The 241,303-nt window shown below is 42.9% G+C and overlaps 16 protein-coding genes and 1 long non-coding RNA gene across 32 annotated transcripts in view; 11 read left to right on the forward strand and 6 right to left on the reverse strand.

Moving 5' to 3' along the window:
- sp2 (sp2 transcription factor) overlaps positions 1–3,454 on the forward strand; it is a 12,458-nt gene extending 9,004 nt beyond the window's left edge. For all 3 annotated transcript variants that reach the window (XM_040146750.1, XM_040146751.1, XM_040146749.1), the window contains 3 exons: positions 717–894; positions 1,448–1,641; positions 3,097–3,454. In XM_040146750.1, coding sequence (XP_040002684.1) covers positions 717–894; positions 1,448–1,641; positions 3,097–3,197 — 473 coding nt within the window. In that variant the 3' untranslated portion in view covers positions 3,198–3,454. The remainder of the gene's footprint in view (positions 1–716; positions 895–1,447; positions 1,642–3,096) is intronic.
- Positions 3,455–8,065: 4,611 nt separating this feature from the next.
- On the forward strand, positions 8,066–27,766 carry abcc10 (ATP-binding cassette, sub-family C (CFTR/MRP), member 10). 2 transcript variants are annotated; one of them, XM_040145885.1, is made up of 22 exons: positions 8,066–8,120; positions 9,020–9,234; positions 10,044–11,415; positions 12,889–13,116; positions 14,030–14,186; positions 14,526–14,683; positions 14,923–15,002; positions 15,324–15,495; positions 16,133–16,231; positions 16,760–16,949; positions 17,769–17,846; positions 18,452–18,640; positions 19,051–19,189; positions 19,787–19,979; positions 20,899–21,242; positions 22,586–22,755; positions 22,837–22,997; positions 24,022–24,275; positions 25,373–25,518; positions 26,157–26,254; positions 27,101–27,213; positions 27,486–27,766. In XM_040145885.1, the coding sequence occupies exons 2-22, from the start codon at positions 9,059–9,061 to the stop codon at positions 27,619–27,621; spliced, it is 4,653 nt and encodes a 1,550-aa protein (XP_040001819.1). In that variant the 5' UTR covers positions 8,066–8,120; positions 9,020–9,058; the 3' UTR covers positions 27,622–27,766. The 2 variants fall into 2 exon arrangements, with proteins under 2 accessions (XP_040001819.1, XP_040001820.1); XM_040145886.1 differs by having other exon boundaries at positions 8,068–8,107.
- A 3,116-nt stretch (positions 27,767–30,882) lies between these two features.
- Positions 30,883–32,978, forward strand: LOC120800081. The gene is made up of 3 exons (XR_005708934.1): positions 30,883–30,950; positions 32,740–32,793; positions 32,916–32,978. It is a non-coding gene; the product is annotated as an uncharacterized LOC120800081 (long non-coding RNA).
- A 662-nt stretch (positions 32,979–33,640) lies between these two features.
- LOC120800309 (neuroblast differentiation-associated protein AHNAK-like) lies at positions 33,641–36,683 on the forward strand. Its single transcript, XM_040146325.1, has 3 exons — positions 33,641–33,736; positions 34,088–36,089; positions 36,673–36,683. Exons 1-3 carry the CDS (start codon positions 33,641–33,643, stop codon positions 36,681–36,683), a joined length of 2,109 nt encoding a protein of 702 aa, XP_040002259.1.
- Positions 36,684–42,166: 5,483 nt separating this feature from the next.
- mrpl4 (mitochondrial ribosomal protein L4) lies at positions 42,167–47,320 on the forward strand. Its single transcript, XM_040146819.1, has 9 exons — positions 42,167–42,214; positions 43,190–43,271; positions 43,529–43,700; positions 43,856–43,907; positions 44,332–44,449; positions 44,684–44,790; positions 46,387–46,496; positions 46,609–46,682; positions 47,148–47,320. The coding sequence occupies exons 1-9, from the start codon at positions 42,167–42,169 to the stop codon at positions 47,291–47,293; spliced, it is 909 nt and encodes a 302-aa protein (XP_040002753.1). The 3' UTR covers positions 47,294–47,320.
- Positions 47,321–47,350: 30 nt separating this feature from the next.
- Positions 47,351–56,932, reverse strand: si:dkey-23f9.4 (ESF1 homolog). Of its 2 annotated transcripts, XM_040146818.1 has the most exons (14): positions 56,760–56,932; positions 55,541–55,678; positions 55,163–55,285; positions 54,962–55,035; positions 53,808–54,031; positions 52,817–52,872; positions 51,705–51,856; positions 50,333–51,515; positions 49,104–49,270; positions 48,783–48,828; positions 48,627–48,681; positions 48,435–48,516; positions 48,098–48,124; positions 47,351–47,597 (listed from the first exon to the last, which is right to left on the reverse strand). In XM_040146818.1, exons 2-14 carry the CDS (start codon positions 55,638–55,640, stop codon positions 47,463–47,465), a joined length of 2,424 nt encoding a protein of 807 aa, XP_040002752.1. In that variant the 5' UTR covers positions 55,641–55,678; positions 56,760–56,932; the 3' UTR covers positions 47,351–47,462. The 2 variants fall into 2 exon arrangements, with proteins under 2 accessions (XP_040002752.1, XP_040002751.1); XM_040146817.1 differs by having other exon boundaries at positions 50,333–51,856.
- A 1,312-nt stretch (positions 56,933–58,244) lies between these two features.
- col9a1a (collagen, type IX, alpha 1a) lies at positions 58,245–79,055 on the forward strand. Its single transcript, XM_040146328.1, has 30 exons — positions 58,245–58,319; positions 59,323–59,397; positions 60,469–60,531; positions 62,236–62,297; positions 62,647–62,700; positions 62,989–63,024; positions 63,752–63,827; positions 65,123–65,176; positions 65,732–65,764; positions 66,402–66,458; positions 66,599–66,652; positions 66,746–66,799; positions 66,923–66,976; positions 67,269–67,322; positions 68,156–68,209; positions 68,682–68,735; positions 68,915–68,968; positions 69,069–69,113; positions 69,274–69,327; positions 69,531–69,622; positions 70,434–70,487; positions 72,347–72,418; positions 73,508–73,543; positions 73,638–73,707; positions 74,147–74,179; positions 74,718–74,864; positions 75,120–75,174; positions 75,980–76,168; positions 77,408–77,485; positions 78,766–79,055. Exons 1-30 carry the CDS (start codon positions 58,245–58,247, stop codon positions 78,969–78,971), a joined length of 2,094 nt encoding a protein of 697 aa, XP_040002262.1. The 3' UTR covers positions 78,972–79,055.
- Positions 79,056–83,145: 4,090 nt separating this feature from the next.
- Positions 83,146–90,871, reverse strand: ptp4a1 (protein tyrosine phosphatase 4A1). 4 transcript variants are annotated; one of them, XM_040146358.1, is made up of 6 exons: positions 90,758–90,871; positions 87,463–88,166; positions 87,001–87,093; positions 85,917–86,047; positions 85,018–85,092; positions 83,146–83,599 (listed from the first exon to the last, which is right to left on the reverse strand). In XM_040146358.1, exons 2-6 carry the CDS (start codon positions 87,565–87,567, stop codon positions 83,482–83,484), a joined length of 522 nt encoding a protein of 173 aa, XP_040002292.1. In that variant the 5' UTR covers positions 87,568–88,166; positions 90,758–90,871; the 3' UTR covers positions 83,146–83,481. The 4 variants fall into 4 exon arrangements, with proteins under 4 accessions (XP_040002292.1, XP_040002294.1, XP_040002291.1 ...); XM_040146360.1 differs by having other exon boundaries at positions 87,463–88,163; positions 90,758–90,866; XM_040146357.1 differs by having other exon boundaries at positions 90,744–90,857.
- A 4,353-nt stretch (positions 90,872–95,224) lies between these two features.
- Positions 95,225–99,189, forward strand: lgsn (lengsin, lens protein with glutamine synthetase domain). Its single transcript, XM_040146355.1, has 4 exons — positions 95,225–95,248; positions 95,499–96,198; positions 97,119–97,285; positions 97,996–99,189. The coding sequence occupies exons 1-4, from the start codon at positions 95,225–95,227 to the stop codon at positions 99,187–99,189; spliced, it is 2,085 nt and encodes a 694-aa protein (XP_040002289.1).
- A 2,766-nt stretch (positions 99,190–101,955) lies between these two features.
- On the reverse strand, positions 101,956–112,600 carry LOC120800312 (protein FAM83B-like). The gene is given in 6 exon segments (XM_040146329.1): positions 101,956–104,032; positions 104,516–104,640; positions 107,984–108,200; positions 111,828–111,931; positions 112,294–112,434; positions 112,436–112,600. Coding segments are annotated over 6 exon segments (2,829 nt in total).
- Positions 112,601–113,381: 781 nt separating this feature from the next.
- Positions 113,382–158,477, reverse strand: myom2a (myomesin 2a). Of its 6 annotated transcripts, XM_040145832.1 has the most exons (40): positions 158,370–158,477; positions 149,596–149,662; positions 147,098–147,226; positions 144,962–145,054; positions 144,106–144,241; positions 142,298–142,452; positions 140,979–141,071; positions 138,301–138,389; positions 138,171–138,209; positions 137,339–137,503; positions 136,965–137,126; positions 135,697–135,838; positions 134,321–134,520; positions 134,181–134,234; positions 132,203–132,330; positions 131,036–131,219; positions 130,104–130,121; positions 128,612–128,786; positions 128,177–128,298; positions 127,893–127,910; positions 127,272–127,459; positions 126,916–127,042; positions 125,738–125,916; positions 125,322–125,436; positions 124,196–124,355; positions 122,861–122,967; positions 122,683–122,727; positions 122,274–122,410; positions 121,286–121,430; positions 120,218–120,277; positions 119,680–119,747; positions 119,349–119,462; positions 118,446–118,533; positions 118,283–118,321; positions 117,597–117,702; positions 116,072–116,235; positions 115,807–115,843; positions 115,687–115,709; positions 115,261–115,316; positions 113,382–114,647 (listed from the first exon to the last, which is right to left on the reverse strand). In XM_040145832.1, the coding sequence occupies exons 3-40, from the start codon at positions 147,202–147,204 to the stop codon at positions 114,105–114,107; spliced, it is 4,581 nt and encodes a 1,526-aa protein (XP_040001766.1). In that variant the 5' UTR covers positions 147,205–147,226; positions 149,596–149,662; positions 158,370–158,477; the 3' UTR covers positions 113,382–114,104. The 6 variants fall into 6 exon arrangements, with proteins under 6 accessions (XP_040001766.1, XP_040001765.1, XP_040001767.1 ...); XM_040145831.1 differs by lacking the exons at positions 149,596–149,662; positions 158,370–158,477 and adding an exon at positions 148,210–148,297; XM_040145833.1 differs by lacking the exons at positions 149,596–149,662; positions 158,370–158,477 and adding an exon at positions 147,447–147,642.
- On the forward strand, positions 155,385–178,357 carry LOC120800055 (hexokinase-1-like). Its single transcript, XM_040145838.1, has 18 exons — positions 155,385–155,795; positions 158,358–158,520; positions 164,464–164,612; positions 165,793–165,912; positions 166,356–166,451; positions 166,717–166,816; positions 167,189–167,372; positions 167,857–168,012; positions 168,286–168,519; positions 169,483–169,787; positions 170,323–170,471; positions 170,822–170,941; positions 171,397–171,492; positions 173,277–173,376; positions 173,689–173,872; positions 174,149–174,304; positions 175,504–175,737; positions 177,128–178,357. The coding sequence occupies exons 1-18, from the start codon at positions 155,733–155,735 to the stop codon at positions 177,276–177,278; spliced, it is 2,760 nt and encodes a 919-aa protein (XP_040001772.1). The 5' UTR covers positions 155,385–155,732; the 3' UTR covers positions 177,279–178,357.
- Positions 178,358–180,132: 1,775 nt separating this feature from the next.
- Positions 180,133–191,340, forward strand: zbtb45 (zinc finger and BTB domain containing 45). Of its 2 annotated transcripts, XM_040145840.1 has the most exons (7): positions 180,133–180,275; positions 180,590–180,682; positions 181,844–183,191; positions 183,575–183,712; positions 186,530–186,670; positions 188,739–189,012; positions 190,401–191,340. In XM_040145840.1, exons 3-7 carry the CDS (start codon positions 182,127–182,129, stop codon positions 190,817–190,819), a joined length of 2,037 nt encoding a protein of 678 aa, XP_040001774.1. In that variant the 5' UTR covers positions 180,133–180,275; positions 180,590–180,682; positions 181,844–182,126; the 3' UTR covers positions 190,820–191,340. The 2 variants fall into 2 exon arrangements, with proteins under 2 accessions (XP_040001774.1, XP_040001773.1); XM_040145839.1 differs by lacking the exon at positions 180,133–180,275 and having other exon boundaries at positions 180,360–180,682.
- Positions 191,341–197,491: 6,151 nt separating this feature from the next.
- On the reverse strand, positions 197,492–203,317 carry dla (deltaA). Its single transcript, XM_040146324.1, has 11 exons — positions 203,249–203,317; positions 202,794–203,096; positions 202,454–202,514; positions 202,074–202,331; positions 200,999–201,059; positions 200,772–200,902; positions 199,856–200,025; positions 199,318–199,534; positions 198,386–199,166; positions 198,173–198,281; positions 197,492–198,064 (listed from the first exon to the last, which is right to left on the reverse strand). Exons 1-11 carry the CDS (start codon positions 203,315–203,317, stop codon positions 198,059–198,061), a joined length of 2,166 nt encoding a protein of 721 aa, XP_040002258.1. The 3' UTR covers positions 197,492–198,058.
- Positions 203,318–215,593: 12,276 nt separating this feature from the next.
- Positions 215,594–219,011, forward strand: LOC120800901 (rho-related GTP-binding protein RhoU-like). The gene is made up of 3 exons (XM_040147368.1): positions 215,594–216,095; positions 216,319–216,377; positions 218,212–219,011. Exons 1-3 carry the CDS (start codon positions 215,825–215,827, stop codon positions 218,698–218,700), a joined length of 819 nt encoding a protein of 272 aa, XP_040003302.1. The 5' UTR covers positions 215,594–215,824; the 3' UTR covers positions 218,701–219,011.
- Positions 219,012–221,972: 2,961 nt separating this feature from the next.
- On the reverse strand, positions 221,973–226,594 carry LOC120800893. Of its 2 annotated transcripts, none has more exons than XR_005709025.1 (3): positions 226,499–226,594; positions 222,301–222,554; positions 221,973–222,067 (listed from the first exon to the last, which is right to left on the reverse strand). XR_005709025.1 is itself a non-coding variant. In XM_040147351.1 (3 exons), the coding sequence occupies exons 1-3, from the start codon at positions 225,482–225,484 to the stop codon at positions 222,053–222,055; spliced, it is 324 nt and encodes a 107-aa protein (XP_040003285.1). In that variant the 5' UTR covers positions 225,485–225,514; the 3' UTR covers positions 221,973–222,052. The 2 variants fall into 2 exon arrangements, 1 of the variants encoding a protein (XP_040003285.1); XM_040147351.1 differs by lacking the exon at positions 226,499–226,594 and adding an exon at positions 225,430–225,514.
- Positions 226,595–226,743: 149 nt separating this feature from the next.
- On the forward strand, positions 226,744–235,199 carry arhgap19 (Rho GTPase activating protein 19). 2 transcript variants are annotated; one of them, XM_040144954.1, is made up of 12 exons: positions 226,744–226,813; positions 228,020–228,294; positions 229,193–229,273; positions 229,648–229,857; positions 230,486–230,712; positions 231,083–231,169; positions 231,367–231,432; positions 231,743–231,949; positions 232,110–232,217; positions 233,184–233,297; positions 233,552–233,653; positions 234,022–235,199. In XM_040144954.1, exons 1-12 carry the CDS (start codon positions 226,770–226,772, stop codon positions 234,076–234,078), a joined length of 1,578 nt encoding a protein of 525 aa, XP_040000888.1. In that variant the 5' UTR covers positions 226,744–226,769; the 3' UTR covers positions 234,079–235,199. The 2 variants fall into 2 exon arrangements, with proteins under 2 accessions (XP_040000888.1, XP_040000889.1); XM_040144955.1 differs by lacking the exons at positions 233,184–233,297; positions 233,552–233,653; positions 234,022–235,199 and adding an exon at positions 232,321–232,765.
- The last annotated feature ends 6,104 nt before the right edge of the window (positions 235,200–241,303 follow it).

Here is a 241,303-nt window from a genome sequence, read left to right on the forward strand (position 1 = left end):
TATAATATTGAATTATTGTCCAGCCCGAGGGAAAACTCAGCAAAAAATATCCACCTTGACAGTTAGATGATGTTTTTAAGATGGTTTGAGTTTTTATTTTTGAATGATTATTTAATAATACTACTGTGAAATAGCAGTATTTCTAGCAGTATTTCTTAGATTTTCATTTTCTTTCACAGTAAAAATAAAAAAATTCCACGGTTACACAATAACCAATAACACAATACCGCATGCAACAAGAAAAACACGACAAACGCAATATATACAATATGACCACACACCTAAAATAAAATACAAAACTTAGAAACACACTGACAAGCTCTGATATTATAAAACCAGTGCGTGTTTAGTACGTACTGAAGCCCTACTGCATCGACGATATCATAATAGCAGCGACTGTAAGGCCAACGTTTGTTTGTCAAGAGCCGGGTATTTAGGTGCATAGATCAACAACAGCCTGCACTTTGAAACATGGAAAAAACTGCAAATTCTTAATGAACTCCAGTTAGAGGCCCCATCTGTTTGGAATATATTGTCAACTCATTGCTTTCATGTGTGTATGTACTATGTTAATGTTACCGTTAATCATTAATTAGAATGTCTGTTGAATGTGACTTAGTCAGCTGGTAGTCTAATTAGATTTTTAGAGGAACTTGGCTGCTCTCGTAGGAGCCCTGCTGTGTCCCTCACAGTGCGTCTGCCTCTGTGTTCGTCAGGCCAGCAGCACCTAACGGTGCAGACGATGCAGGGCGGAGGGCTCCAGCTGGCAGCGTCGCAGGGGCAGCCGGCCATCCAGGTAGACCAGACCCTCACTCTGGAGCTGCCCGGCCAGCCGGGGGAGAAGAAGCGACGCATGGCCTGCACGTGCCCCAACTGCAAGGACGCAGACAAGAGGTGGGTGTGTGTCAAGACACGGACAAATAGGTGACAATGTTGTATTTTTACTTGCCCAGGTTTTCCTGGCTGTGGTGCCGCGTGAAACATTCAGTCAAGAGACAGTAACAGCTTTAGAACTGTAAGGCTATAAGAGAATAGTACCAACTGGAAATGGATTTCCTGGACAGATTTTCGAATCGCCGTTAAAATCTCAAATTACTTATTTGCCCTTTGGCATTATGAGAACTATGTGTCTTAAGTAAAAGCCTATTTGAGATTTCTCCTTCAGACTGAGTCATGTCATCGTTATCTGCTGTTAGCATTGACAGAAAAGACTGTGAACACAGATCGAATTCTTTGTAGATATGTACTTTGTAAATAAAGTTTCTGCTTGTGAAAAAGTTCAAAGGTTTCGTATAAGCAGAGCAATTTCTAACCTTTTAAAAATCCCTTTAAGCTTTAAAGACCATTTTGATGCTTAACCCAGAACTAAGAGAGGTTACATTTAATGCTCAGCTGGGCTCTGAAATCTGTATCTTACCAAATGTGTTCGTGTGTGGACACTCTGCAGGCCCGGGGAGGTGGGGAAGAGGAAGCACATCTGCCACGTCCCCGGCTGTGAGAAGACGTTCAGGAAAACGTCGCTGCTCAGAGCTCACGTCCGGCTGCACACCGGCGAGAGGCCCTTCGTCTGCAACTGGGTTTTCTGCGGGAAACGTTTCACGCGCAGCGACGAGCTGCAGCGGCATGCCAGGACGCACACAGGTGCCGTAGACACTATAACGCACGTAAACACACACACACACACGATTATAAAATCACCTGATGCTTCATTTCACAATGAGATAACTCCAAAACCACAGCAAAATTACAATTAAACGCGCACACGCGTAGTTATTTCAGTTAGTTATTATCAACCTATTAACAGTTGACAGTTGGGCAGCAATGCTTTATAAGGACTTTGTCGAACGGAAGAGCATCCTAGAAATATGAAAAAAGAAAAGGAAAATATGGCAAGTGATGTGAGTCAAAATGAGAGAGAACACATGATACTATAGGCAGAGAATATTATGAAGGATTGGTAAAGTAAGTAGTAAAGCCAGATCAGTAGTAAGAGCTCAAAGGACGTTGGCATCATGTCTGAATCTTTGCTCTGGCTGTGTTTTTTTTTTTTTTTTAAATATGAGCATGACTTTAAGTAGAGCGCCACAACATGGATGAAATCATAACGCTTCCAGTAGAGATATTTATCGGGATAAAAACCATCTTCACAAGTGTACAACAAAAACGTAAACTACAATTTTTTTGTACACTGTACTTAGAGCCTGGCGGAAAAATCGGCCTCGATTATCTTATTGAAAATACACTGGTGTCGGTGTATATGTCGGCAAATAATAAACAAGAAATTGTGGCAGAGAAATACCAAAGACGTGTTTGAGGTTTATTTTAAAGTAGTATCAGTATTATATCCACCAGAGAGCACAGAAGTTTATTTTACACGTTAACATGTCTCACTAAAAAGAGATCTCAGTTCCCAGTTTTTTTCACTCATGTTATGTTATATTATTATGTTTATATATGTTGTTGCTGGATTTTCTTTAAAACTGTCAACTATCAATCACGGCATTGGCCACAAAAATCGGTGTATCAGTCGGGCTACATTTTTAACGGTTTGATGAAAAGTAGAGAGAAAAAACATGATGCTTAACAAAAGACAAAAAGAGAGTTAGTGTGTGTGTGTGTGTGTGTGTGTGTGTGTGAGTGATTATACTCATAGTCCAGCAAGTACAAGAAGAGTTTCGATCCCAAAACGATTTAACATGCACTTTTGCAGTGAAGAAGGAATTTGATTGCACAATGGAAAAAACCCCACTAGAAGGATCTCAGCATTTTACTCCTGTAAGCTGCAGGAATAGAATTAAAAGAGTTTTATGATAGTTTTGAGTGTGTGAACTCCTCATGTACTTGCGTATTTGAAATTAATTTCTTTAAAGTGCTAAATTTTGTAAAATGGAAATGGTATGTTGGATGTCAACTGCAAGTAGGTAGGTGATAATATTGATTTATTGCCCAGTACTAAGCAAAAACTTCAATAAATATCTTTAGTTTTTGCAAGCAAACTGCATTGTGTTGCCCCGGGCCTGTCTGGAAGACTTTCCCCCATTAATTTGACGTCAGAATCATTAACCCCCCTCACCCTCTTTTTTGTTTGCCCCACAGGAGACAAGCGGTTTGAGTGCAGCCAGTGTCAGAAACGCTTCATGAGGAGCGACCACCTGACGAAGCATTATAAGACTCACATAAACACCAAGAACCTGTGAGCAGACTGTGTACCGAGGGTACACACAGACAAACTCTCAGAGACTAGAGACTGTGTTAGAGGAAGAAGGTGCAGAGGAGACGATACCAAGGGAGTGTCAGTGACTTATCCCATAATGGGAAATACTCCAAAAAGACAGTCCCTGCGTCTCCTCTCACTCCTCTAGGACACTGTGTAGCGTGGTGTACAAAGAAATCCTTCCTGGTGGACTTCAAAAATGATCCAGCAAATTTATTAATAATAGATTTTTTTCCTTTTTCTTTTTTTTTTCCTCTGGTCTGAGTGCAGGCCAGAACCAGTTCCAACTGAACGTGTAAGATGACGAGATGGCGAGGCTTCAGGTGCAGATGCTTAACTCTGCTTGCTTATTAACGAACTTCTCTCGGGGAAGGACGAACACAGAATTATTCAGACACCAACACCCAAGACCGCAGGACTCCAGTCACAGTTTGGTTTTTGTTTTTCTGCTTCCAAACCCTGCTTGGTTTTTTTTTTGTTTGTTGTGGAACACCGGGAGCTCCCAGAAATTGGCTGTCGAGAACCAAAAAAGGAAAAAAACAAAACTTAAACCATGTTTTGTAAATTTATCAGAACTTTTTTTTACCTTTGTTTTAAGTTATTTGTGTTTTTAGCAGGAGTGTCTGCTGATTTACCCAAAAAAGTTGGGACCATTAAAAAAAAAAAAAACAACTCCCCTTAGAAGACTTTTTAAAACCTTTAGAAGTTTACATTGGCTACTTTTAAAGTGCGTAAATGCATACTATTATACATAATATTGATGATGATAAAAAACTATAACATTTTTTCATACAATTGTTAGAAGTTGATTTACAGAGTAGGCATGTAGCAATCCTGACATAAAAAGAGAAAAAGAATAAATGAGACTTAAAGTTAAAAACAGGAGGCGTAAAATTTTACAGCAGAAATACAAATGGAGTATAAAAAGAACATTTTAACACATGTACAGCGTTGCTTTGAGGATACAAGTGAGCCTGGCCCGAGCTCTTCCAGTGAGGCAACACGAGACCTGGTGCCTCTGATGGCAAAGTCTAAGATACAGTCCAGTAGCCTCCACGGCCTCAGAGCCAAACGGCAACACTTCAGGATGATTTCAGACTTGGAAAGGGTTAAACGTGCAAACTTCGGGGCCGGAAGTCGCTGTGCCTTAAAACTTGTCGTTAACATTTTAAAATCAGCTTACGCACAAACACGCCACAAGCAAAGAGCGGCTGGAATCGGAGCAGTATAGTGACGTCTTGGTGAAGGCCGCACGTGCATTGATCTGAATGCGACAAAATGATGGTACGGAAGAAATTTCAAGGATAATAAATGTTACAGAATTTGTTTAAATTAACAGAAGCAGAACTGCACACCCCTCAAACACCTGTGGCAAAGTCTCAAATACTGTCTAGTGCCTGGTTGATTGAGTTTCTGTGGCTGGGACAGCATCATGGAGACAATGTCGGACAACTTAAGGAAAACTGAGGACATTTCATGAGGGGGCCTGAGTTTCCCCGTTTCTAATGGTTCTTCAAATAAATGTTCGCATCTTCCAAATCGACTTTATGATCAGGGATGATCTCACAGAGTGAGAATATATAATCGGGGAGTAATAGAGGACCAGGGATTACGTGCTGCGTTTCGAGCGTTCAACTCTCTGCAGCACATCTTCGTTTCCTGTGTAGTCAAGGGTGACAGGGCTGAGTTGATGCCCCTTACGCAAATCCAATAGTTTTTAAAAGTTTGGGAAATAATGTCTAAGGTTTCTTGAGTCCCCAGGTGCTAAGGATTTATTTCAGTGAAATATTATCACCCGCTCATAAACCTGCTCATACCCCTCTTTTTCCCCTTGAGATTCAAATCGGGTTGCCGCATAGATGGTTATCCGGCTCGGATACCACAACAGGTACGCTTACGTCTAGGGCTGGGTATCGGACTTCGATATTTTTAGGTACCGAAATGTTTCCATAGCACTGAGTATCGAAGATGTCAAGCGATGAGACTTGGCGCCAAACGTTTGGCCAGATTTCATACTCTCTACTTCTTCTTTAATCACACACATTAGTTCCTGACTTAAATCAAAGCGCTGCCAGTTTCAGACGGTGTTCTGAACCTAGCAGCGTTCTTAAAGTTCTTAGAATGGCTGCTTGTGTTACGACAACATTTATCGTTATTATCAACTTAACATCTTGTACTTCTTTTGTCAGCCGAAAAAGTTTTCTTCATCGTGGCGAATATCATAGAAAAAATACCTTTTATGCTTCTCAAAGAAAGATAAAAAAAAGAATTGAAAATTTTGGTACCTGTGCCGAGCGATACCCAGCCCTACTTACTCCTTGTGTACTTCTTAAAAAAAAAAAAGAGAGAGCGAGCAAAAAAATTCCAAGGTAACTGTGTTATTCTGCTTTACTCCGGCTATAGTTTTAATCTGGTGATTTGTAGCCTATGCATTGCTGTACATACGATCGGATTTCCAGTTGTTTTGTCTAACTCGACAATCACGTTACAGATGCAAAAAAAAAAAAAAAAAAGAAGAAAAAGAAAAGAAAAGCAAAGGAAAAAAAGCTTTCTCAGGCCTTGGATCAGTTACTTTGTACACGGATTTTTTCCAGCTATGTGATAGCTTTAATTCTGGATTTTCACTCGAGACGTTTTTGTTGATATACTGATGACCAGCATTAGGCTTCCTGTACAGTATTCACGCAAGTTACTTAAATACCATTTGCTTTACAGCAAACATACCGTCGCTTATATCGTTTTTGATATAATGAAGGTGTACTGACCTTCCACTAACAGGTCGTCAGTCAGTGTGAAGCCTGGATTTGTATGGGAGCTCCTTTTTATTTAAGAAATACACCGACCTATTATTAAAATAAGCTCTTTGGTCAAATTAGCTCGGTTCCATCGGACAGCAGGTAGTTCGAGTTCTCACTGTGGCATGTTTTAATACTGTGACATACATGTTTAATGGGTGGTGCAGCCTTGCTGGACGCTGTCCCAGCAACAACTACTTCTCTGTACACAACAGAGAAATTTGACCAAAAAGCTCAAGTCAAGTCAGATTTATTTTTTAAAGCACTTTGAACCAGTTGTGTGAGGTGCTTCACGGGCGCGGTAGACGATGTAAAGCTTAGGTGGCCAATATTTGGTGTATTTTTTTAAGAATGTGTCCGCAGAAATTTGATGCCGTTGGGATGGAAAGACGGAGCCTGCTCATATTTATGTTTGTATTTCATGTCTAAATATGTAAATAGAGTGTGTGTCTGGTAGACACAGTAAATGTAGGATATTACGAAACTAAAGTTAAGCTGCCTAGTGTTGTGGTTGGTGTGGCCAGCCCCGAAGGAAATGGACTTTGTACGGTGTGTAAGGAATAAAATATAATGTGACATTGTATAGATTCATTCCTGCTTTGTATATGACTTCTAGGTCTTTTTTCTATTGAATTAAAGATGCCTTAGATAGCTGCACCCAGTATTTAATGATGTTTTTTCTGTCTAATTCCAGGTAAAAACATTTGTAAAATTCCTTTTGTGTTTTTAACTTATGTTACATGCTAATGTCATGTGCACTGATTCAGAATCCCAGGTTCCAAAATTTGTAAATTTAATCTTGATTGTAATTAAATATAATAAGATTTTCCAAATTAAGACATTTCTTTTGCTTGGTTTCTGTGAGTTCAAGGCTTTCTCTCCAAGCCTCTATGTCATATAATGTTCTGCAGCCAATTTCTTCTGTATATCAGGAGAACCCAGAGAACCAGCAATTTGTTTTATAACATGTATAAAGGTGCTAAAACATAAAAGTTTGCTCCTTTTCTACAGTCACCCCTCAATAAAGAACTCAAACTACCTTTGCTTCTTTTATTTTCTGCGACACTCATTTCAGGATCAATTACAGATAGAAAAGTAGTTTAGTGATTGTATAATTAAGTTTTTTTTTTTTTTTTGTGCCATGTCTTTGGTCTGGCTTAGTTTGGTTTACTGAGAGCAGTTGAAATATATTTATAAATGCGACATATTGGGAGAAAAGCATATCGGTCCTTGTCAGGGATAGAATAGTAGGGTCCTGGGTTCATTTCCATCGTTGTCTGACCTTAAGATAAGACAGAAAATAGATATCACTTACTCTACCCAAAAAGTAATCGCACCATCGCATGCAAATATCATTAAACTAAGCAGCGAGGTATAGGGAACATAGTAATATCCGAAAAAGTAGTGCTTGAGTATATACTTTACATATTCTATGCTATATTTTAATGTCGAGTCTTCAAGATATTCGAGCTGATGAAAAACCATTTTCCCTCCAGTTCTGCTGTCACATCCTTTTGGGATAAATGATGACAGTTATTCATGAACAGGAACATAAGTTCTGCTTTTCAGTACAGTGACATTAACATTTAAAGGTTTTTAATGTTAACGATGTGGCAACAGTGTGATCACAGCCAAATTTAATACACTTTCCTTCAATACAAATTTTGAAGGTTTAATCCAAACCTTTCAGCTGTTGAAAATTACTTTAAGCCTTTCTTTGTAAGAGCTTGCGGACCCATGTATCCTTACTGTTTTTTGTTTTGTTTTTTTGCTTTTTTTTTTAAAAGACATCATTGATCCAAAACAAATTTTTGCACCATAATCAATATGCCAAGCATTGTAAATGGAAATGTACAGTTAATCTTTGAGAAAGGAAATACAAAAGAGAAAGGACGAAGACAATGAAGAAGAAATAAAAAGAAAGGAAATAAAAAAATAAATAAATGAATACAACAGTAAAAAACAGGCCGACTGATCAGATTAATTCTGAAAATTTTTGCGTTTTTATGAAACGTTTACACGGGACTTTTATTTTGAAAAGCTCGTTGCCTGCGTCATCAGGGATGGACAGGAGTGTTTGCGTTCGGCTGGTTGGGAGGTGATATTTAAAGGTTGCTTATCTTTGATTCAGCGCATAATTGGGTTTTATTTTGCACTGTTCTATCTCGTTGGTGGCTTTACTCACATAGTATTCGCGTTAGCATGGCGGTGCCGGTCAAACAGGCCGAACAGCTTGATATTTTGTCAGCTAAGCTAGTTTAGCTAGCCTTATTTGTTTACATTTGTGTTTGCAGCTGGTCACTTTCAGTCAGGAAACCCTCTAATGTCTGCAGAACGTGAACTTTTCTTGTCTCTCGTTTGCTGTATAACCGCTACACACATAAAAAGCTGGAAGATTTTATCACAGGTCCAACCAAAGAAGACGTGCAGGGAATCTCTTCGGTTTTACATTCTCCCTGTTTTTCTTTGTGTTTACTCCAGTGCATCACCTGATAGTTTCAGACACTTAACGTCTAACATAAAGTTGAATTTTTCAGAATGGGACAGAGCAGGGCTGGGTATCCTGTTTCAATACAGATGCCGATACATACTTCTATCGGTACTTTAGCTTTAGGAATATAATCATAACCAGCCGTGCAAGAACCTTGCCTGAATGAAATGAGTGAAACTAAGATGATCAAAGTTGTGGTTTATATCAGAAACTTGTCTGATTAAAGGAACAAGGAAAGAATCTGACCAAGAATTTGATGGCAAACTTTCAAACGTGATCTGTTTGATAATCAGTGCTAGAGATTCATTTCTTTTGGTGCTAAGGTTGAATTCTCAGCCTAAGGTTGACTTCAGCCTGGTGTTGTAGTTTCCTTCCTGGCAAACACACACGTCGGGGAGTTCGGGTTTGTTTTCATAATAATGGCTAGAAGAATAACCAGCATCTCTATTATCTCCCTCTAAAAGCCCTCTTATCCCTTGCAGTTAGTATTTCATGTCGGGTTGTTTTTTTGCTCTTCAGATATTTTTCTAGAATGAAAGCAGTCAAATAGGAGGAGGGATGAGTGAGTTTGGACCAGCGGATCTGGTCGCAGGCCTCTGTTATACAGACGAGGAGAATCCTTTCCCTCTGTGGCAGAATGGACACATCAGCCCCTGTTTCAACCAGCTCGTCCTCGGAGCCCTGCCTCATGCTGGGATGGCAGTTTTCAGTGCCTGCTACCTCGGCATGGCAAGGTAGGTCGTCATGCCTGTGAGCGAAACGCAGACTTCACTCCGATTCATTCGTGCATCGCAGAGGAATACAAATAATTCCCAGTAACACCAATCACATTTGCAGTTCATTCACAAAAATGAAAACTCCACTTGGTCGTAGTCTTGTATTATTGTATGTTTTACCGAGGTTGGTTGTAAACACCTGAACACGTCAGGTCTCACAATATCTGCCAGTATTTGCTACTGTAACTACTAGAGGACAAAGGAAAGCAGATGCAGACTAATACAGAACAAAAACATGCACAACAACTTTTTTTTTTTTTTTAAAGACTAAAAGTGATGAATTTGTAAAGACAAATATACATTTTCCATTGAAATGTTTTATTTTCATATATCCACATCATGTTTATCCATACATGTACAGTAGAATGGGATCAGGGACACAGAGTACTTATTTCCCATTAAAAAAGAGTGGGGAAGACACTTGAAATGCTAAGAAAAATCACAGAAAAGAACTTCTCTGACTGCAGTTCACATCTTCAGATCCACATAGAGAACCTTGGCTGGAGGATGAATATATAGAAGCTCATCACTTATCTTTTACATGCCCTTGAACAAGGCGCTTCACTCTCAATTGCGCCACCATAACGTATTTGTGGCCAAGTGCTGATACTCTATAGGAATTTAAAATGAGAAAGCTCACACATTAATGCCTGAATATGATGAAATTGAGCAGTGCTGAAAACTAGCGAATCAAATGTTCTCATGTAGATAAAGATTCTAAAATAATGTCTGTGTTTATGTTGAGTAATAACATCGCTGCTCCTCAGATGCAGCCTCCTCCAGACGTCTCCACCCTGTGGTTGGACACTCAGGCTGGTGTCAGCTCTGGTGGCTGCGCTGCTCTTCACTGCAGATGTCATCCTGGTGAGCGTCCTCCAGCAGGGGGACATGTACCTGGATCTTCTAACTGACAGCTGTGCCATCCTGGCCTGGCTGGTCCACTTCGGGGCCATAACAGTGCTCCAGAAAACTGCTTTCAGGAGAACTAGAGGACCTCCACTGCTGCTTCTGCTGGTTCTTCTGTCCGTCCCCAACCTTGTCATCACCTTGATGATTTACTGTGAAAATGAAGAATATTTAAACCTTACAGAACCTCTTAAACTGGCACGATTTGTCCTCGCCTCAGCCCGGACGCTCCCTCTCCTGGTTTACCTCCTGGCTTTTGCGTTTCCTTGCATCAGTGATGCTGGGTACACCTTGTATGTTAACGCTGTGGATGGATCCCCGCTCATCCCAGAGAGCACCCAGCCAGACACAGGTGAGATGGTGGCCGAGGACGGGAGTGGCTGCACCTCTCGACTCTTCTACCTTTGGTTGACTCCTCTCCTGAGACGAGGGCGGCAAGGGGAGCTGGGAAGACCAACTGACGTTTATCATCTTCCTCGGAAACTTCGGACTAGCGTGGTTTGTCGATACTTCCACCAGTGCTGGGAAGCCTGCCGCCGAGGGGCAGCAGTCAGTAGCGGGCAAGATCAGTGGCCAAGGCCGGTCAGCAGAAACCTCCTGAACGGCACCTGGAGCTCACACTACCTGGAGGAACCGCTGGAGCTGGAGGGGGATGTAGGACTGCTGAGGGTGCTGCACGTGGCGTTTGGGTCGCGTTATTACGTGCTTGGTGTGCTGAAGGTGGTGGTCAACATGCTGAGCTTTGCGGGTCCCCTGCTCCTCAGCACACTGGTGAACTTTATGGAGGAAGAAGGGGCCCCGGTTAGCAGAGGCGCCTGGTGCGCACTGGGGCTTTTTGCCACCACCCTTCTTTCCTCTGTTCTCCAAAACATCTTTGTCTTTGAGGTCTCCAAGGTGGCGCTGTCAGCACGCGCCGCTCTCGTGTCGGCCATATATGGCAAAGCCCTGCGGGTCAGCGGCAGCAGCCTGGCCCGCTTCGCCCTGGGAGAGGTGGTGAACTTAATGAGCACGGACACCGACCGCGTGGTCAACTTCTTCAACAGTTTCCACGAGCTGTGGAGCCTGCCCTTCCGGTTCTCTATCACCCTCTACTTGCTGTATCTGCAGGTGGGAGTGGCTTTCCTCGGAGGGCTGTGCGTGGCGCTGCTGCTGGTGCCGCTCAATAAGTTCCTCGCCTCCCGTATCCTTAGCAACAACAAACACATGCTCAGGTACAAGGACAGCCGTGTTAAGGTGAGACCAGTTGTTATTTATTTATTTATTTATTTATTGTACAAATGCTGTGGTAAGAAAATTGGGAGCGGTTGTGGAAACGCTGGTGATGCTGGTGGTAGCAGTGATAATATAATAATAATAATAATAATAATAATAATTGATCCCATTAGGGGGAATTCCTCCAATGCTGAAATTCCACGAGTAATATTGTTTAGAAATTACTGCATAACTGATCTTGTAAGTGGATTCTTTATAAAGCCTCCCATTCACCCAATTTCTCATTGGGAGTAATTAGGGGTTCAGATATATCATGTTATCACCAGGCCGATATTATCGGCTGATTGTGACTTATCCCAGATGAATCGATATCATCATATTCACACACACACACACACACACACACACACACACACACACACACACACACACACACACACACACACACACACACAAATACACAGATACTGTGCAAAAGTTTTAGGAATTAAAAGTAAAGATAGGATGCTTCCAAAAATAACTACATGAATAGTTTTTATGTATCAGTTTTTATGTATCACACAAAGTGCAATAAAAGTAAAAAACATAAATCAGATCAGTTTTTGCTGTGGCCCCCCTTTGCCTTTAAAACAGCACCAGTTCTCCTCGGTACACCTGGGCACAGTTTTTCAAAGTACTTGGCAGACAGGTTCTTCCAGCTTCTAAACATCTCAAGTGCCTACAACTTTTGCACAGTATAGTGTGTCTCATGATATTGAAAAAATAAATTGCAGTTCATTTGTGTTCTATAGGTTGCTTTTTTTTTTGTATTTCTGACCTTATGATTATTATTTTTTTTTTATTCAAGCTTAAAATATTTTTAATTAACTGTTTAAAATTCACTTTGATCTTAAATGTGGTGGTTTGATGCCGGCTGCGGGCCTGTGCTGCAGGTCATACCCCCTTTTTTATCCCCTTGTTTCTGGTCACCTGTTTACTATTGAATTAAGGCAAAAATGCTCAAGAAATACTAAAAATTACTAAATTTCAAGGATCTCTTCCAAAAATGTTTGTGTCAAGTGTAAAACGGGAATGTCCTCCTATATATCATTATTAGGATTTTAAACGCTCAAATGTTGATATGTTTCAGCCTTAAACAACCAAATTTAAGGTATCCTTGTGTTTGTTTTGTATTTCTTTAACAAAATCTGCCAATATATAATAATCAGATTTTTTAATACTCAAAAATATCAGCATTGACCCTAGTATCAGTTGGGCTCAATTGCACATACGCTTTCAGATTTTTCTTAAAGTAGTATCAGTGAATCGGAGTTTAAAACATGATGTCTGATCTAGCTTTAGAGTTACTAGAAGATTAATACGTCATGTTGTTTTTTTCCAGTGCAGGAATCCACTTGTTCTTATGCAGTATTTGCTGGTCCAGCACAGACCCAGGAAGACTGAGATAAGATTCAGATTATTCTCCTAAGGTTTTTTTTGACTTTTCTCTCCCAGCTCATGACAGAGATCCTCTTCGGCATTCGCGTCATTAAGTTCTACAACTGGGAGCCTCACTTTGCCCAGAGGGTCGCTGACTGTCGTAAACAGGAGCTGTCCCACCTCAAGGCCATCAAATACCTGGACGCCATGTGCGTGTACACCTGGGCTGCGCTGCCGGTGGTCATCTCCATCCTTACCTTCGTGACGTACGTGATGCTGGGACACCAGCTGACTGCAGCCAAGGTAGGGATGCCTGTTAACGCTGACCTGTGGGGAGTGTGCCGATGCACACACTGAGCTGTGTGGGGAATTTTTGGGGATTTTGTGATTCTCTAACAAAATCAGGGAGTCTGCGTGTGTGTGTGTGTGTGTGTGTGTGTGTGTGTGTGTTTTATTTATAACAACAACAGTAGTATAATGAAGGCTTAAAGTCTCAGTGCCACCAACATCTGTAGAAATAACTCTTCATTTTGACACGAGACAAAATAGGTTTAGTGACAGAATGACGCGTCTCCCATCCATCTTCTTCAACACGGGATAATGGGCAGGAACTAGTCAAGTTTTTATAGAACGAGAGCTTCCTGACATGAATCTGCACAACGGGGTGCCACTGTAGCTGAGGGGTTCAGACGCCGACCACAAACCACAGCGTCCCCAGGAAAGAGCGCCTCCAGGAGAAATTCAAACTTAATCAACCAATTTGAAGAATGGAATCTAAGATTGAGTGCTAGTACTAATGAGATACACTTTTTAGACTCTATATTATATTTACTTATTTTAGGTGTGTGGTCTCTTATGCTACAGGTTTTAAAAGATCAGTTCTCTTCTTTCCATTTTAATTCCCTTTCTCCTACTGGTGTGAAATCACCCGATGTGCAGCGTTTGGTTGGAATGAAAAGGTGAATACTGTCAACCCCCCCCCCCGGCATACAACTGCCATTTCTCTCTCAACACCCCGACAAACAACAAGTACTTTGAAAACATCAAACTTGGTCGGAAATTTATAATTGAAGAGGTTACCACTGAAAAGTTGTCTTAGAAAATCTCGTTCTTTTCCATGGATAAATGCAGCACATTTAAAGACTGAATATGTCGATCGTAGTACACGTGATGACTTTGTAAAGTTCCGATTCAGATTCTGTCTGCTGCCCTGTAGGTGTTCACCACGCTGTCTCTGGTGGGGATGTTGATCGTCCCGCTCAACTCTTTCCCCTGGGTCCTCAACGGCATCCTGGAGGCCAAAGTGTCTCTGGACCGGATCCAGCGCTTCTTCAAACTGACCAACCAGGATCTGCAGGCGCACTACGCCCTGGGTAGGTTTTTGTGTTTAACCAATGACAGAAAACAAGGAAATTGCAGGTTTTCTGAATGTTTAGAACAGGGTACTCATTAAAAAATTAGGTGCAAATATGAAACTTCACAACATTTTGGCCTTTTCTGCTCTCTTCATGTATTTCATGGAATCATTGTAGCTCTGCACGACCAAAGCTGCTGGATTAAAAGTTAATATTTGCAATAAAACTCACTGAATCCCGTTCAATTTCTTTACCAGACAGTAAAAATCAAACTAACTTCCCTTTCAAATGTTGCTAAATGTTGTTATATTTCACATGTCGTGTTCCACTGTGCTGAAACATAACGCGTCCGTTCAGTGTCTCCTGAAGACAGTCAGACATCGGTCCTGCTGAGCCAGGGGACATTTTCCTGGCAGAGGCCCGGCGGTCCTGAGCAGAACAAAGAGGGAGAAACTGAAACTGGAGCTGCCAATGGGAGTCTGCTGCTGCACAGTCTCAATCTACACATAACTAAGGTACAAGCCACCTGTTTCTTTTTTCTGTCATGCATTTTGCATCCTTCATAATTTATTCTAGACTGGTTTGACGCGACAGCTAAACCACTTGTGCTGAAGAAAACTTAAAATTTAAAGGGAAATTTAGCTCAGATTTCCTTTAGAATAAGAAAATACAGGCCCCTGTTTGAAATTGAATGATTTTATTGTGATAAGAAGTTTAAATAGAACAATTTCTATCATTTGCCTGTCTGGTTCAGGGCTCTCTGGTTGTTGTGGTTGGGAAGGTAGGCTGTGGAAAGAGTTCCTTACTGGCTGCACTCACAGGAGAACTCAACAGGTACACCACCTCTGAAACTTGACTCACAATATTCAGATTGCGTTTACTGTAAATTTAGTCAGTTACGATTGTTTTCACCTGCCATATTCCAACAGTAGATTTGATCAGTTACATGCGGAAGTTGAACTGCATCAGATGATATTTTTCATCCCAAATGAAGTGGGAACCAGACTTCCTAAAATCAACGCGTAAAGAATGCAACTCTTTAGAGCGCTGACACAAGGAGCCAGGGTTTCTTGCTTGATTTTGTGTTCAGAAGATATAAAAAAACTGGTTATTTGGAAGCCCTGAGGTCCATCAGTGATGTTCCTTTCTCTGCAGGCTGAGTGGAGTGGTCTATGTTGCAGAAAGAGAGGCCGGCTTCGGTCTGGCCTCTCAGGAGCCGTGGATCCAGCATGCATCAGTACGAGAGAACATCCTCTTTGGCAAAGACTATGATCCCACCTTCTACCAGGCCGTGATCGAGGCCTGTGCTCTCTCGGATGACCTCAATGTACGATAATTATGTCTCTTTATGTCTTTTCCTGTCTGTATGTCTATTACAGACAGTATCTCTATAATTACTGTGATTTTTTTTGATATTTTTGGTGGTTGACAGGGAAACAAATTTATGTTTCTCCTATGAGTGGAGGGCCCTGAAGATGGTGACAACACTAAATTGGTCGGTCCGACACTTTGGTCCAGAGGGAGATGTCTTTAACAACTCCTTTACTTCTTTTCTCTGTGAAATCTGAGTATTCTTGGTCCCCAGAGGATGATCTCTACTGATTATGTTGCCACCACAATCTTTTCTTCATGCCACCATTGAATCAGAATTTTCCCCTGATTTGTTCCACAATAAGGTGTGTAGGAAACTCATGAGCAGCGATTCCGTGAAATTTGGTGGTGATAGTCACTATCCCCAAAGGATGAATTCATTTCTTTTTGGACACGAAATGAGCTTTTTTTTTTTCGTGTGCTACTTATTTGAAAGCAAATTGATTCCATCCATCATTACATTGAGCCTGATATCATAGAAGCACATTTTTTTTGGAGCTTTTCAACTGTAAGCCACAGAGGACGGTGCTTTGCATGCAGTGTATGTGACTATTTAACATTTTTAATAAACTGGCTTTGAAATGCGTCTGCAGGTTTTGCCAAATGGTGACAAGACAGAAGTGGGAGAGAATGGAGTGACTCTGAGCGGGGGACAGAAGGCTCGGCTGGCCCTCGCCAGGGCTGTTTACATGGTCAGTCCCCTGCACAAACCAGCCATCTGCTTCAGGCTCAGAGAGACACGGGAGACATGTTTCCAAAGAAAGTGTTAGTCTGCAAGGACCAAGGATAAAACCGCCTCAGATTTTTACTTTAAAATGTATCCAAGCAATTGTTACTTGGTTCAAATATTTCTTATATATGTGTAGATAATCATTTACGTGTAGGAGTTATTGCAAAAAAACAAACACTGATTTAATTTTTTATGAAGTCAGGAAGGTAGTTTAAAGGTTCAGTGGACTATCCCATTGCTGGGGAAGTCACTGGTTTGATTCCCCACAGCATTAGCCATATGCACTGTCTGTGTAGGATGCTAAGTTTCCCTGAACAAGCCACTAACGAGCCACTAACCCAATGGCAAAGAGCAGGATATTGAACATCCCTCGTAACTTATAATACTTACATATAACAGAACCATAAAAATGCTGTTTGTAATCAGCTGGTCCATCATGTGACGCCAGTCTCCGTGTCGTTATATTTAATGCCTGACCTCACCGCTTCAGGACAAAGACATCTACCTCCTCGATGATCCGTTGGCAGCGGTCGATACAGACGTGGCTGAACACCTCATGCAGAAATGCATCACGGAACTCCTCCGGGGAAAGACCAGAATCCTTTGCACGCACCGAACAGAGTTTGTGGACAAGGCTGACGTGGTGGTCCTCATGGACAACGGAACAATAATCAAAACAGGTAAAAACAAAAAATTGGCTCAGACAGGTGGTACTGCCACAAGTAGCTGTCATCTGGTTTAGATGCTTTCACGAACTCTCTGTTTTAGAAATGTTGGTTTTGAACCATATGAAGTACTGACTTGTTTGGGTTTACCAGCAAAATCAGGACAAATATAGAGGACCACTCCAGACAGACAGACTATTCCACATTATACAATGTCCATTACGTCATAACATAATATCACATTATCTAGTATTCACTGGAGTATTTAGTTTAATCCCTGCAGGGTAAAAAATACGTTCCAAACTATTTCCTACAATGTCAGATTACAACAAGTTAAATAAGATATATTTTCTGTCAAGTGAAGTTTATCAGAACTAATTCAGATAATTTTGTAATCAGTGTAATGACTTATCACACTAATTAATGACTATAAAACCTGACATCAGCCTCTAGCAGCCCTTATGCAAAGGCAGGAAATCTGTGGGAGGGCTTCATGGCACAAAACAGGAATTGTTTGTACTTTGCAAATAATAACTTTTATTTACCGTATCCCGATTGTTTAGTTCCGGCTTACGCATTTAGCGTACTTCATTAGGAAGCATGCTGGCTGCAACCAAAAACAATGCTCAAGTGAGACTGACAACTGGGATGAAGCTCTCAAAGTTGACCAATGTTGTATTCTTTGTTAGAGCAACTGTAAATGGTGACTAGATACGTACAAGTTTCAAGGTTTTTATATTTTTTTCACATGCTGAGACTCCTTTTACAATATTTATTGATTAATTCCTTTTTTTTTAAAAATCCTAAATGCACTGTAATGTTGCCGTCAAACAGGTACATCAGCAGAAATCCTTCCTTTGGTAGAGGCAGCGCCGAAAAAAAGGAAGAATGACCAAAACACGAAAGAGAAAGGTAATGGTCGCTGCAAGTTATAACTGCCTGACTAGAAAGTAGAAATGTACCGATGCGGCTTTTGTACTTGATTTTTGGTCTGTTGGTCGGCCGGTCCGCTACTTTGGTCCAGTCTGAAATATCTCAACAACTGTTGGATGGAATGGCACAAAACTTTGTACAAACATTCATGGGTAAATATCTGACTTTTGTGATTCCCTTTTTTTTTTTCTTTTTTAGTCAAATGTCTCAACGCCTATTGGATTGATTTCTTTGAAATTTGGAACAGATAGCCACGTAATGACCTCCCTGAGTTTTTGTCCAGCATGCTGCTGATCGAACACCTTTACTGAACACAGCCGACTTTTACTTTTCATTTGGAATCTTGAATTAAAATAACTAAGACACGCTGCCTTCCCCTTCGTTATAGATATTTTAAATTTTTCATGGTTGTAAAAAAAATGAAAATCAATTCTCCTCACTTCACACATGTTGTATTACAGCGGGCCAATAAACTCTGAGCAAACTCATCTTTTTGCCTGATACTGACTGTTTATCCAATCTGGTTCTGCTGTAGAAAAGTCTGACAAACATTATTGTCACGGCCCTTCTCGGTTTTTCACCAGATGGCGCGGAGCAGGACGAGGATGAGCCGGGTTCAGCCCCTGGTCTGTGTGTGGACGATGATCCTGACCTGTTGGGGGCGGAGCAGAAGCAGGCGGGCGGGCTGGCGTGGAGCGTTTACCAGACCTACTGGGTCGCTGTGGGCGGAGCGCTGTCCTCCTGCGTCTTGGTGTCTCTGTTCCTCATGCAAGGTTGGGATCGACCGCTCGTCCCTTCAGCATGATCTGTGTTCACTGAATGACCCTCAGCAGATGCTTCTGGTCATCACACTCCAGCTGGAATATTGGGATTCTCATTTTCCTACTCAAATGGGAATCTGGAGGATAACTTTATTTCTTTAAAGGATTTTACACACACAGCAAGCCTTGGTACATCCACCTAATCAAAAGTCAAACGCTGAACAAAATAGTAAACAGAACAAACACAACGAACAGAAAGAAACAACATAAATCACATGATCACAAACATTATAAAGTGGATTAAAAATGCTTTTCTCCAATGACAACTTTATCAGTAGTTAATGCCTGAATTTCTTGTTTTACATCTACATTGTATTTCAATAACAAACCGCTGTCGTGTTTTGTGTTTTTGTGTGATTCAGCCTCTAAGAACGTTTCTGACTGGTGGCTGTCCCACTGGATCTCTGAGCTGAAAGCCAACGGCTCCACTGGGCTCAATGGTTCTCTTACAGGCGCATTCAGCTCACCTCACCTGCTGCTCTTCTCACCTGGAGGATTAATGTACGTTGAGCCATCCACAACATTTTGAATCGAACAAGAACAAATTAGGGTTTTGTGCAGGGGACGGTCAAGCTGGCAACCCAAATGAGCACCACAGTTTCTCACACACAGTAAAATTTATATCCAAACATATTTGGAAATGGTTCTTTCATTTCCTTTTGTTAGCAATTTGTAATTCAGCTATGGAATAGTTTCAGAATTTTTAATTGTTAGTGTACATTAGAATGTAATCATTCTTTTTAAAATGTATTTGTATAATACAATTTACAGTCATCAGGATGTGGTTTACAAAGATAGTTCAGATAAGGATGTGACCTACTGACTTAAAGTATTTGTCATCATCTGAAAAAAAAAAAAAAAAAATTGGTTTTCCGTCATCTGTAACAGTTTATAATTATCTTAAAATGCACTGTTAGGAAAATTACCATAGTTTAACAGCAGAAACATCCAAACTGTGTCTTTCCCTACTTTAAAAAAAGCCACTTGTTTGGTAAATGAATGAAGTAAAATCATCAGGTTTATTAACTGGACTTTTTCCTGTGTTTATGCAACCTGTTCACTGAAATCATAAGAAAATATTCACATCCACCCACCCAGGTCTCCCCTGCCACCTGTGCAAACGTTTCCTTCAAGCAACTTGAGCTCCGATATTAAGTTCTACCTGATGGTGTACGGCTCCATTGCCGCGGCCAACACCGTCTTCACGGCCCTCCGAGCCTTCCTCTTCGCCTACGGAGCCATCTGCGGCGCCACAGCCATCCACAACAGACTTCTGGATCGGGTCCTTAAGGTGCGTCATCCGAGCCTTGAGGCCCAGAGCAACTGTCAGGCTACCGGGGACGACAGTGTGAGCTGAGCGGAGCAGATTGAGTGTTTGCCTCGTTTGGCAGCGGTAGCTGAAGGTCCAGACTAGCTGATGGGAGGATGTTACTGAAACACACTTTCGTCTCAGCCTCAAACACCCTTGAATAGTATGAGCTCCAACTGCTCAGCTGGTCTGCTCAGTTCCTTAAAATACAACACTACTGATATTCTGGGCAGTTTTAAAGGTTATACTTACCAGAAATCTACTTTGTCTGTTGCTCCCAGTGATGACCTCCCAGAGAATACCACTACCTCTGAGGCTCTGTCGAACCTTTGAGCTCATTAGCGCATCATTATATGGTTCAGTTTCACTGATCTCATCAGCCTGGCTTCAAGCAGCAGGAGGCTTTTTTTTTTTTAGACTGCTGGATGTGTAAAGAGACAGCTTTCTACTGACACGTTAGCCCTAACAACATTACAAGGCCATAATATGTCAGTGTGTCTGTCAGCTTGTTGTGGAGTTCTTCTGCCAACCCCCAACACGGTCAAATTTCAGTTTTTACAGCTTCGGTTTTTCACTGAAAACCTCAGCCTGCTGCACTGAATGAATGAGACTGAACCGAAACAGTCAAGTTGCAGGCCAGAAAACCAAAACAAAGAGCTGGAAGTTGCTAAATTGCTCCATAGACTTAGGGGGGAACTAGTCGGGTGGTGATCCTCTGTCTGTTCATCACTACTAGCTACAACTTTTACATACATGTAGTCGCGTGAGTCATACATACATGTGGTCATCGTTAATATGAAAATGTTGATTACAGCAGCTTTATGATCAATTTCAAGAAAGATATTTGTCTCGCCTTTACGGCTCACCAAAATCAAAGCTTCCTGTTTGTGTGCCCCTTCAGGCCACAGTGACCTTCTTCGACACCACCCCTCTGGGTCGCGTACTTAACCGTTTTTCCTCAGACCTGTACAGTGTGGACGACAGCCTGCCGTTCATCCTGAACATCCTGCTGGCCAACATCTTCGGCCTGCTGGGCATGCTGGTGGTGATAAGCTACGGCCTCCCCTGGGTCCTAGTGCCCCTGCCGCCCCTGGCTCTGCTTTACCACCGCACGCAGCACTTCTACCGACACACCTCTCGGGAGCTGAAGCGCCTGTGCAGCCTCACCCTGTCGCCTGTCTACTCACACTTCTCCGAGACGCTGACCGGGCTGGGGACCATCCGGGCCAGCGGCAGCTCTGCCAGGTGAGCGACCACGAAACTGGCCTTTTTAGAGCCCGACCGATGCTGGATTATTGACCCAGATACTGACATCAATATTTGATAAAAATAATTGATAATGATGGATGGGCTGATATACATTTGTTCGTACATGAACACATAAGCCCTTCGGATCCCTGAAATGTGGTTAGTAAGGAAAAAATTGTGATACGAATATGTAGTGATTTGGACATTTTACAGTTGAAATATAAACTTCCTAGTTCTCTTTAATGATTGCATTTCTGTACTGCAATTTTGTTGTTACTTATTGGCTCTAATATACGCTGATTACAAAATATCTGCCATAGGTTGCCACTAATACTTATCCAGGCCAATTTAATGGTTGAGCTCCACGTCTTATTTTATGGATTTGAAGTTGTAGTATTTGCACAAAAGCTGAGAATTTTAACAGCATTTAAATTTGGGAAAATTTACCCAAATTCTTAGACTGGCATTATTCCTTATGACTAAACAATAGTAAATTTTGATTGTTTAGAGCATGGTTTACATTCATTATACAAAAAATGAAGATGGTAATGATTTGTTTAAAAAAAATGGTAGGATTAAAGGTTCTTATTCAAAGTTCATATTTTGTGTCCCTGCATGAATTGTTAATTGTTAGTTATTTCAAGTATTCATGTATTAAATTCCTCTCTTTTCTCCTCCTGTGAAAACTCAAAATATTTTTGGTCAAAGAAATACATAACTTTTATTCATTCAAATGTGATTTGGGTTTGACAAGCCAACTCCTTCCATGGTCAAAACTGCATGTGACCTCGTTAGCTCGGTTGTTTGTGTGTTTGGGTTTCAGTTGACAAAACTGTTTAAAAAAAACACTGCACTCTATCGCAAACAAAACGGTTTGGATGAAAAAAAAACAAAAAACAGCAAATTAACTAAAATCAGAACATCTGCACACTTTTTTCTGACAAAGTTCTATGTGACTGAAAACTTAGCTAAAAAATAGGATATCATTTGTTCCAAACATTTTTTTTTTTTTTATTCCCAAAAGTGGGGTGGTTTTGGTCTAAGTCGAAGGATTTCATTTATGGGTTGCTCCACTGCTTCCCGGTCCACCACTCGATCTTCTAATCTATGTGGTTCTCCCGAGACTCCATGCTGGCCAAGTCCTACCTGCTTTTAAAGGGGCCAAATCCATGAACAATTAGAACATAACTCTCCCAAAACTCTACCTTTCCCACATGGAACCTACCTTTCCCTCACGTTACAGAAGATATAGATGCTGAAACTGCCAATTTTCTTTCTGTCTTAAAAAAAAGTCACCTGTAGCTCCAAAAAACCACAGGGACTGCTTTCTGCTCTTCCAGGTTTGAGGAGGAGAGTGCTAAACGTCTGGAGCAGAACCAACGCTGCCTGTTCCTTAGCAATGCCGCCATGCAGTGGCTGGACATCCGCCTGCAGCTGATTGGAGTAGCTGTGGTGACGGGTCTCGGCGTGATCGCTGTCGTCCAGCACCAGTTTCAATCTGTTGATCCAGGTGAGACAAGAGCCGAGTTCGGTGGCTGTGCAGTGCGCACCAGTACAGCCAATGTCTAATTTGTTGTGTCGTCGCTGGCAGGTCTGGTGGGTCTGTCCCTGTCCTACGCTCTGTCCATCACAACCCTGCTGTCTGGGCTCATATTCAGCTTCACTCAGACTGAGATGCAGCTGGTGAGTGTGGAGCGAACCGAGGAATACTCCACCGGCCTGCCCACCGAGCCACAGCACCAGAACACGCAGGTCAGACCAACTGCTACGCTGCCACAAGCTGATACTGATACTACCACAACAGCCATCACAGAGGGGGTATTATCGAGAACATGGGTTGTCTGGAGCAGTGGTTCCCAACCCATCCAGCCTTAGGGTCCAGATTTTCCAGAGACATCAGACTACTGCGAGGGTACAGCGCTGACCACTGCGCTGCCCCTTCATTTTCATTTCACATACACACATGATGAAAAATAAAATAACAGCAATTCGACCAACATCAAAAACATTAAAACCAATGCAAGAGTAGCAAAACCGAATTTAGGGTTCTTCAGGCTACGAAAAACAATTTTTACCGGGTCACGTGTAAACAAGTAAGATTAAAAACAACAGGGGCAAAACAACAGATAATGACAAAAATAAATCGTTTATAATAAACCAGGCCAGTACTTCACTGCATTAAATGTTTTAGTTTTTCCTTTTTCTCCTCAGTTTAAATAAAATCAACTGAATAATATATTCTGTCATACTTGTGTTCAGCCTGATGTGGAGGGAGCTAGCTCCTCCTCCGTCTGCGCTAGCAGCACTGGAGACTGCAGAAAGTCCGTTTCGGTCAACAGACGTGCAAAGGGAGGCCCACATGACCAACAGGCCCGGCCCCGATAGGCTACTTGTAGTGAAAAGCTTGGTGCTGCAGTGTCGGTACTCAGTAGGAAGCTGAGAAATTCACAACGTTGGTGGGTCACGGTCCAACCCACCGATCTGTTCCACTAGTCTTTTGCGGTTATGTTATGTAGATGCATGACACTAATATTTACTGTTGTTGATCACATGAATGTTGTCTAAGTTTGGATATCAATGGGAATAAGAAAATTAGATCCCAATGCAGCATATAAAATTCAAGAAGTGAGGGTAGTTTGCCAGTTTTGTTTAACAATGTTAAGTTGTCAGAGGGTGAATTTTCCTCAGAAGCCCACTTTTCAGATGTATTTACGATGTCTGTAATAATGTTTCTCTTGTCACTGTTTCCACGTCACCCTGTCTGTTCCAACATCAGCTGCCCCCTTCGTGGCCCGAGCAGGGCTGGCTGGAGTTTCGCGGTGTGGTCTTGGCGTACAGGGACGGCCTCCCGAACGCCCTGGACGGGGTGAGCCTGGTGGTGCGACCTGGGGAGAAGGTGGGAATCGTGGGACGTACAGGGTCCGGCAAGTCCACCCTGTTCCTGGCCCTGTTCCGCATGGTGGAGCTCAACCGGGGTCAGATTCTCCTGGACGGGCTGGACATCAGCACGGTGGGCTTGGGTCAGCTCAGGTAGGCCGGAAGTGGTGGTGGGTTTGGGTGAGAATTAAATGACAAATTGCGAGTTAAAACGGATAAATCAACAAACTCTAAGAGATTCAGGGTTTCTAAAGCTCCAATGATAGATATTCTTATTCTGTTATTATTTCATAATCTAGCCACAAGCATATTGGCAAGAGGGGGGTTCACTTTTCTGTGTTACATCCCTAGATTTCCTCCATTTTCCTTTTTGTTTTTTTTTTTTTTTTGTAGGATTTTTCATGTGCACTTGTCCAGATTAGATTTTTCTGGCTTCTTTAGGGAAGCCCTTTGACTGTTTATGGGAACAATGGCTACAAAGTCACTCGGAGAGAGCATCTTACTTCCGCCAAGGCTGCACAGTCCTCTAAATTTTAATTGTTAAAGAATTGTTAAGAAATATTTACCCTGCATTTGGATCCAGATCTGAATGAAAATACATATGGAATATGTTTTGTTTCTGTTTTTTTTTTTTTTTTGGTTAAGTGAGAGCCATAGTTCATGAGAAAATAATGAAAAAGTTTTAAAAATGCCTCGAAAGTCCAGCAATCTTAAGAAATTCCTGGATCTTCACCAAAATCGAATCAGTTGTAACTTGACTGTTTCGCCAAAAAAAAGCACGAAAAAAAACACAACGTCCTCGGCCTTGGAGTTGAGATGACTTAAGTCTAAAGTTCAGTTTTAAAAGTCTTGAAAATGCAGACTCACACATACCGTCTGTTTTCAGTTATCCATGTATTTTAACTGAGAAACCGGCAAGGCTTGCAGACTGCAACATAAAACATAGTAAACATATCGAACACATTACAAAATACGTAAAGACAAGCTCACATAAAACTGTGAACACGAGAGACAGCATAGCGTGAAACCTTGAGTACATCTAGCCATGGATGATTACCCACGGTTGATACAAGATCAGCATTACCTACCAGTATCACAGTGTATGGAAAACTAAGCCCGATAATCGTACTTTTTCATACATTATCCATAGTTTAACTCAGACTTTGAGGATGCTGTTCAGTATAACGAAAGCATTCAATAACAAGGCAGAGTTTACGCTTTTGTGTGTGTGCTGGCGGCGCCCTCTGCAGGTCCAGGTTGGCCATCATTCCTCAGGACCCCTTCCTGTTCAGCGGGACCATCAGGGAGAATCTGGACCCGTGTGGGCGACACTCCGACCAGCAGCTGGTGGACGTTCTGGACCAGTGCCACCTCGGCTCTGTGGTCAACAGGATGGGTGAGAGCGACTTAGGGAGAGGGGTAATGAGAGAGGCATTAATAAAGTGAGACGATGGGATGGGCAGCGAATTAAGGACGAGCAGAAGAGCAGAGCGACGCTTTGTGAGCCAAGGTGTGTCTGTTCTGAGCGCAACCGCCTGAATCACCGGCCCTTTCATTAAAAGGTTCCCTCCACCCTTCACCATTCCTGTCTGGCCCCGTGACTGGCGACATGTGCAAAATGTTCCTCCTGGTTCAAAAGCCTTTATCTGCTACAGAGACATTGGTGGATTGATTGATTTCTCTTGGCCTTTATGTTCAGCGCTGTGGGATCTAGAGACCATCCCAGCACCCGTAACTTGATCCTGTGTAAATAAGATCAACTTATAGGCACAGTCCTCTTATCATCCTCATCTTCTTCTCCTCCGCCTCCTCTCTCGTGGTTTTTTTTTTTTTTTTGGCTTGGCAGTGGGAAAGTAATGAGGTGGATTGACAGGACGAGGCAGCACACAGAAAGATAAAAATGTCCACTGTGCTCTCTTTGCACTATTAAGATAAACATACAGTACTTGGCATGAATAAGAGATGATTATGGTGTTATATTCACATTAAGCCTTCCTATGTCATGCCTTGTGTGTGCGTGTGTGTGTGTTTAAGGTGGTCTGGATGCTGAGGTTGGAGAAAGAGGGAAATCCTTCTCTGTGGGACAGAGACAGCTGCTGTGTCTGGCCAGAGCTCTGCTGACCCAGGCCAAGGTGAGACCCCGGCTGTATCATTATGGACGCTGACCTATATCTAGTCAGTTACTGACATTGTGCCCGTCTGGGTGCAGCTCACCAGCCCACTCTCAGCAGATCAATGAATGTTCTAAGAATTATTTATCCTTGGTTATTATTTAAATGTATTTTTCATTTATTGTTTAGTTTTGTCCTGTACGTTTTTGGAATTTGGCTTCGTGGAGATTTTAAGCATTAGAACCCAAGGGCATAGCCACACCTTTTTTTTAGCACCCTGCCCCGTTTTTATGACGCCGCGCGACTTGACAATACTTGCCCGTTCAAAAGCAGTTAAACTGCGACAGTCGCCAAAACGTCTTCTGTGCTTGTTACGCTTCTGTTCCCCAGAAAAAAAATCGATGCAGCAGATGTGAACTTCTAAAGACAATTTTTAGTTCACCTCCAAGAGTCAACCCAAAATACACTAAAGCTGTGTGTTCCTCAACATTCCCCCTGTAAGGAAGTGTGTGTTTTTTAAATTTCAGTGTGTCCGTTAATTTACACATGCTGCTAAATCTTCTGCACGGCAGCACACGAGGGACTTCGGCCCACCAACAAAGCAAGGGTGGCGATAGCAACGAAGGCAACACATATGCTTCCCACCAATGCAGCTCAGTACGGTAGCCCAGCAATAAATGTTGCCTGTGTCCATCTCATATATTAAGGATTTTTGTTGTCTGAGTCTCTGACACAAAGTAAATTTAACACTGCAACTTTTTCCTTGAATCGGTGTCAGTTATTCCTACACTGCTGCAACCTCCTATGAACACGCTGAGCTCCGAACCGTAACACGGGAGCATAAGACGCTGTTCTTCCGTCTTGTAGGTCCTGTGTATTGATGAAGCCACAGCCAGCGTGGATCAGAAGACGGACAAGCTGCTGCAACTGACCATCAGAGAGAAGTTTCAGGACAAGACCGTCCTCACCATCGCCCACAGGTGAAAGGTTTTCTGATTCAAATGTCAGTTTTCAAATCCTGTCAAGAGATAGCAGTAAACAGTAAAAACACAGACTGACTTTACAGAATGAAGTTCTTATTTCATACTTTAGTCTTTTGAGGTCTTTTTTTTTTTTTTTTAAATCAGATATGTAATTTGGGAATGAAGCCCTTAATTTAAACTCTTGACTCATTCTTCATATTTACTGGATAATGTGGAAAAAGATCAATCTTTTTTTCCTTCTTTTTTTTGGTCTGCGTTCGTGTCCCCAGGATCAACACCATCATGGACTGCGACAGGGTGTTGGTGATGCACGGTGGGAAGGTGGCAGAGTTTGACAGCCCGGTTGCTCTCTGCCAGAGTGACCGCTCCATCTTCCACAGGCTGGTTGGTGGGAGGGGACAGTGAGATGACAGAGAGACACTGAAAGGAGGGAATTTTTCCAAAACCTGAAGATATATTTTTATACTTTACGCTGGAAAGGTTTGCTGGGAACTTGCTTCCTTTGTCAGTGCGTCCTGCTTCACACAAACATAGTTTAAAAAAACAAAAAGCGTTTGGTCATGGAAGGGTCAATGTTAATTTTTATAGGCTAATATTTTTTGATTTTATACTGACATTTAGTTTCTTTTAAATTTTTTTGATTTTTTGTTTTTATGCAAAAACAGGATTGTTTCCCCAGAATTTTGTATAAGAAATTAATTACAGTTAATAATCTGAAAGTCGCACACTCGTAACTCCAACGCAGTCGTATATTTCAACTTATAAGGATCGATGAATCTTCAAGTTGCCTTTTTCAACGAAAGCCTTCGTTTTCAGCGGAAAGTGCGATTTTCATAAGCTGAAATAAATGATTGTTTCGAAGCTGGCCTGTGAGCCAGCAGCTCAGTGTAGGGATCTCAGTGTGCTTTTCCCTTAGCTTTTCTTAGAGTGGAAATCTACACAAGGTGGGAGATATTTTTTTTCTCCCCTTAAACAGCATTTTCTGCCTGCCGGATTATGCTGCATTTGCAATACATATTGGCAACGTGAGATTTGGAGGATTTTTAATAATTTATTACTGGACGGAGGCAACTTCCGGCAGCACCTTCATATAACTCTATGCTCAACCAGTCTATTGTCATCCGTTCTTTTTAAACACATTGATTGTTTTTGTTGATTCAGTAGATTGTTTGGGGCCATTATGTCCTGCTGTGTCATAGGCTACTATAATTTTTCTATGGCGATTTAAGGCGACCAGTAGTTACACTCATCTTTGAGTACTTTGGAAATAACTTAAAATGTGAAAAGCAAGAAATATAAAAACGTCTTCCCTCTGTAAGGTGCTAGTAAATTTTGCTCCGCGTCAGGTTACATTGAAATCAAATGTAGACAGTCGTGGAACCCTCTCCACTAAATCCCAGACTGCGGAAAATAGTTTAGTTGAGTAGGCCATTATCTGGGACCCTCACAATCTGTTTTATACACTCTCTGGATTTGTAACTGCTCTTAAAAAGTGAATTTATGCAGAAAAAAAGTAAGGGCATACTGATAAATGAGATGCCACATGCCACTACAGGTTTTGCTGCATAAAGCAACATCAATCTGACGTAACCTTCTCACTCTAATTTGAAGGAGTGATCTTTATGTCAGTGATCTGTAATCTCAAACTGACTCCTTTTTAAAATGGGAGTTAATAATGGGTCACTTTGCAAACATCAGGTAATCGCTCTGTGTTAACTGTTATATGGTCAAATTCTCTTTAGTTTTTTTTTTTTTTCATTACGTGAAGTTTAGGATCCAGATCTATCTTTAATGAAGTGGTGTTGTTTATACTATTGCACGTTAAAATGATCTTCATCCATCCACCTGGAGCACCATGGGTTTAGGGCACAGTTACCTGACCCTAGATCTGTTATAGCTACCTCAGCTCTGAGGCCGGCCACTGAACATTGTTATAAAGGCAAACAACACTCATGGAGATCAGGCTGTATTTCATAGAAATAACGCCGTACATTATATTTTGGTGTTCCTCATGGGAGCTGTTTTGGTCCCCTGATTTTTAGTCGTAAAAAGCCGGGGTTCTTGGTTGATATCTTTAGTGAACATAATGTTAATTTCTGTAGCTATACTGATATACCAGTCTATATTTCTGTTGCTACAAATGATACGATGCCTGAAGCCACTCTGTCTATTTTTATGTAGGCAGTCCATAAATGCATCAATTATCGTTTCGTACAATTAAATTTAATAAGAGCCATTTATTATTATTAGAATATATTGTTATTTAAGAGCAGAGCCTGAGAGGTTATTGACGACTCTTGGGATCTGAATTGCTTGGTTTATTTTCTTACCTCAGTGTTATGTTTGTCAATTTAATTTTTTTTGTTACCTGTTATCAAAACTAAAATACAGCTTTTCTAAGTGTGGTAGTTTTTTTTTAATGTAGAATGTCAAAGTCAACAGTCCAAACCAAGAAAACAATTTAATTTACTGTAATATAAGACCCAGAAAAGCTGCAAAGTCTCACTTTTGAGAACCTGCAACATCAAATTTTTAGGCATCTTTGCTTGAAAGACGACTCATACAATTAATGGATGATCGAGAGAGTTAATTTAATCCACGATTTTTTGCAGCTCTAATATAAACTTTGAATTAAATTATTTCAATTTAAATATTGATTGAAAGAATTTTTTTTATTGTACTACTGGTGTTGCTACATGTGATGTTCTCATATTGAATAATTCAGTCATTGAATACACTAGACCTACTGTATGTGCAATGTGATGATACTGTATGTGATATATTTGACATATGCAGTAAAAATGTTTAATAAATTTGAAAGGATTTTCTTGTTTGTGTTTTTTTTTCTCTTTTTTTTTATCTTGTCAACAAAGTACTTTATAATTAAAGTCCAGGTTCTACTAAAACTATAACGAGTGCTTCATTGGTTATAAATATACCTGTTGTCATACCTGTTTTATTTCAGCAGGTTTTCCTAAGAATATTTTTGCACTTACGTGTTGTCAGAGCCCATCTGGAGCCACAGCCGTACCTGTCCTGGCAGGATTATATTACGATATATATTGTGTGAAAGCAACTGAACTCTTTTTTTCTTTCTATCCAGATTCACGCAGAAAGCAGTGTTTGTGATCAACAATAGCCTGTGAGTGACTCACTGTGCGAACGCCTGCCGCTCCCTTGGCTCGGGTCGGCATTTTTCTCATGTTAAAACGCTTTATCGCGTTGTCATGGGGAGTGTTTGCTTTATGATTTTTTTGCTCTGCCTTGGTTGTTGAAAGTCGAGGTTTCGACTCTAACGCTGGATTTAATTTATGTGTGTGTTTGTGTGTGCACGCAGCACACGCGTGTGTTGTGGGAACAGATGCGTTTACGTACGAGGAAAAGCGGGCCGGAGGTTCAAGTCGTGCTGTTGTCTGCTCATGTGTGTGTCTGTGTTTGTATGCACACGAGCCGCCAGCATGTGGTAGTCAAGGCGTGTTTGGCTGAGGGCGTGTGGTGTAATTGTATGTGCGTTTGTGCCTGACAGTTAGTGGAGACGGGACATTTAAGGTGGAACCTGTTCGCCTGCTTCGAGTCAGGTGTTGGTCCACCTGACTGGCACGCCCCTCCTCGGTCATAACCTGCAGAGCAAACAGCATGGACTGATTACTATGTGGTGAAACTCTACAGGACAACTTCAACAACACAGAAGCCAGATGTCGGCAAAAAAAAACACCTGCCTGATGGATCCTGAGGTCAGTTTCATTTCTGGGCTTCTTCTCAGCTGTGAGCTTCATTCTTTGTGGTGACAGTGGGCTGCATTCCGAGTTCCTGGTGCCATCATCCCAGGTAGTCTCTGTCAAGTCTCAGCCTCCATACTAACGGCCTTTGCTCCTTGTCATGCACTTTTATGGTACGGTTATTTTAATCAGCTCTTAGCACATCAAATTCAACCGGCCAGTGATATGCTTCTGTGGATGCATTCCAGTTTATGTGTGGTGCAAAATTAACTTTTTCTTTTGAAAAGAGTTACTTTTCCTTCCCACCCACACATGGTCCATTCTCTTCCTCCTGTTCCTCCACCCGTTGTTTCGATTTGATTTGACATTTGACCGAAGATTTTCACTTTCACAGCTTCAGGCAGGTGCACTCTGGCTCACCTGTAAAATGTTCAGTTTGTAAATTTCCAAGTAGTAAACCGGCTGCTTCCTTTTGCTCAGTTGTGTGTGTAAAATGAGCTAAATGCTAAATTCTGATTGATATATTTTGATTTGAGATATTTTGTATCACACACTAAACAGGGGGGGAGACACACGGTAGATTTATACAGTTCATTTAGGAAACCCATGATACAGAACAACCAGCTGTTTTTCAACATTAAAACTACATTATTTTTAAGTATAGAGGAACATTTTGCCAGTCCGTAGTTAGGGTTCAGTATCATCTTTGTTCTGTCTTTCCATACAAGTGTCATTCCTGAACGAATGATGAGTTAAAATTGACCCAAACCTGCTCCAGCTTGACATCTTAAATACCTGAAAACATATGTTTCTGAAAATGATTGCTCAATAATCTGACCTAAAAGGGATAAAAAATATTTTAACATTTTGAGTTTTTTAGTAAATGTCACATTGATATTGAGATAATTACTGTGATGATTATTGTAGTGTTAGTTTAGTCCTTACTGCCTGATCCCGCTCTGTATCTGTTGCTATCATGACACACTGATTATTGTGAGAATGGTGGATGAGTTGATTATTTTCATCCCGATTTTAACACTTTTAGTTTGATACGCGGAGTTGTAAAAGCAGCAGCTAGGTGGTGGTATTGAATAGAGCACAGTTTCATTCATCCAGCGCATCTTTTCAAACCATCTCCCATGATCTTGACAGGACAAACTGTGTCTGGATTCACTGGAGGTCTGCCAGTGTTGTACCAGCCACTCAATACCAGAGAGCAGCGGGTGTGGTTGATTTGACTTTGTGTGCTCACGAAAAGGAAACACCCAACAACAGAACACTTTTCGCAGTGCTCTCGATAAACCTGTTTGTTGTTTTTTTTTTTTTGCATTATGATCCAACAGCCCCAAGGCCATAACTCAAATTCCTCAGAGATGCACCTGCGGAGTTACCTGTGTATCACTCGTCTACCTAGACAGTAAAACTGATGCCCTCTTGCTTATAGTCTAGTCTAGTCTAGTTTTTTGTGCTACTTTTTTTCTGAGTCTTCAGTAAAATTCTTTTCTCTCAGGCAAGTGCTTATTTTAATGACTGAAAATGTCACTGAAACAACAAACTTCTTTCTAAGTCGTCTTTACCTCACTGGTTTAAACAGATTTAAGAAGTGAAACTATCGTATGACAAGAGCTCGTTGCTGGATTCTCCTGGTTCATCTGTGTCATTGAATGTCAACTTACGTTCCCGCGGTTTTGTTCTATAAGCTTTAACATGTTACAAATATACAGTACATGTTTAAAGAACTGCTGTATTTCATGTTCCCATAGTAGCTGCGTCTGTTTACTGAATATTTTATTTTCTTCTGTAGGTTTAGTCCACGGGGATTTTTCAGTGCCACTGTGACAGAAACACAAGGATCATGGTACCAAACACCAACATATTGTGTTATTTGAGTTATATTTCAGTCCCGTGTTGCTTTTTAAAGTTTTTGGTTTGGAGGAGTGCTTCTGTTGTAAACATTTTATGACATTTTTTTGCATGCAGCCGTATCACCGCAGAGGAAGGAGCCTCTCTGACGCCCTCACCCTGGAACGATCAGAAGAGGGGGGGCTGGTCATTTCCAGCATTAATGACAATGCCTCAACCAGTCAGGGTCTGAGGGAAGGTATGGCCCTTGACATGCTTATAGAATATGCTTTACAACTTCAAACAGGGAAGCCTTGTGCTCATTTTTGGCGTTTTTGTTTGTGTTTTTTGATTAGCGGTATTGGGCTTCATTAAACCGAAAGCTCTCTAATATTTCTCCTCCGCCGTTCATGTAAATGAAGTCGACAGAATTTTCAAAACACTTCTCAGTATTCAGTCCAATACTGTACCAACAGTCAATAACCTTGTCAATGCAATTGAAATGATAAGATTAATAAATGTGTTGTATATTACAATGCTGTTGTAATGGATTGCATATTTTCCTGATCACTCAGCGTGAATGCATATTCAACAGATTGTGGTTGAAATACAGAATACAGTAGTAGTTCTTTTCAAAAAATCCTTGAGTTTGTGGCAGGTGTAGGATCTAAGACTACCATTTAAATAGTACAATATGATGAGCACCTATGATAACATGGAAATGTTCTGGAACAAGCTATTGTTTTATGCAGACACTTGATTTTTTTTTTTTTTTTTTTTTTTTTTAAGGGGATGAAATTTTGGGCGCATCAATCAATTTTGATCAACTGTCAAAAGAGGAAGTGTTAAAAGTGCTGGAACTGATGGAGCCGTTTGATGACAAGGTCCAAGTCCTCACCCGGAGCAACCTGAGCAAGAGCCTTGGAAATCTGAACCAGTGTGCCAGGAGTCCCGAGATGGTGGGTGTTTTTACAGATACTATCCAGTCAAACTGAATTAATGGATTTTCTTATACCTTTATGCAACAGTGATCCACAACACAGCTCACAGTTGCTGAAGTGTTTTGATGTTCTGCTAAACGTTTTAATGTAGGTTCCTGCATTCTACCGTTTAGTTTTCCTGTAATTTAAAATGCAAGAATTCTGTTTTATAATGTTCAACAAAGGGCTTTGTTTTTCAATCTGCATTACATTGATTGTCATAGAAACAATGGTAAAACTGATCCCCAGCCCAACTGCTAGAGAACTAATACAAGAGACCCTGATATTATAGTTACATTCCAGTCACCAAGTTGTGTTTTATATTTCTAGATGCTGAAGGATTCCTACAGCAAACTCTACAATGACAAAATCAAGAAGTTTATGAGGGCTGATTTGCTCGGTGCTGAAGAGGGCTGTGAGAGCGGTGACAGCGGTGAGCCAACTGTAGCAGGCCCTTCCAAGGTCAGCCTAAAGCAAGACATGAGGTTGCCTCGCCTTGGAGTTGACTTTGGACTTCTGAAAACCAGGACTCTGAGCACAGATGTTAATGCTGATTCAGAATCTGATGATGCAACATTTTCGGCCAGAACAGCTGGAGAATTAACAGACGGCAGCAATTTGAACCTTCCACCGTTGGGACTCGGCTTGAGTGGGACTGCTCCAAGTGTAGCTCAGGTACCCAGACCTAAAATCGATGCTAGAAGTCCACAACTTAATGCTCCAGACTTTCATCTGTCTGGAACATTACCAGAGGGGCCAAATGTAAACAATACAGCTGGTGTACAACTGCCAAACACTGACATTCCATCAGTTGACTTGACAATGCCAAATCGTGAAAGACGTCATACTGGACTGGAAGGCAAAGGAACTTTTGGAACTCCAGAAATAGGAAGCCCAGATGGTAGTACCACTGAAATGGGAATAAAACTTAATGAGGGAAATATCAGTGGTCCATCCACTGGTGTTCCCAAAGTGGACATTGAAGGAACAAACAAAGAATTCAAAATGCCAAAATTCAAACTGCCTGACCTGGGCCTCTCTGGACCTACTTTTAGTGGTCCAGAATGTAAGATTGAGACACCAGATGTAGGAAGCCCAGATGTTCCTTCAGATAAACTCAATTTCAAGTATTCCAAGAAACTGAAAAGGCCAGATTTAAATGTGGATGATCTTTCCAGTTATGTAGAATCACCCAAGCTTAGGCTGTCTGGGAGATCCCCTGAGCTAGACCTAGAAATGCCAGGTGTTAATGTATCACAACTTGATCTAAATGGACCAGACACTGACATGCCTTCAGGTGAAGTCAAAGTGCCGCTTAAGAAACTAAAGATTGATCTTAAATCTCCAGATTTAGATGTGGATGCTCCATCTGGTAAACTCACTATGCCCAAATTTGGGTTGTCAGGCAAAGGTGAAGCTGATGTTGAATTGCCTAATCTAGGTCTCAAAACACCAAAGATAAAAGATGGGATTCACACACCTCATATAAGTCTACCCAAAGCTGACCTCAAAGGTCAATCTGGAAAATACAAGGTTCCTAAGTTTGCAATGCCCAAGTTTGATTTACCAGACATTCCAGTTCCAGATTTTAATGGAGACTTCAAGGGACCACATGTGCAGTTGGCTGCACCACATCTCAAAGCTGGAATTGCAGACCCAAATGTTGACTTAAATGTACCCTCGGCTGACTTGGGCATTGCAAGCCCATCTGGAAAACTCAAAATGCCAGGTTTTGGGTTATCTGGCCCTAAAGTTAAAGGACCTGAATATGAGTTAAAAAGTCCAGACATGGATATTTTTGCTCCCAAGTTTAAAGGTGGCATCAATTTGCCTGGTGGTGATCTCAAAGAGCCAAAGCTAGACCTCAATACCCCTGATTTGGGTATTAATATGCCTTCTGATAAATTGGACATTGATGCAGATGCTCCCACTGGAAAATTTAAATTGCCAAAATTTAAACTTTTTGGTACATTGCCAAAGAATAAAAATATGGATATCAATGCAGGGATGAAAACACCTGAACTAACTTTGAAATCCCCAAAGATAAAAGGCATAGATGCTCCTGACATGAGTGTACCAAACATGGATCTCAAAGCTCCGAAAGCTCCAAATTTAGACCTCCACACTCCAGATGTAAACATTGGTTCACCCAAAGGGAAATTCACAATGCCAAAGCTGAAAATACCCAGCTTAGACCTATCAGGTCCAAATGGAGCAAACATTGATGTAGATGCATCTCTAAACAGCCCAGATTTGAATTTGCCTGAGATGGACCTTAAAAAACCCAAACTAGATCTTTCTAGCCCAGATGTCAACTTACATATGCCCTCAGGTAAATTGAAAGGACCAGCATTGACAAAACCAAATGTTGACTTGAATGCTCCTGACATGCATATTGATGATCCCACAAGCAAATTTCAAATGCCCAAATTTAACCTCTCAGGCACATATCCAAAAGGACCAAATTTGGAGATAAACACTGATCTAAATTCACCAAATCTAAGTCTTAAATCTCCAAAGATAAAGGGTGGAATTGATGTCCCTGACTTACCAAACATGGACGTTAAAGCTTCCAAGTTACACGTGAACAATCCAGATGTCAACATTGGTTCACCCAAAGCAAAATTAAAGATGCCCAAATTAAAGATCCCTCAATTTAGTCTTCCAGGCCTAAAAGGACCTGAGATTGATGGAAATTTAGATGGTCCAGACATGGATATTAATGCACCCAATGTCACTCTCAAAGGTCCTAAAGCTGATTTAGAAATGCCAGATGTTGATATTGCTGGTCCATCAGGAAAATTCAAAAAACCAAACTTGAACCTGCCTGATTTGAGGCTTTCTGGTGCAAAGTTAGATGGCCATGAATTTGACTTTAAATCACCTGACCTAAATATCTCTGGTCCCAATCTCAGTGGTGGAATAAATCCACCAGACCTAAATATACCCAAGGCTGACCTCAAAAGCCCCAAGCTAGACCTCAGTACCCCAAATGTCAATTTAGACATGCCATCTGCCCGACTGAAAATGCCAGAGCTTCATGCTCCAGACTGGGATGTTAATGCTCCCTCAGGCAAATTGAAATGGCCAAAATTTAATCTTTCAGGTACACTGCCAAAAGGACCAAATATGGACATAAACACAGATCTGGATTCACCAGATTTGAGTCTCAGATCTCCAAAGATAAAGGGTGGAATTGACGGCCCAAACTTGCACTTACCAAACACGGACCTTAAAGCTCCCAAGTTAGACATGAACACTCCAGATGTCAACATTGGTTCACCCAAAGCAAAGCTGAAAATGCCAAAATTGAAAATGCCAAAATTTAGCCTCCCACACCTAAAAGGACCTGAAATGGACGGAAATTTAGATGGCCCAGATGTAGATATAAATGCACCCAATGTCAACCTCAGAGGTCCTAAAGCTGATTTAGATGTTGATATTGCTGGTCCATTCGGAAAATTCAAAAAGCCGAACTTGAACCTGCCTGATTTGGGGCTTTCTGGTCCAAAGTTAGGTGGCTCTAAATTGGACCTCAAATCACCTGACCTAGACATCTCTGGTCCTAATCTCAGTGGTGCAATAAATGCACCAGACATAAACATGCCCAAGGTTGATCTAAAAAGCCCCAAACTGGACCTCAATACCCCAAAGCTCAACTTAGACATGCCATCTGGTAAATTGAAAATGCCAACACTGGCAAAACCGAAGGCTGAGCTTAATGCTCCAGAATGGGATGTTGATACTCCATCAGGCAAATTGAAATGGCCTAAATTTAATCTTTCAGGCACATTGCCAAAGGGACCAAATATGGATGTAAACACAGATCTAAAATCACCAAAGATAAAGGGTGGAATTGATGCCCTTGACTTGGACTTACCAAATATGGACCTTAGAGCTCCCAAGTTAGACATGAACACTCCAGATGTCAACATTGGTTCACCCAAAGCAAAGCTGAAAATGCCAAAATTGAAAATGCCAAAATTTAGCCTCCCAAACCTAAAAGGACCTGAAATGGACGGAAATTTAGATGGCCCAGATGTAGATATAAATGCACCCAATGTCAACCTCAGAGGTCCTAAAGCTGACTTAGATGCTGATATTGCTGGTCCATTTGGAAAATTCAAAAAACCAAACTTGAATCTGCCTGATTTGGGGCTTTCTGGTCCAAAGTTAGGTGGCCCTAACTTGAACCTCAAATCACCTGACCTAGACATCTCTGGTCCTAATCTCAGTGGTGGAATAAATGCACCAGACATAAACATGCCCAAGGTTGACCTGAAGAGCCCCAAACTGGACCTCAATACCCCAAAGCTCAACTTAGACATGCCATCTGGTAAATTGAAAATGCCAACACTGGCAAAACCGAAGGCTGAGCTTCATGCTCCAAACTGGGATGTTGATGCTCCCTCAGGCAAATTGAAAATGCCTAAATTTAATCTTTCGGGTACTTTACCAAAAGGACCAAATATTGACATAAACACAGATCTGAATTCATCAGATTTGAATCTGAAAAGTCCAAAGATGAAGGGTGGAATTGATGCCCCTGTCTTGGACTTACCAAACATGGACCTTAAAGCTCCCAGGTTAGATGTGAACACTCCAGATGTCAACATCAGCTCACCCAAAGCAAAGTTGAAAATGCCCAAATTGAAAATGCCTAAAGTTAATCTACCAAGCCTACAAGGACCTGAGATTGATGGCAATTTAGATGGCCCAGACGTTGACATCAGTGCACCCAAGGTCAGCCTCAAAGGGTCCAAAACTGGCTTTCAAATGCCAGATGTTGATTTTGGTAGCCCATCTGGAAAAATTAAAAAGCCACATTTCCAAATGCCTGATGTGGGGTTTTCTGGTCCAAAGTTAGATGGCCCAAACTTTGACTTCAAGTCACCAGATCTTAATGCCAAGTTACCGAAAGGACCGAATTTGAACTTAAATTCAGACCTCAAAACTCCAGATTTGAATCTCAAAGCTCCAAAGATGAAAGGTGGAATCAATGCCCCCCAGTTGGGTTTATCAAATGTGGACCTGAAAGCTCCAAAGTTAGATATGAACACGTCGGATGTCAGCATTGGTTTACCTGATGAGAATTTCAAAAAGCCCAAAATCAAGATTCCAAAAGGCCCAAATGCTTATATAAATGCAGATTTACAGGGACCTGACCTGAATATCCCAAATGTAGACGTTAATGGTCCAAGAGGAAATTTAAAAATGCCAGGTTTAAATACACCAGACCTCAGTCTCTCTGGACCTAAGACAAGTCTCAAAGGTCCAGACGCTGACATGAATGTTCCGTCTGGAAACATCCAGGGTCCTCAGACTGATCTTGATTTGGCAGACAGAAAATTGAAACTCCCTTCCCTCAAGCTGCCTCAGTTTGGAATCCCAGATCTTAATAGGGCAGGGTCTGATATTGACTTTGGTGCATCTCTGAGACCAACAAATCTGGATATTTCTCCTCCAAATGCAAAACTGAATGTAAAACCACCCAAGTTGAAGGGGGATATCCCAGGTCCAAAGGTCAGTGCTCCAAACATGGACCTCAACGTGCCTAAAGTGGCAATGCCGAATCCAAAGCTGCATCTCAAATCTCCAGATCTTAGCATTGATGATCTTTCGCTAAATTTCAAAGGACCTTCCTATAGGAATCGCAGATCAGATATGACAGGTGTGAAAATGAATATGCCTGATCTGGATGTAGATGGAGATGTCAGATTTCATCACACTGATAGAAAGTCATCTAGGACCAAAGTAAGGTCCAGCTACCCTCTAGTGGATGCAGATTTTGGCCACCATATTGATTTCAACCGTTCAGATCTCAACATTGATGATTTCACAGGAAAGGATCACGTTCGTAGAGCCAGAGGTTCAAAACTGGACCTCCAGGCATCACGTAACCCTGGACAGGGGATCTCCCAGTCAGGTGTTAAGGTTGACATGAGGGACCCCAGACACAGCAGAAGAATCCCGGCTGGTGCCACTGATATATATTCAAAGCACCAGAGAACAATGCAGCCTGTCCCGACAGCTCGTTTGCCACATTTGTCTCAAGATTCAAGAATGAGAGAACCTGACAGTTCAGACGGATACTACGTCACTGTTTTTCCAACTCAGACGCAAAATCAAAACATGCCAAACCGTAAATATAACACACTTGGAGGGCTTGACTTTCGTCCAGGAAACATGGACCTTGAAGTTCCAGGTAAAACTGACCTTAAAGGGTCAACGTTCTTTTTCTCCAACCTCATATAGGTTTCAGATCACTCATGTTTCCACAAGCGGTATCAACTGTTTCTTCTAGTATGCTATTTGTATTGACTTTATTTATTGTGACTTAAGTTGTTGTATGTTGTTGTATGATTTATGAATTTTATGAAATGTGTCATTTAATTTTTTTTTCATATATAAAGTAACCTGTGCAGCTTTGTAATGATGCAAATGACGTTACAATGCAGCATTCTTGCACTTATTTCATATGTAAAACTTTTTCACATTTTTTTTTTTTACTGAATGTTTATCCTATACAATATTTGTTTTAAAAGTAGATTTTTGTGTATATAATAGTTAAACCTTCTGATTTTGTTATGACACCGAAAGGATCCAAAATATCCAAATTCTCTCTCTTCACTGCTCAGGTTGAAACTCAAGGAGGAAATTTGTAAATTTGAGGGACTTTCTGGGTGCAATTACAAGATTAAAGGAGGGAAGTTGTTTTGTTATATATTATCAACTGAATGTTAAAATATTCAAAGTTTTGTGTATTTTTCTATTATATTGTGCATCTGTTCTTTTGAAAAAACCCACTATATTTTATATTCATTGGGGATGTATATAGTTGAGTTTATTGAAGTGTTATAACCATTTTTGTTTTTGACATTTTTGAGCAATAACATAATAAAATAATAATGGAATTATTTCAGATTACTATAGTGTATATATTAAACTATACAAACTGATTTAGGCCATTTTAGAGTTGACCATGAAGAAATTAAAATTTGTCACAATGGACACATCATATTTCCTATTGTTGTTATATTGTACCAAATATGTTAAATAAAAAATAAAAAGAAGAAAAGCACAGTAAAATATTTAGATAATCTGTTTCATGACTTATATTATAGAGTTTTATTGAAAGGAAGAAAGTGTAGGAGTGGTTTTATCGGGTTTACATTTTATTTTAATCTGTAGGTTTATGTAGTTGAATACATTTAAAAAAGTATGATTAAATTTGCTCAGTCATACAAATATTGTGTTCAGTTTTCAAAAATAAGTAAAAAAAAAAAATATATATATATATATATACATATATATATATATATATATATATATATATATATATATATAACTAATCAAAAACATAAATCTGACAGCATTAAGCTTCCGCATTCAAATGGAGACAAGGATTCAGGTTCATGTGAAAAAGTGCCTAACATCTTTGTCGGTAAATGTTTTCTAATATCAATTAAAGACAAAGATGTTTCACTCTTTTTCACAAAAAAAAATTGTCAGCATTTATTATGTGAGACTGGTCTATTTCAGTGGAAGTGAAGTGGGACAGCCGCAGCAGTTTTCAGGACCAAGTAGGCATCATCATGGTTGCAGGCTCTTTAGTATGAAACCGGGCCCCCGCTGTTTTTTTGGCTTCTCTGCAGCCCAGTGAGGATGCCCAGGGAAACAAAAGGAGGGAGTGTCGCACTGGATGCGTTTTCACACAGACCGTGGACTGCGGAGTTCGTTACACTGGAATCACTTTGGGAAGGGATTTCCACGCAGCCGGTACGAACAGGAGGAACCGAGGCTGGATTACAAAACGGGGCAAAGTGGTCCCAGACTCTCAGGGGCCCCAGAAGCCCCAGACACACTCTACTCTATTTCTGTCTATCTGTGCTCTTGAAGGAGGGAAGTTGTTTCTTTTTCACTTCATGTGATCCCGGGTGAAAAAAACCTTTTCTGTGCGACCGCGGGACCGTTCTGTTCGCTTCACATGTTCCATTTAACCGGACCGAGCTACAACACTAAGCACTTCACTGACATTATTTACTTCAGTGTATTTGGTGTATATTACCAAAACTTTATATATATTATATATATATATAACATAAATAATGTGTATATATAAACACACACGTGTATATATATACATACATATATTTATACACATGTATATATAAAATACGTCGGGTTTTTTAAAGGGCCTCCGGGGCTTCCACCTCCTCCGACCACGGGGCGGCGCGTCGGTTCCGGCGTGACGTCAAAGACGCGCGCCAGCACGCCAGCGCGACCTTCCCCGCAGCGAACGGCGAGGGACGGGAAGCGGCAGACAGAAATTATAATTATCATGTCTGTTTGCGAATGATTTCACAGGAGACCCGGTGCGAGTGACCGTGGAAGACCAACCGGACCGAGATGCTTCGTTTCTCTCTGGTGGCTTGTGTCCGAGGAGCCGGTAGAAGGGTGAGTGACTTCAACGCCGCACGGGAACCTCACTCCGCTCGGCACGCGCGGTTCAACGTAAGGTCCGCTGCAATTGTGAGACCGTTGGTGAATATCCACAGTCACGGACGTCCATTTTCTCTTTAGCGCTTCAAAGTTCACACATATCTAATAATAACATATTAATATGAGACCTGGGTTCACAGAGCGCTTCGCAGGAAGATCTGCACACAAGAAGAGTCCCAATCAGACTTTGTGCTAGAAGCTGTAAAACGGAATCTTCAGAAACAGCTAACAGCAATAAGTCAAATAAATAAACTATCTGACCGTTTCTCATTACCGATTAATACGTCGATTCATTTCCAATAATCCATCAGACATTTATTCTTTATTTCCCGTGAATCACTTTTTTTTAGTTTTGTCAGGTAAAAGTGATATAAAAAGTTTTCTGATATTATAATTTAGTCTGTTAATTAACTGAAAGAAGAGGAGAGAAAAAACAAAACAATTTCCCAGAGCCCAGGGTGACATCATGGAATTAATAAAAATATCTTTAATTTACAAAGATGTTTAACAGAGAAAATCAATTCTTCACAATAAAGAAGCGGCTCAACCTTTGCCAGTTTTTCTTTGAAGAATGACTGAAATGATCAATTGATCATCAGAACGGGTGCAGATGAGTTTTCCGTCAAACTATAAACGGTTGTTGCTGCAACCTGAATCTTTTGTCTCCGGCTGTAGGAGCTTACGATGGATCCAAAGCGTCGCTGTCTTCAACAGCGTAAACTCTTATCACTTTCTCGTGACTTCAGCCGCTGCTTGGACATAACGTCGTCTCAATCACAGATGATCTGGATGCAGTTCTGTCAGCCAGGAGGTCAAATCCTTAACTGTGTACTTTAACCAAAGTGTGATGTGGAGTCGTCTCTAAGCAGCAGCTGGATGTTTTTAGTGTGCGTTTCCTTCCCACTAACTCCGGGGTTTTCTCCTCCTCAGCTTTCCTCGTCGTTCTCTGGTCAGAGCGCTCTACCTCCAAATCTACTGCTGCCTACCAACCTCGTGGATCCTGCCAGATTAAGTGAGCCTGAAGCTTGTGGCGTTTGGTGTTTGAAGTTCAGTATCAGATGTATTTGAAGTTACTCTACGTGATATTTTATACCAGTAATCGTCCAAAATGAGAAATAATGTGTTTTTTCCCCATTACATCGTTAAGGGACAAACGAAACTCCGTTCAGTGTTAACGGTTCCCACTTCAGGTGTCACAAACTGAAGTGAGACCGCTGAGACCACGACTAGGACGTCCCTCACTGAGCGGTCTCGTGTTTCCTCCTGCAGAGCGTCCTCCTCCTGCTGCAGACTGCTCCCTGCCCCTTCTGAGGAAGTGCGATGCCGTCGTTCCCGCTCACCTGAGCCCCGTCCGGACCTGGGTGGAGTCTCTGGAGAGGCAGGACAGCGAGCCGTTGGGCGTGGCCCAGCTCCACCCTGACGTCTTTGCGGCGCCTCCGAGGTAAAGCGCAGTCCGGCGTTTTTTTTTCACCTCGGTGTCGGGAGAGGATTGTTAGTTCTGCCCTTGAATCCAGTCACAAAGGGAAGGTCTGTGTGAGGTGGGAGACTTGTGTGAATCCCGGGTTCATCGCTTGCTTTGTGTTTCCCTCCCCTCAGGCTCGACATTCTCCACAACGTTGAAACGTGGCAGAGGAATTACAAAAGAATCGTAAGTCACAGATTTACGCCGAGATATTTGTCCTGCACGCTGTCGGGTGGCTCCATCTCGTATTTGACGTTGTGTTGTGAGATGCACTGTGGACACCTCCAGGCTTCAACTGTAACCAGATAAACACGAGTCTAAGCATTTATGTTTTAATATATTAGTCACCGCGTAGACTCTCACGTGTGTTCATTGTTTTGTTGATTTTAATGGCGAGACAAAGACACATTTCCTGCTGTAGTGGGACAATTAAGTTCGGTTATATTCTATCAAAACTCTTTTAAATGTGCATCAAGCTCGTAAAGTGATCAGACAGCTACAAAGACTTTTTTTTATGTTATCATTTATTAGTTTTATTTTCTAATCTTACAATGAAAAGCCGTATTTATGCATGAATTTCGCCTCACCAACCGTTGTCTCCATCTTTCAGAGCCACGCCAACACAAAGATCAGGTCAGAGGTCAGAGGTGGGGGCAGGAAGCCGTGGAGACAGAAAGGGAGCGGCAGAGCTCGTCACGGCAGCATCCGGTCGCCGATATGGAGAGGAGGTGACTGTTTTGATGGTTTTACTGTGAAATGTGGTTAAACCCGCGTGTTCCATTTGTCCGCTTCGTCTTTTTTAATATAAACGAAGCCAACGCCCCGGCTGCGTAGTCAGGATACAGCGCCGCCACCTTCCTCCCGAGTCGACCAGGTTCACCATCTTTCCTCAGTCGTGTGATCTGGAGAGATTCACGGGTTTGAAATCAGAGGAGGCCTGACAGGTGATGTCTCCCCCTCAGGTGGGGTGTCCCATGGACCCAGAGGGCCGACCAGCTACTACTACATGTTACCCATGAAAGTCCGAGTGCAAGGACTCAAAGTGGCGCTGAGCTCCAAGATGGCTCAGGTAACTGACACCTGTTAAACTCATTTAAACAATATCCTCAACCAAAGGAAAGCGTTTTGTGATGCACGTGTATTTTGGTTTTCAGTGCTAAAAATAGCCTTAACATGTACAGTCCAGAAAGTTACACACTTTTCTGTTCTTCAGGCTCTGAGCTTCAGTGAATGTAAAATAACAGACGTATACTAAAGTGAAGAGTCTCCGCTTTAATCCGAGCAGTTCAGTATAGAAAGAACGGTTTGGGAGATACAGTCCTTTAAACACACAGTGCCCAGAGTTAAGGGGGTCAAAAGTAATTGGACGGATAAAACATGAAGTGAAACAAAGTTATTATATTTAATATTTAGTGGCAAATCCTTTATGCCAGTGACGGTCTGAAGTCTCTGACCCACAGACATCAGCAGACTCTTTGTATCTTCCCTGGTGATCCATTGCTGCCTCCTGAGGCTCTCGCTGCTAGGGGTCTCTGCCTCTGGTCTGGTCTTCACCCAGTGGGACTGAGATCAGGCGACCGACTCGGCCGCTTCGAGGAAAAGCTCGCTGGTTGCTTTGGCTGCATGTTTAGGATCGTTGTCCTGCTGAATGATGAGACGTTGCTCGGTGAGTTCTCATGCATTTGGCTGAACCTGAGCGCAGGTTGCTCCTGTGAACCTCAGCATTCATCCTGCTGCTTCCATCGGCAGTAATAGATGCCAGTGTGCCGGTTCAGTTGGAGCCATACAAGCCTGAGCCATAAGAGAACCACCGCCGTGTTTGGTGGCTTTGGGTCCTGAGCTGCTCGTTTTTTCTCCTTCCTCTCCATCATTTTGACAGAGGTGGATTTTTGTTTCATCAGTCCATAGACCATGGTTCCAGAGCTCGACCGGTTTCTGTGAACTGCAGCCTGGCCTTTCCGTTTTTGCATCTTGTTGTGAATCCTCTGAGGTCGTGGTCATGAAGTCTCCTCTTGATCGTCTTTCTTCCCCGTGAAAAAGACTTGGGCTTCTCGGTCTAATGGCTTTTTTGCCAGTTTGTAGTTTCCCTAATCCATTATTTTATTTCAAATTGAATGTGAAGCTCAGAGCCAGAAGAACAGAAAGTGTGTACCTGTCCAATTACTTATGACCTGGACTGTTTTTCCAGTGTTTTGAGTCTTTTTCTCCAGTGTGAGGCACCGGAGGTTCAGCAACATTAAAAATGCACCGAACCAGAACCTTGTTAAGGAGATAAGGCAAAGATATCAATCTGTTTGCGTTTTAAAAATTGCTTTTTATATTCCAATTTTCATAGACCTGTTTTTAAAAATCATTTTGGCTTGCAACAGTTATTTTCATTATCGGTAATTTTACAGACTCAAAAATGTCAAAAAAAAAAAAAAATGCCCATCACAACTTCTCTGAGCTGAAGTTGATTCTTTCACATGGCTCATATTGTCCCACCATCAGTCCAGAACCCACAGGTGTTATATTTACTCTCTTATGATGAGGAAGAAGAACAAACCCTCTCATGTTAGAGGCTGGAGCCAGTGAATATGTGGATTAATTTTCCTCCAACAATTGTTCTTGTGTTTTTTTTTTTGTGTCGACCCCATTCTGAACCGAATGCTGCGTGTTTTTCCAGGACTACCTTCACATCGTGGACTCCCTGAACATCCCCACGCCGGACTCTCAGTACCTACTGGACCTCATCCGACACCGACACTGGGGAGAGTCTTTGCTAATAGTCGATGTGTGAGTATCATCAACCAGGGCTCCCGTGCATCTTAACAAACTGTTCATACAAAAAATGAGTTTTAACGTCTATGCTGGTTACGTGCAACCAAGTTGCTGTTGCTCTTTGCAGAGGTGAAGAGTTTCCTGAAAACATTCTCCAGGCCACAGCAAACTTAAAGACAGTGAACATCATTCCAGCCATTGGTGAGTTGGGATTCAGCATTGATGCATCTAAAGGTTTGGAAATGTTTCTAGTAGTAATGCAGCGGCGTCTTGTTTCACAGTAGGTTGATATTTCTTCACATTAAAAGCAATTTCCGAACCAATAAATGGCAGAAAAACCCCCCCCAAGAATTTCTATGTTTTAAATAAGATTGAACTGATTCCTTGGTGGAGAAAAAGACTTTAAATACATTTTAAAAAATTCCTGTCACTTTTCTTTTAATTACAAAACGCTGTGTGGCGCCGGGTTTACTGAATTCCATGGTAATTTTGCTAAACAAGTTAATGGTGGCAGGCATAAAGCCTGAATTAGCAAACGTCACCCTGAAGACGAGCGCTATTAAACATCTCTCTCTTGATCATTTCCTTAACTTTATACAAAACAGAGCTGCACCGGTTTTTTACCTCGTGTCAGCAGCAGATGTTTTTGTCTGTTTTCTCGGGCAGGTCTGAACGTCCACAGCATGCTGAAACACGAAGCCATCGTCCTCACTCTGGAAACGGTCAAGTTTCTGGAGGACAAGCTGCTCTGGCACGACCAGCGTTATACACCTCTGTACCCGTTTAAACTGCCCTACTCCGACTTCCCGTAGAAGCCTTGACGTTACCTGTAATATATTCACTCACTGCAGTGAGCCAGTTGTTTTCTTAATGTGTTTATTATGTTTAACAACAAATCATTAATAAATAATGCCAATGATAAAAATAAAAAATGCAGAGTTTTATTAAAAGTGTCTAAAAGGCATGTGGAGCGCAAAAGGCCTAAAATCGATAGCTGAATTTGTGAGGAAGGAGGCCGTTTGCTAAATCGTTCCTGATCTCCCAGCGAAGCGCCGAGCGTTTCTTCTCCGTTGGCACGATGTAGGTGTTGGGCACGTAAACTCTCCGAGGTTTGGGCTGCAACACAGAACAAACCAGGACTTCTCAACCGAAATGTGTACATGTCCGAAGGTTCTCGGTCCACAGTAGAGCTTGGAAGATAAAACTCTGGAAAACTGCGTAATTTTCACCACCACACCACAGTCTATGGACAGAGGTGTCAAAGGACTGCAGAGCTGAGACTCTCAACCGAGTCACTGTCTTATATTTGAGCAGTTGTGCTGCAAACAAGATGATCAGTTTTTGACTGTTAAATATTGCGTCTCAGTGTGGACAGAAAGCAAATACACAAGCATTCTGTCCACCTTAAAAAGAAGTGCGTCAGTGAGAATAAGGACTCTGAATTCTGATCTGCCGCCTAAATACACTAGGAAATGTTAGTGGCATCAAATGGCAGTGAGAGGCTTCAGCTGCGTGGAACAGTAAATACTTGGTCCACAGACAGGACAGCCTTCTCAAACGCAGCACTAACTAGATGACGCTGCAGCTTTACAGCGAATATTTGGGGAAATACTTACTGGTGGAGGCTGGTACGCAAGACGTTCCTGAAAACAAAGGGAAAACTCGTTAAAGGAAAACACAAAATCGTTGTGAAGCAACAACTAAAGCCACGTGTTACAGAGGCAGGACTTAGTAGAGAAACTTATACATTTTCTGGTACAAACTGACAAAGTGTTGGTGCAATGTGTTAGTGCCTCGTTCAGCCAAGAGTGAAAAGTTAAGATGTGTGAAGGATTAGAAGCTGGGTTGAACGTGACCCTGCGGGAGGAGCTTGAAGGAGGGAATATTCTTGAACTACACAAAAAAAAGGAAAGACAGAAAGCTCAGTCCTCTGTACGAGATACGTTTTCATACCTTAATCTCCCAGCGGAGAGCTTTCCGGTCCTTCTCTCCTGGAAGTTTGAACATTTCCCACAGCTGCTTATACTGGAAATACCTGCAGCGATGAGGAAACCGCAGGATCACACGAGTCCACTACCTGCAGACCGGCATGGCTCTGTTGGCAATGAGAAACCTTCGCAGAGGGTTTTGTTTTTGTAAACTTACTTGGCCACTGGGTCGGTCTTCTTTATGGTCGGCCGACTCATCACTGGCCGGATGACTGAAACAAAAACAAATTTCAGTCAAATTATAAACGGGTCTGTCCGGTGTCAGTACGAACACAACAACATGCGTCGGTGCATTAGGTGGGTGCTGACTTACAGGATTTGGGTTTGGGCCTGAGGTCCCCTTCACTTTGAGTTCGAGTCTGTCCGAAACGAAATGGGACAAATCATCATGTTCAAGGACATTTGATGGTCTTTCATTTCTGGATGCATTTTGATAAAAGGCAGTAAACAATCATAGCAGTAAAGAACGTGACACTTTTTCAATGATACCTGAAATAATCAGTGATATTAGATACGAGTTGCATTGATTAAAAATAAATAAATAAATAAAAAATTCAGTAAAACAAGTTCAGTATGTCAAACAGATGTGAAGAAGAGAAGCGTGAAGTAAAACCTGGGAGACTACATTACCCACCATGCCTCTGATGTAGGATTCAAACGCACTCAAAGAGATGCCGTCGGACTCGGAGCCGTGCGCGTCACTCTGGCCGGTTGCGTCTTCGTCCTCCGTCTCGGCGTCGTGTTGGGCGGACGCGGACAGGCGAAGCTCCGCCAGTCGTTCCTCCAGGCAGCTCGACGCATCTGCCGAGAGACAACATCACCGGCATTTTGCTGAATGTGTGGGCATGGCGGTCACCAGACAACGAAACCCATTCAGGTTCATTTGTTGGGATTTGTTTTTCCCCGCAGCTGGCAGGCGGACTCAGACCAGTACACAGTCACAAGACCGCCTCTGGCGTTTAGTCTGCTGCAGCATCTGTGACATCTGCTCCGTCTCTGTCGACAGCGAGAAGGAATCGGTTTTTCATGGCTACAACTGAGCGTAAATTACTCTTGATTATCAATCTTAGTCAGCTGGTCACATCCCGGTTTACTCAGCATCAACACTGACCTGAACGATTTCGGTTTCTCGATCAAACAGACTTGAAACATATATTTTTTCTCCCGGAAAATAAAATATGTTCATACAAATTCACTTAGGAGACACATCTTTGTACATGCTTAAACAACAGAAAATCCCACTGACCTCCAACAAGCTGTTGGCCAATAAATACGTTTTTATACAAACAGCCAATTATGTCTTGCCCCAAGAAAAGAGTAGCAACGTAACGACAGTTATTTCAGATTGAAAGGGATGTGAACCAATGATTAATCTTCAGTTTATTTCTGGTTCTTATTTGCTTGTTAGATTGAGAAAATAAAATTGAACAAGTTATTCAAATTCCCGTATAAGACTTTCACTTGGAGGAACGCAGCTGAAGGAGTCAATACTTTTAACTGCATCGCTTTCTTCGAATGACCAAATTTGAAACAGGTGAATGTCCCAAATGCTGCAGGGGCAGAACTAAACGATCATTACGAGTCGATGCTGTTCGAAATGACCCGAATCTGGGATTCCGTTTTACAAACAGCTGGAGTCTAAATTTTTCAGTTCTATCCAGTGGTTCATGCTCATGTTGGACAGTGACTTCCTGCCAGGAGGTAGGCGGGAAGTTTATTTTGAACTCGGATGTTATTCAGGACGAAGAAAGAACTTGAGCCTTTTAAACTACCTGATATCCTGACAACGACGCCGCCTCAAAGTCGAAGTTGAGAAATAAACAGCATAAATGTTGTTGCTCATAGAGACAGGAAACCATTTACCCTTCTTCCGCCTGAGGTTTCCTTCCCACTCCTCACACATCTTGTCGTACTTCATCCAGCTAAAGTCCGCTTTGGAGTCGATGAACTTTATGTCCTTGTTGCTTGAAGACTCGGCAAGATCTTCAGACTCCACTTTGTCCTCGGTCTGTTTCTCCACATTATTGCCCTCTTTAAGGTCTTGCACCTCCTCTTGAAGCTTTTCATACTGTGTTCCCTCTTCAGGATCACTCCCATGTTCCAAACGCGTCTCGTCCGCCAATAATCTGTCTTCGTTAGCAGCAATGTGGTGGCGGTGTTGTTGCTCTGATCTCTCATTAGTCACGTCTTTGTTTTCGGACTCTGCGTGTAGATCTTCAAATTTCTCGTCATAGGCCTGGTCTAGATCCTCTTCGGGTTCGTTGTCTTCTAAAACACTTACTGGGCGAGTCTCGTCGTAGTCTGGCTCACATGTGGATTCAAAGTCAAACCTGCCGAAGCTGCAAAGTGAACGATCGTCCCCTTCGTGGTCTGTCATCTCAGACAGGTCTGCTCGACTGTCTTGGTCAAACTCGGTTATGGTGTGGTCGTCTCTGTAGTCTCCTCCCTCCTGCTCCTCTGGTCTGTAGGTGCCATAGCCAGAGGTCATCAGACTCGGAGCTGGACTGCTAGAACTGCTGCTGCAGTTTTCTTCCTCCTCCTCATTACTTCCGTCTTCCAAACTTTTTCCAGTGAAGTTCCCCTGGGTGGTCAGCTCAGGTTTGTCCTTCTCTGAAGCCTCCTGGATAGAGTCTTCGGCCTCAGATATAGGATTAGAATCTTCCTCTTTAACCACTCGCTCAATCTTCTCCTCCTCCTCCTCTTCCTCCTCTTCCTCCTCATTACTTCCATCTTCCAAACTTTTTCCAGTGAAGTTCCCCTGGGTGGTCAGCTCAGGTTTGTCCTCCTCTGAAGCCTCCTGGATAGAGTCTTCGGCCTCAGATACAGGATTAGAATCTTCCTCTTTAACCACTCGCTCAATCTCCTCCTCCTCCTCCTCCTCCTCCTCTTCCTCCTCCTCATTACTTCCATCTTCCAAACTTTTTCCAGTGAAGTTCCCCTGGGTGGTCAGCTCAGGTTTGTCCTCCTCTGAAGCCTCCTGGATAGAGTCTTCGGCCTCATCTACAGGATTGGAATCTTCCTCTTTAACCACTCGCTCAATCTCCTCCTCCTCCTCCTCCTCCTCCTCCTCCTCCTCCTCCTCCTCCTCTTCCTCATTACTTCCATCTTCCAAACTTTTTCCAGTGAAGTTCCCCTGGGTGGTCAGCTCAGGTTTGTCCTCCTCTGAAGCCTCCTGGATAGAGTCTTCGGCCTCATCTACAGGATTGGAATCTTCCTCTTTAACCACTCGCTCAATCTCCTCCTCCTCCTCCTGATTTTCTCCCTCAGACCAAAAAGAGGAGTTGAGGGAATTCTTGTCATCGTCTCTCCCCTCGTCCCACTGAGTGTTGTACATTTTGTACATGGTGGCGACTTGCAATCTTGTTGAGGTGTGCGCCAGTGTGTGATCTGAGGAGGAAGTGGGTTTAAGGAAGGAGCTAAGAGGATTAAGTCGGTATCCAGGAGCCTCAACTGCTGTTTTACTACCAAAGCAGCACCTACTGCTGGTGACCAAAGGTAATACACCTCTGCTTTTTGTTATTTGTTCCTTTCATTTGATTCTATATCACTTGATCCCACAGTTTCATTCTATCCACGCCATTCCAGGGTATTATTTTGGCCTTTATTTCACAGTAGAGTGACAGGAACTTGACACGGGGATGTAGTGGCTGGACCGTATGAGTCACCAAACCACCAGAATAAATCAGTGTTTAGTTTTCTTGTGTTTCTGTTTTTTATGCCACTTGTTGCACAAAGAATTTCTTCTCGTAGTTAAGATCTGAAGTGAATTTTTCCACATGAAACTTTTTGTGAAACTTGTAACTTTGTGACCCAAAAGTGCATAATGACCTGTATGTTTTCAGCAAAATCCTCTAAAATGGATAGCAGTTAAAATTACCTTTACCTGTGACGGTAACTTATTTTTATAACAACAACATTTTTAGGTATTTAAAATGCGTATCTCTCTAACTGAAAAACATCGGGTCAGTATTGTATTTTAAATGTCTTCTTTAAACATTAAGTATTTTTTTTTTTTTTTAAATCAGGGTGCTTATCCTGATTTTAATTTTTTTGTTTTTTAAATTTATGTTATTTTACGTGAATTGACTCTTTATTTCTTTACCACTGGAATTGGTTTGACCTATTTTATTCTACTCCAGTTAATGTCTTTTGCTGCCTTGCAGTTCCCCATTTTGATCGGGCTTTATATTTTATTTTACAATTTGTTCATATTAATTTGGGGTTTTGAGAAGTGTTCTGGTAATAAAGATAGTTATTACTGTTACATACAAATATTAGAGAAAACAGTTAAAATAGATATTTACAGGATTTTGGAAGAATTTCTTCAAACAGTTGATTCTACATTACCTGAGTCTTCGCTGTAGACTGATTCATCGCAGACGAGAGACTGTCCTTTATGTTTCCTAAATGGAAAAGAAACATCACTGTCAATGTTACATTTACAGCAAAGACTGTCTGTGGGAAACAAATATTAAGTTGAATTACTTACTGTTTAATATTCAAATAAACAGAGGATTTAGGCTTTAGCCCCCCCCCCACACACTGATGACAAAATGGATCAATTATAAATTGTAGGTTATTTATTAAACAATCATACAAAAGAGCTTTTCAACACTGCAGTGTATTCCACATCACTATAAACTGAATACCTCTGAATGTATTTGCTGGTCAGAAGAAAAAAAATATGTTAAGACACAAGTTTGGGTTCTGTTTTTGATGAGGATTTATTTATTAATGACATTTTATAGACTATCAATTGACAGAAAATGTGACATATTATCAATGCTAAAAATGATAATTAGTTGCAGCCCAACTGTACACCAAAAAGCACCTTTATGCTTTAAGGTGTACATTAATTATTTTGTCCTGTACAAATTATCTGTGGGAATAATTTTTGGTGTGCACAAGATTTAAAAAAAAAAAAAAAAAATTTCCTCCAACTCAAAATTACAGATCCATGTTTTTAATGGAAAATATTGAATGTACTTGTGTTTGACAGAGGAGTCGTCTTCAAAACCAAATTAGATAGTTGAGCTACTTTTTTGTGACTATTGAATATTCACTTTATTTTAACTAATTTAGATCATTTTTTGCCCTCAGATGCATCCTTACACATCAGATGTTTTTAATGCTTTGTCTGGTGTTTTCTCAGCTTTTATATACACCACAACTGAGAGAAACACTCAGCTGTATTTTTCATAGCTGGAAAGACAAATAAAACTCTGGAACAACAAATGAATGGATGAATGGATGGACAGTCAGCAGGATGAATGGACACAGATTCATCCACAGTCTGGCCTCATACCTTTGTGTCTTTCAAAAAAAAAAAAAAAATTACCTGAGGACTTTCCTCGTGATGAAGCGTCTCCCCTGGGTGTCTGGGGAGGATGTGTAGCTGTCTGTGAGCGGCGGGTAGAGGGTGTCCTCAAGGTCCGACTCCACCTGCAGTCTGGTGGGGGCACCTAGAGGCAGCTGGAGCTTTGGTGCCACCGAGTGTTGAGCGTACGAGTCACAGTGTTCCTGCTGCCGCCCGTAGTCTCTGTTCTGACAGGTGGCGAGCACCTGTGTGTTAAATAATGCATATTTCTGCTCAATCATTACGTGCCTGACGCTATTGAAAAGTATGACTGTTTCCATTTTTGTTTGTCCAATCTAAATGTTCATCGTGTCTTGTCAATAAAACAAGTCTGCCGGTAAATGACACCGCACCAAACTTCACAGAACGATCCGGTATCTTCCGAAGTGATGCAGATGAAATTGTGGGAGCAATTTTCCTGTAGGTGACGCTTAAACAACGTCCTGCTTTATAAAACGCATTCTTTGAAAAACCTACGCAAAATGCTAAATTTTCAAATTGCCTTGTCGACTTCCTTACCAAATATCTAGACTAGAACCCGGTCTCTGTAGTGCTGCTTGGAGCTGGAAGGTGTTTCGAGTCTGACTATCATGTTTTTACATGCTTTTCCACAGCTCAATAAGATCGTAGTATATTCAAATTGTGAAAAATTTAAAGACAATCACTGCTTGTCCACAACCCTTCTACAGATGGACTTGTCCCTGAATACCAGCTGAATAGACTCTCCTTACTGTCATTCAGTTTGTGGACTGTGCTATCAGAGGAGACGGGACCCTGCAACTGCTGTATGCTAATGTTAAAGAGCCTGGTGATTGGCACATTAGTTTTTGCACATTTTTATATTTACTTATTGTGTATTTATTAATATTACTATTTTATAATAGTTTTTATTTATTTATTTTTAACTTATTCACTTCCTATTCCCTAACTGTGTGTTGTGCAATTGTAAAAAAGCCTTTTCCCTTACGGGGATCAATAAAATTTTCCTGATTCTGATTCTCTGCAATATAAAGAATCACTCATTTAAACTCTTTCTGATATCAAACACGGGTATTTAGTGCTGCCAAATCCTGGATGTGACGTCATGTTGTCTGAATTCGGGGATAAATCAGATGTTGTATGTGGTGAACACTTACCTGTCTCTCATCGCCTGCTTTGGATGCATGTAAGAAAAATCTTTCACCAGGGCCTTTAAAGTAGCACTGAGTAACTGTAAAGAAAAAAACCCAGAATTCACCAGTTTTCAGTGGAAGATCTTAAAATGTTACACTTAACTGTTTAGAGTTATAAAAATACAATGATTATCATCATCCCGCAGCGAGATAAGTGCTCCTGACCTTTTTCTTTGGTGTAGGCGGGAGGACTCTGTTTAGATGTGGCTGGATGAGTTTTGGTGGAGTTTATCTGGTCGGATGACGCGAGGGTTTCCAATGCTCCATGCCGAATCAGTTCACTGAGATCTGACATGACACAGAGACTGACTGTAATCCCTTAGGACAAGTCTGAACACGGAACTCATCAGTGTTACGTTTCTCCATGTCTTTAATGTTTTCCGGAGATGTAACTATTTCAGAGTTTAAAAAAACCTGACGATATATTGGTAAATATTCACTTTTTAAACATCAGAGCATAATATATTCATCTTGGTCCCAAACAAGCTACAAAACAATATAAGAACCCCAGAGGGAAGGAGGTAGGACATTTCAGAGTCTCACCTTGCTTGAATTCATGCAGCCTGTGTTTTGGTATGTTTTTGTAGCCCAGGATCGCCAGCTGTTCTTGAATTTCCTCTTCTGAGAAATCCAGACTGTCCATAATATTTCCAGCTCTAAGTGAAGGAGGTAGTGTAAAATCTATAGGAAAAATAAAAAAGATCCCAGTTGTAGGAAACACAATACAAACCACAGATACGAAGAAAAACAAGAGGGCTGATTTATGGAGTAAGATGAAGCATCATGAATGAAATTTGACCTTAGTCATCAACTTAGTTCTGTTGTATTTACTATACTAATATACAATTCATATAGTATGAATAGTCCACCTCATTAATATAAATGGGTTGGACAAAATATTAGAAACACCTCTTAGTATAAATTTCAACAGCACCACAAACTGTAGCCTCTAAAAAATAAACAAAGTTAAATCAACACTTCTCTTCAAAAACAAAACTCAGGACAAAGACTAAGCAATATAAGCTTTATTTAGGTAGTAGTTATTGCTGGGCTGTGGATTAGATTTGCAGTAGTTTTAACGAGGTGTACCTAATATACCGATGAATTAAAACAATCGATTTGGAGGAAACGTTTGTTAAAAGGCAAACTAGAGGAAATTTACATTGGTGCTATTAAGCCATTAATACAGAGCGAGAAAGTGCCGACACTTCATTCACTAAAGTGGGAACTGTCTAAAATGTGTCTAAATCAAACGAGTCTAATCTTTGCCCACCGAGGAAACGACCGCAGCTGTGGACCAGCAAGTTGCAGCGTATCTAAACGGAAAAGAAGGTTATATACGGTAGACTTCCTGAGCTTATGTTTCAGTTTTCAAAACTGGTATTTCATGGTAGTATTCTTCGATCAGTTGCATCATAATAAACCCGAACTGAGAACTGACAGCTTCGAGCTCAGATGCCATTTAAACAGAGTAAAACTGGCTGCTGCTGCTGCTTTGTGGCTTTTGTGTAAAATCGAGCCGAAATGACCAATAGACCATTAATATTTCGCAGAGCAGAAAAGTTGTGTTTGATCCTAGCGCAGTTCTTTCTAGTAGGTGCGCCAACTTTAAACTAACAGATTTTTGAATAGAGTTTGGCATCCTAGTCTCAATAACTGAGGTGGACGGGGGCGGGCTACTGCTAACAGTTAGCAGCCAAAAGGGCAGTAAACAAAAACAATGTTAGCTAATAACAGACTCTTTTTTTTTTTAATTTCTCACCTGCGCGAAGACCGATTATACCGAAACCATTATGCTAAAATGAACGGCCACGTTGACCAGAAGTAGTCGTGTTTAAGTTTCACGGGCACGGCACCAAGACAACGGCCGTTAACGAGCTTTAAAAACGACGCCTGGTGCGCTACACTTCCGGCCAGCTCTTCTTCGTGTTTGTGTTTTCTTTTTTTTTAAGTCTTTGACAAAGCGGTATATGCTGTCGCCACCTACCGGGAGTGTGGCATAAAAAGCAACCAGGCTACTTTCTCTCGGCGCCGGTCAAACGCCCAGTGGTCGGTTTATTGGGAACAACCGGCTGAAACGAATGCAGCCGAAGACGAGTGCCCGAACTGGGGGAAGCGTCTGACATTTCAGTAGAAAAATAAATAAATCAAAGAAGAAATGAAAAAAAACGGTTTGTGTAACTGAAACAGTTTTTCTTTATTTTTGTCTTATTCCTTCAAATCGTCTTGTGACCGCTTCACATGTATCCTCGGACCCTTTTGGGGGTTCTGACCCCCCCATGTCAGGAGCCGCTGACCTGTAGACTTCACATTCGGGTCTCAAGTTTTAATCTAGTGAAATCACAGAACAATGAAATAAATAAATACTTTTATTTATTTTATTTTTTTAAAGGACCCCTTCAGTCGGGCCTCGCACCGCCACGACCCGGGCCGATTATTCGGCCCATGCACTGGAAGGATGCGGTCGCGGCTAAGGAGGAAAACGCTCTTGAAAGGAAAGTGCCATTTACCGCGTCGGTCTTGGACTCGAAATGAAGGACCCGAGACTCATTTTGTCTCGGATTTATTGCCAAAAACCAAACAGACAAACAGCAGCTCAGTGAAGTCCTTCGCACTGAACAACTACAGCTCCCATGAGGCTCCCACTGCGGCGCCTTCATGGCCGTCTGCCCTGACGTCTCTTTTTCTACGGACCACCGACGGGATGCAGAGCGGGACTCTCGATGACTCTCACGGTGCCGCCGCCCGTGTTGTGTATCGTCACAACTTTAGTTGTCTTGTCTTTATTATCTCGACAGTTTCACTCCTAAAACCACAGAGCCCGGTCATGATAATTCAAGGAATAGCCTCATTTTTACTGTTCCACTTGAAATCCTCAACACTTTCCCCCTTTAAAGATTTAAAGTGCGAGAATTTGCAAAACACTGAGGTTCTCCGGTCTCTTCTGAAGAACGGTATGAAAAAACGTTTTGCTTCCACTGCACTTTAAGCTTTAAACTTCATTTCCTTCCAAACTAAAGGTAAGTACACCCCACCCTGTTCGAGCAGAGAGGCCCTCCTCCTCCTCCTCCTCCTCCTCCTCCCCCTCCTCCAGGCTGCGGAGCCTCAGCCTCTCACGAATTAATCGGTACTTTCTTACATCCTCCCCTTCCAGCAGGCGGTGGCGTCTTAGTCAGGGGGGAGACTGACAGGTGGACCGTCCGGGAAAAAAGGGACTTGTATCGTCTTCCGTGGCCCTGGGAAGACCATGGCTCTCTCCAGGATCTGTCGGGAGTCCGTGCTGGTGCTGTTGCTGCAGATCGTGCTGATTTGCTCCGCTCAGGTGAGAGATGGCTGCTCCTTCTTTTCCACTCCTTCATCTCCTGGAAAAGAAACTCACGGCTCAGTGGGGGGGTTTACAGAGACCTCATTGTACTTTATGGTGTTTTATTTCTTCTGAATCAATATTCTATAAACTACAATAAATAATAAACACATTTTGGGTGTTTATGTGATGCTTAAAAGTAATTAATGAATTATATCTTACCTAAATATTATTCTTAATCTCCTTCGGTATCATGTTTTTTATTCCTGGAGGCACTTTCATCGTATTTGTGTCGTTCATTAATGGGCAGATTTTACACGTTTTACCACATTATCCCTACAGGAACAAACCGTGTGTGTCGTCGCACCGAGATACCTGTACTTTTATGCATTTTATTTAAAATCTACTTGAACCTGTGTAACACTTTTTAGGGACTTAAATGTACTTTACATATTCTACGGTCTTGGTATCAGATTTTCTTTCACATAAGCTCTTTCTAAGCTTTTAACAAAGCTGCTATAGTTTGACATAAACGTTAGGGTAATTTATTTTCCATATTGTTATCGTTTGAGCCTTTAACAGAATCAGGATTCTGGCCATGTAAATGTTGAAACTGGGTGAAGTTCAAGTCAAAGTAATTATAAAGTTTTTTTTCAACAGAACCTATAAGTGTTTGGTCTCAAAAGCTTCATTACTTACCAGAGACTCATATTTTATCTAAACACTGGCCGTGACTCATGTCCGTTCATCCCTGTGTGCACACCTGGCACCAATAAGCACCAGACAGCAGCGGTAATCTGAACACATGCAGTTACTTAGGCGGCATAATGGGACAATAATGGGGAGCCAGGTTTAGTTTCGTGACCTTTGCCCCCTCGCATCACCCAAACAATGAGACTCTGTGTGAGCCGCCCTCCACGCCACTGGCGGCGGCAGCGGCAGCGGCAAGCACCAGACGACGTTTAGAGGTGAGATTCAGTTGAATAAAAGTGAAAACTGACTTTTGTGTTTTGCCCTACAGAGGGGCCCGGTCGGTCCCAGAGGGCCCGTGGGGCCGCCCGGAGCAGCCGGCGTGGCCGGTGTGGATGGCATTGATGTAAGTCGGGGTTTGGTCTCTTCTCAGTTTCAAATTTCAGTTTTCAGACGTGGGTCAAAGCCGCGGCTCAGCTTCGTTTCTGGGTTAATCGGCTCAGTGAAGGGTGAAAGCGGGTTTTTCATTGGTTTACGCTGCAGAGAGCCGAGCGGCAGATGTTTTAGCAACGAAGGCCCTTGGAAATGAAAAATGTGTATGAATGACTTCATCCTCACTATGTTCGCTTTTCGTGGTAGGAGGTGGTGTTACGCTTTCAAAATGACCTGCTACTCTCAGATTAACTGAAGAGTGAGGGAGAAAGGCTGCTCTCTTGCCCGATGCTGAGCATCTCTCACTATATAAGACTAGAGGGAGGCGATTTTTATGATTCAATGAAACTTAAAGATTAAATGCTATGGGCTGGAAAAAAATTCCACGACTCCTCCAAGTTCAGGAGAATTCTTCCAGAAACTCCATTCGACAAACTCATATATGTGTCGTGTTTACGTAGAAAAGAAATGTCTGTTTTTCTTAGTTCCTGTGAAAACAATAACAAGAAGAAAACCCAATGTTTTGGATTTTTTCCCATTTTATTTGTTCAGTTGGTTTCTTTTATTATGTATTCTGCATTTTCAAGCTTTCTTCACACCTCTGGTGTACTTAACCGTTTATTCTAAAAGTAGTTTAGCTTAAAAAACACGTTGAGGCCAGAAATACTGGAATAAGGCCAGAGAATACCCGCCGTGTGAGTGAGACTTTTTTATATTGTAGAATTTAACACATGCCAGGTTAGAAGAACCTCCAAACTCTTGGATAAATATACAAATGGACCCGATCTCAGTGTCCTCAGTGGCAGCTAACTCCCTGTGCAACAAGCAAATAGGAAAGAAAAAAAGAAAAGACAAAAAGAATCGATCTTTTCATCTTCATTTGTCTTCAGGGCGATAGAGGAGAAGACTCCACAGTGAACGGCGGACCAGTGAGTCGACTTTTAATTTCTCCCTTCACATGCACTGTGCGGTCTGATGGATGCTGACTTTGGGATTCATTAACGAAAGTCGACAGAGTTAATGAGAAGTGAACTTCTGCTTCCAGGGTCCTGACGGTGATAACGGCAGAGACGGAGTTCCTGGAGCTCCGGGCCTTCCAGGCGCAGATGTAAGTGGAACAACATGTTAACATAGTCGTGGGTAACCTCCGGCACAGACTGGCCGGCCTCGGTTTTCGCCGGCCAAGCCTGGCAGACGCATTTTTTACGGCTGGTGCAACAGGCTCGTCTCTTGTTGCAAAAGCTGTTTAAAGACCCTGTTGGGTTTTGAGTCCACCAGGTGCTTTAATCCAGTAGATGAGAGTCCTGCTGGTTAAACTACCCAGTAAGAGGATGTACTGAGTTTGTGTATGATCTGAGCCGGAGGACTCGGGATATTCAGATCTGCTGCTGTGTGTGAGCTGCTTGTCTTGGCCTACGCTGAGCAAATGTGTGGAGGAGAGAAAAAAAAACATTCCTTGAATAAACCAATCTGGCTATTTAGGGGAGAGTCTCAAGTAGCTTCCTGACAGAAACAGGGGTCTTTTTGTGTGGGACCGAGGGGAGTGCAGGGGGATCGGCTGCCCAGAGATGGCTGACAGGGGAGAACTGTATGCTGGGAAAGGCGACGCAGAATGGGCTCAGTGTGTTCGCTGTCTGCCGTGGTGATGGTGCTGGGAACAGAGGGGCAGATTCAGGGCTCCATGTGGACTGAAACGGAGACGAGGTTTAAAGCGCGCCAGAATTTCGTACCTGGTTTGCACAATCATACCTTGAGAAATCAAAGAACCGGCGGCGGGAAAACAAGTTTCTACTCCTACGGGAGAAGGGAGTAGATACGTGCACGAGAATCTGAGGAGGGATTTTCCTTCTCTGGGTTTCCACCTTTCGCTCTGAGACAGAAGTAAAATCTGCTCCTGTCACAGACTGAATGCCTGTCTGTTTCGATTCCCTTCTCCCGCTGATGCCTTTGACCACGTGGACAGCGGTCTGAGGGGTCATTTACAGAGGAGGCAACTGAGGGGAGGAGCCCAGGCCACGCCTTCCCTCCCATATCGTATCTGCAATGATTTTCCAAAGACGAACACAAGCAGAGAAAGTATGTGGAGGAAGTTTGACCCCTTTTGACAGAAGCGCCGACTCAAATGCTCAGAATCTGGAAATGATGGAGGAAACACAAGCACTGAGACTCTAAGACGTGTTGTAAAGAGACCGAAAGGTTCGCCAAACGTATTCAGAGGAAAGAGCGATCACATCGCAGTTTACAGACTTACCTCCCGGTTCCCACTGTACTTGCACGGGTCGTGCTGACGCACATAATTAGGAATTATTAAAAAACACGCCGGGTGTATTCACGCTCAGGTCTACCCGCAAATAAAGTAGAAACCTGCACGGGCCTAGAACTGCATCTGCTGGACATAGAGGATCGGCTTAGTCGGAGAGAGAAATCCTTTTCCTGAATTTCATGATAAAATTACATCTAAAATTAGCCAGGCACTAACTCAGCCAGGGCCTGAAGCTTTAGCGACAACGGAGCCCGCACCTGACCCGTCCAACTGAGGTCCGGCAGCAGAATCTGAAGAGACTGTCGGCTTGTCTACAACGTGCCTGGCCGTCTCATCCCCTCGCGGGTTTTGTTCCCCGGTGTTATCATAACCGACAGAAAAACCAAAGCCGAAACCATGGAAATACGACCCGAGTTGTGATTAACAGACGTTTTCCTTTAAATTGCCGATCTGACTTGAAATATACTATTAGTGTCCAACAAGCCGGGACAGGTTCAGTTTAATGGCGACCTCGTCAGTCCCCCTCTGTCCTCGTTGTTTGGTTGGCAGGTCGTCATTGCGTCATTTAACCCCGGTGTTCGGTTATTGGTAAATGCTGCCGTGCGGGCAGAGTGAGTTAAAGCACGTAACTCAACTTTGGCGTTCTTCAGCAAACACTAATCCTGCCCACATGATATCGCGCTCTCTCCGATACAGCAGACATTAAACGCTCTGTACGTACTTGATACGTACATGATATTATTATCGCATCAAAAAACTACACATCAATAACATTTGTTTCCGTATAGCGTATAAAATAACTTTATCAAAATCATTCACTTGAAAACAACAATTTTAACATATTTTTAATCAGTATTCTGTAGAAATAAAAAGTCTGTGGACCAGCTGAGCCTCATGATGTCGTGTGCTGTATTTAAAAAATGTGTTTTCGTGTAACGGGATTTTGTGTCGTCTTTGTAGGGACCTGTTGGACCTCCTGGGGATCCAGGCCCAGTGGGGCCACAGGGGTCAAAGGTAAGTTTATCATCTGTACATGTCAAAATTTTGGCGATTCTTACGCTCAAACATCTCGGTCGCCAAATTTTCTCCTTAGGCCAAATCTGGAGGGACAACTGAGAATGAAACACACTTCAATAAATCTTATTTCTGCTTTACAGAAGTAGATGTTATAGCAGCAGCATTTTTTTTTTTTTTTTTTGTACTTTTTCTAATACATTTCCCTGCACAGGACAGTAAAGATTTTTAAAAAGCCGATGTATGCTGATATTTCTGATGTCAGATCTCATTTCTTCTGATGTTCAGGGAGATCCTGGGGTACGAGGGCCTCCTGGGGAGCCGGTAAGTGCAGATAATGACCCTCATTCAACATTACCCTCGGCTGTTAAGAAAAGATTCATTGACCCCGGCGGTGCTGCCGTCACCGTGTCACTGCACATGCTGTTGCACGTCTGTCATGTCTCTCAACAATAAGCATAGTAGAAAACAGTGAGTTTAAGTCTAGATTCTGTACAGAACCGTGTAAGAGTTGGACGAACTTGTGCTGCTTAGGTGTCAAGGTAGCTCTGTTTAAAATTTTACAAATAATGGAACCTATTTTTATGAATTATAAACTGCTCAGTGAGCTAGTCTTTGTCGTACGGGTGTGCTCTCGGAGTTACAGGGATCAGCGCGTTTATCTGGAGAGCTGCAGCGTTACACCCGCAGTGATCGCTAGTTTTAACCGTCTAGTTCGGCTACTTTCTACACCAAGCAACAGCTCACAGTACAGTTTATTTTAACTGCCCCACACATATTACTTTATTCATTCCGTAGTTGAACTGGACTGAATGTACCCGTGACCGCAGTCAATTAAATACAGGAACAAGGCCGCAATAGTGTGCATTTAGCCCCGCCTTTACGCATCAGAGGAGACTTGACTGCATTTTCTTTATTGACCCGTACTGACCTCTGTTGATCAGTCAACCTCACCGTCAATCCATGATCTCTCTCTCTCACAGGGTGCGGGACCGGATGGGCTCGATGTGAGTACCTTCAATATCATGACCCATGCTCTATGTGTAATTAGATCTCAGCTCGGGGGGAAAGCACGGGAGGGCGAGCCGACAGGGATCACCGGTTCACGCTCAAATGCTGCTCGCAAGGTTGCGCGACGAGCCCGACCTCTGGCAGCTCACCGTGTTTCATGACAGCATGTGCTGCAGAGGCGAAGGGTGGCGCGAGGGAGACTCACAGCAAAAGGATGAAACCCGAATGTTCATCCGACGTGGAAGCGATAAACACGTCATCTCCCGCAGGTTTCGGTCTGGGCTGCATCATCAGTAAGGAATAACTGTCCTTGTTTAATAAAGCCCCACCTCCGCAGGGCACTTTGTCTCATTTTCAACCTTCCACCGTCTAGGGTGGATTAAATCCTGTCAACTGTATTATTTAGAATTCTCTAGGGAGATTAATGGAGCAGCATCAACAAAAGATTCGATAAAGCTCGATTTTTTTGGATTCAAGACTACATGACGAGTTGAATTTTTTTTTTTTTTTTTGCAGTGTAGCGCAGGATAAGTCACCCCATGCACGAAATTTCGCAAAATATTAATGAGCGTACATTAAAAAAATGCACACGGCTGCCTGTAAGACCGCAGCCATGTACAGAGCCATGGCTGCCACCTAGAGGTTACGTTTCTGGACAGCTAAACGACATGTAATCGCTGGCTGGATTATGTTCAGGGGCAATATAACTCCTGAATGAACGAAGCGCTGCATTTAACAACGGCGGCGTAGTCACCGGGAGGTGGTTGGGCTGCAGGGCGAGCGTGTAAAGTGGCGACTGTCACGTGGGAGAACCAAGCTCGCATCCACAATCTCGTCCGTGGTTCAGGAAACAACGGCTCTTGGGTTAAGGTTCGGGAAAGACGGTGGTTTTGGTTAGATGTACGTTGCCTGTGAACATTTTACTGATACGTTCGGTATCAACGCATTTGCGACTTGCCAGGTACGTGAATTAACAACACATCTTCATTATGTTTATAGAAGCTGAAGTCCGGTCGCCATTCCGTTGCCTACGGAACGTATTTGCTGTCGCACTTTAGTTTGTTTGTAAAAGTAATTGTGTGTGAATCTCAATTACATATTCACACGAAAGAGGGTTGTTTCACCGACCTCTTGTAGACACACCCACTGATGATGCCGGAGTGTACTGGCCACACCCCCAGTGCACTCCGGCATCAGCAAGGTGAGACTTCATGGTTTACAGATAAAGCTTTCATGGTTTTCCTTCTATCCGGTATCGTGGCATGTAAACTATTATTGCACAAACTGGACCCTTTTCCACGTATATCCCCTTTACAGATGTTGGTAGCATATGAGAAGAATGTGCATATTGCGTGGACGCTTTATTGCAGCAGACTGCTAACAGTTCAGGCGTGTTTTGTTTTTTTGACAGGGTATCCCTGGTACAGACGGGCTACCAGGCGAACTGGGCAAAGTTGGAGCCCCTGTGAGTATTACCTAACTTTTAAGTTTGTGTAAGGTTGAGAATCAAATTGATTTTTTGCCCTGAAAAATGAAAAAAAAAAAAAAAAAAAAAAATTGCATTAGTGCTGTTTGTCGTTGCATTAAGTTATAAGGTGCTTGTCCAGATGTTAATAAAAAATCGTTTACCGTTCACAGGGAGCGAGAGGCAAGAGAGGTCAAGTTGGTCCCCCCGGTGCTGCCGGGCCTCGGGTAGATATCACAGCTTCTGTCTCTACGTCTGTTAAACACGTTCAGGGAAAACTGATCATGGGTCAAGGGTCAAGGAGAAGTGTTTTATTTTCATGGGGTGCCAAGTGAGTGGGCCCACTTCTCTCAGAGAGGCGGGATGACACTGTGGGACATTAGATACGATAATGTAAAGGTGCGGGTGAAAGATTTCAGGGGCGTTTGAAAACAGTGTCACTGTCGACACAATAGGGGAAACATGTACTTTTAGAGTTTATGTGATAATGATTTACTGTGACCATTAATCTTGTGAAATGTGATCTGTACTGTTTGTTTGTTTTTTCCTCTCCAGGGACTTCCAGGCGTGTATCAGGGCGAGGACCTGGTAAGTTTGATCCCAAAGAAAATCAATTTACGATCGTTGACGGTCACAACAGGGGTTTTTCTGCGCATTTTAGCCCAAAGACTACAGATTTCATGCATCACCGTTGACCATTTTCCAAAACTGTGAGGTTGTAGGTCAGTACTTCATTCCCGGTATCCAGGCAGCCAGTCATTTTGAGCTCATGTCATTAAAAAAAAAAAGAAAGTCACTGTTGTTGTAGGAGTTAATTGTTCAGATTGGTGTGTTCAAGCGGCAGGAAGCTCCTACACCTCAACCCCGAGGACCTGCTGCCGCACTGCGACCGTTCTGAAGCAAGAATTTACTACAGCAAATATCATCCTTTCCGCAGCATCGTCATTTAAACTTTTTTGGGTTTTTTTTTTTTTTCGGTTAGTTTAATTTCGTTAACACCCGATTCTCTCAGCCTGCCATACTAAAAGTGAAACGAAGCTTGGATAATAAAAAACACCCACAAATGATCAGCAGTAAACAGCATAATTTACAGTAAACGGGCCGAAAACGTACAGTATATAAACAGATTTGTCTCTTCTTCTGCTCTTCCTTACCCTCGCTGTCAGTAGAGCCCCCTAGTGGCAGGGCTCTTCCATGACCTCAAATAGGCTGTTGTGTTTTTCAGTGTCCCAACTCCTGCCCCTCTGGTCTGAATGGACACTCTGGTCTCCCCGGCATGAAAGTGAGTTAACTTTTACTCCCGCTGGTTTTGTTTTCAGTCACTGACGGCGACTGAGGTGTAATTGTGAAATTATTTCACTTGCCCTTTTTTGTTAAACGCACTCTATAAGATCAATTCTAACGTTTTGTTCCCGCCTGTAGGGCCACAAAGGGGTCAAGGGTGAATCGGGTGAACCCGGAAGACAAGGACACAAGGTAACGTCGTGCTAAAGACCTGGTTTTTGATAGATGAAAAAACAGATTGCTAGATATCACGTCCTGACACAACCGGGTTACGTTCGCTTCCAGGGAGAGGAAGGTGATCAAGGACTGCTGGGAGAAGTCGGAGCTCAAGGACTACCAGTAAAATATTTCACCATTACCCTCTCAACTCACAGTCACCATGAAAAGTCTCCTTCGCACAGTCAAACATATTAACATCGGACATTTCTTGTCTCTCTTCCTCTGTCCGCTGAGTAATTTTAGGGCCCAGGTGGACCAAGAGGCCTCCCAGGAATAATGGGCTCCAAAGGGGACAGGGTAAGAGGTCACGAGGTCACACGTACTTCAGAGTTTCGTGGATTGGACTCATTAAACGATGTTAAAAAACATCCATCATGTTTGACCCCACAAGATAACTCGGCAACACCAGGAGATTTACTAGGAGGGCCTAAAGTTTGTACAACCTTCATGTTTTAGCACGGAAGAAATTAAGAGCTCAGCTCATTTTTTTTAGGTTCACCATGTAAATGACTGTCAAATTTTGTTTTAAAAAAAAAAAGGATGTTAAATCAATTTACTGACAACAACAACTTTCTGTTTCCCCAAACAGGGACCTCGTGGAAAGCCCGGTGACGGGGGCCCTCGGGGAATCCAGGGAGGCCCAGTGAGTAGCCATCTTATTATCACCTCTGCTGACGTCCCCTTGTTATTTAAACAAAATACTGATCGAGCTGAAACTGATAAAAAAAAAAAATCTTTTAGGGCGATCCGGGCCAAAGAGGAGCCATTGGTGAGACCGGGCCAAGTGGAGTGTCGGTAAGGTCTTAAACACAAATCAGACCCGCGGCTGTAAACACACATGCTAGTTCACATAACACTCTGCGGATTTTATTCCCAGTAATTCTTTGTGTCCTTACATCCTGTTTTCCACTGGGAAAAAAATTAACGTCCGAAAACATCAGTTAGGATTCATAAAAATGCTCTTTTCCATGTGACTTTATTGTCATTACATTCTGTTTGTTTGGCCTGTCGTCAGGGCCGTGGCCAAGATTTTAGAAGTATCAACCCCCCCCAGGTTAACCTCTCCTCAGCCCCCCCAAGCGATTTTTGAATAGGCCCTAAAAAGCACATATTTATTTAACTTTTCAAACATATTTTCTGCAACTTTTGTGTCCTTAAATGATGGTCCAAATGCTGATTCAAAGACAATTTCACTCCCAGGAATACCATTCTTGTGGAGTTCCCCTAAATTCCTTTCAATATTCTCAATATTGCTTTATTTAAATAAATTAATCTACTTTATTGAAGTTTTTCCATAAATGCTGACAAATTTACAGATATTGAGTGTAAAACTGTTTGAAATAAGAGTGTGTCACCTCTCAATTTGCATCTCTACTTGTGTTCATTTCCTGTGTTTTCCCTGCAGACCCCTTAATTCGACATGTTATCAATTTAACTTGTTGCCATTAAAGTCTGCCTTGCTTGTTTTCTTCGTAGGGGGATCGAGGCCCCCAAGGAATCAGAGGAGTGCCGGGGCCAAAGGGAGAGCCTGTGAGCGCTGCTTCATCTTGCTAAAGCCAGAGTCAATCAATCAGTCAATCAATGATATCCACCCTCCTACCCCACCTACTGTCTCACAGTTTTCTACTCAGCCAGACAGCCTCCTCCTTACACTATACCCTCCCAGCTTTTTATCCTCTCGCCTACATTCTAACTACAGACCTTAACTTTCTACGCAGCTACCCATCTACCTATCTACCTTTCTACCGCCACGTATCCAATCATGTCAATGGTGCTTATGTCATACCATATTCTATATTATATGCTGTCCCCCACCCCTTGTTTTTTCCTCTCCGGTCTATATGTAGTTATCAAAGAATATAGACTATATTTAAACAGATTTTTGTGCAAAATCCCTATCCAGACCATCCGTCCTCTTTCATCCAGAGCGGTGCTTTCATTTAATCATGTGTACGTAAGAAGCTTTGCGTTGCTCTCGACTTTTTCCATCTCTTGTCAATAGGGCCTACTGGGTCCAGACGGTCGTGAGGGAATACCTGGGCTGCCAGGATCCAAGGTAACCTACCACTGTCTTTTTTTTGTTTTTTTTACAACAGTGTGTTGAAGTAATTTTTGCTGCCAACAATTTTTTTTGCGACCTGAGCATTTGAGAAGTGTACTATTAGTTAGAAAGCCTGCGGTCTGAAAAGCCCTTAAAAGTGAACTTCCCGGTTTAATTGTTTCTGTTGTTTTTAGGGTCTTCCAGGGAAAAATGGGGCTCCAGGTGACGCTGGCCTACAAGGACTCCCTGTAAGTGACCTCCGACCCCCCGATTCGTCATTAACAGCTTCAAATTTGCCTTTTTTTTCGAGCTCAGATGTTGATGTTTGATACCACTTTCTTCATGTAGGGTTTGCCGGGCTCTTACGGCCAAAAAGGACACAGTGGTGCGAAGGTATGATCAAAACTTGTGTGATCATTCTATATAATATTGAATAACACCGTGAAAACAGTAGGATACTTCTACTACTACTGCTGAAAGCCACATCTGGACAGTAGTTTTTTTTTTTTAATCAACTCAATACTGTACTGTTTTTCTCCCCTTCTGTCCACAGGGTACCACAGGTGGACCAGGGGCTGTAGGTATGATGGGATATTCAGGGAAACAAGTAAGTTTGAAGCAAGTTGAAACACATTCCATCATTTTACAATAAGTTAAAGCCTCAGAGTGAGTAAATTTGTAAAAGCATATTTAAACTACCTGTCGAACGTCGACTTAGTCTGTGGTTTTTTAACTTGTTTAAGGTATTTTAAGTGTCGGGAAATCTCCTCAACTCATAATATAATCGCCCAACTTTCATTTGAAGTACAGGACAAAAACCGGCCTTCTGACGTCTTATTTGTTTCCAGGGAGAGCGTGGCGACAAGGGAGAGGTGGGACCTGTCGGACCCAGAGGAGGACCAGTGAGTCTCTGAGATCAGCTGCATCCACATTTCACTTAGAGCTGCAAGATACAGTTTTTCTCCCTGAAAAAGAAACTAATGTATGTTGTTGTTAGTTTTACTCGAAGTGAAACTGACTTGAGGATCATCAAGATCAGCCAGAGAGTGCACCCTTCGTCATAAACTCTAGTCTATATGTACAATCTGCTGCACAGTTCATCATTTCTGTCACGCTCTTTGGAGATTCCACAACACTAGCGCATCACCTGGTAACAAAGATCGATACCTCTGACCGTCCACAGGGGAATTCGGTTTGCAAAAACCTGCACAGAAAACACAGTGTCACTCATAAGTTAATAATTACCAGATAAAAGCCATAGAAAGGCGATAAACTGTCGCTCTAAATATAGCAAAACTGTTCAAGAAATTAATCACATTTATTTCTTGGATATTGTTATTACATTAGATTATTATATCAATTATTGCATATTAACTGCATCACAATGCAAAATACAACTTTGATAAAAAGGATTTAAGGTATATCATTACAGCTGACCGTTTTAAGAAGGATTTTTGAGAAAATCTTTATACCGTCACATTATTAGTGTTTCAGAGTGTCATACAAAACAACGAGTGTTAACTGTAACATTTATATATTTGCAATAAATTCACAGCCATCAGTCTGATCAGTGTAGTGAAGCAAACCGAAAGGTCAGAAAATAAAAAATATTGTGCGGCTCTGGATTTAAAATTTTTCTCTCCATTGCAATTTGATATATTCAGGCATTTCTATATGTTTTCTATCCAGATTCAGCCTTTTCTTTGTCTTTAGGGTGAACGAGGACATAGAGGGCCTGAAGGGCCTCCAGGATCACCAGGAGCCAGGGTAAGACCCGAGAGAAAGTCTGTCTAATATAAAGGATAAAATCTCACCCAACACAGACACAAAACAAAGACTGACACAGTGTCCGAGGAGGACATCGCCCAGGAAGCAGCTGTACAGGTGGAGGTGACAGCAGAGTTCGGTTTAGAGTTGGGTTTCTCTGAAGTATCTTCAGACTGCATTTGTTTTTGCTGCATTAAGGTACAGTGGGACAAAGATGAACTTCCCACAACAGCTGAAAACAGAGAGGATGCCTAGCGTGGCTCCCGGTAGAACAGAGTCAAAAAGTGTTCGTCGATTCTCAAAAATAATCTGTAGTGTTTGTTTTGATCCGTACAGAATAAGGTAAAGGTCAGACCAGGACTAGGAAGGATACATTTACTCGCTCAGAGTGGTGAAAAACATCTTGTCAGAATAAGCTGCAGGAGATAACTCCAAAGTTTGACCCTAATCTGGTGCACGGAAAAGTCTCAAGAACTTCTCAGAACGCGTGTGGCCCCAGTACAGAACCCTGCGATACTCCAAACATTTCTTATTCGTCTATTCACTGTAATGCCATTAATTCCAAATTGGTGTTACATATGTGACCTGTATGGACTGGAAATGGCTGGAAACACACACACACTAATTTTACATTCATGAATAATAATCCTTTGCGAGGGATATAAAAAATTTCCAACTTTACGTTGCACATGTAGAAATCAATCCTGTCACATCGTGGTGCAAGATAAACTGTTTTCTTATGCCTGCAAAAACAAGTGTCTGTCCTCTTTTAGTTTCATAAATATGGATGTAGTACATGACAGTTGCCACATGGCAGAAAAACAAGATGTGGATCCCGGACAAGATTAAGATGTGGTTAATTATCACTAAGTCCAGATAGTGGACAGTATTTGACTATCTGTCTACAACGTTTTGTGAGTTTTTCTGAGATCCCCTGCTGGCAGGTAAACAGACTGTCAGGGTAAAAAAAACATTGCTTTTTGATAGAACTACTCAAACCCAAGACGAAAACAACAGGATTTCGTTCATATTTATGTCCGAAAGACACGGAAGAAAAGGACACTACAGATGGATTGAGAAAAGCTGAACAATAAACCTTCTGATAAAGGGAAATTCAATCAGGCAGAAAATGTTTAAACTGTTGCAACCTTTGAAAAACGTAATAAGCTTCGAGATGGGACTGACTGGGGCAAAGTGCCAGCTGAACCTTTCTTTTCAGCTCAGGTCAAGTCTGTGGTGCTGCAAACCTCGACTCTATCAAACTAAAAGATCAGTGCCCTGAAATACAAAGCGAAGAGTCGGTGTTCGTAAATACTATCTCCTATCCGGAACGAGTTATTCAACACGAGGAAGGTATTATTCAACACTGAAGCCCTGTGCCGTGCTTTTATTAAAGAGTGGCAAGGTTTTATGAACTTCTGTCCTTGGAGTTAAGTCTCTAATCCACCGGTGAGCGGGCATGAATGGCCTCTTGTTACAGAAATCTGAAGACCCAAGGGGTTTTCTGCAGCTCAGGGGGGATTTGGGGCAGGAAAAGAAGCTGAGAAGCCCTGAAAGAGCCCTCTGTTCCCCAGGAATGCCTTCAACTGGTCAGCTCACTGTGCCCCACAAACAGTACCCACATATGCCCAGAAACATCTGAGAGGGGGTGGATGGTTAGGGGGGGGGGTCGTCGGGACCTTCCAGCCTCACCATTCAGATGATGTGACGCTGGAAATGTTTTTATTTTGTAGATGTGGTCAGGTTAAGGTGGGGGAGGGAGCTTCACACAGTTGATCGTGTGATTTGGAGTGTGCATGTGTGTGTGTACTCTGTGTATTTAACAGTTTATTTTTTTATGTGCCTGTGTGTTTATACAGGGAAGCAAAGGGGATCCGGGCCTTCCAGGACTTCCTGGCCCTGCTGGTTTTCGTGGCCAGAAAGGAGACAGGGTAAGAGATGCAAAGTGGCGCAAGTTAAAAGTGAAGCAACGTAAATGTTATAGAAAAATTCCAGGATAAGTCCAGTTGATTTCAACCGGGGTCTCGTTGACACAGCTTTGGCCATCCGCTCTAACACTGATAAAGACTTTGTACCCACTCAGTAAATTGCTGAGATCTGTGATCATCTCAACGTCGCTGCAACAAAATCAGTCAGGGCAAGAAACACAAGCAGTCGGCCGATCAGACAGGTTGTAAACAAGCCAGTCGTAAAACAGTTTATCCAGATTATCTAAACCACTGACGATAATAATCCCTCATTACAAAGGAAAAAGCCTACGGGCAAAGAGAGTTTAAAGCAAGGAAGGTGTTGTGTAAACTGTGACGGATGTTTACATTGTGGTTAATAATTTTACTGTTTGCCTTTTGTTTCTCTTCCAAACAAGTCTTGCTAGCTGGGGGGGGGTTATTTACAGCTTGCCTTCTTATCACGTCAAACATCGTATTAGCCGTGTCGCCGTGTTCCCAAAACGACAACAATGAGATCCGAGTTCTAACAAACCAGAATTATAGTATACTTAAAGAGTGATTAGGTGATAGATCAAGGGATTGGACTGATTCTACTTCAACTACTTCCTTTTCAAATATACTCTGGCTCAGGTCATAAACAGGCTTTTGAGTTATTTTTGCTGATTAGTACTGAATTTGGGTGGAGCCCTGCCGGGAGTTCACTGAGGTCTCCGAACCGCGCCAGTTGTACTTTGTCCCCTTGAAATAAGATGGAGCAGGGCCAGCGGAAGAGTTGCAAACCTGTCGGTTAAGTGCAGAGCTGAGAGGAAGTCTGATCAAGCTGCGGCGGCGTCCAGCGAATTTTAAATTTTGAAATTTGATTTTTAGACTCATTTCTGAAAGCGTAAGGTCAAAGTTCAGTCACGCTGAATGAGGCAAGATCAAATCTAGACAAGTTTATGGGAAAAATTCAAGGATCAGCAATATGTTCTATATGTAAACTATATTATTGATATGAGGACTGATGCTACAGATTTAGTTATTTTATACTAAGTAGTTTCAGATAATCAAAAACAATTATTCTGTTCTCAGGGTGCAGTCGGTGTTGATGGGCCTAAGGGAGACCAGGTATGGTTCACAAGTTTTAACTTTACATGTACACATCATGGATATGTCAAACGGGTGACAGAGCTTTGAGTTGGAGCACATTGATGGCCAAATAATCTGCCGTGCCTGCTTCCTTCCAGGGACCTTCAGGTGCTGAAGGGACACCAGGAGACAGAGGAGACTTGGTGAGTGATCAGCTACCGAAACACCCGACAGTGTTTTCAGCCAGGCAGCAGTTTCTCGACCGGTAACACGCTTAACAATACAAGGCTCGGCAACAAGTCAGCCCATCAGTAAGACACCGGGAGGACTCAGACTGTTCGCAGTCCTGGAGGGTCTGGAAGAGTCTGGGGAACGAGTTCTCAAAATTTGTCGTTGTGAGCAATGTTAACCTTTAGAAACAGAGTGATGGGGTTTATAAGGCAGTCAGACCCTGTCAATTATATTAAGCCGCTTTACGTTTTATTACGTATTAAGATAAGAGAAAAGTCTGGTACTACGAGATGAAAAATGTGTAGGAACAGTTTCTTTTTCACATTGCAAACGTTTACTCTGCAGCATCATTACCGTTTGTACAAACTTTGGACGCAGCTTTTAATTATTCATGTATCTTTTCCCTTCCAGGGTGACCAAGGAGAACTGGGAGAGAAAGGATCGGTACGTTCGCCTAAACAGAGCATCTTAACCATATCACAACACTTCAACCGACTGTATGTCTTGATTTCTGGCGCGTTCAAGTATGAAAGTCCTCAGCGTTTTCTGATGAAATTCCCCGTGTTGTTGACTTCCTGTAACTGTTGAGGGAGCGAAATCAGCTGCAGATACCGGGCACTTTGAGTTTTGCCGTCAAGAGCTAATGCTGCTTGATAAAGGTTCTGCAGTTAAGTGCTGCAAGTGAGGTGTGGACTTTATTCCAGCTTTGGCTAAAAGCAGCACAACAAAAGAACTTCATAACAACACCAAGTCCTGAACGACACGTTTTCCTTCTCGTTCATAATTCCAGCCGCCCTTTTACTGACAGCCCTTTAATCCACCTTTAAGAAAACATTTTCATATAAATAAATACTGACTTTGCTATGCCCCAGATCTCATGACGGGCTGACAAAAGATCAAAACACAACTTTAGATTTGGTTGACCAACGATTGCAAACCCCGCGCTGTCTACCTTGTGTGTACCTGCTGGTGTTGCTTGCAGACAGGCCCACCAGGAGACACGGGAAATAAAGGACCTGAGGGCGGCCGAGGACAGCAGGGGAAAGAGGGCAAGCTGGGCCAACCGGGACCTCGCGGCATGCAGGGCGACATGGGGGTACCAGGCCTCCCAGGAGCGCAGGGACCAGCGGTGAGACCTTTTATCTCAGATTTTCAATTGCTGGCGAAAAGACAGAAATTAATGTCAGTGCTCGAAATCATCCTTCAAAAGGGGGGATTTTGCCATAACTGAATAGAAATTACAGAATGTTATCTATGAGTGTTGAGCAATTAAATATATTTTCCTTGCTGAGCCAACACCTCAGGGCCGCATTGCATGTGATGTTTGCCCATAATATTGCCGAGAAGAACAAATGACTCATCACTGCCGACAATCCTTGTACAGGGAAAATCACCGACAGATACACACATCAAACAAGTCTGCATGAGGGTAATGCAAGGTAAGTGTTTGTCATCTTCGTAGTTTCAGTTTGCATTCTGTCGTTTTTACCCCCGGTAACAACACAACTGTTTGACCAAAAGGCTTCTTACCGTGTTTTCAATCATATGCCAAATTTTCTGCAAAGCAAGTCAGACGAGGGGGACACGAGTGAGCGAGACCATGTAAAGATTATAGCGTTTCAGGTGCTGGCAAGTGCGGCCTCCATTTCCATCCAAAAGGTTGTTTTCAGGAATATAAAAAGTAACTTACCCTTCAAGACTTCATTCTTAACCCAAGCCCTAGTGGCAGATGCAAAGCATTTTTGTCGGTGATTCCTTTAAAAGCATCTGTTTGCGCAAATAACAGAGCCGTAGCTGTAATCAGCAACGCGGCTAGATTCAGTTTTAGGTACTGTATGTGGCTGAGGTTTGGAGATATCTGCCTTTGGAAGGAAGTCTTGGTTATTCTGGATAATCCAACCATCTTGCTGCCATCAGTTTGCATAGAGACTATTTCTTTGGTAAAAAAGTAATTATAGTTTAGAGGTTTTAAAGTGGGAAAAATGGTAAATACTAAATGTTAAAACATAGTGTAATGGTAGCACAAGAAGAGTAGCAAAAAATGCAAAAGCTAAAATCAAAAACAATCTTTGACTTTGAGATTGGGCCAAAAAGGGAGATCTCGTGTGAAACCCTGTGATTGTTACACAAACTGGTTGCTGTGATCTAATAACTGATGTCCATCCAGCCATAATAGTCGTTCTGGACATGTGTATCATGTAACGACGAAAACACAAATCTAAACCATGTTCTCCTGCGTCACAGAGCAGCTGGCCCAGCTAGCAGCCAGCCTGAGCAGGCCTGAGTCGGGCATCGCCGGGCTGCCCGGTCCCCCCGGCCTGCCTGGACCTCCGGGCCCCTCCGGGGAGAACGGCTTCCCCGGACATACCGGATCACGAGGACTTCCCGGTCTGAAGGGTCCGCCTGGGCTAATGGGTCGCAAAGGGCCCAAAGGTGAGATCCTGATTAGCATTTCTACGACCATCAGGATCTGTGAGTGGAAAGGTTGTTGGACTGAATCCCGTCGCATGACCGGGAAACGAACAGGAAGAACGAAAGAGTAACCCTCTGCAGTCAGTGAGAATTTACTGTTAAAGTGCCCTTAGGATACGGTAAAACAATTATCAGCAACACAACTATAAAAAAATATGCGATGTTTGAGGTTCTGCCCACAGACTGCAGTAAAGATTTCCTGTCGATCACAGTCGAAATGCTACCAAACATGCTGATTTTTTTAGCCTCAATATCATCACAAGGGAACAACAGTTTTATAACATTTCTTCACCCAATCACACATTACAACAACTGAAATTTGTTATTGAGCCTCCAACTTCTCATTAAAAAAAAAAAAAAAGAAAGAGGTGTTTTATATTTTTCTAGAGAGAAGTTGACAGTTTTCCTATCTCCTTCCATACAGCATCCAGTCGTCGTTAGATGAACTGTAGCTTGAGAAACTTCAACACTGACCTCAGCCCTCATCTGTCGTGGTCTAATTGACGGCGTTAGAGCTGATGGCACCTGAATAATGAGGAGATGCGATTTAAATCCCAGGCACAGTGGATCCAGGGAAGCCGGGATCGTCATAGGAGACGGAAAAGTCTAGGAACGCATCGATCGGACCCGATAGCGATCTTCCTCAAGTCCTCTCAGTTTTATTTCTATAGCCCACAGCACGAATCACACATTCGCCTCAAGGTTGATGATAACAACTCCAGTGTGATATATGGATTGCAATTATTACGGAAAAGAGAGCACTGCTATTGGGATTCGTACTCGATTGCCCTGATTTGAGGAAGTGGAATTGGTACTGCGCGGGAAAAAAGTTGGGTTGGTCCATCCGTACAAAAAAAAAAAAAAGAGCACAGATTTGCAAATCCAATCTTGTGAAAGTCAAACGCCTGCATCTGTAGGCTCTGATCATCTTTACATGTTTACATGAACTAGCAGTCAAAGTTGCGAGAATTTCTCCGAGCCGAGCCGAGAGCTAAACAGTCCATGGTAAATCGTACGTATCGTCTACATCCCGTTCACTGATGCCGCAGTGACCCACTTCCCCCTCAGGGATCGGTCAAGTTCATCTTAATTTTGACGACGGAACGGATGAGGCGTGGACTCTGAGCCCGAACTTCGGTTAAAAATGGGATCTTTGATCACGTGTTTCCTCTCGGTGGTAATCCCGTTTCCTCTCTGCAGGTGACCAGGGGGACAGTGGCGACAGAGGACCCACAGCGAGAGGACCCAAAGGAGCGCCGGGTGCCCCCGGTCTACCAGGTAAATGACCAAGTGCGACTAAGATTTCTGACACTGGTGCATTTCAGTCAAGCGCTCAGCTTTATTCAGCGGATGGCTTTTCAGAGTGCACTCTACAGAACACATTAGATTTAAGAGTCAAATCAAGTAAAATGCAACATATTTAAAATAAAGGTCCCTTTTTCTGGTCTCTAATACAATTTCACGCAGCACGCTTGTGAATCAACCCCCGTTCGGTACATGAAGCGTTGTAGGGTTTTTTTGCACAGTGCGCAGTAAGTGATGCAGTTTTCATCTTGGACTTGAGTTGAATAAAGAGAAGAGGAACTGGACACTTGGCCATCCGAAGAGTTCTCCATTCAGAAAAACATCAACGTTTATTTGGAGTTGTGTGGGATGCTCTGTACGTTAGATTTTAATGGGGGCGTTATACTGTCTGAACCGCGTGATTAAAGATGAGGTAAATGAGTCCAGCCAGATGTGCAATGGCAGCCTTGGGTACTTGACAGTAGAGCCGGACTGATAAATCAGCATATCTCAGAAATAAAAGTGAACATGTCAGGCGATAAGTAACAATAGATGTCGGTACTGAAACGTCAAACGGATGCACGAGATATTTTAGTGGGACTGTCTGCATTGCGCAGTTTCTCCACCAGAGAGCACCGACAAGTTTGTCCGTGAAATGTCCTGCCGGGTGTGCGTCGACCCAGTCCGGTACTGGTGGGGCTCTACGCGTGCGCGGTTCAATATCAAGCCCAAAACGCATTTGTAACTGCAGCATTGTGCAAAAGGTCTTAGGCATTAAAAGCACAGTGAGGATGCTTTCAAAAATGACTCCGAGAAGAGTTTTTACTTGTCTGAAAACTTCATGCAAAGTGCAGTAAACGGAAAAAAACCCCAAATCAAACCAGCATTTGATGTGACCCCCCCCTTTGCCTTTAAAACAGCACCAGTTCTCTCAGCTTCTGGGAGAACCTGCCACAGTTCTTCTGTGGCTTTGGTCCGTCTCAGTGTCTCCTGTCTGTGATGCTGAGACCAGGGCTCTGTGGGGGCCAGACCACCTGCTGCAGGACTCCTTGGTCTTCTAGTCTCTGAAGGCAGCTCTTAATGACTCTGGCTGTGTGTACGAATCTGGGACGGATCAGATTTTGCAAAGGCCTATATGTCAGAAAAAAATCCACCATGGCCCCTTATAGACTCACGGGTTCAGTGTTGTGCTCAAGTTCACCCCAGCAGGGAAGACAACTTGTTTAGGAAAATCGATTTTTCACCTGTCGTGTTTTCTTTTACTCCGCTTTCAGGTGAACCGGGCCGACCGGCTTACGGCAAAGACGGCCGTGACGGAGAGAGGGGACCTCGCGGCGTTTCCGGAACTCCCGGCGTTCCTGGGCCTCCTGGCCCCGCCGGTCTGAACGGTTACTGTGAGTCGTCGCAGTGCGTCCTGCCAATGGTGGCGTCGCCGGTTTCAGCAAAGGACTCCGGCATGAAGGGCCCCAGTGAGATGTGAGGAGGGGCCAGAGCTGAGCCGGGGGAGAACTGAGAGACTGGAGGAGAAAGCAGAACTCCATGGAAGATTTGTCCATTCGGGTTTTGTCACTTGGTTTGTGTGTTTGTCTTTTTTTTTTTTTTTTTTTTGATTCGGTCAGCTCATTTGGAACTTGATTTTTTTTTACTCTCGAAGCCACCTTCGTGGTGATAAACCGACATGAAGTTGGACACTGAACAACACTCGTCAGCTTTTGAAACTCCTTTGCGTAAAAAGCTTCATTTTACCTCAATTTTGCCATCTCTGTACTGTAAAATTAAAAGGAGCAGTCCGTGTTTTTGAGAAATTAAAAAAACTCACTGTCTGTGTACAAACCAACCAGCCCCATTTCTATCCCAACAGCAACGAGGCGAGGCTCAAAAGTTTTTCTGTGTGTTTATGTAAATGTGTCAATACGCAAATTATACTGTTGGATAAGGTACATTTGTTTGTGAGTATCTTTGCTGTTTATCCACTTAAATCCCCACCTGTGCCTTGTCCTCTAAATGTAGGATATGTTTGATGATTTCTCTGTCATATGACGACTGCTGTTTTTGTGATTGGTGGGTGGCGATGTGTGAAGACCTCTCTGGCGGTTTTATATGACTTCTTATTTATTATATCCAGGTTCGACGTGACATCTTCAAGTTGTACAAAGGAGGAAATAAACACATTTTGATAACCTCTTGCATGTTTTGTATGGACGACTGCGGCCAAAAAAAAAACCCAACAGGACTGCGATTGAAAAAAAAAAAAAAAAAATCCAAATTGAGCCCGAATTACTATGATCAGCAGCTTAAAGATATTTACTCCTCCTAAACAAACCTGACAATCCTGGTGTGATGAAAGACAAGGTGTCGGCCGTGAAGACGCGGTTTCATCATTTGGACGGGGCCAATGCCAATATCCATGCTGTTAGACCGAAGCTATCATTAAACTTGACATGTTAGTTTATGTTTTCATGTTTGCTCTTTGTAAATATTTAGTATTTGGTCTGAAACTGTATTGGTTCCAGGGTGGAAAAGCCTCGTAAAAAGCCTTTAGACCGGAGGTTTCTTGAGTTAACAGCTCAGTCCAAAGGTGATCGGATCCAATTTCGCTTCCTTTAGCAAATTCCCTGCATTGTAAGATCTCACGTCCTGCCCACAATTCAATTGGTCTCAGTTCAATTTGATTTCTGTCTTCAAGGCTAAACTTTGACCCTACAATGAGCAGGTTGCGTCTGCTTGACGTGTTACACAAGTTCCAGGAGACACTCTTTTCCTCCTTGCTTGGCTCGAAAGCTGTTTGGAAGCTATACCAGGGCCTTTAAAGTTTCTCAGCGGTGTCGACTGTAGTCATTAGATTGCATTTCAATAAAATGAACCGTCAATCAATATTATTCATTGCATTGAGGTGTCTGGTCAATATTAAGGTTTTATTTACTAAAGGGGCAACAAGTATAGGCCTTTGATACACACCTTGTAGTGTTTATCGAAGTGCCTCGCTTGAGTTATTTGTGAATGACTGAATCTCTCCAATAAGTCCAACCGAACTTAATCCAACTGGGTTGAACCGGATCGAGTAGCTCATCCTGTCAGTTCCTACATGAGCAGAGGCAGCTCCGGACCTTTCAAACAGAAAGTCGTCTATTCAAAACATACATCAGGTACAAGTGCAATGGGCTGTATGTTCTAAAGTGATCACAAGGGGGCACATCCCAGGGCGGGAGCCGGACCGTTAGAGAAACTGAAAATAAGTTCAAATCAGTCGAAACGTCCTCCTGACAAATAAGAGCTCAGCACATTCGACAATTATTTTCTTCTCAATTTTGGCTTCATTTTTCAAGAAACCAAACATTTAAACTCAACCCCCTTTTTTCTTGTTTCTAACAAAAGAGGATTATTCGTTGAATAAAATCCAACACGGACGCTGAAAAACACCAAGTGGACCGTGCACCTCACACCACACAGCGCCTGGCTGTTCGTACCTGGCTTTTACAGTTGGTCCGACAACAGGACGCCGGGAAGCGGCCTTATGGGGTTTTTTTTTTCTTCTATTTCTAGTCGATCCTTCTGTGTTTAGGATCAAGTGACCGGCAGGACTTGAGACGCAACCCATCGGATGCTGAAGGGGTCATGGGCCGGGGTGGAAGAAGTGCCCGGGCGCCTTACTTGAGTGAAGGCGGCAACGTTGCGGTCTAGGAGCACCTTGTTAGTATTTACCAGTCAAAGTACTCGCGATGGAAGGTTGGCCCCCTGTGGAGCCTCCTGGAAGACCTTGTGCAGACAACAGTTTGCACACAAACTTACTATCGCGGTATTACCGTGTGCAGCATGTTCAACAAAGTCGTTTTTGGGACTTGAGGGACCATTAACAACTCGGCTATTCTCGTTGGCGCGTGATGGCGTCGCACGAATTCCCCGCGCAGGCTTTGCCACCGCTCCCAACCTGAGTAGGTCCAATCAGACAACACCTGAACGCACCCGCGTGGCCATTAATGCATGGCGATGCATCGCTTCTCCTAAGACGATCGTATGATTTGTACGTAAATTCAGAGCAACCGCCGCAGGTGGAGGAGTAAAAAGCAGAGCGTTTCCCTCTGAAACGCGGTGGATGAGAGGTATGCAGCGGCATGAAGCGGGTACACGCAAGTAAAGTGGAGGCAGCTCAAAAAAATTGTCAGAGGGAACAGTAACTGGGTAAAAACGCTTAGTTACTTTCCACCCGTGAGCACGGAGGTGAATGTTTGGCGTATAAAGAAAACGTGATTTCACGTGAGGTCACTCGGGTTTTTTCCTCAGGGACGGGAGTCAGTGGCCGCGTTGCACTAAGGGGAGCCAGATATCATGAGACTGGATTCACAAAGAGGAGTTAAGAAAAGTGGAAAATCTCTTCATCTGTTGCCACGGGGGAAAAAACAAGAGGACACCAGTGAGTTTATCCCACTGAAAAGAAGTTCAAACACTTCATGATAAGAAATCCAAATCAGAAATTATCTAATGTCTGTTCCATTGAAAATCCTGTCTCTTGATGTGGTTGTGACCGGTAGATTCATTTGCCTTCATCTTTTCAAAAATGAGCACAAAGCTTTTAGACGTTTCGCCTGCTTTCATTTTATGAAACGGGTGAGTTATTACTTCTTGAAATTGTGCGCGGACATTTAGAAAAAAAAGGACTTCGACCACTCGGCAAACTCCCTCGGCCTGATGAGATGCGGCTGGAAAGCCCCGGAAAAAAAAAAGCTGGCAAGTCGACTTCCGGCTTCTGTTCTCACCATCAGGAAGTAACTTCCATTCGGATATTGTTTAAAAATTATATAGAAACCGTGATAATATCGTTTCACAACCATTGAAAAAAAAAAAACCCACTCATCAATGTTTCCCTCTGTTGTTTTTCAGTGTATCATTTAATGTACTCTCACAAGTTGGTGAACAGGTACAACTTTGTCGCTCACGGTACTAAATCACACATCCATTGATAGTATAAATAGCCAACCTAATAATAATAGTACACATTTTCAAATACATAAAATCATCAAGTATCCAAGTCTTAAGTTACGGACATCAAATAAAAAGGCTTACAAAATATCGCAGACGTAGGAAGTCCAGTTTGAAGCAAAAAACAAAAAAAAATTAAAAATAAAAATAAAAGAAAATCACATTTTGGACATAATTAGTAAACAGAAGGTTTGATAGAGAAAAGAAAACAGTACGAGTTCCTAGACTTTCAACTGACAAATATTGCAACAATTAAGCATTTTATATTAAAAAATAGTTACTGAAAGGGCATAAGTGTGTGTAAGACTTCCTGCACAAGACAAAGGCAACTATTTCTTTTTTTTTTTTTTGTTTTGTTCCGAGTAGAAAAATGAAACACCTTTTTCCAAATGCCAGCGGGAGACGACTCCCCGCCTCGATTGCCTTTGTTCCACTTCGATTGTAAGGCATTTATGGATGAACCATCTGATTTCAAGGAAGGCAAACCTCTCTAGTCAGTCTTGAAACGGAACCCTAAATTTGAACCGGGGGACACAATTGCTCACAGGAAATCAAAAATGACTTTTTTTTTTTTTTTTTTTCTTCTTCTCAACACATTCTCAGGCAATGTAAACGCACTGGCCAATCAAGATCTTTGGGATGCGTTTGCAGAAAAACAATTAATCCAACATCTTACAATGATACACGACTCTGCGCTGCCCTTCGTTTTTTTTTTTCTTTTCTTTTTAATGGGCACATGGACAGGAAACACTTTGATCCTGGTTCACACAACTCTTGTTTTTCTTTTTTTCTTTTTTTTTTGACACTTGATTTTGAACCTGAAGAGGGAGGGGGAGGGTTTTTTGGGGGGGGGGGGCAGTTGAACTACCGTGCATGGTTTTCCAAAAAAAAATACTTCAACACAATGACTAAGAAAACAAGCCTGCCAGGTAATAAGCTAGCAAGGTTGAGTTGAACTTTTCTGTGTGTGTGTAGGGGGGGTGGGGGGGGTTGGCGTGGCTCAGGGTTTGGCTCTACTGGATGCAGCAGTTATTGCGATGGCCGTTGGAATCTTTGAAGCGCAGGCGCATCTTTGGACGATATTTCTCCAGGTAGAACAGCTGCTTGCTGTTGAACGCTCCTCGACGCTTCCTGAGGGAAATACCAGCAGATTCATTCAGCTCGTTTTAGTTGTTTGAATATTAAACATTTAAATCTTTAAAAGTTACGGAATAAGTCTTCATTCTCTCGGAGCACCAGCCGTGGCCGAGACCACGAAAGAAGGCAAGGCAAGTCACCAAAAAATGACGTTATCCACATTATCATTATGATTAGGCGCGGGTGATATGACAAACACTGTACCACGATATAAAGGTGTCTATGGTCAGCGATAACCTAGTATCCCTTTTTTCCTATTAAGTTTTTATTATTTGCAAAGCTGCAGAGAACATGCTGTTTATACCGTGACAGTTGTGCCTTTAGCACCTCTAGGTGCATCGGACCATTGTGTCCAGTGAGGCAGTTCAACGAGCAGGACAACTTTATGGCAATACTGGATTTTCTTTACATGATTTTTCAATGTGATAAAAGCACTCTGATCAGTCAGTTATCTTATTTGTGGAATTTGTCAAAAACACTCATTCCCGTACGGTTGTTTTATCCATGAACAATTTCTCAGTTTTTTACCCAGAAAATCAACTAATTAAAATTAACTGACATCACAATACCAAAGTATATTAGTGTTTATCCATATAACTCTCTCCTAATCATAATATGCAGCCATTTTAAATTCCACACTAAAACATGATCCTTTTTGACATTATTCTGGTAACTTTTCTATGAAGATCTCTCTAATGTTTCAGAGCAAACATGTCGGACCTGTAAACATTTCAGGCAGTGACTCATCATACGTTACGTTAACGCGCTCCCTCCACTCCTCCACCTGAATCACTCTTATCTCGCTACCTGACATCACAGCTATTTACAGGTATGACTCATCCCTCCGTGCGTCATGTTTCTGAGAGAATTACAGGTATGTGATTCATAAAAAAACAACCCCCCCCCAAAAATGGCCGATATAATGAGACAGTTTGTGCTTATCGCAGATCTACTGGTGTGTGTGTGTCATATATATAAAATAATAATATATATAATTAGACCCTGCTGTACATTAATGCCAAAGATACTGACTCCGTTACAAACTTTGACCCCCAGAAAGTACTGAGTTTATGTTGCAACTTTACAATGTCCCGCTCAGTACATGTCCTGGTCACAACAACCAAAATATAAAGGGATTCTTGTCAAAAATGTTTATGTGAAGGAAAAAAAAAGAAAAAAGGTCAGATTTTTTTCATATTCTTGAATATCAATATAAGCATGTGCCTTAAGAATCCAGTATCAGTCGGGCTCCATTCAAAATGCTGTTTCAGTGTAATGGCAAAAATCACCAGGAGGCAGCATCAGCTTTTCAAACAAAACATAACCTTCATCTTAGCAGACTTGCGTAACTGCACAAAAGGTTTTTTTTGTTTTTTTGTTTGTTTTTAAAAAAAATCATGATGTGAACTTACTGTCGAATGAACTGGACAGCATCTTCATACTTCATCCCACATTCTATCAAGGCGAGCGCGACCAGAACAGGAGCTCTGCAGGGAGGGAAACAGGGACATATTTTCTTATACCGCACTTCTTATTCAAAACCCGCTGTTTTCAGTTTGCTTTTGTCTGGTTTCATCTATGATCAGAAAAGTCTTCTAGTTATTGTGAGACAAAAAAAAAAAAAACCTTAAACATTTCACAACCTTCAAATTTGTGACTGTTAGTTTGTTAGTGTAAACAGAAAGCTGAATATATAAGGGGACAGCAGCAAATTCAGAGTTCAGGGGAGGGGATGTCCAGCTATTTTCGGAATCTCAGATCATATTCAAAGCAGGAAGGATGGAAACAACCTGTTTGGCAGGTTGTCGAAACTAAGAAAACACACACACACGGGAGAAAATGTGAGTGACGTTGTGATGTCTCGACTCTTGTACAGCAAAACATAAAAGAATAAAACCTTCAACCAAAACCAATATTCTTATCCAACTATCATTATCTAATTTTATATAATAACAAATCAAAATGAGACAGTTGTGACATTCTACTATTGACTGTAAGACAGTTCTTTCCACACCTTCACAGTGCAGAGAGCTCAGTTTCTAGTGCTGCAACTTTTTTTTGGAATAACAGAATATTTGTTTAGTCCTGTCAAAAACCAAAAATATTCAATTTACAATGATATAAAATCTGAAAAAAGAGCAAATCTCCCATTTTAGAAGCCGAACCCAGTGTATGTTTGACATTTTCGATATAAAACAATCAACTAATTGTTTCTGCAGCGGAGGACGTGCCAACTGACAGATCACGTGTCAGCCACTATCCCGTATGATAGAAACGTAATACTTCAATCTTTCTGACAGCGAGTGCTCACCTCCCCAGTCCTGCCACACAGTGGACCGCGATGCAGCAGCCGGGCTCCTCCCTGAACTTAAGCTTCAGCAGGTTCAGCCAATCATCCACGATCTGGTTGGAGGGAGGAGCTCCATCATCGAACGGCCAATCCTGGAGAGGGAGAAAGGAGGAAATAACGTCATCGGCCCAGTTTCTTAGAAACCAAAACAAAAGAAGTGTGAGGGCTGAGCCGGCTGCAGGGAAAGAAAAATGTTGTTGTAGGGGGATGGACGGTCGAAGGGGTTTTCTTTCTTCCTCATCAGTGTCTTCATTTGCCATTTTAAAGATGTTTTTCATAAAGTTTTATTTCATTTTTACACGCTCGGTAAAATTAGTCACATAGTTTATGCAAAACACCGTAGAGACACAAAACAATTGGTTCCTACGTCATTAAATGAATCCAACTACAAAATGGTGCGACGCTGCTGAAAAGCTACAAACTGCCAGATAATGAACGAATGAATGAATTAGTGCTGAGACGCTGAGTCAATTAATCGATTAGTCGATGGACAGAAAATACAGTTTTGTTGAGAGATGAAGAAAGAATGCCAAACATTTGGCGTTTTCCGCTTCTCAAACGTGAAGATTTCCTGCTTGTATCTGTTTCACATCGATGTAAATTGAACATGATTTGGTTTTAAAGTGTTGTTGGGACAAAACAAGCAATGTGAAGAATATTAAACAAACCACACGCTCACAGACATAATAAATGCATTGGGATCAGTTGTACTGATCCGTGGATAAAGCTTCTGGTTGTTTTGAAGCAATTAAGTGTCACATTGACTCACACAGACTCACTAAACCTAAGAATAAAGTCACCATGTTGACAACAGGGAAAAGTACAAGCTGTGAGTCATGATTTCACTTCTTCCGTTGTGTGTTTTATTTATGGAAAATTTTACATAACACTGTAAGAAAACAGCCTAACAACACTGGGATAAAACTGAGCACGCATGTCCGGGAGGGAAACCCACAGCTGGGGAGGGGGAGACAAAATAATTACATTTGCTTTGTTTAAATCCACTGAGCCTCAAAGTTCGTTAGTTTCGTATGTTTAAACTCACCAGGACCTGGATTCCCTCTTTCACCACCAGGGTGGCATCATAGGTGGCCTCACAAACTCTCACTACGGTGGTGACTCCATATTTCTTCAGCTCCTGCAGAAACACAGCCAGGAATTGGTGAGAGGAAGTAAGCAGACGTAAAACGCTAAAGCTACCTCAAACACAATGTGAGTGCACAAAGCTTCAGTTAAAAATACGCTCAACTGCTTTGACATTTTCTTCTGAGGTTGGTCGTTTTCTAGCTTCTATCATCCAACTGAAAAGCGGCCGTGAGTATTGTTTTATCTTCCTCTAACATGTTTTCAAAGCCCTTATATCACATTAGCGCTACTCAAAACATTTCCCAACCCATTATCTTTGTCCTTATGTGAACATACAGTTCCTAGAAACTACCTCAAATAGTATATTCCACTTCCATCTGACTGAATTAATGATCGTTTAACCAATGACACTGCAGCTCACCTCAATGAACTTGTTCAGGGTGGCGTTGGTGGGATTGTGGGTGATGAGGAACCTCATGTTTTTGTAGGTGATCTCCACAGGGGCCGGTCTGTTCATACGAGCCATTGTTACAATGTAAAAACAAAAAAACAAAAACAAAAAAAACCAAAACCTAAAAGTCTTTCACAGAGTAAAAACACTAATGTAAACACTTAGTTAAACCCGGAGGGAATGTCAAACACAAATGTCCAACGATCTTCCAGAAACCCAGAAACAAAAATCCTCCGTACTTCTTCGAGGTTGGTAAGGTTTAAAAAAGAAAATGAACGAAGGCGGCGACGGGCAAATGGGGAAATTTGAGGAGTTGGCGGCCGAAAAATGGCGGACAATCAGAAAAGTAACTCAAAGCCCTCTCCTTTGGAATAAAACAAAAGAAAAGGAAGAAAAAAACAAGGCTGGTTCCACCTTGATTCTGGCCAGGCGGAAGCCGACGAGGGCAGTGTGCAGCGGGTGGAGTTACCCCATCCAGGCCGAGTTGTCGCTGGTTCTGGGAGGCGTCCCGGTCCTGCCAACTTTCCGGGGTCCCTCCTGTGGCTCAAGTGCTTCGGATCGATGGCGAGTTTGGCTGTTCACTCGTCTGCATAGGCAGCGTGCTGAGCCTGGCAGTAGTCCCCACTGCCCTTCAGAAACTCCATAAATGTGTGACCCAGAACACCACAGAACTGCTGCAGGACACGGGGGGGGGCAAGACAAAAGAAGCAGCTTTTAAAAACACACACATTAAGGACACTGAGGGCTTCTGTTAACTTGTCGTGAGTTTAAAAATGCATCAAAGGCGCTCTATGCTTGGGTATGCTTTTTTTTTTTAAAAAGAAAAATTCGCCCTGAATCACGACAAAACAGGCTCTGGAGGCGCACTTTGCCTTTCAGGGCCCATTTTATTTCTTGTGTAGTTTGTTAGTCCCAAGTTTGATCACAGTAAAATTTGGTGATCTCCGACATTCCCGTTAATGTCAGGTTTCAGATTCCACAATATCCTTATTTTAGAACAAGCGCCGGCCATTTATCCTGAGAACCAACTAAGTTTCAATGTCGAAATTATTAGTTGAATTATCAGTTAGCTACTTAGCTGACTCACAGAAATATAAAATCATTCTGCTATTAAAAGTTAGAGGTGCGATATTTCATTCCCAATTTATTCATTATTGACCAATTATTTGGTCTGTCACGATTTCCCAAAGCCCATTTTACTAAGTTTTTCAAATTTTTCAAATTTCAGAATCTGGAATCAGTAAATTTTTGAGTTTTTTGCTTAAAATTTACTTCAGCGTAATCACAAATAATCTGCAGTTTGACTTACGTTGCTGATCTTCCAGAATTTTAAATCTTACTTTCAGAACAGGAGTAAAATGCCTCGTAACTGTTGACATTCCTCTATCGTCACACATTTGCATCACACACACCGTAGACTCCGGTGTAGTAACCTATGTGGAGTAATATCAGTTTGGTCCAACACTGGCCCTGATACTGATCCCGGACCCCTGGAGTCAAATATACCAAGGGATTCTTTCCAGAGCTGCCATTTGACACCAACTTTAAAAATAATAATACAAAAGGGAAACAATCATAGAGGAAAAATTCAGCCTAGCAGGTAACGTCTTTATGTGGTCTTAAGAGTTTCCGGCGGCTCCTCCTTCAACACACTGCCAGCACAAAAATCACAAAAACAACTTACATCAACTCCCACCACACTGAAAACAAGCTTGTGAAATTTCCCGTCTTTCAGTATGGCCCATTTCCTAACGCAAGACTTAAAGCCATACTTGTACTTATAAGGTAAGAGTTTCAGTTCACACCCAAGTGTTTCTGTGTGTGTCAGTCACTCTAAGAGACTGTGTGATCAACGTGTCGGGCGAGGCACTACCCACCGCCTGGCTGGGGCTGGGGATTCGTTCCCATACCGAGCAGGTGTGGGTGTGAGAACATTTCTGAGCAACTCATGCGCAGAAATGCGAGTTCATGATGCTTCACGGGAGGGCAGACGGGAACAAATATAAAAAAAGGGCCAAATAAAAAAGGAAAACCTACCTGCCTGCCTCAACGTTGCATACACATCACACCGCAGTACTCTTTAATGTCCCCACTAATGGCTGCCAGAGTACAACAGAGAGGATGTGTCATTTCTGACATCCTGGTCATATCTGCGAAAGCTGGAGTCACCGTGAGGCCTTGAGGGGAGCTTTAACATACCCTCTGTTACCACCATCACCACCATCACCACAAATCTGACTCACAACTGGTTTCACTACCATTTAGTTCCCGGCTGTTTTTGCCCTTTAAACCCCATAAGAAGTGTGTGATGCCTTGGGGCCCACTTTCTGCAACTGTCCCTCTGCAGCCTTTGCTCCAAAGACGAAAACCTAAGATGCTCAAGCACGCTTTGTTAATCCGGTATTTTCCGGCTGAAAAAAAGCATTTGGTAGGAAAAAGAAATTACACATTATATATATATATACATATATATATTACATTGTGGACAAAGGAGAGGGATTAAAAGATCAAGATGGAGGTGACAAAGAGAGATAAAGGAGGCATGAGGCACAGAAGTAGCCGTTTCTATGGCTGATATGTCATTGCTTTACATTACGGGGGCTGTAAAGTGCCCTTTGTGTGAGGGTAGACCGGGCGCCATCATATAACGTCGGAGGCCTATAGGCTCAGTCAGGAGCTGCGAGATGGACAAAACTACACGTTGCGTTCAGGTGACGAACACGACGCCTCGCCGAGGCGGCCGACGGCCGCTCTGCGTCGGAAATCGCTGGGTGGGGGGGGAAATGTCATTTACGCGTATATCCTTCGGGTTTGTTTCACATGAAAACACAAATAAACAAGTAACGGTAAAAAATTCGTCGGCTTTATCCGAGCGAAACTTCGACCGAGGGCGCCAGGACCAGCCCGCGGTGCTGCGCATCTGACAGCGGCTTCCCCTAACCGTGACGAACATCACGCTAACCCTTTAACCAACAGCGGGAGAAAGAACAAGACAAAAGAAAAAGCAAACAAACAAAGAAGAAGAAGAAGAAAAACCCGGACAAATACCAGTGCGGCCAGTTTGTGTTACAGCCGAGTGGGAGGCTAAATGCTCGGCGTCGGTATTAAACCGGGTTTTGTCCGGAGCAGGCCGTGATTTCGCCGAAAAACGTGAAGGCCAGCCGGTAACCACAACGTACTCATTTACCGCTACAACACAAGCCGGTGGGGAATAAGCACAAAATGGCAGCCACAGAAAACATGTCACTTACTGGGATATGCTTACTCATTGAAGATTGTAGCTTAATCATACAGCCGGTCCCCAGAAAAAGGTAAAATTATTAAACGGTTCTCCACCATACAGTCCGGTGCCTTTTCTCCGAGCGGAGCCGAAGTCTCCTGATCTGTTCGGACGACGCCGACAAGCAGAAAGAAAGGGGAATGTAACTTCCCGTCGATATTTTCAAAATAAAACACTCTGATTTGGTAGAGGCGATACCACTCCCTAAATGTGATATCTTTGGGTTTTGGACAGTGGGTTGGACAAAATTAGCGGTTCAAAGACTTCACTTTGGGCTCGGGGGTAATTGTGATGACCACTGACCAAACAACTAATCCATTAATTCAGAAAATAATCAACACATTAGTCGACAATCAAAATAATAGTATATATGGTTTTCTGTATATGGAACCAGAAGATGACTTGATTTATTTTTGATGTTTGATGGCCTACAAAATACCCCCCATTTGTAAGCTTTTAGTTGTGCAATGGGACGTTGTCCTAGATTTCTAAAAGCCCCGGTTTCCCAGGAAAAAAGACAAAAGAAAAATGAGCTCAGTCTCCTCAGTGGCAGCTGAATGATAACAATGATAAGAAGGAGAAGAAGACGTGGAGTTGATGAAAAGGAAGAAGTAGAATACCAGCGTTTATGAACACTTCTGGGACTGTTTTGAATATGCAAATGTCCAAATTCATTGCTCACTTTTTCAGATATCATTTCCAGGTCAACATCGTCTTACATCCGGGCCGATAGGCTGCTGAGCAAACTGCTGCATTACTACTAGAACACCCGCCAAGGGTCTGTCCGAACGGTTTTCCTCAGCCTACAGGGGAGTTCTCAGAATTTAAACGGGCACAGCTGATCCTTCAAGTGAAGTTCAAGCACAGAAATCACCACCAACAGGTGGCAAAGCTGGAATAACAAGGTGTCGCCATAACAGCAACCCGTTGAGACTATTTTCATCACCTTGACTCCTGCTGTAAAGCATTTACAGGTACTTTTAAGATGCAGTGAGAATGGAAAATACTTTGTGTGTCAGATATCGGAAATTTGAATTCTTAGCCACGATTTTTACACATGATCACTTTTATTCCTGTTCAGCTCGCAACAGTTATACTATGACATATCACGATACATTATATTCTCTACTTTAATTCTCAAAACGCTTTTTGAAAATCTTTGATTCCCTCCGTTTATTCTTGTCCCCGTCAGTGACACACCTTGTGGCACTATTTTGAAGAGCAACCCAGAAGATATCCGGCCCATCCGGGATGAAAGCGTCTCCGGCTTGACGGAGCTCCGGAAAACCCCACCCTGAAAATGTGAGGTGGTCTGCCCAGACATCTCTCTGCCTCCATGCTGCCCGGGTCAGGTGGTGACTGCCGAGGCCTGGCTGCTCCCTCACCTCCTGGAACCGCATGTGCACACCGGAAAAGAACCTCCATAATCATATTAATTATACAAGACATGACCTTATTTAAAAAAAAAAATCATGTATTTAGATTTTGAAGGTTCAGTTCACTCAGAAATAAAATAAAATATAATCAAATGAAAGGAAAAGTCTTTGTTACCCCTGGCCGTATCTTGCCATGCATGCATCCTGACAAGTTGCTGAGCTTTTGATGTCACTTCTCAAAGCGTTGAGCTACAAGAGTGGGCTATATATGGATCACATCTTCTGTCACAGCATCTGTAAGTTGATAGTGTGATGGTGATATAAATCACGGTACGGCACGTTTCATGGAGAAAAAAAAAAATCAAACGACAGACTGTTTACGGATAAAATAACTGAGCAGAAATGTCTCTTTTGGCGAATCTTTGCCGATTCAACACCTTACAAAAGAATCACATCGATCAAAAAGTCGTACAAAAATCCTTTTATTATCATTAAGCAGTTCCGTTCGTTGATCTGCCTACAATTGCCTCATACTGCCACAAGTGTTAAAAGGCGAGATACTACAGTGTAAAGATTATGGTCAAATCTACCGCAGAGATATAAAGACAGGTTTTGCATATTGTCTCACAGTATTTCTCATCATATCGACCAACCCTACTTTGAAGGCCAAAAGTAAAAATCTTTCAACCTCCAGTGCTGTAAGTAACCTATTAGCGGCAGTTATCTCAAAACCTCAGCAAATAAACCTCAAACTCTCTGCATAGATGGAAACCACATGGGGATTTTTCCTTTTTTTTTTCTTTTTTTACTCCAGATTCGGGTGAACCGAGCCGAAACATAACCTCAGCGGACATGTTTGGAATGTTTTCTGTTTAAGAACAGGTCGGCATCATTAACCAGCTCATTAAAGCTCGGCACATTGAACATTAAAGCGTGAGGCTGATCTCTGAGGTGCCCGAGTCCTAATTAGGTTCACTTCCCCAGACCATTTGATGTTTAATTCAATGTGTGTGCGCGCAATGCAAATGTAGAAGCGGTGTTAGGAGTATACTAGCAGTGGAGGTAGCAGCAGTAGTGGCCGTTGTAGTGGCAGGGGTAGGTTAAGAAATTTCAAGTAAAACTTAAACTTAAAACCTATATTTCTACCACTTTCTACTAAAGCATACTTTAGGGTTGTAAGTGGTAACTAATGGTTTTATGAATGGTTAATAAATCATTATCATTGTTTTGCTAATGGATAAACAATAAACCGTTAATAAGGACAACCTCTGGGTTGTGAAAATCCTTGAGTAACACTTCGCTTTTCAGGTCTGCAATTTCACATTCATTTTCTAATAGCTTGCAAGAAGTTTCCTGGAAATAGTGGAGTTAGGAAAATGTTGGGAAAATTTGGGAAGAAAAGAGACGGTGGTCCACTGGTACACGTTTACTAATTAATTTGGGTTAATTGCTAACGTAACGTCGGCCTTTAAGTCAGTACACAGCAGGTCAGCTGAAAATACGAACGTGTGTACGTCCGTCTAAGGACAAGCGTGAGCGAATAAGTAATGGATATTTTGATCCTTTTTTCCTCTATACACAGAACCAAACTTTATAGCTCTTTCCATGAAACTTCAGAGGGAATTCGAAAGGAGGATTTCCAGAAAAAAATCACTGGTGGCAATCCCATAATCTGGCGTTTATCCACTCTCAGCATGACTTGATCTGTCTTCTCATTCAGCTCTCTCATTCATCAGCACGAGCCCTTCGATTAAAAGTTCAACCATTTACCCTCTGCAAACAAGCTAAATCTATTTACTGGCATTTTATTTACAGCTCCAGTTCCGGTGGATTGTTGTGGTATTAATGACTCACTCAACATTTATAGCTGCAGCTCTGACGGCCCACCTACTCACTTTCTAAAAACCCATCGAGTTGTTCAGGCGTGAAGGTTAGTGGGTCATGACCTTTCTAGTTTAATGATAATGCATCAAAGAGCTTGATTAAAAAAAAGAAGGAAAAAAAAGCGAGTTGTTTCAGAGAAGGATAAAAACCAGCCAAATACTTTTTTCATAACACAAACCCCTAAATATTCCTTATTAATTGTTTATCATGATTCCATAAAGTGTTAATAAATGATTTAAATAAAACAAATACATTTATAATTTATTTACAACATCTAAACAATTGATTGAAAGATCATCCTTGACTTTGGAAGCAGTAGTTGACGAGGCAATCTCACCACAAGGTCCATTTAGTAGCTGTTTTGGAGCTTTCGACTGTATCACACCATCTTCATTAACAAATTGAGTTTGCTCTGTCGCTATGATATTTCAGACATTAGAATTTCCGTCTTTCTGAGTATTTTAAGGACTTATTGTCCCTGATGGAATCAGAAGTCTGACATAGAAAATCTCCTGAGGAACATAGTGTGGCATGATAGAAAGCTCCAGAAAAGCTACTCAACAACCCGTTGTGGTTTGGACTTTGTTTTGTCAGCCGAACCTTTATCACATATAACTTGTAAGGAAGTTGTACCAGCATATACTGTATCTGTGACGGACTGAGGCGTGTAGCAAGTGAAATTATGATGAAAAAATACCATTTTATTTCAGCTGATGTTGCCTGTAAACATTCATGTTTAGCTTCTTCTCTAAGAAACATTTAGTAGCTTGGAGAGTTATTTCACTCACTTTCACTGTTTGACGCATCAACAGCAGCAGCCATTGTCTGGTCCTGGTAGGTGTGTGTTTTTTATCTCTCTGGAATAAATACTTTTGCTCACATATCTTTCTGGAAGCACAAACAGAGCTGCTGAGCTCTGCAGTCTCACTTTGCAATGGCACAAAAGCGACTCTGAATTGTCCTCGCTGGCAGCCAATGAGCTCAAAGCAGCCGTGGCTCAGTGTCTACCAGCGGCCGGCCGGTGCCAGTTTCCAGCCGGACTCCCGTGGGTGTTGGGGGCCAAAAAGAATTTTCTAATCCGTCACCATTGTACCAATTGTCTATAAAAATTAATGTGCGAGTGAAGCTCTGTCTTCACATGAGGGCTATCAAATTTCCAAATCACTGTTAATGAAAGAGTACAAACAAAGAAATGAATGACTCTGAAGATTTCAAGGTAACAATTCCACATCTAACCTTTTGATTTGAATTTTGTTTCAGCACAAAACTTTGACTTTAAATACAGTTTTTCATGACTTTGCTCAATCGACTGGGTCTTGTATTTTATCTTTTAATGTCTTTGAATCTTCATTTTGATCAGTATTATCACAGATTTTTTTATTCCTTTACACTCTTTGGTAATTCTTTTCATACGCACTTGACCATCTCTTACCATTCTTGTGACAGACACATTGTGTATTTTCCAGGAGGGCGAGAGTAGAAGCAAAGACCAAATAGACGGCACAGGCATGAGCCTGGGCAACAGGAAGGGAGTGAGGGTCACTGGGAAATATGTGCCTCCTGTGGACTTGAGTGGCAGAGGAGGAGGTCCATCCATCGTCCACTCTCCCACCAGCGCCAACATACCACCAGAAACCCCCACTGTGATCTCCATTGGCCCTCTGCCTCACAGGCCCCCGGATCGAGTAGTGGATCCCAGGGTGAATGAACATTCTGTTGGGGAGGACTGGACCAGGGAGGCGTCGCCTCAAAAGAGGGTGTCCTACGGTGAGATGGGTGTCCCCAGGCAGACCATGGAGGAGCTGAAGACCATCCTGAGGGACAGTCCTCTGCTCAATATCCGGGGAAGAGATGATGGGAAGCCAGGAAGTCCTTATACGTACCTCCATGGGAGCAGCAGCAGGAATGGTAGAGATGTTAGTGGAAGGTCAGAGGGACGACAGGACGATGGAAACCCCAACAGGGTGCTCAGCACCTTCAAACCCCAGTCTGATGCTTCCAGAAGGGGGCCCAGGTCAAGAGAGAGCACATCTATTCAGCTGCCTTCCAGCATGGATTCATCCAGCTCATTCAGGTCTGATGCCAACACAAATAGGCAGCCGGGAGTCGGTACACACTCACATGCAAGCAGTGGCTCCTGGGAAGAGACTGGAGCTTCTCATACAGGTTGGTGAAGCTTTGGTTAAAAGACAAGATTATCCTTGATTGAAATTTCATCCCAAATCAAGAAATATCTTCTCTTACAAAGTCAAAATTTAGCAAATAAATGGACCTTTATCCCACTTCATAGATAGCCTAAGCTTTCTTTGATCAGGACAAACTATTAAAGGTCCTGTCTCTGTCTTTTGTCAAATCTCGCTTTAAAATTTTGCATTTGTCTCATATCTAGTTCCTGCTTTAACTGATGATGGATATTGATTTCTACAGCCATTTCTATTTGTGTTTTTTTTGTTTTGTTTTATTCGGACATTTAATATAATTAATTTGATTTAAAGCTGGCTTTGTAATGGTCTTTTACCTTCTACAAAACTGATAAATCAGTTAGTAACTTGATATTGATCTCCAGCAGAAGGGTCTACATCTTTTTTATTCCCAAAGAAACTGCTTAATCATTATTTCTAAAGTTGGAACGACTTGGAACAACAGTTTATCGCCTGTTTTGAGGTTCTTTTTCATTGGATTCAATTTTCTGTGCCCTCTGTTTTATAGCCCGACCGATCGATATTTGGGAGTTTAAAAAATAAGCTAAAAGTATATCGGCCAGTTCTAAGTTTTTTTGTTTTTGTTTTTTTTTTACATTAACACATAATCTTTGCATGGGGATTTTAAAAACATTTGTGGCCAAGATACATGGTCTAGTTCTACTCAGTATTAACTTGAAATCAAATGGGACTGGTTTTGGATTGGACTTTGGCTTGACTAAAGTGGACTTGACACCACTGGAGCTTTGAGTTTTAGAAATACTAAGGGGGAAAACATGGATTTGTGGATGTTTTTTGTGGGGAAGCTTAGTATGTGGAAAGCTTAGTATTTGAAATCAATGGTTGTCAAGTATTTTTGCAGATTTTTTAAACTGTTTTCCATAGATAACGGGAACGAGACGGTCGAGTTCGCTGGTAATCAGAGGTTCTTCGCAGCCATGGAGCAGATCAAGCAGCAGATTGCAAGAGAGAACATCAACTTTGTCCGCTTTGAGGCCACCGATCTCCATGGGGTGTCCAGGTCCAAGACAGTACCTGTTCGCTTCTTCCATGTATGGAACACTATCTATCTATCTATCTATCTATCTATTGATCAGAAATGTGTTTGAAAAGCCCAACATTTTGGGAAATATGCGTATTCGCATTGTGTTAGATGAGAGGATTGAAACCACTCTCCTGTCTCTGTGTTAAGTATGGAGCTGGGGACAGGAGGCGATTAGCCTAGCTAAGCACAAATACTAGAGGCATGCGAAAACAGCTAGCTAGCTAGTGGTTTGCAAATTTCAAAATGACACCTATCAACTCCTGTAATGCTCACTGACTGATTGTATCTCATTAATCTTATCCATACATAAAACCAGACAATTTTTCGTTTTACAGGGAGTTACATGCTGGAACTATTTCTCGGCTAACTACAACCATGAGCAGATAATTTGTGGATACTGAAATACTGGGTGAACGGATAAGCTTACTGCATAAATACAGTAGTAACAAGAAAAAGGAATAATTTTTACATAACTAAACAAAACAAGATATAAGATGATCTATTTTTGATTTTTAGTGAGACCCAGGCTAGCTGTTTCCCCTTACTTCCGGTTTTTACGCTAAGCGAGGCTAATCAACTCCAAACTCTTCCTCTGTACTGAACACAAAGACATGAGATTGATATCGATCTTCTCATCTAGATTTCATAAAGAAAGCAAATAAATGCATTTCCCAAAAGTGGTAGGATACTTCTTTAATGTAAATGTTGTATCCATAGGAGAAAGCCGTATATGGGGTTCCAATGCCAAGAAGTTACTTGGAGCTAACACTGAGTCCTAAGAGCAACGAAGTGGACCACGCCAATACTGCCAACTTCAGCAGCGATGTACTTTTAATACCAGACCTTACGACCTTCAGGGTCCTACCCTGGGCCGAGCAGACAGCCCGGGTCATCTGTGACCCCTGCACAGTGACAGGAAGCCCCCTTCGCACTTCACCACGCCTCATCGCCAAGCAGCTCCTTGGCCAGCTCCAAACCCTCGGATTCTCCCTGCACTCCTCCTTCACCTACGAATGTTGTGTCCTGGGAGCGCCAGACCGGATCGGACCAAAGACGCTCCTGTTCCCTGCTACCACACTGCTGAGCAACCATGACCTGCCTTTCTTCCAGCAGCTGGTGGACAGCATGTACTGCATGGGCGCAGACATAGACAGCATTTCTTCTGCCAGTGGGCCCGGCCAGATGGAGATCAATCTGAGGCCAGAGTTTGGGATTGCGGCGGCAGATAGCGCCTTCACCTTCCGCACTGGCATCAAAGAAATGGCTCGTAAACACAGCTACATCGCCAGCTTCTTCACTGACGATGGCCTGTACAATGCTGGGGTGCTCTCTCACAGCTTGTGGGATGCTAATGGGCGACGTAGCCTCTTCCATACTGGGGAGAAGACGGGCGAGCTGTCTGAGATGGGCAGGAAATGGCTGGCCGGGCTCCTGACCCACTCTGCTGCCCTGAGCTGCCTGATGTCGCCAGGCCTCGGCTGCCGGAGCCACATTGCCAAGACGATCAAAGACCCCAAACGGATGCTGTACGCCACCTGCGGCAGCAACGATAACAGTAGCTCATTCAACATCAAGTGTCATGGTGGGAGGGAGACGCACATTGACAACAAGCTGGGCTCAGCCATGGCCAACCCTTACATCGTACTGGCTGCTACAGTGGCCGCAGGACTGGACGGCATCAGACGAAACCTGAACGTTGAGAGCGGTCTGAACAAAGCCCCCACTCAGCAGAAGGAATTTGCCATTCCCGTGAAGCTCGATGATGCTCTGGAGGCACTGGGTGATGACCACGTCATTCGCAGCACCCTCGGAGAGCCGTTTGTTCAGTATTTCATCGCCATGAAAAAGTTTGAAATTGAGACCCAAGAACTGGATGATGAGAGGAACAAGTGCCTGGAGTATTTCATCTAGAAATCCCCATGGTTTCATTATATGGGAAACACAGCTCCCCCCTTGCCATATAAAAAAAAGCATAAGAATTAACTGCTTGAATATAAAAGATGCTAATTTTATATATTATGTTGATACCTTATTATTCTTACTATCATTATTATTATAAAGATTGTAGATATTTTTCAGAGTCATTTCAAAATAAAGGTATAAACACACCCTCAATGTGCAAAGTGGTGTTGTGCAATTTTGTTGTCGTGTGTACATATTCTTTATTACTTTGAAGAACAGTACTGTTGCAGCTGCTTCTTTCTGGATTAAGCATAACGGTTTATAAATGCTACATCCAACCAATATGATAAAAAAAAAGTAAGTGGCAATGCCCTGCACTGAGTAAGTACGCCGAGGAAGAAATCTAAAGTATGCTGCAATCCTAATCTTAAAAAGTTGTCTCTCTATTTTGAGTCCATTCAACAGTTTTGTTTTCTGGTGTGTAATTAACAAAACAACCTCTTGGGGCTGCTAATGTGGCTGCAGACTTTTATTCTTGTTTTCCTGTAGTTTGATAGAGATCTTTAATTTTGTCTTCTCTGAACTCAGTAGCGCACAGATTATCTAATGAACCTCCCATCTCTTCACAAAAAGGACAAGTGAAATTCTACATGTGATGAGTGCTTTTGGGAAACAGTAAGCCTTTGATTTTTAAGCTTTATTCACATTGTACTGTATGCTTATATATACAGTGTATATTTTGCATGTAAAAATGTAAATATGTTGGTGTTGGATTTAGTTTTGCAATCTAAATTAATACATTTGTCTATTTGTCATGAAAAATATTGTCAAAAAATTACAACAGTAAATGAAAGCTGAAAGTGTCATTTCACCCACTTTTAGTAAAAAAATAAAAATAAAAAAAATCAGGAAACTATCTCAACTCAAGGTCCACTTACTAGCTGTTCTGGAGCTTTCGATCATATCTTCTGATTTTCCTCAGAAGATAGAGCTTTTCCCATTCGTGCCAGAATTGTAGATGTTTATAAATCTCTATTTTTTTAGCACTTTAAGGACATAGATGAGAAGGCCTAAACGTACTCAGAAACACCATCATCAAAAACATCTACAATTACATGACAACTGGGAAAAACAATGTTTGCTGAGGAAGATCACAAGTTATGGTTGAAAGCTCCAACGCAGCTTCCAAATGGACACAGAGGTGAGATTGTTTTCGAAACAGGTTTCCAAAGTCAAGAATAAACTTCCACTCAATACAAAAAAAACAAACAAAAACAAAACATATACATCTTAATTTACCCCTGGTAAATTATGGTAATTATCCCTGCAGATAGTTTTAACATGGTAGTAGCAGTTGGCAATCGCATAGTAGTATCCATGCAGAGATATCTGTTCCTGTCAGTTCTGCTGCCATACCAATACAATGGAGGGGTATGGAATCATGCTAGTGCTTCTACCTGCATTGAAATATTACATTTAAATATTCAACAGCAGAATCCCTTTCCAGAAGTAATGTCCAAGTTACTCTGGACAATCAAAACAGTGATTCACTGTGATCAGTTTTCAAATGAACTACATGTATTTCTTCAGTGGAAATTAGTTCCGGTGAAAACAGGGATGTCTGTAGAGTCATCAAATTTGTTTCAAGGCTACGTGTCCCTTTCGGCAAAGTGGTTGTACCGTATGTTTTGTTGAATTAAATACCTGGATTTCGGTGCTTTAAAGCCATACGAATAGAGCATCTTCAGTGAGGACGGCTGAGCAACAAATGTCAAAATCATTAAGGCTAGGGAGGGAAAACGTATCACATGACTCCTTATCTGAAAAAATATATACTTTAAATTAGACAAGCAAAAACACATCAAAGGATAAGGCTGGTGATATCATATGTCATCATATGCCACGGTGCATACCGTGTGACCTCCTTTAAAACGGGTCAATAGGTTCCTTGAACAGCTGGGTGCTGTAGTTTTTACCAGACGTTACGCAGACAGGAGGAAGTAGTGCATTTGTTTGGGGCCTTTTCCAGTGGCGGATTAATACACATTCGAAAGGCCAGTGAGAATTTACAACAGCAGGGCGGTGTGTGTCGGCTTGAGTGAAAAAAAACAGGTACAGTGAGTATGTTCGTGGATAATGTCACCCACCGCAACGGTTTGGCCCAGCGATGTGTTTTTAATAGTTTTTGGACATCAGTGGAGCTTTCTGGCACAAAGGGATAGGCTTTGGATGCATAGACAATACTTGTTAGCGGGATACATTTATTGTTGGTTTTGGTCTCGTCATGGGATTTGTTGAGAATAAGAAAAATATAGAATATCACCAGACTTATACTTAAAATAAACTTTCAGAAAGAACAAACACATTCAACATAAATGTATTTTTAACAATCATTTTTTCAATTCAACTCACTTGATAAAATATTTTTCGGCGTCTAGAAGGACTTCTGTCACATTCACTCTGCTTTAACCTCATCAGTAAACGACTGGGATGGATTTATTTTAACTTCTGCCCTGCTACCCTGTAGCATCCCTTTCAGGGTAATAAAAAGACACACCCACACAGCTTGTGTTTTGGCATCAGTGATAAATATCTTCCCTGATAAGATCTTAGCGACATTATGAAAAACATCAAACGAAAAATATTGCACACTGCAGAGGTGATGACATACAGTGTGTGTGTCAGATCCAAAATAGATCAATGAACAATACAAGGTGTGTGCACTAACTTAGTCTTCATTCCTGAGCATGGCGTCCATCTACTCTTCCTGCATCTCTACTTATTCTTGCCTATGAGATTTCCTACCCGCTGCATGAATCGCCCCAGTTTGTTGTCCGTGCCACTTTGTGTCTGATGCATATGATAGCCAGAGTCATCCCTGTTCAGGGAAGAGCTTTTGTCTTTGTCTGAAGGATTCACGCTTGCCGTCCTCATCGATTTATCCAGAGGAATACTTTCGGTGCTAAGCAAATACTCGTATCGGCTGTAGGCTTTCTCTCGCCTGGTTTGAAAGACCGTGGGTCCCTCGTCGTCTGGAGTGCTCTTTGGGCTTCGATCCTGCTCTTCTGCAAGGTTTGTCTTTTTTTTGCTCGAACGGTGAGGAGATAATCTTGAGAATGCAGATTTATGCTTCTCAGTCTCTGTTGGATTACTGACAGAGTTCTGCGACCTGGAGATGCTTGGCGATTGACCTTTCTTAGTTGTTTGCTCTGCAGCAGATACCTGTGAAAGGTCTGCCCTGAGGGGTTGGTTTGATCCTGAGGGATTATGAGATCTCATTGACGCCTTTCTTTGGAGAGACTTCACCTCTTTTCTGGATGCTTTCTTTTCATCTGATGAAAACATCGCTTGTACTTTCATTCTCATGGAATTCTTCCTCTGAAGCGTTGGCTCCTCTTGCTGCTTTTCCGTATGACTACTCTTAGCTTCCACTGCATGCTGAGATACCGCAGATATGTTTAAAATCTTTGGAATACTTTTCACTTCGTTAGATGATTTTTTCCCTTCTTTTGGAGCAGCTGAGTCTAATCTGTCGGCCACCTTACATATTGAGCCCTGACTTCCTCTGGCTTGATCCTGAAATTGTGATTCTGCAGGTGAGCTAGATTTCACAGAGTTCTCCTTTGGAACAGCTATTTCGTCTTTGCAAATTTCCTCACATCTATTGTTGAGTGCAGCTGACTCTGAACTGTTGATGCGAGTATTTGAACCCTCTTTTTCTTCAGGGATCTCAATCAAAGACTCCATCGCTCTTGGGTGCTGGATACTGAGATTGCTGGAATGCAAATGAGAGAGCCTGAGCGATGGATCGCTCAATTTCATATCTAAGTCAGCAGCTGGTATTGTCCCGGAAAGAGGCTCATACCCGTCGTACGTCTGCTTGTCGCCTTCCTTGTCTGGCTCACTGAGTTTGTGGTTGGCTGATTCTACGTTACGACCATTTTGTGCATTTGAGTCTAACTCTGCCATGCTCTGCCTCATGTCTGGACCTCTCAATGAAGACATAAATTTAGGTCTTTCTAGAGGGGGATACATAGACCTCAAGGACTCTTGGCTTTGCCTGAGATTGGCATATTCCTGCAGACTGAGCCTCTTCTGCCTTATTTCCTCCATCCTGGACTTAATGTCCCTCGACCTGCTGTGAATCAGCTGTGACTGATGTTCATTTAAGCCCATGTGACTGCTAAATGGGGATATCATGGGGGATATCGCATCACACGACGTATCTAGAGGCATAGCGCTTTCATTAAGGTATGTGTCGATCTTCCACCTGTGGAGTGATGTTTCAGAATTGAACGGTATCATATTCTGGTCGGCACCATAGCGAGTGCGATGCCGAAGCTGCTGCTGAGACAACCTGTTTGTTAGCAGCAATTCGCTGCCCCCCCTAAGGTTCGAACCAGTCCTCTCGGGCGCAATGGGTACTCCAACATCGTTGGTCCCAATCCTCAGCCGAGTCATGGCAGATAACTTCTGCATTTCTCCGCCATAACTGTGTCCCCGCACCAGATACCCCATGTCAGGACAGTGAGACTGATGCAGCCTCTCTTGCATGCTCAGGCCCCTGGTTAGCATGGTGGCGTTATTAAACCTATCATCTTGAGCACTTCTCATGCCGTGCATCACTCTGGGTCTCATGTGAATTTGTTGAAGGAAAAGTTGGCTGGAGTTTGGGCTCTGCAAGGCTACAGGGTCTCTCAGGTATTTGACAGGCAGCCTGTCCCTGGACAGAACTGCAGGAACTGTGGAGCGAGCGTACAGTCTTCGAAACTCCTCGTCATAAGAGCAAACCAGCTGACCGGTGACCACCAAGACCATGCTGAGGTTGATCTTCTCATACGACCACGTATAGCTGAAAAAGAAAATGGAGGCACAGTCAACAGAAATCCAGGAGGGACGACGTGAGAGGTCAACCCGCCTAGATTTACCTTTCTAATTCATGAAATAGATTATATACATGAGCGTGGCCGTCAAGTCTTAGCGACAGGTGTGTATGACTAAATCTTCTCTCAACTGAGAAGAAAAAACAGAATTCCTGCTCAATCTTGGTAATAGAAATAGAGGTATGATGGTTTGGTCAAACCATTATCAAGAAAGATTTGTGAGATTTAGGTCCTGAATCTTACCTGGTAAAATGAGTTTGACCAAACCATGACCAAAAGTTTGCATGATTTCGGGTCAGTTTACTCATTTATTTTTTTTTTAATATGCCAGAACAATGAGAGGTACCAAATTCCTTAAAATTGAAACAGGGAAACCTGAGGTATCGTCTATGATGGCGGGACAAATAGGTCCCATATAGGACAAATAGGTAGACAGATTAGCACCGACTTACCTGTAAGTTCCATACAAAACTGTTCGGCAGTCTACCAGAATGAACTTCTGCTCCAAACCTCCGTGAAACTTCACCCCAGACTGACACTGGTACTGCTGTCCCTGAACTGTCCGAACACGAATGTTCTGATGGGGAAACAAATAAAGGGAGTCACAAACTTTGCTACTTCAGCCACGGAAAGGAAAAGAAAGAAAGTACATTTTTGTCATTTTTTTAAGTAGTGTAGTTCTTTGTACAAATCCTTTTCAAATCAGGAAATTTTGTCTTTACTTAAACCTACAATAAGTAAGATTTCTGGCAACTTGGGGGCAGCTGTGAACCCAACATTGTTGTTTATTTACACAGCAACTGTTTGCTAACTGTGTAGCTGTTCAGCAGTTATAGAGCTTTTTTGGTGTCTACCAACTCCTGAGGGAAATATCTGGCTATTTAGCTGCTTAATGCTCCGTTATGTTCACCAGCTTGTCGCTCATTTTTGTCTGACTACCATTTCATGCTTGGCAGGTAGCGTGCAGTCGGTTTTCAGAGCTTTTTAGCTGAAAACAGCGCTAAGCGAGCAGTGAGAGTAAACCAATACAGCAGCTTCTGACTGGAAAACCAAAGGAATGAGCTGAAAGACACTGAAAAGCTCCGTAGAGCCGAGAGGAACTGCAGCGGCAATGATGTGACTGACCAAACTTCGCCGTAATGGCTGAGACACAAGTCAAGCAAGTTTCATAAGTCTGCTGATTGATTTTTTATAACATAGAGAAATTAAAGAAGACCAATAACCGCTTGGAAGCGTGAGCAAAATATATCCAAAAATTTAAAACTCAGCTGAGATTCTCAGGTAAACTCTGCTGGGGCTACTTTGGTAGTACACCTTCAAGCATGTCATCAGAAACAAAAGCATTGCATCAGAAACTGGAATGTGAAACAGCCTGTCCAAAAAAACCAAAGTATGCACAGGAAATGTTTCGGCTGAATTACACGGAACTACACCAAATTAATTCAGCCGCACTTTTATTTGTTTGTGTTGGGCCGAGTTAAACAGGTTCGGTAGCTTTACGTTAGCGCGCCAGCCAGTGGATGTTAGCAGTGCCAGCGGAGTCGCTGTAGGGATGGTCTGCTGACCCATCATTCTACCTGTCCACTCAGTCCGGAGCGAAATATCTTAGCAACTATTGGACGGATTACAATGAAATCTGGCACAGACATCGATGATCCCCAGAAGACGAACACCCACTGATTTTGATAATCTCCTGACCTTTCATCTAGCGCCACCGGCAGATTAAAATTTGCACCTGTTTAACGGTTCAGTTATCCAAAGAGAATGCCTCTGAAACTAATGACTGAATTCAAAGCACAGCCTCAGCTGTAGGGATCTAAGACCAGCAAAACCGTCTCTCCACTCCCCATATATGATCCAATAACTGGTGTCATGACCATTACAGCCTCATGTGGCCACTAGTGTGGCTGTGAGCTTGTTCAGGTAACCCTTCTACGTCCAGTTCTGCCATTTTATTTCAACTTAAGTAGCTTTAAGGTTGGAACCATCATCTTGTTCCAAACTGTCTGATAGTATCACGTTTACGCCGCATCGGCTTGTGTCAGCTTTTTGTTGCAGCTGTATAACGTTTACAGTGAGTGAAATATTCAAACCTAAGTCTCCGTGGTTTTTCTTTTTATGGCTGGCAATGGAAATTTTCTGACGGCTCGTAGGTTACGTCGTACACGCATTGCAGCACAGTTTCACCTAAACAATTTGGTATCTGTGGAGGCTTCGAGATCTCCGCAAAATTTCTGCGGGTTTGAACGACGCTTGGCTGCACAGTGTGAGTTTGTGCGTAATGACCGACCGGTGGGTCAGTTAGATGTAAGTAGACAGAATTTCAAATGTAGACCAGTTGACCCCTCAACTTTATTTGGTTTATACTTCAACCTGTTTATCAACCTCCTTTTTTTGGTCATTTCTTTCCTCTAAAATATCCTCGTTTGAACTCTCTGTCCTCTTGTCCTTTTACTGCTACAGAGGAAAATAGCATATAACACGGTCTGTTCTGAAGAAAATCAAAAAGTATTTCCGTTTTAAATGAGATGCATTTTACTTTACTAGATTTGATTCACACATGGGGGTTTTTAAGTCAATTTAGGAAAGTAGCAAATTAGGAAATTTCCATTACTAGTAGCTTTAACACATACACACACTCTCACATAAGAGCACACACACCCTTGGTAACACTCGACAAGATCAGACCTGCGCGTCAGTTTTTATGAGGCTGGTGTTTTGATGTGGCTACTGGCTAAGCAGTTTGCAGAGAGATCACAAAGCCGTCACTGTGTTCGTTCTGGTGGATTCTTGTTTGGACTGTTGGAACATTGTCCTGATGCTGTTTAACAGGAAAAACCGAGCCACACCAACAGATCTGTCCAACTGCTGCCGCAGTTGTTTCGAATGATAATGGCAGGTAGAAATGCAGCAGGGAAATGCTGGTAAATGACAGAATTTCCACAAGGGTGCGGAGAAAATGTCAGACTTAATCCACTAAATGCTCCTGCAAATAGAAGAAAGGTCATGCCACAGGCAAAGCTTCTACTGGCAGGGGAACGCTTATGGAAAACTAATCTACAAACAGGACTGAGGGAGCAGAAAAAGGGGCAGATTTTTCATTCAAAATGCCAAAAACTGTCGGCGTGTTGTACTCCGCCTACTGCTGCTTGGTAGGGCCTGTCATTCACCCGACACGTCAGCGGCAGCGAGCTACCGTGCAAGGCGCTTGACGCGACCATCGGGAGCAATTAAATCAACCATTTCAGAGGATCAAGGTCATTTTTAGGGCTCATGTGAATCTCCACCTGTGCCAGTTTGGTGTCAGACTGTTGTTCACTACACCGATTTAATATATATATACTGTGTTTTCAACCAAAACTGGCCGGGATGCTTTCAACTCCTCCAAACTAAGTACGTTGGTCTTCCAATATTTTGCAAGATAACACGTTGACCTGAAATATAAACATGTCTGCTATGCATGAAAATCTAGGAACAGAAGGGGGTCCGGCGTTAAATCTGGGGCCATGACGGCGCAGATGCAGAAACACAGTATTAAAATAAAATTCAACGGTCTGGTGTTTTAGTTCCCAACCACTATTAGAGGAGGACTTTTGGAAAGTTGTAATTTTCTATCCTTAATAGCAGCTGTTCTTGTCCTGTCTGCTCAGTTGTGACAGGTAAAAAAGGGTGTGTTGTGTTGCTATTTGACAAGTTCAAATATGTGATTATTAAACGGATGAAGGCTTGAAGCGAGTTGATGTTTGGCTGATGGGAGTCTCTCGGCCTGAGATAACCGCCCTAACAGCAGCAAACCAAGCCCTCGGATCTACATGAGTTGTAGCGCATCGCATCCCTGTTCGTGCTCCGTCTTTGGTCTCAACACATTGCCGTTGCCGTACGTTCCCGGGCCCAGTTTCACAGTGCTGCGCATCTCTCACCTTGAAATCCTGGAGGTAGACGCCCACCCTGCGCAACATGGCGAGGAAGCTGCTGAAGTGGGAATCGTCCAGGAGGATGTAGACCGCCACCCCCCTCAGTGTCGCGCCGATGATCTCCTTAAAAATGTCGACATCAGTGAAGACGTCCATCGCTATGGCGATAACCTGGAGACACGTCAGACGAGTGGACACACTTTTAGCGGGAAGAACAATACGCCTCAGTCCCCGGAGATGAAAAAGATCTCAGCACGTCTGAGGAGTCAAAGATGGGACTTTTAAAGCTGTTTTAATGACAGGTCGAGAGTATTATACAAAAATGTAAATCAATAAGAATCTACAGTGGCTCTGCCTGATGTGACAAGCGGCAGAAATTCTTCGAATGGCCACGTGGAGCGGACGGGTGTGCGAACAAATGAACGAATCTGGATCTACGAGCTTCCTTGGAATCGTACCCAAAGTCAAAATATATGAGTTTCAACGTCTAAAACCAGATCCCGGGAGAGCGGCGGGGGGGCAGGTCGAGTCTCTGCAGCCACTCTCAGACCTTGTGCAGGTCACTCAGCACCTAGTTTAACCTGCGTTTTTTTTTGGAATACATCTCCCCAGCAGTTTAGAGGTCGCGCCTGTTTAGGCGTGAAACTCTAAGTAAAAAGCTAACCACAGATCAGTGGCCCTCGCCACAGTCACCATGGAGGTTTCTGAGATTCGTGTCGTGTAGTCCACTTGATAAACACGGGTTTGCAGAGGGAGTGGATCTGTGGAACAAGCAGAGTCCTCACCACATTTTTAGACATCTGGATTCTCCGTTTATTGTGTGTGTTTTACTTCAATCTGAAGTTTTAGGCTGCTTATACGAATGCTGCGTTGAATGTTTAGCCCATCCTGCTGCAACACGAGCTCACCGAGGCAAAGCGAAGCAATAGTGTCGCCTGCGCTGAGACAGGGGAGTCTTGATTTTGACCCCTTCTGGCCTGCCTGCTGATTTTTACGAGGTCCGTTATTAACGGGCCACATGGCAGCATGCGGTGTCAGGTAGACGTAAATTACAAGAGGAGTGGTTCTCTCCAGGAGGAGAAAGAAAAAAAAAAAATCTTGCCTGAAAGCAAAACTGATTTACTGGTACATGTCCTGACAACAGCCGTCAGACCGAGTTGGGCCTGTTTCGGTTACAACTACGCCGCTGTGTACAGATCCCGAAGGCGCCGAGCAGAGCGTATCAGGAGGCTCCACTGTGTGCATGTTCATCGGTCATCTGCCCGCGGTGGAGAGTCCATTTCCTGCGCACGCACACGCGGCGCTGTAATGTAGGACTGAGCGGTTCCAGCTCTGGAGACACTGAGCTGAACCACCTGTCCGTTTTTTCTGGCAGCTGCAAGACACTGATGTAACATCAGTAACAGCTGGATACGTTTCCCTCATTTTACTACGTTTTCCTCACAACACTGTTGTTGCACCTCGGCCTTTTTGTAATAGTTTCACCGTTCCATCTGAACGGTGTTTATATTGTACAAAAGGTTTATTCAGTGTTCGGTGGAAGTTACTGTAAAACTAAGGTAAAATTAGATTGAAATTAACTGGCTGTTGATGGCGGCCACTGATACTTCTCAAAGGGACAGAGATGCACAACATTAAAACCGGTTTTACTGTTGTGGCTGATCAGTGTAATTATTACCAATAGTTAACCATTTATTAAAAATGATCGTATTTTGTTTTATTCTTCCTCTTGTGGAATGTAACTAAGTATAAGTAAAAAACTGAGCTACTTCCATTTTAGTATTTTTTCCATTTTTAGTATTTCTGGGGCATATTTACGCTTTTATCACAGACAATGGAGAGATGACAGGAAACCAGGGCGAGAGAGACCCAACAGAGGTCCCTGGCTGGACCCGAACAGGGGACGTTGAAGATCATGGTCTGCTCCGTAACCCCCAAGCCCCCCTCTACAGTTATCTGACAGTTACCAGATGCTATTTACAGTCAAGGCCGGAAGTAGTTTTGTTCTTCAGGCTCTGAGCTTCAGCAACATTCAGTTTGTAATAACATGATAGAGACGTACACTCAGGTGCCAAGTCTCCGCTTTAATCTGAGCAGGTTTACATTAAAATAGAAAAGATAAAACCCTTAAAACACAGAGTCTGCTCAGGTTCAGCCAAATGCAGGAGAACTCACCGAGCAACGTCTCATCATTCAGCAGGACAACGATCCTAAACATGCGGCCAAAGCAACCAGCGAGCTTTTCCTCGAAGCGGCCGAGTCGGTCGCCTGATCTCAGTCCCACTGGGTGAAGACCAGACCAGAGGCAGAGAGACCCCCACAACGAGCGAGAGCCTCAGGAGGCAGCAATGGATCACCAGGGAAGATACAAAGAGTCTGCTGATGTCTGTGGGTCAGAGACTTCAGACCGTCACTGGCCGCAAAGGATTTGCCACTAAATATTAAATATAATGACTTTGTTTCACTTCATGTTTTATCCGTCCAATTACTTTTGACCCCCTTAACTCTGGGCACTGTGTGTTTAAAGGACTGTATCTCCCAAACCGTTCTTTCTATACTGAACTGCTCGGATTAAAGCGGAGACTCTGCACTTTAGCGTACGTCTCTGTTATTTTACATTCACTGAAGCTCAGAGCCTGAGGAACAGAAAAGTGTGTAACTGTCCAAATACTTGTGGTCTGGACTGTACTTTGCAAACTATGTGACCATTTCACAAAATATATGTATGTGTATATATATACACATATACATACACACGCACATATATATATATGTATGTATTTCAAAAATATATGTAAATATGCGTTGTTATAGAATGTTTGTACTTTGGAGACTTTAGTTACATTTTGCTCGTAGTACGTTCTTACTTCTACTTTAGTCCAATGTCGGATGCAAGCCTTTTACTTGTAATGGCCTATTTTTACAGTGTGGCCTTGCTACTCTTCCATAATCTGAACGCGTCTCCCATCACTTTGAGTGTGACGGCTAAAAGCCTACAACAGAGTCGCCAACATCTGGGTTTATCCGGCTGTTATCGGTTTTATTCCAGTGGGCGAGCCGGCGCAGGGCAGAGCGGAGGCCGCGCTCCGGCATGTGCCCACGTGTCTGCTCGCGAGCTCCACGGGCTGTCGCGTGAGGACCGGGGCAAACGAAGCGCATCTCTCCAGGCTCTGTGATGTGCTCCTGCATGTTTTATCTGACTGGAGCAGTCTTGTTCACAAATGTAATACGGCCAATTAAAGTTCCAGATCACATAGTTGTTTTGCCAGAAACTGCCGGGGAAATATTTAGGAACTCACTGAATGAAATCGTGAAATAGAGTATACATCTTAAACTGCAGGATGTAAACGCCCGATTCCCAGAAAAAAATCTGGAGGTGGCGACATCTTGTTCGTCCTGGGCGGAAGCTGCAGCCGCTGAAAAGGTGGTTTACCCTGCCGGAGTGGTTGGAGATGTTTCTGTGAAAGTTTCCTGCTACAGTAACTGACTGCATAACACAACATAAATGGTGTAGTCAGCTGTGTGTGTGTGTGTGTGTGTTAATGTATATTGTAGCCAAGCCCTACAGTCCACCGCGCGCTCAGAGAAATATGCAGTGATGCCTATTTTCCTCTGAGTAAAAGCAAAGCCGTTCATTGTGTGTCGGTGCTGTTGATAAACTGCTATTGTCCCTTGTCAATACGCAGCGATGCGCGTGCGTCCACCAAAGACAGGAGGGTGAACCCCTACACATTATCCGCACCTGACACTCCTTAGCTCAGGTTTTTTTTTTTTTTTTTTTTTTTTTTTTTTTGCTCTCTCACCTGCCTCGCCTCCTGCCTCTGCCTGCGCACCTACCCCCTCCCCTGACATGGTTGCCTGCCTGGGCTGCCTGGGCGGGTGAAACAGCAGGCTGATGCTGGTGTCCTCCGGCCCTCCCCGCCGGCGCCCAGCCCAGTTCCCAGTCCTCAGGTCCTCGTCTCCGTCCGGAAGTAGGTGGAGGTGGGGCTGGCTCCTGGGCGGGCACCCCCCTCCCCTCTGGTCTCCCTCTCCGCGGGGCTGCACTTTTTTTTTCCAAGATGAAGAAGATCTCCTCCTCTGACAGCAAGTGGCTGATCTGCTCGGCTCGGAGGAACTCCTCGTAGGCCTCTTTGCCCGGCTTTTCTTTTTTTTTTGCTTTTTTTTTTTTTTGGCGTTGGCGCTCTCTCTCTCCTCTGCCTCCTCTCCCCCTTTTGCCTTTATGTTTGACACCTCCTTTGCCTGGGCGGGTGCCTGGGTGGTGAAAACAGCTGGCTCTGGTGTCCATCCCCGCGGCAGCCCGGGCCAGGGCCAGCCACCTCCATTCCCCGTCCTCACTCTGTTGGGAGTAGAGGTGGAGGGTGGGCCCGCGCCTGGACCCGTCTCCCCTCCTTGCCTCTCTGGGGCGGCGGCAACTCTGCATTTTCCAAGATGAAGAAGATCTCCTCCTCTGACAGCAAGCAAGTGGCTGATCTGCTCGGCTCGGAGGAACTCCTCGTAGGCCTCTTTGCCCCCGCAGAGCAGGGCGTAAATGGCCAGGCGGTAGGATTCCTTGTAATGCGGCTGAACGTAAACCGGGATCTCCTCTTCTTTCAGTGAAGACAGGCAGGACAGATTGGACTCCATGGATGCCCCCGTCTCCCCTCTGAATCTCTGCGTGTCTCTCTAGGCTTTTCCTTCACCTTCAGCGTGACAGGTTGTGAAGCTGTTAAACATGCTGTTCAGACAACAAACCTTCCTCTGACGAAGCAGCAGGCACTGGAAATCTCATTGAGAGAGAAAAAGCGGTTTAGATATGTGCAGTAAAAAAAACGTGAAAACCCGTCCGTCAAGTGTGATTCACAAGTAGGTAAACAATGCGAGAGATGTGGTGACTCCTTCCATCAGCTGTCCTTGCACATTGTGTGACTGAAATGAACTGAATTCAGTGACAAAGTAAGTCATTAAACACTTACTTCATGACTGGTAAAAGAAACCTTGGTTTTCCTGTGCAACCAGAGCCCGGATCCTTTAGGAAACAGCGTAAAAAGCGCCAAGTCAAAACCCTCCAGTCAGCCTTGGTGCCTCTACTCTCTCCTGCAAGAACCAGCAGCACTAAGGCGTGGAGCTGAACTCTCTGTGCGAAAGAACAGCCCGTTGTACCTGCCCTGTTCACCCCGCCGACAGCTCACGCACTGTAACAGGCCACGCCCGCCTCGGCTCACCTGGAGCGCGGGAGCAGGAGCAGGTTTCTTTACCCGTTCGGCCTTCGCGCAGTCTCTCTGAGCCTGGAAACGAGACAATTTTTTTTTTGTTTTGTTGTTGTTCAGCACTGGGCTTTGTTCATTGCTGCTGCCTCCTGACATATCTGGTGTGAGGAGGGTGAGGCAGAGAAAGGATTACTCACAAAGACAACACAATGAGGTTGATAAGTAAAGTTTATTGCCATCACAAAGCACTGGGGGGGGGGCACAACATGTCGCAGACAGACAGACAGACAGACCTCTCTGTCACACAGAGACCAGAGCAGGAAGTGAGTATTTTTATTCACAGGATCGCTGACTCCTTTAGTGCCTCCAAACGATGAAAGCTACCTGGGACAAAAGTAACCTCAAGGATTCGGGTTTATAGCAACTTTGGTCTTATTTCCGTACCAGATATTTTCCATACCCTAATAAACCAGAATCACCATTTCACATCCACAAAAACTGAATACAGGCATTCCACTAACGTTGCATAGTGGAAGGTGCAGCTTTTACAACACTGAACATCAACATCGACCCTGGCCTTTTTTTATTTCTTAGTTTTCTGCTTTTTCCCACCTGTGTCAAAGCACAGTGACCAGTTGAACGACATGAAGCAACTGGAAAGGACATCTATGTTAGTGGCCACTGTAAAAGTCCCTCTTTTGTGGGGTTGTCCTACGTGCAGTGTGCCACTAGTTCTCGGAAAGTGACACAAAAAACCCGCAAGAACTGGTTAGCAGCCCGTTCTCTGAAAGTCGTAGTCCAGAGTGTTCAGCGGGGCACAAACTGGGACTTTTAACAGTGACAACGTCTAAAGAAGGATTTCTTAAAATGGTTTCACGCTCATGCTAAAAATCAGTGTTGCTGACAGCAAGTGTTTCCCCCTCAGACATCGCCACCGCCGTCTACTTCCTCGGTGGGGTCGGAGACTTCATGAATCTGGGTGGGGTCGGTGACTTGATGCCGCGAGATGGGGTCGGGGATTTCGGGGTCGGGGACTTTGGGGTTGGGGACTTCGGGGTTGGGGTTGGAGACTTTGGGACCGGGGTGGAAGCTGGAGTCGGGCTCTTCACGGATGGCGCTGGGGTGTGGGCCTTGGAAGGTGTGGGGGTTGGGGTCTTGGAGGGGGGGGCCGGGGACTTGGGCGGCACAGACGTGGCTACCGGCGTGGCCATCTTGGGCTGTCCCAGCTTGTGCTCGGGGATCTGCTCGCCGTGCTTGTAGACGCTGACGGTGATCTCGACGAACTCGCCGCCGTACTTGTTCCGCACGTTGATGCTGTACTTGCCGGAGTCTTCGGGAGTGACTCTGTCTATGACGAGGCTGGCGAACTTGCTGCCGTCAAACGTGAGCTTGGCGTGCTCGGTGGAGATGACTTCCTGCTCGTTCTTGAACCAGGTGACCTCAGGGGTCGGCTCGCCCCACACGGTGCAGGTCAGGCTCAGGGACTGAGGAGGGTCGAGAGTGAAACTCATGTCAAACTTTATTTATTGTGGGATGTTTTTAACAATGTAGGTTTGTTTAAGTACTTTACCAAAAGCAATTTAAGGGCCAGGTAAAGTTAATTATAGAAAACCCACTTGTCCCCAGAGCACCCCCCCCCGAGGAACTGAAAGATAAATCTGGGATGGGTAACAGTTTAAGAAAGTTTTGTTCTAATCTTCGTTTTTTTAAAATAAAACAATCCACGGAGGTTTAATCCCCCTTTGGCTTCCTTGTACATATCCCTACAGTTGCATGTATCTTGACAAAAACAGGTTTGGCACCACTGCCCTAAAGGTATCTAGACTAAAAGACTGTTTTTTTTGGCATTCACAAAAATAAGTAGTAAATAAGAACAAGAGCCAGTCCAAAGCTCTTGTTTCGCTGTTTTTTTTTCCCAGCACTTATTTCACAGGAATGCTGCCAGGGCAGTACAACTCGTACAACACGCATAACCCTCGACCTCATTACCACATGCCTACAATAAAGGTGTTTAAAAAAAAAATAAAATCATTTTGTACAGTGTTGATTTATATGAGCGTGTGTAACGTGAGAGGGCAGAGGTTGAGAAATCCTCACCTTCTCTTCCATGATGGTGACCACGTCAGGCAGACCACCGACCACTCTGCCACGGTCTGAGGAGAGACGACAAAAAGTACGTCACCTCGGCGCTCAAGACAACAACAACAACAACAACAACAACGACGACGAGGCTCTACTTTAGTGAAGAATTTCACCCTATTTGCACTGAGAGGTGATGTAAGACTCCACCTGTCCCAGTGTAAACAACGCTGGGATGATGAGTAAGAGGAGGAATGTAAAGCTCCAACTCTTTCAATCGCACTTTGCCTTGAAAGCAAATAACTCACCCGGGAGACTCTAAATAACACGCTACACACGTAAGTGTTTAAATGTAGGTCAGCGTGGCTTAGATGAGCCGGAAGAATAAGGCGAGCTAATATCTCACTAACGGTGCCGATATAAAAAATGATGATTTATACTCACTCTTCTCAGCAAATGCAGCTGCCCTGAAAGACAAAATAAGGACGGTACGATTAATATCATTTGGACACAAATTGAAGGTACATGTTCACAAACTACTGTACTACTGTTCACATAACTTACTTAAGTCTCAGGTACTCCTCATAAGCGTCGGTGTACGCTGCAAAAAGAAAAATAATCTCATGACAACTGACTGAAGTCACCAAACTCCAAGCCAAGAGGGTAGAAAAGCAAAAACATAAATACACACAACATAAAAATGAATGGCCACAGAGTAATAAAAGCAAAAATCAGTTAAAATGAAAATTAATATACTCATCAAGGGGACAGTTGTGAAAAAGTGTATTCATTTTATGTTATAGATGTTGAGGTAAAAGTAGTTTTCTACCTTGTCCAGAGAGGTCAAAGGTCCTGGTGTGAGTCTTCACGCCGTCCGAGATCTCGATGGAGTAGTGACCCTTCTCCTTATCGGATGGGTCGCAGATCTGCATCCAGGCCATCTCCGCCGTGCCACCGATCCTCATCTTCTCGGAGGAGGAAATCTTACTCTCCCTGCGGGTTTAGAACACAGGCCACGGGACTCAGTTTTCAATTCGCCACGAGATCAAATGAAGACCGCGTTCGAGGTTCATGCGTTGGCACGGCTACAAACCGACCACATCGAGAATAATATCTGAGAAAAAGCCACATCACTCAATCGAACACCGAAGGTCCATTGTACGCTGTCAAAGGGGCGTAGAGGGATGTGGCTGTAGAGACGCTAAACACTTTTTATGGCATGTTAATTAGGAAGTGTAACATTTCCTAAACGAAGCCAACAAACAATAAATCATTTGCGTATTTTTTTTTTTTTGACAGCCGAGAGAAAAAACCTGCTGTGGTGTGACTGAATGTTGAGTAGCCCGAACTCTGGGTTACATTTAATATGAGCTGTGTGTGAAGTACCTCAAGTGTGTAGAAAGTCCGAGGGGAGGAGGGACTGCAGTGTGTTTGCGTATGTGTGCATGTTGTCACTGCCACTGTTAATGGAGTAGAGGCTGAATATGCTTCGGAGACTGCTGGTGCACGTATGCGTGGTGACTACAGTACAACTGGCCTTTAAACAAACCTTGAGCAGGCGCCAACACCTGTCACATGATCTGTTCTGTAACGTCTCTAACACTCCTGTTACTGTTGTAGGTGAAGACCAAACAGAGGTTTTTTTTTTTTAGAGTCTTAAAAAGTTTCTCTACGGCATTTAACACTAATGACTAAAACAACAAAATGAAGTTCAAGTTTGGAGGCAAAAAACAAACTGTTTAATGCTCAAAAACACAGGAAATCTGCTTCATCGGGAATGTGTGCGCGTGTGGTTTTATCATATTTGATTGAAAAAAAAAAAAAAAAAAAAAAAGACCACAACTGTAATCACTTTAATTTTAAATGTTGCCAAACTCTGATTGGTGCACGGAAACATACGACATCAACTTTCTCCGAATGAGCCCTACCCACGTCTTTCACACAGCAAAAACACGAAAAATATGTTACAGGAAATGACAGAAAATCTTCCAGCTTTATGGGAAAATTGTGTGTTCATGATGGATGCCATTCCATGTAGTAAGAACCTGATTGAGAGAAATGGTTTTTCGGGGGCCTCGAATCCTCGAGGGGGGGGGGCTGTGATGCATGATGAAGCTGTTTCCTGATAACTGATCAAGTACCAGTCCCTGGTTGCAAATATCAGGGTACCGGGATGTGAATGTAGATGAGAATTTCATGTGGCAGCGTTGGCAAGTTCACAAACTGGCCTGTCAGTGGGTTTTTTTAAAATCACTAGAAGGTTTACACACACACAAAAAAAAAAAAAGCTCGACGGTCGGCGAAAGTTTGGTACATCTCAGCTGTAAAAGTCATAGGAAGCGTTTAAACTGTACTTGTGTTTCCAGACAGTCTTCATCTCCTCTGTGTAGTAGTTCATATAGCACTGCAGCCTGATGCCCTCTGGAGTACACTGCAACACCAGCTCGGAGGCGGAAGCACCTGAAAGACAGACAGACAAAACAAAACATCAGCACGCAGTCGGAGACAGGTCAGTGTCGCATCTGTCGGACAGGCTGACTCACTATTTGAATTTTTTACATTTAGAAAGGCAACATGAGTGTCCCACTGTGTACTCTTTACCTGCTAAACAGTCCAGACTATGTACCTACGCTCCCACTGCAACATTCGTTTAGTCTTTCCACACAGTTTCTGGCAAAATGCACGTAGCTTAGACATAAGTCGTCGATGCTGAGGAGTTTTTTGCTTTCACCCTTCTAAAGATTTTTTTTTCTCCCTCAATTTTAAAGTGTTAAGAATTTTTGATCAATTTTTGGCTCAATGGACTCTTTTTTTTTGCTCTGAGACAGTCAGAGCTCCAGGCTAAATCAGTCAGAGAAGAGGCAGTGCTGGTGTCACTGTGGTTCACTAGAGGACAAACCTTCTCCAACCCGTTTGTTTGGTTTGCACCGGTGCACTGTGCACCATTAACAGGCCGGTCAGACACAGTCATTACATGTTGCGCTGAATGAGCAAGGAGACCAAGTTCGAGAGGATGTCTAAGTCAGCGGGGCAAACTCACCAGCGATCTGGGCGATGGCATTGATGATGTCGTCAAACACTGCAAGTCGAAGAGAGAGGGGGACATATTTAAATACTGTGCGAAATGCGGATTGTAACAAGAGCAAATTACACAGTAACCGACCAGTTCTGAACAATAAAAAAACAAAAACAAAAAAACTGACCTTGGCCCGAAATGTCAAGCACAGACGTGTCCTTTCCTCTGTCGTCACTGAGCACGGCCTTGTAAACACCCTGATCTTTCCTGGAGAACTGAGAGAACAGAGATTACTGAATCAACAGGAGGAAGGTTTTTTTTCCCTTTGTGGATTTTTGACAAATACAAAAGAAAAGTAAGATTAATAAAAACATTTAAGAAAATAAATCAAAGAAATTACAGTGTAGTTGTGTAACTTGAATGAATTAATACAGCTACCCCCCCAAAAAATATAAATAAATAAATAAATAGATCACAGTGAAAATCCACGTTAGAGTCTTGGTTTGTGTTCGTTAAAAAGTTAAATAAAGGTGACTGAGACTATAGGTCATTGATTATTCAGAAATATTACACTTCTATTTTATTTTATTGGTTGTGGATGAATTTTATTCTACCAATGATACACAGTTTAACTCAGCAGATCTTGTGTTTATTCTGGTTTCAGCTGAACAGACGAGTGTCACGTGTTGAGTTGCAGTTTTAGCTGCAGCGTTTAAGTTCACTACCCAGGGAAATAAAGAAACAAGCTTCTGTCACATTTACCAGCGTGTCTGCTCATTGGCATATTTGTTTACTCATTTATTTACTTACTACTTATCCTGTCCGTGTACCTCATTTTGGAATAAAGCAAAGTCTATGTTAGTTTAAAACACGGCTTTATTCATTATTAATCCGTTTTGAAAGTTTGCTAGATTTCACCGCACTGAGTGACTTGACACTTAAACTTATTGCTTTGACCCTTGATCGAGCATTTTATAAAGAATATCTGCCTGTAAGCGAATAAGCACAACCAGCCAGCCAGTTATGCTGAGGTGTTAATATGGAGTAAGTAACTCCACAGGCTCCCAGGTGTTGTCGCTGCAGCAGTTACCAGAGGGATGGGAAGAGCGCAGGCTCCCGACATGACGTTGGGAGGAGTATCTGGAACAATCTCATCCTCCTCTTTGTACCAGTGGAAAGTCGTCTCCTTCTTCACATTGGCCACCTGACACAAACACGGCACATACAGGGATTAGGTTCACATGTAGAGTCAGAAAAAAGAAAGCCAAGATGAAAAAAAGACATCTTCAAGCAATGCATAAAACATCATCGCTGATATGCTGTGTAGAGTTATGAGAAAGCCTTACAAATGACTGATTTCTAAATCTACTCTAAAATGAGCCAAGACTTAAAAAGGGGGAAAAAAAAAACTTCTTTGTTACCTTGCAGGCGAGCATAACAGTACAATGCTCAGTGACAGTGAAATACAGATACTCAGAGAAATGTGGACCTAAAATGACAAAGCGAAATCATATAAATTAGAAGATTATCGGTCTTAAAGAGCATGAAGAGCAACAATGAAGGCAATAACAACTAGAAAGCACCCTGCACAGAAAGTGCCGAAGTTCATAAGATAATAGATGGAGATGTTGAAAATGTCTTGTACTTATAACGTTAACAAATCATTTACAAATTCCTGGATCCGCATCAATAAAATAAACGTGTTTCTTTGTCTACGGCTTTATTTTATTTTACTTTTAACTCTTTTTTTTTTTAAGATATCCTGCCAACACACAACCAGATAAACAAATGGTAGTGTAGCCTCTTTGGAGGCAATAACATTCATACACACATGCAACTGAATGAAAGTGCGTCAAACAGCACTCTGTGACTATGAGCTTGTGTTTGGTTCTACTAGTCTTTGCTACATAACCACGCGGTGCTCTCTGAGTGTTTCGTGGTCAGTGTTTGTGTTGGTACCTTGCTTCCTGATGTGCTCTTTCCTCTGGAACTCGGCCTCCTTCAGAGCAACCTTGAACACTGAAAAAAACAAAAAACAAACATACAACACAACAACAGAGTCACTCTCAGTAAACGTGGGTAATGTTCAGCGTTCACTGCTGCTGTTACCTTGTGCCCGTGTGTTTGCTTACCACAAGTCAGGTGGGATTTCATCGATTGAAGTTTCGAAGATCGAAAATCAGTAGTCGATATTTTGCTGATGCTACTGTGAGCCAATTTACCTCTATCCGTCTTAAAATGTGACCGTTTTCTTGCCCAGAATTTGTAAGTATTTATTTCAACGTGTGCATGGCAACTACAGTATCGTTAAAATTTGCTTACTGTTGGTCAATTAAAACACTTTGTCAAGGTCAGGGAGTGACCAACGTTAACTGCCGATGGTCAACGTTCATCCATCCCCATCACCTCCCTCTGTGGACGACTTCACGCTACCTCTTCGCTTTCTAACGCCGGACGAAGGTTATATGGCCTCCGGAGGGTTTTGTCGATTCAACGTAACATTTGTTGTTTTGTGGGAATTTGCTGAGGTGAGATACATTTATTTTTTTCCCCCAGTTTTTTTTTTGGGGGATTTTTCTTCAGGATGGAATACATCCAGACCAGCATTTGCACTGTCATGATGGGACACAGTGTTGTATACATTTGGATCCATTTCCTTCTCTTTGCGATTGGGAATACAATTATTTGTTGGCCAGCAATGATAAAGTCAACTCTTACAATTCACAACGCATGGTTCAATTCAAGAAAAAAATTTGTTTAAATCTCACGTGGCCAATTTTTAGAGAGTCCCTGGGTCATACAAATAAAATTAAAACAATCTTAAAAAAACAAAACAAATTTTCCCAAAAATAGTCACAATACCCAATAAACTGTCTCACTGTCTCACACTGCCCGTCCTTTTCCCGCATCCTGATATATCACACTGATCTGACAAATCGCCTCGTACTAGAAATCGTAAAAAAAAGACCAACCAACTAATTTATCAGCGATCGAATGACGGTAATGTGAGGGTGAAGGAGGCCTCACCATCTCCCACCAGGACCAGGGAGCTCTGGACTTTGGCCTTGCCGTCGTGGATCTGGACGGTGTACGTGCCCTCGCTGGCTCTGGTGAAATTATCCACAGTCATCTGGATGATTCCTGTGGCCACATCGTGGCTCATCTTGTGACCCTGAGAGGAGGGGGAGGAAAAGGGAAAGATTTATATCTACAACCCACCAAGAAATCGTCTTCAAATCGAGCTGTTTATTAATTTGATCTTTGTCAAAGCTTTAAGATCAGTCTGAAGTCTGATCTCGTTTCAGACTGTGTATCTGTTCTGCACCTAAGAAACTAATGGAATTGTATAATATTAAAGCCCCAATCAGTAATTTTGGGTTATATTCAAGTAATTTACAGGTACAGTATATTCAAATATTTACCTGAAAACACTGACTTAAGGGATGAACAATCTGCATGTCGTGTGTTTCCCAACTAACTTGATTGTTATTGAAAACATAAACTGGTTTCAGTCTCCATTTTACATTTCTGATGTAAATAAATGTCAGCATCAGAAAATTTTAATACAAGTTAGATTTAGTTGTTGTCTAGAGTTAGTCACTGTATTAAAGAACTATAACTCAGACTGGTGTCAGATTTCCGTCCTGTGTTTCAAATTTTGCTGATGGGACGACCATTTAAAAAAACAAAAAAAGGAATATTTTGTATGTATCCATGGTGGAAAAATCACTTTGAGGCATTTCATTTGAAAAAAGGCTAAAGCTTGAAAAGGCCTGAAAGGAAAGATGTGTCTGTGTTTGTTTGGTTGTGCTGACAACAGCGTCAGATGATCTCACAGAGTTAATCAGACAATTCAAGCAAAGCTGAGGGGACGAAGAGCAGGCATACAGCACATGTCAGTGCCTCCAGGGGTAAAGTTTAGGGTTGTGACTTTAATAAGATTAATACAACAGGACACACACAACTCTAATAGGATTAAATTTTTCAATTCGTTAACGATGAATGTTTGCGTTACCTCCCCGCTGGTGACCTCCTTGTTGTTAACAATGAACCTGTAGGACACTGAGGGGGACAGTTTGACGGCCTGCAGCCAGAAACGCACGTGACCCTTCTCCAAAACCTCATAGTTCAGGCCGTGTTTCAGAGGAACAACTGCGCAAGAGACAGAAGGGATAAAAAAAAATGAGATCCTGAGGAAACACCACTCATAAAAAACAGAACAGAGTGGAAAACGTTTTTGGATCACTTTTTTTTTCTTTTCAATAAACATATTAAGTGGTCATTTTTACACATTGAGTTGTTTCACTACATTTATCAACAATGTGGACCTGAAGTCTCAAAATAAGCTTTTCGTCTTAGCAAGTCTTTTTGCTATTTTTAATTTCTCTGATGCGTGTGGTGTGCTGCCGATGCACAGGACTCACTTGGATGTCTGATGGCGTAGCTGAGCTCCAGCATGGTGTTCAGGGCTGTGGAACGGATTCAAGAAAAACATGAGCACAAACAAACAGCAAAACCGGAGAAGACGGACTGAAAAGGACCGAATCATTGAATCTGCTTCGTTGGTGTAGGTGTTTACCACCTGTAAACTTCATGACTTACCGTCCTCGGTCAGGGTGTGGCTGGCAGAGACCCCATCTGTGTCAGTGACGACCACGGAGTATTTGCCCAAATCGTCCTTATCAGGGTTGGTGAAAGTCAATCTAGAGCTGTGAAACAAACACAACAACTATTAAATATCCAGTGAAGTCAACACAATTGTGGCCATCGACTCTACAGGGATTTGAGAAGCCACTGCAGTTCTCCCTTGAATTTTACAGTTAAATTCCAAACATTTTCATGATTTCATAACATAGTTTGCAGTGATCTCTTACTGCTGTCTAGTGTAAAGCAAACTTAAACCAATGTTATGACGTCAAACTGTTGTTTTGCTTGAGGCAAAGCATTTTACCAGTCTCCTGACATTTCTTGTTGTTTCCTTGTTTTGAATCTGTAATTTCCTCACTATTTTCTCATAATTTCCTAAGAAGAACGTAACGAGACACTAATTTTGGGTAAAATAGACACAGTTGGTAAACTTCCAGTCAGTTAATTCAGATTAAATGCTAAGATGACATAACTTAGATTCTCTGAGTGAGTGCACAGCAGGTCACCTGAACACGCAAGAATCTTCTACAGGCAAGCGTACAGTTCAACATATATGTAACATATATGTAATATATATTACTGAAGACTCTCAGTCATACAGGTCGATGGTATTCTGTAATTGCTACGTGAAGGCAACTGGACTTGCTTGAAGTCCAGAACTGAACAAGCCTTTTGGATGAGAGGTGAAACTTCAAGCAAGTCCAGTCGCCTTTCGCATAGCACTTACAGAATTCAACATACATTAATAGAGTTTCACATATAAATTAATTAGAATTTACTTTTAGCATTTAGTTTGAGTGCAACCGTTTTTCTAAGGGAAGACTTAACAAATTACTTTCAAACTCAACACAACTAACTAAGCTATCTAAATTACATCTCATAACTTTGTCTCTATTTGTCCTGTAATTTCTACCAAACTGCTTAGTTCTTTCCAGGAAACTTTGAAGAAATTATTAAAAAAATATTTTTGTTAATTGCTCCAGTAAATTAAAGAGCTTGGATTTGAATTGATTAGATGAATTTTTATGATCATAGAAACTGTGTACACCTTGTGCTGTGGCAGCTGAAACTAAAAAAAACAAGAATTTAAGCAGGAGTTCAGATGTTAAACGGCACATGAGGGGAAAATGCACTGTTTTCTCTGCTGTATCTATGAGTTTCTTTCTGCAATAAAATATTTTATTCTTTAAAAACAGAGTCATTCCTGCTGTGACCAAAGAAGAAGCCAAATAAATGCTGATTTCTGTTTCTGAGGCCTCTGGGAAGCGTCGCGGATGACGGCGAGCTTACGTCCTGCCCTTCGCTGTGACGGCGACCCTGGGGCAGTCGCCGATGGGTTTGTAGTTCTTGGACCACACAAACTTGGACGTCTCGCAGATCTCACAGGCCTCGAGAGACAGGAAGATGTCTCCGGTTTCCTCATCCACGCCAGCCACAATCTCATGGGTGCCTGTGAACGTCAATGACACGTGAACACTCTGATGAGAAATTACACAGAAAGACTTCAAAATATGTCGTGTGCATAATGCTCAGGTTCATATTCAGCAAGAATGTATTGTGGGGTTGTCTTGTATTCCTTTTCACTTCCGTTACTTGAGCCGTGATACAGGATTTTCGTATTATTTACTTAGTTGTGGTATAAATAAGAGTACTATGCAAATGCCCTGATTTATCAGCAACTGAACAAACTTCTAGGAATGTTTACTCAGAATCGAAGCATCCTGCAGCGATGCCAAACTCAAAGTCTGTACTCCATTTCCTCAAAATATTTTTACTCTATGATACTTCGGGGAAACTGGTGATTCAAAATGTTTTTAAGAAGGTATTTCTTTAAATCTGCTGAACACACTGATGTTCTCTCTTGGTCGCAGCGAGACACAGAGCTATGTGAACATTTACATTTGAGTCAACAACAGAGAATTTGCTCAGTTTTACATCTGAAGTCCAAATTACTGTTACAGCATCATCAAGTGTACCTTGTGTACCAAAACTTTGGTTTCTGCATCTTTAAGTCAATGATTGTAAAATATCTTACCATTTAACAGATGTGTACTATGGGAAATTCCAATAAATTTGACTTCATCATTATGTGATTAACATTATACATATATGTATATATATATATATATATATATATATATATATATATATTGTATATGTATCCTCATTTTATAAGTGGCAGGTTTATCAATATCTGCTAAAAGACTGTATTTTTCAGTTAGACTGTGTATGTTTGGTGAACAGGAATGATGTCCAAGTCCAAACTGCATTTTAAACAAACATGATGCTGGTGTTCTTCCACCACACATCCCCTGACACGTTAGCAGGGGTTTTGTTAGTATGAAGTTTGTGGTGCGGAGCAAATCCAGCACGGCACAGTTGGCAGCAGACGCTGGCCGCGTGAAGTTGTTGTTACCTGGAAGAGCTCTGGCACAGACCGGCTCAGACAGCTGAGAGGCTCTTCCGACACCGTTTGCATTGACAGCACGAACTTTGAACACGTAGGTTTCACCTTCCTCCAGACCAGTCACCTGCAGGAAACCGTGGAAACAATCATCACGTGTTCAGGGTGACACCGGTGTGGATGAGGTGGAGGTGTTGGATTTTTTTCATAAATTAAACTGCATTTTACCCTCATATAATCATGATAAAACCGATATACTGCTAGAAAGCACTGATCCAAATCAAAACACAAGCTTCTAATTCTAAATTGCCATAGCCAACATTTTTCATTGCTATCAAAACTTTGCTAAGCTTGAACCTGCTCATGCGAATGCGTTCCGATGGTCAAACGGTTGAGACGCAGCACGAAATTTCCGGTCAGCCTCCTACCTGCAGGTAGCGGTGGGTCACAGCTTCCTGATTCAGAGTAACGAACTCCGACGAACCCTTTTTGGCCATGTCCACGAAATATCCGCTGACAGCGCTCGCTCCACTGTAGACCGGAGCCTTCCACAGGATGACCAGGGAGTGACTTCTAACCTCACTGAAGCTCAGGTCGTAGGCCGGGCCTTTAAGTTGAATGAATAAATAAAGAAATGAATGAATGAACATCATGAGCAGGTCTGTCCTATAGTTCCAGCCGTAGACCTCATATTTTGGTCAACAAGAGTTTCATTAATGAAAGGGGCGCTGCAAACTTAAACATGTTTTTTGAGCTGTAACCTAGATGATATGACTGTACTGTGATAAAAAAACGTCGTTGCTGGTGTTGAAGTTGACATTTCTTTCCAAAATTATGAAAATCGACATGTCGTGGGGTTAAAAATGGCTCCACACGCCATGTACTGTTTTAAATCATCCTGAACCTTGCAGGGCCAAAGCTGAAGTAGAGTCATCCGCTTGGGACTCCTTTACATCATGACACTTATACATATACATATATATATAACCTGTTTAGAACAGGATATCAGCAGAATTGTATAGTGAAGAGGTAATTCATCATCCTGCTAAATACAAGCCACGATAGTTTGCCATATTCCTGTTTGGCTTATGAATGAAATGTGACATTGGTGTCTACTCACTTCTAGCACAGTCCCCTGTTGTTCAAAAGTTGTAAAATGTAAAAAAGGAAAAAAAAGAAAAAGGGGAGGGGTGTACAGGGCTTTAAATCTCTAAAAAGTCATTAACTGCACGTGGACAGGTAATTCAGGTAAGTTCAGCCATCATTACTAATCCTCGCAACCGACAATCCTGTTCATTTAAGGTATGAATCTATTACCGTATGTGCTACTGGAGAGTTTAAAAAAAACACATCTGAACTGTAGATTCAAAAGCCTTAATAATTTTCCACGACCTTGGTTCTCATTTTGTGCAAAATGTTTTAATGCACCCATTCGGGATCCCAAAAGAAACCAACGACACATTCGCTGGAAGCTGAGTGTATCTGCCTCTTTCTCAAAACAAAAGCTGCCTAAATTCACCTTTAACGGACTTTGTGGGAAACAGGAGGAAAGAAAGCTGATGACAAATGTACTGTATTACTCGGGAGGTGTTGACACGTCTCGTACCTGGCTGTTCCATGGTCCAAGCTTCACATTTCATCGGGAGACTGGGAGCTGATGGTAGGCCGACACCAGCCATGTTACCGGCCTGGACCCTGAACTCGTAGAAGGTTCCCTCCGTCAGATTGTCAACCTGAAGATACAGAGAGAGTGGGGAGATGTTATCATCAGATATCCCGATCCTGCACCTAAAGGTCGGTAGTCGATGCATCTTTTGGAGGAATGGAAAAGGATGGCCTACATGACAACTCTTAGCTTGCTCTGCATAAAAATTAAAAAAATGCGTTTCAGTTAACCGTTAACCTACATCTGTTCGTTTTTTTTTTCTTTTTATAATTTTGTGTCTGATTGATGCCACTTACGGTGCAGATTCTGTCTTTGACACCCGTCAGGTTGACCTCCTTCCAGACCAGAGAGTCGGCGTCACGCTCGTCGACGTAGTAGGCGTTGACCTTGGAGCCGCCGCAGTGCTTGGGACTCCTCCAGGCCAGAGTGATGGAGGAGCCGTCAGAGCTCAGCATGGTGATGCCATAGGGAGCACTGGGAGTCGCTGAATCACAGAGTTTCATGTTTAGCACAGATTTACGTTGGAGCTTTAGACACTTAGATCCCCTAGTACATTTTCCATTGCACAGAGTTGTATATTTTAATTACATTTGATTAATTAATTTTGATTATTGAAGCTGACTGCGAGGTACGTGGGCCTTTAATGCGTGATGTTTTTTCCAACCAGCTTTACATGACCTACCGCAACACAGCAATGTCAAAAACACATCCGTCAGAAAATTTTTAGCACCTGTGCCAAATAAATTTAGTCGTACCTGGTGCAAGTGATTTGTAAAATGGGACAGTGAACTCTCTCTGGCACCAACCAGTGCACTGTGACTGTGAAAATACGCAATTCTGTGAATAAAGCACGTCATGCAAAGTGAAGGTGGGGTAAGACAGGTGGGAGAAAATTAACATAGCGATATAATACATACCATACTCCGCCCCCTTGCCTGGATAGACCAGTGAAATTAGTTACGCAGAAGAACAAATAAAAGAAAAATGAATCATGTTTTATATGCTAATCTTCTATATCAGCTTATTATCTTTAATTACGTATTTACCATCGTACCCACCATTCAATCATGAAAACCTGTTTTGATGTCAATCTAACATGTTCAATAAAAATTACCCTTTTTAATTTACTGTCATTTTAAAGCACTTTTCAACCCTCTGACCGCACGGACCGAGTTTGGTATGAATGCGGTGTTCGCCTTACCGAGGGCTGGCTCCACAGAGATGGGAGAGGACTCCTGTGACTCGTCGCTGAGGCCGAAGATGTTGACGGCTTGGACACGGAACACGTAGCTCTCTCCTGGGATCAGGCCGTGGACCACAAACCTGTGACGCGCATTTAGTTTTCATTTGAATTATATCCATATAACAGTGGTTGCCCTCATCCAGACCAAGTTAAAGAGGTTATCTGCCAATCAAGTGTTAACCACCAGAGTGTTATAAACTTAAGTCAGTAAAACAAGTGATACTTTTCAAAGATGCTCCAACACAGATCAGAGCGATTATAGAGAGAGATTATAAAGGCTTCTTAAAATTCATGGGTGCAGTGTTGGGGTATAAATTTACAGATGGAGCGTTTTGCCTCCAAAACTTCTGGCTTTCGAATCACAGCGGGACTCCGTCAGTTCTGGACACTTACCTGGTGTGTTTGAAGGGCTTGTTGTTACACGGGAACCACTCCTTGGACCCCACAACGCGGCCGTCGATGTAATATCCCACGAGGTTTTTCAGATGTTTGGGAGCCTCCCACTGCACAAACACAGATGACTTGGTGTTCCTGGTGGCAGCAACCTTACCAGGAGCAGAGGGGACGCCTGTTCACCGAGGGAAAGGAGCTATGATTCATTACCAATTAATTATACTTATGCATTTTAAACATTTTAGAGTTACATTCCAAATCTGTAGGTGGATGATGGGAAAAAAAAATTCAACATCTGAAGTAAAGGCATCAAGAAACATGCTCATTCTGAGCACTGAAGTTTTTTTTTTTGGTACATAAAACCTATTCAGAAGTATATTGTTTTCTGGCTAGTCTTTTTAATTCAGGTAAATGTAACATTTCTTTAACAGTAACTAGGGTTTTAAAATAGCCCATGCTTCGTTTTGGCGTAAACCCGTAATTTATGGTAAATGGTCAGACATCATCAAGTGACATTTTACCTGATACAATATATGCAAAAAAATATAATAATGTTATGTTGTTCAGGTAACCTGGACAGAAAAGGTTCTGCATCAGTCCTTGTACAGTAAATAAATCGTAGCGTTTGTGTTGAAGTGCAAAAAAGGACCAAGGGAGATGGATAATACCACATCAGGGTGATTCAGATGGCGTCAGATCAGCTGTCAATCACAACAATTTATCAAAGTGACTTTTTCAAACGCTTGACTTTCTGCACTCTCCGGGGTCCCATCCGTACACTTCCTCACAGAACCGAAATGTGAAAATAAGCAGTAAACATTAGTTGCTCCAGGTCTGATGTGCACATTTTGCGTCCTCCACATAGTGTAGGTTATAAAATGACTGCCCCTTGTGAAACATGCAACAACAGACATTGTACACGACGTGAACGAACACAGTGATTTGTGATCTGTGAAACCAGTTTTGAGCCTGAATTAAACACAACATGTGGGGTTTCTTTTAAAGATCCCATGAAATGATTTAGGCACGTTTCCGCACTAAACAACACAGGGAAGTCACATGGGATTTGGTTTGAGGAATGTGGCTGAGATTTGATTATGGAGAGGTTTAGCTGGACCGTTTACATTTATTTGAAGTTTTTTTTTTAAACATCTGCTGTATCTGACACCGAGGGACACAACTTGACAACACTGGACCTTTAAACTGCAACGAGGACTAACCGGGTCAGATTTAATGAAGGACGGACGTCTAGAATTCTATGATTCTAATGAGTTCATGTGTTGCCCTTTACATAAAGTTGATACATTTAAATAACGGTAATAAAAAACCGTTAAGTTTCACCAGTCTATATGATCAAGCATGCCCATCTAGTGCTGCAGCTCAAAGGTTAGAAAACACACACACAGTGGAAGAGTCAACTAATTTGTGATGTTACAGCAGTGTGAATCAGTGCATCTAAAGGGGTTATGTATTTCCATTAAACTGTACATACCAACCGGCAGCTCAATACCTGCAAAATACAACGACTCACTTTGAACAAAAGGTCAATTCTAACATTTCTTGTGTTTGTGTTTGCAGACGCGTTTACATGCTTGCAGTTAAGAGTAATTGCTGAAACTCTCTGGGTGTTTGGAGAAATACAAAAATGCTGTTTTAGAGGCCTTTCTATCCTGACAAGTACTGAATTCTGGGTGAAATGACAGACTGTGAGACATGTTAAAGATACATTCCCCATCTTTGCACTTGACAGAAACCACAAATTTCAACATTTCTCCCCTGCTCATGGTAGACCCCCCCCCCCCAAATATGGATTTTCATTCATAGTTGAAATGGTTAAGTAACTATGAAACAAAGCCACATTCTATTAAAAACATACAACAGGTTTAATTCGTTATGCTGACTTAAATAAAATTAAAAAGATGCATATGTCATAATTTTTTAATTTCATTTTCTCTTTAGATCCATGTTTGTTTTGAACATCTTTTTTGCTTTTCTTTTAGTCACATAAAATGCTTAATCCAGTTTATACAGCACAATCGTCTCCGTTTGTATTAAACCCAGCACTGAATTTATGCTGTGCGAGTGTTCCCCTGTAAGATTTATGGAGGAACATTCACTCAGCGGTTAAAGAGGAACATTCCCTCAAGACCCTTTTAAGAGCCTCATTCATGCTGCTTTTGAACATTATCACAGTTCACAGTGAGATGCAATGAAATTTTGTGGCTTTGGGGGCACCGCTGGAAGCTAAGACACAGTTAGGGAGTGTACACAGAATATCTGTACCAAGTATGACTCACTGGCTATTTTAAATGAAATATAAATAATAATACAATATAAAGAAGAAGAAGAATGTGTATTGTGTTTTAATATTTGTGCGTATACATGACTGTGTCTGAATGTCTCTGCTCTCATCCCGGCCCTTACCATCCCCGTCAACCTTCTGGATGGGCTCAGAGGGCGCGGAGGCCTCGCTGGAGCCATACACGTTGACCGAATAGACTCGGAACTGGTACTTTTGCCCGTCTTGCAAATCAAAAACCGGGTAACGAGGTGAGTGCAGTTTGACTGCTGTGTTGATCCGCTGCCATGCTCCAGTGCCTGCTAAGCACTGTGGGAGAGTCGGGGAAGGGAGGGGTGGGGGTTGAGAAGGTACAGCCATCTGCGACAACCTCATCAATGTAGCATAAACACAAAGAGGAGCTTTCAGGTTGCAAGTGATGTATTTTTGCATAGTTGGGGCTCAATTTAGTTTTAATTTGATCACACCTAGATGTAAATATTTCACTGATATATAAATCTGAAGCATCAAAGTGCATGTGTTAAATCTGGGGAAAGGTGTGATCACTGTCCTGATCACTGTTGAGAGAATCTGCTGTTCATAGGGAACCCACTAAAGGTAAAGATACACATGCTGTTCTTTCAGAGTACAGGAACTCCGATAATAAATTAGCAACTATAATTGTTTTTACATAAGCATCCAACATAAAAGGAATATTTTGGCAAGAATCCCTCAAATCTGGCCATAACAGAGAAATGCCAAGGATATGTAATAAAGTTAGACCTTTCACACATGATCAAACTTAACTATAAACCCGTGCACACAGAATATACAAAGAATCCTGTAAGAGGCACCTGTGCATTTTCTTTTTGCATATCTGCCAACATTTATGCTGATGTTGATGTATGAGCCATATTACCTACCAACTGTTTAGGATTAACTGTCAATTATTTCAATTAAATGGAAGATGTTAGCGTCCTTCTACGGATTTTTTTACTCCATATTTGGAGTCTGCGTTAATTACAGTTAAGTGGAGACCCAACAATGCAAATGCAGTAATATGTGGTGAGCTTTCAGTATGTGCTCGTAATATTAAACAAGCATAAAAAACACATTTAATCTCTTAAACTGTGCTGGTTCGTCCGACTACCCGTGTGATACTGTCATGCATGGAAGGAGTTTCAAGAAACACGAAGGGTAATCTAAAAGGGAAATCCCAGAGTTTAAGAGGTTAACGTCTTTTTTATCTTTCAACTGCAGGACTGAGAGCTACACTGACGGAAATGGATGGCCAAAGGGGAAGCGACACACACCTTCTCGATGACGTACCACGGCGGAGCCCGTCCGCGAGGGCTGGGAGGCTTCCAGCTCAGCACGACGTACGATTTGAAAACCTCAGATGCATGCACATCGGTGGGCTCCCCTGGGATAGTTACATAGCCTAGATGGGGAGCGAACGGTGTTGAGGCATAAAGTACATACAGACGCAGCTACTGCACAAGTCCCACATTATGCCCTTTTTTTTGTTGTTGTTCTTTTTTCCTGAATGTTGTAAAGTGTTTTTAATAATGCATTTTATGACAATTTATTAATAAATGGAGTTTTAAAAAAGGCACTATTGAATTAATTAAAAAAAAAAAAATTCAAACTGAAAGCTGAAGCGCCGTCCCCTTCTAAAGCTGTCCTACGCTCTATTAGACTCGGACAGACAATGTACAGTACTTTCTTATACAGGGTGTCTTCCGGTGGTCTTTCTTAAAAGCTGAACAATCCATTTTGTTTTGTCCCCCTTTTACTATACTGGTCAGTAAAATTGGTCCTCGGCATTTTAACAAAAGGTAAAAATATTATTTTGTTAGCATTCAACAACAGCAGCAACATATCCAATGCCACTGAAGAGCTCTCAAAGCCTCATGGGAGGTTTGGTTGTTGAGTGCTAACGACAAATGGGCTTTTTTTTCTCGTTCGGAATGACCGTACTAATTTAGCGGCTAGGGAAGCGGATGCTCATTTAAGTTTAGTTGAGTAAACCTCAGTATCGTGTTTCAGCCTTTCATAAAGAAAGATGAAAGAATGAATCCTACAGACATAGATAAATACAGAGTTTTTAATTTTTTGTAACAGAGTCACTTTAGAACTCTAAAGACCAACGATTTAGCAATAGTCGAGTATTCCGCAGTACAATGTGGGACTTCTGCAATGGCCTCATCTGTAAAATCATACGAACGCATATATGCGTCAACATAATTTTTTAGTTTTTAGATTAGGTTTTTTGCCACAGGTTTAGCGTTAAAGTGGAGAAGGACATACTCGGCACACTTTGGAGTAGGAAGAAAACTGGTTTAATTGAAAAAAAGTAAAAACCGTTTCCGTCTATTAAAGTGTGAACGGAAGAGTTAGATCGAAAATGGCACCGCAACAGTTAGGATGGGAAAAAAATGGAAAAATGGTTTTGTTTGTGTAGCGTTAAATTCAAGAAGTTAGAGCAAATGACAGATTAGTTTTGAGTTCACACTGCAGATGTTAGGTCTGTTTTTAGTTTTTACATTTTTTTCCAGCGTGATCTTTTTATCTGCAGTTTATATTATATTTTTTTTCTATAGTTTTCATGAAAAAATTAGGGAAGCTTGACTGGTGTCGGTGTGTATAAAAGTCTGAAATCTTAGGCAGCTAATTTTTTACTGACATATCGTAGAATAAAGAGGTAAGAAAGGAATTCTACATTTGTATCAGAGCTGCATGGAAAAGAATGACAATGTGAACAAGATTGGAAAATAAAAAAAAAGAATCTTTCATATTTTGATGTTAATCTGGGAATTCAAAGAAAAAAATTCTAAAAAAGTAATCCTGGCTTTATTCTCCAGATTGTGATGTTTTTTTTTTCCAGAATTATGAGACTAATCCTCATAACTGTTTTAGAACTTTTATTCATGCGGTCCTTTTTGTTTATTCTTATTAGAGAGCTGATAATCTCTATTTAATCACCACTGTAAATGGTAGAAACGGATTTGAACTATAATAAGCCTCAATGTTTGGCTGTGAAGATGTTGAAGGATGTTACTGTAAGGTGGATGAGAATCAGGATAATACATTATTATTACATAACTACATTTTTATTTACAGTACAACTCCCCTTTTAAAGTGTAAAATGCATGTTATTTTGATGGTGTTGATGGGATTTGGAAAGAGGGATTGTTGTTAGTATTTGGTCTGTGTGAGATTATGAGGAAGTGGTTTAAAGGATTAAGATCAGATATCTGAACCCAGATCCGTCTATGTATACTACTGTACCTTCCAGGTCATCGTCCTTTATCACTATGTCGGATTTTCCATCGATTTTAATCACTGTTGCAGGAAATGACAACAACAGATCCATTAGAAAAATGCTTGTTTCCCACGGTTGTGTGTTTTGTATTTACCTTCCTCTGTACCTTGCAGCCTCTCGCTCTCAGCCGCGTCGAGCGCGGTCACTTTGTCTGACTTGCGGGACGGCCTGCTGATCCCGGCACTGTTCACGGCTCTGACCCGGAAGTGGTAGGAGTGGCCCACGCTCAGGCCGTGCACTGGGTATTTACAGACCTTCACTGGGGCGTCATTGCACTGGACCCAGGTGTCGCTACCAGCTTCACACCTACACATTGGATCAGGACACGGCATCAACAGCAGGTAAATCTCATTTTCATTTTCCCGGGTTTAAAAAATAAACAGATTTTTTTTTTTTGTGCCTGTGTAAAAAATAACTCCAAAGTGACCATAAGTCACTTTTTTTTCTGTATATTTGTGTATATTTAAAGTAAATTAACTTCCCATCATCAACGATTTACATGTACTGTAGTTCCAGGATTAACTTCTAACCTAACTACTGCATGATTCTGACTATGTATATAAATTGGCAGAGGACTTTTAAAAAAAACATGTTAAAAAAATGCTTCACACAAGGCAACACATTAAAAACAACAATAATAAAAGTGAATGGAAACATTTAGACATTAAACTTCAGTGTTTTTTAAAAAAATTAAAGCTTTAGTAATTGTTTCTTTTTTGGCCACTTGGGTAAAAGAAACTTCACAATAAGCTGAAAACACAAACTGAAATAAAATTACCTAAGAAAGTGGTGAGTAGGCTGCAACTAACGATTATTTTAATTATTAATTCATTAATTTCATCATTAAACTTTGAGTAACTGACTAATATTTATGGTCTATGAAATGTCAAAGAGATTGAAAAAAACGGTTCAGAAAGTCCAAGGGGACATCCTCAGATGTCTTTTGTCCCATCAACAGTCCACGACTCAAAGATATTTAGTTTACAGTGATACAAAACAGAGAAATGCAGCAAATCCTCATACTGGAGAAGCAGGAACCAGAAAATATCGGACAATTTTGTTTGACACTATGATACACATGATTAATTTCTCAGAAAAAATTTGTTGTTGATTCTGTCGATCAACTAATCGATTAATCAACGAATTGTTTCAGCTCTAGTGCTGAGACTGAACTGTATGATAAGACCAACAACGAGAGAAAAAGGGGCTAAAAGGCTCCGTACAGCTGGAGAGTTGGTGCTAATTCTCTGTGGGTTTGTCATTATAAGCAACCTCTTTCATATTACACTCAGTCATTTGATCAAAAGTTAACTAAATAAAATACTGATTACTGCAGCTTTAAATACATATTTTGTCATCAGATCATACTTTTAGTAACTTCCTTGGCAATAAATGCAGTGTAATCTGACTGTATTTCATGTAAATGTTCCATCTCTAGCCTATGAAAGGAAAGGTTGAGGAGGTTTCAGGGTGCAGACTGACCGATCCACAAAGTATCCACTGATTGGCGCCTCATTGACGGTGTTGGGGGGTTTCCAGGCAACCAGGACGTAGTCCGAGTTGATGTCATATGCCTTCACGCTCATTGGTGCTCCGGGGGCCCCGGCTGCAAAGGGAGTGGCATCTGGGGGCCGAGAAAACAAGGGCACAAGGTGGGAAGGAGGGGACAAAAGGACAGAAAGATCCTCATCCTCCGCCTACCCCCATCATTTTGTGCTATGGACAAGAAATTCTTATTTTATATATAAAGGCATTTTCTTTTATTTATTTTCTTTTGATTCCTGTTTTTTTCCTATTAGGCAAGTCAGCACAACCGATTTGAATCTTTTTCTTTTTATTTCTACACACCTCTTTGATGTCTATGTATTAATTTGTGTCTTTTAATTTGTGTCATGACTCAAACCAAATTTCTTGCGCTGATTATAGTGGGAACTGCAGATATCCCGACTGAAGCGCTCACTAATTATTAGGTACTGTGTTTCTGTAGTTATAAAGACAATTATCCCTCCTTTTGTCATGTTGGGGCTTGTCATGTTGAACTTTGAGTTTATGAGTCTGTTACATGCTGTGTGCTACTGATGAAAAAGATTTGGATCAACCAGTTTATCCATCCAGCTGTTTGTCAGCAGATATACACTCAGACCACATCGTGTTCATGAGGGATCAGCATGCTGAAGTTGGCTGCACTCTTTGCTCATGTCCCTTGTGCTGGAGTGTGGCCAAATGATTATGGAGGAACTTGTTCTTCTCGAAGGAACAAAAAAGGGAAAAAAAAACCTGACGGTTCTAAATTTTATAAGTCATTAGTTTCGTTCTGATCTTTATTTTGTTTAATTTTATCGGAGACAATGTGCAATACATCTATTGCACCAGATATTGCTCAGAGCTCATTTTCATGTTTGTTCTTGGGGTGGTGTTTCTGCACAGTGTTCACCCGTCAAATCAAATCATCTGTGTGGGTGGAACTGTAATGAATTTACATCAGATGAAGTTTGAATTTCTGTAGGTGGAGCTCTTGAACACTATTTGCTGTCGATCATTGCTCGTTTTACTAATCTTCTATTTATCTTCTATTTATTCTAAATCTATTTATTCTGACAACACTTTGTCCTTTAAATATCTCTTTCCACGGTAAAGACATCCAGCAGATCACCTACAAAATGTGACCCAATTATACTAACCTGTAAAATCAATGTGGTGATTATTTACTGATGTGAAAGCGCCACGTGATGCAGAGGTCTGTGTCCTACCTGAGACAAAGAGGTAGGCGCTGTGCTCAGCGGTGCCGTCCTTTGTGAAGATGCGGAGCGTGTAGAGGCCCTCGTCGTCCTTGGCCAGGTGGGGCAGCGTCAGGCGGGCTGCACTTCCACTCACCGCCATCTCCGCCAGCTTACTTGGTTTCAGCAGTTTATCTATTGGCAGGCAAGATGGAAGGAGAAGCGAGGAGTGACCAAAATACCCAGTTAGCGCACAACCAGTTGTTTTGTCTCTGGGGCAGCAGTTTTGGAAAATTAAAATAAATATATCGACTAATGAAATAAAAATAGTAACAATGCGACACTGCACACACACCAGCTGCACAGACGAACGAGTGAAGGAATGAAGAAATAACCGAATGTCTTACCGTCTCTGTACCACTGGGCGTAGGGTGGTACGTTGGGGAGGTCAGGGACGACCACCATGGTACACACCAGACTGATGGAGCTGCCTTCCACACCAAAGCTGACTCGGAATCGATCGAGCAGGCTGACCTCCAGCTTACTGGGATGGATGTCAGTCAGATGGGGCACTGGACAGCAGGGAATCGAGAAGTGAATAGAATAAATTAACTATCATTTTTTTCAAAAGGGAAATTTATCAGTAGATATTGTAATTTTAACACAGCTACAGCAATTATGTTTGTCATAGCCCATTCTGGTGTTTTTAAAATCACGATGATTGACAATGATATCGCTTGTCCAGTTTTAAAACAACTTGTGCTCGTAACGGATCTAAAATAATGGTATTTTATCATTTTTAAATACTAACTAGATTGAGGGATCTCTACTGTTACAGGTCAAAACAATACGACATTGTTGTCTGATTAGAGCATTGAGAGTTTATCGTGGTACAATCACGGTGGAGGTAGTTATTTGCTTAATTTGATCAATATTCCACTCCCTAAATTCTAATACATTAGGGTAAAGTCTATGGATTTTAGATCATCAGATTCTGAACTATTTAATGTGAGGACATGTTCTTATTGTTTTCACACTGTCTGGATCTTAAACAAGGACAACAGCTCCTCATCACACAGCGGTTTCCACTGCTTATCAGGCCCCTCAAATGCACTGCTGTTTGTAGCCAAATGATCCCATGTGTTACTGGTTTGTGTCCGGGCCTGATTCCAACCGAAAATTAAAAAGACACCCCCCCCCTCCAGCTAGATCCCCAGTTACCACTCTCTCCCCTCTCACCTAGGCCAAGCTGGCTGGACTCCCCGGCTCCTGCTGGTCCTGTGTAGAAAAGAATGAATGATTTCAGAGAGAGACGTGAGAGGTGAATACAGTCTTAATGAGACCTTGTCAGAATATGAATATAACTTACTTCTGACAGTAACCATGGCCTTGCTGGTGGCCGTACCATGCGGGTTGGTTGCCACAGCACTGTACTCAGCAGTATCACTCACCATACACCTACAAAAGCAGACAGAATGGAGAGGATGTCAAAGTGTAATGCAATCAAATATATTAAGATAAATCCATAGCTTTCCATATTCCATAATATGCCGTATTCATATATTCTGTATTTTAATAGGTTTTCACAATTTTTATGTAGATTAATTAAACTACAGTAACTGAATAAAAGGGGCAGCATGGTGGTGCAGTGGACAGCCCTGTCACCTGACAGCAAGAAGGTTCTGGGTTTGAACCTGGGGGCCTGACTGCCCCCCCCCCCTCCCATTGTGGAGTTTGCATGTTCTCCCTGCGCCCACAACCCTCAAGGATAAGCGGTATACATAATGGATGGATGGATAAATTAATTAAACTGACTTCTGTGGTTTATAAAGTAATTATATAATGATTCTGTGGTTCATATAATGGTGGTTTATATGATAATTTTTAAATTCTAATTTGTCTTTTCTTAATTGAGATATTATTTAAAATACTGTTTCAATACAAATGAATAACACTGAAATTTCAATAGACACTCTAGTTCTACACAGATCATTTTTCCGAAACTGATATCTACAATACTTCCATTTAATGGAAACAGATAGTTGCAGGTAAGTTCTCAGTTTAAACAACATTTAATATATATACCTGGTTACAGTGAACGGTGGGATCAAGCCGATACAGCATGTTTATGTTATAATGCTAAAGGGAATATAATGATTTTTTCAACGTAAAAGTTACTTTAGGGGAAACATAAGGGGAAAACTTGATTTTAAGAGGTTAAACAATTTAAAATTATACTGGTAATTTCTCACCGTATTCTAAGGAAATGACTTCTATCATACTAGTTAATACCTCGTAAGCCACACACACTAAAATGGCTCGTGGGAACTTCCAAGTGATTCATATTTTTTTTTTTTTTAGGAGCGGAGGAAACAGAACGAAGAAAAAAAAAACCTGAACACATCTGAATACTACTTTGTGTATTTAAATATATTTTTAATCCACCTAGAATCAACACATTATCATTGACAGAGACCTCAAGTACTTCATGACTGGTAATGTTGTATTTGCATCTTTACTAAAGGGAGCACAGTCTTCTAGTGTTTGTCTAGTGATTGATGTTCAATTAGAGTGTCCTTTAGGAGTCTATTTTTAATTCATTTTTATAATAGCACATTGTCTAAATCAAAATGTATAATCAACCCTGTGTATTGTCTGCAGGCTACGCAGACACTCCTCGCTGAGCTAGGTTAGCCTACATATAGCCTGATAAGTGAAACCGGGGGGGGGGCTATAACACACAGTCATTGGGGTTGAGAAAAAGGATTTGTACCCACATAGCCAATGGACATTATGTAATTGTAATATTTGGAATATCCAATTAACTTGACAGACAAAAAGGATTTGAGCAAGAGACGGAAGAACCAGCTGAAAAATGAGCCCATCTTAAAGTCCCTCGGTGGCTCTAACCAAGCTCAGCTGTAAGCTCCTCAAGTCAATGTTTGATTACAGCAGGAGCCATCCTGTACTGCCTCTTTTGAAAAGTGACCTCACTTGTTGGGAGTGCACTGAAAAGTGTACTACGGCAGCGGCGCCCTTGTGACGGGCAACTGAAGAGGAGTCTGAGGGTGAGAATAGAAGGAAGAAATGTGACCTTCACCCTGGAGAGAACTATTTTAAAGGTTGATCCCTTTTCTCGGCTGTGAGGGACATAAACTGAGTCTGTGCTCTTCTGCTGACAGATTTTTGCACTTTGAATGAGAAAATTCTTAATCTTGACGAAGTTAGGCCCATAAACATCAGTCGCCAATCTGAACCTTGCAATGTAATGACGGAGGGCCGCTGATATTAAATTCCTCGGGGGGGCAGTGGGAGGCATTCATGGCTCGAATGACGCAAAGGTCAGCACTTCAACACGAACAGCTGAGTAGTCTTGAAGATGACATGCCAGGAGAAACAGGAGAAACACTAATGCCCCTGTGAAGTGGGCCGCAAACTGCAGAAGCAAACCCAGACGCTAGAAACCTTTATTGACTTATTTTCACTCAGGTGATTGGATACCATCTTTCAGTCTGGTACCTAGTTCCTATAATGTATTTATGGTTCCAAAATATCACCTGAGAATTTCTTGCCACTGGCTAATTAGTTGAGGGACCTCAGTCTGAGGAATGAAACAGGTGTATTTGTTGCAGTGTGTGATTTATGTAGATAAGATTGGTGCATTTTACGTGAAACCTTCGTAAAGTTCATATTTACGCTTTTTTTCCAAATTATTTTTTACAATATCTATGCAATATGAGGTGTTTTTAAAAAAAACAAACCTTTCAATAGTCTTAAAACCTGTGATATGTGTATTCTGTCACTGGAATCTTAACAAATTACTAATTGGATAGCAAAATTGCAACCGTTGCTGGTATTTCTTTGATAGGAGAAGCTGATAGCTCAAAATGTTGACACACATACCAACGTTTCTTATTTGGAGGAAAATTAAAACTGCCCTTCATTTAATAGTGTAATTTATTTAGAAACTCTTTAAATCAAACAACTGTCATTTCTGATGTTTCAGTATAAATTGCATTGTTCCTCAGATTCGAGCGTGTAACATACCTGCTTATGATCAAACTGTGGACTCCATACTTGCTTTCAATCTTGTACTTTCCTGGGACGTTCAGTGGGTTGACTGGCACTCCTCCTTTATACCTGTGAACAGTCAGCAGTCAGCGTTTTTTTTCTTCTCGGTACGTTTCACACCTACATGACTCTGACGGTCCATATAACAATGAAGCTAAATGCGCTGTGTACTTAAATAGCAGCAGATATTTACAAGGTGCTGGCTGCTGGGAGGGTACGCTGAACAATGTAGATTGGTATTGAAGGGATTGAAGGAATGCTAACAATTCTAACAAACCTTTTTTGGCGGGGGGGGTCAGAGGGTCACTTCTAAATTTCTTCCCTGCATGTTATAAAACAACTAAGCTTGACCTTTAAATATCAAGACATGCTGTACTTTTTCCCTAAAATGTCAATTTAAAATCATAGTAGGAGTAAATAAAATACAACAATGGCTGTAACATCATAAACATTCAAAGATAGGGTTAGTGAGTTTATTAGAAATACTGTGTTTAGACATTAACTAGGAAGCGTGGGTCGAAATTTTTTTTAAGTGTCATCAGCTACAGCTCTTATAAAATGAGTATCGCCAGAGTGCGAGCGAGCAGCGGTGAGTCAAAAAGGTTATAATGGCAACGTTTTCTCTCAGGCTGCAGCACTGGTGGATTTTGAATCTTGTTTTGCCACATTCAGTAATGACCACCGCGAGCGTGAGGGACGCTTGCCCCCTCCTCACACAGTGAAACCACTGACACATTTTCACACCAATTTCATCATTTAACGCCAGCTGACTGCATATTCTGCTGCCTGCTCTATAACATCCAACAATGCACGAGAACTGAGAGACAGGATGTTGAGTTGTGACTCTCACTGAATTCTTATTTGCTCACATCTACAATGTCTTGCTGGAGACTTATCAACAGATGGTATTTTTTAAGACTGATCTAATATGAAAAATGGATCTCCCTCAAAAACTTTATAATTAAATAATAATAATTTATAGTTACAACATAATATTACAGTGATCTTAGAAGGCCGAAAAAGTTGCAGCTTCCTGTCCTTCTTGCAGTCTTTACGTTAACCCACTGGCATTTAATTCTGACTTGTGCCATGTTGAAAAAGATTCGGAAACGTTACAGGTTCCGACCTAGTAAAACTGCGACTTGTGACTTTTACGTAGAAGTGATCAGGGAACTTATTCAGACATGACACTGACATGTTAAAGTGCCATTAGATTAGTGTTAAGGAGTGCATGTCTGCAAATGCACTCTCTTAACCCACTCCAGTAATGTGAATATCCATGTGAATATCCTGACCATTTGACAATGGGCCTCGGGTTCCCCTCCACAGTGCAGAAGAGTTTCACAGGAGTCTTCTCCCACACGGCGTGGGACCTCAGGGCCAACAGAAAGTCTGGCATCTTGGGGATTTCATCCAACAAATCCAACCTCCTTGTCATCATGCCCTTAACCTGGAGAGAGTAAACGGCATCATGTGAATGTATACAGCACAGTGCCGAGGCTGGTGCTAAGTGTTTTCTACACTGGCTCTGTGCTCCGTGTCGCATCTGAAATGAAACAGTGACTCGGGCTAAAGTGCTGCTTTTCACCTGTAAAATTTTGACCATGTATGGTTAATACACAGAGAAGTTGTTTCTATGACAAGAGGACATCATTATAAGTAAGTCAATACAGCATGTAGTCATCATCAGCGTTTCCCTGCTGACTTCACCATCAACAATCTGCCCGGTCCAGAAGGATTAGAGAGGTGAGGTCAGCAGGATCAGTTAGCTCTGCAGACAACTTTTAACTTCGGCATCATTCATCTGTCTCCTTACATCTGCAAGACGAGGCAGGGCAAGAACCGGTCATATTTATAGCACTATTCAGATACATTGGTCACATAGAAAAAGTTAGTTAAAGCCGAAATCTGTAATGTTCCAAGTTGATCTGTTGTTTTTACTGTAATCTAACTCCCATCACTAAATTAAAAACTTTTTTTTTCTAACAGTATTTCAGCAGCCAGCATCTACAAAGACACACACACACACACACACACACACACACACACACACACACACACACACACACACACACACACACACACACACACACACACATGTATATTTTTGCTTCATAGTTACAGTTACAAATCTCAGTTTTAAATTTTAAATTTTAGGATTTAAAAAAATGCAGTCAAACCTAAAAAGAAATTAAGGAAATGTAATGACAACATTAAACACTACTGGAGAAAAAAAAGGTTACAAGCTTGTTTTCAAAGGTGGTCAAAGGTTGGGTGCATCAGACATGGGAGACAACTAAGGAGGAGAAACAGAGCTTCACCAGACCTTTTTTTTTTTTTAATCGCTCTGGGAACACCATGCAAACCAGTTCCAGATGACCTGAGAGGTACAGAGGATTCATATCTTTAAACAGTGTCAGAAATACACTGTTATCCATTTGTGAAACTATTCAAAGACCCGTAGACAACTTGATTTCTATTCTGTGAATCCCTTGAAAGGTACCACAAGAGTGATTAGTTCTACTCTCTTGAAGCCCGAAGCAACAACATCCTCAATGAGCTGCAGTTTTAACGGAAGAGGCGAAAACACTTATTTTTTGTGTTGCTTAGCCCCCAAAACTTCTGTTTTATCTTTATTATTTCAATTTTTTGCCTTGTGAACTGGACAATGTTTTGACCAGTCATGGCTCTGATTAGAACAGTTGACGCAGTGTGTTGACAAGACCATCCCGTCCTGATGAAATAAAAATGTATGACTGAGTATCATCTGCATATCTGTGATATAAAATGTTCTGTAAACAGTATTGAATGATTTCATCTTTGTCATTTAAGCCACTGATGTCAACCTCCCGTAAAACTGTGCTCAGGGTGCTGAAAGAACATTGTTTCTGTGATAAGCTGATTAAATAAATACAACAGCCTCACTTCCAAATAACCAAACTCAACTTTAATTTTAGTTTGTATATAAATATAAAATTAACAAATAAATCATAAAAAAACAACAAACAAACACAAAACAAACCAACAAGACACTACAAAATCACTAAGTGCAGTACCACATAACAGCGTTAACTGGTGAAATGTTGTCGACTTGGCCTCTTACCTCTCTCTCGATCTCAAGACTCTCCACTTGAGCCTTAGTGGCCATCCTCATCCTGTGGAGCTCCTCTTGAATAACAGACAGTCCTTTCCCGACATTTGTGGCCACTCTCTGGTACTCCTCAGTCTCCTCAGCAGTCCTAATGACCCATAAATCATATTAATCTACTGCTAATCTTGGAACCAGCAAGTTAAATAAATAGGATTTACAGACTTTAGTGCCACTGGGTGTAAGCCAGAAGTTAGACGTCTTATAAATATTTAATTGTGAACACTACCTGATACACTGAAACACATTTGTAGCAAACTTTCCACCTGGAACTTAACTGACTGCTGTTTTGCCCTGTATTGGTATTAAAATAATATACCAGGCATTCTACCTAGGCACATCTATTCTAAGCACATCAAGCCCGACACTGGACAAAAACTTAATTTGTTGGCAGAGAATTGGAGGAACACAGTATACCTGCACATTAGGTCCAGCTCTCAGCACTGGGGACTTACTGTGACACAATATTTGCCACAATATTTGCCCGATTTTGTGTATCTGATAAGCGGTACTTACGCTGCACAGCAACAGTAAGAGTTTTATTTAACACTGTACAAATGTTTTCATAATCTCAGCATTTAATGTAACATATTGGCGATACAGACGCCACAGTCATATCAGCTCTACAACACTTGACAATTCATAATAATAATAATCATCATCATCATCATCATCATCATCACTGAAAAATCAATTAGTAACACTGGAGAAATGTGCTGTCTTGACCTGGGTCAGCTAATAGAGGCTGTAGTTCAGTATTGACTTACACTTAAAATAGCCTGACATATGACAGCAGCCAATGGGAACTCACCTCTGCCGGAACACCGGTATGACATAGGCTGGTTCCGTCATAGCCTCTTCGGCCTGGGCCTGCACCTGGCTCACCGATATAAAGCTTGATTTCCTGTTGAGGGGAGAGTCCATCATTTTGAATTAACCAATAGAGGAAAATCTCACCATAATAGACTTTTGGGTGTTAGTTTTGCAGAAGCAGTTGCTGCTAAAAAATCTCCCATGGTTCACCTGACATTTTGGTTCATACAATAGAACAAAACGGCACCAGAAAATGAAGGCTTACTTGTCAGTAATGCCATGTAAAAATGGATGAACTGAATATGGTGCCGATCTGTATTAAACTTTTAGAATATTTTGTGGATCCTCCTCAGTTCTTGTTGTTGGAGACCCACTTCTCTCCTTTGCATTGCCAATATAATGCAATCCTATACTATGTAGTAAGTATCCAGAGATATCAATTTTTATTATATCAACCTATTTGGTATACGGAGAGCAATACTTTCACAGGTGTGCAGCCCAATCTATTTGAAAAGTTTGACAGTGATTAGTGTCTGATATGGATGAGAAAATTTGGCCACGGAGTAAGATTTAATCCGAAGATTTTTTTTGAAAGGATGCATTAACATGGTGGATCAAAATCACAAAAATTTGACACGTTCTGTTTAAAAAAACTGATTTAAAAATATTCAGCCCTCCAGGATTTTCTTCTCCGATCACTGATAGAAAACTTCGTGAGAAACTTGGTCAGTACTGATATCAGTATCTACAGCTCTGACCTCAGATGTAGGTTATGTTCAGGGCAGTGGCATGTGCCCGCTGACATAAGGCAGCAGCTACATGACAACATGGCGGCATGCTGCGGGACGACCCAGTGACCAGAACTTGGCTTGTAGCGGCTCAGATCTGGGACTTGAGGCAGTTTTGGGCTCTGCCCTCATCTCATCACTAGCGACAACAAAGCTGGCGCAGCCTTTGACTTGCGCATCAAACTCGGCAAAAAGCGTAACTATATAACGCTGCTTGGCCGAGCTGGGCTCAGAGCAAGGTTAGGAGCAATGCTTTCTAAAAAGTGCTACAGAGTGAAAAATAGTAAAATACATAGTTGTCTGTCATGACTTGTACAACAATACAAAGCAAAATCTGTTGAAGCTGCAGAGCAGAGTAGTCCTGACCTGGAGCTCCAGCTTTTTGCCCCCACAGTCAAAAGCGGTTACGAAAAGTAAAGCTTGAAAGTAACTCACTGGCAGCCATTGTTTAACATTACTAAGACTGTACACACAGAGTGTATATTCTTGTGTGCTTCTGTGTTTTCTTTTCTTTTCAATTCAATTTCATCTTCTCCAAACTTTACTATATCATTGTCAGATGGAGAAACAAATATCAGCATACGGAGGACCTTATGCATGCTCCAAATGAGAGACGAATTTACATGTAAAAATCAATTCAAAATTTGTGAAACTCCTTTAAGTGATATCACGTGAGTGACGACAACAACCTGGATCGGCTTCTCATTCTTTTCTTCAGGAACGAATGGAGCCATCTCAAACTTTCTCTTGTTATTTGCCATTTTCAAGATGATTTTCTGATTTTCAACTTCAGGTTAATTAACTCGGTTAAGTTCCATTGTGCCAAAAAATGACGTAACACTTTGCGTTCTCACTCTCTGACTAGAAACACCGCTGTGGGTAAGTTTGCACACAGACAGCCGAAAATGGCAACGGGAGATACAGAATGTACAGTAACGTAACTCAAAGATGCCAGTGAATTAAAAAAAAAAAAAAAAAAGGCAGAGGTTCTGCTGGCTGCCGTTTAGGAGACAGTTTGGACCTGAAGATTGATTCACTGTTCATCCAACCTCAAAGTAATTTGGAAGTCTATTGTAAACTTACAGGGTCTCAAATACTTAAGGATTTTGCGCCGTTGCAGTCATTAGCCTTCATCACGTGTGATGGGCTGATCTGTTCCCGAATATCTGGCCCTGCACAGCTTTAAATCTGACATCAGAGCATTGTGTGAAACGGACCGCCAGCCGGGGAGCAGACACGAATGCAGCAGGAAGATCAGCGACCCCTCAGCAGCGGCTCTATGCGCTATCTGGCAAAGCGGCAAAAGCTGCATTTTTCAAAATAGCAAGTGAACTGCACCTTCATACCTTTCTGTGTGCTGCTTGACAGCATGTTTAGTGTGATGATAAGCATAATCACTTTTGACTTGGCTCACATGCTTCTTCTTATACCAAGGTATGACTTTGTAAGCCATGGCTGGAACACTTCAAGGAGACCTGGCCAAGAACACCAGGGGGAGGGGGAGATCAAATGTGTTAGCAATGTTAGCAATTTCCACACAAGTCTTCCCTTTAACAATACTGTTACTGAAGCCATTATGAATTCATGTAATACACATTTACCGTGTTAGATGTGCTTTCATCTGTCAAGTGAACAGTATATGCAGGTTTAACAGATAACGAAAGCATCAATAGTGTTTCTCAATTGCATTCATACCTCAGTACAATCTCTCGTGTTGCTCCTCTCAGAATAACATCTGTGGTTGTATTCATACTACGCATAATAAATTACCATCGCTAAAAGTTAAAGAGTGAATGAATATTATCTGAACATATTTATCTCCCAGGAAAACGTGTTAAAAGTCCAACATTCAGGACCGTTCCAAGATCTTGCCAGAGCTCAGCACTTGAAATGTTTCACCTTACAGCCTCACACAGCTCAGCTATGAATAGCTTGCAGCAGTCTTCCCTATTCCATGACTGGCGTAATGAAGGAAACAGAGTCATTATCAGCAGCGCACAGCCTTCACACTATTTAATTAAAACCATCATCCAGGACATGGGTCTGATCAGACTGTACAGGCTATTTTAAATTGAACAAGACTAACTTCAAAACCAGCTGTCAAATTCAAACTCTGCCTCAGTCTAATTATGCTTCCATTCCTTATAATCAATTATTTCAACAAGAGCACTATTACCTGAGTCAATTTGGCTGACACACATTAGGAAAAGAGGGTCAGCAACCTCTTAATGCCCTGGTATGTAAGGAAGTACTGCTCAGGGAGATTACAACAGACGGCTGCTGTTTGCCCACACAGGAGACAGATTATCTACAGCCACTTATTACAGCAACACACTTCACTTCTCCCACGCTTGACAGCAGGTAACTTCTCTTTCTACTCTGAACTTCATTTTTGCAAAAGTTATTCCTCCAGTAAAATCAGCCTGCTACTGAGCACATATTAAGAAAAGCGACTTACCCCAAGAGATTAAAACAGCGCAAAGCGGTGGCAGACCAGCCTGATGCCGCTTGGGAAGCACTTACTGATGGTAACAAAAATATTACCCTCTCACCGGAGGAATGCTGTTCCCCTTCCACCCCTTGTATGGAGGCACTTAGGACTATATATAGCATTTACCCCTAAATTTTGCTCTCATTCTGCACTTTGGAGATGAAGAGTGTACATCCATACCTGTGAATTTATTAAAGTATTTTGGAGGTATGTTTTTACTGCTTTTAAAAAAAATGTAACGATTTAATTCAAATTTTTAACATTTTGAAACTTCTGGTGAAAGATTGAGGAAATTTTTGAAATTTCTATAAACATTCATGGAGTCTAGATTTCTAAAAAGAAATACTGTCACCCAACAATATTTCATTTCGGGAATCGTCAAATCAGTGTTAAATGGCATGTGGCGAGCCTTCCCACTATCGACAGGAAGACTTCTAATAAGATTACTAAGAGGCTTCTCACCTTTAGATATCAAAAATATTCGTTCAGGCAAAAGCAAGAAAGATGTTTTGAGATAATTTGCCTAGCAGATCCCAACACTGAAAGCCTTATGAGACCTTTTTAGGTTTCTTGAGTCAGCCTGTCCTCCTTGGCTCAACACTTGTGAGCAGCAGTCAGGCTATTTTTAACGGCAAGTCCTCCGTTACAGTGATACCCCCAATTCTTACTGTATAAGAGCCCGTGCAGCTATTTATATTCACACAAGTCTATTTAAACAATAAAATAACTGAAGATATGAAGAAAAGAAACGTCTTATGAGGCAGAGCTAATGAAACTGACGTGACAGAAAACGTCACAGTGTACTCAAAAGTCATAGGAGGCCATGAGTTTATTGCCCAGATGACGTGCAGTTGTGCCACGTGGCTTCACTAGAAAGTTAACCTCCCCTTTTTTGTTTAGAGGAAACTGGTCTGCAAGTTTTCTGACATGTGTTTGTATCTTCTTTATCAAAATACATTAATTTATTAAGCCCTCAAAACGATATCACATGTCCTCCTTACAGCCCCAAGGTGTAGGATTTAGAAATGTCAGAGTATGGCGACTCCCGGTGGAAGTATCAGGGAAGACACTGTGATATTTGTCACAGTGACATTATCGCACACCAGTACCTTTAATTTGTGACATGTAAGGACTGGCCAGGTGACTGAAGGATGGTACAGGAGGTTAACTTCAAGCAGAGCAAAAAGAACATTTTACAAGTTCATACAGTAAATTTTCTCCTGACGAGACAAGCAGTTTGGGAAGATTTAGGTGAAACAAAAAACTACATTAAAAATGAATTTGGCAACTCAAAACAATGCAAACATAAAGACTGACCCAAGCAAAGATCATGACTAATGGACTGGCACTTACTGCAAGTGTGCTGATGGACTGACTCCATAGGATCATCCTCCTCCCACAGTTATACGAGTGGCCCCTCCTACAATGACACAGTTTGTGCACAATCAAGTCATCCATACTTGCAATATAAAACAAAGACAGTGTCTAACACATTCCTCTCACTGTGTTAAAGCCGAAAAAGTGCAATAAACACTATATATAGCGCAGGATACACCCCACAAACACTGAAAACATCTCTGTACTTGACCCCAGGTGTCTCCTGTACTTATACATTTTGATTCTCCTAAATAAACAAATAAAATAAGAAACAAAGCCAATAATGTGTGTGCTGGTGTGCAACCTCTGTTAGAGGGCTCTACCTGTCAGACTTACACAGCAGACATTCACTGTATCAAGTGGTAAAATACAGTCATGTATAGTAATGTTAAAAAAAAAAAAAATATATATATATACACACACACACACACACACACACACACACACACACACACACACACACACACACACACAAAGAGGAGCTAGAAAAGATGCGGGGAGTAAAGGCAACAGTGGAGCCAGTGGTAATTGGAGCACTGGGGGCTGTGACCCACAAACTGGGAGAACGGCTCCAGCAGATTCCAGGTACAACATCTGAGGTCTCTGTCCAGAGGAGCGCAGTCCTAGGAACAGCTAAGATACTTCGCAGAACCCTCGAACTCCCAGGCCTCTGGAAGAGGACCCGAGCTTGAGGAAGACACACCAACACCCCCCATGGGAGGGGGGTGAGAGGGATTTTTTTTTTTTTTTCTTTATACCTAAGATATCTTGAAATTCATATTCAAGAGGCCACTGGTACCTCTCTCACTCAACCTTTTACAGGGATACTCCAAGCAGCAGAGCCCAAGATATCCTGACTTTTAGTCCCCAGTATGGGTCCAACTCCAAAAACACTGAATCCTATGTGTCCCTTAATGCAACTCAAGCATCTTTTACGAAACCTTCCCTGACTAGTTAATGCCCACGCCTTTCTTCACATCCCCAGTTTGCAACGCAGGGTTTCTGCAGGGTATTAGCCAGTATATTGTTAGCGATAAGGGTATTGGTCCTTTACGTCCAGGTCCAGTTTGGTGTTATTCTCTGTTAAATGCTGCCACCTGGTGTCTGTTTATTGGAAGTTGAAGTGTGGATGATCACCTTCCTTGGAAAATAAATCATTTATTGGCTAAATGTTATTTGACTTCTCTGTTTTACTAATGAAGATGATAGGAAACAGGGATGTCTACTAGGCTACTGGGACCCTCATTATTCTTTTGAATTTTGCCGATAGCAATGATAAACTTTAGACTGTTCCTCTGTAAACAAGGTTACAGGGTGCTCTACTGCAGCACACCAGGATTAAAACATTTCAGCTCTTGGACAAAAATTTAAAATAAACCTGCATTCCCTACTGTTTCAATGAAAGATGGAGAACAAACAATTTCCAAATTTTAAAATAAAAAAAAAAAAAAAAAATTTAATCCAAACTCCAGTTTACATTCTGATGAACTAAAGTTATACACATGATTAATGTTTATTTTCAACATATTCAAATGTAACTTTTCAGAGCTCTGAGCCCCGCAAACAAAATCCCATTCATCTCCACTGTACTGGGAGGCAGAAAGCAGTATTGTGCATTTAGTGTTGTGCTATCCTTGGACCTAAGACAGAAACTCACAGGCTTACCGTGCGTTCAGAAAGTCTTCAGACTCCATTCCCTTTTTTCAGACAATGTCAGACACGGGAAAACTTTATTAGCAAGGAGCAACAAGCAGATCCTCGCCAACACTGACTGAAATACACTTTAAAGGATTTTTACTTAACATGAACTGTGCCCTCAATAATGGTGATCAAGTTGAATTAACACCTCTGACCTCAAAAAAATAAACATTATGAGCTTTGATTAATTGATATTTTTTTGCAGAGCTCTCTTACTTTTTTCTTTCTTTTTAAAAAAAAAAAAAAAAAAATCAAACCCTTGTATTTATTCCAGTTGACACTTGTATGTGTGTCTGTGGGAGTGTGTGTGTGTGAGTGTGTGTGTGTGTCTTTGTGGATGCTGGCTGCTGGATTGCAGCCTCATTCCTCTCTCTGGCCCCCAGTACGCAGCATGTTTGTAGTGGGAGTAAAAGAGATTATTGGAGCATGATGATCGAGAAGTTCAGAAGTTTGAGGGGCCTCACCACTACAAAGCAAAATTCACTTCTGACTACAGACTTAGAGTCCATTAAAGTCTGTATGAGTACAAGCAGCTGAAATGCATGATAACTGTTGTTTTTCCACAGTATCTTGTTTGTGACTCAAGTAATGAGGAGAAATTCCAACATACTGTTATTGGATAATGAATAGGTCAATAAAATTTTCTTTGTCCCAGTTGTGGTCTGACATTAGGATGGGTTTGTTCACTATTTGGTCGCTCATGGGCTCCGTTGATTGGTCCAACAGCTACTGATTTCCATGGTATTTGGTCTAGATATTCGTGGCCCCCAGAGGATAGTAACAAATAATTTGGGTGACCCCTTAGCCTTTGCTTTTGTACACTGTCATGCCAAAACTCCCTCTTGAGAACACTTCAGTTAACAAAAGATATCTTGAAAACTATTGGCTTGATTTTCAAAAAAATTGCTGTTAATATTTATGGTTTTAAAGAGGAGGGTATGTAATATTTTCCCTGATTCCCTGGCCACTTCTGGCGCCACCATCAGAACGATTTTCCACAAGTACACAAGAAATATTCCTAGAAAATAAACTCTTTTGCCTTCAATGACCCCATTGTCTTCCCTCTGGCACCACTTAAAGCGGAACTTTCTCTCAAAATTCACTGAAATCAGTTAAAACATCAAACTTATGGTCAATAAACACCTCCAGGAAATTAGTTAAATAAATGAGAGAGAATTTAAGGAAATCATAACTGATGGAAGTGCTCTGAATAATGAGAACTTAATGCTCAAGTTGGCATTTGGATAAAAAAAGGGAACTGTTAAAAAGATTAAGATGTAAGGACATGTAAGAGTGCAGTTTCTTGGGGTGTATACTCAAAGTGAAGGTGTCTTGCTTTTTATCCAGTTTTTCAGTCACTGTCTGTATCAGGAACTGGAGTGTCAATAATGGGAATATCTAGCGGTGATATGAACTGAAATTTATGCCTAATCTGACTGTTAAGCCTGTTTTCTTCCTTTTACTCCTATGGACTCTAAAAAACAAATTTACTTGGTTATAATATTCCACATTAACACACAAACCAAATAAACAATAAATTAATCAATCAATCTATGCACTAACATCTGCGGGTTTAAAAACTAGAATTACAGTCATTCTATTTTACATTAAAAAAAATTTTTTTATATATGTCCTTCATTTGACTTTGATTCTTCTCCAAATGTGCACTTTCCTGTGAAGCCCTATTCTCGCATCAACGCGTGGAATTTACTGACAACCTGTTTAGTAGGAGGGTGTATCGGGTTTGTATGTCAGCAGTCTCTGTCAGTAGGGACACTGACACAGCTACATAAATGAAGGTCACTCAAGAAGGTCACCCTGAAGCAGCCATGACACCGGGCAGGATTTTCTGGCCTGGAGGGGAGTGAATGAATGCTAAGCCCCCCCCTCCCTCGCCTTTTCCTTTTTGAGACACTTTTTTTGTAGCACAGAGGGGGGAAAGACGGTGCAAGGAGGCTGTACATTTCATTCATGCACTCAGTGACTCGTGGTTGCAGCCTGCAGAAGATGGGACAGGGGAGGGAGGGGGGGGTTGTGGGCAGGATAGACGGGAATCAAGGAGGAATGTCCTAAATCACAAATCGTTCAGGGGGAAAAAAAAGGGACGTCTGAAGCTTTGCACGTCATTGAGTCAGCAAACATGGGCCATTTTACGCAGAGCGTGGTGACGTTACCGAGCTGCGGGGGGGAGAGAGGAGCAGTGCTGAGATTTGTTGCATCAGGCCTCGTCCGCAATTCAAAGAGGGGTTTCAAACCATGTGTTTTCTATAACTGAAAAAACGGTCGTTTCAAAATTTGCCGCAGTGATGAAAATGGCTTCCATTTGATAATTGATTAATATCACTCCTCTTGTCAGACAAACAGAACATACTTTTACAAGCAGATTTTAGGAGCTGAAGGGATGCTTAATGTCTGGCTTGAGGATATTCGTAGTTTTTACAGGAATTAAAAACACAAGTGCTACACTTCAGTCTGCATTTGACCTTGTGAACACGGTGACATATATCATGTTGATAAAAGCATCCGACTGCTTCTTCATCAGGCGTATTTATCCTTGACCTACGCCTTGGAGCATTAGATTAATTTTCAGTTTATCTATTTCTAACCAAAGCTACTGTTCTGTCATTTCGGTAAAATTAGCCTTTTTACAAAAAAAAAAATAATTTTAAACATTTGGTAAGTTGATAAGGTAAGTTCTGTGAAAAATGTGCCGCTGACGGCAGATAAAAAAAAAAAAAAAATCAAAACTGAAAAGTGAAATACAATCTCTCTCTCCTTTTCTACTCATTCTCAGTTCTGTTGTAGAGGTCCAGAGCTCAATGCTGCACTAAAGAACTAAGCAACTGTAGAGTGCTTATCGTATTTTTTCATTTTGTGAACATACAACATACTCAATACATGGGTAGAATTAGAATTGAATATGTAACACTGGGAGGAACTGAGGGAAAAATTTCTATAATATTTTTTGGTGTAGAAGATTTAGATTAGGAACATTGTGTGTTAAGAGGTCTGTGTATTTGAGTGTATTTGTTTGGATGGAACAATGCTCAAAATGACAAAGTTTTTGTTAATATAAACCGCTTTAACTCAAACCTTGCGGGTCATCCATAGGTGGGGAAATGGAGGGGAGTCTCTATACTGCATGTTATGCCTACATTCCTCTAGGTCTGGGACCTTATGTGTATTGGGGGCTTGTCCGAGATTGGAACACAAGACCCATAAACATGAATCACGCGTCTAAAATAAAAGTTTTTGAAGAAAATAAGATGAGATGCTTTTCCTTTTCTCTTTTTGTTATTTGTCTTATTATTCATACATATTTTTATTAAAAAAAAATGATCAGTGGGTTGATGAGTATGTGCTGTGCATAGTTTACCAACATAATCTAACAGAAGACCTTCTTCTCAAGGTCTGGAGTTAATATATCCATTTTCAGGCATCTACAACCAGGATATTTGGGTTTGGATATTTGCATAGTAATCAAGCACGTTTTCAAGCAATTAAATGCTGGTATGCAGGTTGCCCGGCATGGCTAAGGGAATCTTGCTGAGGAGATTTTGACACTGCTGTGGGAGGGGGGACTGTTGCAGGAGATAAGAAACCGTCAGTCACGAGGCCGTTTCTCTAACTTTGGTATGCGTAGAGCTGCGAGGAGGTGGTTGGATGTTGCAGCTCCTATCTGATGCCCCTCAGTCTGTAGGTAATGCTGGGTGTGATGCAGCAGGAAGAGAAATGATGACCTCATCGTGTGGTTTCCCTGCCCCTCCGCACGTCCACATCTGAGTGCCATGGCAACGTGCGAGACGTGCCGGCTGAGGCAAGTCGCTGGGCCTCTGCGCTGCTGGGAGGGCGGCAGGTTAGCATGCAGATGCAGTTGCTTCCTGCAGTTCGCAGTCACCCCCTCCTCCTCTCTTGCTGTAGGAGAAGCCCCCTCCTCTCATCTACCCCTCCCATTCTTCCTTGCCTTCACATTCCCAGCTCAGCCAATCAGGGTGCTCAGTGGGGGCAGGGCATAGCAGAGCCACCATTCCAGTGCAGAGCTGCTGCATCTCCCCAGAGCTAACAGGGAACTAGCAGCTCAGAGGGAGGAGACACGGTCAAACCCAGCCTCTGTGTGTGTTTGCGTTTTTAAGTGTGTGTGTGTGTGTGTGTGTGTGTGTGTGTGTGTGTGTGCGTGTGTGCCTGTCGCAGACTATCAGGCACGGCCGCTCTGCACTCTTGTTTCACCAGACTTTTTCCTTGTAACCTTGTCTTGCCCCGGTGCTCAGTTCAGGCCTGCTTCCTCCTCCACTTCAGGATAAAGAGGGATCAGCGTGGGGGGACAGGAGAGTACGGACGGCAGCCTTCCTTCCCTCCTTCTTTTCTCTCTAACCACCTCGTAGTTCCTGACGGCTCCTGGCGGACGTGCAGGCAGGATGATAGCGGCTCAGCTTCTGGCCTACTACTTCACCGAGTTGAAGGATGATCAACTCAAAAAGGTGAGTGGAAGCAGCTTTACACTACCACAGTGGTCCTTTTGTGTCGGACTGGAGGACTTTGTAATGTGACAGCAGCCTGGTGGACAGCCATGGATGCTGGTTATTGTAAGCTGCATGTCAGCATTTAGCCTGTGGGGCGTATCAGGCTGGGAGAGGAGGATGCAGCATTCGGGAAGTAGAGGAGGGGGCCATGATGAACTCTAATTTGGATTTGATTCTTAGTTTAAATTTGTTCAGGGGTTAGTAGTGTTTGACACGGATGTCCTTGACAAGGGCTGTGGTCAGTGATGGTGGTGATGTGCCGCAGACAGACCCTCATTACCGAGTGTTTCCGGAGCGTCGGTTGCCAGGGCGTCTGAAGCAGACAGGTGTCTGTGAGGGGCTGCTGGGAAAAGTCGTGAGCTATATGACATCGTCCCTCCCTCACTGCTTTCACCACTAACTCGTTAGTCTTCTTTTTCACGTTTGTTCTCTCCTGTTTCATCTCTTCTCTCATCCATGATTCTTTTGTTACCTCTGGCGAAAGACGACATTAACTCATTAGCAGAGCACAGATGTTGCGATTAGTGAAATATGAGGTGGATTACAGCCTGTGGCCATCCAAGGAAACTGACTTTGGGTTCGGCAGAAATTAGCCACTGGATGGGAGGACCAGCTAGATGTTCCCGGGGGGGGGGGGGTGTCAGTAGAGATGGAGAGGGAGTGGGAGATTCTTGATGTCATTCATGATGTCACAGTGCAGTATTTCCACATGCCTCTGATGAAGGAGGCCACTACAACTTGAGCGAGAATGCATTCCTTGGAAGTATACCCACCATTTAAATCCTGGATATGACTGGTACATTCAATACCATATTAAGAAATGTAGTCAAATTTAGCAACTGCCAAAATTACTTTCTCTCAGTTATAGAAGAAAAAAAACAAACAAACAAATAATGCAGAATTTGCAGAATGATAAAAAGAATCTAACTGTTAACCTCTGATGTACCCATCAACCAAGTTCATCTTTACAAACTTATGTTGAAAGGCCAAGCAACGTTCAAACACGCAAAACTCCAGTGGTTTCCAGAGTTTCCAATGAAAACAATAATGCCTGGCTATTTTTAGGGTTAACCTTTACAAATTTTTGTATGTAGCCACAAACAACATGGTGTTTTGGGTTTGAATATTAAACTCGCTGTGGACATCACAAAGCTTCCATCAAATGTTAGAACAAGCTAATACAGAATATAGTACTTGATTTTTTTTGTAAATTTAAAGAAATGTTCATTGAGATGCACTGTAAAAAACAAAAAACAAAATCAACAGCTTAAGAAGTTGAATAATTGAATGAATAAACAAATGATTCAACTGCCTTGATATACAGCCTCAAAAACACTGATGGTGAAGGACAGGAATAGAATTATGTGTTGGAAATCATCCCATACTATGTTCGGTACCCTGCAATGTTATTGCACCTCACATTACGGTCGGGTTTCCGAGAGGCTAATAATAGCGAGGCTACACAGAGAAGCCTGATGAGAAACGAATATGCGGACTATGTCTCATGGCAACAGAATAGATTTTTAAACTCTAGGTCGCCCAATGGCATGCACTGTGTGATTATGTAACAATAACCATGAGTGTCCAGTGCAAATCCGTCCTCACAAACATTCCATTAATTACATTCATTAACTGTAATACAACAATTAAACTGCACAAAGTAGCTATTTCAACAAATTGATTATGATGTTGCTGCGTTTTTTTTTAATATACCATTTTATAAATGCACTGTATCCTGTCATAAGATATCATGAAAACATCTCCACCTTGTTCTGTACTACAGTAATTTTTCCCTGTGTTGTCTCATGTTTAAGTGTTTTCTACAAAACAATCATGGCTCAGGGGGCTGAAGTTCCCTGGTTCAGGCTCTGTTCCACAATATACGGTACTTTGTGCTAAGTGAATCAACCTATTGACTTTTTAACTACCACTCAGCCTCAGTATCTATTCTCACCACATGCCTCTTGTGCAATTTGTAAAGTAAGTGGTAACACAGTCTAAGGTGTCCTGACATACAAAATAATGGATGAGGCGGATGGGAAACTATCCAGAGTTGATTTTTATCTATGTCAGGGCACCTCACACTGCATTACTGCGTCTATACCATGCCGACACAGAAAAGATAAAAAGGAGGGCAGCGTTTGAATCGTCATGGGTGTTAAGTTCTTACATTATGTTAAAGTTCAGTTAGATTGTTGTCAGTTAAACACATGGTTATTTCTGGTGAGTTAACCAATAACACAGCCTGAAACATCATTAATAATGTTATGGTTATCTGCAGTTTATTATTGCTTGCGCACTGATTTATCTGTGTTTAAACTGTTGGAACTTCTTTTGTTTAAATTGTTGCTTTTGTTTATCTCAGTTCTAGAAGTTCCCTGAATTCCCTAACTGTACACCCTTGTTTATCTTCAAATCTTTGGCTATGCCTTTATTTTATGTAAAAAATGTTTTTGATATTTTGGCATGTTTTGAATTCTCCCTGACACCCTGTGTTTGCGTCCTGTGCCTGTTCTTCAGATTGATAAGTACCTGTACTCCATGCGTTTCTCGGATGAGACGCTGAAGGACATCATGAACCGGTTCCACAGGGAGATGGAGAACGGGCTGGGCCGTGACACGAACCCCACCGCCACCGTCAAGATGCTGCCCACCTTCGTCAGGTCCATCCCTGATGGATCAGGTAGAGTGCACATGAAGCGTGTCAGGGCAAAAACAGATCATCGTTCTAAATGAACGTATATGCTAAGGTGCACCAATAAAATCTTAAAACGCCCTACGATATTTCAATTCAGTTCACAGCTGAGTTTCAAAATATTTAAAAGGGTGAGATGAGGGGAAAATTACTTATCCGGGGACACCGTAACAAAATCAGGGAGAGTAGCTTTAATATGTTGTGCAGTTTAAAGCAAAAGTTGGCATGAAAATGATTCGATTTAGGTGTGGTTGCTAACTATCAAAGAATTGCTCGGAAGTCTTGTTCTGTTTGAAATATCCAGCTGGAAGTTAAATATTTAATTACCTGCCACTGATCAGCATCTGGTACGAGTGTCCTGTGATTTAAGAAAAACTCTTGTCACAGAGTGATCTGTCACAGAGATAGCCCATTGACAGCTTGAATGTACAAACAATGCTGATACAATTATTTTGTTCAAATTCGTATTTAAAAAATAGAGCCAACAGTGCTCAAGGACTTAACGTACTCAATTGACAAGATCCTATTAAACAGAAATGTATCAATTATACAAAGGTATCGTTAGCATGAAAGGAGTTAGCAAAACCATATTCTTCTTAAGATAATTCTTAAATTTCCAGCTTAGAACAACCATGTTAATCTACTAAAATAAACAGTTTCACATTCAAACAGTCAGGCTGTGGCTTTTATTCCTTGGCTCATTTAAGCAGTAAACCGCATGACAGTTATATGAGAATGACAAACAACGAGTGTCGCTGTTTAGAAGGAAGCAATTTCACAGGAATGAAAAAAAAAAATCAAATCAGATGAAAGACAGACAGAGTTACTGTATAACAGTTTAACAAAAAGACAGTATCATGTTGAGTTATATACAGTCTACCTATAATGTAAGTGTGTTAAAGCACAACCTGATGTATCCTGTTTCTATCTGTTTAAAAAAAATGTGCTGATGTGTTAAAATCAACAGGCCTGTTATGTTACATAAGCCTCTTTGTGCTCTGGATTTGGACTCAGTAGATCACTATTGTTTTAGCCCCAGGGCCAAACAGTTCAAACAGCCTGATCACATGCTGTATTCATCTCATAACATACAACCACTGCCAGATGAAGACTTGATAATGTCAGTTTTATTGATTTTGATTCAAATTTTACGGGTGACAATTTAATGACCCGTAGGCTTATATAATCCATTCACAACCTTTTGCAAGGTATTAAATATGTATGATTGCCACGTTTAGGATTAGCCTGTCATCAGCTAATGCTTATGCCAGACAGTAGTACCCTACTAACTGTATTACATTACAACTCATCGTAATGGTAACTTGTTTATTTTTCTGAAATTAATATTGGCAACTTGAACGTCTAAGATGATAGAGAAAGTACAACTATTCCTGTGTGTGATATTCTGATAAAGGCTCACAATATGCTAAAGCTGCAGTGTCATTTAACTTTAAGATAATAAGATGGAGAAGTCATTCCGCCATTAGATGAAGAGTCTGTCAGAAGTCAGCAATGCCTAAAACTATCGATAAAAAGTGAAAACGATGAATAAAATATTCAAAAATATTTTAAAAAATAAACGGTATGATACACTTCATATTTAAAAACTCCAAAGAATTGGTGTAAAGAGCTGTTATAATATGTGTAAGTTAAGATGGTAAGCTAATAAAATAACAGATATGAAAAGACAAAAAAAATGGACTTCACTTATAAAGCACTTTTCCAGTCTTAAGATGATAAGATGACTCTTATTTTCTAAATACGGTGCTACATTATTAAAGTTACAGGAAAAAACATCCAACTATGCTTTATTCTCAGGTTACTTTAATAACCAGACCATTACAGGTTATAGTCAGTAACTTACTGGGGATACAGACTAGAAATATGTAATTAATGGTGTAATAATTTCGCTCCCCCAACGTGAAGCTCTTTATGATTCTGTGTGTAGACATTCTTTGACAAAGCAGGAGGATTTTAATGCGCTAAATGTCCTCCGAGAAACCAAACCACCCCTCAGAGCAGCTCGTCTGAACAGCTCTTATGAGTCACGCCGCTCAAAGTCGAGAGGTTCTCTCCGCAAACCGGGCCTATATGCTGCCTAACTTGGCTCGGCCTTGTTAGTCAACGGTGCCTGTACACAAGAATAACATCAAGTGTCTGTCAGACATGCTGAGGCCCAGTGGAGGGAGACACTGTCTCCTGTCTCCTGTCACATTATTAATAGCCTCCGGTTTCAACAACTACACGAGGTTGGAAGGGATCAAGCAAAGGGCAGAGTTGAAACCATGGTGACAGTTAAAACTAATAAACATTTGAAAGCTCGATCAGCTGTAACAAATGTGATGGTTGGGACAACCACTGCAGCAAGAAAAAACGATAACGTGTCCTCTCCTGTAACCTGTACTGTAGTCCAGTAACAGTTAATCCAGTAATTTGAGGCAGACTTCCTGTGTTTCAAAGGGGAAATGAGTAAATTAAATCATGGCTAAGCTCTAATAATGCCAGTTCACAGAGTACAGTAATCTTTACTGTGTAATAAAATTAGACTAAGTGTAAAAGCTAAGAGATAAAAATTTAGAAAGACCCGCTCATGCTAAAATTTTCCTTAATATCCTCACAAATCCAGTCTAAATGTCAGGAGTTTAGTTTTAGTTGTGAGATTTTAGTCTGAAATACATCAACTGAGAATTCCCTGATCACGGTTTAATGTTATTTTCTGCATCTCAGTCATTACGTGTATGCACAATTTCCTGTGAATCCCTTGTGGGTTCCCAACTCTTCAAGTAATGAAAACTATGCAGAGAGGCAAGTAAAGATAATTGAAATGGCTATTGCTGAAAAAAATCCAGCCATAACTCACATCAAAATGGGGTTTGATATAAATAAAATAACTTTAAATTAGTTTGACAAAAAAAAATCTGATCTCAAGGTCTACTTAGTAACGTTTTCCTGAGCTTTCAACTGCATCTGACGGTTTGTTTTAGTGGATGGAGTTTGCTCATTTGGCATGGAGATGGCTTGGTTGTCAATATGTGCACTTAGTATGAAACTTTGGTCACGTGCAAACAGTGAAAATGCATCAGATACTGCTGAAAGCCCCCCAAAGAGCTGGCAAGAGAACCTTGAGTTAAGATTTTTTTTGTCACACTGCTTTTAACAGAGTCGATAATGGACTCTCATTATGAATTTTAAACATACTTACAGATCTAAAATCAAGCAGTTTAGATACTGCTGGACCTAAACTATCATAAATAATAATAATAATGATAAATTAATAATGTGATTTCAGTGCAGATGAAATTTTATGTTTACGATCAGTCACCATGCCCTTCCAAATAAAAAAACATAAAGCAAAACTCTACTAGTTGGAGTTTCTATAGTATTTCAGCAAAACAAATCCATTAATATTAAGCCAGACTTAATCAATACTCAATCTCCAATTTACTGTGGGGTACAGCAAGCAATACTCTGTGGTTAACTGTGTTTTTGATTGTTCAGATTATTGCCCGTTCACCAAGCTTGAACTTTGGGAAAGAGCCAGGAGACAAAGATTGACATGGATTCTTCTGGGGACCTAAACTCACAATGTGACCACACCTTCAGCTGCTCCTGCTGACTCTGATTTATTGAGATCAGATCTCCTGAAAACTGAGTAAACCCCGGGGTTTGTTGCCAGTATTAAAGCCAGGATTAAATTTAAGAATGACAACCGCATTTCTCCTGTCTAGTCATATTGAACCCTTGTCCGACTGAGTCTTGGCGCTTGTGCATCTTTATTTCAAGCTTTTTCTTATGGTAGTAGTTAATACTGAAAATCCCCCATGTATATTCACCAAGAACTAGCACCCCAGCTTACACATACCAGCACTGAGGTTACAGTTCGACAGCGGCTATACACTGGACACACGCCCTGCGGCAAGTCAGTAACACTTCTATATGTCAAGCCTGTCACATGTCATTCCAGTCAGGTCAAGGGGATAAACAGCACAACACACTGAACACTATGGTCATGGTGCCACTAAATGAAGAACATTGTTTTGTTGGTAGGCAGGATGTGCTGGCCGTTATCATGTAACTGAAAGGTCACGTGTCAGATACCCGAAAAAGTAAATGCACATCCGTTCAGCATCATGTGTTCTCAAGCAGTGTTGTTTTGCAAGACACTTAATCCTTCTCCACTCTTTCACTGTAGGTCACTTTACATCAGTGTCAGACAAATGCCTGAGAGGTAGTTTAATCATTTTAATTCAAAATGAGAATCCAACTGTTTGTAAACTTAAAGAGCTACTGCACTGATTGATGAATCCCTGTAAGAAAACACAAGTGATCAAATATCAGATATTATTAGTTATCTTCTTACATGCACTTACAAATTAACAGTAACATTTTAGAACAGGTTACGACCTGTAGTTTTAAAACAAAGAGAGAGATGTTCACAGGCACCAAGTTTTGCGTTTGTCTTTCAATGAGTGAAATTAAACTAACGCTATATCTGATGTGACGAGAAAGCTTCTCTCTACGGATGATCGATTTACATTTGAGCTTCTTGCCTGGAGCGACGCTACCTCTGCACCTGGCTGGTGTTTCTGTTCACATAAAAAAGTTTTGGTGGAAAAACTAGCCGAAGTGTTTCATGAAATTAGGTCATTGTGTTTGTATATTTTCACTTTCTTAACAGGCATTTCTCAATCCATGCCTCAGGTTTCTGAAGGCTATAGGTTTGTGGTTGTTTCTATTACCGACTTTAATCATAACTTTGTTGTTTTGTGTTTATTACAAACCTGTCACAGATCTAGATTCTAAAGATAGACCGCCATGATCTACATCCCAATAAAGGCATGTCAAGAGTAAGAAAATGAACCTGACGAAGTGCTGAGCGACTGAACATCTGCTTTTATGGGCTCTGGGTCAAGTGACAAGTGCAAACATATGTGGTTCATCTTTTCCTTAATCTTGGCATTTAAGCTGCAGTTCCCAGCAGAAAGTGGTCTTTGGTAGACGTTGTGTGCAAAGCTCGTTTATTTTCTTTTTCAGTGGCATGTCAAGTTTGGAAATGATGGCCCAGGGAGCACTGGCAATGACTACAGTGTTTGCATTAATGGGGAATCAAAAACTAACAACATCCTCACATCAGAATGAGCCTTAAAATTTGTGGGGTCCTGAAGAGGCATTCCAGACAATTTAAAAACTTAGAACTTCATCGCTGTCAAGTGGAAAAAGTCATGTCTCCAATTTTTGTAATTTTCAGACTTTCCAAATACATGTAAGGCGATTGTGCTCCTCTATGGAAACACATCTTTTAATCCACTTGGCTGGTAAAACCCCCTCAAAAACCTTTGTAAAACAATTCCCGCTAATTTTATTTTTTTGGTTCCCTAATACTTTAGGTATTTTGATTTGCTGATGGCCCCTCAGGGCCCTAAATTCACTTATATGGTATATATTAATGGCCCCTCAGTTGTTGGGTCATCTCTACCTCAAATTTAAATCCGTGACTTTTTGATACAAAAGTCAGTTTTACTAATTCACCACTGGTGATTCATGATATACTCCCAGGTGCCAGTTTATTTGGTACAACTTGCTAAAACTGATGTAGTTTAAAGCAACAGTCCTGCAATAAAACATACTGTACCCTCATCGGGGTTAAAATTTTTAGTTTTTGTTGAAACCGTTTTAAAGAGGTGCTAATTAAACTTTATGGTTATTTTGGAGGCTGAATTTTGAGGTGTTTTTGTGGTGTTTAACTGTATTGCATTATAATGACAGGTGTTTCTATTACTTTATACATCCCATTTATATTAATGAGGGTAGACTAAATACCACAGCCACAACAAATCATAAGAACCCAGCAAATCAAAAAACAAGAATCTATCTCGCAGATTCCCATTTTAAAATCTCTATTAATGTTTGTCGGTATTCTCATTCTGACAGAAAAGGGAGACTTCATAGCTCTGGACCTTGGGGGGTCTAATTTTCGGATCCTGCGTGTTAAAGTGACACAGGACAAGAAGCAGCCGGTTCAAATGGAGAGCCAGGTCTATGAGACCCCTGATGACATCATCCACGGGAACGGGACGCAGGTAATCAAAGATAGGTCTACTATTTTTAAATAGGTCCATGTTGTGCTCAACTTTCCTAGTTTCCTAAGAGCCTTAGATTTAAAACATCAAGGTTTAACATTCTGGATATTTTCATAAACAGACCTGGTTCGTTTATCCGAAAAAATTAATGGCTATTGCTATAACCATGCAACAGACACTGTTTAAAGTGTCCTCATGTTGTAATCCCTGTCATCAAAAAATACCCCATGACCCAGGTCAGAGAGTCGATTGTTTCCACTCAAAATATTCAGTGTTTGTGTCTGCCCTCCATACAGAGCTGAGGAGTATTTAAGGTCAGGTTGGAGATCAATTTGTGTAAAACGACCTCAGTAACGCTGAGAGGCATGAGATTGACGTAAGAGCCTACCCTGACCGACACTGAACCTGTAGGGAACAGCTGGCAGTCATATTGTAAGATGATAACCAAAACAAGAGCGCCTGTCTGAGGCCGTGTGATTGGTTCAGAGCTTGACGTACACAGACGGAACAGGACAGATGCTGTTTAATGAAAAGTTGAAGTGACAGCTGGCCAAAAATGTAACTTGATCTATGAACAGGTTTGTTAACAAAGAAGTTTATTTGCACTGTGAGTGATTTTGTAAAATATAACATTTTGAACAGACTTCATTAGAATGAAGATGTGTTATTTTTATGGAATAATATAGTTACTCCAAACAATGACATAAAGCCTTCAAAGTACTGCTCAGAAAGCATATAAAGAAATCCAGTTGTTTACATCATGTTATGAATGTTTGTGGTGTCTCTTTTAAATCAACCGTGTCTACACTTGTTAATCTGTTACAAGCAACCAACTGGCACATCTGGTAAATCATGTATAAGCTGTTTTTTCTGAAACTTGCACCTGCTCCTAACGGTTTTAGTACAACGGAGTAAAATACAAAACTTGAAACTGAAAACCTGCCTCTGCCCTTGTAGTAACTTTTATACATAAATATCAAGTTAAGTCCTGATGTTTTGTAAATGAAGCTTAAACACTATCTTAGTTGGGAGAACTGAAGTAGTGAGTGTGCAATATAAGTGATGGGTTATGAGATAAAGTTCTTCATCTTTTAATAATAAAGAAGAGAGTCTAATGTTTGTTAATATGGTGGTGGTGTCTGGCTATGCTACGGTGTTAAAGTCCCCTCTCTGTTTGCAGCTCTTTGGCCATGTCGCAGATTGCCTGGGGGATTTCATGGAGAAGCAAAAAATCAAGGATAAAAAGCTTCCTGTAGGATTTACATTCTCCTTCCCCTGTGCCCAAACCAAACTGGATGAGGTAAACACTTGAAGTCTATTACAGATACTTCTTAGTATCTTAGAGAGCTCTGTCTCACATCCAACTCTGAAGTATAGTTTCGTATCGGATGTGAGAGTCTGCAACATGAAACTGCATTAAAATGGCCAAAACTTCAAAGTTTTACATGCTTATAGGCTTGTTTTCATAATTTCAGGCATTTAATAAAACCCCAAGGACATGTCAGACCAAATTTTTAACACTTTCAGAGCAATGCAATGATTAATTGTTTGCTTTTGCAAATTCCTGCCGTTACATAAAAGGTAAATGTGTAGTGTAATTGTTGTCACAGGATCTTTTGTAGTGAATGTGGTTTTTGGAGATGGATGCTGTGGTAAGAATAGCAATGGACAAACATTTCGGACTGGCCACGCCTGTCTAACTGTAACTTAAAGTTTGGCCTTATAAAACTACTTGTTTTATAGGCGGTCTTAGTGACATGGACAAAGAAGTTTAAAGCCAGTGGTGTGGAAGGCATGGATGTTGTGAAGCTTCTGAACAAGGCCATTAAAAAACGAGGGGTGAGTTTTTTTCCTTTTCCTTTTAGGTAATTAATTTGTAAATGTGAAAGCTTTTTGTGGTTACACAGTTCAATGCATTCCAAAGATACACTACCCAAAACCAAGATGGTCAAAATGCAATTTAAGAAAATGAAATTATTAGGAAATTATGTTTGCACCATGATGGACAAGGTATGGTAGAACAGACCAAAGTCCAAACCTCCCAACCTTTGACTGATGGCATATTTGATTATGTTTCGAGTTAAACATAATTTTGTTTTTTCAGGACTATGAGGCAGACATCATGGCAGTGGTGAATGACACAGTTGGCACTATGATGACCTGCGGATTCGACGATCAGCGTTGTGAAGTGGGCATCATTATAGGTAAAGGCACACACTACAATTTTTGAGAGGGCAAAAAAAATATAGCGGATAATACAAACTGATGAAAAAAAAAAAAAAACTCAATCTTGGTCCTGTGCTGCATTTACTCCGGGATGCACTGATTTGCTTATAAATTTCCAAGACAGGCTGTTATAATCTTTGATCAGAGCACTTTCATTTGGGCAAAACGCAGACCAAGTCAACACGTGTCCTGAAGTACCTTAATGTACCATGAGCACAGTTCTACATGTGAGGGCGCCAAAGGGATTATAACCTTACCCTGGCCTTATTAGCACAATGCACTCTGCCTGCTGAGCTCCACAGAGCATAAGTCATGTAGGACAGGTGTCATTCAGCTCTGTATCCATTCAGGAACGGGAACAAATGCCTGCTACATGGAGGAATTGCGTCACATTGACCTGGTGGAGGGAGACGAAGGCCGGATGTGCATCAACACCGAGTGGGGTGCCTTCGGGGATGATGGGTCCCTAGAGGACATTCGCACAGAGTTTGACCGTGAGATCGACAGGGGTTCTACCAACCCAGGAAAGCAGCTGTAAGATTTTCCTTACACGTGTAGTTTTTGTTTTTGTGAATGACATTTTTAATGCCAGAGATTCTGAATGTACTTTTTTCCAAAATGCATACAGGCGTACAAGGACAGTCGATATGCGTCAGTCTTGTTTTTGATTATGTAGCCACATCAGCAAAAGGTGTTTTATCTACTACAACAAAGTAGTATGTTTGAATTCCTGGGGATCAGGTGACCTTTTGTTCCTGACACATTTACCCATGTGTCAGGAACATGTTCTGTCTTGTGCTATTTTACACACACTACTCTGGAAAAAATGTTTTTGTTCCTGATGTATAACCATAAAATTATATTACAGCAAACGAGGTCACAGGCCTCCCAAACTCCGTCTGCCAAGCAAAAGCAGCACGTCAATTCTACTGAGGGCCGTTTAGGAGACGATGAAGTGACTAATGCAAGCTGTAGCCATGACTCCACTGAGAAAGCTGTTGTGTTTTGCTCTGCTCAGGTTTGAAAAGATGTCCAGTGGGATGTACATGGGAGAGCTGGTTCGACTCATCCTGGTGAAGATGGCCAAAGAAGGTCTGCTGTTTGAGGGACGGATAACCCCTGAGCTCCTGACAAGAGGAAAAATTGAGACCAAACATGTCTCTGCTATTGAAAAGTGAGCGGGGAGATTGACTTATAGTGCAATACACAAAAGAAAAATTTGATCCTGTTTTTTTTAGGGAGTTGTGTTTGCATAAAGGGTTTCATAGGAATGAAAGAGAAAGTCTATTTTGAGCCTAATGGCCGTTTGAGTGGAGTTTTAGGGGTTTGTGTAACTTCAAAACTCACTCAACACAACCAATCATGGGAACTTAAAACTGAAAAAAACTTCCGTTTCTGCAGGTGCATGGATGAAATTCTTAGAAATGATAAATACCTCTGATTTCAGGACTAAAGAGGGACTGAAGAAATGCATGGAAATCCTGACGAGGCTCGGGGTAGAGCCTTCAGATGAAGACTGTCTGGCCGTGCAGCATGTGTGCACCATTGTATCTTTCCGCTCAGCAAATCTAATTGCTGCAACACTAGGAGGCATCCTCTCTCGCCTAAAGGAAAACAAAGGAGTCGTACGCCTCCGCACCACTGTGGGCATCGACGGGTCTCTCTACAAGATGCACCCTCAGTGAGTAATCCATAAGACATGAACCGAAGGGAGAGTTTGACAAGTAACATGTGAAACGAATAACATCAAGCGATGCTAAATACTTTGATGCAGTGCCTTCATGTTTGCCTTTAAATTCCCCCACAAGACCGACAAAACAAAGATGAAATGGCAAATACAGTGCGCTTAGGGAACACAGCCAGGCAACTGTCAGCTAAAATAAATTCTTCAAACAAGATCCTCTGAGGAATACAGAGGATGTGCATGAGACATGCCGTTTAGTGGTGGGAAGATTTCAGATTTCGGTCTTAGATGAAAACTGTTTTTAATTTATGTTGAGGTTTCTTTATAAAATACCCTTTTCAATAAATTATTTGGGGACAGAGCTGGGTGATAATTCAGCATTCAATCGAATTTCAGCAAAGTCATATCATGATGGTATGATCATATGTTATTGTCTTACAAGTTTCTGTAGCCTGAAGTAACTATTCTGAGCAAGCTGTAAATAAAAACTTACATAATTTGTTACTAAATTTTTTGTAACTAACACAAACAATATGGCATAATGTTATGCATAACAATGAAATACAGGTTATTGCTTTGGACATCAGTGTCATTATTTCACATGTGATCGTGCCATATCATGATAAAATACCAGAAAAAAAATCCATGTAGTGCCTTAATGTGTTCAAACATATCACCCGGCCCCATTTAGTCATGTGCTGGAGTTTACAATCAATAATACATTAGATAAATCATCATAAAATTAATGTAGCAGGGCCATATTCTGAAATAGTTTCACTTCACAGCGAAAGGACATACTGTATGTATGTGTGAAATACCATTCAAGACCCTCTCAAATCCTGCACAGTATCTTCCCATGTCCACTTCCTAAGAACATTTGATCACCTATGAAGATAAACATTTTGGATATGATTACACAGATAGAACCTCTCTCGTTAATATCTTCTGCTCTCTGAACAGATATGCTCGCCGTCTGCACAAAACAGTGCGACGCTTGGTCCCAGACTCTGACGTCCGCTTCCTGCTGTCTGAGAGTGGGAGTGCGAAAGGTGCTGCCATGGTGACAGCAGTGGCGTACCGTTTGACGGAGCAGGCCCGCCAGATTCAGCAGACCTTGGCAGAATTCCGGCTGAGCAAAGCCCAGCTGTTAGAAGTGAAGAAACGCATGAGGATGGAGATTGAAAGAGGCCTCAAGAAGGAATCCCACAAGGAAGCTACGGTCAAAATGTTGCCTACTTTTGTCCGCAGTACACCAGATGGAACAGGTGATTAAAAAGAGATATGCAGAGAGGTGGAAGAGAAACACCCAGTCGTAGAGTTTGTTTCCTCTTGCAACTTATAAATGCCACATTTTTTTCCTCTTATTTCCTTTAAAGATGAATTTACTAAATATTTTCAATATACAGTATCAGTATATCCATGTATTGGCTGTATATCACACAGCAAAGGTTGCATATCTAACGATGAAGGCAAGTATTTATGCCATCAACAAGTAACTAAGCTGATCACGAAACGAGATGCATCAGGATGTGATTCTCAGCTCAGCGGGTGACAAAGGATTGATGAATCTCATCATTTGTTCGTCTATGAGTTTTTACAAGTTGAGAAATGTACTTGCAAATGGTCATATTCGGTCAGGTTTTCAATTTACATTCAGTTTCTTCAACCAGTGACAATCAGGTGGGGATGTGTAAGGAAAAGCAAGACCTCAAGCAGTCAAGCAGTGTAGGCTGAAGTTAGTGTGGTGACAGATTAGGTTCTGTTGGTTCTCAGGCTAACAAGGCCTTTCTTATAATACAGAGAACGGAGACTTCCTTGCTCTGGACCTTGGAGGGACAAACTTCCGTGTACTTCTGGTAAAGATTCGCAGCGGCAAGAGGCGATCAGTGGAAATGCATAACAAAATCTATGCTATTCCCATAGAAGTCATGCAGGGCACTGGAGAAGAGGTAAAGAAGATTTATCGCTTATTTGTAAAATTTTTAAATTGTAAATTCTCATTCCTTTCGAACATAAGTGTTTTCTGCTTGGAAATGGATTTACTCCTGTACTTTCCTTATTTTTTTGACATAGATTGATTCCTATTTCTGTTTAACATCTATCAGTATACTGTACACAATACTCAACATTTGGAGGATGCACCTATCCAAATCCAAACCTACATGAGTACGTGCTGGTAGCGTTTAGGTCGCTCTGGTGACAAGGGGAGACAAACATTTTTGTCTCACAATAGAAAGTACAGTAGCAAATCCAACTGTATCTCCCACTATATAAACTACTTAAAGCATGTCTCTTCCAGCTCTTTGACCACATTGTGTACTGCATCTCCGACTTCTTGGACTACATGGGAATGAAAAGTGCTCGTCTGCCACTGGGTTTCACCTTCTCCTTCCCCTGCCATCAGACCAGCCTGGACGCAGTATGTTCTCCACAAATTATGTCAAAAAAAAGCACACATTTTTTTGTTTAAAAAAAAAAAAAAAAACATTAAAAAAACCAGACCTGCTCCTACACAAGGTAATTCAGGTAGAACTTATCAGAAAGACCAGTGCAAAGGGTGGCTAAAAGGTCAAGTAATTAAAGAAGCATCTTACATTTAGACGACAGTTCAGTACAGAGACTTCGTCTCCTGCTGGCTATTGGTTGTGGCGGAACATGAACAGCTAGACTAAAGAACCTTGTTGAAGGACTCATTAGCATTACTAATCCATTGTCTCCATTCATATTTTCCCTTCCTGTAAAGGGGCTTAAGAGTTGACCATTTGGTCAGATGGCCCTTCCGCAGGGCCATTGTAGGGTGTTGTACTATCCAAACTGTTTATTTTAATATTTTGATTATAAGATATTTTCCAGTGAGTGTTATGTGCTCTGCAGGGTATTCTTGTGACCTGGACCAAAGGCTTCAAGGCCACAGACTGTGAGGGTGAAGATGTGGTGGAGCTTCTTCGGGAAGCGATCAAGAGGAAAGAGGTAATCGGAGACAAGAAATATATCTGAGTCAATCAGATCATTAGCTACGCTGTTACTAGACCTGCAGCAGCAGAGACAACACAGACACTGCAGTTTCTCCATTGCTTTCAACATTTACAACATTGCGTGTGACACTTACTGTGGCATTAGTGTGCTGCCACATTAAGAACACTATAGCAACTGAGAGAGAAATTTATTTTGAAAAAAAGTACTTTTTAGTGAGGGTTTGCTCCAAGTAATGTAAAAACTTAATTAAAAAGAACATCAAAGTTCTTTTAATTAATTCAGCATTGAAAAACCTCGTACAAATTTGTCAACCATCTATATTCTGTACCCTACATATCTGCCATGTTCCTGCTGGTTAAAATTAACTTCTGACTGCCGCTTTGCTGACGCACCGATGCAGTTTTTGTTTGGAATGTGTTGCCAAGAACTTAAAGACTTCATATAAGTTTGGCTTTTTTGTAGCTCAGAGTGTTGTCTGATGGTGCTTTAAAAGCTCTCATATCAAAAGGTCTGATTGGCAGACCCCTTTAATAGCTGATATATGTTGCTTACTGGCACTCAACCAGCTCCTGTATAAGTGCTTTTAGATGTGAGTAAGTGATTTCAGATCGTAAGTGCTTTGACACGAAGTGTTTGTTTTGTCTACTCGCTGAACAGAACTACTGTTTTATTTCGATAAAGTATAGAAATGAAAATGTTGCCTGCACTGAAACACTGCAAGAAAAAAAGTAAAGATGCAAAGAAACTGTTTAATAGAGCATTAATGGGCAAGTACTGTTAATAATACTCTTGGTAATAATACAACATACACCGATCAACCACAATACTAAAACCGGTCACTGGTTTTAATGTTGTGGCTGATTAGTTAATATTGTAGTGATCAACTACTGTACATCCCGTGGCCAATGCAATCTTAACAGCACCTATTATGTCCTGGTTTAAACACTAAAACTGGCCATTCCCTCATTATAAATAAACACATTTTACTTTCTTACTAGTACATCTTTTTTAATTCAGGAAGTTTTTATATTCAAATGTCATAACTTTTGAGTTTCTTATATTGATTTCACCCTTTTAGATGGAGAATCCAGTAAGTATTAAGTGAATGTAAATCATTAACTGACAGGTAAAGCAGAGCGGGACTGGAGCATTGTGTGGTTATTGTTGTAACAGCATGACATAACACCTGGAAAACCTACTTTCGGATATTGTGGAGGAGGGTGCCTTTCTGTGTCTGCAGTGTGGGCTCTTATTCAAACTCAGAATTTCCAAAGTGATGACAAGGATGATCTTCTGTATTTTGTGTGTGGCAGAGCTCCTGAATTTTGCAGCTCTCTGAAACAGCTTGTGTATTTTATTGCATAGCCTGTCTAAGAATGTGAGCAATCTGCATGGTGCTCAGTGTGGTGTTTGAAAAGTTGCCAGGCCATATATTAATCCCTCAATTGTGGCATTGGTTTAACGTTGAGTGAAAACCTGGAAACATAAGTAAATAATGTATTAAACAATCTTTGATAAGGATTTAGTTTTACTGAAAGTAATCATCTTAAATTTTGTGCCCTGTAGATAAAGAGAAACAACTATCTAGCATTAGCTTTCTAATAATTTTAAAGTAACATGATTTGAACTTTACTTAGTACATTGGATTATAACACAAAACATGAATCTTGAATTATTAGATTTTGGTAAAAACAGCGTATAAGTTTTTATTGGAACGGATCGGTAATTTCATCGAACTTCGGTCCGCGACCAATTTTCCTTGTATTGTTTGTTCGTAGGAGTTTGAGCTGGATGTGGTTGCCATAGTGAACGACACGGTGGGGACAATGATGACTTGCGCATATGAGGAACCCACGTGTGAGGTGGGATTGATTGCAGGTGAGTTCAAAGCTACCGCTTTTAAAAGGAAACTAATAAAGACATTTAATCTCCAAAGGTGTTATGAAGAAGTTAAAGAAAGGGTACAGCGTTTGGTAAACAATAAGACGACAAACTTGTATACTCACATTTGTCGTACCGTATTTTTTTCATATTGTGCAGTGCTAGTAATCTACACCACCAATGGGAAACACTGATCCAGGGTTAGAAATGTCTAACGACATGATTCGTATGTTTAAAAACAAAAAGCCTTATAAAATCAGGCGCCGTTCAGGGTTGAGATTGATGGACTGCGACCGTGTGTCCTGTCAGGGACGGGCAGTAACGCCTGTTACATGGAGGAGATGAGGAACATCGAGACAGTGGATGGAAATGAGGGCCGCATGTGCGTCAACATGGAGTGGGGGGCGTTCGGAGACAACGGCTGTCTGGATGATATCCGGACGAAGTACGACCAGGCGGTGGACGAGAACTCCCTCAATGAAGGCAAACAAAGGTCAAGAGGCTTCCAATATCAAACTCTATCTTAGTATCTCCATCTGAACAAACATCTTATAATGATCTACTGTCCACGATGAACAGTTAAACACTTTGCCAGCTCATATCATAGCTGGACAAAAGTGCAGATGTAAAATAATATGATACATAAAAACAATCCTTCTCCCGACTCTGACTAAAATAATCTAGCATCATGAAAAAATGTTTAATTTTATTAACGGGTGCTTCGTCATCTTGCCGCGGTCTAAGATCTTTCTCATTCTTATATGGCCAGATATGAGAAGATGTGCAGTGGCATGTACCTGGGAGAGATTGTCAGGCAGATTTTGATTGATCTGACCAAGCGTGGCTTCCTCTTCCGGGGACAAATCTCAGAGACGCTGAAGACCAGGGGCATCTTCGAGACAAAGTTCCTGTCGCAGATAGAGAGGTGGGTGAATCACTTCACACTTTTACCGCTTGTGATTCATCAGCGCTTTGATTCATTGGCTTTGGGACACATCAAATCCCTAACTGCAGTCATATGTGAGATTTTCAAAACATTAACGGTACATAGTATGTTGTGGTTTCAGCCTTAGACCACTGCCAGTTTGCACTAATTTTCAACATCATACGGGGCAAAATCCACTTCTAAAGCGAGAGAAAAAGAGATTAATCTCTCCTCTGACAATAGCGTCACTGTGTGTGAGTAGTTGAGAATCATGAAAGGAAAGTGGATTTAGTAACAATAAAGTACAACAATTAACTGCATCATTACTTGTACTGGAATGTACCAAACATAACAAACACAGAAAGCAAAACAGATACAAAAAGTATTTTCTCACCCACAGCTGGACTTTTCATCTAAGGACCATAAACAGTACCTTTCGTACCCATTTAGTACAAATCACATATCATTCACTTAAGTATGAACCATTTTTGAAACTATACAGTGTGTTTCTCCTGCCTACCTAGCAGGCATTGCTTTCCAATGATTTCTATACAGTATGAAAATCAAGCTGCAGAGACACAAGATCAAGTCTATAATCCATCACAGATAACCATGTCTGCTTTCAGTTTTTTTAAAGTTACAGTATTTTTGTGTGGTAACACAGACCAGGCTATTAATTTCTATGCATTTACAACTATATAACAAAACAACTGTCACAGAAGTACTGAAATAGTATTTGTCAAAGCAGACATGATTTTGCTGTGAACGATTATTTAAGTGTACCAAGCAGGCGCAGGTTGATTCTCACACTGTAGTGAAATGAACGAAAGCTGGTGGTCTCCTGGGGTTAGGCAAAAAACCAATTAATAAACCTAAAACGCCAGAAAGTCTGCAGCGCTGTTAAATATCAGACAGTATCTGTTTGTATTCAATCTATGTTAAAAACATGCAAAACCACTGGTATTATTTACAGGATAACTGCTTGAAGGCATGTGCTTAAGCAGCATTGTTCCCAGAAAAGTAGCATCTGTGGGATAACACACCTAGGAATGGGGGGAAGGGGGTGCAATGTGACAACTTGAGTTTATACACTGTTTAAGCCTACCTTAGCCTCTGGGAACAGCTGTGAGGTATCCGGTGACTCTCCTGCTGTTGACTGACCTCTGACATGCTCTCCCCCTGCCTCTCGTGCGCCACAGCGATCGTCTGGCGCTGCTGCAGGTCAGGGCGATCCTGCAGCAGCTGGGGCTCGACAGCACCTGTGATGACAGTATTATCGTCAAAGAGGTGTGTGGCACGGTGTCCCGCCGCGCAGCTCAGATCTGTGGAGCCGGAATGGCTGCTGTGGTGGACAAGATCCGTGAGAACAGAGGACTGGACCACCTGGACATTACCGTGGGCGTGGACGGCACGCTCTACAAGCTGCACCCACAGTAAGACACAGGATAGGAATAGGACGCGTTTGGAGTGAAAAGAAGTTCATTCACTCAAAAACACTACAGCACAAATTAAATTTCATCATCCCGCATTGTGTCATTCATTTGAGGGCATTGGATGGCCTTTGTGTCAAGTGGCAGAAAACTCATTTTTGAACTATTATTTTAGAACATTTTTTCAAACAAAACAATTACGTCAGTACACACAAAGAGAGCCCTCTAATTTTAAGGCCCTTCATAAGTTTCAATGGACATAGGTTACCTCTAGTGAGGTGACTGATCGATTAGTCAGTTGACAGAAAAGGAATATCTAAAACCTCATTGAGCAAAAATGCCAAACATTTGCTGGTACAATTTGGAGACTAACATTTTACAGGCAAACTCTTAAGCAGAAAAATCAGATAATTGGATAAAGAAAATAATCTTTACTTGCACCCGTACAGACAGTGGAGACTATTTCCTCAGCAGTAAAGCAGGTGTTAAGATTGACGGGCTGTTTACATTTTGTTTTACAATCTGAGAAATGCTAAAAAGATTCAGTTACTAATACTAAATTACTCCCATTTCCTAATCAATTTATTTTTTTCAAGTCGTCTATCAATTTGTTTTGACTTGGTGTCAGTATTTCACTGACATTCTTTCGGCATATAGTGGCACCATCCCTTCATTTTATTTTATTTTTTTTTATTTTTAACAACAGTATATTGGCATCCAAAAGGACACCAAAACAAGTGTACTCTTGCTGGTGGCTGAAATATAAACTCTGTACTAACTACTAATAAACACATATTTGTCAATAATATATTAGTTATTAATATATTGTTTTGCATGAAGGGCCAAGAGTTAGCAAGTTTTAACACAACCAAACACTACAACACTGGGTTTACTTCAACCATGACCTACTGAACCTACACATACATTTCTCTAGTAGTGGTTCTTTAACGGTCTGGTACCTCGCCACCTGCGATTCCATTGTTCTCCTTACAAGGGATTTGCCACTTTTCATAGAGAAGAAACGTAGGGCACTTCATATGGGCAAGGCCATTTCCACAAAAACATCTACAGGCTAAGATCTTTGTTCTAATGTGAATCAAGGGGCTACAATGGGACAGTCTCATTGAGCAGGAGTAATATGTCAGCTGGAGAACTGCGCCAAGTAAAATTGGGAACAGCTCTTTTAACTTCAGTTTTCCAGATAACATCAATATTCGCCTTCACGAGACAGGCCCTAAATTAACTTTCCTTGCTCTACCCTGCTGGTCATCCTGGTTGTGAAGCCAGAGTGATAGCTACATTCGTTGCTTGTACTAGAAACCATCTCTCATTTCTCGGAGTTCGGTAGCGAACTGGCTCCTAACCACACTTTCCTGTTGCCCTCTTCCCTCAGTTTCTCACGGATCTTCCAGCTGACGGTGAAAGAACTCGCCCCCAAATGTGACGTCAACTTCCTGTTATCTGAGGATGGCAGCGGTAAGGGGGCCGCCCTCATCACTGCCGTGGGCTGCCGCATGAGAGAGCAGGAGGCGCAGCAGCACTGAGGAGCTCCACCCTGTTTGTCCTCGAGAACCACCTGCTGCTCCACCGTGACCTTCACCCACCGCACCGCCCAACTCCATCTCCCCTTGGCAGCCGTGACTCCACCTCTGCCCCATCTGTCCCCCCCAGCCAGAGAGACATGCTTCATGCATTGGGAATTAAAACTGAATATCTAAATATTTATTTATACTGCACCAGAGGGTTTATTATTTCCATGTTTGTACATTTTCCTCAATAGCTTGTCAATAATCTGATAAATCTAGACTCCTTAGGTGTGCAATATTTGTGTATTGCTAATTTTATTTTTATATGGAGGCATATAATTGTATTTATATAGCTGCGGCCACTTTGAATCCCAGAGATCATTAGGATTTTGCACCATTGACACAAGAAAATGTCTGCACTTTTTATATGAGAGTTACAATAGCAGCATTTCAATCTAATTTCCAAAAAAAGGACGTCCTTCTCACTGAATGATGAAACTCCTTTTTACAGGCTCCGCTGGTTTAGAAAACCAGTTCCAAAAGGGCTCGCTGCAAACGGTGGAATGCAAGAGTCACGGCTGTTAAAACCATCCTCATTTTATGTACAACACGCTCGCACAACGTGCTAGGCTACTAACCCCTCTTTGTGTAACTGTCAATGTAACTCACGTATTAACATATTCCAGCAGCACCATACCATTTATTCCTCAAGAGCTGAGAGGGTAGAAAAGGCCCCAGCGGAAGTGTTAGCGTATCCTGTTGCTAATTGTGAACTACTATACTTTTGGTGTTGTGATGAATCCCACTTCTACTCATTGTATGTGCAAAGAATAAATGTTTATTGGGCCCCAAGAAAAGAGCGGATACTACGAGCGCTTTTGTGTGTATTCGTGGCTGAGTGTCGGTGTGTCCTACTGTAATAACCTGTAGCTTTCAATGTCCAAAGCTCTGTCACGACTGCATGCCTTACATTAAGACAAAGGAGAGTACTGGAGCTTTTCCTTTCTTTTCTTTTTTTTCTTTTTTACATCAATATAGATTTGTGATCGACACAGTGAAAAGTGAATTCATTAAATTCTATTTTGTTGTGGAGTAAATCCTGGTGTCTCTTTCTTAAAACTATAAAGCAGCGGCAGAGGCATGCCTAAACCTGTAATACCAGACAGGTGATGTGGTGCACTTATCTGATACAAAGGAAAAGTGAGATTATATTTTCATGAAGGTTTAGTTGTGGTTTTGATGTAATACCAAAACTGGCTGGCCATCTGACAGCAGACAGCTGTTCTCGTTTTGGGGTGAAGGAGTAATTAAGATTTATATATTTAATAGGTTATTACAATTGATTTCCACAAATTGTTTCTCACATGTTTTCTTGAGAAATTAGTTCCCGTGTATTTTAAAGGTGATACCGCACCGTGTTCTTTTCCATCAACAGGTGCAAATATTTTCAAAGGCTTTTCTATGGAAAAGCATTTATAAAAAAACTTCACAATATGGCCTTTGTTACTGACTGTTAACATCTTGAGTGCAAATCAGGAAAACATACAGCCAATTTGTTTTGATTTAAAAAAAAAAAAAAAAGCTTACCTTCAACCCAACAAGATAAATCTTGTTGGGTTGAAGGTAAAAAAAAAAGTTGTCATTTAGGTAATTTTTCAAAAATTTCCCCTAGTTGTCGATTTTTACCCAGGATTTTGTCGGTCTTTATCCGATGCAGGTAGCGTGTGTAAGACAAAGCTGCCCATTTGAATAAATTCTCTCCCTTTGAATAGTCTAAATTCAAAGCGTTATTCTCTGTGCCATTTGGTGACAACACCAAACAAAATGGCCTAAAACAACCGTATTATGCATTATGATTAATCCCCCGCAGAAAGACAACCTGTTCTGTCTGACCTTCCATCTGTCACGTACAGGATTTCGACAAACATTTGAGGGATGATGTATGTTGTTTCTTTATTGCACAATTCATTGGATTATTCTTATGATTAGTTTACTCATTTAGTCTTTAAAATGCCATGGAAAATGATCACTGTTTAATGTCTACCTACTAACATATTACATATATTTTATATTACGACTGCAACTAACAATTACTTTCGTTATTAATTAATCTTGCAATTATTTTCTTGATTCACCGATTAACTGTTTCCTCTACTCCATGTCAGAAAATTGTGAAAACGCCCATTTCCCAGAGCCCAACTTGATGTCGTCAAACTCCTTGTTTAATCCAATCCTACATTCTAAAACCCAAAGATTTTCGATTTACTGTAATGAAGGCCTAGGAAAACCAGCAAATATCCATATTTGAGAAAAATGCCACCAGTGAATCTTTGCTCAAATAAGAGAAAATGATTAACTGATTATCAAAATAGTTACGTTCCTGTTGATCGACTAACCGATTACTCAACTAATCGTTTTAGCTGTATTTTATAAAAAGACATTCACTACTTGTGCCTCACCTCAGCTCATCATCTGGGAAAGGGCTTCGTAACTGACTGATTCTTACTACTTTACTTAAGACTTTCCCTGTACAGTACGTTTTAAACATTCCCCGTCTATGCGGCGCTGCAGCATACCCACTTTCAGTTTTCACCCTTGAAAGCACACGCTGATCCAGGAATCTTGCTGTGCTACAAGCTCCAGGCCTGCTGCCACCGACGCTTAAGTTTATCCACCCAGAACAAGGCTACAGAACAGAGGGGGGGATAACTCACTGTACAAATGCTCTCTCTCAGCCCTTAAATGCACATTCATACACCTGCGTGGAAGCTGTAGTTACATTTGAACACCTGCTGACAATCTGCCAACCTATAAATCTGTCAGCAGTTCATCATGGTATTCTTTATGGTTTAGTATGGATATTTGTCTTTATTGCATTGTTGCCCTTCTTGTACTTATCCGATACAAGGCATTTAATATCTTGCATCTATTCCCTCCTTCACGCGGATGCCACGGGCCAACTCTCCCGCGAGCAACGTGCAAATTTCAATCAAACGTATGGATCAGGTTGTTAAGGTATGTTTTCTCGAGTGTGTGTGTGTGTGTGTGTGTGTGTGTGTGTGGGTACAAGTGTGTCTGCCTGCATTTGCATGACGGCTTTGCTATGCGTGTGTGTCTGTGGTATGTGAGTTTGTGCGCAGGCATTTGTCACTACTTTTCGTTGGGTGGGAGCCCGTATTTACTGATGTGAGAGAAGTACTGCGGGTACTGTAGCAGCTGTGAATGGCTTAGTCGGTGTTAAGCAAGAGAAACTCCACATCCCCTTTTCTGCGCCCATTTCTGTAAGTCTATGTGTGAGTCAGAGTGTGTGTGTGTGTGTTTGTCTCCAGCGCTCACCAGGTTGGGTGCGTTACACCGAGGGCTTCCTGCTGCATCCATCTGCCTGAAACTAACAAGCTCCGGACTGTCACTGCACACTGCAGGTACGTAGTCGCGGTTAAACAACATGCGGTGACACTAACTGTAAACTACTTGAGGGCAACGTTAACGCGCTCCGCACAGAAAATGGTGGTAGTCCGTTAGCTGGCATGCTAACTTTACTAGTTGTGTCTTTGGGAATTTGCGCCAGCTAGCTAGTAACCTAGCTAGGTTAGCATTGCATAGGAGCGTGGGGGCGAGCTCCGTTAGCTGCTTTTATGTTATGCTAGGCAAGTTGCCAGCGGCCTTTCGACATTTAACAGTTTACGTTGGTGTTTTAGTCGATGGCCAGGCTCAGTTTGCATGTATAAACCATCTTTGCATTTCGTGCAAATTTCCGTGCGGGAGTCGAGCGGCTAATGTCAACAGCTAACGCGAGCTAACGTTAGCCCGTCACCGTTAACGCTGACTGGTCAGTTACCTGTTTACTGGAACTGGCTGTTATATTTATATATATTTATATTTATATATATCATTTTTTTTTATAGAACGAAGCGTCTTAGCTTCCACTGTCTCAGTATTCGTGCGTCTGTTTGGCACAACTAACAGACAAGACTGTCTTTTGTGTTGCGCTACCGGTCACTCACGTTGCAGAATAGCCAAAATTAACTGGATCTCGAGGAGCGGCTGGGCTCGCGCGCGGCACGTGCCGTCATTTGTCCAAAACAGGTGTTCCGTGCGACGCACGCGGCTCGTGTGACGATCAATCGGCGGGTGCTCGGTCGTCAACCTCTGTCACCTTCAGCCGCCGCTGTATGATGTGGCTTGAAAATGAAACGCAGACCCGGGCTTCGACATGCAAACCTTCGGCTGCAACTAATGATTACCAGGCATTATCGATTAATATGTTGATTATTGATTCGGCTCATTTTCACCGTGTAAAAACAGTGCACGTCACAGTTTCCCAGCTCCCAAGGTGACATTTCAGGGGTCTTGTTTGATGTGACCAACAGTCTAAAATCCTTACATTAAAGAAGCTGGAATGGGGGGGGGGGGGGTGTTCCTTTAGCTTTTGCTCCATAAACAATTTAAATTATTAATCAACCATCCGACTTGTTTATGTGGATTGAGTAATCAATTCATAGACTGATTCTTTGCGTACTAATGCAGACATGTAATGTAATGGCCTAGTGTTCAGTCACTCCAGTTTTGAATTTGTTCAACAGGTTTTTAATAGAGACAGTGAAGCCGGTGGAAACAACCTCTTGACGTCCCTCCCTCTCAGGACAACAAAGGCAGCTCCCCACACCCTTAAACCACAGCTGTTTTGAAAGCTTCCATCAGACTCATGACTGTTTGACGGGACACGGCCCCACCGTGGCCCATGCACTGTACCCGTTTCCCTCCCCGTCCTCCTTGTCCCTCAAGCTGACGCAAAACCCCAGACACCTCCCCCCCCTCCCCCACCCCCACTCCCACCCGGTTCCCAGCGACTCGCCCCCTCCGGCCATGGCGTCTGGCACGGAAACCGTGCACTACATCCACCTTCACAATTCCAGCCAGTCAGTGCTGGAAGCCCTGCGCACGCAGCGGCGCGAGGGCCTCTTCTGCGACGTGACCGTGCGGATACACGACGCCTCACTACGTGCCCACGCTTGCGTCCTGGCAGCTGGCAGCCCCTTCTTCCAGGACAAGCTGCTGCTGGGTCACTCTGAAATCTCCGTGCCGCCGCTGGTGCCCGCCGAAACCGTGAAGCAGCTCGTGGATTTCATGTACAGCGGCTCGCTGGTGGTGCTGCAGTCGCAGGCCCTCTGCATCCTCACTGCTGCCAGCATCCTGCAGATCAAGACGGTCATCGACGAGTGCACCCAGATAATCTCTCAGAGGAAGGCAGCGGCAGGGGCGGCGAGTGCGGCGGCAGCGGCTGCGGCGGCGGCGGCGGCGGGAGGTGGGATGCTCGGAGGAGTTCTCCCGAAACAAGAAGAGCGTGGTGGGGGCAAAGGGAGAGAGAGCGGTGGCAGTGGAAGCTGTTCTGTCAGCGGAGCAAGTGGAGGTGGGGGTTACGCGAACTTCTCTAACTTCATGGCTGAATGTGGGGCTAGTAACATGGGCGGGGGGTTAGGGGGAGCCGGCGTTGGTGTCAGTGAGAGCGGCCCAGGCCCGATGGAGCAGGCCAACACCGTGAGTCTGATGGCGCTGGGCGACATGGGTCCTGGCTCCATGTGTGGTGACGGGATGGGCTCCGGGCCCGGCACAATCCTCATGAAGCAGAGCTCCAGCTGCACTCAGGACGTCAGGTACAAGCTCCGAGACCTGTTGGCCCAGACGGCCAACGGAGCCAACACTAGTAGCACAGGGAACCTCTCAGCGGGCTGCAGCTCCGGTGTGGGAAGCGTGGACAGCATCGGCAGGGACAGCCTCCGCGGCAACACAACTGACCTCTCTGACGACCTGGTGGGGATGGACAGATACAGCGAGGAGGAGGACTTGGACGGGAGAGAGCGGGGAAGAGATGGAGACAGAGACAGGGGGGCAAGCCACAGCCGCAAGCAGAGGCAGCCGCTAAGACTCCAGGTAGGGGGATAAGGGGAAGAGTTGCCATGGTTACAGCTTTCAGGCATGCAGAGCTGCAACGGTTTGCTTTTTCTTTCTTTTTCTGCTTTTCCCTCTTCTCACACTGCATTGGCGTATATCGCTGAGATGTTTCTGCACTTTGCACAATTGAAGACAAGCTCTCGTCTTAATTTCAGCCGTAATTGCCTTGTTGATATTCTATGGACTGCATATTTACTGTACGTCATCAAACTTATTAGTACTGCTAGTTATTATGCACTGTTGTTCTTGTAGACTATCTGCTGCTTTTTTGCTCCCGCCACTGTTGTAAATGGAATTTCTTGGCTACTCAAAGTTGAAATTTACCCTTTTTATTTCATTTTAATTTTTTCTTCTCTCTTTAGGTGCTGGGAGGAGAGGGAGTGGTGGTGAAAGATGAAGGGGTTCAAGACCCCACAGATGGGACCGTCTACGCCTTGGAGGACGGGAGACGAGACGGAGAGCAGGAGGGCTCCCAGGAGTCCATGGCAAGCTTTGGACAGGTGGGTTTAACTCGAGAGGTGAGCTGCGGCTATGAGAGGCGATGGAAAAAGACCGACTGAATGAAAAAAAGAGCTTGTAAAATGTGGAGCCACATTAGAGATGTTAAGCTTTTTTTTATGTCAAGCACTTTTATTGAACGTTTTAATAATTTATCAACTACTGCTTGCAGAAGGACAACAGTCAGTATAAAATATTTTGCATGTTTTAAGTGTCGAGCCGCGATTTCAATGTAGTATTCTAGTTAAAATTTTTACACTTGGCTTCAGAGGAAAACTTGTAGAATGACCTTTTTATTGTGTTGAATCTATGCTCAGCATATCTGTCACAAGTCCTGAAATAAGTAGAGGGAAAAACATGGTGGAGCAGCTTTATGCGGCAGCCTGCTGTACCCTGCAGACTACACAGGGACTACATCTGCCACACAGCGAAAAGGATTTTCTCAAAAGTGCTGCAGAGTAAGTTATGATTGGAAATGGAATGATCCACTCAGCTTAGGAGGGTAACACCTTATGTTCATGCAGAGAAAAGTACGTGATCATCAGTTTACCCGGCAGTGCTTGAAACAATCACATTTTCTGTCTTCGGTCAGTTTTCCCTCTGCTGCTCTTCAGTTCACATGACATGACGTGAGGCGCTTTCTTACCTGCATATCTCAGCACAGACTATTTGAAAATTAGCTTGTCACAGATCACTGTGTTTGTGTTGTGCTAGAGGTGTAACACATTTATGACAGATGTTAAATTTGATTATATTTGCGATAAATTTTATAATACAAACATCTGTAATTTTATTCTCCTAAATTATGATCTCATAAATTACGAGATTTTTTTTTTTTATACACAACTTTTTAGTGAATATAGCTTTATTGGGACTCTTGTCAGTAATTCACCAAGTGCTTGAGTACGCAAACTTGCTCTAGTGTGCCAATAAAACTGTCAAAAACCTAGTGACTTCTGGCAAAAAGAAAGAAAAAAAGACTGACTTCAAAACTTGCATTATTGTGACAAGTAACCAGCCATTATTTAAACAGCATTATTTAGTTATTCTAAAACTCATTTTGGACTGGAATTGTAAAAGAAGGCAAGATAAGAATGAATATAGAGTGAGATAATAGAGATTTTTCAACTGGTAGAGATTTTGCCGTTAAAAAAACGTTTTTAACAACGTAATTTTCTCTCTAAATGTCTGGATAAGGAAAAGCCGAGGTTAATACAACTTGTAAAAGCACGCAGCAGGCAACACTAAAAGTGGATTGCGACTGGATTGGCCAGACACCTCTTGAAGGTGCTGCGGCCAGTAATCTGATCACAGCCAGATGTTAATGACATCAGTACAGTGTGGTCTCATTCTCGAGGAAAAAAATGTCCACCCGACATGTTGAAACGTCACCTAACTCTGCTTCGTCGTGCTTTTTCAGTAAGGGAAAAAAGAACAGAGCCGAGGGCCACGAGACTGACATCACATCACGTCTGAACGCCTCCTTTCACTATAAGTACAATTAGCGTAGTAAGCAAGGCTACCGCCAGAGTAACCTACAGATGCCTTTGGGTGCCCCTGTCTAACACATGAGCCCCACCTTCTGTGTCCCAGCAGCCCCTCGAGGACGTGCCGGGTTCGTAGACGAGCCCCAGATCACAGAGCAGGCAGAACTGGGGTTGTGAGGATGTTTGTTAATACCAGGTCGAATTGCAGAGGTTTGTAAGCCGATGTCATCATCCAGCTAACCCATCCAGATACGGGTCACATGTTTATACCAGGTGGAAATGGCTGTTGTTTGTGTTACAAATTCATATACAGAACTGCTTTATTACAGTATTGGATTTACAGCCTCGTATCAGTGCGAGGAAGTGACTTGATTTTTCAGGTATTTAATTCAGTCAGTAAACCAGAAGCAGACAATTCCCTCTGATTACTTTTGTAAATGTTTTTACAAACGAATTTCCAGAACATATACTGTATAATGACTGATACCGCTATCGCAATGTCAAGCTCCATGTAATAGCAAAACTGTCTGTGTTTCTTCCGTATTCGCTACCCAAGTGGCTTGTGAAACTCCTTCAACTTATGTGTGTAACAAACGGAAAGTTAGACTCGTGTTGGGATTTGCTTCTACTTTGTCAGATGCGCTCCACCCATTCCGGTATTTCTTCTTACATTACCTCCCCATCCATACATTAAACTGTACTTTTGATCAACTGCTGTTTTGACAGTAATGTAGCTTGACTGGTCAGACTGCACCTCTCTATTTTCCAACGTCTGCGTGTGCACGGTTGGAGTAAAGAAAAGGCTGTGAATGCAAATAGTGACGAATGTGGTCTGTGCATATCTGCACAGGATAGTCTGTGGAGTACTAAGTAATGTGTGGTTAGGGATTTGTCTCTTTACATTTGAGCACGTTTGTTGAGGTGAACAAATGTGTTCCACCAGATGAGTTTGAGAGCACAGAGACTGGATTGGGCTGGATTTACACCTATGGAGCAGGTAAGTGTTCAACATCCCCCAATAAGGTCTCGATATACAGTCACAGCCTTGAAAAAACTGATAGTTTTTAATGTTGTGGATGACTGGTGTATGTATGTCTGAGAGCACTGAACCAAAGGCTTAACAAAGGAAGTATTTTCTAAAAAGATTTAATTAACTTGAGGATTGCAGATTTGTGTTTGTTTTTTTCTTTCTTTCTTTTCAACCATCTTTGAACTGAAGCCAAAACTTGAATACGACTGAAACCGGCGTCGGCAGATGTTTCATCTGAGACACATAGTGTACGCGTTGGGAGCTTCTAATTATGTCCGTGTTTGTCCGTGTGTCCCTTGCAGGATTTCTATGATGAGCAGGGGGTGTTTTCTGAGAGTTTCTGGCCCCAGAGCGAGCCTCCTCGGGCGATGGCTTTCAACCCCAGAGGAAGGGTCAACAAGCCTCTGACTCCACCCCCGACCACACAGTCCATCAACAGCCAGGTCAGTGCAGTCAGTGCCTTTTTATGTAATACGCTGTGATTACACTTCATCTGAACTGCAGTCACAAAATGTTGCTACAAACTAGGTGCAGGGTGAACAGATTGTCGGAGCAGTGACAAAGTATGTGCCGAAGTCATCTACAGTACAGCCATGTGGAGTTGATGCCTGCTGTTAGTTCTGTAGCTTCTCTTAACCGACGGTCCCCGGCCACTCAAAAAAGTGCTCTGCTCGTTGTTGCTTCACTTGAGTGTTTGAGCTTCACCGTGCAGAGAGATGCACCGCATGTGCACAGTTTGACACTTTCTCTCCACATTCATCCGCTGACGGGGAAGAGTTTGTCTTTGCTCGTCATAAATCTGAGTTTTAAGACCTGTATCAACAGGCACAATCTTGTGACATCGCAGTTAGTTAATAGCCAACCGTGCTCCGATATGCAGCCTGTTGCCTCCAGTGCACACAGGCTGAGGATGGGTTTTACAGTGAAGTAGTTCAGCTTTTCAACTTCTTATTTTTGCAATGAAAGAGATTCTTTATCGTTTGTTGAGGGAAAAGGAGTGTATGTAATTTGGAGAATTTTTAACCAGTTAATGGAGCGTTTTGTGGAAAAAATACATCAGATGCAGATCATTACTCCAAGCCGTTTATTTTTATGTCTTCAGAGATGTCTGGAGGGGAACATTTTAATCATCAAAATTAACCAGCCATTTTGACGATTAATTAATCATTTAAAACTAATCAAGCAAAAATGCAAAACATTTGCTGGGATAAGCTTTTCAAATGTTAAAATCTGCTGCTTTTTCTCTGTTTTATATGAATTACGAATTGATTATCTTTGAGTTTGAGACCAAAACAAACAAACTACAGACAGAGGAAAGGAAATCTCAATGGACATTTTCTCTATTTTCCAACATTTATTATTACAGAAGATTCGTTGAGAGTGAAAATAATCATCAGTTGTAGCTCTACATGCAGCATTGAATTACATTTAAAGTTAGTTTTTTTTTGTTTGTTTTTTGAAGTAGAATGCCAACTCTTTGTTGTATAAGGTAACATTCAAATTAACTGCCGTCTCAGTGAAGGAAGACTAACAGAATGTGGTAATTAAATTCAGAAGCTGAACGTTTTATAAAAGACACTTCAGTCAGTGTTGACACCTACTGTACTTCCAGTTTGTGTGATGATTGGGTGATTGACAGAAAGCAAAATTTAATTCACTCCAGCAGAAAAAACAACTTGCAGCTCAGAACTTACAGTTTGATTGACGGGTGTGATGACTTTGAAAATGAAAATGCAAAAGAGAGCCCACATTTGCATTTCAAGTTTTGTAGAGTCGAAGCATGACCATGTGGAAAGGTGAATGTATATGGAGCCAAATGATTTAAAGGGCAGGATTGTTTTCGAAGAGGACAGGTAAAAAATGAAATCTGGATTACACATTACGTATAATTATGGTAATTATTATCGAATTTTCATAGATATAGATGCAATATTGTGCTTCCCAAGAAATGAAAAGTACCAATAGAAAGACATTCAAAAACAATAGAAACACTAAAAACAAAAGAGAAAAACCAGGTAAGAAACAGGACAAATAAGAGATCTTTAAAAGATTAAAAAATTAAGAGAATACGTGACAGTACAGTGAAAAAATGATACATTAGACTACATACAATAACATATTAACTTGAAACTGTAAAATAGTCTTTTGCATCAAGATCTTAGCTATGTTGTGTATATGGAATAAATACAATACAGTTCAATTGCAGATTACCCTCTTTTTAAGTTGATTATGTTTATTTATTTTCAATTTTCCAAAAGTAACAGTAATCAAAAGAGCAAAAAAAAAAAACAGCAGAAAAAACAAACACACACACACACAAACAGATATATATATATATATATATAATATATATATATATATATATATATATATATATATATATATATATATATATAATATATATATATATACAAAACTATAGAACAAAGCAAATAAACAAAAAAAACATGCGGTTCATTAGATCAGCAAATTATCATTTTTATTCTAATAGTAATCGTTTGTCGTCCTCAGCTTCTGTTCCAGTACCCAGTGAGCCAGTCGCAGCCAGCTCCGTTCTATGTGGGTGGGCCCATGGGTGGGATTGACAGCATGGCGGGGACGGAGCCCAGCCAGCAGCCTCCGCCCCCTGCGCCGATGACCCCAGCCCCGCCTCCCTCAACCTCTTCCTGCTCTGCAGGCCCCTCCCCTTCCTCCCAGGGATCTGAGACCTCGTTCGACTGCACGCACTGTGGCAAATCTTTACGTTCCAGGAAGAACTACAGCAAGCACATGTTCATCCACTCCGGTAAGACACGCCTCCTTCTCCTACACTTTATTATTTGTCTTGTTTCTTCCTTTATTTTTGTATGTCATTGATTTACTTAGTACTCCTGTAATTCACTTGAACACTTGAAAAGGTACCCTAACTGTATCTTTTGTATAAACAGTGAATTTATTGACGTGAATGTCATGTAATGCGACGTGAAAGGCGTTTGTTTGCATTGACAGACGTACGAGGAAGTCACAAACTCTGCAGCTCTTTCCCTTTTACATCATTGTTTTGGTTTTATTAGCACACTCACATGCTGATTTCAATCGTAGTGTTCCTTATCTCAAATCCTGATATGCAGCTGTTTTCAGCAAACAAGCTCTGATAAACCCACTCTTCACTACCTGCCCAGCACCAAACGGCAGACAGACACAGTGAGGCACTAGCTGGCGAAGAGGAAGTGGATCTAGTGTGGCAGCTAAAGAGCCAGATGTTTTTTCTGAGGAGTTGGTGGAGACCAAAAAGAGAGCTTAAAGCAAAGCGAATATTAGACTTAAATTCGACAAGATGGGCGCAAGGTGGACTCTGTGTCTGCTGTATGTGTAAATAGGCAACTGTTTGGTAACATGTTAGCCACAAAAACTTCATAATGTAATAGTATACTGTATGTACAGACACGTACACACATACAGAATAGTTGTGTCGGTACATCTCGGTGGTTTTCTACTTTTTCCTTTTTCAAGTGAAGAACTGGGCAATATTACAGTACTATTATAGTATTGATTTTCAGCTGATTTTTCTGACGATATGATCATATTATATCATCACCATGTCAATGATTCCAACCTAAAAAAACATGCCGTCTTAGTTAGTCTGTTCCCAGAAAGGCTTCCTGTGAAACAGCATTTAGATCATTTAAGGACTAAAACTTTGAAATTCAGATAAATATAGTCCCAAAAGTATCAGCAGCTCTTTAAGACAGCGGCGGCATTCCCCTCATTATTAATGATAAATCTGTCCATCTATCCGTTTTGAGGGGTCGCAGGGGTACGCAATCCCAGCTGACATTGGGCGGGAGGCGGCGTGCACCCTGTCGGGGCAGGTCGCCGCTCCGCACAGGGCTGACACACAGCCATTTTAACAATCAAATGGATAAATCAAATGTGAAAAGCTGTTTCATTACAGGTTTTGTTGATTGTTTAGGTAGATGTGATCACAGAGGATCCTCCGTATAATCAATAATGAATGACACTAGATGGTAGATGACGGTATGAAGCTAAAGAGCATCCCATTCAGAAGTTTGAGATTCAAAGCCGCTGACAAGCGATGTGAACATTAAATCTAAATGTTGTTCGCCTGGCGACAGAAAAAATGCACAACAAGCTGACAGACTCGCAGTCTTGACACAGTACATGTTTTTCCAGGTCAGAAACCTCATCAGTGCTCCATCTGCTGGCGCTCCTTCTCCCTGCGCGACTACCTCCTCAAACACATGGTGGTGCACACCGGCGTTAGGGCCTTCCAGTGCTCCATGTGCGGCAAGCGCTTCACCCAGAAAAGCTCGCTCAATGTGCACATGCGCACCCATCGTGCCGAGCGCACCTTCCAGTGCAACGTGTGCCACCGGGCCTTCACCCACCGCACCTTGCTGGAGCGCCACGCCCTGCAGCACGCCCACCACCACCCCCAGGCCCAGGGCCAAGGCCAAGGGCGTGGAGCCGACATGACCTCACCTACCAAGCACAGTCCTCCGGCTCTTGGAGGGCCCTCAGGTATGGCTGGCGCGGCTGGTATGGTCGGCAGCATGGCCAACATGCCCAGCCACGGAGCTTCCTCTACCTAGAGAGAGGAAAGGGGAGATATAAGGGAGAGGGGGAGGTTGGTGAGCCCATTCCTCATTTTGTCCTAACAGCCTTGTTGACATTTTGTTCTGGTGGGAACAGCACTTACAGGTTCCCATGGTTTTAGCTTAACGCCGCCTGCAATCAGGGTTCCTACACAGGGCTGGAAGGCCTTTTGAAGTTTGAAAATGATGTAAATTTATAAGAAGTTTCGGAATTTCACAAACATTGTGGAAAAGTTTTGGGGGGGGGAGGTGTAGTTCCCTTGCCGGGAACCCGTCTTAAATAGTTGTAAAAGTACTGTCATTTCCTGTGTTGTGACATTCGTTGCCGTGACAACTACTCATAAGCCCTAGAGCGCCATTGCTATCAATCACACACCTCGTTGAACAGCCATTTAAAAATCCAGATAAGTTTTTGGCGGAAAGAAGTTGAGAATTTTGAAATGGAGAATGTGTAGGAACCCTGTTTCAGAGACACCAGAGAGTCACCAAAGAGGTTAGGAAAACAGAACGGGTTTGGGACTGGGGGATGGGGGCCGGGCGGGGCGGGGGTAGGTGGAGGTAAGGGTCGGTTGGGATGTGGATTTGGGTTATATGGAGATTCAAGTTAGGGAAATAAGGGGAAAGGATGGGTTGGTGGGGAGGGGGTTTGCAGGGTTGGCTTCACCCTCAATTCATTTAATTCAGGTTGAAAATTGGAGTTTGATCCAGACTCTGCTCGGTGTCGTGTCTCTCAAGTGCGTAAACTCAAATCTGTGAACGCAGCAGGGGACGTTAGTGCCCTGTTGTATCAACTCGTTTACCCCGAGATCTCAGCAAAGAGGGGTGAGGTAAAATGTTCTCATAACTGATTCAAAAAAGAGTCATGTGGTAACAAAAGACACGTGCCAAGACTGGCGTATGGAGATATTTTGAAGTGGACACCGATCATAAGGCACAAGTTATAGACAACCAGAAGCCAGCAGGCGAATGGTATCAGACACACCTCAAAGACACACAGCCTGACCTGTGCTCAGAATTCAGGGCCAGCAAGTTTCAACATGTTAACAACATGTTAACAACATGTCAAAGTGTTCATATCCTGAAATGTTACCGTTTTTGACAGCTGGCATCTGTCTTGTCAAATTAGTCTGTCACCTTGTTAGCCAATTTAAACCCCTGCCGGCACACTGACTTTATGGAGGTGTGTGCATTTGTGTGTGTGTGTGTTAGCACCGGGCCTCTGTTGTTTTCTGTTTATTGTCGTGGTATCGAATTTCGTATTGAGAAATCGTGGAATTTCAGTGGTATTGGCACCGACCGCCAAATGTCTGGTACAGTGACGTCCCTACGGGGTCAATATCGTGCTCAGGGTCTGCTTTAGGGGGTGCAAATTTGGGCGAAGACGCGTTTGCCGGAGTTGAAAATGTTTCAGCTGGAACAAAAAGACTTGTGCGTATCCCACAGCTGTTTTTACTGCACTTCACGGAAGCAGGAAAACGGGAGACAGTCTGGAGGAAAATAAAAAAAACGTTGAGTTTTGTGTCTGAATTTGAACTGTCTCACACGCTCACCTAGTCGATTGTGCGTCGCCAGCTATGGCTACGGCTGGTGACTTTCCTGTCACATTGTCTCTCCGTTTGTGGATACGAACACAAGACTGCAACAACTATCCAGTGGTCAAATTCCCTCGAGTGAAGGAAGAAAGAAATTTTGCTTGTCATTTATTCTGAAAGCACCTTTAAAAACCTCTTCGGGGTCATAATTCAAGGTAGGAAAAAAAAAATGCTCTTCCTGAATTAACTGAATTGAATGTGAATGGGGCCCGGGGCTATTCAGGAGCAAACCAGGGTGACAAAGATGGTTGTTGATGAATGATTCGATGAAGAAGGAAAGTAGTCCGAGTAGACTGAGACTACAGCAGGGAGGAGAGGGTGGGAGAAAGTCGTGGGCGGGGTGGGGTGGGGTGGGGCTGGGGCTGGGGCTGGGGCTGGGGGCGGGGGGGGGCATGACGCACAGCAGAGTGAATGAAATTCACCATCATCCATCAGACAGCTTTGTAACATTTTCCATAGGCGCCACCGGTCGGCCCCAGGATCATATACCTCGACCAGGACGAGCCCCCGACGGCTCGGAGGGACACTATTTTCTCATTTGAAATGTTTTGGAAACATTTCAGCATGTTTTACACACACACACATACACCTACAATTACCTCGGTGGTCCAAAGACAGGCATTATGCTTCACATCTTTTAAGCTACATCAAACGGAGAAACAGTGAAAACTAAAGCTAAGATAGATCAGTTTACTTTTTGAAAGCTTACTAAAGTACTTCTATGTAAAATTCCTGTACATCGCTATAACGCTCAGTTTATTATTTGTTGCTCATGTGATTCTTTGATGCAGAAATAAGGCAGATCATTAAAAAAAAACAAAACAACTTTTAAAGTGAGAGAGCCATTTACAGGAAGTTAAACTTGGTTTAATAACTATGACAAATCAGTGACTTTTATCAGGATTTTTATTGAGTGTTTGGTTGTGTTTGTCTTTTGGGGCTCTGGTTAATAATAAATGGGAAGTGTTTGTTGCTTAAAAAAAATAAATAAATAAAAGCTTTTCTCGCAGCACTATATTAAAAACAAAAAAAAACTTTTTAACCTTTTAGTAAAACTAAATTAATCATGAAAATGTACAATCACCCCTTCAAGTTTTGACGAAGTCAAACTCGTGATAATGTTAATTATCACATTAATATTTATTACAATTTGATCTCTATGCACAATTAAGTTTGCACATCATGTTACTTAGACCTAGATGTTGTTGTCCCCTGAAGTATTTGGCCTGAGATTTTTTTTTTTTTTTTTTTTTAAACACCTAAAAGGTGATCTTAAAAGACATTATGTCTCCCTGCTTTTTGCTCATTTTCCTTAATGTTTGTCAGTCAAAGCATTATATGATATTCAGTAGTTTACTTAAGCTTTGTAAGAGCCTTCTAATTGACATGATTTCATCATTGAACCTCCCTAACAAGTGAAACATTTTGAGCTTGAGAACTTTGCGAGTGATGAGATAATTTGACGAAAGGAAGAACGATTTAAAAAAACAAAAACAAAAAAAAACCCACTTTAATCAAGACTTATTTTCATTCAAAAGAGTTAATCCAGCAAACCCTTTGGGCCTGGAATTCGCTATAAATATTGACAGTAAATGTCCCATTTAAATGTGGAAAAACTGCTTGTTTACACGGAGCAGGCCTGGCAGCGTGTGTTCATTGGCCTCTGAACATCGCAAACTAATTTGCAGACTCAGTACTTTGTTTCTCCGGTGTTGTGGATGAAAAAAAAGAAGAGTTTAAGAGAAACTGGACTGAAACTCCTCCAACTCACTGTTGGTTATAAGCTATATATAAATTGTAACGCCAAACCTTTGGTGCTTTTTTTGGAAATATTTACCTCATTTTGCCAGTTGCCAACACCATGCTGCGGTCTGGGTTTGGTAAATAAGCAGTGTTGAGCTGTTTCAGAGGTTTGATCTATCCTCAGCAGTGGAAGTGGTTTTGGTGCATTTTGTCTGAGGCGCGGACCCTTGTACAGTACTGTAATATGTGTGCTTTGAAGCCATGTCAGCGCATTGTAACGTACTGTGTTATGCCTGTTTTGTTTTCTGTTTTTTTTTTTTTGTTTTGTTTTATCGGGAGGGAAGTTGATAATTGTTTTTCTACATTACTATTTCTTCAACAGATGTTAAATATGTCAGAAGAAGAAACAGTCATTTTATAAAAAAATCACTTGTCATCGTAAAACCGCATCTTTTATGTATAAAAAGACTAAAGGCATGATTTTAACTTTTTCTGAGAACTTAGATGTCGTACTCAATGAATTAATTGAATTTTAAAAATGAGTGATTTCAAAGATTTCTTTCTCCAAATAAAAAGTCTTCTATGGGACCAGGCCAGCTGCTCGTCAGTTTTTCAGTTGATGCTTGTGTGTGTGTGTGTGTGTGTGTGTGTGTGTGTGTGTGCGTGTGTGTGTGCAGGATCGCTCAGTGCTGCTGTTGTTGAACCGCAGCAGTTCCTGACAGTAGTTTATGTCTGGACTGCCGGTTATCAAAAACTTAGCATGTACTGAAAGTTGGCACTTACTGTTTTAGTACTTTTGACATTATTTGATCAGAAATTCCCTGATTTAAGTAAAAAATGTAAGTAACAAGTAATTAGGTAATTAATAACAATCCTACAGTTGTGCGGTTGTTTGTGTTAAGCAGCTTTTACTTACTCAAGTAAGAGGAACTCCACAATGTGTTACTGTTACTGCATTCAACATTACACTTAAACACTTACCACTGTTTGGTAATTATGAACTATTTTACATACATCTGCGTAGCTACGTCCATCACAATTTATCACACTTTATGAGCTGACCTGATGTTTTGCATGCAAAATACCAACAGAGTAACTAGTAACTGTAGATAGTCAGATAAATGCGGTGATGTGAAAACTGGTGAAGAAGTAAAAGTATAGAGTAGCATAAAAACTACCCAAGTAAAGTACCTCAGAATATTACTTCACCGCAGGACCTGCCTGTACTTTTGTGGAAGCATTTTGTTCGTACTGAGACAAGTAAGGAATCCAAATAAGTTTAGTTTTTTTTGCAGTGAAGCTGCAGCCGAAACGATTCGTCGATTAATCGACTAGTCAGTCACCTTAAACTTGAGCATCAACGATTTTGATAATCGACAAGTGAATTTAAGTAGCTTTTAAGCAAAAAAAAAAAAAAACTTCACTGCTCACAGCTTCTCAAATGTGACCGGATGAATGAACGCTGCCTTTCTTAGTCTTCTACGGCAGGAATCTGAATATCTTTGGTTTTTAGTTCGTTAGTCAGACAAAACAAGCATTTTAAATATGTCAGCAGAGATTGCGATGCACATTTTTCACTATTTTTCGACAAAGATTAATCAAGAAAATATTTGGCCTATTCACTATTGAATAGGTTCAGCGTAATGATGGCAGTTGCATTAAAGTTTTTGAATGATAAAGCCCTGGTTAAAAAAAAAAGGTGTTTTTTTTTGTTGGTTTTTTAAATCTTTTTTTTCTTCATTTTTATTCGCCATTATCAGGGCCTTTTAAAAAGCTGCTAAATTCTTGTACGTTCTCTCAAATGTGAGAAATAACTTCCCTTCATTCCTCAAATTGATTGATGCTTGAATGCTTTTTCTGCCACTGCAGCAATACTGTAGTTTCTTTGTCTGTATTCATCACTCAACACAAAAGTCCTCTTGGGTGTTCGCTTATCTCTGCCCTTTCTCAAAATCCCAACAAATTTATCAGGAGGACCATATAAAAGCTGTATTTTCTTGAAGGCCCATAGATAATCTTTTTTTTTTTCTGCAGCTCGAGCCTTTGAAGGTCTGACTGGTCGTGGCTGAACTCTGGCCAGAAGGCATCTGCTACTCAGCAACATCTGTTCCTGTTACTCTCTTTCTCCCAGCATGCCGAGGGACACTCGGGCTCTCCCAAGGGTGGCCTTTTGTGTGCCCCATTGTCAATTCCATCATTGTCTGCTGAAGTCTGTTCCCATAATGCCACAGGGTTATAAACCCCACCAGAGGCCAACTCCACCGAGCTGATGATTTACAGTTATTTGTGTCTAAACACAATCAACGTCTTTGTGGGGCAATTGAGAAAGAAAACTGAGGGGAATTTAAAGAGGTGATAGTGAGTCACAGTAAAACGTCGATGCAGAAGTTTTAAGTTTGCTCTTTCTTTTATACGGGACGATTGGTCCCGCTCAGATATGACTTTACTGCCGTGAAAGGAAAAAAAAAAGCTTTGGTCGCTTTATTTTATTAGTAGTAGGAAAAGCCACTGAAAACATGTCTGGTGGAAACAGGAAGGGTGGAAAACCAAAACCCAAAGTGCTTGGATGTCCAGTAGGCGTTACTCTACATTGATCTGGATTTTAGAGCCATGAATTACCTGACTCGTTCTTTAGGAGGAGAAAAAGGAGTGGTAAATCTAGCGTAGGGACATTGTCTTTTATGAATAGGCCCCCTCTCCCGTCTCCAGGGAGACACTTTCAACTTCTGGCAGTAGCCAACAGTGTCGGCATAGAAAAGCCCACTATGGGGTCGCCAGGGGAAGACAACAGATGTTACTGATTAACTTTGCTCACAGACCCCTAAAGAAGTGTTTTTCAGAGCACTTGCAGATGGACAAAACAAAAGTTGGACGCAATTAAAATTTCACGTTTAGCAATATTTATTTGGAAAAATAGTCTTGGCTAATTCCTTCATTCAAAAATGGTAAAGGAGACAGTAACATAACAATTTGTACAGTACAATCCCTCTTAAATAACATTTTTCTTAAAAAAAAAAAAAGTCCCATTGACCTGAAGTGCCTTTGCAAATATCATCATTAAAAAAGCAACTTAAATAATCATAACAAACATCACAAATATACACAACAAAATAAAAATAACACAAAATCATTAAATTAACTTAAATTAAATCATAATTTTAAATCATAACTTTTTTCTTGTTTTTTTTTCTTTATTTTACAAAAGGACAATCTGTATCAAAAAGCAACTTTTTTTTCTTTTTCTTTTTTTTTTTTTAAAATCAAGACAAATTTTTGTGTTGTCCCAAAAAAGCAACCAAAAAAAAAAAAAAAAGAACAATACTATGTCATAAATGGTTTGAGGGCTTAGGGAAGAAAACGCACTTCAGTTAACACAGTGATCAAGTATACATACAGTCTTCACAGGTGTAGTGATGGGTGCACAGCCCATGTGAACAGCCTCGTGAAGAACAGGCCAGTATGGCCAAACATCCACCGTTTGATGCAGTTCCTGCGCTCAGCAACGGCGTGTGGGTTAGAGAAAAGGCCCGGGTGCAAATGTTGCAAAAAACAAAAATCGTAAGCATCGCGCGCTGTCGCCGCGTGACGGCGAAACCTAACGTTTTATTTCTACGCCCACTCCCCCGACAAGAGGCAGAACAGAAAGCTAAGTGGCAGTTTACTATTTAACCGCAAACGTCTTATTTTTATTTAACCCCGCCAGTTCCTATCCCACAGGCCGCCGCTGCCTGCGCTTAGTTTCCAGTAGAGAACCAGCTCACTCTGAATATCAGTTAAACGTCTCAGTATCAGCAGCAGTCTCAAGGCGGGACACCTCCCCCTAAGGTTAGAGCAGCATCTGAAGGAGTATAAAAACTCTCCCATAGAGCAAATGAGCAACGGGCAGCCCGTCGGTGGCTCGTTACACCTGGAGACACACAAAAAGACACAAAGGTTTAGCGCTTGTTGGCCACATGTCCACAAGGACAAGTCTTCTACACTGAAAAGCGAACAAACGGCAGGACGCAAAGCTCACCTCAGTTGCAATTATACATTCGTCCTTCTCTTCCGACATCACAAACACAGATTTGTACTTGGTGTCCGCACATGCAGACATTTCTGGGGCTTTCTTTTCTGATGCATCGCTTTAGGAGAGAAAGAAAAACAGACGTCAGCTTCGTCACATTCACAGCCTCAGTTTCAGGTTTTTCTGTGAGAGGCCGCTAACTTCTCAGAAGGAAATATTTACCATTTTAAACGTTTGCTGCGCTTCTCCTCAAACTCAAACGAGTCCAGGGACTGGCACTTGTCCTCGCAGGCTGCCTCCAGCATGGCCTCTTTAGCCGCCTGCTCGTAGTTGACCTCGTGTACGAGGTTGTAGTCGGCAGGCGGATGGCGGCTCTTGTAGCTGCTTCTCCCCGGCGAAGAACCTTCATCAGGGTCACTGCTGCTGAAGTCCATCTTCTTGTTGATATTTTTGACACCTGGCGTCGGCATCACGCCGACTGCCAGGTCCCTGTCACTGCGGTGACAGTTGTTAGTAAGGTTGTTTATTGTCTCTCCCTCGACGACGGTTTCCATTTGGCCGCCGCGCTGGACTTTCGATCGGAAAAATCCAACAAGCACGGCACATCCCGCCAGCAGCAGCAGCACCAGGGCCACGCCGGATCCGACGGCCATCCAGGGAACCTCTGACCCGCGGATGGCGGCGTGCTCTGGGAGCAGGAACTGGCAGTTTCTGCCACCATAGCCGGGAACACACGCACAGACGTAGCGGTTGTTTCTTTCATGGCAGGTGGCACCATTGTGGCAAGGGTTGTGCTCACAGCGGCTGATGGGTGAGCTGCAGTTGCGGCCAGTGTATCCCGGCGGGCAGGTGCAGGTGTAGCCGTTAGGACCCTCCTGGCACGTCCCACCATTCTGGCACGGGTACATCGAGCACTCGTCCCCGCTGTGGTCGCAGTTCATGCCGGTGAAACCGTCCGGACACTGACACAGGTACGAGTTGACAAGATCCACACAACGCGCACCTGAGAGCGGCGATAAACGGCGGCATTAATGTTTGGTCGGTAAAGGGGGATGGCATGCCTTACAGGTAAGGGGGCGCACTGAACGCAACCCGCACAATCTCCGAGCAGAAAGGCATTCTGGGGGATTATACAATTGGCCAGTCACTCTTACCGTTGGAGCAGGGGCTGGAGGTGCAGTGGTCAATCTTCTTCTCGCAGTTGAACCCCGCGTACCCAGTGGGGCACTGGCAGAAGTAGCCTCCGTCGGGGTTGTCGGCACAGCGGCCGCCGTTGGAGCAGGGCCCGTCTGCGCACGTCATGGCACTCAGCTCGCAGTTGTTGCCATAGAAACCGTGGGGGCAAGTGCAGGTATATGTGTTCTCCAAATCCTGCGGGGGAAAAAATAGAACAGGCTCGGTATTAATATCTGTCTTGAGACTGCAGCAGCTACAAGCTGCACGCTCGTGAATTTCAGCTGGCCGCATACTGCATTTGTTCGATGGTTTCCTAATGTTTAAATTTTGCGGAAGCTCTTCTGGTTCAACGTAAAGTCTGGAGTGTAGAGAAACAGAAGAGGTGGACGGGAAGGGATAAAGGCATGCGACAAAAGCTACCAGGCCGCATTCAAACGTAGCTGGCGCCGAGCCACAGTCCACAGGAGGCCTCTGTTCTCATTCCAAGTTATTGTGAGAAGAGCAAACAACACTTACAGTGCAGCTTCCCCCATTGCGGCAGGGGTTCCCAGCGCATTCGTTGACCTGGATCTCACAGCTGGCCCCAGTGAAGCCGGGCCTGCAGGAACAGGTGTAGCTGCCCTGACCAGTGTTGCTACAAGTGGCTCCATTCATGCAGGGTTTGTGGTGAGTGCAGTAGTTGAGATCTGGAAAGACACAGCGGCACATGTGGATTAGCCACAGCACAACACATGGCAGCGACAGAATGTCTTTATGTCCTCTGGCACACTCGACTCCTTCTCTTCTTCCAGTGGTTTTTTGTTTTCTGTGCCCGGCCTCCCGACAACTGCCGCTCTGTTGTTGTTGTTTCTGCACCAAAGTCTTGATACTTTTTTTGTTGGTACCCCGGTGTCTTACCAACTTTGTTCCTCTACCGCATGTGTCTCTTTACAAAGTTTCTTACTTCCCTGAACAGTTCTCAGCGGCGCAAGTCCAGAGACCGTGCACCGAACGCCCGGTCCGCTTTCTATCCCCCGTCTCTCCCTTTCCAGAGAGCGAGGTTTTGGTTAGGTTCAAACCGATAAACTCCCAGAAAAACATTTTGGTGATTTGCAGGCCACAAGATATGCAGGGGCCCAGGCCAAAACTGGGCTAAATTTACTGGAAAAAAAATGGGTTTCTTCGAGACGTCCGGGCTACATATAATCATTGTTTCAACAGCGTTTCAGAGATCACGTTTCAATACGTACTGAGGACCTGCCTCACAAATAGAGCCCTTGGAATGCTGTTGAAACGAGTTTTATGCAGCCCAGAGATCTCCAGAACCTTTCACTTTTTCAGCAGATCTAGGCGCCCGGCCCTCTTTCGACCAGCAAATCCAGCCTATCGGTGCTCTCTGGTTCCCCTTGGCCTCCGTCTTCCCTCACGGAGCCTCATCGGACCCTCTCCTCACCTTGGTTGCAGAAGAGTCCCCCCCAGCCCTCCTGACAGTTGCACTGCCAGGGCTGCTGGCAGGTCCCGTGCAGGCAGCCCGGGTAACGGATGCACTCGTCGCAGTAGCGGCCTTTGAATCCCACCCTGCACCTGTTGTGGTCCAATTAGGAGAGAACACCGGTCAGCCCACTCGCATTACCTCATGCGTCCCACTAATTAATTCATGCCTCGGTGGGGGAAACGTACTTGCACTCTCCGGGTTTCTCGCAGAAGCCGTGCTCTTCGTCGCAGCCTGGCAGACAAATCGCTGTACGGGAGGAGAGGGAGAGAGAAAACACACCTTTGCTTCTTAGACACACAGCTCACACACTGCCTCTTTGTTTGGTTTCGCTCTCGAAGAAATGAAAACTTATCACCTGAATCCCAACCAAGTCATTAAAGGAGGGGGAAGGAGGGGCTCCCTCCCCCATTAGCTGTTACCTTCAACTCAATCTCCTTATCACCGTGGAAGAATTTTCTGCTTAACATAGTTCAGAGACAAAGGAGGGAGTGTGTGAGTGAGTGTGTGTGTGTGAGCGCCACAGAGTGCACACACACACACTCACACACAGGCCCCCTCAACCCAACCCCACCACCCTCTTTTTTTTTTTTTTTTCTTCTTCGCTGCGGGTCAAAACTCTTTTATTCATTCTGTGTGCGCGCACACACACACACACACACACACTCCCCTTAATGTCTCGGATTGGGGCAGATAAGAGTGGACAGCTGGCGAGTGTGTTGCCAGTGCGCGACAGCTGCTCCATTGTCTCCTCTCTGCCGGCAGCTGCCCACTTCAAACAATACCTCCCCCGCCTCGGCCAATCAGCGCCCGGCCCACTCCGAGAGTAACGAATTGGAAGGTAGCATGTAAATTTATGGCACGCGTGAGATTATTCCCGAAAACTTTCCTTAGAATAAATCAAGTGGTCGTGTGTGTGTGTGTGTGTGTGTGTGTGTGTGAGGGGGAGGAGGGAGGGGGGGTGCGTGTGGTGTTTACGCACAAATTGCCTTCTAACGGCACTCGGAGGATCTGACTATAGACCCGACATAGACATGAACTTTTTCATACTCTACGTCCTACACTTCCAAAGAAAAAAAGACTACGACCCACAAGTTCTCCGTAGATACTAAGTTTAAAGCAGCTTCGTGGTGTTTTACCTCACATGTTACCATTTATGTCCAATGTGAACTTTCATTCTACTTTGAAACGTTTAGTTTAAAGTGATCGTTCCCTCCCATTTCCACCACCCAGCTCGGGATGAAACCGCGTCCCGTTACTCACGTTCAGTGCAGTACTGGCCCTTCCACCCGGCGTCGCACACGATCTCCCCGCGCTCTCCACAGGTGAAGTGGCCGAAGGCGTCGTCTCGCGGCCGGCAGAACACCGAGCAGCCGTCCCCGTAGTAGTGCTCGTCGCACACGAACCGGTACGAGTACTTGAGCTCCGTCCTGCCGCCGGTGTGCAGGTCCTGGGACCACTCCTCTCCCACCGTCAGGTGCCTCTGGGTGGTCATGGTGCTGATAACACGGTCTGGGTTCTCTGAAGTGCGCGTGTGGGGCGAGGAGAGTGAGGGGTTAAGGGACGGGAAAGTGCGCGAATGTGATCAGATTTGGAAAAGGAAGGGGACCGGGGACGGGGACGGGGACGGGGGGGGTTCCTACCTGTGGAGAGGTCGTCTTTGGAGTCGGTGTGCAGTGCCTCGATGATCAGCGAGAAGGTCCCCTGGGAACACAAATGGCTTCGTGAGACAGGTGGCCAGCGGAGATGTGGCGATAACACCGAGCAGGGGCCCGAGGCGATTGTGTGCCGAACGCAAACTGCCCAACCCGATCCGGTGAAACCAAATACGTGTAAACTCTGCGTGCTCTCCGCCCCGTACGCTGTGGTCGGAAACCGTGCCGCTGCGCGTTTTTACGCACGGATTTTAGCCCCGGGGGGGAGGGAGAAAAAAAATGGCGCGATTTCTACCGTGGTGAAACGGACAGGAACGGCTGTACTTACCGGCCACGTGAAGCCGAAGCTAATCCTGATGGGGTTGGTGAATGAGCTCTCCGGGATGACATCGGGGACCTGGAACGAGTTGGAGCCGAGGACGGGCGTCACAGCACCGCCGTAGGTGCACGGAGGCTCCGGGGAGGCGTTGGGCTGGTAGTGCTTGAGACAGATCCTGAAGAAGGTTTTACATTCGCACTGCTGCTGGAAGGACGAGGTCAGGCCCCCCCTGCAGCAGTTCTTGTTGCCCTGCACTCCCTTCTTGTTCAGGAACTCCTGCAGCTTCAGCTCAAAAACTCCCGAACAAAACCCCTGCGGAGGGACAGCGGCTTGTTGTCATCAACTGTACACACGGTACCGCTTGTGTACGAGTGCGTCGTGGTGGGAGTGAGGGGAGGGAGAGCGGGGGGTGTGGAGGGGGTGGGGGGTTATTGTTTGGAAGAAATAGAGATTCAGTAGCTTACCTGGCACAGCAACATGGACAAGACGGCAAGAGTCAGCAGGATGACGCGCCCCATATTAAATAAATACATCATAAATAATAAATAAATAAAGTAAAAAGTCTCGGGGCTCGGCGGGTCCTCAGGGTGCCTCCTCCGGTTCAGACCCTCTGAGGAAGATGCATTGAGCACGTTTCTGTCGCCTCACGGGGTTTTCTCATCAACTGCTGCCGCTGTCAGCCGCGCCGCTCTCATTCATGTCCCGAGGAGCCCCCCCCCAAAAAAACAGCCAAAAAACAAAACAAAAAAAAAAACGGATAAATCCCAAACCTTAAAAAAAAAAAAAAAAAGATCACAAAACAAACTTGTGAACTTGTGCGTGGTGGGGAAATTTCAAAACAGAGAAGTCCTCCAGTTCCGTTATAAAGCGTTAATCCAGTGCGTCAAGAGGGAAGAAAAACTGACGGGTCCTTGTTGTTTGCTCAGAAAGTGACAAATAATTTTAGGAAGTGACTCTCTGTGTGAAGGTCTTGGTCTAACCCAAGGACGGATTTGTCACTGGTCCAACATGCTTCCTTCCACCTCCCAATGTCTTTCCTCGCTGCGAACTGCGCGTCTGTCTCCAGCCAAGGCCGCCTGCAGCCTGTTATATACGGCCTGACACATGCTATGGTAATAACATGCAAATGGACCCCCTCCTCCCCGACTTCACCTCCCAATCTGGCCCGGCTCTCCACAATGGGGTCCCATGCAAGTGCCCCGGCAGCCTCGGCGGCGCGGCGCGGCGCGGCGCACGCGGCGTTGACGCGCAGCCTTAGCAGCCCGCCTGAGCCCGAGACGGACACGAGTGAAAGTATCTCGGGGCAAAACAGCGAGGGCGTGAAACTTGGAAGGAAAGTTGGGTGATAACGTTCATTCCCCGAGTGTCCATAGCGGCATCTTTCCCATCGGGGCCACGAAATTCACAGGTTAAAGGGGAGCATTATGTCGGGGGGGGGGGGGGATTAAGATTCACAGGATTTAGAGGAAGTGAAAAAGACTTTTTGTTGACCGCCGTGATCGTCTGGTGATCTCAGCCCCCCCCCTAAAAGAAAAAATGTTCAGCGTGTGATTAAAGTGTTTCGGTCAAATGCGGAACTCGGCTAAACTCTGGAGTCGGAGCCAGAAAAACCCCCAAAACCAACAACCCCACGAACGCGGCGCTGAAAGCAGCAGGCGAGGAGCTGTGAACATCCTACAGATGCCAGCTCTCCTCCGGGCATGCGGGAGCCGGGGACATGTGGCTGGATTGATCCCTCCAGCTGTTGCCTCGCTGGACAAACTTCTTTGTTTTTTTCGGAGTCTTAAGATGTTTTGGGTCAAGTGCCAAAAACACAGTGTGAAGTTGATTCAAAAATCTCAACCCCCCCCAAAAAGAAAGAGAGAGAGAGAGAGAAAAGTTTCTTGCTCTAACCCTGACTCAGTTAATTGTTTACACCCCTTCCTCCTCCTCCTCCTCCTCCTCCTCCCTCTCTTCATCCCTCTTTCCTCCTGCGCACACACACCCTCGAAATTTCGGTATTTGCGGCTGTGGGAAGAATTTGACGCTTTGAATCGAGTGAAAAGACCAAAGAAAACATTCCTTGGCAGCGCAGCGCGGCGAGGCGGACGACTTGAGGGGCCGGACTCCGGCTCGGTCCCTCTCGCGCTCCCCTTCTTCTCGTCCTCTGGGCTCCGATTTAAAAACAAAAAAACAGAGAAAAGAAAGGAAAAGAAACGCGCGTGTGCGTGTATGTAGACGTGTGTGTGTGTAGGTAAGTGCGGGGGGGGGGCGTGCGCGCACCGGAGTCGCTCGCGTGGCCAACATGAAGGGCAACTTTTGTTATTGTGTGTGTGGTGAAGGAATAAGTTTGCGCCCCCCCCCCCCCCGCCACCACCACCAAAACCACCATCACACACACACACACACGCACCCCTCACCCCCCCTTCCTCAGCTGTATGGTAATTCGTCCAGCACCTGCTCTCCCCTCAATAACAGCGTGCGCGCGCCTCCCTTGGCTGAGCGCGCGCCCACACGTCCCATACACAATACACTCTCTCTCTCTCTCTCTGCCCTCCTTCCACACACACACACGCACACACTAACGCGCGTACACACTTTTCACTTTACATGAAACAAACGTAACCGGACAAATGTCGCATATTTGCGTTTTCTTCTTCTCTTCTTTAAATGTTGACCAAATTCTAAGCAGCAAAAAATGCTCGGGCCATTATTTGAGTCTTATTGTGTGTGTGTGTGTGTGTGTGTGTGTGTGTGTGTGTGTGTGTGTACGGATAAGGAGCGGGACGTGGGGGCTGTTTCTTAATTAGGTCGTTCATTAGGCCAGAAGTCTCTTTTTTTTTTTCCTCCCGCACTACGGCGACCTACGGCAACCGTGCGCGTCCATTGCGTCACGTGGCTCCGCTCGGACGTGCACGTCACGGCTGGCGTTTTTCCGGGCGTCCCTCCGGTGTCCGTTACCTGCTGCTGGGATCCGCCCTCCACACCGCGGCTGTCAGAGGAGGCGTCCCCCCCCCACCCCAACCCCCTTACCCCCCCACCCCAAAGCAGGGTGACGTGCTTTCCCTTTCTCATCCAAATTGCCTTCATAAGTCACATAACGTGGTTGGTGCGTCCGCAGTTACTTATTACCCCCTAATCAATGGCAGAAACGACCACACTAGGCCCTCCCCCCCTCCATTAATAAACCTGTCCGCCCCCCCCCCCTTCACACCGGGACGGTTCTCACACCGGACCCCGGCTGGACCGTGACCGTCCCAATTCACCTGCGACTGAGACCAGAAATCCAACGAGAGTTCTCGCTCACAGAAAACAGAGGCTTGTTTGGTCTGTGGTGGTGGGGGTGTGTGTGGGTGGGGGGGGGGGGGGGGGTAAAATAATCCACGTTGACCGAATGTCAGCCGTAGATACTGCGAAGGTGAAGTCACGAGGAGATGCAGCCTCACCGTCTGGTGGCTCGAGCTACATCAGTTCTGAAAACTGGAATAAAAACTGGGCACAAAGGGGGGGGGGGACTAAAAGTAACCCCCCCTTGCCAGTAGTCTGGTGAAACTACCACACGGGCAGGCCCCGTCTAACAGTCACTACCTGTGGGAGGCTCGGCCGGAAATGCTTCTGAACCTGGAGCCAGAGACAGAATCCGCGGCCCGAAGTGATCTGAGAGGAACCGGCCATCGAGCTGGGCCAAAACCTGAACCCGGGAGGCTCAGCCGGCGACCCCGCCCGCCCCGGACCCAGGTGTCCCTGTCACTTTCTGTCCCCCTTCTCTCTCCGGGCCACGACGCCGCTGGCTGAGCTCCGACTGTTTAACTAAAGTGCTACTGTAGGGGGCTGCTGTAGTTTAACTCCTGCCCACCAGTAGCTGCGCCAAACAAAAAAGGGTGACTCGGGGTCTGACTATTCATCCATTCTCTGCGCTTTAATTTCCATTGATTGTGAATGCAGGAGGGAGGGAGGGAGGAAGGGGGTCTTCAGTGAAGGACCACGACACGCCTTCAGACGCGGACAGACCCTTACAAGCCATCTGCCACTAACTAACCCCCCCCTCCTCTTCCACATCCAGAAAACGACGTTTATTTCCCTCCCTCCCTCCTTCCCTCCTCCGGCCCGAAGCGCACGTCTCTACGCGCCCCTGTCCACCGGGCTCCGTCTACACTCAACTGGAAGCATGTTAAAGGACCTGTAACGGTATGGGCCCTCCGGGGCCATATGGCGAGGGGGAAGCCAGGAGGGTGTTTTTTTTTTTTGGTCCCAGAAGAGGAGACACCACATGGTCACTCGTGGGAACGTAAACACGGCGCGCATCACACGATATCGATCATATGAAGCGGCGATTGGGGAGGGAGGGGGGGGCGGAGGGGGGGTCGGCGGGGGTGCTACTGTGTGATGATCAATTGATTTCTTTTTTCTTTTACTCTCTTTTACTCAGAAAATATCGACGCGTCTCCACCCGGAGTGAAAGCCTCCAACGCCCGTCGATGCGCAATGTGTCGAGCCCATGACGGGGGGGGCCGGGGTTGCGGGTTCCAATCCCTGAGCGATGCAGGAGGGAAAAGGCAGCAGTCCAACGCCGCCAGGGTTGGGTGGAGTGGACAGGGGGAGGAGGAGGAGGAGGAGAGGGTGTCCTAAAGAGGCCACCCGTGCTAAAATGTAGGCCGCTCCAAGCCTGAAGGAAATGGCACGTTTTGAATCAGCACTTTCTCAGGGGAGAGAGAGGCTTTAACGCGCGTCTCCCCCGAGGACTCGCCGATGTTTCCACACAGAAACCTGTTTTCGGCGTGATGAGAGATAACCGTAGGAAGCACGTGGTGACCTAAAATTGAGCCCGTGCGTCTCAATAAGGAGTCGGTGGCTCCGCGGCACAAAGTGTCAGGTTAGAACCCGAGCGGACGGGACTTATTGTCGCTCTTCAATCGCGTTATTGAAATGTTCAACTAAACCTCCCCGTGATTTGAGACCGGACCCGGACCCGTCTCTCCCTGTGCGCCTCGCCTGTTTTACCTGCTGAAGCAGAGATCGACAGACCCCTTTGTGTCCAGATCAGATTACTGTGGCCAGCTGCTGGGAGAGGGGGCCACAGGCCAGATCCGCGGCTCCCCAGGGCTCTTCTGGGTTTCCGCGAGGCTCCCCACGGCTTCCCACGGCTCCTCGAGGCTCCCGGTCCAGGCTGCCGTCTCATTTGCATACGCTGCTGTTACTGGAGACGTGCTGGGCTTAAGTTTATGGGAAGAGTGCCGCAGTAATTACGTGGGGGGCCCAGAGACGCGCCTGCAAGTGTGTGTGTGTGTGTTTGCGTCCTAAGTGTGTGTGTGAGAAGGGAGGGGGTGGTGTGTGTGTGTGTGTGTGTGCGCGTGTGCATGCGGGGACACATGGGACCTAAGGGGAGGGGAGCTGAACGTGGCCGGTCGCGTGCCAATGTTTATGAAAACGCATCTGCCGCGCACCCCGGGGTGACGCACCACAACACACGCGGGGTCCCTATGAATAAAATCGATAATTCAACAACTGATACTGTTCGTTTACCCACAACAAATACTCATCAGCCTGTCATCGCCACAAAGAGCTGAAGGGTTAAACAAACACCGACGCAAGTTTATTGGGCTCTAAGGTTCTTATGGGGAGAAAGTATCACTGCGGTAAACTCTCTGTGGGCTGCCCAGGCCCCATCAACGTGGGACCATTGTGGTGATAATATATGGGATTTAAAAAGCAAACAAGGTCACTGGGAGGTCCGCGAGCATCAGATGCCCGGAGTTTGTGCAAAGGTACCTTTTCAACCGGCCTAACATTTAGAAAAGGTGCCTTAAAATCTGTTGGGGCTGAGAAAAGGTCAATCATCACTTCGGTGCATGTGGAAACAAAAGTAGAGGTTTTACCGACGCACAGATCCAACCCACTAAAACCATACAACAATGAAAATCAGTCCTCCCGTCTTCTACCGAGGTCACTGCCAGACACACACACATGCCACGCGCATGTGAGATCCTGGAACGCGTCACCGGCCGCTGATCTGCCGCCAAAACCTTCCACTCTCCCGATCTCAGGTTTTCCGTCGGATGTTGGGACCTGGCCGCAGAGATTTTCGATCCAGTTCAGCCGCAACGGCGTCAGCGAGGTCCCACACTAAGGCAGGGCGATGGGGCCAGCCGGGCCCCAATTTGCCCGAAGCCCAAGGTGACGTCCTCACATTCCTTGTTTGGTTTGACCAGAAAGTTCGAAACCCACAGATATTTCGATTCGTGGCAAACCGTTTGGCCTTTTTGCTCGAGACATGACTTGAGACGACTTGAGTCGGGATGCGACTGCGGTCGGGGCTGTCTGTGCAAGTTCTTCCACACCAAACCAGGAGAAAACCATTTTCCTTGTGAACCCGGCTTCGTGCCTTCATGCCATTTTGAACCAAACAGGACCCACAAAAACCCATGCCCCAAATTTGGAAGTACACTGTCCACTAAAACATTATTGTATTCAGTAGCAGTAAGCGGCAGCCAGGCCCAAGCCATTCGAACAGCCCCAGGCTACATTACTCTGGGCCATATAGTGGAGGAAAAAACAAAACACGTGGCTGATTTGAGGTTTTTTTGGATCCGGAAGAGGTGCAACACACCAACTCACTCTTAACTCCACTCCAATTTTGTTCCATCTAAGCTTAATAACCAGTGTGAATGATGAGAGAGAAAATGGAGGAAGTCCAGTCCACCCCCTCCCCTCCCCTCTCTCCCTCTCTCCCTCTCTAACTCTCCCTCTCTCTGTATCTCTACAACCATGAGCATCTGCCCAGAAATGAACAGATGTAGGCACCTGCGTTTGTGGGCCCACATATGCGCACGTCCCCCTCCCAAAAAAACCCCCCTTTCAACCTTCCATGGGACCCGGAGCACACCACAATGGGGAGAGATCAGGGATGCAGTAACCAAATACTGCCTATCCCCCCAGGACACTTGCTCTGTTAGAGGCATTGTCACCAGTTATATCAAGTGGCTGCACCAAACAATCTGCTGTATGACTGCTCATTTGAGACATAACATAATTCAGAGGGACAGAGGAGGGAGGGGGGGGGGCTGTACAGAGGTGGCTGCCTGGATAATTTCTATGGCTCCGATATGAAGTGGTGGGTCTTTTAAACAAGTGGGCTAAGGTTTTCTTGCAGTTGGGGTTCGATTGAATTGAATCCAGCCTTGGGATAAGTGGCCGTTGGGCTTGTTTGGAGTGCCCGGGGGGGTGGGGGGGGTAGGGGGGTGGAGGGGGTGGCAGGTGCTAGCTGGGCTAGGAGGATGAAAGAGAGGCTTGTCGGAGCAGGGTGGGTACAAGACCAGGTTACACATAAAAAGCCTTGTTTTTGTTCGAGAAAAGTGGTCCAATAGCCCACTGGTAGAGCAGCGGTGGATAATGGCGCCATAATAGTCCCCTGTCCCTATCTCTCAGCTGCCACTGGACGACAGAGGATCCGCACGCACCTGTTGTCGTCCCCCTATTGTGTCCGGCTAGCGATAGCGTGCTACACCTCAGGAATGCTCCCCGTCCAGAGGCCTGCCCGATCGTCCCTGGAGAGAGCTTAGCCACGGTGGGATGAGGGGAGGGTGTCAGGAGTGTGTATGGAGGAGCTGGGGGTGGGGGGTGGGGGGCACGAGAACCAGCAGGGAAGCTTTAGAGGACAAGGCAAGGAGAAGGAGGGGAGGTGGAGGTGGGAGGAAAGGGAGGGTGCGTTCCTCCAAAGCCAGTGTCCTCTCTCCTCCTCTCCAGGGGCCTGTCCAGAGAGCCCTGTCCTAAATCACTGGCCCCGGGGGAAGGCTCTCCATTGTGAGGAGATGGCCCCTGCAAGCTGGGCCGCCAGCTGCCGCTGCTGCAGCGTCATGCCCCCCCCCCCCATGCACACACACACACACACACACCTCCTCCCAGTATCCCCTCAACCTTCAGCACCATGACAATGCTCCCTGCGGCCAGGGCCACAGGCCAGCAGAGAGCATTAAAAAGGACTTGGAGGAGACTCTTGAGAAAGGCCACAGCAGAGCAACACGTTTTTTGGACCAACATTAATGATGACAAACTCAGAGCAGGGTTACGGTGCACGACACGGTAACCCGGACGAACTCAGGCCAACCCCTCGGAGCGCTGAATGACCGAAAGAAAGTTCATAATTTCTGTGTGATGGTTTATAACTTACCACAGTTTGCAGTCGAGATTCAAAAGGACAAAAAAGCTTGACCGAAGATGCCGGATTTGAAGGTTCACTACGGTTCTTTGTGTTTACTTCAAAGATGAACAATCCCAGCTGCAGATTCCCTCTGAACTCCTCCAAGTCAAAGAGGGTTTAATCGTTTTCCTTTCACTTTGACGGCCAAACTCTCAGCACTTCAAGATTGTTATTATCGTGTCCTATAAAATTCAGACTTCAACCTTTGGACGCAAACCTTAAAACTGCCACAGTTCCTCCTCTTTGAGCATACCGGTCTTATCGAGACCAGTATCAGATTCGTGTTATTTAACTCTTCAACAACAACCACCCCCAACGGTTCAGGTGTATTCTCTGACGCGGACGGGCCGTTCTTTTTGAAAAGTGACCATAGCGACCAGGGAGACTAGGGTCTAACTTATGGACATACATACAGGAGGGTGACAATTGGTAGGAAAAAAAATTAACACCAAGTGTCTTAGTACGGTACAGGACCTACAGAAAGCTTTGGGGCTCCTGGTCACAGATTCTCCAAGTCTCTGAGACTCTACCAGAGAGCTGAATCCCGTTCCCGTTCCGAAAGATATTCCCGTTTTAATGATGGCTGAGGTTAGGGGTTAGAGAAAGCGGTCTAACACATCAGTCCAATACAAGATCTGGGCCTGTCGAGAGCAAGCCTCTGTTTATGCTGTGTCCTCGTCCTGTGAGATTACCACGGGCAATACCAGTTTCTGACTCGTAGATAGCATTCACATCACAGCATCAAGTTCTAACTGTGACCGGGAAAGTCAGAGTTTTCCAAAGCTCCAACACAACTTGGCACTTGATAACACAGAGGTGCCCGAAAAATGCAAACAAACACGGACGCCTCGCGTTGAGCGGAGTTTAGTCATTCTAGGTAAATAAGCCCAACTGCAGTGGATGAAGAGCTGTATTGACCGCGGCACTGCATTGACCAACTCTGCGGTCACACGGCCGCCTTGAGTTGTAAACGTCCGGATCTTCTCCCGGAAAGAAACCTGCACTCCCGAAAGAGCCGCATCGCCCCAAGGACGAGTAACAGAGGAAGGGGTCCCTGTCCCAGATCAGTGTCAGTTTGTGTATTTGAGGCAAAATGTTTCAGCTGCACCTGATGAGCTGTGCTGCCTCCCCAGACCTTTTTTTTTTTTTTTTTTAATTTCATCCCCCACCGCCGCTCTGTAGGAGGATTTTCCCATCCATGGCTAAGGGAGGCGTTCTCCATTGTGCAGCTCCTAATGATGATTGTAATGATGGCTTGTCCATCTTTGATAAGAAACAGCACGCCCCTCATTAAAGGGCCCGGGGCCCCGGTTCTCATGGCTGCCGGTCCTTCCCCGGAGTCGGACAGCAGGCGAGGGGAGGCGAGACGACACCCGTGGCACACGCCTGTTGACCGAGCCACAAAGCAAAAGTGTGTGACACTCGCCCCACCCCCGCCGCTCCCATTGTCCTCCCCGTGAGTCCCACAGACAAGACCAATCCTGTTACCCTCCCACCCGTCCCACCCCCCGCGACCACCAAAACCACAAAACACACTGGTACTGCTGCCCAACACACACACACAGGCCCCTTCATCCTTTCCCTCTCTCCCTCACAATCAATTTTACCAATCAGCTGATCTCTCTTTTTCTCACACATCCACCAGGGGTTGCCCTCATTCCCTTCTCCTCCCACCCCCACCCCACCTCCTCCATCACCTCCCCCTTCACCATCAGCTGCTATTTGAGGTTGAAATCCATCATTGTGTGTAAAGAAGGTGCTCGTGCACATTGCGCAGCCATTACCATACACACACACTTAGTGGGGTGTATTTTTTTGGGGGGGGTGGTTAGGGCCGATTGGTCCAGGAGGTTTGGTGATGGGGGGGGTGGGTGCTCTAATGCACTGATTCACATGCAGACAGTATTTCTTGGTGGTGCTGGAGGAGGGTGTGGCAGGTGGGTGGGGTCTGGGTTTTAGGGATGCTGGATGGTGGTGCTGATGGTCGTGGGACGGAGGAGAAGAAGAGGAGGAGGAAGGGGGAGGCACAGGGTGATGGGGAGGGGGGGGGTTGCAGCGGCTGCTGGGGTCAGGCCTGTGTGTCCTGGGAAAGTTGGGTTCTCCATTTAAATCTGCACATGTTGCGGCCTTCTGGTGGCTGCGTGAATGCGCACGGTGACAGATGGCCCCGGCCCATAACTATAGAGTCCGAGCAGCCCGGTCCCCCAAGGGAGAGAGAGAGGGAGAGAGAGAGAGGGAGAGGGAGAGAGGGAGAGAGAGGGGGAGAGAGGAAGAGAGAGAGGCAGAGAGAGGGAGAGGGTGCAGGGGAAGAAGAGGAGAATGTAGCGCTCAGCTGATCCCATCAAAAAGGGAGATGAGGGAAGGACGAAAGGCGGGGGGGGGCGGGATGACAGTGTGTGTGTTTGTATCTGTGTGTGTGTGTGTTATAAGGGGGGAGGGGCGGGTCCTTAATCCCAAACTCTAAATTGAGTTAATGTATTTGCCTGGTCTGCAAACTCCAAAAGGAGGCCCAGGGTCCCCAAAGATTCTGATTAGGTGTCTAGTTTATCAGATGCTGGAGGGGGGGGTGTGTTTGTACATGAGTAGAATAGCAGCTTTGTATGTTACGTGTGTGTGTGTGTGTGTGTGTGTGTGTGTGTGCGTGCGTGTGCGTGTGTGTGTGTTGACAGGGTTATGGGTTTCTGGGGCTTGTGCCAGCTTCTGGTGCGGGGCTGTCCGATGTCTCCATTCGCACAGTTGGTAGATCTGTGTTGTTTTCCACTGACTCTTCGTTCATCCTGCTGAGCACTGATGTCGCCGCCTGGTTACAGATTATTTTCAGCAGATCTGACGAGCTGGGGGAGACGGTTTGCTCCTGTGCCCCCGTCTTTAGGAGGACCGGCGCTAGTTTTAGACCATGAGAGTGAGGACATCCGTCGTAAAGTGAGCTGGCAAACTGAGTTTTTACACTTGCTTTAAGGCTGAGGGTTAGAATCACTGTAGATACACATGCAGGCTAAGGCCTTCGTCACAAATATACGGTAGACGTACAAAAACACTCATGGCCCACACGGAGCCGCCTTTTAAAGGGTCAGTTCACCCACATCACAAAATGATGTGTTTCTCACATACCTCTGGTGGTTTCCAGCCGGGGAGGACGGACAGGTTAATGATACACTGGTAACTTCACACGCTGGAGCTGCGTGGTGTGTGTGTGTGTGTGTGTGTATGGCTTAACTCCCACTCACTGGTGTTTTCTGGTGCTGTTCAGCCCATGGCAACACATTCTGCCTCTCTCTCTCACTCTCACACACACACACACACACACACACACACACACACACTCACACAGTGCTGCTTTCTTGCTGTGTCGTCGCTCCGCAGCCTCCCGGGGAAGCGGGGACACACGAGGACGCCAGATGGGTCCTGTGATGCTTTTCCTGCTCATCTTGTCTGTGATGAGAGAATAAAACGGGGTTAGTTTGATACATCAGGCCACCATGAGCCTTTCAATGTAAAGTCAGTTCCTGCCTCACCACAGCTAGAAAAACTGCAACCCCCCAGTTTTCTGTGTATTTGAAACTCAACGTTCCTCTGCGTCGTGGCGGGTGCCTGAAAGAGCTGCCAACAGTCTAATAATCTGTCAAATAATTAATAATCTGTCTCAGAGGTTGTTTTTTTTTTAATGTCACCAGTTGCTCACGAAAACTATTTGCGGGGTTCGTGGACCCTGGGAAGAAAAAAGTTCTTTGCCAACTTTGAATACCAGTGCAGCTATTCACCAAGCAGAAGATTTATTTTCCTCTCTTCTTGACCCCCCCCACCCCACACACACACACACACACACACACACACACCCTCGTGTGTTTACTGCAGCCTCCTCCGTCCTCTTTTGATGTTTTAATCTGGTTTCAGATCCGGGCTCTCCGGCTTCTGCTGTTTTATCTGTGGCCGGTGACACTGATGAGAACCGATGACTCACGTTGCACCCAGTCCCGCCCCCTCAGTCCCCGCGGCCGACTGACTCTCGCCACTGGGGGGCGTAAGTGCGCCACCTCATCTGTCCAAATGTTCCTGTAAACAGCCTGGTGGAAGAATACTGCAGTTTTTTTGGATTAAATAGATGTCATAGGACAGAAGTAACGAGTCAGAATGAGGACGAACACGAAGCTACACTGTTTATTTGTACGATATACTAATAGATTCCTTCATTAATCTGATCATTATTCTAATTAATTCAGCGGTGGGTGCAGATTGTGTCCCTGGGAGCTCCATCTGGGAAGGTTTTTTTTTTTTTTTTTTCTGTTAACTAGAATTTATTGGAAAAATAAAGTTGGTAGACAGCTGCACTGTATGTATGTGTGTCCCTTCCAAGGGTTTTCTGTAATAATAAAATGTGAGACTTAAAGTTTGGCCCCTGTGGCAGAAGCAGACTCTGTGAGAAGACTGTGAATTCACTATCGATATTAAAACTTGGCGTTTTACTTCCATTTGCTTTTTTTAATTGGCTAAAGAGGGAGGCAGACTGCATACGTGGGATAAAGGTTTCCAGTAAGCTTGGTTCATTTCACTTGGAAAGCTCTGGGGCTTCATATGGTGCTCGGCCCGGTAAGCCTCTTAGGAATCGCGACCGCAGCAGATGTAGGGAGAATGCCAATCAGCAGCTCCCGCTGAGCGGAGAAACCCGACGGCTGTGCCACTGCGCGCCTCAAATCTCTGCCGAGGCTCACGCGAGGGACACCTAGATACTGCCCGGCGCGGCGGGCGACCCGAACGGCAGCAGAAACACGTGACCTGTCGAGGATGGAGCGCGCGGGGAGTCGCCGACCACTCTGAACCGTCGAGACAACTAAGGCAAAACCTCCCCTGCCCGAAGGCGAAAACCATGCTCCCTCAGGAAGTCGGGAAGCAGAAGCCCCGCCGCGTGTCGGACCCGGTGTGCGGCGCGGACTGTCCCCCGGTGCCGCCCCGGCGCTTAAAGAACCGGGACTTCCCTCTGAGCGTGAAGCGCCGGCGGTCCGGTTCCGCGCCCGAGCGCAAGGTGAACTGCGTCCTGGTTGGAGACGGAGCGGTGGGCAAGACCAGCCTCATCGTCAGCTACACCACCAACGGGTACCCGACGGAATATGTTCCGACAGCCTTTGACAACTTTACCGGTAATCTGATATCCGTGGGGCCGGTTTTTTTCTGAGCGTTACGCACAATCTGAAATTCAAAATGTAGCCCGCACCACGTCCCTATAGGCTTTACCAGAGTGACACATGCAATGTTTCACTCTGGTAAAGCCTATAGGTTGTGTTGTACATGTGCGCCCTTGTTGCTGTTCCAGAAAATCCCCCGACACACCAGGTAAACCGTCGTTTTGATTTTTTCCCCCAGTGATGGTTGTGGTCGACGGGAAACCGGTGAGGCTGCAGCTCTGTGACATGGCTGGACAGGTGAGCGGCACCTTCCCTCCCCTCGGGGTTTGAGCATTGTCCCACACACACACACACACACACACACACACACACACACACACACACACACACACACACACACACACACACACAGAGAGACTAACGGCTAACATACCTGAGCACGTAGCTACAGTTTGGACCCGGGTGGAAACTCTAGAGCCCCCCAGCTACACGTTGTCTTCACACATTTTCTTTGTCATCCTGCTTTTGCCGTGACAGAAATGGGGGCTGCTCGATGGATCGATCAATGTAAGTAATCGGCGATCGATGAGGATTTGTCAGTAATTTGTTCTGCGCCCAAACATTTGCAGTTTTCTCTGAGCTTGTGTCAGTTGCCCCCTGCAGCCAGCGTTTAGTCCTAGACTGACATCCCCTGAGACCCCCCCCCACCACCACCACCTTAGTCTGAGTTGCCCCACAAGTGAACTTCGCCCCCTGCAGGAATAAAGTGAGTTTGTGTCGCCCCCTCTGTCACCCTGTGCTCCATCGCCCTCTTTTGGTTCATTCTTCAAAAATCCAACTTTTTCTAACAAGATTTAGCGACTTTTTAAGCAGAAATTGGAAAAAAAAACAAAACAAAAATCTTCGACTAGTCTGTCTTTTGCATAGTGGAGTCAAGTTGGAAACCGTGTCCCTGTTGCTCCGTATAATCCACACACATCACTTTCAGCAGTTTTGACGGAGACTGTTTTCTTTGGAAGATTCACCGGAAAATAATATCCAGAAATCTCAGAAACCAAGAAACACCCGGGCAGCTTGAACTCAAACCGTCAGCGTGGCCAGATACTAGCAGAGTAAAAATATTGGGTCAATTTGGTTGAATCGACCTTTTATAAATGTTTAAAAAAGAAAAAAGTCTGAATTCGGCTTCTGATTGGTGAATTCTTCTACTCGACAACTGTGGAACAGGTACTTATTTAACATGAAGAGCCTAAATTCACACACGTGTACGTGAAATAAGTTTTGTAGGTACATGAAACCTGTGCAATTAAACCTACATTAGTAAAACTTGGACTAGATTGATTCTGAACATCCAAAACCTCGGATAAACCCCGTTTTAGAGTTGCCAAACCTTTTTTTCCTATTTGTGAAAAAGTGAAAGAAAAAGGACAAATTAGCAGTTTTGTCTCCATCATGACCACGTAAGACCAGATGAATCCAGGTATAGATCGAAACCCTCTGTGATTCAACCGGCCAAGGCTGGACTAGATCCAAATTTAGAGCCCAAACTGTGTTTTAAGACCCGTTTCGGATTTGAGGAGCATTTAGCAACGGGACCAAAAAAAAAGGAACAAAGTGTGAATCTAAAGCCAAATTCAGTCTCGGTCTCCATTAGAACCATCTCGAAGCCGTGGGGAGGTCCGATACATACTGAAGGGCGAGGCCGGCAAATGTTCTATATTCTTCTTATCGTGAACACATCCCGAGAAATGACTGAAACCGACAACGCGTTGATCCTTTTACAGCGCACTGTGTGTGTATCCAAAGCCTGATATGTCTTATTCCGCGGCCAGAGCACCAAGCGTGGATTCACCCGCTACGGAAAATAGTCCCCAACGAGCGCACTGTTCCCCCCCGTTGGAGTAACATTCGGTTAAGAGCCGCAGCGACCAGCTGGCTTACGGAAATGACTGAGCCTTCTCTATATTTGCCCCACGGTAGGAATGAATTGACCACAGAGGGTGGAGGGAAGTATGGACTAACACATTTTTGATTTTGGTCTTTTCATGGGATTTGCTCACAGTAGGGAACTCGTCTTTTGAGTGTCCAAGCTGACTCTAACCTGGCCTCTCTGTTTCTTTGCTTCTCGGAGGACGAGCTGGAGCGCCTCCGGCCGCTTTGCTACAAGAACGCAGATGTCTTCCTCCTCTGCTACAGCGTGGTCCGTCCGGGCTCTTTCCGTAACCTGATCGACAGGTGGGTCCCCGAGATCCGTCGCCACTGCCCCGGTGCCCCCCTGGTCCTGGTCGGCACCCAAATGGACCTGAAGGAGGACGTCCAGGTGCTGATCCACCTGGCACAGAACCAGGAGCGGCCCGTGGACACCGAGGAGGGCCAGCGGCTGGCCCAGGAGCTCGGGGCGGTGAGCTTTGCAGAGTGCTCGGCGCTGACCCAGAAGAACCTGAAGGACGCCTTCGATTCAGCCATCTTGGCCAGCATCCAGCAGACGGACAGTAGCAGCGTCCAGCAGCAGAGGCTGACCCTGAGGAAGAAGACTCCGGACAAGATCAAGAGCCTCTCGGAAACCTGGTGGAGGAAGATCAACTGTCTGGTGGGAGAGCAGAGCTGTGAATTCAAGTGAACACACCTGCACAATGACAAACCCGGGTCAGACATAGTTTGCAAATACTTGTTAGAATTGGTTTGTTTTAGCCCAGAGGGAAGGTGCCGGGCGGGCGGGTTTGGAACGCGAAGGTTTCCAGTGCAAATCCTCACGCCGACGGGGAAAGTGTAGACAGAACAAGAAGCCCTGGTTTGATCTGAAAGATCTGAAACAGCAGCTGGAATTAGTTTTCAGCCTTTCACATTTTTAGAGCTGTATTTTGCTCCCTCAGCCCCCGATTCCTTTTTTCATTGCTTTTTAAAAAAAAAAAAAAACACACAAAAAAAACCTCTTGTATAACTTTAGGAATGTGAGGCCGGTAGATCAGCAGGACCTCAGGTCTTAAAACCACAGGAAATGTGACATGTGCGTGTCTTTTTGCTAACTGACCCGATTCTTACCGAATTTTTCCCGATCGTTGTTAACCCCACCCATCTGAGTCTCACTGGAGATCAAAACAAACACAAAAAAATGTTACCGGACCCAAGTTTGGCTTGATGTAGGGACTCCGACTGTCCACCGGGCTGATAAAGATCTAATCTTTATGTTTAGGTTTGTGACTCAGTTGCTGTTGTTTGTCACTTTTACACCCCGACATTACCAGTACTTTGTTTGTTAGTTTGTAGGTCATTTATTTATTCATATATTTATTAATTTATTGTTATTGTTATTATTATTATTATTATTAGTGGTATTTTCCTTGCCATCACTGATCATGGAAGAATGTTCAGAAGCCTTGATTAAAGTTGATAACAACAGTCAAAAAGAATGTTTCAGGGTGATCACTTGCATGAAAATCATATCTCCGATATTTGCTCAAAAAAACAAAGCCGCTAAAAGATAAATTGCCCATAATCTTTAGGTAAGCTAAAGATCACCTTTCCCAGCCTTCCTCTCTGACTCAGAGTCGGACTGGTGGAGGCTGGCGGAGGCTGCTCCGCTCGCAGCCTCCTCTAATAGGAGCGGACAGGACCACCTGGACCGGATTAGACCAGCATATGGAGCCCGATTCTCCCCACGCCGAGGCATCACACCTTAAAAGGCCCTTGAGGGAAGGCAGATTTCTCCTCCCTCAAGGGTTTATCTAGTTCTTACGTGCGACTCGGAAGTCAGGACAATTTATTTATAGCACGTCGCAAACTGAGGTTACACGCTACTTGAAACACGTGCGTTGCATTTTGTCCCAACAAAGGGGGGCAAGTCCCAAAACAAACTAGACAAGACTGTGCTAAACCTGGTGATGAAGCTGAAAACAAAAATTTTAGGAAGGCACATCCAAACTTAACTAAACTAGACTGTAAAATCCTATTAGTCTAATAAATATGATTTTATACCTAATATATATTCAAGGACATCTCATTTGCACTGTAACCTAAAATACAAAATATGGTTTTGTACAGGTAAAATGTGATTTAAAGTAAGGACGAAACGTGACAATCAAAGTCGATGTGAAGAAAATGATTTGATGGTAAATACACAGTTGAGATAGAAGAATAAAGTGAGCAGAGTGCCAGCCTTGAACCAAAAATGAACTACTGTGAAATTATTCCTCGAACAAACTGCCTTTAAAGATGTTTGTCACAATGCAGATGGATGAATCAGACCCGCCTCCATTCGTAAAATTAAAGGCGCTTAGTATTTTTAAGAGGTCACGAGACAGCCCCCAACGTCCCCGTTGATTTCCGTATTTTCGCGTTGTGACCTCCGTCATTTTGAGCAGCAGGCTGTCCAGAACCACGCCAGGGCAGGGGAGCTAAGTTTAACATGTGACCTCACTGAACCTGGCCTACATTCCCCAACAGACACACAAGACAGCTTGGGAGATTTTAGGCGGGTGCGGTTACCTCCCCGGGCATCTGGCGACGACTGCTGATCACCTCGGGACTTTGAGTTCAGCGCGAGAGACCGGGCCATTGCCAGGATACATTCACTGTACAGTATGTAACAGCAGTTCACGTTTCAGTCCCCCCACTTCTAGTCCAGGTTTATTTATTTCCGTATGTTCAAATGGCACTATTTGAAATTCGAGACGTGGACCATTAATTGCATAGATTAAATTTTATTTCTGCCCTTTTGCTATCACAAATCCCATTAAGGAAGACCGGAGGAATCAGATCGAGCTCTGAAGCCTCGTATCTGCGACATGAAGCGTAACCACTAAAGAACAACGCTGACTCAGAACAGGCAGAGTCGCCACATTTGGGCTGTGATGCTCATTTCACACCCAAAAATTGAGTGACGGCGCAACAGCTTTGCTGTTTGTTTTCAGTTCTGCAACAAAACATCTTGGTCCGAAAGTGGCACCAGAGGAAATACTGTGTTGTAACCTATATCAGAAACGTTTACTTTCTTTAAGGTGGCCATGTGGGGACATCTCCGACTCAGCTGGTCGGGCTCAGCTCTGCACTGCCAGACTTCTGAGGCGGCAGGTCGCTTTTGACCGTGACGTCCGCCCTGCGTGGAAAAACACAGCCCTCTTATCGATTCGAATGAGGCCAGTCTGGTGACACAGTGGATTTTGAGTCAACTCAAAGGGCTCAACCCGGCTCAGCTCCTGCTCCAACGCAGCACGACGTCATCCAGCAAGGTGCTGCTATGGCCAAATGCATTCAAGTGCACATTGCTGGTGGATGATGTTGTAACATGAACACCGTATTTCCCCTGTTCACCTTGTGATGTGTATACGTCTGTGTGTGTATATGTATGTATATATGTGTGTATATACATATACATCGCAAGGTTAACAGGGGAAATACGGTGTTATATATATACATACATATATATATAGATATATAGATAGATAGTTAAGGTCCTTTTCAGTACAAACGGAAACTAAAATAAAAACAAAACTAACATATTATACAGTGACAAGTTTCATTTTTAGAGTGATAGTGGGAAAATGAGAAATAAGTCGGAACAGAAGGACAGATTTGAATTGTACTGGTCTTCATTAATGGTACAAAAGGAAAATATAATCAGTGATTATTGAAAAACAACCTGTTTAAAGCTGCAATACCAAACTGTCTGCGCACTGTCGCCCTCTGCAGTAGCAAGAGGGAACTGCAACGACAGTCAAACTACAGAGTTGCTGTGGAAGCTGGCTGTTTACTTCATTCTCTGCAGCCTCGCTCTTCACTGTGATATGTCGGCGTCCCGCCCTGAAGACAGTGAACCGTGCTCATGAATTGATTTGATCTCAGATTCACTTTACCATGTTTAAAGAGCCGAGGTGGAAGTGACGGTTTATTGTTGTTTTACCTCGTCTGCAGATTCAATACAGGCAGAGGAATCCGCATCAGGACCATCAGAGTCAGCCTGATGACAACCATTATCATTGCTGAGTTCCCTAGAAATGGAGATACCGTAGACATGATATACTGTATATCTTACTAGTAGAACTAGATTGATAAATTACCACGTGATAATTCCTGTTAATCAACCGCCCGGTGTCAACAACCTCTGGTGTCATGATGGACAGGACATGCTCTTTTCTTTGCATCAGTTATGCTTTGCTCTGTATTAAAATGTGAGCGCCGCTGCAGTAAATTGGTGTGTGTAAGGGAGAGTTGGAAAACGTACCTTTCCCAACAGTCGGATTGGTGTTGTTACCACGTCCCCTTCTGTTCTGGGCTTTGCAGTAATAATTCCCAGTTCAGCTCTGATGTCGGTGATGGCGGAGGTCTGTCCCGAAGCTTGTGGTGAGTCTCCGTCCCCCTTGTACCGGGTGTAATTAGCTGCAGGGTTAGCATCACTGCTACAGGTCAGATTCACGGAGCTGCCCTCCACTATGTCACCGGAGGGACTCGCTGACACAGAGACGAGCTTTGGAGGATCTGGGGGACGATATGTACAGACCTCCATCTCATCAATATCAGCACGCACCATATATAGAAGGATGACGTATCACACATCCGCCTGACTTACAGCGTTAATTGGAAGGTCTCTACGTTAAAGAAATGATCTCTGTGTTCACTAGCCATTTACTGACCAACAGCTGTGAGTTGTGACATGGGGACTTTTGTCTTTTTAAGAAAAAGACAACGAGCCTGAAAGTTCAGACTTGACCAGTTAAACAGCACTTTGACCAACAAAAAAATCCTAAGTCAGGGTTCACCTGCTAACTTTTTCCAGAGCATGCGTGTCCTTCAAGAAACAGTGTCTCTGTTACAGATCACTTTTTTTTTTCCATGGGGACTATTTCTTTGATCACAGTAAGGTTGCATTTTGGGTAATATGCATGATTCTGTTTTCAGTTTGACTGAGGAAACTCGTGCTATCACTGATAGTCTCTCCATCTGATTAATCAACCACTGTACAGTTGAACATAAGGCACCCGGTGCCTCTGTGCCGATGGCAAGAAGATGTTCCCGGAAACGCAGGTAATCACCAACGGTTGCTGAGACAAGGTCATCGTAGGGAAAAGGGTAATTACAGGTTAAAACACAGAGTTTGATTAATAACACTAACTCCCAACACTAACCAGCGGTTTGAGGGTGTCTAACAAGCGTAACAAACAGCCATTCAAACGTTGCACTTAGTCGCGCCAGCGGCGGCGATCTGGGGATGGTAACGCTGGTCGGTCGGTCTTTGTTCTAGACTCAAATGTTTCAACAATTGTTGGATGGATTTAAAAGGAATTTTTTAGAGACATTCATGGTCTCAGAGGATGAATAATGAATAATTTTGGTGATCCCCTGAATTTCCCCAAGCACAACCGCGTGTTTGACGTTTCGCTTTTGTGTGACACCTATTGGATGGATTGGCCACGAGATGTTATACCGACGTTCGTGGTTCCAAAACGATGAATACTATCGACGTAGCTGATCCCCCGACTTGACTTTTTACCTGGCGCCGCCAACAGGTTGACATATTTGTTTCTCAGTGAAATATCTCCGCAATTTGATGGATTGCCGTGAACTCTGGTTGCAGGCATCCATGGTCAGGACAGAGTGAATTGTAATAACTGTAGTGATCCCCTGACTTTTCATCTAATGCTGTTATCGGGTAAAAATGTCCAGTTCCTTAAAAACTAATGACATTCCCATCAACTTTAGCGGTACATTGTGTTTGGTGCTAATTATCAAACGTCAGCATGCTAACACCCTACACCGAGATGGTGAACACGGTAAACATTTCCTGCTAAGGATCAGCATGTTGGCACTGTCACTGAGAACCTGTTAACATGCTGATGCTAATATTTAGCTCACAGAGGCGCGGCGCTGAAGTACGGCCTCGCTGAGCGGCCAGTGTGGCCCGTAGACCTTTAGTCCTGATGCTAAACGAGATCGAATATACAACCGCCTGAGCTCAGGAGGACACGTTGAGTTCGAAGACCTCACAGATTGAGACGAGCTGTTTTACTTACACTTAACATCTATGAATACAGGTCAAGACATGACTCAGTCCGATTAACTGGTAGAAAATTCTTAAAATGACATTGACTCCTTCTCTCTCGTTGGGAAATTCAGAATCTGTTATTATGCAAATGTTGCTAAAGATGCCTCCTACATCACTGACAGGTGGACGCGCACCGGAGGTTTCACGTTTTCCGATTGTGAAAGCTGCACATTGAACCACACTTGGCTCAGGGGTAGGGTGGATTTTCACAACGGGCATCACAGGATTGAAATATAAAATATATCTATAAAAAAAACATGGAAATAAAGCTTATAAACTGAATCTATTCTAAAAGATGCATTCAACCTTTCTACCCCTTTAACTAAACAGGATCACGTGAAAGGCAGAGCATTAAAAATGATAAGGGAGGGGCCCCTGTCTCGATTTGTCTTTTTCTCCGTTCACTCTGTGCTCGGCGGCGTGTGAAAGCAAACTGCAGAGAAACGCAGAACACTGAGGCGGCGGCAGTTATTCACCGCTGCCATGGGACGTTTATGCAGTTCACATGTCAATCGGTGAGAAGTGACACTCCAAACAAAATCTATATAAGCAAGCCTTGTAGACTTGCAAAGATGGCCGTTTGCAGTTTGCTCCCTCACGGGGAGTGGTGGCTGTGGTCGGCACGTTTTTTTTACAGTTAAAATAAAAAAAGGGGAAAAAAAATGGCAAAATATCCATTGAAAGTTTTTTCGTATATTAAGACTTTTACCAAAATACAGCTGAATGCATTGAAGCTTTTCAGGAAGCAGAATCGTTAGATGAACTCTGGCAAAAGAAAGAAAGAATAAAAAAAGAGAGGAAAAAAGACATTCAACAAATAGGTAACATGTATCAGACATATACCCAGTAAGGAGAACTGCATTATGCTACAAGAAGCGTTTGAGAGGTGTCTGTGGATGCTAGGAACCTTTTTTTCTGTCGTGAAAGAATCATCATCCTTGGGATCCATCATAACCATCATATAATGTAAGATGAATGTAGAGCCTATGTACTGTAAGTGGTTGATGCTTGGTGAATTTAGGGTGCATTACTACTAGTATTAGCACTACTTCAATGCTACTTGGGCCAAACACTACCAACTCCTTTACCCCTTTTTTCTCAGTAAAGCAAAGATGGCAAAAAAATCATTAATGAACATTAATGAACCATTTGCAGAAAGGCGTAAAGTGAAGACCTTCTATATTTTACGCATATTGTTGCTATTTTTGTTACCAAAAAGCGTAACAAGCCTTGCGTTTCTAAATAACCCCTTGTCATGAATAATCACGAGTTCATCTCAAAGCTTTTATCTAAAATATAAGCATGCAGGACCTAATAGAGACAGAGGAAAGACGACGAATCCACTGGTTCCGGCTGTAAAACTCATGGTCGGTCCTCTCCTCTCTCTGCCGTGGCTTCAGAGACGTTTAAACACACCAGCAGGTATCCCTGCATGAGAAAGGTATCAGTCGCATTAAGAAATGCAGCTGACCAGATGTTTCCTGTCCACTCCGCTGGGTTAACACTATCATCAACTGCGTTTAGAGAAAATCTATCCCGGTAGTATTTTGTTTTGCAAAAATAATACTGCGTGCAGTAAATCTGAAGCTCAAAAAAACACAAAAAACAAAAACAAAACTGTAACAAATGCAAAGAGCATTTTCTTGCAGAGAAAACTTCTCAGGAGACCAACTGTCAGCAGCAGAGCAAATTTCCTTCCTCTGATCATGAAGCTTATGGTGAAGAGTAGTAAAAATGTAAATGTGTGAGATGGAGAGAGACCTGCCATCACAAAACTTCTGTATCACACAGTGTTTGTCTCTGCTCCACTTAATACACTTGCTGTGCGACGGTGTAAATGTGCTATTTTGTCTATATATTATTTCTGTTGTTCATTGTAATTCTGTTATTCTCTGCACTGTAACTGTACTAAGGCTGCAGCTGCAACGGTTACTTCCGCTATCGATTCATCAGCTCTATTTTTCGATTAATCGATTAATGGTTAAAAAGTCTACGGAAAACGTCAGAACTCCACCTATCTTGTTTTGCTCACACGAAAAGTCTGAACACCCAAATATATTTAGTTCGCAAAGATGTCCGACAGAGAAGGGCAGGAAATGCTGCAATCGGAGGGTATTTGGAATTGTTGCCCCACGTCTGCTTGAAAAAAAATGACACTAGTGGTTAATCAGTTGTCAAAAATAGCTGCCGAGCATTTTTCCGTGGAGCGACTAATCGGTTAACCGACTTAATTGTCCCTGCTCTGAACTGTGTCGTTGCTACGTTAGAGCGAGCACATAATGAGGGCGGGGGGACAAGGAAAGGCGAGAGGGTACAAAATGGAGATGTATCCGTGATGATTGTAAAAAAACAAAAACAAAAACAAAAACAAGAAACGAACCTTGATTTGAAATAGACTGTGATGAAAGGTGACGCCGCGCGCGGTGCCGTTGAGCCTCACCGTCGCGCACTTGCAGGCTCGCGGGGCCCGGACGCTGCGTGCGGACGCTGCTACTCCTCTCGCCGAGCCCCCCGCTGAATTCAAACCGGCCAATCGCAGGGAGGGACACGCAAATGAGGGGCGGAGCGCCGCGCCCACGTCCGACAAGACAGCCAATGGGTGGCGGCGTGGGCGGGGCCCGGAGAATAACAGCGGAGGATTCAAACCGAACATGGCCGCGGGGAAGGATGTCGACGAAAACCCCCAAAATAGAAGGTAAGAATGGACCGAGGCGGACATTGATAGTTTTTCTTTTCAGGGTAATTACGGCGACGGAGATTCTGCTTTACTCGCGGCTAAATTCGAACTTGCGAGATTTGAAGCCGGTGAACGTACCGTCCGTTAGTGAGACTGATTGGCGAGGACTGTCATCTCTGTCCACCCAACGCTAGCTAACGTTACCGCGACGACGCTGAGACTTTCACACTGACTCTTAGGTCAGCTACAACTTTGGCGTCCAGGCATCGACAATGGTTTGTTTCAAAAACAGGTCGCACTCGCGTTAGCTAACGTTGGCTGTGTTAGCGGAGGGACCGTGAGTCGGCACGCGTATGGGGCTAACCGCGCATCGGCGCAACGAAATTCTGCACGGTTCGGTTGGAGCGGTCCAGTATTGTGCACCGAGTCCAGTGTTCCAGTGTTTCTTTACATGCGCACACTTTGTACAGGCGCGGACGCGGTAGTGGCCCTGCAGTACGTCCTTCCTTTGTTTCGCCTGTCATGTTAAACCGTTTGTCGAAATTGACAGTGTTCATTCATGGGGGGGTCACAGCCCCCCCCAAAAAAATGCGATCCATTACATCACCATTTTGAACAATGCGTTTAAAAATGCTCATCAAATACCAGAAAACTGAACTTCAGGTAAGAAACAAATGCATCACTTGTATTGCGTTGGGATTTATCAGCTGCATCCATGGTGTCCCTAAAGGAGCGTACAGTGCCTGCAGACAAACTCCGGCCCTGTGGCCAATGCCTTTTGTCGAGGACACCTTGGGATTATCTGCAGTGTTTAAGACCTGGCACGCATGTAGTCCGGTGTGGGAGAAATCCCAGACCAAAGGCACAGTGTCAACATGTCAACTTCACCAACAAAGGGCCAGGAGGACATTTGGATTGATATTGGCATTGATTTTATGCAGATTTAGACAAAGCAAAGCTGCTGTCACTCTGCACAGTGGTTCTCCTCTGAAGAGTTTTTCCTTGTAACAGGAGAGACTGCTCACCTGGACCTTTTTTTTATTTTTTTTATTTATCACATTATATATCACATCCATTATATATATCATCATCGATCTGTCTCTAATTACCAAGCTGCTCTCGTAGTTCAAGCATACGCAGTTATGGTTTTTCCCTTATCATAACTTGCGTATGATGTTCTCTGACAGTCTACATGTACGATCTGTCCGTCTTCCTCCCCGTCAGAGGTACAGTGTGCAGTATGGTGATCAATCATGAGGAATCCCCGGGGGCCTCTCGCGCCGGCCGACCGCCAGTCATCTTCAATCCGGACTTTTTTGTGGAGAAGCTCCGCCATGAGAGCCCAGATGTTTTCCTGGAGCTGGTGCTCAGTAACATTACTCGCCTTATTGACCTTCCCGGGACAGAGTTTGCTCAGCTCCTCGGCGAGGAGGGCCCCAAGACCCCAACAGGCGGAAATGGAGGCTTCTTTCGTTCGTTCAACTTCCTCAAACGCAAAGGTGAGAGGTCGGCTAGGTGACGTTTAGAAAACGCGATTCGTTAGCAATAGCCGCAATAAATATTGTTCTGTTTCTGCATATGCATGAATATTTACAGCATTTGGCAGACCAGAGCGTCATTGGTGTCCTCATTCCACAGGGCGTTAATGCATGAGAACACAGGACATAGCATTTAAAAAAAGACAGAAAATATATCCAGTTTTAAACTAGTAATTGTTTGTATGATCTGCTTTTAAAAAAATATATCTGCTGCTTGGTCATCTCGTGTACATCATGTGTTCTTTAATGTGGTGGATGAGATCTCGTCAGACTTGTTTTTAGTGGCGGTGTTGGCTGGACTGTTAACTGAGCCCAGAGTCCTCTCCATCCAAAAAAGCCCATAAAGACGTGCATCTAAATATGCTGTTTCCATGCATTTTTTTTCCTTGCATGTGAGGGCTACACATTGCTTAAAGAATATGAAAACTGGAGAAGGAAGGAAGCCTTGCAGATCTAAATCGTTTAGGTTTGGTGTTAGTTTAGTCAGACCTCTCTCCTGAGGGAGCCAACTTTCAAAACTGACTAATGTTACCAGCTCAGCTAGTAGGCGAAGTTTTGTTTTATGGATGCTATGGTAACTGCGCTGTCGGTGCATGACCATACCGAATGTCTTTTACTGACGCTTCAGTTAGGGAGTGACAAACTGCTCAAAGTGGAGAATTATTCGGGGCTAAAGAGAGAATCTTCGGGGGCTCCAGCCCCTAATGCCCAGGCCAGGCGGCGCCCCTGGTGTTGCTCCGCTTGTTTGTGATGAGACTGTCCTACGGTCCCGGACCTGTAGCAGAGAGGGAACAGCAGTTTCTCTGACGGGCCTTTTTAATGTTACCGCTCACTCTCATCTCTCCTGATACGATCACAGATAAAGGCGTTGTGTTTGGAACCCCGCTGACTGAAAGCTGCATCGCCCAGATCTACCAGCTCATTGAGTACCTCAGCAAAAGTAAGTGGCCCGAGTAAAATCCACCGATTCTTTAATCACGGTTGTTTTTACAACCTCACCGGACTGCCCTTCAGAATCTAACAGCAGCGACTGCTTCTGAAAAAGAATTTCTTTTGACTTTTAACACATTATACACCCAGTATTTCCTTTCCTCTGTCATTAGTCCATTACAACTGATCTAGGTGGATGGCATTTTATTTCTCTTTGTGAGATAGTGTGGGTGCCATGTTTTCTGTGTGTCCTAGTTGATGTGAATAAACAACAGACAAATTCCAAGAATGAGTGAGCCCTCAATTAAATAGACTAAACTGGTTTCGATTTACCAAATGCCTGAAGATTGACTTGCTGATCCCCGCCTGCTCTTACGTTCTCAGATCTGCAGGTGGAGGGTCTGTTTCGGGTGCCGGGGAACAGTGTTCGGCAGCAGGCCCTCAAGGAGCTCCTTAACAGCGGGGCTGATGTCGACCTGGAGTCTGGAGACTTTCACCCCAATGACGTGGCCACGCTGCTCAAGACTTTCCTGGGAGAGCTGCCCGAGCCCTTACTCACACACAGACACTTCCACGCACACCTTAAGATAGCTGGTACGAACGCACATACACATTATGTAGTGCTTTTATTTACAAATACTGGGTTATACAAACATTTTCACTCGCGTATCTTGTCAGGTTTGAGTCAAACCTTTGGAGAGGTGTCGGTGTTAGCATAAAGTACTGCACACTTTGGGCGACACGGTGGTGCAGTGGTTAGCACTGTACCATCACAGCAACAAGGTTCTGGCTTCAAACCCCGGTTCAGTTCTCCACCTTTCGGTGTGCACTCAGCATGTTCTCCCCGTGCCTGCGCGGGTTTCCTCAGGGCACTCTGGTTTCCGCACAGTCCAAAGACGTGCAAAGGTAATTGGTGCCTTTAAACTGCCTCTAGGTGTAAATGTGAGCGTGACTGGTCGTGCGTCAGCCCTGTGCTACGCTGGTGACCTGTCCAGGGTGCACCCCTCCTCTTGGCCAATGTCAGCGCGGATTGGTTCCAAATTCGTCAGTCCAGATGTCAAAATAGCAGATACTTGCATTCTTGAAAGATTTTTTTCTCCTCTTAGCGCAAAAGGCTATTTTAAACGTTTATGTCATTGAGAACTGGCGGAAAAGGCAATACTTGTGATTTGTAGTAAATCTATTCACGACTTTACTTCCCCCAACGCCATCCCTCTCCCAGATATGACTCTGTTTGACGAGCAAGGCAACAAGACGGCGATACCCAACAAGGAGCGTCAAATCGAGGCCCTGCAGCTTCTCTTCCTGCTGTTGCCCCAGGCCAACCGCTCACTGCTCAAACTGCTGCTGGACCTGCTCTACCACACTGCCAAGCAGCAGGACAAGAACAAGATGTCAGCCTTCAACCTGGCCCTCATGTTCGCCCCGCATGTCCTGTGGCCCAGACACGTAAGATTTGTTCTTTTCTAATAGGGGTTCAAGAACCAGCGCCTGCACGATAAATTGGTCTATTTTTTGCCTATTCTGTTGTTTAACCACAATTAGTCATCCACCTTTAAGAAACCAAGTTGAACTGCAGTTTTTTTTTTTTAATTGCCAGGAACTGCCCTCAGTTACACATTAAACTTAGACACTATTTGTAGAATATGAACATTTTCAATTTTGTCGCCCCACTGCTAGTATTAGTAAAGAGGCTGTGGCCAGGTGTCGATGAAACTCATTTTAAGTGAGATTATTTTTGGTCTTTCTCTCCCATGGTGGTCAAAAACCTCTAAATGCAGTGAATTGCTTTTCTGACTTTTGTTCTGTCCTGCTGCAGATGACAGCTGGTGACCTGAAAGACAATCTGAAGAAACTGAACAACAGCATGGCATTCCTCATCAAACACTCGCAGAAACTCTTCAGGGTGACTATTGACCGCGCACACACACACACACACACACACACACACACACACACTAGGTTAGTTATCCAGTATGGCCTAAGTCTGGAAACTTTTTTTTAAGAACCACACAAAGAAACAAAGTTGGCTTTAAAAACATAGAATATGACTGTTTTTAATGGACAACCTGTGGATGAATGTCGTTTGTCTACGTTGTTCAGGCTCCAGTCTACGTGCGGGAATATGCCAGAGTGCACTTCACTGGGAACAAGGCTCTGCAGATCAAGGTAAATGGACAGAGTTCACATTAGGTCAACATTTTTTTTTTTTTTTTTTCCCACTTTTGAAATTTCTGTGGAGAATATATAATAAATAAGTAAAATAAATAAATGTATATAAATCTACATGTTTAAAGATGATATTTGTGAGACATTATAAATGCCATATGTAGTGAACTGAAAAGTGGATTAATGTACCAAAAACCTTTTTAATAGGGAATTTTTTTTTAATTTAAATGAAAGTGAAAAATACCCAGCACGTCTGCCCCCCCCCCATTTTGAGTACACAGCCAGCCTGACTTGCTCTGTACTCTCGCAGGACAATCTGGAGCTGCTGGCGGCGAGCAGCTCTCCCGCTCAGCGGACCGTGTTGCCCCTGAAGAGGACGGCTGTTCTGGGCACAAGTTCTCAGGAGCAGTGCCAGTCACCAGCTCAGCAGTACACGGAGGAGGCCCTGAAGGAGCTCTTCAGACACGTCCACCACAACATGCCGGACTCCGCCAAGAAAAAGAAGCTCGTCAGACAGGTTCACCTCAGGGTCTTCTTACTGTCCTAGGGTCTGGCTGGTTGAACTGAAAACATAGAACTTCTTTTGCTGTTGAACGTCTCCAGTGTAAATCACTTTGTGTTAAACGTCTTTTATAATATGAACTGTAAGTGGGGTTTTTTTTTTTTACTCTGTGCAGTTAGTCAAACAGACCACCTCAGGGACGCCTACCAACGAGCACCACCAGGGCCCCCCAGCTCCCAGCAAGAAACATCCCCGTTCACGGTCCTTTGGTGGCCTCATCAAGGTATGGAGTTCCAAAATAATTTTTGGGAAGGCGCGAAGAGGAGTAGAACAAGAAGTCAAGCAAGAGAAACGGACCTAATCATTTCCATATTTCATTTTCACAGACTTGGAGTCAATGGAATCACGACAGTGACCTATACTCAAAATCTCAGAGTTACTGCCCATATTGTGTTGACGTTATAGAAGATTTTTCTCGATCCAGTGTTTAGAGGCCTATTCAGTGGTCGTATTTATTGCATCATGAATTACTCACCAACTATATGGTTCTTTAAGGGCTTTGTGGATGGAAGTGAAAATATCTCTGATTTTCTTTTTCTTTCTTTCTTAAGACGATAGACTGTTTGGATCATGTTTATAACTGTTTAGTTTTTGGATTGCAATTAAATTAGTGCTAAAACACTTATTTAGGATGCTGTGCCAATTCAAAGAAGCCAGTTCAAAAGTGGCTTCAAATATGATAATAAGTATAATTGCTTATCCAATGAAAGTAAACTTGTGGTTGTAGTTTGTGCTAAATGCAAACAATTGCTTGCTCCTGTCACTGAACACTTCAGACAGGTGGGTAGACACTGTGAACATTCATTTTGGTTGGTGTTCTGTGCAGCGTGAAAAGGATTTGTGACGATTTTTCCCCACAGATATACACAGAATTATCCAGTGAATTCCACAAATAATCTGATTATCAAAATGTAAAGAAAAGATAACTTGGCAGAGTTAAACAGAGCAGCTCTCCACGTTGAGTGTTTCAGCAGTGAGAAAGCCGTTTTTAAAAATCCTGTGACATTCAGAAAGTCCCGTGATGTCGTGTCGGTAAACCGCTGTACCACATGCTCAATCTTTGCCACCCTGCCCAGCGTGTCATAGTTTCACTAAAGGATTTTACCGGGAAATTTAGACTAAAGTGTAACACGTGACGTATACTTTCTCAGCTAACATGAAATATTCTGTCCTGATGCTCTGATAACAGCGCAAAGCTCGTGGGGAGCAGCTGACGGCAGAGCGGCGGGTCAGACACATCTCCCCTGATACTGTCACCAGGGCAGGAAGAAAACCTGGTAAAGAGAATGTCATCCTCCAACGGGTGAGCCTCTTTTTATTCATTTCTTTATCTAACCACTCTTAGGTTGATCTCTCATCTAATGCACGTGATGTTTTTGTCCTTTTTCTCCAAACTGACTATTATGTCTGTTTTCTTGGGTTTGAATGATAGTTTACTCTTTTATTCCGTCTGCCACAAAATTAGCAGATGACCCAAAATTTCAATTTTATCTTTCTATCAAAAAATAACATTGTATGTGTGTGTGTGTATGTGTGTGTGTGTGTGTGTGTACACAGGTGAACGGCCCATTAAATGGTCCTGTGTTGGGGAAGGCGGGGCTGGTAGTAAAAAACCCAGACTTTTCTTTTACTAAGGACAAACATCTGAAGGTTTCCAAGGTATGACACAGTTTTCCTGTATTTTTCTTCACCAGACATCAGAGGAAAAAAAAAAAAAATCACTGTTCCAATACTGCTCAAACACCTTAGAAACACGTACACCTCATCTTTTATTTTATTTTGTAGCAAACAATGTGTAAAACCATGGTTTTTGCGCTGCATTGATATTATATGTATATTCACTCTGTCCAAATAAACGGGGACTTGAAAACAGACTTACTTACTCGTGTGTGTGTGTGTGTGAGAGAGAGCGAGAGAGAGAGAGTGATTTTTATAGGTCACATGACATTACGGTTGTCAATACTGTCAGTGTTTGGTTGTAATTGGAAATCTTCCATCCATCCCCCCCCCCATTGATCTCCCCGCAGGACTCTCCCTCTGTGTCCAGGATGTGTTTCTCTCCTGCTCAGGAGATCTCAGTGTAAAACCCGACACATCCTTCTCATCTCAGACCGGATTTGGGCAGCCTCGATATTATTAATCCTCATGTTTATCACACTGTTTTTCATTGTAGTCAGTCTGTTTATATAACTGTGACTAATATACACTAGTTTTAGCCTCAGCCGGAACAGCCAAACCAAAGTCGGGAACCCCCTGTTGTCTCAGCCCCTGGACGTTCATCAGGACGTGGCTGAGTGTTTACATACTCAGTCGCACTTTTTGTGCAAAAGTGTCCCTCAGTTTGGTTTGTTAGTGATTCTGATCGATTGAGGCAGAAGTCATCATCAATATTGAATGATCAGCTGCACTTGAAGACGGCCCCCAGGGGTTGCTTCTGTAAGGATGGGGTGTAAAGTTTGGGACCTCACAAAGTCTGCAGCAGCTGCTGTGGGTACTGCAGACATTCTTTTAAATCATCTTCATTTTATTTTTGGACCACGCAGGGCGCCTCCGATAGGTTGGTTTTATGGAATCAGTGGATTTGATACGGTAGTGAATTTTAAAGTCAGATCAGACTTTATTTTGGAAATCAGATGTGAGAAGAGAGGATGTAGGGCTGGGCGATACGAGCGGTTATGAGAAGCACAATACAATGCACTTTGACAAGAGAGAAACTGATATATTGAATTTTTTTTTTTTTTTTTAAATATGCCAAGCTGATCACACAAGCGTTAATACTCCTCATGTTGCATGGTATTCTGTTTTGACTAAACACCACTCTAATCTTTGGGCTTTTCGCCCGGCTCTGCCTGATCCTGAATCATTCGAAGGAAGCGTTAACCGGTGTCTTTTGCTTTGGTTTGGCTCCACTGGCTCGTGGCTGCTCGTGCCACTTATCACTTGAAACTTGTTTCGTCGGCGTCTGCGTCAGAATCTATGACCACCAGCTTTCTGAGCTCGCAGCCTGCTGTAGCGTGTAGAATATGCACACATGTTGTGCCGTGCGTGTGTCCGTGTGCGTTTTTTTTAGACTTCGTTCTCTTTGGGAACTGTGACGTGAACGTTCGGTACGACAAGTTGAATCTCTTTGATTGCTGGACGATATTTGGTGTCTTGGTATTGCGGTGCTGATCCAGAATCAGTGAGCAGGTCAACTTATTTTTCAAGGATTGGGGGGAAAAAAAGGATTTAATTAATAACCATTTTTACTACTCACAGGGTTTTTCATTACGAAACCACTGACTGGGCTCCTTGTTTGTGAATCTGCCAAATATGAAATGTTATATTCCTAGAATTTTTTTTTTTTAACATTTTAATTTTTTATTTTTTTTACTTTGACTGGTGATGGGGGGGGGTGATTTATTTTAACAAAAGTGGTTGAGAGATTTGTTAAGTTGATGGTTTAAATGAAAGTTGAAAGGGTGGTTTTTTTTTGTATGTTTTTACTCTGATGGAAATGAGCAGTAATCTGTTAGAGGGACGTCCTCTCCTCTTAACGTGTGTGTGTGTGTGTGTGTGTGTGTGTGTGTGTGTGTGTGTGTGTGTGTGTGTGTGTGTGTGTGTGTGTGTGTGTGTGTGTGTGTGTGTGTGTGTGTGTGTTCTAGTATCTAATGTGTTGAGAGGAGGCCATGCCCTCGTTGAGGCATGAGTCCGAGTCAAAGTAAGAAAGGAGCTTAAGATGTGTGGACGTCAGACGGTGTCCCCCGTTTCTGTTTGTCGGTTCTTGAACACGTGTGGTAACGGCACATTATGATAAAACATAAGCCTGTTAGTTATTTAAACTGCATTTAATCCAAAACTATGTGAACGGATGACAGTGACGATATTGTTAGGATTGTGTGATTAAAGGGACATTAAGTAATTTACAGGAGGAACGTAACAACTTCTGACAGACAGAGGTCCAACATAAAGGTCTAGTAAAGACAGTATTTAGTTTGACTCTGTGCTGAGTATAAACATGTTTCTCTACAAAATAAGCTTCTTTTTTAAAAAAAGTGCATCTATGATATATTAACACAAAAAAAGTACAGTAGAGTATACGTTTACAAAATTGTGATTCAAATCCATAAATATATTACAAATAATAAGTAAACCATTGCACCTTTTTACTACGGGTTAGCTTCCTATAACTGCTGGTATGTAAATGGCTCGATCCGGACTCAAGAAGCACATGTCCCTGGTCTGATGACGGCAGTGCAGTGCTTTAAAAAAAGGGGGGGGATAAATGATTTAAACAACACAGATGCATTGTGGTTTCTTGTATTTGCAGAGAGAAAAAGTTACTTAATGCCCCTTTTTTAATATTTTGGACTGTGAATTTTTTTTCTTCATGCGCTGTCTGTCCTCAGTTCCTCCAGCTTCATTGTTCGTAGCTTGACTTAACTCATGTCTGCTCAATTTGTTGTATACCAGGTACGGATGCACCGGTACAGGTTCCGAGTTTTCAGCACCGAGAACTAAATTCGTTTTGTGTCCAGACTTTTCCTAAACAGTGCAGTGCTCGATGGGGGGGAACGGCTTTCTTTTTTTTTTCTTTTTTCTCCAACTCCTCCACAGGGAGGTCAGAGGTCAGCAACATCGTGCTGAACCCAAACCAGCTCTGTATTCGTTGGTTATTGTAGAATTTGGAAATGATGATAGAGGAATCTTACAAGTTTAGCTTTCATTGATGATGAGCAGCGCATGGTTTATACGTGTGGATACATTATTGGCTTTTTTTCTTGGTCTCGTGTTGGGAATCTGTTATTGGTGCATCCCGTTCTGAGAGTGTTGTGGATGTTGTATTGGTGGGTTTGTTGAAAGTGATTAAGGTGACGAACATGGCTGACGTGTCCGGTGTAGATGGACCCTAAAAGGACTGTTTTCTTTTTTTGTTTTGTTTTGTTTTGTTTTGTTTTTGTTTTTTGTTTTTTTGTTCAGACTGAATTCATCTCAGCAGAAAAGCAGCCTTTTGAGACTGACTTGGGATCTTCTCTTCAGTGCTCTGCAGTTTTACAAAACTAAATTGGATTCTCTTGTATTTATTGCTGTTTGGGTAACTGAAATGTTTTTTTTTTTTATGTGGGTGGAATTTTTAGAAGCAAAATTTAAGGTACACAACTTTTAAGCCCCCCCTTTTTTTTTTTTACCTTTTTAAACTTTTTTCACCCAAATGAGAGCAGTTACATTCTTTATGATGTGAAATACTGTTTTATATTTGAAACACAAAATGCCCTTTAGAACTTTGTTTGTTTTAGGTGTTCTGTTCTTGTTTGGTTTTTTTTGTTTTGTTTTTTTTTTTTAGGTTTTTTTTAACCTTTTTACATAAATGTGAAACCTTTAGTTACTGATCTCTGCCTGCTCTTCATGATCCCTGATGAGTTCTTCTGTACACTGTGAAAATGGAGAGGAATACTGATGTAAGTTGAACGTGATAAAATTTTTTGAAGTTTAGTCTCTCTTTAAATTTTGCCTGACGTGTTTAGCTGGGCCTTCTCTCTTTGTTAATGAGGCTCAACGAGATGTGGTGACCTTTTTTATTAAGTTAAAGGTGATCAACTAAAACTTTGTCCAAGCACAATTTTTCCAATGTCATGATGAACTCATCTGTGACTGTTGGGCCATGTGGTTTAAACTGTGGTAACCTGTTTGGTTTTTTTTGTATTTTAGTGTAAAATAATTTAACCCTGTACATTGAATTCCCTGGCGAATGGTCCGCTTTGGAATAAAACTTTTTTTATGTTTCCTACAAAATGTTGTTATGTTTGATTTAATGTGTCAGTTGTTTCCTTTTGTATTTTTTCTTTTTCACTACATTTACAGTACAGTATGAGGAAATAATGGCCGGTGAGAAACCGTGTACTGTAACAGGTTGCACCAGAGACGAGGCCTCATCAATGCAGTGCCTCTGTGTGTTCACTAGGGGGCGTTACTGGCTAACCTAGGTTTGACCTCTCTGATGATCACAGACACCACGTTCATAAGCTTCCCGATGGCTTTTGCTCTCCACAAACGGAGATGTCTAAGCCTAGGTCATTACCTCCGGCTTGGAGCTGATGTTTTCACCCGACTCTGTTGGTTCGTTCGTTGGTTCGTCAGCAGATTACGCAAGAAGTACTGAACCGAGACTTGCAGGAGGGATGGGGCATCCAGGAATCTTTCTTTTATCCCTTTCCTTAGAGATATGCGCTCTACTGAGTGCCATTCTCCTTTACTGTGTGTTGAACTCTGCGGGGTTAGTCCTGTCTGGCTAAGAACTAGAGAATCATACTCAGAGGGGCAGGGTGTTGTTTTTCCGTCGTGATGGAGGTTGAATCAACACTCACGCGGCCTCGGCGTCCATGTATCATATTAAATCATTGTGATTGTCTTAATGGTGATACTCATCGTCATGCTTTATTGATACCCACAGAGAAAATCTTTCCCTCCCCCTCCAGGAAGGTCAGAGGTCAGGCTCGGGCAGTGAAGTGACTCAGGAGCCGGTAGGGATTCAGCAGGCAGTAAGAGTCTTCTTGACTTGACTGACTGACTTGCCGACTTACTCCAAGTCCTTTTTTAAGGGGTAAAGTAAATCAAACGTTGGCTAAACCACTGCTGTTGCAGCAATGGGAGGTCAGATTACCGAAGAGTTGTGCAGATAAAGACAAATTTGGTTTGTATCCGAATCCTCCAAACCTACTTCTACTGATGTACTGAAAGAATACACATCTCTGGAGAATAACTATAACTATAAATACAAGTGTAAGCTATATTAGACTCAGGGACGTCAACATTGATGTGATAGTTAATGTGATATTAACTGAAGCCAGTAATGCTCCTTTAGCCATTTTGGCTTTAGCACCTTTTTCTCCTTAACGCCTGTTTCATTGGGCAGGAATATGAAGCTGACACCACAGTGTCATGTTTGATGGGATGTAAATTCCTAATTTAGGCCTATGTGGCAAAACTAAACTTATTTTAGGCAGAAATCACTGGATTTTAATTTTTCAAACCTTGCGTTTGGTGGCAGGTGTTTTGAAGTCCAGAATAAATGTTCGGTTTGCATCGTCGATTAATCTGTCAGTCATTTTCTCAGTTGATCATTTGTTGAATTTCATGTCACAAAATATTCAACAATGCTCATTATAATTTCGTCATATCTTCAAATTACTCATTTTGTCCGGCCAACAGTCCAAAACCCAAAGATCTTCAGTTTACTGTCATATGAGACAGAGAAGAGCAGCAAATTGATTATTAAAATTGCCGCCAATGACTTTTCTCTCAAAAGACAAATTGATTGTTTCAACTCTATAAATGTTTGTAGGCTGAATAAATTAAGTTGCGGTGCTAGAACATTAAACAGTGTCTTTACATTATAATATTTTTCCCTTTCATCTGCGCTTGAAGCAGTTGAATGTTCGAATATTTCTTCGTAGGCTGAAATTGTATCTTTAAAAATCAGGAGGGTAGTTGGCTTCCTCTAATCTCATGCCTTAAATCATCAAATTAACCTAATAATAGTATATTTCTTGGCATTGTTAATTTTGCCAAAACATAAGTCTTCTCTTGTAAGTGAGATTAGAAGTTCTGGAGCCAAATGATATTAGATGCAGGGAATTTTTTCCAAATCTGAGGGTATTGTGAATTGATGCGTTTGAGACAAAAGCATCTGCTCTGTCCTTCCAGAAATCAATTCAGACGCGTCTGCAATAAAAGCCCCCCACCCACCCCTGCCTCAGAAAAGCTATTATGGCCCCAGGAATAAGGGGGTCCAACCCCCTGGAGATGTCAACATCTCGTCCCTCCCTTTGTTGCAGATTATCGCCGAATGAGTCATTCAATTCAGCTGCACAAAAGAAGCAGCCGCGCTCTGCCTGTGGCCAATTTGTTTTCCATCACTTCTGAAGAGCGCCTGGTTAAATTAACCCGTCATACTGAGTCTGCGGGGAGAAGACAAAGTGAGGCCACGAGCAATAATCACTCATGTATGGTGGTAAATAAAAAGCTGGGTAAACTCTGCCCTCGAGTTGCGAACAAATGCCAAATCAAAGCTGTTACTCAGAGCAAATCTAATTATACTCCATATAACTGCATGATATATTGTAGAAATGACTGATGGAGTGATAATTATGGCAACTGCTACAAACAAGATGAAAACATTGAAGAAAGATACAATCAATCGTTCATTTTTGCCTCTTTCCTTCTTGCAAAGCACCTTGAATGCATTACCCTGCTGTAACTGAGTTCTATGTAAAACTGCTTCATCTATGATACATACATATAAATTTTGGTGCTGAAATGTTAGTTGGTGGCTTGATTGATTGGTAAAACATGCAGTTTTGATGACTAATTGTAAACGTCATTTATTAGGCAAAACATTGCAGCTTCCAGCTTCTCGAATGTGAAGATTTGCAGCTTTTCTCTATGGATTTTGGATTATTTTTGGATCACCCCTCACTAATTTCTGATTTATTTATTTTTATTTTTTTTAGCAGGGCAAGCTATTAGACTTTTGTTAGTTGTTGCCCTACAGTTTCGGTAACATGCCAAAAATGTAGTAAGCTGCGAAGGTGGTACTCTACGGTAGATTTACGTTTTGGTGGCTTTTCTCCACCATGTCCCTGATGATTTAGATTTTTTTTTTTTTCTCCTTTTCTTTTTTCCTTGGTAATATGGCAACCACAAAAGCTGAAGCCAGCGTTTCTGTGGAGATTTAAAAAAAAAAAAAAAAAACTCAGCCAGGCTCCATTTGAATTTCAAAGCCTTGCCAGTGAATTCATAATAGACTTCTGAGTAAGCTCTGTGGCAGCTTATGGCATTCCAGTTATGCCAGTCTCATAAGAGGACCCCCCCCCACCCCCGCAGCTTGGTGTGCTGGTTTGGCACTGAGCCATGGCAAAAAAATATTATCACATTTAACACACAGCAGAACTCCCTCCGTGTCCTTTTTATTTCACGTTTATTGTTCGGTCTCTCCACAAATTGTTTCTCCTTTTCTGTCCTCACATTTTCTCTGGAGCTGCCCGGTCGGATGCTTCAGCCCGATCACGATTTTCTCCTCTCTCACTCTCCCTTCCTCCCTTCCTTCCTCCCTTCCTCCCTCCGTCTCTCTTCTCATCAAGTCCATGCAGCCTTAGGCTCTTTTTTCTTCCCCGAGGGAGGAGAGCGCATGTGGGCGAGAGAGATAGACGGAAACTAGGAGAGGGGAAGGGAGAGAGAGAAAAAGGCTGCCGTCACTGGAGGTGCCGGCTCCGCTACTGCTGTCACTGAATAGATGCGAGTTCACTCCGGGTGCTGGGGTGTGCGTGTATG

The sequence above is a fragment of the Xiphias gladius genome, chromosome 15 (assembly GCF_016859285.1).
Source record: "Xiphias gladius isolate SHS-SW01 ecotype Sanya breed wild chromosome 15, ASM1685928v1, whole genome shotgun sequence".
In the NCBI taxonomy this organism is placed as follows: domain Eukaryota; kingdom Metazoa; phylum Chordata; class Actinopteri; order Istiophoriformes; family Xiphiidae; genus Xiphias; species Xiphias gladius.

Excerpts from the sequence above, each read along its gene's own strand:
- zbtb45 (XM_040145840.1), top strand. The coding sequence starts at position 182,127 with ATGGCGTCTGGCACGGAAACCGTGCACTACATCCACCTTCACAATTCC. Across the intron at positions 183,192-183,574 it reads GGCAGCCGCTAAGACTCCAG|GTGCTGGGAGGAGAGGGAGT; the intron begins GTAGGGGGATAA and ends TTCTCTCTTTAG. Across the intron at positions 186,671-188,738 it reads CACAGTCCATCAACAGCCAG|CTTCTGTTCCAGTACCCAGT; the intron begins GTCAGTGCAGTC and ends TGTCGTCCTCAG.
- abcc10 (XM_040145885.1), top strand. The coding sequence starts at position 9,059 with ATGAGTGAGTTTGGACCAGCGGATCTGGTCGCAGGCCTCTGTTATACA. Across the intron at positions 15,003-15,323 it reads CTCACAGGAGAACTCAACAG|GCTGAGTGGAGTGGTCTATG; the intron begins GTACACCACCTC and ends CTTTCTCTGCAG. Across the intron at positions 16,950-17,768 it reads CGGAACAATAATCAAAACAG|GTACATCAGCAGAAATCCTT; the intron begins GTAAAAACAAAA and ends GCCGTCAAACAG.
- arhgap19 (XM_040144954.1), top strand. The coding sequence starts at position 226,770 with ATGGCCGCGGGGAAGGATGTCGACGAAAACCCCCAAAATAGAAG. Across the intron at positions 229,274-229,647 it reads CATTGAGTACCTCAGCAAAA|ATCTGCAGGTGGAGGGTCTG; the intron begins GTAAGTGGCCCG and ends TTACGTTCTCAG. Across the intron at positions 233,298-233,551 it reads AGAATGTCATCCTCCAACGG|GTGAACGGCCCATTAAATGG; the intron begins GTGAGCCTCTTT and ends GTGTGTACACAG.
- si:dkey-23f9.4 (XM_040146817.1), bottom strand. The coding sequence starts at position 55,640 with ATGGACAGTCTGGATTTCTCAGAAGAGGAAATTCAAGAACAGCTGGCG. Across the intron at positions 49,271-50,332 it reads AAACCTCAGGCGGAAGAAGG|ATGCGTCGAGCTGCCTGGAG; the intron begins GTAAATGGTTTC and ends GTCTCTCGGCAG. Across the intron at positions 48,125-48,434 it reads CTCTCCGCTGGGAGATTAAG|GAACGTCTTGCGTACCAGCC; the intron begins GTATGAAAACGT and ends CTTTGTTTTCAG.
- lgsn (XM_040146355.1), top strand. The coding sequence starts at position 95,225 with ATGAATGACTCTGAAGATTTCAAG. Across the intron at positions 96,199-97,118 it reads GACTGGAGCTTCTCATACAG|ATAACGGGAACGAGACGGTC; the intron begins GTTGGTGAAGCT and ends TGTTTTCCATAG. Across the intron at positions 97,286-97,995 it reads TACCTGTTCGCTTCTTCCAT|GAGAAAGCCGTATATGGGGT; the intron begins GTATGGAACACT and ends TTGTATCCATAG.
- LOC120800055 (XM_040145838.1), top strand. The coding sequence starts at position 155,733 with ATGATAGCGGCTCAGCTTCTGGCCTACTACTTCACCGAGTTGAAGGAT. Across the intron at positions 164,613-165,792 it reads TCCACGGGAACGGGACGCAG|CTCTTTGGCCATGTCGCAGA; the intron begins GTAATCAAAGAT and ends CTCTGTTTGCAG. Across the intron at positions 165,913-166,355 it reads CCCAAACCAAACTGGATGAG|GCGGTCTTAGTGACATGGAC; the intron begins GTAAACACTTGA and ends CTTGTTTTATAG.
- LOC120800309 (XM_040146325.1), top strand. The coding sequence starts at position 33,641 with ATGGAGCCGTTTGATGACAAGGTCCAAGTCCTCACCCGGAGCAACCTG. Across the intron at positions 33,737-34,087 it reads GTGCCAGGAGTCCCGAGATG|ATGCTGAAGGATTCCTACAG; the intron begins GTGGGTGTTTTT and ends TTATATTTCTAG.
- dla (XM_040146324.1), bottom strand. The coding sequence starts at position 203,317 with ATGTATTTATTTAATATGGGGCGCGTCATCCTGCTGACTCTTGCCGTC. Across the intron at positions 200,026-200,771 it reads GGGACTCTTCTGCAACCAAG|ATCTCAACTACTGCACTCAC; the intron begins GTGAGGAGAGGG and ends GTGTCTTTCCAG. Across the intron at positions 198,282-198,385 it reads CGCAGCAAACGTTTAAAATG|CGATGCATCAGAAAAGAAAG; the intron begins GTAAATATTTCC and ends TCTCTCCTAAAG.
- LOC120800893 (XM_040147351.1), bottom strand. The coding sequence starts at position 225,484 with ATGAGTTTTACAGCCGGAACCAGTGGATTCGTCGTCTTTCCTCTGTCT. Across the intron at positions 222,555-225,429 it reads CTTTCCTCTGTCTCTATTAG|ATCCTCCAAAGCTCGTCTCT; the intron begins GTCCTGCATGCT and ends ATCGTCCCCCAG.
- mrpl4 (XM_040146819.1), top strand. The coding sequence starts at position 42,167 with ATGCTTCGTTTCTCTCTGGTGGCTTGTGTCCGAGGAGCCGGTAGAAGG. Across the intron at positions 43,272-43,528 it reads CGTGGATCCTGCCAGATTAA|AGCGTCCTCCTCCTGCTGCA; the intron begins GTGAGCCTGAAG and ends TTCCTCCTGCAG. Across the intron at positions 43,701-43,855 it reads GTCTTTGCGGCGCCTCCGAG|GCTCGACATTCTCCACAACG; the intron begins GTAAAGCGCAGT and ends CCCTCCCCTCAG.
- col9a1a (XM_040146328.1), top strand. The coding sequence starts at position 58,245 with ATGGCTCTCTCCAGGATCTGTCGGGAGTCCGTGCTGGTGCTGTTGCTG. Across the intron at positions 59,398-60,468 it reads CCGGTGTGGATGGCATTGAT|GGTCCTGACGGTGATAACGG; the intron begins GTAAGTCGGGGT and ends TTCTGCTTCCAG. Across the intron at positions 74,865-75,119 it reads CAGGAGCGCAGGGACCAGCG|GGAAAATCACCGACAGATAC; the intron begins GTGAGACCTTTT and ends ATCCTTGTACAG.
- ptp4a1 (XM_040146358.1), bottom strand. The coding sequence starts at position 87,567 with ATGGCTCGTATGAACAGACCGGCCCCTGTGGAGATCACCTACAAAAAC. Across the intron at positions 85,093-85,916 it reads TGTGTGGCAGGACTGGGGAG|AGCTCCTGTTCTGGTCGCGC; the intron begins GTGAGCACTCGC and ends CCCTCCCTGCAG. Across the intron at positions 83,600-85,017 it reads GCTGTCCAGTTCATTCGACA|GAAGCGTCGAGGAGCGTTCA; the intron begins GTAAGTTCACAT and ends TATTTCCCTCAG.
- LOC120800901 (XM_040147368.1), top strand. The coding sequence starts at position 215,825 with ATGCTCCCTCAGGAAGTCGGGAAGCAGAAGCCCCGCCGCGTGTCGGAC. Across the intron at positions 216,096-216,318 it reads AGCCTTTGACAACTTTACCG|TGATGGTTGTGGTCGACGGG; the intron begins GTAATCTGATAT and ends TTTTTCCCCCAG. Across the intron at positions 216,378-218,211 it reads TCTGTGACATGGCTGGACAG|GACGAGCTGGAGCGCCTCCG; the intron begins GTGAGCGGCACC and ends TGCTTCTCGGAG.
- myom2a (XM_040145832.1), bottom strand. The coding sequence starts at position 147,204 with ATGGCTTACAAAGTCATACCTTGGTATAAGAAGAAGCATGTGAGCCAA. Across the intron at positions 134,521-135,696 it reads AGTGGATACTTTGTGGATCG|GTGTGAAGCTGGTAGCGACA; the intron begins GTCAGTCTGCAC and ends TCCAATGTGTAG. Across the intron at positions 118,322-118,445 it reads GCTTGACATTTCGGGCCAAG|TGTTTGACGACATCATCAAT; the intron begins GTCAGTTTTTTT and ends TTCGACTTGCAG.